This window comes from Lepisma saccharinum, chromosome 26 (genome assembly GCF_977018435.1).
Source record: "Lepisma saccharinum chromosome 26, izLepSacc3.1, whole genome shotgun sequence".
Taxonomy (NCBI): Eukaryota; Metazoa; Arthropoda; class Insecta; order Zygentoma; family Lepismatidae; genus Lepisma; species Lepisma saccharinum.
Genome location: NC_139254.1, coordinates 15,807,560 through 16,051,352, shown reverse-complemented (window position 1 = coordinate 16,051,352; position 243,793 = coordinate 15,807,560). Strand labels below are relative to the sequence as shown.

Sequence of the window (243,793 nt, the reverse complement as noted above, 5' to 3'; positions counted from 1 at the left end):
ATCTGCATTAATGAATGGTAAGTATATATTTCTCATGAGACCTAACGTTGAAATGTTTTTTTTCTAAATTCACAATAAATATTTTGATTGAACTCAGAATGTGACGAAGCTGAATATGAAAATGAACTCAAAATTGGTTATAATTACTTAAATTCAATTAAACGTATCACAAAAGAAGATATTTTATCACCTTTACGAGAATAGCATCTACTTTTTTCATTCTTTCCTAACTATATATTCACTCTACATAGTTTCTTCCTTTACAACTCGGAAGTTAGTACTGATGTTTTTCCTCTCAACTATATCTTGCAGTTGTCTGGCTTGCCAAATGCAGCAATTATTTTACTAAGCAGGGTATAAAAATAAACTTTGACATCTGTTAATCCATCAACAAACTATAATATACTTTATTCACATAACTATCATACATTTTCACAAATATTAAGCTAACATATACAATACTTTTGATACACTTTTCTTGTAGAAAGAAAATACTGGAATGTAACAACTTTGAGTATTCTTCAGAAGCAAAGCTTCTTGATAATGAGATTTCGATAGTAATAATGTTACAGAACAAACACCATTTCTTAGCTCACATGACACAAAAATGATGCACCACCCAACACCCTACATCTAAAGAGTTTTTCTACATAATAAACTGGGGTAAACCTGTAAGAAACTTGCAATCGAAAATATATATAAAAAAAGATGTGATACAGAAGCACTGTCCGTTATAATTTAACTCATTTTCAGACCACATTACCTTTGAGTATTAAATTTGTAATGAAAAAAATAGTTAAGTACTTCCAGAGGTACAAATCATAAAAATGAAATCTGTTTTGACCCACAAACAAATAGCACTGAATATGAACATTTCAATCATAATATGGAGAAGATAACGAAAGTGAGATTCTATTTACATTAAATTACTGTCACTCATATTTACAAAACTTTCTTGAAAACAATTCTTAAGTTTTTTTTCTTATGTTGTTCGGGATACTGAAGAATGTTTATTTACACATTCGAAACATTCATGATGCACGATTGCTACAGTTCCTGCCATTGATATCTTTGATAGAAAGAACACATTTAATTCTACATTACATACTTGTGGAAAGACGATTATTCACATAAAATTGATGCGCCGAGAAAAGTAATGTGAATACATACAAACATGCAGCTATCCAACAGTTGTAGGCATTCTGAAAAGGAAATGAAAAATAAGTTACAAAAACATCAAGGGTGACATATATTCTTTCTGAATGTTACTGGCGGTGATTCTTTATTATTAGAACACATTCTTAACATTTAGGGGACAAACAGGATATAAATGCATACATATCCATTAAATTAGGCACACACAGGAGATGTACGACGTAGATTTTCGGTGAAAAATGCAGGAATGACCAGGACTCGAACCCGGGTCTCTGGCAATCCGTGCCATTGCTCTACCACTGAGCTACCGAGATGGCCTGGCATCGCCTGCTTTGCTGGCACTTACATATATATCTCCCAGCAACATGTAGCAGCAATTAATGCACCACTTTTATCAAAATTGAGGAACAGGCATTACAAATCCTCCAAGAGTGATCTTTTGTCATGATTCCTCCAAAATTTGTCCATCCAGTGTCCCTAGGACCAACCCTAGAAGCAAAATTCCAGAAGCAGTAAATTGTTGCCCTTTATGTGTCGGAATGCCAAGTAAAGTGTAAAATATTTATTAGATTCCTAGCAAAAAAGGGTACGGAAATTTTTCACTGGATACGTCTTCATAACAGTGCAAGATACAGAAAAACTAAGAATATTTTTTGTCCAGTTTTCAATTATGAACAAAAAATGTATCTATGAAAAGTTGTCTAAAAACAATTTTAAAGGAGTTATGATCGATTTCTTTTGTTAGTGGGTGAAGCGATGGCCATCTTGAATGTATGACATCAAAGAACCATATGCTACAATTGCAAGCATTGATTGATTTTTGTTATTTAGCGTTGTTTTTCTGCCGATTTTGGCTAATCATGACTATGAGAATGAGTGATGATATGATGAAGCAGCGGCGGCTCAAGGGGTAGAGCTGCCGTGCCATGGCACTACCCTCAGAAGAAATTCTTACGTCGCCAAGTAAAGACAAATGAATACATTGATAGTTTACAGACAAGGAGATTCGAATCTTGCAATCGGTCAAGCTGACGTGACGATCGCCCCAACCTCCTCACTGCATCGCCAGCTGTTTCGTTCGTACCCTCGCGAGGCAACAATCCGTGCCGCAGAAGAGCTGGCCTAATCGTGGACCTAACCAAGTTGACACACGTGCAGAGGGTTGAAGAAGTCTCAGCGAGGAACATTTCCACCATGAGCCGAGAACAAAGTGGCAGGGAGCGGGGTTAGCCCATAAGAAACCGTGCCAGTCTTAGCCTGGCCTGGCGAGGGAACTTTCGCAGTGTTGACATGACCACAGTTGCCACCTTCAGAAAAAAGTCGCTAAATACGACTGGTTTGTAAGACCCGTTGGGGAAGTAATTTCTGCCTACTTTTGGAGAAACGAACCTAATATTTTTCCAAAGTTAAATGAACATTTTTGATAATAGATAGATGCACCAAGAGCACCATCCAGACTTTTTAAAAAATATCCTATGATGATGCGAGTTTCCTTCGGCATTTCGACAATTTCTTTTCATAACAAAGATATTTTCGACATCCAGTTCGAATACGTGTGCATGGGGGAGGAGAAGGTGATAGGATTTGTTTTTCCTTTCCTCTTGTAATTGTTATATTTTTAGGGAAGTTTCTTGTAGTGTATAAAGATAGGTTAGTGAGTGAAGATGAATAGGATTAGTACGTTATTACTTAAACACATGTTGTTTTCCACGTTACCAAACGAGGACAAACATCTTGGCTAGTGGCGCAACCTCAAGGAGGGGGCGGGGGGGGGCATTGCGGAGTTTTTTTTTTCTATTTACTTGATCACGTTGGCACTACCCATCATAGCTGCCGCCCGCCGCCACTGTGATGAAGGATAATACGTCACAAAGACCACCCACGCCCAGGCTGCGAATCAAACCTGGAATCCCTGACATTGAAGTAACTTCCACACTATACGGTTTTAGAAGCAATATCAGACAGGGCTACGCAGAGCGTGTCAGTTGTGACCAGCCAATGGTAGGAGTGCAATGTCGCACAGTTAGGAAACTGCGATGGGCAAGTTAAATGCAGTGTTCTGTATTTTTCTTGCGTGCAAGAAGTTTTCATAAAACTCGTCACTTTAAGGTTCATCATAAGAAGGGCAAAGTATACCTTGAACCTGACTGCCCAAGTCCCATAAATTTCAGTCACCTACAGCCGAGTTATCGTTTCTTGAAGAAACAACATTGGGAGTAGAAATATTCACTATATATATTGGACACAACTAATTCATTGTCTTTCCCTTCCGCTAGCAGTTAGTTTGGCAACAGCACAATAGCACTGGCTGAGCTCATGTTCCATCTAAAAGCGTACATCGTATAGCTTTTTGGTTTTCGTTCACTGAGACTGAATGTACAGTTTAAAATGGTTTAAAATCCAACCTGGGACTCCTTGATTACTAGACAATAGCATCACTATGAAATCAGATTGGATTGAGTTGATGTTTTAAGTCCACTTTGTGCACAGTAATGCTAATCAGGACTGGACATACAGTTTAAAGTGTACTATGTGGCTCCACTAGGTATCGAACCCAGGATCCCTTGATTACAAGGCGACGACGCTACCACTGCGCCATCTGGGAGGCCTTACTATGCAATCGGAGAAGACCATTAATGACAATTGGTGATTGATGTATTTTGTTCTGCTGTGCAAATGGGAATCAAACCTGGGACCCTGTGATTACAAGGCAACAGTGTCACTATGCCATCGAAGAGACCCATTAACGATAACTTGCAATTGTTGTATTTTCTATATAAAATGAATATGAATCCTCAAGTGTCCAGCTCTTAATGCAAGAAATCTGGCTCTGTGACCAACTTTTTACCTGCCACCAAAGTTCCCAGATTTAAATCCTGGCCAGAGCATGCATGTTCCTTGTTTGATAGATTGATTTGGTTTATTTTACTTCGCTTTTCTGCCACTTTTGGCTAATTACTAGGGACATTGAATTCACGAGATGCGCGAAATTTGGAAAAAATATGCAATTTTGAACATTCTGCACGTAACTATACCCCCAATGATGAAATATGCATGAGTTTTATTTGCAAAGTAATGCGAAATGTGTGCTTTTCCACGAAATGAACGCTTTTTTGCGAAATAACCGTGAAATATCATCAAAATAAGTAGAAAACAATCAAAAACCGGCAATAGAGGTTGTGCGCGCAAACTGTCGATTTGTAACTAAACGTTTGCCTAAAGTTTCCTACCACTTGCAGCTGAAGAACGTTTTCATCTTCGATCACATCAGGAAGACGCTGCAAATTGGGATTTCCCATGCACATAATCTCAGTTCGAAAACTTCGCTCCCTGTCAAGCTACATTCCTTTCTTCCACCGAATGTCTACTCAACTTCCAGTTTCATTGAATTTGCTACCTGTAGCAGCGATAAGATTAGTCTGTTCCCCCATGTCAAGGGAAACAATGGTGTCATTTGTGTTCAGTCATGAATGAATTTTGTTTATCATCATGTGATTTTCAACATGTGTTTGTGTATGTGTAGTAGTGATTATTTTATTTGTTGGACAGCAAGGATATCCTTTAAATACATACAATGAATAAATCACTTGAGATATGCAATTTAGAAATGAAGTGATTTTGTGTTGATGTTTTCTTTTTGGTCGGACAGTTAAGTACTTGTGTATAACTAACTAACTAACTAACTCTCTAGCCTTCTTAAACCCGAAGGTTCATGGCTGCAGCAACACAGGCTTCCATCTTTCCCTATCTTGAGCAAGATCTATATACTCTTTTCCATCCCTACCGATTTCCCTTAAGTCCATCTCAACATTGTCCCTCCATCTTCGTCTTGGCCTTCCTACAGGTCTCTTACCATCAGGTTTCCCAACAAGAATCCTGTGAACTCCTCTTTCCTCTCCCATTCGTGCCACATGGCCTGCCCACCTAAGTCTTCTTGATTTAATTATTCTAATAATATCTGGACATGAATACAAATTATGTAGTTCTAAATTATGTAACCTTCTCCACTCACCTGTCTCCTCATCCCTTTTAGGTCCAAAGATTTTTCTAAGGATCTTATTTTCAAATACTCTCAATTTATGTTCCTCTTTCAATGTAAGGGACCAAGTTTCACATCCATATAATACTACAGGCAAAATTACTGTTTTGTATATTTTAACTTTTAGTTTCTTAGATATTAAACGAGAAGACAAAAGTTTATGAAGAGAGAAGTAACATGCATTTCCTGAATTAAGCCTACTTTTTATTTCCTCTTTAATATAATTTTCATTTGTTAATATTACTCCTAAGTATTTGAATTTGGAAACTGGTTCAAACGAGTTGTTATCAATAATTAGATTTTGATTATTACCTAACACTTGGTTTCGGCCTGTAAGCATATATTTAGTTTTCTCTTTGTTAACTTCCAAACCTATCTCTTTAGCAGTTTTGAAAAATATTTTAGCATTATTCTTAATTGTATTCACATCATCCCCCAGTAAGTCTACATCATCTGCATATGCTAACAACTGAGTCACACCATTTAATTTTAGTCCTTCTTTAGTTTCTTTTACCTTCCTAACAGCATATTCTAAGGCAAAATTAAAGAGCAATGGAGATCATGCATCTCCTTGTTTTAACCCATCATGAATTGTAAATTTGTCAGACATATTAATACCCACACGAATTTTACTTTCTGTTTCACTTGTGCATATTTTTATCATAGTAACAAGCTTCTTAGGTATTCCAAACTCTACTAATATATTATATAATTTATCTCTTTTGACCGAATCATATGCTTTTTTGAAATCAATGAATAGCTGATGGACATTTTGATTATATTCCCACTTTTTTTCAAGTGTCTGTCTGATGTGAAAAATTTGATCTGTAGTTGATCTGTTACGTTTAAATCCACATTGATAATCACCTATAATTTCATTAGCATATGGGGTTAGTCTTGTTAAAAGAATGTTAGATAATATTTTATATGTTGTTGAGAGTAGAGAAATTCCACGGTAATTATTGCAGTTGATTCTATCACCTTTTTTAAACACAGGAACAATTATGGATTCTTTCCACTGTTGAGGGATTTCTTCTTTATTCCATATTAAACAAATTAATTTATGAATTTGACATATTAACGAATTTCCACCATATTTAATTAACTCAGCTGGTATTAAATCAATGCCAGGTGCTTTGTTATTCTTTAGCCTTTTAATAGCATCCTTAACTTCAGTCAAGTTAGGTTCTGGAACTAAAGGTTCTGCTGTGTGTACTTCATTTACTTCTGATTTATCTCCTACATGGACATTTAAAAGGTCATTAAAGTAGTTCTTCCATCTATTTAGAATATCCCTTGGGTCAGCTAGAAAATCACAGTCTTTATCTTTTATCAAGTTTACTTTAGGTTGCCACCCCTTTCTAAACTCATTTACACCTTTATATAAATCTCTGATATTTTTATTTTTGCTGTTTGTTTCAATTTCGTTAATTTTGGTTTTCAAGTAATCTCTTTTTTTACTTCTAAACGTGCGGTTTACTTCTCGCTTTATTCTATTATAATTGTTTAGATTTGTATCATCAGAGTTATTTAACCACCTAAGTCTAGCCTGATATCTTATTTCTATTAGATTATGACATTCATTATCAAACCATGGCTTACTTTTTCTTGGTTTATGGTATCCTATACTTTCTTTAGCTGCTGATTCTATTGCATTACGTATGTGCTCCCAATTCTTATTTACATCTGTTTCATTTATATTTTCATCATCATTTAAATCCTGCAAAATATCAAATCTATTTGACAGTTTAATTTGGTAATCTTTCTTAATTCTTTCATCAGTAAACTTTCCTGTATCAAATTTTAGAACTTTTAGATTTTGTTGCTTATGATTTATCACTGAGAGTCTTTCTCTTAATTTAGCAATTACTAAATAATGGTCACTTGCACAGTCAGCACCTCTATGTGTACGAACGTCAATTATACTAGTATGCCTTCTCTTATCAATGAGAATATGATCTATCTGATTATGAGTTTTACCATCTGGAGAAGACCAGGTATATTTATGGATATCTTTATGTTTAAAAGTGGTACTTTTCACAATTAGATTCTTTGAGGTTGCAAAAGTAATCAACCTTATACCATTATCATTACTTAATTCATGAAGACTTTCTTTACCAATCGTGGGTTTAAATGTCAATTCTTTGCCAATCTGTGCATTACAGTCACCTAACAGAATTTTCATATCATACTGAGAAAATTTATCAAAGACCTGTTCTAACTCTGTATAAAAATAATCTTTAGTATTATCATCTTTATCTTCCGTTGGTGCATGTATGTTTATTAAAATAATTTTACACCACCTACCCTGGAAAACTGCATATGATATCCTATCATTAATAAATTCTACTGTTTTAAGAGCCGAGATAATTCTATTATTTATAAAAAAGGCTGTTCCAAAATTATGATTTTCAGTACCACCATAGAAAAAAGTATAATTTTTAGTTTTACAATTCCCTTCTCCTGGCCACCTAACTTCCTGGACAGCTACTACATCTAATTTATACTTAACTATCTCATTAACTGTACACTGAAATGCCCCAGGCCGGTAAAGGCTCAGAACATTCCAGGTGCCTAATTTAATATCCTTGTTCCTAATGTAGATCTTATCCTTAGTCCAGGGACCTCCCAAAGTAGTCCCCACCCGGAGATCCGAACGGGGGACTATTTTACCTCCGGAATATTTTACCTTGGGAACATCCATGGCCTTATATTGCTGATTCTTGACATGGCTTTTTACAGTGCAGAGTTGTCAGCTCTACGCCTAACCCCCAATATGAATGGAGGAACTACTACACAAGACAAACACAAACACATTAGACAGCACAATTACTACACAAGACAAACACAAACACATTAGACAGCACAACTACTACACAAGACACACACAAACACATCACAACTATTCAGTCATTGTGTATACTTGGAATTGGGAATTGGAATCCAAACAAAAATGCAAAATACACATCAATGAAGAAACAAAAATGTTCTGATTCACCGATTTACTTGGAGTAATTTTTTTTCAGAAGCTGGTTTTAAAATAAAGAAATGAGTGGCTTTTTCAGAGCAAGTGAATTTGCAGATATGTAGGGATGGAACAATTATTAGGTGACTGTGGCAAATTCATTGCAATTTTTTAAAAAAAAAAAAAAAAAAAAGTTCACATTCAGAGATAAATGCATCTTGCATGCTTTAATAAGCATGAACTTAAACTGGAAGAGCAAGGTTGCGACTGTTGTGGTACAATTGCAAGCTCATTAATTAATAATACATCATATTTTTATGAGATGCTTTATGGCTTAATTACCACACAATAAACAGAAAAAGAATAATCAACTTTCTAGATTTTCATGGTTTTTGTAATCAACAAGAAAAAATTTCCTGTTCTGGCACCTACGAACAAAAATACAAGCTTGATATCGTACCCAAGTCTCCGTGTGGCAGTCAGACTCCCTACCGACTGGAAAACGGCGGCTCTGAATAGTATATGTGAATTATTTGTGTGTCTATTGAAGTATTCGGAATAGGTTTCTAGGTTGCTGGTCTTGCTGATGCTACGGTACTCGACAAGGTGGACTATATAGAAACGAACTCCAGGTAACACAAGACATCAAAAAACTTACTTGCAAATCCATGAAGTATGAATTGTGTGTAAGTACTTGTGTATGTGTATAGTATATAAAAATGAAGTAGTTTATCAATTTATAGCTCTTTTGTATGTTGTTTCCTCTCATAATGAAGAAGTGTGTGCCATTTTATTTCATCGCTGGTATATACCGCTGATCTAACATTTTATTTACCGCTCTCCTCAGTTTTTATTTACCATAAATTTGTCTCCCTACTACTTACAAAGCTTAGGATGAGTGATGATATGATGGAATTGATAAAGGAACATTCACAAAGAACATCTATGCCAGGATGGGATTCAAACTCTGTTAACCACTCTGCCACAGAGGCCACCCAAGTGTTCTCTGCGAGTGTCAATTCATCAATTTCACCTATCATCAATACTCATTTTCAAAATTAGCCAAAAGTGGCAGAAAAACGATGTTAAATAACAAAAATACAATTCAATGCAGAAAGGAGCACACCATATTTGTACTTAAAAATATATTTAAAACAAATAGTCCATACCGTTTGATAACTTTTATCAGCAGCCAAATAAAAATCTTTTACTGATGGATATGATGGCTCCAAAGGTAAATCCTCTGCCAATGCTACAGCTCTAACATAATAAAATATTCCCATAAGAACCTGGAAAGACAAAAGATAAAGTTAGAACTATCAAGACATAGCTATACAGTAGGCAGTAATATAAAACAAGTATATACAAAAATTCAAATATAATTCCACATTTGCACAGAGAAATTTCAAAGTGCAAAAGACGTTTATCTTACTTTGATACTATTTGGTTCATAAATATCAACCCTATAAAGTTTTTAAGGTATGACTTAAGATGGCCTCTCCGAGTTTCTTCATATTTGACATACTTACTAATTGAGGCCTGCTAATGACGAATCTAAAGTTAAAAATTTGTCGGAAACGTCTAGAAATTGCAAAATAATTGCGAACCATTGACGCTAGCCCCAAAATTCTAATGCATTATTTTTATGCTTTCAAAAATATACAATTCAAGATGTCATAAATAAAGCCCAAGTTCCACTTTTTAACTTTGAAACTAATCATTGTACACCTGCATTTTAAACATGCCAAGTTTTACTTTCAAACCAATTAAAGTGAATACAAGAAATATATAAAATATGTTATTTCACACCAATTTATTCCAAAAATAAAAACAAGAGCATATAAGTATTACTTGCTTAAAATTCATAGTTTTCAGTTATGTACAATTTAAGAACTTTGGTAATTTTCTCTTTACATCCCCAAAAGTTTTATTCGTCATGGACATGCCATTATACAGAATATCCCATTTTCACAAATTGTGTCCAGTGTTCAAAATTAGCAGTCAGAAGTTGCAAGTTTCAACTGCAATTTTTAACTTGGTGCTTAGTAGCTAAACAATTCTGATCCTTGTAAGCATTATGGAAAGTCTCCCAAGTTGTTATGTATATATTTAATTCAAGAACATGGACTCTTTGATACAGGATAATTGCATTTACATATTTTTAGTCACTTAATTTTGTTAATCATAAGGGTAAGTGAATAGGTGATGAAATTAACGAAACAACCATCACAAAAAAGGCTTTAGCCCGGTCTTGTTCACAAAACCTCTAGGTTCTCAGCAGAAATCAATTTATGTTGTCTTCATTGCCAAACACTAAAATGTGGCAAATCAATGTGTTTTTTTGAGTTATTGATTGAGTTAGTGTTTTTAAGTCCACTTTATACACAGTAAGGCTAATTTGGACTGGACCTACAGTTTAAAGTGGGATCCGAACAACTATGTGCCTCCACCAGGTATCAAACCCGGGACCCCTTGATTACAAGGTGACGACGCTACCACTGCACCATCGGGAAGGCGACTCAACATGTTTTTGAAGGGTTATGCTGACCTAACTTTACAAGAAACATTTAAACGTAAAAATAAAATATTTTAAATAAATTCAGGTCATTAATTTTATTCCCTGTTGTGTTGTCCTAATAAGCACATGTTCCCTCTTTACACTAGCTTTGGCATTTATTTTTTAAAATTATGTACTGTACTACATTTTGTTTATTTTACTTCACTTTTCTGTACATTTAGGCTAATTGTGAAGATAAGGATGAGCGATGATATGAAATTTAATGAAGGGACACTCACAAAGAATTGAGTAAACTGCAGGCCCGTAGCCAGAATTTTATTTCGGGGCAGGGGGGGCTCATATCTTATCAGCATGGGTGTCGCAGAAATATTAGCCATTGATAGACCTTGATTAGTAGAAACATTAATAATTACTACCATGGTTATAGTTGTTATTTTACAATTATAAGTTATTAAAAATACACCAATTTTAATCAAAATGTATTATTACATAAATAAAGAGACTTTTGCTTCTTGATCCATCGTGTGAGCGAATATCAAACACAAGTGTTGTCCATTTTCTTACATTTTGTACAGTTAGTGTACTGAAATTCATAGTTATTGTGTTTTGTTATTAACTTTTACACATTCCATTCAAAAAGAAGCTTTTAAAGCTAGGGGTTAATTTTACTCATAAAGTTTATGTTGTGTGACCTCTCACAAAGAAAACTATAAGTTTTGGAATCTGTGAATCCATTTATTCTTTGGATTAAATGGTAGAAAATAAAAATACTATAACCTGGTTCCTCTGTTATACACTAAACTTTTTTCGATCTAATGCAGTTTTTACTTTAGTTGCTACTTTATTTCTGTTATTAACAATAACAAAGTTCTGCCTATTTAAAACTTGAACGATTTCAATATCCAGGGGGTATCCTTTTTCAGTATGTTACAGCTTATAGAACATGTTCAATTCTGCTAAGGAAGTAAAATTAATTACCGCTATGCACTATTTAAATTAGAAAATTGTATGATTTCAGTGGGGGCTTTGGCCCCGTTAGCCCCCTCCCCCTGGCTACATGCCTACCAAGCTGATATTTGAACCCAGATCCCGACTAATGGAATGACTCTGATTTCATATTGTAAAAAAAATAAAAATGACTTTAAATTTGAAATGCAACCAGGACGTTTGGTGCTAACATGTTATTAGTCTTTGGTATGACTGAAGATGACCGGACCCCTATCCGATTTTCTTCATATTTGGCATACTTACTAATTGAGGCCTGCTAATGACGAATCTGAAGTTAAAATTTGTCGGAAACGTCTAGAAATTTTAAAATAATTGCGAACCATTGACGGTAACCCCACAAACCATTGACGTGTGGTTAGGTTAGGCAAACATAGTTTCCATTCCGAAAACTAACGCCTTATTTTAGCTTATTTTGCAATTTCTAGAAGTTTCCAACAACTTGTAACTTCAGATTTGTGATTAGGAGGCCTCATTTAGTGAGTATACCAAATATGAAGAAAATTGGAGAGGGGTTTGGTTGGTCATCTTCAGTCGTTCCTTAGTCTTTATTTTCACTCACGTAGCATTGTGTATTCAGAGATGTATAGATAAAGGCCCAAATTCAAATTGCTTCATTCTGAACTAATCATGGTACACAAGCATTTCTCACATTCTCTTATTTCAATTTATGACTGTCAGAGGCTTAGTGATTACTTATGATGTGTTGTCTGGAAAATGATTTTGAGTTTATTGTTTTTAAGTCCACTTTATGCACAATTGGCTAATTGGGACAGGACCTACAGTTTAAAGTGTGATCCGAACCACCGTGCAATGAATTTTTTCCCTCCTGTATACTCTTGTGTGTATATGTCCATTCATTTACTGTCATCTTGGATATAGACTGCTACCGTGTCACGTGACATGAGATGTGAAGCAGGTATTAAGTTCTTAAATGTTCTCGCTGTTACCTTAGATAGGTCAGGTTTAGGGCTTTTAGCATTAAAATAATGCCTCTAAATGCTCCAGTATTATCTGGTCTCAAGCATGAAACATCTTTTGAGCCCAGTGTTAAAATCTGATGGCACTCCATGTCTGAGCCAGGTGTAAACTGGAGGGGTACCCCTGAATCTCTGTACTCCTCGAGAAAGTAAAATATTTTGCATGGTTCATGAAGATTATGTTTTTTACGCATGTTTTCAGTTGTTATTAGCTAACAGAGATGTGTTATTGTGAAATAAAGTACATCTGTACGTATGAAACAGAGATAATGCAACTTCCTTCTGTTTTCCATGGTAAGAACCTGATTATTATTTAAGAATGGAAGAATATGATTGGATCTTTTTGATTGAAAAATGTATCTGAAGCAGTGGGTTAACGACCCAAACTGGATGTTCACGTAATGATACTTTTCAAATCATAATATCTAAAGTAAATAATGTTTACTGAAGCTTTAAACTGTGCCAATTAGTATCTGCAAGCTTCCACAATTGTTTCCAGTAATCTAAAACACTACCTAATACTCCTATAAAACTTAAGAAAAGAGAGAATCATTGAACATTTGGACCTGGCACCTAGATGAGATATACAGTGTATGTATGTGGTCTGTGCCTCTTGGCTAATTTGCGAAGATGGGGGTGAGTGATGAAATTGATGAATGGACATTCACAAACAACCAAGCCCGAGCGGGATTTGAACCTGGGACCCTTGGCATCTCAGCGCGATGTGCTAACAACTCGGCTTTAACTTCTATATGATGGATGATTTGAGTTTGGAAATGAGCGTTGATTAATTTTCGAGGTTCATAGAATTTGATTGAATTGGTTTCGAGGAGCAGTAATTGTGGTCAGATTTTGTACCATCTCTTAGAAAATGTTCTAATTTTGCTAGCTTTTCGGTCTATGTGATGATTCACGTTTGATTATTTCTGGCTTTCGTTGTTTCACGTGCGCTCACATTCGATGAAATAGCAGATGTTGGCTATAGTCCCATACATACGCTACATTTAAAACCAAATATTTTTTCAATCAATGACTTGTATGGAATACCTGAAACACATTATTTCGGTAACAGTTTCATGCATCGGAGACACATTTCTTCAATTTTACACAAGAAACTACTTACGGAAATGAGTTTCTCCAAGGTTTAGAACCTTCGTTGATATATATTCTTCCTAAAACTTCATCGTACAGTGCAGCAGAACAATAAATAATCACTTTTCATGCAATAATATTGCGCATTTTGTGAAAATCGACAACATCATGCAGTTGTTTCCAAGATGTACCTGCAGATGGCTCTAGCGTCGAAGTCACGCGATCTCGCTAGTGGAATCAGGGTTTCCAAACGTGCGATTTTTTTCGAGAAGTGCGCAGTTTTTTTTCCGAGAAAGGAAAATGGTTTTTGGATGAATTTAGGGCTGAAATGAGTGCTAATGGAACCTAACCTAACCTAACAGGCCTAACCTAACCTCGTGTGAATGGTTCGTGGGTTTTTTCGAGAAACGTGCATATTTTTATTTTTTTTCGAGAAACGTGCATTTTTTTCCCTAGAAACGTGCGCTTTTTATCGAGAAAATGGCATGTCATGGATGTGACTTTAGGTTATATCGGGCGTAGAAGATCCCTTGGAGTATTGTATAAGGAATTCAACAAACTAAATCCCAAGGCGAGGAAAAATTTCCTGGAGGAGAAAATCGAGAAAAACCGATGTTGTCCGGATATACGTGATTGAACGTACTGAGGACATTTTTCGATGATGAAGCACATATTTAGGGATGAAATGAGTGCTAATGGAACCTAACCTAACCTCGTAGGCATACCTCGTTCCCGTGAATGGTTTCGTGACTTGAAAGTATAATTTTAAAAAACCAATAATTCGTGGAACATAGGAATTTTCATGCACAATAGAGTTGGAAACACTGATATTCGAAAACAAAAGAAGCGTTATTATTCGCAAAGCAAGCGATATCGCACCGTGAGGTGCTTTCCGTAGCATTCAGGAAAATGGCTTATTTTAGCAGAAAATGTGTTTGTTTTCGTGCAAAAAGCATAATGGCACCTTCGACTATGTTCCGCAAGATATAATTGGTAAGTACTAACCACGAGAAACACAAAATATCCGAATTAAATGTGTCTCCGATCTATGAAACTGTTAATAATTATTTCTTCAACAGGAAGATCGATAGTAATTACGGTATGTGGCATCTTGGTATTTTCACTGTGTGCCAGGTTTCAGAGTTACACAATCTTTTGGTGAATTTATTGTTTTACAAGGCCAGGTATGAAAAACATATGCAAGAACCGGAACTAAATACAGAATGGGTTAGGTAGCAACTTAAATGGTATAACCAGAAAAACTTTACAGTTTATCCACAAGACTTTCTTAGCATATACATTTCAGTGCAAGAAATCATCTTAAGAGTGTAAAATAGAGATAACTATACAGAAACGTTTTGAAAATAGTAGTATATTTAAATAGAACAGATCACACTGTGATAAGTGTAAACATTTTCCTTACCAGTTGCACAATTCCCCATACGCTTACGATCAATCCACAAAGGGACAACTTAGGACCACAAATTTTCATGTTTATATTGTTAAAAAAATCACAAGAGGAACGATATCCAAATTTTTCGTCAACTTTCAGCATCTACCCTGTGCCTACTCCATTCTATCATATGATCTGAAGATAGATAGTCTCCAACCCACAAGACTTGAAAGGAACACCCATTGTTAATTAAGAGAAGAAAAAGGCATTTAAAATATGTTTTCAGGAACATATTAATTTTTCTGAACACGATGAAAATATTATCAATAATAAGTTAATTAGTTATCTACGCATGATTCATATGCAAAATTTATTGGGTTTGTGACTAACAACATGGTTGACAGGTTAGGTAGGTGTACTTGGAATTTTGGTATTTATTGTATTTAATTTCTTATGTTAAGTGCAATTATTTCAGCTTACAAGTATTACATTATACCTTTAAAATTAAGTGTAAAGTGTGACAAATATTTCACACGCTTGCAACCATTTCTACAGTTTTTGCGTTTGAGACAAGAACTTCATAGGACACTTGATATGCGTGACAGAAAACAATATTTGGATTTGCTGGCACACACTTGCGAAATAAATCGGAATGATATTAGCAATACTTTCCATTAGCACAGGTGTGGTGCTGATTTGTAGTACAGCTAATGGTTGTCGTTGATGACATTCAAATAATGAATTATAAAGAACGTTGACAGCTTAATATGCCGAATCAATCAGTCGCGAAGGTAAATGACCGTTTACCTTAGACACCTACCAACATTATTTTACGTAAGAAATATTAGAAATTTCAAGTATGTGAATTTTGTAAATTAATATATGCACAAAGAAGTAAAAAAATAAAGTTAGTAGTTGAGCTTTTCAAGGACAGACCTACTTCCATGCGGACCGGTATGACGATCATTTACAGTACGAGGATTATGAATCAGTCCTGTGCTGAAATCATTTATTATTTATAGATTTAGCGCAGAATGGAATTAAGTACAAATAGTTTTCGAGACAAACGTACTTCTACAGGGCGTCTGCCACAAAAGAAACATGACACTTCGTAACTTATTAAAAGTTTAGGGCATGACATAAGATGACCGGACCCCTCTCCGATTTTCTTCATATTTGACATACTTACTAATTGAGACCAGCTAATGACGAATCCGACGTTAAAATTTGTCGGAAACGTCTAGAAATTGCAAAATAATTGTGAACCATTGTTGCTAGCCCCACGAACCATTAATGTGTGGTTAGGTTAGTTTCGGTTAGGTTAGGCAAACATAGTTAAAATTTGGTGTCGTGGTAGTATCAGGACCTAGAAATTGCAAAATAATTGCGAACCATTGATGATAGCCCCACGAACCATTAACGTGTGTTTAGGTTAGGCAAACATAGTTAAAATTTGGTGTCATGGTAGTATCAGAAATATATATATATTTGGTTGTGAAGCAAAAAAAAAAAAAAAAAAAAAATTGCGAAAATCGACAGTTTCCATTCCGAAAACTAACTCCTTATTTTCGCTTATTTTGCAATTTCTAGATGTTTCCCACTTATTCCATAACGGATAGCCCCAAAAACCATTCACGGATAGCACCACGAAAGATTACAATTTTCTTCGTAAAACAACGTGAAAAAAAAAGAAAAAAAAATAGATCTGATGAACTTTGTTCACGGGCATTTCTTGGGTTCCGAAGGTTGAAACACTGCATAACAATTGAAAATCGATAAAAGACAAGCTCAACTCGTCATTATGAAGGAAGGTGTACGCGCCATATTGTGTGTGAGGCAAGCAGAAAGGCTAGGAGAAAGAAGTACTGGTAATGTGAAAAATTGCTCTTACTTTCATCAAAACAACGTCAATACACCTTCAGGAATGTTCCGCGAAGCAGATACGTAAGTACGAACGTCAAAAATTTGACAAAAGACAAGCACTACGTGCGATTATGTAGGAAGGTGTACTCGCCATATTGTGTCTCAGGCAAGCGAAAAGGCCTACCAAAAAGACGTACAGGTAATGTGAAAAATTGCAATTAATTTCATCAAAACAATGTTGATACACCTTCAGGAATGTTCCACGAAGCAGATACGTAAGTACGAATGTCAAAAATTGATGAAACGAAAAAATTAGACGTGTCCGAAGGATAGTAAATTTTTACCGAGAGAGTCAAAAAGTGCAGTGAAATAGACAGGTCTAATGTATCATTTATGGGATCGAATTTACAATACTGGAAGGATCCAATTGCTTTCAAATTTGGCATACTAACTAATTGTGGCAGTTAAAATTTGGGGGTCACGTCTAGAAATTGCAAAATAAGCCGAAATAAGTGGGTCCGTGAACAGAATAAACACCATTGATTTATGAAGAAAACAACTATTTTTTGGGAGCGAATGTAGAATATAGAGAATGTCTCTCTAATTTCATTAATATTTGGTATACAAACTAAATTTGCCCTTGTAATCACGAAGCTGATGTAAGTTGATTTTTTTTTTTAAAAAAAAGAAAAGCTTTTTCGCGTTGTTTTACGAACAAAATTTTAACTATGCTTGCCTAACCTAACTGAACCTAACCTAACCTTGCCAGAAATGGTTCGTGGGGCTATCCATGAATGTTTTGTGGGGCTACCTGTGCATAGTTCGTTGGGCTACCCATGAATTTTTACATGCATCCCCGGCATTTTAACAACAGATTCGTGATTAGAAGGTTTAGTTAGTATACCAAATATTAACGTAATTAGAGACATTCTCTATATTCTTCATTCATACCATTTTTTTTGCAATGATTAGCATTTAAAAACTATGTTCATGATGACCCTGAATTTTAACTATGCTTGCCTAACCTAACCTAACCTTCCGTGAATGGTTCGCGGGCGAAACATTTTTTCCTTTTTTACGAGATGCCATTTTCTCACATGTAAATCCACGGGTATCACTTATTGCTCAACACTTGAGCAACCTTCGCATCAAAATCGCATGTCACTTGTTCATATCATCAAAGATGGTTACTATGTTAGTATATGGACAATCAGAGCGGTGATTTCTGCTCGTTATTTTGCAATTTGTAGACATGACCGACAAATTTTAACTGCAGATTCGTGATTACGAGGCCTAAATTAGTAAGTATGCCGAATTTGAAAGCAAACAGAGATACTTCCGGTATTGTAAATTTATACCCATTTGTGTCGTGAAGAGACATAACATGCATGCACTTTTATCTCCAAAAGTGGGCGGGCTTTTTAGATAATGGTTTTCCGCTGCATAATGTGACAGGTGCATACAGCCTTCAGTGCTAACTCTCCCATTATTTTGAATCAATTTATGACTATCTTAACATACAATATCAATAAACAGTCTGGAATAAAAACAATGGTAACGGTTCCGATTGTTTTATGATTTCTCCTAGCACAAATACTAATTATCGTAGAATTTTGGAAATAATTGTCACATGAAATTTGAACCTTCCTTAAAGTAATGAGCACTGTCTGGACTCGAAAAAAGTTATTTATGTTGAATAAACAACTTTAAAATTACCTTACCCACTTCTCATGGACAAGATATTCTCCGTCGAAAAGCGACAGCTAATATTGTAGAAGCATGGGAATGAATGTAGAAGTAAATAGGAACCTTAGTAGAATGCATTTAGGGACTTTATATTAATGCTAAGGGAACCAAACCTAACCTGCCTAACCTAACCACGAAAGCATATATTGAACAAAACCTTAAGTAATCGTTAAAACTCCGCAATGTGTGTTAACAGGCTTAAATCGAACTCGAACCATGCAAAAATTCGTAGCATAATGAAATCACAATAAAACAAAAGGAACTTGGGTCAAAACGATTAACCATACCTAATCACAATTTGAATCACAGAAATAAATATTTTATTTTAGGAGAGAGATCAAAATTAACTTTGTATCACATCACTAGGGTCCAGATTTTGATGTAATTGCCAGGGCTCGAAAAATCCCAGTTGCCAGGTTGCCATGGCGACCAAAAATTTCAGCCTGGCGACCCTGATCTTTTGCTGTAATATTGCCATTTTTTTAAGTTTGCACGTACGAAATTTTGAAGATTCCAAGTTCAAATTGCAATACAGTGAAAGTTAGCAAATTTTTTTTTTTATCAACGTTGCAAACATTTCATAGAATCACTAACTATTTCTTACTCTTTGTCCCTGAACCCCCCCCCCCCACCCCATTTCCAGCTTTCTCACATGATTTAGCGATGTTTTGAGGACGGTGATGCTCAAGTTCTTATAGTATGCGCAATTGCCAGTAGGTGGTTCCCTGGCGCCTGATTTACAGAGGGAGTGCCTAGCTCTGAAGAAGGATTTTTCGAGCGCTGGTAATTGAAATTTTTTTCTTTTGTATGTACCCAAGCAAAAATGAGAGACTTGAGTCAGTTATGGTGTTAGGAATGATGTACATGAATTTGTTACATACCGTGCGTTCATTTCGATCTGCAGCCGAGAGATCGGGAGAAGCGTGGCGGGCGGCGCTGACGGAGATGCCGACATTTGCGGCCTGTAATGCCCGCTTATTTTTATAGACATATGCAGACATTTATATAAATATTGCAAAACGATCACTAACCTGTGTTATAACACGCAAACATTCTTCTGTCATTCATCCAAGTTCTGCTCTTATATACACAAAAGAATACGCTTTAGAAACGATGTTAAGAGCCACAGATAATAAAACATTTTAATCATAGTTTTGACCAGTAACGTTTTGTGCCGATGGGGATCGTTTGGAGGTTTTGAATGTGCAACACTGTATCAAGATTACGCTGTAGAAGAAACCGTTAAAAGTCAATAATGTTCGTGAGCTTCCTTGCAATCCGAAATCTCCGAGCTCGAGTTTTTTGTTCCTTCGCGACTAGATGAAGACAGAGTTGTAAATATAGTGGCGAGCAATGTAAACCAAGAGCGTGTTAATTTCATACTGTGCGCAAGAGTGTTATTCTTGGTTACTTGCAGTTACTTGTTTGTGTTATTTATTGTAGTGTGTATGTGTGACGTGTCAGTGAGACGATTGGAATGCCAGCCGCAAGATTCACGTTAGAACAAAGATTTTTTTATGTATGACACGTACCTACGTGAAAACAAACTCGTGTCGAGAAGTGTGTAGGTAATTTGTACAGAAATTGCCATGCGTTTCAACTCCACACAGAGATACGGTTAGACATCTTGTCCTTAAATTACGAGAAACTGTATCGTTAAATTTTAAAACACCTAAGCAAAAACGACGGGTTCTAACCGAAGCAAAACTCGATAATATTGGTGCAGCGTTAGAACGTTCTCCAAACAAACCTCTACGCCGTGTTTCACAAGAGGTGGGCATGTCAAAATCATCGGCACATTCAGCCACTAAGCTACTAAAATTAAAACCATACTCTTATAACACAGGTTAGTGCTCGTTTTGCAATATTTATATAAATGTCTGCATATGTCCATAAAAATAAGCGTGCATTTCAGGCCGCAAATGTCGGCATCTCCGTCAGTGCCGCCCGCCACGCTTCTCCCGATCTCTCGGCTACAGATCGAAATGGACGCACGGTATTATACTATTTATTTATTTAAATTTTCAGAAACAATACTGAAAGACCATTTTATACTGAAACTGTAATTGGTATTAGAGTACATAATTTACAGAAAATGCAATATTTGCTTCATCTCTCTTGTTTCATTGAGCAAAAATTCAGAATATGATTTCTCTAAAAATTTGATAATTTTTAACTGATTGTGCAAGGTCCATCACGATACTTTCACCATGAAAATCATGCAGGAAAAATCAAAATGCCACATTAGAGTGCTGCAATGAGCGTTTTTCACTTGAGCGAAAAACAACCGAACGAGCGAAATACATTCGAACTCTCTAATCCTATTAGTGTATTTCCGTAATTTGTCTATTGTACTGGGTCCTCAAATATGGATCGTGAAGTAAAATACGAAGTGAAATTAAAAAGTAAGGGAACATAGCCATCATCTCCATGTTAAAATGCAGTTTTGTGTATCTTATCGAGATACGTGAAAATTAAATAGATGATTATGGGCTGAAACTACCAAGGGTGACATTTTATGTTTCTACGATTATTGTCACATTGAAATGATGTTCGATTGAATGTTATAACTGCATTTTATTATTTTGCAGAACAATATTGTCCTTTTTGGTGAGTGAACAATGATGTACATGTACTTGTTGCACTGTGATATGATATTTGTAATTGCTTATGCAAGTCTGTCAGCATGTTTATCCATTTTACGTTTCGGTCTGTAGATATTGCATTCTTTCATATGTGCTGTATTTGAGTCTTACATAATAATATATGGAATTATTATTTAGAAATTAATTGCATAGAGTGGTTTCCTTCCATGTATGGGTTTTAGGTTGACAGTGCTGCTTATTACTCTCTGAAATAAGAGACGTTGCCAATCATTCCACTATGAGTGTGGTACGTTCGGGCATATCATGCTCGAGCGTGGGAGATTTTGACGAGCGAAAGTGGTCCGATGCAGTACTCTACTCCACGTGGACTTTGTTCTTCACTATTATCATATTTCTCTGATAATCCCTGCTGACTATTGGAATAGTGACTGCAGGCTAGCTGTTGAGGTCGCAGCCCGCACAGAAAGTCTGAGAAATCCATTTGAACGTAAAAATAATAGCACATGAAAGGAGGACACAATTGAAGAATTTGAAAAATATAAGTACATATCTTTATTCACATATGTATTTGTTCACGTATTTGTGTGATTTAATCTACATATTTTTCATGATTTGCGAACCAATCCGAGCGAAGTGTCTCAGAAATTTTGCTTTCAGTAGATCATCGGGTTGTGTCCGGGAAATTATTTAACATTGTGTTGTATCCGTATGGTTGTTTTTCTTCATTCTTGTTGTTTATGCTTACTTCTTTCATGTAAGGGAGGCAGTATGATGATTACAAGAAACTGACTACATGATTTTTTTGGATGTGTTGTCTTATTTGCAAATAGTAGAACTTCGGGTTGCGTAGCTTTTTTCTTTTACCCAACGCACACAAACTGAACACTCAGCAGTGGTCTCATATATCTGTGCATCGTGAAAAAATACAAAAAGACAAAGAACTGTTTATCAACAAAATGCTAGATGTTTATGGAAAGGATATAAGCCAGGTGAATCCAGTTTCTATTTAAATAGTGGAGTCAAGTCTGAACGTAGCCCCAACGTCAAAGTACTCTCAATTCAATTCAAATTTTTGTACAAGAGCAGGTAAAATATAAGTTCCTGGAAAGATATGAAATCTTAATCTGCCCCCCCCCCCCCCAAGAAAAATCCTGCTGGCGCCCTTACATGAATGTTTGAGGTTTTGTATACTTTCAACATTGTGGCCCTATATTTCATTCTGCACCCCCCCGGCACCCCTAGATGATAAATCCTAGCGCTTCCACTGCGTGAAACATTACATCATAATAATAAACATATACCATTATATTTTTCTGTTGATAGCCGGATTTTAAAATATCTAGCGATATTGTAGAGTCGGCCATATATTAGAATGTATTGAATAGTTTTTCATGTTGTTACCAGTTGAGCCTTCAGTACCGGTTTGATCTCGGGACAACACCTCTCACTCATTATGTTGTCATTTTTAACATTCTTATTTACCTATTGTACATTGCGAAACATTCTTTAAGGTGGGATTTTGCTTTTCACACGAAAATAACTTCATTTTTTGACGTTAACAGTAATTATTGTTCTTCCTTTTTTCGCTTCCGTAACACACAATATGGCGGGCACAGCTTGAGTAGCGTTCTGGACTGCAGTGTTTCCAACCTTTTTAACTGAAAAAGCCCCACAAAACATTCACGCATAGCCCCAAAAACCATTCACGTATAGCCCCAAAAACCATTCACGGTAAGGTTAGGTTAGGTAAACATAATTATAAAAAAAGGGTTTGTAGTAGAATTAAACATAAAAAAATCACTGCGTGGTTGGAAACACTGACAGGGTTTTACGTCAAATCCGGTTCACGTAGAGGAAGCAAATAGAAGCAACGGCAATTGTGCGTTGATATATTTCTCTTCAAAAATACATGAATTCACGGTGGAATAGATTCAATGATGAATGAAAATACCTCAACGAACTTTGAAAATGTTACAGAAACTCATTTCCGTAAGTAGTTTCTTCTGTAAAATTGAAGAAATCCGTTGTCCCGAGATCAGACAGTTACCAAGCCTTCTTGAGGAAGGTCACACTTGCGCAAGAATTAATCTCTTTTAACCCATCCAATTAATAAATTAAATTATCATTTTCCAAAATGTGTAGCTTTATCTTAGTTGTATTCATGGCTTTCGTAGACCATATGTGAAAAAGAAAGGTAAATATACCATGGTAGCTTCTACTAACATAGAATGAGTATTTGCAAATTTCAATAATCAAGTTTTCTCCTTGATTTTTTACCGAAGTACAAGTATTGGTAAAAAAAAAAATTACCCTTAACAAAATTTTGTATTTGTTCCCTTTAAACTTGTGTTAGAACAATCAATATTTCACAACAAGAGTCAGTTTATTTTTAGTAGTGAACTCTGTCGTTTGTTCTTATGCTCTTTGCAGTAACGTGGTGGTCAGTGAGCCAACTTTTGCGAAGTTCACATCAAACGGACATTAAAAATGGAGAGACAGATGCATCAATCATATGGCGCAGGACTTAGACATGAAGTTATTTTGTGTGCTGAGGAATTTGGAACCTGTGAATCGATCATTGCAAGAGACTCAGGAAACAAAATTAGTAAAATTTTGTATTGAAAAAATCAATCCCGTATATTCTTTATTCTGTTCTAAGAGTTCATTATTCTTATGGTCGACAATCTGTTAGTCCATTCTTGCTTCCACTTCTGGATGATCTGGTAGTTAATTCTGCAATGGTAGGGGCATACCTTCAAATTACTTTGCAAACCCTCTCTTCTTGGCCTTAATTGCACCAGCATATGGCGGCTCTGTGTTTGATTATTTTGTCCTCATAATTATGAGTAATGTTTATCGAAATGCACCTGTCATTTTAATGCTGGACTTCATTTATGATGATGTTTTTGTGTTACATACATTGTACAATGTGTTCGTTTTGGCTCTGAGCCGAGATAGCACGTGAACAACTTTGAATAACTCTTATAAGGCAGGTTAGTGCTCGTTATGCAATATAAATGTAGTTGTCTACATGCTTAAGATATGTGTGTAAATAAGTGAGACGTCACGGGACAAAAATGCTGGCATCTGAGCCATATCTCAGCCCAGAGAGGTAGTCTGCTGAGATTGGTCCGTCGAAAGAAATAGTCGTGTTGCATATTATGAATATGTATGGGTTTATAAGCGACATAGAGAGTCTGAATGCAAACAACTTTATTTATTACAGACTCAGATTTTGAAGTTATGTAATCCATGTCATTGTTGCATTTGTCGTAATTTGACACCTAGATATTTAGCTTCCTTTACTCTTCTAAAATTTTTCTCTGAGTTTTATCTGTGGGTGTTTATTAGCATTCAGCTTACCCTGTAGGATTATAAAGTGGGTCTCCTGGGTGGCAATCATCAATTTCGCTGTATCACACAAGTCCTCGAAAGAGTTTATCGCAATGCTGGACTTCCTTTCCAACTCTGTTCTTGAATTACCTTATATTACATTACTATTATTACGTCATCTGCAGAGTCTGTGCTTTTGATCCCAAAATATTTCCTCATTTTTCTAGATATGGTTCCAAGTAGAGTAGCATTGGACCGACCACTTTCACTCGCTCAAACTCGATCGAATCTCCCATGCTAGATCGATCGCTCGAATATATAGAACATCAAATATCATTTCAGTGTGACAATAATCCTACAAATATACGTATATGTAAAATTCGTGCTGGTAGTTTCAGCCCATAATCATCTATTCATTTTCATATATTGCTCTGTATTGGTAATATAGGCTAAATTACATTTTTACATGGAGATGATGAGTATGTTCACTTTAGTTTGAATTTCACTTCATGAAGTATATTTGAAGTCCCACTACCACAGACAAATTACGGTTGTACGTGCACTACTGGGCCTCGAGCATATACCGATAGTTTGAATGTTCGAGCATTATTTGCTCGAACGAAGAAACAGTATATTCTGTAAGCCATCTAGCATCATCCATGCGAACTATTAGACGATCGAGCAAAAGAACCTCGATACAGCACTCTAGTTCCAAGTTTAGATTCCACAATTCTGGAGCTAGAACATCCTTGTGTTGTTGATTTTGAGACCGTGAATTTAGGAGATCTGATATGCTTTTCTGTCGGTGCAATAGCTTCCATAATTCTCTTGAGGGTTCCTGGGCAATCCTCATCTCTTTAAGGTCCTGAAAAGACTCGGCTTGGTTGGTACAGGTAGATGTCAGTTCCAAGCCTCACAACGCCGTCAACGTCTCTACCATCTGTGAGGGCCTCTTTTTTTCAGTTGGAAGAGGGACGCAAAGCCATTTGTACCTTACAGCCTTGCGCCGGAGAACCAACTGCAATCTACTTGATATATTGTTTGCTAATACACTCAATATAAATGCCGATTGCATCTGTGTATGACAAGATCTTGCTTTCATGTCCACAGCGATCTCTTATAATACACCATTCTTCCATTTGAGTCTGCAATACTGACATGGTTAAATCTAAGGTAATAAAAATTACACAAATCACTTGAAATACCTATCACTCAACCTAACCTACAAACTTAAGGAATTACTTTGCAGACCCAAAAGGAAAACCGTTAGTGATCTTACATTACAACCTACTATTTGCGTACCTACACACACACACACACACACACACTGGCTATCAAGACTTACTTCATTACGTAGCTACATTTTCCTGAAGTAACATGGAAGATCTCAGGGATTACTGTTATTACTGTAATTGTACCGTGGTAAGCTGGCCAAGTTCACCCCAGCATAACAACAGTGGATGCTGAGCCAGAGTAGAACCTTCCCGACCCAGCAATATTCCAGAGCTGACGAACTCGTACTAGCTCGGAAAACCTCATGTACTATCACACCGTAGTATAGGGCCACCAACGCATAGGCAGGCCCGTTGTCCTAGGTGGAACTTCCACGAGGTCTCCTACCAAACGGTAGGGAAAAACTTTATCGGGAGAGGTCCTACAGTTTTACTTGCCATCCAAATAACAGGAATCCATGAGACATAGGGTGGAAACGTAACATCTGAAGAGCTTTTAATTTTTTAAAATACAAAGAAAACTGCCTTGGTCAGCAGCTATAGTGTGTTTAATATGGAAACAAGGCATAATCGTGTTACAGCAAGAATCCAAGTTACTTCAGGAACATCCTGTGTGTTATATTTTGTTAGCACAAAATATAACACACAGGATATAACTAATATATAAAATAGCAGATAAAGAGAATAACTATCATTCATTCTGCAATCTAATCTGTGAAGCTGTATACAGCAGCGGTGATGGGACTCTTGAGTTGACTAGGTGCCATCTAACTGAAATCTGATTGGCAGGCTTTTGCACGCTAAGACCTGTTGGCCACAGGGTTTATCTATTTTATAGATAAACACCTTTGAACATATATACCATTAATGAGTGTTCTGGGTTCGAATGATGGCCTGGGAATAGGTGTTCTTTGTGGCTGTCCCATCATCTTAATCTTCGCAAGTAGCCAAAAGTGGCAGAAAACAGAGTAAAGTAAGCCAATTAATGTAGTATTAATAACATAAACATGCCGGTTTGGTGACCGAGTGTGTTAAGTGGCCTTCAATCGTGTCACCGGGTTCGAATCTCGATCTGGGAATGGGTGTCCTTGTAAGTGTTGATTCTTTAATTTAATCACATCATCACTCATCTGCATCGTCACTACTAACCAGGAATTACAGAAAAGCGACTGAAAAATAATAAAATTCAAAAACTTACGTACTATCCTCCTGCAACTACCAGCATATCCCCACTTTCGAATAGAAATCTGGTATGAAGAACTTTTACCTTAAGTAAAAGTGCGATAGAATTCTTACGCATGTTGGGTTGTCAGTTTTTGGATGTAGTTTCATAGCAACGTTATTGAGCTTCAACAATGAATAATAAGTGCTGCATGTTAAAAACATTGTTGTGTGTTAGATCACGTTCACTTACAAAATAATCTAGAATGTAAAAGAACTTTCGAACATAAAGAAAGTAAATATTGAAACTGAACGTGAGGTTAGTAAATCTCTGGACTTAAAATAATTTTACTTTTTTTAATATAGCCATTTTGAACTCATTGCACATTACCTGTATCAGTTCATTTTGAATTTCAGAACGTGGATAATTATTGTGAATCAAATTTTATTGTATAAGTCTGAATGTTCTTAATTCTGTAATTTTCTGTTGTTTCTGCGTGTATAGAGTTTCTCGATGTTCTCAAGCTGCTAAGTTATGAGAAGTCAAATATGGGGTTTATGCTTATTAAGCTTTGTAAGAGAACGTTTAATTGTTGTTGTTTGGCTTCCTGAATATTCTAAAATCAGATGGCTACCACCCGGTTTATTTAAAATACTAAATAGTTGACGTATTCAATCAAAGTGTAATGTTTCACTAGAATTTATAACTGGTTAAAAACGTAATGTAGTTGTATCGGCCACAAAAATTAGCCTTTTCCATCTATTTTTCTGACTTCTATTTGTTACATGTAAAAAATAATAATAATAATAAGCCCATGGGGCGTGAGGCCCCATCGCTCACCCTTTGCTACTCCTCTGTTGTTATCATAATTCCTTCCATTTTCATGGTAAACTGAAGGTCAGATATGAGATGTAAAAATAATAAACAAAGAGAGAGAAACCCATTCTCTGCAATGGTTTCAGCTCCGATTCCCTTGTAACGCATCTTGTAGACTCGTTCTGATCCAAATTTGAACTGTAGGTCCAGTTCCGATTAGCCTATCATGAGCATAAAGTGGAGCTTCACAACAGCATACAACAATAACAATACAAGGAATAACACCAATTTGAAAAAAAATACGGAAAAATCAAGGTCCCTACCAATTAGCCATAATTAAAACAAGAATAATAAACTGTGGCGTCCCTACCAACTGCCGGTCTCACTCCCACCTACTGAGTTTGCAGTTTGAATTCAAATCATGGGGAAATTGTCAATTTCTTGGAAGATAATATTGGTACTTAACACAATCCATACCTGGATCTGTACAAGTTTATAATATCCATGTGCGAAAACATGGATTTAGTTTATAATTGTCAGGGAAAAATATGAAATTTGTCCTTGAAAACCTGGAGAAGTCAGGGAATTTCATTTCTGCTTATCTGTAGCCACCCTGAATAAACAACATAATCTTTATGAATCGTGGGAAATGTTTAATTTTCTCAAGGAGGTACAGAGGGTCAAGGGTACTCAAGATAGCAATAAAGTGAGAGAGATCTGAAAGTACGAGGGCTACTATTTATATTTTGAGCCTTGGCAACACTGATTGAAGTTAGACGCGATTTGACGTTTGCAGGAATCGTCTGGCATTATTGACCATAACGTACTTCAAATGTTTTGTCAATAGCTTGATTTGTGTTGTTTATGTTGCCTTGGAGATTGCGCGACAACAATAAAATGGAATTAACTCGTGAACATTTTCGTGCGATGATTTTTTACGATTTTCGACGTGGATTATCAAGACAAGAGTGCATCGATCAACTTACTTCCACATTTGGCGATGAAGCCCCATCCATTGCCACTGTGAAACGCTGGTATAACGAATTTAATCGTGGCCGCCATTCGCTCACCGACTAGATTCGCGAAGGTCGTCCAAAACAGTTGTTGTTCAAGAAAACATTGATGCTGTGCAAAACCTAATACTGCAAGATCGTCATGTGACATACTGTGAGATTGAGGCAACCATAGGCATTAGTTCCACCAGCATATATAAAATATTACATGATCATTTAGCTGTGAGAAAGGTATGTTCTCGTTGGATCCCACACAATTTGACAAAAACTGAAAAAGATGCTCGCGTCAATTGGTGCAAACAAATGCTCAATAAATACAATCGTGGTGCTTCAAAAGACGTATATAAGATTGTAACAGGTGACGAATCATGGATATATGCATATGAGCCGGAACGTAAACAGCAGTCGACTGTATGGGTGTTTCAAGATGAACCCAAACCAACAAATGTTGTTCGCGCTCGAAGCACATCAAAACAAATGGTCGCCTGTTTTTTCGGGAAAACTGGTCATGTGGCAACTGTGCGTTTAGAGGAACGTAGAACGGTCAACTCTGAATGGTACACAACAATTTGTTTGCCAGAGGTCTTCGGTCAAATACGGAAAACAAACAAACGCCGTCGGATCATTGTTCATGAAGACAATGCCAGCTGTCACACATCTCGTCTAACAACCGACTTTATGAACAGTCAAAAAATCGAATTGATGGGTCATCCGCCGTACAGTCCTGATTTGGCACCCAATGACTTCTTCTTGTTCCCGAAAGTCAAGAATAAATTGCGTGGACAACGATTTTCGTTGGCGGAAGATGCCGTTGATGCGTTCAAAAACCATATTATGGAGGTGTCTCAAGAAGATTGGAAAAACTGCTTTGACAAATGGTTCGAACGAATGCAAAAGTGTATTGACCATAAAGGAGAATACTTCGAAAAACAATAAAGCAGTTTTCAATGCCAAATTCCTGTTTTTTCATTGTTAGGCTCAAAATATAGTGACCCTCGTATAAGGAAATGTAGCTTACAACTCATAATTCTTAGGTTATTTCCCTGCAGAACCCTACCACATGCATTGAGTAGATAATACCTTTTTTTACACAGGCATAGGCATAACTTGGGACCGAACTTTGAGGGGACAGAATGAAACTAGGGCCTCCCCAATGCCGCAGTGGTTGCGTTATCGCCTTGTAATCAAGGGGTCCCGGGTTCGATACCTGGTGGAGGCACATGGCATAGTGGTTTGGATTCCACTTTAAACTGTAGGTCCAGTCCCGATTAGCCTTACCGTGCATAAAGTGGACTTAAAACACCAAATCAATCAGTATCAAACTAGGCCTAATTTTGAGGGAGCAGAATTAAACTGGGCATAATCTTGGGGGGGCGGGGGTCAGAATTAAAGTGGGCTTAATTTTGTGGGGTCAGAATTTAAGTGGGCCTAATTTTGAGGGGGGGCAGAATCAAACCTGGGGCTTAACTTTGGGGGAAGAGACTCGAAAAGTTTTCCATCCCATAAAAACAGCTTCCAGTATTATTTGCTAAATAACTGTGATGTTTGCGAAAGTACAAATATTTCTATTTATTACTTTGCTCCCCAGGTACCCTAACTTGTAAATTTTAATAAACCCGAAAAAAATGTGGGTGTGGGGGAAGTGCCCCCCCCCTGCCCCACCAAGGTTCGCCTATGCACAGAGGGAACGCCCATTAACTATTGTGAATAGTATCTGGTAAAATTTGGTGTAGTAATTCATTTTAATATTCATTTTAAATAAATCAACACATGATTAACTGCCACTATGCATGAAAGAAATAGGGAAGTAATACTTCCTGATAGAGTTTCCTCCTCTTGACATCACTACTTCCTGTAGTGGATGTCACTGCCTTCAAGACTAATTCAGGGGAATGTATGAGGAAGTAAAATACCCATTGTGAATCAGTTTCCTCCACAAGTCTTTAAAATAGGAGAGATAAGTTACCTCATACTTAGTCAAGAGGAAGATCGAAATGCCAGACGTAAAGACTTTAGGTAAGCAGAAAACTGCAAGAATGCATTTTTTAAAGTTTCATATCCTTTGGTATTCTGTTTTGCTGTGTGTGAGAGATAGTACATATTCTTCAGACTTCTCACAAGTGCTTTAGGCTCCTCACTGAGAGTATTGCCACCTTGTAATGAAGAGGTCAGGGTTGAGGAACGTTGCACAGTGGTTTGAGTAGCAGTTTAAGCTGTACGTGTAATTCATCCATAAATTTCCACCACTGACAGTTCCCTTGGACTGGGGTGTAACGGGTCACCTTCCACATAGTACACCCAATTGTCACCCTCACTTCCACGTAGTACACCCTGGGCTATTTTTTGCAGATGAACGAGGCTTTGGCGACTGGCGCTATGGCCAATATAATTCTGTGTGTTGTCCTTATGTGTGCAGAGTGCCTCTTAACAGCCTCGGCTTTTAACTGGTCAGAATATTTTAATATTTTAGTTATGGCACAACATTACTTACGTTACTTTAGTTCTAGAAAGGGGCTGGACCCCATATAAAGTGACGGGTGCAAAATAGCCTAAGTGGTAATGCACCCAAAATTTTAAATTCAAATTCAAAGTTCCCTTGGACTGGCCTCCATTCATTACTAACTGCAGTATTTTAATACTTACTGGAAATTATATATTGCCATCAATTTTTGCATTTATTTGGAAAAATATCCTTTCAGGACATGACTTTTCATTCACTTTTTCCTTCACAGAAACCAAGATATCTATGAGCAATTGTACATAGTTTCTTTGTCTTAGGGGTGATGTACCAGATAAAGGCCTTCTTCTGGTGTCTCAGTTACACAAACACCTCTAAAGAGATTCAAAACACACCTAGGAAAAAAATGGTTTTAATGGGTGACCCTTTATGAAAACACCCAAATGTCAACTACACTTTCACGTACTACATCCTGGACTGCATTTTGGCAACTGGACTCGCGGCCAGCATAATCCTCTGTGTGGTCTGTGCTGTCCCTTTGTGTTTGTGATTGCCCTTCATCAATTTCATCCTCATCTTCGCGATTAGCCAAAAATGGCAGAAAACAAATTAAAATGAAATCAATGAATAATATCTAGGAAAGGAAAGAAACAAAATAATAGTATGAGGCTATGAGTAACGTTTGAAAACTGGATATTGAACAGTAAGAGAAATGTTACATGAAGCAAACTGTTTGTAGGAAACAGGAAAGATGCAGTGAACACCAACTGCAGGCAGTGTAGAGTTAGATGTAACAACCTACGTATGCTTGCATGCTAGGCAGGTGAAATGCTGCGAGCCAAACGGAATCATCTGAGTGTGAGACATCAAAAGAGGCGAATGAGAAAGCCTTCAATGAACCTGCAACACACTGGTGAAGTAGTTTGAGGTTCCTTTTTAAGAATATCAATTTTGATGTGAACAGTCTGAATGACCCCCAGGCAGCTTAAGTTGTGCTGTAGAAGACATTTTATGCCCATTTCCTTCATCTAGAGTTTTTCCAGTAACAGGGTGGCGACAGACCTGGAAAACCTGGAAAACCGGGAAAAGTCAGGGAATTTGAGGTGTCAAAAAAAGTCAGGGAAATGTCAGGGAATTTAGTCTTCATTGACTTCGAACATTCTTTTGACGAAAATTGTTATAACTCGGGCTCTATGGGAGCAATCTACTTCGGATATTTTTTGTTTTGCAGCTAAAACATCAACGCATGCAACCGTGTACAATTTAGAACACCGGACCGAGGAAGGGGCTTGGGGGGGGGCACGTCCCCCGAATTTCAATGGAAAAAACATAAAAATCTGGAGTTTGCCCCCTCTTCTCCCGCTATTTTGGGGAGAAGGCGCGAACTTTAGTATTCTTTTCAAAGAATGGACATTTCTCAAGAGAATGAAACCTCTTTCATGTTCTTGGGTGCCATACAAGTTGAATAATAAGCCAAAATGTGAAACTGTTTTTTTACGAAAAATAGGTAATTTGCATTTTTGGAGGAGAATTTTTATAACTCGGGCACTATGGGAGCAATCTACTTCGGATAAGTTTTGTTTTGCAGCTAAAACATCAGAGCATGCAACCATGTACAATTCAGAACGCCGGACTGAGGAAGGGGCGCTTGGGGGCACGACCCTCGAATTTCAATGAAAAAAAAAAACATAAGAATTTGGAGTTTGCCCCCTCTTCTCCCGCTATTTTGGGGAGAAGGCGCGAACTTTAGTATTCTTTTCAAAGAATGGATATTTCTCAAGAGAATGAAAATGTTTCATGTTCTTGGGTGCCATACAAGTTGAATAATAAGTCAAAATGTGATTTTCTTTAATTTTTTTTTTACGAAAAATAGGTAATTTGCATTTTTGGAGGAGAATTGTTATAACTCGGGCACTATGGGAGAAATCTACTTCGGATAAGTTTTGGTTTGAAGCTAAAACATCAGAGCATGCAACCTTGCACAATTTAGAACGCCGAACCGAGGAAGGGGGGTTTGGGGGCACGACCCCCGAATTTCAATGAAAAAAAAACATAAAAATCTGGAGTTACCTCCTCTTCTCCCGCTATTTTGGGGAGAATGGCAAACCTTAGTATTCTCTTCAAATAATGGACGTTTCCAAAGAGATTGAAACGTGTTTCATGTTCCTGGGTGCCATACAAGTTGAATAATGAGCCAAAATGTGAAACTCTGTTCGGAAATGTGGCATGGATATGTTGCGGAGAGGGAAGAGGTTGGTCATCAATATGAATTTAAAAGGCTTGGTCCAGACCTGTGTCAGAATTTCCACCCAAACATAGGAGTATGATGGTCCAAAAAGCACATTCATTTTGTAATCAGCACCATGATACCATATAGTATCATCGGGCGAGTACGACCTTTATCATCGGAGGAGTAAAGGTTAAGCCTCTAAATATTACAAGGAAAATGCATTGAATTATCATTTTTTTCTTGTCCGTATGGTAGTAGTAAGGGGACTTGTCAACAGATGGAGGGGATGGGAGTGGGTGGCGCCGTCCGATAGTTGTCGGACGTTGTTGTAAGGCATTTTGTTGGGCAAACTGAAGGAACATGGAAACAAATATATTCCATTGATACATACAATTTTTGTCGAATATCGCCACCCGACAGAGTATCTCACTACAACATGCGACAGAAATTGCATGGACTGCAACATCCAACTAGAATCACATGCATAAACAAGAAGAGCTTTACACTGCAAATATGCTGCTGGAATTTTATTACTCTTCTGGCTCACTTCACCTTATTTAATGTAGCAGTGCTTACGAAGGTTTTCTTTCATCATCGTAACAATTATACTGGTTTCGCACAAGTTAACATACGTTTACAATGACATTGGAATATTCTTAGATATCAAGAAGAATCCACCCAAACGGGATATATATTGAATACTATCACGAAAAAGTGAAACATCAATCTGCATTGGTGAACGTTATAAAAATTTGGCAAGTGCATGCTCCCAACCTCAAATTTACTGCAACACTAGTATTGCAATGAAATTAACGCCACTCTCTGTTCTGTCTGTTTAAACTCGTGAGAGATGGTCTTTAATCTCTCACTGAGTGAAGTTAATGTCCAATATTATGAAATAAAATACTAATAATAAATTCGTAAATATTTTAATATCATATTTACTCGAATCATTCAATCACTTTCTTCAAGAATTGACTTTTCTCTGCCAGCCCTGCTAAATTTTCACTTTCCATCTACTGATTTATACGAGGGGTGGCCAGAAAGTAATTTCCATAGATATCAAGAAGAATCCACCCAAACGGGATATATATTGAATACTATCACGAAAAAGTGAAACATCAATCTGCATTGGTGAACGTTATAAAAATTTGGCAAGTGCATGCTCCCAACCTCAAATTTACTGCAACACTAGTATTGCAATGAAATTAACGCCACTCTCTGTTCTGTCTGTTTAAATTCGTGAGAGATGGTCTTTAATCTCTCACTGAGTGAAGTTAATGTCCAATATTATGAAATAAAATACTAATAATAAATACGTAAATATTTTAATATCATATTTACTCGAATCATTCAATCACTTTCTTCAAGAATTGACTTTTCTCTGCCAGCCCTGCTAAATTTTCACTTTCCATCTACTGATTTGTACGAGGGGTGGCCAGAAAGTAATTTCCAATTAGTAGGTGCATTGATTTTTCGCAAATGCCAAAACCGTGAAAAATGGTAATTGCTGCGAAGTTATGTTTAGGAATGTGCAGTGATGTCTGGACACATTTTTCGCCGGTTCAAAATATCGAAATAATGCGAATTTGGCATAAAATGCGAATTGTTGGCATTTTTAGCAATTTTTTTTAAAAAATAAATGTCCTAATACAACGAAAAATTCCATGAAATCCAACATTCTTGTCTTTTCTAGGCCATGTTTGTGTACATAGAACATGCAAGTTTTCCAACATTTTACTTGAGAGTAAACTATAGAGTTATACGTACATGAAATAATTCCGACAGCCACATTAAATCATTTATTTCCCACGATTTTTTCAACTTTTATCAAAACCATTTGCATCACAGAGCAAAGTGGCAGGGTTCTAACAGGAGATCGAGTGCTTATCTACCGTCACACGGGAGCCACATCTTCGTATTTGTCGCACGAGATATGTTTTGAATTACCAAGCTAAGTGCGTACTATTGGCATTTGTCGAGCGACTAATAATGGAGCTCAGTCGTTAGGGCATCTGACTACTATGTGAGAGACCCGGGGTCTATCCCCTGCGGGGGAGAACCAGGTTGTTTTCCACCTATTCAAACTGCTCCGGCACCCACCCAGCATCATATGAAGCTGGTACCTTGAGGAAATTTTGAGGGATAAAAGTAGCCAGGAGTGTGGTGCTGATCACATCACCCACACCTTCAGCCGTGATCAAGAAAGTGTGGGGCCCTAACTCCACACCCCTGTACACCTTCATGGCAAAGTGCAGGGGAGCATTTCACTTTTACTTCCTCAAAAATCTGTTCCAACATATCAAACTGTCACGAAAATACGTAGACCATGTGACCTACAATTTAAAAGCACAATGAAGTATTTAAAAGCACAATGAATTATTAAGTTTTAGTATATTTGGCAGAAAAATGTTCTAAAACAAAAACGCGAATTTTGGAAATCGTAACGCTAGCAAGTCAAAAAAAGATAATGCCAATTTTTGGTGCCATAATATATCAGTATCTGTCACGTGAGATTGATTGATTTTAATTTTTTGGGTGCGTCGCCACTTATGGTCATTATGCACCCTTCAGTATATATCTAAAATCCTTACCTTAAAATTAAAAAAGGGGTATGGAAAATAACTTTCCCAAAATAACTTTCAAGATATCAAACTCTCACGAAGAGGCGTAAGCCATGTGACTTACAATTTGAAACAGTAGTTTAAAAACACCATGAAGGTATAATTTCAGATATTTGCCAGAAAATGCGCTAAAATGAAAATGTGAATTTTGGGGAAAATAACACAGTATAGTAAAAAATAACAAAATACACCAATTTGAAAAAAAAATAACAAAATATCAAGGTCCCTACCGATTAGGCATAAATAAAACAAGAATATCAGTTGTAATTTATTGGATTAGTAACAGTGAGTCCTAACCTAATTTTCGGCATAATCACCACCGTTGTTCTGGCATTTGTCGTAGCATGACACTAAATTTTGTATGCCCATGTTATATGTGTCTGACAGCAAAGACTGGAACTATCTCTACCGCAGTGTAGCTGTCATATCCTTGCCCTTCCAGAAACCTCTTCAGTTAAACAAAGAGATGAAAGTCGGTACATTCAAGGCCAGGGCTGTACAGGGAGTGGTCCAAGATCTCTCACCTGAAGTGATGCAAAGGGCCCATGTGTACTCAGCTGTATGGGGTTGTGCACATTCGATTGGCCTTTCGTGAATTGTCTGCACCATCGTCTGACCATACTATCACTCACGACGTCCGGTCTGCACAACTCACAGGATTGCTGGTGGCTCTGTGCCAAATTCTGAGCATGCAATGTAGGCTACATCGCAGTCAGTTGGAGACTTTATGAGAGCTGCAATCTTTAACCTAGAACTGTCCTAAACCGGCTGCATTTGCAACTGTACCAGATTATAGCTACATGCTACTTCTTCCTGCCTGTATGTGTGTGTCGCTGTCCGACCACTAGTGATGCGTATAGGCACCATTGGAGCTTTTTTCAGGATGCCCCTCGTATATGAACTTTCTGAAGCTTTTATTATTAGTGTTCCTGTTTTAATGCGTGGTTAACTAAATCAGGTACCTATACAATGCAATTCTATAAATTCCTTGCGTTAGATTTCTAATACTTATATACCCTTTTCGTCAGCATTAATGGTATAACTGCATGTTGTCAGTTTCACAGTACTTCACTTGGATATACTGTACTAAAGCAGAAATCCCATCGATAATGTAAGGAAATATGAGACTTTATTTTGTTCGATTCAATTGTTTCACTTATATGCAAGAGTTAAGTTGTTTGCTTTACAGAGAAGAGAGAAGTAGCTTTATGCATTGAAAAATGAGTCTGCACTCATGGTTCTTGCAAGCAGAGGGTTCCAAACCTCAGTGGAAATATCAACATATAATCCCGAGAATGTATAAGGAGACTGATAAATTACAAATTGTATTTCTTAATCAATCACTCTTCACTCTTATCTCATTTAGTCGTAACTTTAAAAATAATCAAGTATTTTATTTTAAACTTACTGCGTATGACAAATCTCCGTAATCCTTCCTTAGCTTGTGAATTGCAATAATTTTCCAAATTCACTATTTGCAGTTTGAATCCAAATCATAGAGAATAGAGAAATAAAGTCAATTTCATAGAAGATAATATTGGTACTTAACAAAACCATACGTGGATCTGTATGAGTTTATTATTTCCATTTTCAAAAACATCGATTTAGTTTAGTTTGTAATTGTCAGGGAAAAATGTAAATTTTGTCCTGGAAAACCTGGAAAAGTCAGGGAATTTCATTTCTGCTTGTTTGTAGCCACCCTGAGTAAGCAGTCAGTGTGTGTATTTATAATACAGGGTTCGCACTGCTCTGGAAGTCTCACGCAATTTTGAAAGACAAAAAAACAACCTGAAAGAGTCGATGAAAATGAAATATTTTTGAACTTGTTCAGGATTTGGAAGTGAAGATAAATTCCTCTTTTTCCTCCCCCTTGAATCATCTTGATGGCAGATGTTCAAATTAAAAATGATTTTATGATTTATTTTTCAACCATGTTAAATAAACTTCATTTCCTTGATTAGCAAGTTCAGTTCAACACCTAAAACTAAGTTGCGTCGTTGCCTTGCCCGGTCTCGATAAACGGTGGATGCACATAGTGGTTCGGATTCCAGATTAGCCTGACTGTGCATAAAGTGACTTAAAACACTAAATCAACCAACCAACCTAAAACTAAGTTATTAACATGTTAACGCATACAGCACAGAATGGGCTGGAAATTTTTATTATAATTTCCTGAAATGCTAGGAAGAGCAAGGAATTTAATTCGGTAAAATTATTGGGGACCTTGCTCTATCAGATCAATTGTAAATGTCGCCTTTATGCTCAAAAGAACCTAATCAGCACTGGATCTACAGTTTAAAGTGGGATCTGAATCACTGTGCAATGTGCCTTCTCTAAATATTGAACCAGGAACCCCTTGATTTCAAGGCAACAGCATTATCACTATGTTGCTGATGAGGCCCAAACGTTATGAACATTTACATTATGTTTTTGGTAAACTTTTTTAACCTCTTAAGTGTGGAATTTGTTGAACAAGTCGCTGCTATAAAATATAGGTTTTTTTCGTCAAATTCAGGTGAACAACATTTATTGAAATAATTCACCAATATTTGCATGCCTTTTTCTTTTATAAAGTTTTTATCTATACAAAGGCTTTCATATTTGATGACAAATCTAAATAATACAATGATACAAAAATACAAATACAATAATACCAACATGGGCCTCTCCGATGGCGCAATGGTATCGTCTTCGCTTCGTAATCAAGGGGTTTGCTACCTGGTGGAGGCACATAGTGGTTCGGATCCTACTTTAAAACGGATCCCACTTTAAAACTGTAGGCCCAGTCTCGATTAACCTTACTGTGCATAAAGTGGACTTAAAAGACCAAATCAATCAATAATACCAACATACAGTAATATACAACATGTTGACATATATACGCCCTCCGCATTGTGCTGCTGTAGTGCGGAAGGCATATATATAAATGCTTTATGTTTGTTTCAACTATATTCGATTTACTGTGGCGTATATAGTCACACAGACGTTTGTTGAGATAGTTCTAGCTGCAGTAGGAAAAAAATAGTAGCAAGAGAGGAAAAAGATGAAGAAGAAGGGAAAAATTAGTTCATCTTCTTCTTTTTTGTCTTTTTTTCTCTTTCACCAAACGTCTGTGTGACTATATACGCCACAGTAAATTGAATATAGTTGAAACAAACATAAAGTGTATATATACCCCTTCCATGCTACAGCAGCACAATGCGGAGGGCGTATATATATGCCATCCACATTTAAGGGGTTAAGTTCACACTGGCACTATAAAAATTTTAATGTGTTTTAAAAATATTGTGTCCATATTGGTGGATTTTAACAATCACTTTTTTCTCTCTCTCTTTCCAGTCAACAGTGAGGCCAATGCCCGTCGCATTGCAATGGTGGAGAGCTGCTTCGGCAGCTCTGGTCAGGTATGCGTGAGTCTCTTTTTATTTTTTTATAGTTGTTAGTAACGGTTTCTTCTAGTATCCAGATTAACTAGCTATTCATCATCCAAGTTATTCAGATTGGATAATGTGTTGAAGTGCACCATGGATTTTTCTTTAATAACGTATTTCTTCGAATGTAAAGTTTTTGGGGGTTTTGGATGTTGAAAATGTAGATGCTCCTTGGATTTGATTGCATCTTGAATTCAAATATGTATGTATGAGGGGCATGTAAAAAAAGGGCTGATTGGTTATTACAGAGGATAAAATCTAACTAACTAACTAACTCTCTCTCTAGCCTTCTTAAACCCGAACGTTCATGGCTGCAACAATAAAGAATAAAGTCAAGCGAGAAAATTTTTATTTTGATGCTATACAAGTGCATACCCTGGCTATTTTTCTACATAGTCACCATGATGCTCCAAGCATTTTTGGTATCATAGAACAAGTTTACATAGACACTCTGCGTAGGAATCTGCTGCCTGGGATCTCAACCAGTCGAGAACTGATGTCTTGAGAACTTCACTACCATCGAAACGTTGCGAAACAAGCCACTTTTTGAGTTGAAGGAACATAAAGTAATCACTTGGGGCAAGATCGGTACTGTATGGTGGATGATTAAAATGTTCCCATCGGAATTTTTGAATTGTTGCAACCGTACGGTCAGCTGTGTGTGGGCAGGTGTTGTCTTGAATAAGCAGAATTCCAGACCATGACATTCCTTTTCGCCGGTTTTGGATGACACGTCACAGATTAGACAGTGTTTGGCAATACACATTTGCTGTGATGGTTCGTCCCGGTTCCAGGAATTCCATGAGGATTACACCTTTTTGGTCCCAAAACGCGGTTGCCATGATTTTGCGATGTGATAGTGTTTGCTTGAATTTCTTCTGGTTTGGTGAACCGGAGTAACACCATTGCATGGATTGCTGCTTCGACTCACCAGTGACGTACAATATCCAGGTTTCGTCTCCAGCCACTATGTGAGGAAACAAGTAATCCCCATCCTTCTCCCAGCAGGCCAAAAAATCACTTGCTGATTTCATTCTTTCATCTTTGTGAGTGTTTGTCAACATTTTTGGCACCCACTTCGCACAGAGTTAGCGATAACCCAGATTGTCCATTATAATTCGGTGCAATATTTATCAGACACTTCCTCCGCTACGCTCCGCTTGTCATCATGAACATTTGAATGTCCTTCTTGTAAAGCACAGCATCATTGTCTTACCTTTCCTTCACTCATTACTGTTGGTTCGTAAATGACACATAATTCCCGATGAATGTCAGCTTCACTCAGTCCTTTTGTGTTGAGAAATCTAATCACCAACTTCACATCATATTTGGCGGGATTTTCTATTACAGCAGCCATTTCAACTTCCTGCTACTCACATGTATGCACTTCCTGCTACTCACATGTATGCACTTCCACACTGAGAAATTTACCTCTGTTGCAGGCACAGAATACTAAAGCATGCTTCCGTGCATGCACAGCTTAGTCAGTGTTGCCAGTTCCAAGTAAAAAAATGATCTGCTTTTTTACATGGACCTCGTATAAATATTACCACAGCATTAGTGTAATATAGCATTAGTATAATATAGATCAATTGGGTTTTCCTTGATGTTTTATCAAATTACCAGTATTGATAAAAGTCAATAACCCATGTTGAACACAAGGTTGGAGATCATCTGAGCAGTTACAAGGTGACATGTGGTCAGCACGACAAACCCTCGTTATTGTTCCATCACAACAGACTCACATTTAGCAAATTCTAAGACTCAGAATGCTTTGTGTTTGTCAGTACATGCCGTGTTTGTGTTAACTGCGTTATACTGCCACCTAGGGGCTAAATCTACAATTACATGATGGGCCTATTGCGATTCCAACTTGGAGAGATTCTTTATGTGCTGATATACACATAGTTATGATATGTTACAGTTCTTGTGCTATAAACATTGAAAATCTTGCAGGGAATTATGAATCACCCTGTATATGTTGAATTAATGTATTAAACCAAACTCAGAACTTCCTTCCTCCATTCATGTTTCCTGAAGTTTGACTTTTTTTTCCTGTAGCCTTTGGCAGTACCAGGAAGGGTCCTAGTGGGTGAAGGAGTTCTCACAAAAATGTGCCGAAAGAAGCCAAAAGCTCGTCAGTTTTTCCTCTTCAATGATATCCTTGTGTATGGCAACATTGTTATTAATAAAAAGAAGGTATGTTTTATGCTGTTTACTATTTTAGTCAACTGTACTTAAGGTGTCAAATGCAAACTCTTTGCTATGATGGTAAAAATATTTTGTATAGAGTATTTGAATATATAACTAGTTTCAACCTGTCATAACATATACATTGGATAAAAATAATTTTGTGATTGACTTTCTGGACATTCTTGAAATATATTACTTGTATTCAGTTTTATTATTACATTTTACTGCATATTGTGGTTATTTATTCATTGATTGTGTTCACGTTGTTTATTTATTTTATTTTTTGCATATTTTTCAGTACAATAAACAACATATTATACCATTAGAAGAAGTGAAGCTTGAATCATTGGAAGATGATAACCGTAAGTGTTGCTGATATATATTTATACATGAGATGGTCTTTTTAATTATTTTCTTGGTAGTTTACGTGTATTACAAGCATAAGAAAACAGTTTTTCGTTGCGACGTGTCAGGAGAAAACACGCTTCCTTCATCAGACATTTATTTTTATCTTGACTAAAGATACAGTTATAACAATGGTTAGCAGTTTTTTAAAGAAAAAGAATCCGTTATATAATGGATGTTGTCAATGTTACATTGTTGTAATATAGCAACCTATCTGTGAAAAGAACCAGTCTGTTTTATTTTTATTTCAGATAAAAGAAAAATTGATCACATTATTTTTTTATTTAAAATTATGAATCCCAAATATCATCAGGTAATTCAAGGTCATCATTGTTTTCACAAAGTTTCTTGGATGTTTTCTGTTACATTAAATTTTAAAGATGGTGGCTTACTCCATTTATGAAAAAGAAAACTCCATACTGCATCTATGTTAACATTTTCATTATTTAATTTATTCCAGTGTTCTTCTGCAATGAACGAAGCTTCCCAGACATTCAACTCTATGTTTCCTGTCAATCTCTTTAAAACCCTTCTCTTTGTAACTTTGTCTCCTTGTTATCAAGGGATCCCAGATTCGAAACCTGGTGGTTTTGGCGCACTTGTGATCCCATTTTAAATTACAGACCAGTTACAATCAACCTTTTTGTGCGTAAAATTGGTTTTAAAAGCACACTCAATATTATATCCAAGGTTGATCCACCTCACGTTGAATATTTTTAGAGCTTTTGTGTGTATGATTATTTAGAAAGAAAAAAAATTGTAGAAATTTGATGCAACTATATTTTCATGTGCTTCTAATATCACCACCTCCTTGCTCACATTATAACGAGAATGCATGAAGTGAGTTAATGCATTTTAAGGTGGATGTATAGCTGGCTCTAATTATTTTTAATACCAGTTGTAGGACAATCAATGTCCTTGAAAACTTTTATTCTTTTACGTACCAGAGGCTCGGGTGTCTGGTCCTGAAGCCAGGATAATGTGTTGTGTCGGCTGCATATGTTTTTCATTGTCCCTTCTCTATTGTAGCGATTAGCCAAAGGTTACAGATATACCATGTAAAAGAACTTAATTCAATCAATGTTTTACTTTTTCTTGTCTGTTTTGGGAAGATGATCATGTCCAAAGTGCTCTGATTTCATAACAGAAAATTCATTGAAATTCACTTTCTACACACAGTGGAACCTTGATTTATGGTTTTTACGGGACCGAGCTGGGTGGGGAAAATATAGGAAGGAAAATGTTATTACATTTTGTTGTGTTGGATCATCATAATTGAATGTATAATACGGAAAAATATGTAATCCAGGAATATGAAATTAGGGTTCCACTGTGTAATAATTCTGTGTAACACTTGTGGAAAAAATTGGTTTATTTGCATATAGAGTTTGGTGGCTCTTGCACAGGGGTATCATTACCTTTACCTTCATCCATTTCATATAATCGTCACTGGTCCTCATTGTTGCAATTAGCCAGAAGTGTTAGATAAGTGATGCTAATAACAGAATGCAATATGTGACCAACTTTTACCATAGTTTTCATTATTTATTTCAGGTTGGCTCAGTATATATCACTTGTATTTATGATTAAATTATTTTGTTGTTAGTGCAGACTAATGAGGCTCTGGCATCTGGTCTCACAGCCAGTATAACCTTTATGTTGTGTTGTCCCTATACGTTTGTGATTGCCCCTTCATTATCTCATTCAATCATCAGTCATCCTCATATTCACAGTTAGCCAAAAGTAGCAGAAAAGCAAAGTAAATTAATCATAACCAATCAATCAATTTGTCAATCAATTTTGTTGTTAGTAGTTTGATTTAAAATTGAATGTACAGTAAAACTTCTCAATAATGGACAGGCCTGGGGAAAAATAAATGTCCGCTATTCAGAAAAAAGTGTAGGATGTTGCACAATAGGATAAGCATATTACAGTACGTACTCTACGAACATAATGTTTTTTTTCCTACATTCAAGGAACAAAATACTGTACTACATACGGTGAATTTAAATTTACTAAAGTATCCCTACATACATTACAAATTTCTCGAACACTAAGTTTCTCGAACACTAAGTTTCTCGAACACTAAGTTTCTCTTTTTCATAGACATTGATGACTTCAAATTTTCCCTTTAAAGGCAGTCGTTTGAATTTCTGCGACATCATAGCAGAACTGACACACACTCACAAGATAACCACAAAGAATAATGTCTACTGTTGGCACTTTTAAAAAGAAATGCGTTCAGTGTAACATGAAACTGCATGCTATTTCGAAATATTGGCCATTGTTGTGTCGAATTCCAGGAATTGCAACCGTTTTCTTTCAGGCTGTCCATTATTAAGAAGTTTTATTTGCAGTGGGGAGGTAGTTTTCAGTGTCCGCATCCGTTATTGAGAAGTAATTTTGCCATTAAACCCCATGTATTTCTACCGGGAAATTTAAAAATATCCATAATTTAGAAGTGTGCGCTATTCATAGGTGTCCGTTAGGAGAAGTTTTACTGTAGGTGTGTGTTGTAAAATTAGAGTGCCAATGAGCTATCAAAATCAATAGGCAAATATTTTTTTTTTTTTTTTGCTGCAAAAGTTACGTGGATGTGGATGATACTTTTTTGATACTAATATAATGCATTGCTTTTGATTGTTCACTTTAGAATACCGGAATGGTTGGCTAATATGTACTGCATCGAAGTCCTTTGCTGTGTATGCCGCAACCTCTACAGAGAAGCAGGAGTGGATGGCACATATAAGCAAATGTATTGAAGACCTTCTCAGGAAAAGTAAGTACAAAAACAAGAGCAAGAGGTTTTATTTTTTTATATAGTTTTAGAATGACATGGCCCAGGTTGTGTGATCTAAGATCGAAATTTTTCCAGCCTTGTCCCTGTAGAAATCAGCTCTGGGGCTCACCCAGCCTCAAATGAATGGGTACCTGGGCAGTAAAGATAGCTAGAGTGGGGTGCTGGTCACATCACCTCCAAAATGGCCAAAATCGAGAATGTGTGGACCCTACCCTCACATCCCCTAATGTGTGTTCATGAAACCTTCCCTTATGACATGATAAAACAGTGTATGTAAGGGAAGTTTATAATACTGTATCTTGCAATTGTGTACAAAACATATATTTATATTTACAGGGGGGGCCTCCCCGATGCCGCAGTGGTAGCGTCACCACCTTGTAATCAAGGGGTCCCAGGTTTGTTACCCGGTGGAGGCACATAGTGGTTCGGATCCCACTTAAGCTGTAGGTCCAGTCCCAATTATACCGTGTTTGTTACAACCTGTCCCGGTTCCCGCGCTAGCTGATGGCTGGCTTTTCTCGGTGCTGGAGAAAGTCGAAGCCAGGCAGCCAATTAAAATACACAATGTGGCAACAGCGTCTACGTAAGCGCCTCTCTTCTGGCTTCCATTTGCTCCTCGCTGTCCACAGATGATTTTTTCCTCGTTTCTCATTGGCACCGAAACTGTCGAGTGCTCCCTAGCGCGGGAAACGGGACAGGTTCTAACAAACGCGGTATAACTGTGCACAAAGTGGACTTCAAACACCAAATCAATCAATAAACACATCTGTTTTTTATGTAGAAATTTCAACAAAAATATACAGGCCCACCTCGGAATCGAATGTAGACCTTCCACTGGCAGATGGCTGGATCACTATGACCCTTGCACACATCTTGTTACATACATTAATTAAGAATTTGAAGGAGCCATTCAATTTTCATATAGAGCATTTGCAATTTTACATTTGATTGGTAGAATATCAGTTATCGAAGTTGAAAATTTTATGTCAATGTTGGCAAAACTTTCATGCCAGTTCATGTATAAATTTCATCATATTAAAGAAATACCAATGAAACTAATGTCTTAAAAATAAATCTACTTTTGCATCCTGTATATTTGAGTTCCAAGTCTTACAAAAGTTGTCTTTTGAATTCTGGCCCTCAACCTTTAGTTTTGCATTTGCTCTGAACATAATTGAATTTTCAATTGTTCCAGGTGGAAAGAAGGCCGTAGAAGTTCATGCTGCTGTCTGGGTGCCAGATTCAGAGGCTGCTGTCTGTATGCACTGCAAGAAAACTCAGTTCACTGTGCTTAATAGAAGGGTAAGAGCTCATTCTCCCCTCCGTTTTCTGCTACCTTCATTATTTGTAAATAGTAAATGGCGTATATCAACACACACACACACCTTTAAAAAGGATCTGAATTTTCAAACTGATCTAGGTGCTTCATCGGGAGTGGGGAAGGAACATGCATTAAGCCAACCTCTGGGGCAACCTTCTTCGCCATCAGAAACAACCTCTGATGGAATAAGGCATTTTTGTTTTCATCTTGAATAAAAATTTCACTTTGTAAATTAAATCAGTTTCAGAGCTACATATAAACATAATTTTGTTGACAAATTACACTCATCAGCAATGTATAGCATTGACTGTAATTGCAAGAAATCATATATAGTTCATCTGCCTTAGTCATGACTACCAACGTAAGTGCACAATTGCTGACTGGACAAGTCAAGTAACAAAATAGGGGTGGAACGTATAAGGAAAGCAGTTTCTGTTATAATTGTGTGCTGCTGAAACAACATACAGAAAAACCTTGTTAATCCGGACTTGGGGGGGGGGGATAAGTTTACCAGTTTAACGAAAGTCCGGATTAACTGAAATAACCTAAAAGAACAGAGAAAGTACATTGAAACTCTGTTGTAGCAACAAAACACGTTCATTATGGTGTATTTAAAGGGCATAGGCCTAAATACACTATACAGTACAGTACAAAGTCTGGGGGAAGCAGAAATTTCATCAGTGGTTGACTGCGTTTTCTTTTGGAATTCTCCTGTTGACTTCTAGTTACATTTAAAAACCTTGCAATCTGCTTTTTTTTCTTCTTTTTTTTCTTTTTGCCTGTCCGGATAAAGCAAAGTCCGGCTTATCGGGGTTCGGATTAATGAGGTTTTACTGTACTAATGTTGCTGGCGGAATACATTAAAAGTTGTAAAATCCATCACAAAATGCAGAGTGAGTGGTGATAAAGAAAACCACCAAATACATAGCGTTGAAATATTGATATGAAATGTACAGTGTTGTTTTGTCCATGTTTTCGCTATCATGTGTAAATTCCTCCTTTCGAGATAGTCTCATCTGTAGCCGAACTGTATTGTTATATCTGTTACCATTGTTCATTATTAGTTTTCTCAAAAATTTTGTATTGGTCCTTTCCTACAGTTCAATTATGCTCTTATTATCTTGTATTTCTATGATTTTTTGAAGTATTTAAATTAGGGATGGGCCGATATGAAATTTTGGCCGATACCGATAAAGTACTGATATAAAATTTACCAACACCGATAACCGATATTCTACGATCTGATATAAAATTAGAAATGGTCCATGAAGAACCAGGAAGGTTCATTGACCTCCTTAATAAATGTGTGTTTCAAGGTGACTGCAGTAGGGCATGGAGATTATCCATAAAAATTACAACAAAATGGCAGAATTTTGCACTAAATTATCAGATATTTATCCCTATATCGGATCAGTAGTTTTACCGATATGCCTATATTGGCCAATACAGATAGAGTACCGATTAATTGGTCCCAACCCTAATTTAAATAATATGCAATATTGTATCATAATAGTAGATGTGTGATTATATTTTTTATCTTTCTTTTCAGCATCACTGTCGTAAGTGTGGTGCTGTAGTGTGCGGCCCGTGTTCCAACAAGAGGTATCTGCTCCCTTCTCAGTCGTCCAAACCTTTACGAGTGTGCCTTACATGTTACGATAAGTTGTCCCGAGCTAAAGCCCAGCAGAATAACATTGGGAGTCCAACTGAGAATAATGCATTGAATGCAGGTAAATTGCCAGCTACTACTCACTAAATCTTTGGAGCGGTATCACATAAGTGCTTCAATTGAAAGTTCTAAAGTTAACGAGCCTCCTCGATGGCATAGTGGGAAAGCTCGATACCCAGTGGAGGCACATTGTGCAGCAGTTCGGATTCTGCTTTAACCTTAAGCGTCCGACTGGTTGAAATTTCGACTGCCACATGTATATCCGTTGAGGACTGACAGTCGATATTTCAAGCAGCAGCAATTGATGCGATATTTCTTGAAAACTACTCATCCTATTTCAGTTCTGTCTTTTTTGATCTTTAGTATACTTACGAAGGCATGACATACTCGGATTACTCGACAAGCAAGAATGAGTAAAAAACAACATTTCAAGCAATGTCCGACAATTAAGGATTCAGGGGATACACGGGAGCAAGGACCCAATTGTCGAAATTTGCCCCACTCACGTGTTAGCACACTGCATCATTTGAGGCCTCCCTGATGGCATAGTGGTAACGTCATCGCTTTGTAATCAAGGAGTCCCAGTTTCGATACCTGGTGGAGGCACATTGCACAGTGGTTTGGATCCCACTTTAAACTGCAGGTCCAGTCCTGATTAGCCTATCTGTGCACAAAGTGGACTTAAAACATCAATTCAATGGCAGCATTTGACGTGCCCTTACTTGAAAACTGTACAAAAGCTTTTTGTTTTCCTTATGTTACTATGGGATAAATTTAAAATAAGAGGCTGAAACTTCTCAAACACTGCATATTTTTGAAAAATTTAAATTGTAAATGTAAGAATGAGTAAAAAGGGACATTTTAAGGAACATCCGACAAGTAACGGTACAGGGGGAAAGTGGGGGCAAAGGACCAAAGTTAGAAATTTTCCGTAATTACACAAAATTTCCAAACCCCATCATTTCTGTTTTTTTCCCATGGCATGTGCATTACATATCCTCATAGAGTGGTATTTTGTCATGCTTCTCCCCAAATTTGATCCATTTACTGTCCATAGGGCAGCTGCTAGAAGGAATCAAAATTCAGGGCACTGTCCCAAACGTGGCAACACTGCTTTATATAATGTTATTTTTTACTCAGGAAGTGTCAATTTGATTTCAACAAAACTTTGCACGATTGTAGGAATGTACCACTGCTACATACTACATTTTTTTTTTCATTCACTTCAGTCTATTGAGGTGGCACAATTTTTTTTTAAAAAAAAATTCAACTTTGTTGTTTGTTCTTGTTCCTTTAACACTAATTTTTGGGAAACACAAGGTATAAATTTTATCTCTGCTAAAAGCCCTGCTAATTTCATCTGTCTACGACAAATAGTTCCCAATGATTTTTATGTTCTTTGTGTCAAGTTTGAAAAAAGCCCAAGCTTGAAAAGGTGCAGGCTTCCTTCAAAAGACAGGTGCGAGAGAGGTCCGGCATCATAACGGTTAAACTGTAGTTCCAGTCCGGATTAGCCTATGTGCGCATAGTGGACCTAAAACAAAACAAACAAAGTTAGCTAGTGCATGTAGATTACATGAAACAGTTAACAATAGAATTAATTAGAAACATTCTTTACAGATAAAGAGCGAAGTGGGTCAGCTGATTCATCCGGAGAAGAAGATTCAGATGATGATGACGAAGCAAATAGGTCGCAACAAGATACAACTCATGATGAGGTAAACACTTTCTTGCTAGTTAGTTCCAGAGTGATTTCTGATATTCTTTTATTTATCAATCAGTGTTCAAAATTTAGTGGTTACAAGTTGTCTGCTATAAGCATTACGGAAAATTTGCATGTCATCTTGAATCTTGTAAATGCAGGAGCACAGACTAATTCATATTTTCAGATTATAGTAAAATGAATAATTAGGCCAATCAGTTTTGTGCTTTGGCAGCTTCATCGTGACTGTAAATGGTTGTTCACTTTAATAGCTTCTGACATAGGACTGAGACACATACTGTTTGAAACATTGCTAATGCTATTATTCTTTCCGATTCCCACTGATTCTGATGCTTGAACATTGCAACAGTTATTAGTTATGTTCAAAATATTTATAAATATTAATATATATGAGGGAAGGGACAGATTAATCAGTACTCTATCGGTAATGCCCAATATAGGCATATTGGTGTATCTGTTTATCGGTAAAATTACCGATCTGATATACCGTATTTACTCATGTATAATGTGCACTTTTTTCCAAAATATTTGCCCCCAAATAGTGTGGTGTGTATTATGCACGGAATAATTTTTTAATGCTTACGGAACCCTGTCATGTTATGTATCGTTGTAAAGCTTGAATTCTGCAGTTTATGAATATGGCAATAGTATTCCATTCAAAATGGTGACACTTATTTGCAATGCGGTTGAAATAAGCTCATTACAAAATGAAGGAACGTTATGATTTTTATGGTACTTTGTGTGAAGAAAAAGATAAAAAAAAAAGAAAATAATAAAAATGTATCACTGGCCAAATAATATGACACATATGAAGTGTGTAAATGCCTTACTGGAGGAACTCTTGTGCTGCTAGTTTGAGGGTCCTGAATGTGCCTCCTATAAATGTTTCGTTAGTCATACAAAAGTATATACTTTGAAGTTTTTCTAGAAAAAGTAAAGAGGAAATGAGCAAAACCAATTATAAAAGTTTAAAGGCCATGTGCCACAATTTTTCACTTTGTAATGTAATGTTCTCCTCTTGGTCCACATAGTAACAGGTGGCTCATTGAATTGGAAGGATGTCATTCACTGTTGATCGGGATAGCAACAGCTTTACGACCTACAACTAACAAATCCATTTCTTGAACCTGGTTTGTTCTGTGCATTATATACGAGATATAATTGTTTGTCACTTTTCCCTATCAAAAACCAGGGTGTGCATTATACACGCGTAAATACGGTATCTATAAAAATCTTATAATTTAGTGCTAAATTCTGTCATTTTGTTATAATTTTTATGGATAAACTCTGTGCCCTACTTTCTAAAAAAAAAAAATGTCTAAATATGCAATTTCTTTTGCACTGCAGTCACTTTGAAAAAAACATTTATTAAGGAGGTCAATGAACCATTCAGGTTCTTCAAGGACCATTTGGAATGTTATATCGGATTAGTATCAGTAAATTTTATATCGGTATCAACCAAAATTTCATATCTGCTCATCCTTAACCACATCTATTATATAATGGTCAGCCACTGGGAGTGCTTTCAGACTCGCCACCAAAGTTTCTGGATTTGAATCCGAGCATGAGTGTATCATCACTCATTATTATGATTAGCCAAAAGTAGCAAAAAGTAAAGTAAAAAAAAGTAAAGTGCTCCCCTGTGCATAGCACCACACCATGAAGGCGTATAGGGGTGTGGGGGTAACGCCGCACACTTTCTTGATCCGGTCGTGAGTGAGGGTGATGTGATCAGCATCACGCCCCTGACTGCCTTTACCCCCAAGGGTTTCCCCCAGGTACCCATGTTATTTGACGCTGGGTGGCCACCGGGGCCGCTTCCAACGGTAGAAAAGTTCCCAGATTTGAACCGGCCGGGGATTGAACCTATAGCATGGTAGTCAGACGCGTTACCGACTGAGCCACCGTGGCCACTAAAAGTAGCAAGAAGGGGGATGCTAAATATCAAAAATAAAAATACAAAACTGCGTGACTTCACAGAAAGATGTTGATGGAATCCAGGAAGGGTCTTCTCAAAACCCATGCAAATCAACCAGACCAACTTCTATGCCTTAACACACTTTCAGCCACCTTAGTGAACGAGTGTGTGCACTGGTCAAGTTTCAGCCCTTCAGTATACCTTCATAGACATCGTCTAATCATCATTCATCCTAATCATAGCATTAGCCAAAAGTGACAGAAAAACGTCAAATAAGAAAAAGTGATTTATCCTTTCACGTTCTGTGGGTAGTTTTATTTTATTATTTCTTACTTGAAAACAGTAGTTTCAAATCATATTGTGTAAGATTATAAATATTATCGGAATTCATACCAATTCTGATTCTGGTACAGATTCTAACGATACCCAAACGGAATATTAAAACAGCCACAAAATCCTCTTTTGCCACGCAATTTGACTGTGGATAATGATAGTTTTGAGATTATTTGTGGATAGCTATCCATCCTTGGACTCCTGTTTTTACAAGTAATTTTCGATTTGTAATGTTTAATTCAATCTGCTAATACTAACTTCATAATGAGCATAAAAAGGCACAGGAATTATTCTATTCAAATAGAGTCAAACATATGTTGGCATTTCAGTGTATACATTGAGTATGTTAAAACATGATTGTTTACTCAAATTATTTCGTATTACACAATTATTTTTTTTTATGTAACAGCAGCTCAATCATTGGAACATTGAAGAGAAATTACCAGACTGGAGTTCAATGAGGGCAACTATAATTTAGTAGGCCTTATTTTATTGGTTTATGATTTGGTTTTATCCACATATCTGTGAAATTAGATAAGTTTTGTGTGTCGTGTTTTGCCTGACACTGTGCTAAAATTTGCATTGAGCTAAAGAAAGCATGGTGTGATAGGCTTGTTGTTCTAAATTCGATTGTAGAAGTATGTACGCACCAAGAATTCAGACTGTATGTGCATATAATTGTTAAAAATAAATAAATTGTACTCACCCTAAGGCATGATCAAACAGTACATTAGACGTATGCAAATATTAGGCTCGTCTGAAATTGATGCAAAAGTCTCTATTCACACCTGGGTCTCCCCGATGGCATAGTAGGGTCCCCGCTTTGAACCCCCAGTGGAGGCACACTGGTTTGGTTTCAATTTTAAACTGTAGGTCCAGTCCTGATTAACTAACCTATCTGAGCTTACTACAAACTCCATTCCTGGTCCCTTCCCTCCATCCACATTTTATATGAGGTCTCGGCAAGATTAAATTGTTATTCTCATAATTTTATAACTTGCGTAAGTTGACGTAGAGTGCTATAATATTCAAATGTTGAATTTATTGTATTTTCAGATATTAGTTTGGCTTTATTTTTTAGTTACGAGAGTCATCCAGAAGAAATGGAACATTTTGGTGTAAAACACACAGAACAAATTATCTGTGCAAAAAATGTGTTACAGAAACTACATACCGTACTCTGCTTTTCCATGTATTTGCCATTCAAGCAGTTATCATAGCGTGATACCAGTTTGTTGATAAAATCATTGCATTCGATTGCAACCAGCGTTTTTGAGTTCATCAGCTGTGGCAAAGTGCTTTGAAGAAAGAAAGTCTTACAATTTCGGGAACAAGTGGTAATCACTGGGTGCCAAATCAGAGCTGCATGGCCCGACCCTGTGGCCGAGCGGTTAGCACATCGCGCTGCAACGCCAAGGGTCCCGGGTTCGAATCCCGGTCGGGCTTGGTTGTTTGTGAATGTCCATTCATCAATTTCATCCTTTCATCACTCATCCTCATCTTCGCAAATTAGCCAAGAGGCACAAAACGCGAAGTAAAATAAACTAAATCAATCAATCAATCAGAGCTGCATGGCAGATGGTTTAGTCGCACATGTTCAGGGCTCACAGCTCGGTACCGTACACATACAAGCACACGTGTGCACCATCTTGCTGCTTGCCTCAAACTGAGGGGTTGTAGCTAGAGTGTGCTGTGAGCTACACTCGAATGTTCCTTTTTTCCGGCATGTATGGCGAATATGTGGAAAAGTAGACTGAAGATGTAAAGTTTCTGTACCATAAATTTTGTGCACACACCAAAACGTTCCTTTTTCTCTGGATGACCCTTGTATTAACACAATGTATTTGTCCATGCTGTAAAGGCTTTCAGACCGAAGTGACAAGCAACACATGACAAGCGATGCATATTAGAAACGAACCTTGAAAAATAAATGCAACCTTTCATATTGAAGTGACATGACAAGCTGCATGTGCTGCTTGTCGTTTGCATGTCATTCGGACTGGGCCATTTTCTCAATAGCATGCATTGTGTTACTTTGGTCTGTTGGTTGTGTGCGCACAGTGAATGCTTTTTAACAGACTGAAAGTGCCCGTGCTGACTGGTGCATGTTGCTTGTCACTTTGGTTTGAAAGCGGCCTTAAATATTACAAACATTTGAGCATCTATAATTGTGTAATATGCATGGGTTTTTATTGTTAGCATGGTTAGACCCACATTTTTTACTGTTAACAACAGCGAACTTTATAGTAAGAAAAGTACGAGGACTGGGGCATAAGTCATGACAAATATATTTTTTTCAAAGTTAAATGGCGCTACCACAATATTATGGTCTGTGCCAGAGAACATGGCACCTGTAGTATGTGATCACATCACTAGATGGCAGTGTGATGAATGGTTAACGTACAGAGGACAGTGGTAATTCATTGTTAAGTCAACCACCGCCGCATGGCGTGAACAGCATGTGTATCAAAATGTCAGTTTTCAGAGAAGATACGCCAGAGAATGCCACAGGGAGCTGGTGGAAACTATTCGGAATAGTGTACGACTGTAGTATTTTGTTCTTATAAATCTTGTATGCTTTCTGATTGTAAACATGTGGCACAATGCTATTTTAAGAATGTTTTGCTCGCTTCTCTAACCTACACCTGGTACACATGATCTGCATTGTTCATACATTCCACAGTACCAGATACTGCTCCCTTTCATTTCTATATTTCTGATTTTCATGCCAGTCCTGCATTCTCATGAAAGAAAAGGGAAAAAAAAGTGCCTTGACTTGTGCCCCAACCCTCGCATTTTGAAGTGATAAAACTCATAATTACCATTTTTCAGGCCAAATTCTATGGAACTGGTACCGGAGATAAGTAACTGAAGAGTGAATGGACGAACGAACTCTTCAGATCTTAAATAAGGCAGCAATAGAAACTGAATTGACCTTCTTCAAATGGTTGCAGACCGGATCTCCCAAGTGCAAGGAACTGATTGTTGTCTGGTGGAGAATTGTGTCGATTTGTATAAGCATATAAAAAAAATATATGTATATGTGTGTATGTGTGAGTGGATGTGCTCAATTCAGATTCTCGCGAAGGAAATAGGATTACCCACCAATCCATGTCTAACGTATTGTGTAACATGAGAACTGTACTTTGGGGATGTTTTCTCTTCTCTTCAATTAATAACCTGTGTGTGAACAAAAAAAAAGCAGTCATCTCAATCTGCAACCTTTTTTTTTTTGTTGTTAACTTGTTAACTAAATCATTAACTTAAGGCTCATTTCAATAGCGAAAGCAACTCTCCTGAATCTCTCTCTACACATATCTTGTTGGACTGATAAAGATGTATATACTGCAAAAAAAGTTTTATATCTATATATAGGCTACATGGAAGGGTTTGTGGTTACCAATCATTGTTATTTACAAATATTATATGTTTTACTTATGTGATAAAACTGTAGAAAAGGAGAGTACTTTGAAAAATCCGACCGCATCGAAGGAAGTCTTATCACTATAGCTTTCACATGAAGCAAAATAGCAAGATGTTGCAAAATTAACATTAATGTTAATGTCCTATGTTGTATGTAGTTAATATGAGTCCTCCATACCTTTCACATTATGTAATCTTGCAAACTGTGGAACTGAATTTGTCTTCCTGATTACACATGGAACATTTTTCTATTTTGTGATAAGTTGTAATAAACATTATGTATGGAGGAAACTGGGAAAGTGTTGCTATCGTGCTGGTGACTAAGATGCACAGTTGTCTGTCCGGATACCATAATTTACACATGCTTTACCTGTGGGTATTGTGCCTTCCATAGATATAGTGTCATATCATGTGAAACTATTGGATAAAGAAATAACGTGATGTACATCTTGTTTTCTTCATGTACATAGACTGTTAGCCATATATACATTTTCCTCTGCTCGAAATATTGTGAAACTATGAGTGTACTTACACTCCAAACTAAGCAATAAATCATATTAAAATTCAGTTTTAAAAACTTCAATTCCTTATCCTATTGAAGAACAGTACTGTGTTTGATGTAACACAGCTACTGTGTAGAAGTGGAAGGTGATTGGTTCAGGTCAGTTTTTTTTTAGTTTGAGCAGTAAATTTTGACCTAAAAATAATGTTCACTCTTAAAATGAAAGCTTGGTTTTTTCATAAATTACAACAGAGTAGTTGAATAGTTAGACAAAACCCATTGTTTGGTGTTCTAAACTACTGAAGTAAAGGGGGGAAAAAGAAAGTAATTGCTAATGTAGTTGTCTTCAAGGTTTTTCTGTGTAAGCCATTCACCTCCTTTCAGAGTTGCCCTTGCACAGTATCTGAACATACAGTTGTGTTCCATGCACATCAGATAATATTTTTTTATATATTGTGATTAAAACCTGATTAAAGCAATTATAGTGGACATCGTTATATAGTGGAGATCGCTTCCTAGTTGTCGGTGCTAATATGGCAGTAGCTACATTCTGTCAACACACCAACTTTCATGTTCCCCGTAAAATGATTACCTTTCCACGTTTCAAAATCGTGAGTGCTGTCTAAAGTAAATACTTTGATACTTGCGTTTGCATGTTCGAATCCAAAGTAATACGATTTTTTTCCCAGCAAATGACTGAAATCATTAATAACGGTTCTTGCAATGTGATAAAGAATAAAAATGGAGAATTTAGCTTAAACCAACTTATAAATGATCATACCCTGATGTGAAGCGTGAGATGCACGATCGGAAAGCTTGAATGTTGCATTGAAAACTGCAGAGAACAATGACTGACTTATGAACAGTGAAAAGTTTTTCTATGCTTCAATGGGCTTTTAGTTATTACTATAAATAAACAAGGGAGAAGAACACAGGTTGGTTTGATGAACTAAATTGTATACTAAAAGTTTTAAAGAAACAAAACACGTTCACGATATAAAATATGGCATTCAAATTCAGGCACATTCCACCAACTGAAAGAGTATTTTGAAAATTAATAATATTTGGATAACCGGCAAATCCAAACTTAACGTTGAGCCCGTAAAGCACTTGATAATTACAGAAATATAATTTTACTTAATTTTGTCTTGATTGTGGAAATAATGTGTTGCAACGAGCAATAGTATGTTTTAAGAGTGTGTTTAGAATATCTTGTGTACTGCATGAGAATACTGAAGTCATTTTTAGTTTCCTAATCATATAAAAATTATTCATTGTAATCTTTAAATAGGAAAGCCTTTGTTTCTTTGCAGATAGAAATTCAATTGCAAAACAATTTACCAAATTAACAAATATTTACATTACATATTTGTGGTATGTGCTCGTATGCTTTATACAGGATGAGGAAGGAAGGAGATATAAAAGGTAGAAAATTAGTTCTTAGGTAGCCTGTCCTGCTTTTGTCAGAAAACCTGATCAGCATACTGAACCAAGCCATCACATCAGATACGACTTCAATAATAAGATCCATTTCTATGGCCAAATAACTCCAAAAAAGGTAATAAAATTGTCAGTGTGAGTAGACGGAGAAATAATTGCCTCCTATCTTACATTATACGCTGTATGCCTAGTGTGGTTTGCCTGTCCCTAAAGAGTAAGCTGGAGACAAACCTCTGTAGATTGTAATTTTTTGTTCCAGCTTACAAATCACACGAAATACCTTCGCTCACTTCAGTGTGCTGCACAAGGTCATGTTCGACTTATAAGCAGATACCCCGTGACTCCACGGCCAGCCATCAGCAACGCAGAGAACCTTCTGTAACTTTGTGAGGTTCCTTCGCATCCCTGATAAAGCGCATGCTCCGTGTATTGTGGCACGTTTTGCATAACTGGATAACTAGCAGTGAGTTTGTACTCTGGATATTTTTTGAACTCTGAGAAAAGTAAGGATGTGCAGAGAAAACATTTTTTTTCTTTCGATTGTGTGCTCAAATGTTGCAGGTGAGACACAACAATTACATTAGTGAGTCACTCGCGAGAAATAAACACTTCAATGTTTAGAAACTTAGCAAGCGTTACTCACGAGACAAATATATTGTCAGACTGTCAGAAGGCCCGGTGGTGTGGTGGTAGTGTGTTAGTTTAACACGTGTAAGGTACTGGGTTCGATTCAAGTTTGATTGCCTCCAATTTTTTGTTGAATTTTGAATTGAATTTTGTTTTCCAAACTTTTACGATAATTACTTGTGAATAGAATTATATTCATTCCTGGATCATTTTCTCGAAAGAAATGTATACTTTTCGCCAGGCATAACATTTTTTGAATAATACACGTGGACAATTTAATATGTAAATGTTAGTTAACCACTTTTCTCATCATTTAACAATCTTAAAAAAAATAATTTTCATAAATAAAATTGAAAACTGTAAAATAGTGATTTCCACCCAAAAATAAAGTAAAAATATATTTCACCTTTATTATTATTATTAAATAAAATGCAAAAATTTGTTCGAGGTATTTTTAAAGAAATTGGGCAGTAGAACGGGAATCGAACCCAAAACCTTCGGGACGTGAAACTTATTCGCTACCATGGGCCACCTGACCACTTAAAAGTCATACAATAGCTTCGCCTCATCAAGGCACTTGGAAAGCATCGAAACCTTCAAATGCCTTTCCTCGCATTGTTTCTTCTTTTAAGTCCACTTTATGCACAGTAAGAGAGCTTATACTGGACTGAACCTACAGTTTAAAGTGGGATCCCAACCCCTTGTGTCTAAACCGGGCATCAAAGGTTTCCTCGGAAATTGATGGCTAACGTGCAATATTATCAATACTAGTTTCGGGCATGGATGTTTGTGTTTGTCCGAATGAGAAGAAAGAGAACAGAGAAAATTGACATGTGAGACAACTGAGAAAAATGTGAAAAATTGGAGATACTGACGAGTATGTGTATTCCTTTAATTTAATAATAAAAAAAAACTACAGGGTACCCTACCACTATACAAAGTTCCGTTTCAAACCGTAGCCTCTCCTTCTTAGATGAAATCAACAGATATTCGCAGTATGTGACTTGTGTGCCTTTTCGTGAAAAACTTAGATATTTTAGTTTAGTTTACAATTTTAGTTCATCATTAGTTCTTCTCTCTTGTTTATTTATATTAATAACTAAATTCCTATTATAGTATGAAAATACATTTCACTCTTCATAAGTTGTGCATTGTAAACTGTTCATAAATAATGCATTGTTCTCTGCAGTTTTCAATGCAACATTCATGCTTTCTGATTGTGCTTCTTACGCTTCACATTAGGATATACTGTAATCATTTATAAGTTGGTTTAAGCAAAATTCTCCATTCTTAGTCTTTCAATATATGATATCAATATCACATTGCAAAAACCGTTATTAATGGTTTCAATGTCATTTGCTGTTTTATAAATAAGGTTGGATGAAATTAGACAAAAAATAAAGTTACAATAACCGACACTCCAAACGAGACAACAAGAAACGTTTTTGCAAGTACTCTACTAAAACAAAAGTTTATTTTCAGATTGCTAATTCCAGAGGTATAACATGCTTAGCCAGGTGTGTCTTACATTTTCTGTACTTTTGTTAATTGAGTAGTTTTGGTCTTTCCCTAGGTTAATCATGGGAATAGTGAGGAATGTTTTTTAGACAAAGATGATAAATAGACATGCAGGAATAATCATCCTCGCAAAAAATCCAGAACCCAAGCCTGGAACCTTCGATGCAAGGTGTGTTTCTTGTTCTAACTATATCTGTGTGTTTTCGTTAGTCATATGTTATTCCGTGAGTAGATACGAAGAAAGTAAATAAATAAGACAAGTGGGTGGAAGGGACTGGAGAATCGTAGCTACGGAACCACTGAGAAGATATCCTTCGCCAAGATAGAGAATCTCTCTATCCCTTGAGATAGAAAACCCATTAGAAGAATGAAAGGACAGATTAAAATATTAAATTTGATGTGTATCCTTTCATCAAAATGCCTAGAAAACAATATAATATACTTATTTTTTTTTGCCCTTGGTGGGGATCGAACCCAGGCCTCGCTGATGAAAGCTCTGCACGCTAACCAACACACTATCAATAACACTACCTTTTCTTTTTTCCCAGTCAGTCTGTTTCCTTTCTCAGCACCTGAAAAAGCAAATGCATCATAATTTCTGATAGTTTCATTGTCTATTAATAGAAACCACGTATGTCAAAAAATGACTCATTCTTTCTGTGAAATATCCCATGTTTTGCACATCATGCTTCTCTGTTTACTGTTATTTGGACATAGAGTTGGAAGTTAAAACTTAGCTTTGTGTGTGTGTTTTCACGTGCATGTGTGTGCCAAGAGTGGTGTGAATGTTGTTCTAGGTATTATTTTTGTTCAAAGAATTAATACGAGGGTTGGAACTTAAATAGTGGCAACTATTTATTCACAACCGATACACAAGAGTTACATGTTTGTACCTGTTACTGTCCTTCAAAGTAGTCACCAGCGTTGTGTAGAACCCGTTGCCAGCGATGTGGAAGGCATAGTATACCATTAGCAGAGCCTGTTCTGTTGATGGTGCGAATGGAGCGGTCTACTGCCTGTTGAATCTCTGGAACAGTTCTGAAGCGAATGCCACGAAGTGGTTCGGAATCTTCGGAATCAAATCAAAGTCACAAGGACTTAAGTCCGGGGAGTATGGTGGATGGTACAGTACTTCCCAGTCCCATCGACCGAACAGAGCAGCCACAGCTTGCGCTGTATGCACCCGTGCATTGTTGTGCAAAATGATGGGGGGGGGGGGGGGGGTTGCGCAGAAAGTGTCGCCGCTTCTTTCGCAAAGCTGGTCGCAGTTGATGCTCCAAATTTGAACAGTAATACTGGGCATTTACAGTCTGCCGTGGAGGAACGTAATGCGTTAGGATAACATCATCACAGTCGTACAAGAGAATCACCATAACTTTCACCGCACTGGGGCTCTGACGCACTTTCGACTTTCGCGGTGACCCATAATGACGCCATTTGTTGGATTGGCGTTTCAGTGTTGGCTCGTAAGATCTGGCCCATGTCTCATCCAGTGTTACGATATGGCATAAGAAAGCCTCACCTTCGCGCTCATAGTGCTCCAAGTGCATCTGAGCAGCGTCGTAACGCATCCATTTCTGAATTTCCGTCAACTCATGCAGAACCCATCGTGATGCAATTTTGCGCATGCCCAGGCGTTCTTTCAGGATGCGAAGCACAGTCGTATGCACTAATCCGGTTTCGTGGGCGAGCTCACGAATCGTCATGCTTCGATCACTGTCCACTAACGCGGCAACAGCTTGCACTTCTTCTTCAGAGACGCTAGGACGACCTGCCCGGTGCATGTCTGCCACAGTTTGCCGACCTTCGTTGAAGGCTTTTACCCACCGTGCCACTGTTCTGTACGGCAATGCCGATTCCCCGCACGCCTCTTGAAGCCCTTGATGACACTGTCGTGCTGTACGACCTCTGGCACATTCAATCTTGATCCAACTCGGTTGTTCCTGTTTGGAAAACATAGTGACCTTCACGTTAGACCGCTCGCTCAAAAGTGACTGTGTTTTCCTTGCTTGTGCGCCTGCCTGTGACGTGGGACGGGCGAGTCCATTTGCTCGGAAGTAAGGTAGGTATGTCAACAACGTGTGCTATCAGCGCCACTACTACATTCCATTGCATAGTGTCTCCACAGCAGTGTTGCCACTATTTAAGTTCCAACCCTTGTATAATTGTAAAATATGGAATTTACTGTAATGCAAGGAGTGAAAATATAAACCCAGTCTGTCAGGTTCGTTCCCAAACAACATTATATAATGGAACGTAACGTGGATAGAGTATTATTCCATGTTGAGAACACGAGACATTACGATCGACAATCTTCATCTCGTATTTCTCTTTGGCATCACTACTCAATTTACAGAGATGTATACCCGTGACTGGTATACAAGCCACAGAATTGCAATGTTGGTTGGGTTGTCTACTCGCAAGGTGCTTGGTGGTCAGACATAGATGGCTTGCTTCAGTGCTTCTTCAATATGGTCGTTACAACCCAGAAGTGTCCATGACTGTACCAGACAATATTGATACATCAGTATCAGCCCACCCCTAGTCATTTCATAAAATATTTGTTATTCAGTAAAAAGGTGTATCATGAATAGCTATGGGATGTTAAATGGCTAGAGGCACATATTTTTGGTAAATAAAAAAGCAAAATTTCGGTATAAAAACTGAGTCAATTTCGGGTTCAAAAGCGATAAATAAAATAAAATATCGGTGTTATAGCGGTGAAAAATTGGATCAAAAGTGGTATATAAAAATACATTTTGGTTTTAAAATTGTGAATATAATCCTAAATTTGATTTAAAAACTACACATATTCCACAGAATTAACATTTCACTTCTAATAGCCCATTTATGTAGTTATCCGAGTATTAAGTTTATTTCTGTGTAAAGGAGTCAATTTTTGTTTCTCCAATATTAACAGCAGAATTAATCAATTTCCCGGGAATTGCATAACTCTCAGGATAATTCAGACCTCGGAAGGTGCCGCGTCGGTGCATAAACCCTAAATTTCGTGTTTAAGAGTTAATTTCGCTTTTTGCAGTTCATTTCGCATTATTTCGTGACAAAACATGGTCACAAAATGCATCTCACACCTTTCAAAAACATGAAAAATTAACACTAGAATGTGTTTTTTCAAATTTCGTTTTTTCGTCAAAAACTAAATATGCATGCCCCTATAAATGGCATAAAAATGAATTTGCAGCAGTTTCACTTGTAAAATGCTAATTTATCCATAAGACTGTTTATTAAACTGGTGGGGGGTATTTTAATTGGTTTGCCAGTAATTTTTAAATTTTGACTTTTCTAAAACTGCTGCCTCCTCGATGGCATAGTGGCAGTGTCGTCGCCTAGTGATCAAGGGGTCCCGGGATCGATACCCAGTGGACGTGCATTGCACAGTGGTTTGGATCCTATTTTAAGCTCTAAGTCCAGTCCCGATTAGCCTATCTGCGCATAAAGTGGACTTATAACAATAATTTAAAAATTCTACATCTGTGTAATCATGCCAAATGTGATATTTTAAGTTGTTTTTTTAACCTTTGTCATGCTGATCAGTGCAAAATTGAGGTTTCTTGCAACATAGTCCTTTTATAAACCTATTAATTTTGAAAGTTTCCTGCACAGATTGTAATTAAGGTTGGGCTGAAATGTGAAATAAGTTGCTTGTTCAAGGAACATGTGAGTGAACAGGCAGAAACTATTACAGCCCCTGGCCAAATTATTAGACGCACCTCCAAATTTGATGCAAAATTTTAAGGATGTTGTTATCTCGTCTAATTTTTTTGTTATTCTCTATTTCTTTTATTTATATTTTATTACATGAAATATTACATTGATTACATGTGAACCTTAACAAAAAACAATTACTTGATATATTAAGTTACAAATATAATTTCTTACTATGTTTCTTGAATATTAGCTATATAATATGTACATATGACTGGAAGTCAATTTCAATATTTGGTTGAGCCGCCTTTGGTCTTTATCAGTGCTTGGATTCGTCTTGGCATGCTATCAATGCATGCTTGTACTGTCTCTTTCATATGAGGATGGTGATTCCACACTTGAATTATTTTTTCAATTAGGCCAATTCTCGTTGTAATTGTTTGCTTTGCCACTTCTTTTTTCACTAGGTTCCAAACATTTTCAATTGGGTTCATATCTGGAGAGTTTCCAGGGCAAGAGAGGGACATTTTCACTCTGTAGAAACTGTTTTATTGATTTTACGTATGGCATGAGGCTCCATCCTGCATGAATACGAACGGTTCTCCATTTGGGAACCATTCTCTTACTTGAGGTAGCAACTTTCTTCTAAGCACTTCCCTATACTGTTCTTGCCTCATTGTTCCTTGAACCAAATACAGACGTCCTGTACCTTTGCCACTAATGACTGACCAAATCATAACTTTTATCGGATGTTTGACAGTCTGCACAACACAATCAGGATTGTATTTTTCACCTGGACTGAGTCTTCTCACAAACTGAGATTTATTCCCCAAGATTTGAAACATGCACTCGTCACTAAAGCAAACAGATCTCCAAAAGTTCAAATCTTTTTCTTTGTGAGCTTTTGCCCAACGAAAACGTTTACAAATCATAGCAGGGGTTAATTTTGGCTTCTTAGCAGGTCTGAGTGCCTTCAGGTTCATATCAGAGAGCCTACGCCTTACTGTTCTTTCAGATGCACGAACACCACTCATTTCAAGTTTACCTTTAAGTTCCTTTGTACTCGCAAATCTATTCATCAGGCAAATGTTCTTCAAACAGCGTAAGGATCATTGAGAAAAAAATTGTTTTACGTCCACATCTATTCTTCTTTTGTGGCTCACACTGTCCACCATATTCAATTTTCTTCTCTATTCGCCTCACTGCTGCTTCAGACACATCAGATCGTCGAGAAATCTCACGATCAGAGAACATTTTTGTCTTTATTAGTGTTTAAATTTCAGTCATCTTTCTCGGTGTCAAGTCACTTTTTTTACCCATGACTCCTTAATGTTAATAATTAAATTAAAAAATATACCGACAGTGTACAAAAACAATATCACTGCAAAATTTAGCACAAATACGATTCACTATTCGCAAGACGTCCTCCTCTCAACTCAGCTTGAATTGAACTGCAGCATGTTCGTTCAACAACAAAGACGTTTGGTTTTGGCGGTATTGTTTGTAACAATAGCACCACCTCTTTTCATATTGTTCGTTACAATAATCAAAGTTCAGCCACAAAGAACCCTATTGCAACATTTTAAATGTGAAAAGTAAGCGAACTGTTAAAATTGTCCACTGTGTTGAATTACATTACTACGTATTTTATTACTATTACAATTATTGTTATCAATGTTGTGCAAGAAAGTGCATTTGTACGTATTACTCACATTTACCAGGGTTCAAATAACGTACAGGAATTTTTTTTGATAACTAATGGTGATTTTTGTATAATTTTCCCCTTCAAAACTATTATTTTCAAAAAAAATTGTGGTGGGTCTAATAATATGGCCAGGGGCTGTATATCTCATTATCTCATCATCATTCATCCTCATATTTGCAATTAGACAAAATGGCGGAAATGCAAAGTAAAAGAAACGAATCAATCAAGCACAAGGTGTGAGACTGTTTCTTGTTTCAAACTTTGTTCTTTCATTTTGAACCATGTTTGTAACATTCCATTTTAATAACTTTTAAAATTCTATCTGTTGTAAAAGTTTCAAGGATAAGACTCCCGCTTGTGTCATGGATTTTTTAAAAATGCCACAGCAGGGTGCAGAAAAAAGTGTGTTTTGTCGTACTTGTACACATAATATGCAACTGTTATTCTTTGTAGCTAATCAGAATGAATTCAACTGTTACTATCAACATATTTTATTACATAAAAATGCATAACAATACATAGGAATACTACAATTTTTTTTTCAAAACTTCATCACATAGTTCTTAGTTGGTGCTGGTTTGATGCATGCTATTTTCTTCTCCCTGTGGTCTCCAAGGAACAAAGTTTCTTTGGCTCTGTACCGCAGCAACAACTTCAGGAGTTTCTGGTGCTGGACAGCTGAGAGTGGAATCTCCAGCTTCAAAGATGACTGAAGAATGGCTGAGCAACCCTTTAAATTTCCTAGGCTATCTGTAATACATTTTCAAAATAAATTGTATTAGTTACGTGAAATTTAGAAATTTCGTATTTCCACGTTGCACAAGTTAATAGTCAAATCCTATTAATTTCGAAGATCCTCTTGTCTTCATTCACTAAGGGTATGGCATCTGGAGTGGATGCCGCACCTTTAGTGAATGAAGACAGAGGATCTTCGAAATGAATAGGATTTGACTATTAAATTGTGCAACGCGGAAATACGAAATTTCTAAATTTCACGTAAGTAATTTTAAACCACGTTTACCGCATCCATCATGAAGAAATTGTATTATGTTTATGATAACGGAGGTGTGGCTCCTTTTCAACAAATTTGCATCAACTGTTTATGAGTATAGTTCAAGTTTTAAGAGGAGGACTTTTTTCCACCCCTTTAATGCCCAGGTGGACCTTTGGCTGATGCTAGGCCAGCTGTTCTTGAATTTTCTTCTCTTTTTTGTAAACCCACTACAGTAAAACTCCTCAATAACGGATAGGCCTGGGGAAAAAATAAATGTCCGTTATTAAGAAAAAAGTGTAGGATGTCGCACAATAGGATAAGCATATTACAGTACGTACTTTACGAACATAATGTTGGTGACTTCAACTTTATCCTTTAAAGCCAGTCATTTGCGTTTCTGCGACATCGTAGCAGAAGTGACACACACTTCTCAAGATAATCACAAAGAATACTGTCTATTGTCTGCACTTTTAAAAAGAAATACGTTCGGTGTAACATGAAACAATGCATGCTAGTTCACAATACTGACCATTGTTGTGTCGAATTCCAGGAATTGCGACCCGTTTTCTTTCAGGCTGTTTATTATTAAGAATGTTATTGAGAAGTAATATTGCCATTAAACCCCATGTATTTCTGCTGGGGAATTTAAAAATGTCCATAATTTAGGTTTCCGTTAGGAGAAGTTTTACTGGATACTAATAGAAAAATCTAAAAAATTACATGTGCTTAGATTTCCTTGTACAGCATTTACATGAAATCTTCGTGTGGTTTGCTTTCGCTGTTGTCTAGATATTGTTAATAGTTCAATAGACTTGTGTATGCCATAAAACTATTGGTAATATCTAGACAACAGCAAAGCACAAAGATTTCACGTAAATACTCTTAAGAAATTTTAAGCATATGTAATTTTTCATATTTTGTAATATCATGGCGGTTTTCAATAGGAAATTCAAAAATTGAAAACAGATGCCCCGGCATTGGCCAAAGGTCTAGAATAATCCCGGAAAGACTTCATTTCTTGTAACGAAGTTCTGAACTTCATTTCTATTTATTAAAAAAAGCAAGTAAGCTTAAAATAAATACAGTGCAGCTCTGATTTTATGTTCTCATTTTACATTTTCCCCCATTGTAATTCAATCTTCATGGTCCCAACGTAGCAAAATGTTATAAAATTTTTCTTGATTTTACATTCTCCTGCAGTTTAAATTTTTTCAGCTTGGTCCCCTGAAAAACATAAAATTGAGGTTCACTGTACAGCCTTGCAAGACAAATTGTCACTTACGGATTAAAATCCTACACAGAATTGCACAGAACCAGTTATGCAAAACAATAAATAAAGATCTGTTATTTAGCCTATTTTATGTGATTTTTCTACTTTTTGGGTCAATCGTGATGAGAATAGGATGATGAACTAATTTAACTTTAGCATACAATAGTCTCTCACACCTGTAAGCCTTTTCAGGCATGAACTTTTCACATGTGTTGTGATGTAGAAGTAAATCATAGCAGGAGAACTATTTGTCATTTGGAGGTGTTTTGTTTCTTTTTTTATGAATGACAGGCCTCTCATGGAAAGGTAAATGAAAATGGTATTTTTAGGGAGGGGTGGGGAATATATCTTCCAGATTCTGCAACCCTTACTAGTTGTAAATTTTTGACCCCTTTTTTTGGGGGAGGGGATACTGCACACACATAATCTATATATGTAACATAAATGCTTGAAAATTAATTACTGGAAGATTTTTGAATACCGTATTGGATGGCTGGTGATAGTGAGGATCAACTAGAAACTGGAAGAATTTGAGGATAAATGCTTCTTGTGAAGTCACTTTTGAATTTAAAATAATCAAATCTGTTTTCCAGTGTATACAATAACTATTGTTTGTTTGATAGAATTTATTTGAACAGTGCATTGTAGAAGATGTTATGGCCCAAATTCACATTGTTTAATACTGATGAATCATGCTACACAGGCATTTTTGTACATGGTTCTATTTCTATTTTTTTCTGTTATTATACTTCAGAGACTTAGTGATTACTTGCTGCATCTTGTTTGGAGAACAAATTTTCCCTTCCATATGCTCCTATAGGATTCTTTGTGAGCAGCCATTCATTTACTATTATCTTGCACATGGACTGCTGCTGCCACCTACTTCACTTGTGAGATGAGGCTATTATGTTGCTAAATGCTTTAGTTGTTGTTAGACAATGCTGGTCAAGTATAGGGCTATTAGCATTAAAAAAAATTCCCTAGATGCTTCCAATATCTAATCGCGTAAGATCTGGTCTCAAGCATGAAACCCCCTTCGAGCCTTGCATAAATATGTGCTAAAAATCCCTGTCTGAGAGAACAGAAAACCAGGAATATCAGCTCACTGCAAATCGTGGAAGCTCACGTAAGCTACTTTCAAATCATAATTTCTCCAGTAAATAATACTTAGTGAAGCTCTTAGCTGTGCTAATTAGTTTCTCCGAGCTTGGAACTTAGCTAAAAAAACTTGCAAAAATATCATTAAACATTCGGAACTGTTACCAAACTTACTGAAATGGCATCTGGGTAATATTGGTAGAATTCAAAACTGTATCGGCGCCTACTGGAAATATTACGCAGACCAAGAGGCACAAGATAAACATATTTTAAAGTAAACATAAATATACTCACATTGATAGTCAAACAGGCCTCTCAGAGCTTCTCCATATTTTGCCCTCATGTCACAAAATAGAAGAATTTCCAACAACCTATACACCGTCTCGGTATCACCTTCACTCAAAGCATTTATCCAAATCTCAGGAACTTTGTGGTTGATGTGATGCTTTAGGTCTTTAGTATTCTCCAATAACTCCTTAGCTAAAACGTGGTCTGCATGCCACTCACTCGTGAAACAGCATTTCCACAGGTGAGCTAGGCACTCATAGTCACCGAAGGAACTAACAAAATACTGACAGAATCTTGTTAACTGAACCAAGTTTGCTTCGCTATGGGCACTCACGACATCAACAATCAAGAACTTAACAATTAACTTTACTCGTTTTCTCAATAATACGTTCTGTTCGTAGACATTTTTAAATAACACCAGCGCCTCTTCGATCTTTCCAGATTTCCAGTAAGCTTCCGCCAAAGAGTGCTTGAATCCAGCTTGAATTTGAAATTCTCTCTTGTGAAACTTGCTGCACACTTGCTGCACAAGCTCAACTCCATCTTTCATGCCCGAAGCTGCAAATATGCTTGCAAGGTCCTGCAGTAAGTGTTTCGGAGGGCACAGGTTTTTATCTAAGCACTCCCGCAACATTAACACCACATCTTTACATCTACCTGCCTTAGCCGCATCAAGCAAGAACATTTCCAGCGATCCTTCATCGAGGTTTAAATTTAGTTCATTATTCCCTGTTGCAACTTGGCCAAATATGCGTTTCTTCTCTTCTTGCAGTATATTATCATTTACTAATCTCCTCTTGCAAGTTTTCAGTTTCCATTTATTTGCCTTGCTTTTCACAAGTTGGGATATAAAACTGTCCATAACATCCATACCAGACACTGTAGTTGAACATCTCAGACTAAATAAGGCACCATGCTTTTTAAAAGTATGACCTAATGTGAAATTAACAATTAATACTGCACATCTTGGACTCCATAATTCATTCATATCGCACAGCATTCAGTTGATCAGCAGGAACATTATCACCCTCAAGCAATTGAATACCCTACAAGGAAAAAGAAGAAAATAATAATAACCTTGCTGTTAAAATTTTGAATCAAAAATGCGAAACATACATCGATTGATTCATGCACCAACTATCATTCATGTGTAGATGCAAATGTGGTTTGTCATTTTCTCAGTAAAGGAGTAGAAACATCTGAAGGACCTGTGAGTAGTTCATGTAAGATTACAGTAACTGCAATGAAAATACAAACTGGTACCTCATGGAGATGCTATATGTCCAAGTAATGAGTGGTTTTGTGTGATATTATTTCAATGTTCAGGATATATTTGGTTATTTCACACATTCTATTCTGTAAACTGAAAATATTTTCTTACCTAACCCACTTGACTATAATTACAATAAGTCACGAAGGTCAGGTTAAATGCTCCTAGCATATCATTTCATATAGGTCATAGATGTGTGAAAAGTGTGACCCTGTTGTGGGGAAAAATGCGAGTACAATGTGCATGTACTGATGAATTGCAGCATGATTATGATTGCTGTAAGAGTACAAGAAGGAGCCTGGTGTATGTTTGAGTATAAGGCCGTGTCCAAAAGGTGCAAGATCATACTTGAATCGAGCATCATCATAGTATGATCTTGCAGTGCGGTCTTGAAGTCGTGGAGTGGAAGTGAAAGTCTTTCGAATTTCACTTTGACAGCAGTGCCAAATACGATCAGTAGATAAAACTGAGGACACGTTGTTTTCCCAGCATTTTAAACACTTGTTTTTGACCATAGAAATCACATAGAATTTTCAAATGTTCTTACACATAAATTTTCCACACATTAGAAGAACTTTAACCAACAACTTCTGCCCCATAATGTATATTCAACCTATGTTGCTGGCTTTCTACCTCCATGATTTTAAACAAATGAACGAGTGTGGAAATCACGTGACCTAGTCAGCAATGATCTGTGATGCGAGCTGTGCACTTGGTACTTCTGTACTTGGCACTTTCGAACTGTACTAAATTAAACGCAACGAAAACTGATCAGTCACCCTTGCCTCCTCTACACCCCTGGCCCTCCAGGGTTGCCACACTTCTTCTAAGTTGCTCGGTCGACACTTCGGGCTCTGTACGTTTGTGGCCGATTGCATCTTCGATGGTGTATTGTGTACGGATTATTTGATTTTGTATTCATTATGAATGACATTGAGGAGCAGCCTCCTACGTGCGGTACAATAGCAGGTGAAAGTGATGGTACTGTACGTACCTGGCGAACGGACATTTGAAAACAAAGTAAGGTAATCATTTGAAACGTTTACAACTTTTTCAGAAATATTGCACATAATGAAGAAGCCAAGAAAAAAATCAACTTTGCAAAAGTACAAAAACTGACGGCGGAAGCTTGTGGCAGTTTCTGAAAAGTCTGTAGAACGTATCAGTAGTACTTTAACTTCGGCTGAGGCTCGAGGTGTGAACGTTGTCTTAGAGTCACCAACAAAGAATTACAAACGGGAATGCAAAAGCACTGAAATGGACGATTTTAACATTTGCTTTGATGCAGTAGCGGTGGTCTCTACAAAGATCAGTGGCTGCTGTCTCTCTTTCGCCTGCATTGTTGATAAGAATTGTTTCCCCTTTGTTTATTCAGTCGGCCCATTTGTTGCTTTCAGTTTACATTTTATAACCAATTTCTTGAAGTGTAAACGTAATATAGGATGCCATTGGCATTCCTTGAACAAGCCTAGTTCGTTCCAAATTACAAAACATGTGTTTGTTGGCTATTTTAAAATTCTTGTAAGTGCCCATTCATCAATGTTATCCAATCCTTCATCCTCATTGTCGCGATTGGTCGAAGATGACAGAAAATCGGTGTTAAATTACAGAAATACACAAAAATTAAGCAAATTGCTATGATAGAATTCACTTTCCATGGCATATTTTTATGGAAACCTTCTAAACGTTGATTGGTGTTAACATCCATACATGTTTGTTTCATGTTGTCTTTATTTTCAACATCGCAACCCCTTAATTTGATTCCGCATTCTCCCAGCACCCCTAGATGATTAATCCTGATACCGCCACTGTTATAGAGAGAGATAGTGATGATTCTTACTGTGGACGAAGTACAAATATGTGGACTTGCGGGAAATATTTTGTTCCCTCAGTAAGCAAATGTAGCTGGGCACACGTCACAGGCAGAAGGCAAGTTAGCCAGCGACGATATTTTACATTACATAACCCAAAAATTTTTGCGAATTTTTGAACATTTTACTTTTTTACTTCACATGTTTATACATTTTGTGTATGAAATATATACTGTATGCATCTATGAACCTTAAGAATGCGTCTCTATTTTTTCCAACCCTCTTGTGTCACTGCTTCCATTAATTTTTAAGTTTGAAGTAAAAAATAATTTCCTTGTGAATTTCACGGAAACCTTTTTCTATTTTTTTCTAAATGGCCAAGAAAGTATTTCAGTGTAAAAAATACCTCAAAATGTTCTTTACGTTAAGAAGTATTTTCTAACTTTTGGTAAATGTTTACTATCCTTCGGACACCTATAACTTCTAGGTTTCGTCAATTTTTGACATTTGTACTTACCTATCTGCTTCGCGGATCATTTTTTAACAAGTATTCATGTTTTTCTGATCAATTTTTTTTTTAAAAAAAAAGTGTTTTTATAACTGAAGATCGTACGTTTCCGCAAATGGTTTGTGGGGTATGTGTCAATGGTTTGTGGGGCTATGCGAGAATGGTGTGTGGGGCTATGCATATTTTTTTCGAAACCAATTTTTAACTATTGTAACCTATTGTGACCCTACCTAACCTAACCTTACTGGAAATGGTTCGTGGGGCTATGCGTCAATGGTTGAATTTCCGCTATAAAACATTCCCACATCACACAAAACACCTTCCAGATGTTAGACAATTACTACGGTAAGTAGTTTCTTCTGTAGAAATGAAGAAATCTGTCCGAAGGATAGTAAACTAGTACCTAACTTTTTTTTTCGGAATTATTATTGAAAGTTGAAATTGTTGGTTATTGGCAACACTGTACGTGGATGGCATGACCTTGATTGGACAGTTTTCGTGGCGTTTACTCTTAAGTGATGTCACATCAGTCAAGACCACACTTCAAGTCTGTACTTTGTACCTTTTGGACAGAGCCTAAGCCAGGGATTCTCAAACTTTATCCTACAAGTCAGGGGTTCCCAAACTTTATCCTACAAGTCAGCAGTTCCCAAACTTTATCCTACAAGTCAGCAGTTTTCAAACTTTATCCTATAAGTCACCAGTTCTCAAACTTTACAACCAGTGGAGCCTTTTTCACCCAAAGGCGAGGCCGCGGAGCACCAACATTTTCCTATGCAAGTCAGAGTAAGATTGTACACTCAGTCACTAGCCCTCCAACAGCAGGTTGCGTAAGTGTGTATTTGATTGTTTGGTTTTCAACTGACATATGTGTTCATTGATCCTTCAGTGTGAACTTCCCCTACTACCTTTAACTGGTACAATAAAAGATAATTCATGCAAGGGAATGCTATTCAAAATCAAAACCTACCAAGTTCACAATAATTACTCTAATAGGTATATAATATAAACAGTTATCTGATACAAGTTGCTATAGTGATAGAAAACTGTACAGGAAAGTACGTCCCTATTCCATATGATCCAACCTACATGCTTTGAACTTCTTAAAAACAGTTTTTTTTAAAAAAATCTGAAATATTATTTATAATAGAGATAATTATTATTCAATTATTACAGTTTTTATTAACTTGACATGCATTTACTTTATTGCGTTCAAATATATTAACTTCGGTCAATTTCTCATAATAATAGTAGGAAATATATTTGGTGCGGTCAATAAAGAACTGGATTAATGCCGTGAAAAAGTGAAATAAAGTGTCATGTCTTCTGTCCTCCCCTACCTGTACATGGCTGCCTTCTTTCGCAAAAAGTTATAACTTAAACTAACATAACCTGGTTTGGTTTGTGTAGAAAATGAGAGTGATGAAACTTGCGGGATATGTAGGCCAGGCTGGGGTACTCCACATGCCTGCGAGACGAGTTCCAGACCACGTTGCTAGGTGGCAGCACTGGCAGGGAAGGGAGGTTGTGTATGTGCAATGTGCCTCTAAGGCGCCAGTCAGTCATTCAGTGGGGTAGTCATGGTGTTCACAGTGTCAGGTGCCACAAAGGAGGCTCAATGATCCGTGATACAGTTTTTGATGGCAGAGGGCAACACACCAGGGAACATTTAGGGCACCCACTATGTGCCGCTTCACACACTGTTGTGTGTCCTCCTCGAAATCAACCCGCCAACTCATACACTTGTGTTCGGGACATGCACTCACCACCATACACAGCAGTCATATTCACCTCACCGAATGACTGACCGGCACCTTGGAGGCACATTGCACATACACAACCCCCCCCCCCATCCCTGCCAGTGCTGCCACCTAGCAACATGGTCTTGAACTCGTCTCACAGACATGTGGCGTACCCCACCCTAGTCTACATATCCTGTAAGTTTCATCGCTCTGTCACTTTATTTCACTTTTTCACGGCATTAATCCGGATATTTATTGACCGTACCAAATACATCACTATTCAGAATATGTATGACCATATTCACTAATTTTTCATAAATTCCTGATAAAGAATAGAAACAGGTGACCTCTAATTAGGAGAGTGGTAAGAAGAGGGGAGAGACAGATCAATATTTCTTACATACCCAATAGGCATAATTCTTGTAAATAGTTTATAAGATAAAACAGAGATGGCAGCACCAGGCATGCAAGATAAAAAATTGCAGTGATGTGCATGAAGGACAATGTAAATAAGTGACATAGTGAATTAGAAAGGTGAAAATTAATAGAATACGGTGTAAGATGATAAAGAAAAGACATAAAAATAATAAATTAATAAAAATGCTTGTCAAATAAGATTAATACTGATATGTAAATAATTAAGAAATTTAAAGAAGTGAAAGTACCAATACAAATTTGTGACTACCTGTCTACCTGGAAACATATTCTTAATCTGTTAGCTTGGTTTACGTTTTGATTACACCAGTGGCAGCACATTCCAGTCACGAACCACAGCACCTTTGGTTGCGCGTCACAGCCGCTGCACCGACTTGGCTGCACATTTCAGTCATTTGTCACCATGTCTACACTCTGTCGCATTTATCAGTGGTGATGCCCCAAGGGAGGATTGATTGACTGAATTGTTGTTATAAGTCAACTTTATGCACAGAAAGGCTAATTGAGACTAGACCTACAGTTTAAAGTGGGATCCGAACCATTGTGACATGTGCCTCCACCGGGTATCGAACCCGGGACCCCTTCATTACAAGGCGACAATGCTACCACTGTGCCATCGGGAGCGCCCCCAAAAAGGGAGGAGATTAGGCTAATGCCCAAATGGAAAAGAGCAGGAAAAAGGAATTCCTCAATCGATGAAGAGCTGAACTCGGCAGCGAAGACATTACTCCTCCAACTTGAAATCGTAACCCTCTATGACTTGGTGTTAGTGAGGAAAAAGTGTGGTGTTACAAACATACGAGAATCGAACTTGGTGAAAAGGAAAACACGCATATGAAGGTGCAAGAACGAGTGGAATAAGCGACGCACGATCTGGAGATCACGTAGGGAAGGAATTCCATACCCAAATCCCCAAACAGAAGGAAGTCCATACCCAAATCCCAAAACAGAAGTAAGTCCAGAAAATCCCCAAACAGAAGTAAGTCCAGAAGGAAGCATAGAAAAGAAGTCAAGACAAAAGAAGACTATACATCGTTGAAGAAGGAAATGAAATTAATAATATGGAAGAATAGAAATACATACAGCTACATACGTATGTGAAAGCTTATCAAGGAAAATCCAATGAAAGAATAAGAACTTGTAAAATAAGAAAAATAATTGTGTAAATAACCAAATTAGTGCGTTCTAAATGATATCACATTACTGTACAAAGAAAGATACAATATAATTGATTAACCTTTTGAGTCCCAAGGCCATTTTCACAAGTAAGCTTCACGGTCCCGAGCCGATTTTGAGCAAAATGCAGAGTTTCAATTATATGAGGTAGATCGGAGACTAATTGCCCTAGAGAGATGAGTGATATACCGTTGTATGCGGAATGAACCAGAGATTCAGACTATATGCAATTTATGCAAATTCGGCATCTATATGGAGGGGGAAAGGGGGGAAATCCCCTGAAAACTTTTTTTAAAAAATGGGGTGCGCCCCCCCCTTGCTGCCCCCCCCCCGAAAAAAAGGATATGAAAAGTTCAAAATGCACATAGAAATTATCGCTGGCATGTAAGAAACAGAAAAATATTTGCATCATTGTCGTATGATCAATGTAACTTGAGTTGTACCCCCAAAAGGAATGGTGGGCACGCCACTGATTCAAGCTTCAAAATGCAGCGGTACCTTGAAATGACTATAGCTCAGAAACTAAATGCCCTAGACATATGAACGATATACCGTTGTACACAGAATGAATCACAGACTCAGACAATATATAATTTATGCACATTCGGCATGCATATGGAGGGGGAAAGGGGAAATCCCCTCAAAAATACTTTTCTTAAAAAAAATGGTGTTTCCCCCCCACCCCGAAAAAAATGTCAAAATGCAAAATTTATGCAAATTTGGCGTATATATGGAGGGGGAAGGGAGAAAACCCCGAAAAATTATTTTAAAAAATTGTTGAAATGTTTGAAATTTATCTTTTCCCTTTAAAAGAGACGCAAAAGAGAAGTCCCTTTTCCCGCCTTTTCACCTCCATTTTCATGAAGAAAAAAAAAAGGTGCAAGAAACATCTCTTTTAAATACATGTGTTAGGAACAATATAAAAAAAAATCAAAATTCTAGCCAAAAATAGAAAAGTTATAACGTAAAAACTACAACCTTGACACAGCGTCTCGATCGAGACGCTTGGGACCATGAGGCTTACTTTTAGGTATCTTGATCGAGATGCTTGGGATCCGAAATGTTAATGGTCTCTATTGGTAGGCTTACTGTCTGGTTTCATTTCTAACAAGAACCCTACCCTGAAGATATCTTAGCCGTGGTACAAAGATTTGCACCCTAGGGAGGTAGCATTATTAAGTAGCGCTCACAATGTGGAGCCTTACATGAATAGACATTCCATATTTTTGGTTTCAAAGTGTCATATTTGCGTATTTAAATGTGTGTTGCGTGCATTTGTTTGTATCTATATGCCACGTACAAAATGTTCATATTTCTTCCAATCATTTTATGTCTTATTCTAGGAAAAACATGTAGGCTATTGTATGAAAGGTCCCTTAGATTGAATCTCTCATATAATTAGTGATGAAGGTTTTTGTTTGAAAATACTGGTGTAAAAATACATGAATTCACATTTGGATCTATAAGTACTCTAAATCAAGTGCTACAGAAATGATAATTTGGAACAAAATCTAAGGTGTGTTGTGATAATTCTATTTGTAAATTAAGAAAATACTGAAGTAGGACATCCAAAATTGCCTTCTCCAAAATGAAAAAAGACTGAACTTTGATGTTGAAAATTGCCCCAAAAGTAGAGAACAATCAAATCACTGATGAAACATGGCAAAAACAAAGGATTCAAACGCTGAGCACTGATTGATCTCATAAATGAATAATTTGTTCAGTTTTATGTATTTGACGAAAATTTGTCCAATGGTGAACTACTAGAACTCCATGGTGCAAGACCCCTATTTGAGCCTGGTTTGGTAACAGTTTGATATAGGCAAAACACATTTCACTCGTCCATTTCGTCTTTTTTACATTCGTGCTTACCTATGCATTGTGAAACATTATTTAAGTTGGATTTTGCTTTTTTCACTGAAATAATTCACATTACGAGTATTTATTGTTCGTTGCTCTTTCGCTTCCATTACACACAATATGGCAGGCAAATCTTGACTAGCGTTGTCTATCATCTGTGGGTATGTAGTGTTTCAAACCATCTTAACCGAAATATTCCTACTTTTGTGTTACAGATTTTGTATTTTTTTTCCAGGTTCCAAAACTCCACGAACCATGCACGGATAACCCCCCCCCCCCCCCCGAACCATGCATGCATAGCCCCACGAACCATGCAAGGATAGTCCCACAAACCATTCATAAATAGCACAACGGACCATTCACGGCAAGGTTAGGTTAGGTTCAGTTAGGTTATGCAAACAGTTAAAATTGTCATGTTCTGGGAAAACAATAGCATCGTTGGAAACACTGACTGGGGGTTAAGTCATTGAACGCACAGAACATTTGGTTCACGTAGTCGAAGGTAATGGACGCAAGAGCTTTTGTGCATTGCAGAGACATTAGTGTCGAAAAATACATGTTTTACCGGCTGAATAAATTGAACAAGGGGAGAAAACACTTCCACGACCTATCAAAAGTCTACAGAAACTCAGTTCCGTAAGTACTTTCTCCTGTAAAATTGAAGAAGTGTGTTTTGCCTATATCAAACTGTTGCCAAAAATGCTAAAACTAATTGCTAAAAATCTCTAAACCTGGCCCTCCTAACCTAACCACATGTGCATTGGTAACGGCTAGAGTTTAGTTTACGTCCTTCTTGCCCATTTACAAAACCGTGCTAGCAGACAGCCGGCATCCATAGGGTAAGTAAGTTTTTCTTTTTACACTTTCTGTCACTAATCATTCACGGGAACGAGGTATGCCTATGAGGTTAGGTTAGGTTCCATTAGCATTCATTTCACCCCTAAATATGTGCTTCATCATCGAAAAATGTCCTCCGTACGTTCAATCACGCATATCCGGACAACATAGGTTTTTCTCGATTTTCTCCTCCAGGAAATTTTTCCTCGCCTTGGGATTTACTTTGTTGAATTCCTGGTAATGGTACTACTTTACTATACCGGAGACACCTATCAATGATTTATTTTGCAATTTTTTACATTGCTAATGTACTATTCTGCATTGCGGAACATTTATTTAGGTGAAATAATGAATTTCTAACAAAAATAATGTCTATTTCTTACATTAACGAGTACTTACTGTTGTTCCTTATTTCCCACAAACCATCCACGGGTAGCCACAAAAACCATTGACATTAGCCCAAAAATTCCCGATAGCTCCACGAACCATCACGGGGACGAGGTATGCCTACTAGGTTAGGTTAGGTTCCATTAGCACTCCTTTCGTTCAATTTAGCATATACGGACAATACGAGAACGAATTGTGCTCTCGTGCAGAAAGAAAATGGCGGCAGCAGCAATAGCAAGTCGGAAATAGATTTTCGAAGAAAACCACATGCATTCACATTAAAATGGATCAAAACTACATTCCTGAACATCAACAACGCTACAGAAAATGATTTGCGTAAATACTTTCTCCTGTAAATTTGAAGAAATCCGTCTCCGGTATAGTAAAGTGTTACCGAATTCCTTATAAAGTAACCTTTCCAACGATATATAACACGTATTCCTTAGGAAAAGGACGTAAACTAGACTCTTACCTTGGTAACACTTCGTTATATCGGATTATGTGGGTATGCAGTGTTTCAACCTTTTCCACCGAAAAATACCTACTATCGTGTTCGTCACCGGTGGAAATTATCCATTATACACAGGTAGCTGAAGGATAGCCCCACGAACCATTGACGGATAGCTCCACGAACCATTATGCACGGTATCTGACGGATAGCCCCACGAACCATTTTCATAAGGTTAGGTTAGGTTTGGTTGGGTTAGGCAAGCATAAAAAAAAGGGAGTTTGAGACACTGACAGTGGGTTACGTCATCGAACGTGCGGAAAGCATGGCAATTGTGCGTCGGTGGGATATTTCTCTTGAAAAATATATGATTTGCAGGTGAAATAGATTCCACGATGAAAGAAAATACCTCCACGAACGTTGGAAAGCTTGGAGAAACTAATTTCGGCAAGTAGTTTCTTCTGTAAACATGAAGAAATGTGTCTCCGATATAACGAACTGCTACCTGTGCATTATTACACTTAAGCAGAATTGTATGTTTAGAAATTATTTGTAGCCCAAAAAAAAAAAAAAAAAACTACTACGTTCAGGCAGAGATTGGAACCAGGGACCTTTGGCATCTTATCGCGACAAATACTCCGTCACGAGGTTGGTTCTGTACCCATGAGTAATTCAAAGTGCGTATGTTTGTTAGGTCTGTGCATGTCACGTTTTTCAAATTACCTGCATCAAAATATTCCGTTGGACAGCAGCATTTCTTCTAGCTGAGAAGGCTTCTTCTTCTTCTTCTTTTGTCCCTGTCAGCATTATCTTGTCGACTTTGGACATCGTTATTGTTTTTTTTTTATTTCTTTTAATGTTTTCTTCTAAAGTTGGCAGTTAGTCTCACAAATTAATCGGAATCACAAATATATAACAATTATTATAAATAATTCACTTTTTTTGTCCATTTTGCTGTTTCTTAAAAATCACTTTATATTTCAAGTCTACATTTTCGAGAATATGCATACAGCATCCATATTAATGAAGGGGATAAATCTGTTAAAATGGATGATAGTGATATTGGAAATGGAATTTTTAAACGTTGAAAACCTTTGTAGAGTATGATTTGTTGATCTGAATAGATTGGACATTCTAGAATTAAATGTTGAGCATCAGGATTATTATTGCCACATTTACAATTTTCTTGAGTTTTAATTTTTATTTTTGCTAAATGTGCTGGTGTACGTACGTGTCCTGTTCTTAATCTATTAATAAAAACTATGACTTGCCGTGGGAGTGTGTATGAATTGAACCAAGGGACTTTAGATTTAAATTCTGCAATCCATCTATATGTGTTGCCCACAAACTTAAATTGATCTTTGCACCATTCATTCCATTGTTCCATAAGTTTGATTTTTACTCGTGGTAATAAATCAGTATACATTAACCTATTGAAACTTATGAGTTGTAAATCTCTGGCCTGTTTAGCGTATATGTCCACTCTATCATTTCCTACATTAGTATCATGTGGAAGGCAGTGACATCAAGATGTTTAAACAAAAGACAGTTAAAAAAAATTTGCGTTTGTGTTTATTTATTTATTTTCTATTATTATTATAATGGGCATGTACAGTTTAAATAAGTTTGTATTGATAAATTTCGATAATAGGTACATGGTAGTATGTAATATACATTACACTATTGATTTTTTTTAAGAAAAATTGAATTCATAGATGTGGAAGCAGCGCTTACAGATTTTGTATTGTTTCATGGCGATCTCTGTTTTACAAATAGTCCCTCACCACTCCTAGAGCAACAAAACAATATATAATAATTTACTTGGATATATATTCATGGTCTATGGTTTGACTTTGATTAGGTTAGTGTTATAGGCCAGTTTTCTCACAAGTCACACAAATATATATATTATAAGAACGGATTTTTTTGTTCTCTCTCACACCACTGGACAATTAAGAAAGCCCGTGGCGGAACAAAACAAATTCGTCTTCTTCGACTTCAGTAGGGTAAGGAATTTCTGGTAATTTACTGTTTTGTGAATCCATAAAAATGACCTAATGAGACAGAATTTCTGATTTTGCTGTACAAAATCTCCAGGCTTTGTTTAATGGCAAGCCTTTGTGTGACGTCCTTCGAAAATAGTCGTACTGATAACTTTAAAAAATGCAGACAAAAAAAAGAACTATCCAAACCATGCATAAAAATTACTTCTAATGGCACATATACACGTAATTCATGTAAATTTGATCAAATTGCTTGAAATAAACCAAACGTTTTTGTTGAATTTCCATTTGAAAATAATTAGTCTTAAGGAGTCTTTCTAGGTCAGACGTCCGAATGGTTAGTGAATGTATGGTATGAATTAGTGCAAGTTTTTTTTTTTATTTCTTAGGGCAACGGAATTATTGGAAACTATGCAAAAGACGCCGAGACTAAAAAGGGAACTAGAAATGATGGTGAATAGTCCTCCTCCGGGAATTTCTTGTTTCCCACGAGAAGATTCTGTTGATATTTTGGATGCAAGTAGGTGACATTACAAATTTTTCGTAGGCTATTACATTTTTATGACTTTTGTAAAAAAAAAAAAAAAAAAATGGGGCATGAGTTTACAATACCGGACCACTCTCCAATTTCTATAAAATTTCGCCTACTTACTAATTTCGGTGTCCTGATGACGTAACTGTAGTTCATATTTGGCGGTCGCTTGTTAAAATTGTACATTTACGTCTAGAAATTGTAAAATAACCTTGCGATTTACCACGCTGATTGTCCCTACACAGCAATTCGGAACCATCTTTCTTTCGCAATTCGTTAATGGTCTTCCCTTATGCACAATAATCTTGCTGACGTAAGATGAGGAATGCCTACGAGGTTAGGTTAGGCCTGTTAGGTTAGGTTCCATTAGCATAAATACAAAGAAAAATTAATATTTTAGCTACGAGAACTATACCTTGTCTTGCCTGTTGATTTCTTCATGTTGGGAAAATGGCATCTTCTGTGGAGCTATTGTTCTCATGGTAGGGTTACGTTACGTTAAGAAAACATAGTTTATTTCGTTTTTTTCTCGATTTCCATACTTGACCGCCAATTATTACATGCATATTCGTGTTTAGGAGTTCACAATTAGTGAGTAGGCGACATTTCATAGAAATTGGAGAGTGGTCCGGTATTGTAAACTCGTTCCCGTTATATGCATAGCGGAACATTTTTCAACTTGGGATTATGTTTTTTTCACTGATAGAAGTGTAATTTTTCACATTACAATTTTCATCTGAAGATACTTTTTTTTACTGGTGCTCAGTTAGCATTGAATTATTGAATTTTTACCAGAATTTGTGAAATATAACACTTATTGTAATGTAGAATTAAAATATTTCTTCATAATATGAACATTTTCCTGCTTCTCAAAAGAATGTTTCTATGTAGAAAAGTAGGTTATGTAAGTCTTTCATTCCTGTGGAAACAAGATACTACATGTATTGAAATGCACTTTATTTTTCAGAAATTATTGGAACAGAAGGAAGCCCTTATGAATCTGGTGTGTTCGAGCTAGAAATTAATATTCCAGACAGGTTAGATAGTTCAATTGTTTATTTTAATGTATATTTATCATTTGACATCTTACGACTGTATGATTCAGTTTGGCCTTATGTTATTTGAGATACCAACATGCCTGTGCTCATTGTAGTGTTTCTCTTCATGGTCAAGAGGTCACATATTTGATACCAAATGGAGGCACATAATGGTTTGGATTCCACCTTAAACTGGAGGTCCGGTCCTGATTAGCCTATCTGTGCAAAATGTGGACTTTTCTTTCCGAACCAAATTAATCTTATGAATTCCTACATCCTAAGGAATGGTATTTCACATTTGAACTACTAAGCAATGAGAAATATTAATATCTTGCACCAGGATATCTAGGATGATCAGTGATCTATGAATTTCAACTTGAATTCTGAATGCGTAACCTTTGAGAAAGGACAGCAATATAAAAAAAAAATAGTGATATGAATGTTCAGAGCAGGAACACTCTTGCCTCTTAATTTGGCAACTGCAGTGCAGTACCATGCAATGGAATTTCCCACAGTCACTGATGTTTCCAAGAAAGACCTCTCGTGCTTCACTCCAAAACAATAAGCCCTTTACTTCAGTAGTCGATGAACTGTCTTTGGTTTTACAACTATTTCTATTAACCCTTCCGAGGCGGAGCCTCCAGATGACAAGATGCTCTGGAAGAAAGAAAGGGATTAGAGCTTTGTTTGTCCTGTGTTTTCCACTTAGCAACAGGCGGGGAAGTGGGAGGGGGGGAGCCTTTGTGTATAGCGTTATTCGAGAGTGCTTTTTGCGGCATCTGTGCTGCACAGGTGGCTACGGTCTTTGGGGGAGGAGAGAGGCGTGGGTGAAATGTAATACACACTTGCAGGCAAGGAGTTTGGCTGCACAAATCATTCTCTTATCATGCTATGAACGTGAGTGCTTTTGAAACCTTGTCGTGAGAAGAAAGAGTTTTTTGTGATGGCATGTCTTCGGCCAGGAGAAATTCGTGACTTGTTGGAGAAGGGGTTTGACACGGGGGATGAAACAGAAGTTGAAGATATACAGGTTGGTTCAGAAGATGATATACAGGGTGTGCCAGAAGATGATCGAGATGAACCAGAAGAGGAAGGGGGAAGATGAAGAAGAATTAGAGGAGAATGAAGATAATGGTGATGCGAGTGCGCTGTAGTGGGAAGAAGTGAAGAGGGGGGATAGATATTGGGGGGGGGGGGGGGGGGGCAAATGTTCTTCCTTTCTCTGGACAGCCAGGTGTAAGAGTTCGTGCCCTTGCGAACAGTCATACTCCTTTTCAAGCTTTCAGTTCAGATCGATGGGCAAATTTCTGACGGAAACATTCTCGTTGACCTTGGGTTTTCTTCTCTTTTTTTTTTAAATACTATTTGTATTATAGTTTTGATACTGCGTATTCTCCATTACATAACTTGGGGCAATCAGCGACTAGTGGTGGTTTGCCCAGATCGATGAGTGCTACCGGATAGGAGCTATCCAAACTTACCAGGTGTATAAGCTTAAATCTGCTGTTTTGTAGTCAGAAAAACACATGGTTTGTTCATAGAAAGCAACAAGAAATTTATTCAAAGTACTTGCCCTCGCGAGCTACACATTTTGCCCACCTCTCGGGCAATTTGTGGATACCACGCCAAAAACAGTCCTCCTCTTTCGAGGCAAACCACTCATCAAGCCATGTTCGGACGTCTGCATACGAATCGAAGTGCTGCTCAGTGAGGGCGTGGCCCATCGACGAAAACAGATGGTAGTCGGAAGGGGCCAGGTCTGGTGAATAGGCGGGATGGGGTAGCACCTCCCAGTTGCGTGTCCCCAAACAGTTTTGGACCAGTCTTGACGTGTGCGATGGGGCGTTGTCGTGGAGGAAAATCAGCTTTTCATGTCTTTGTTGATAATCCGGCCTTTTGTCACACAGAGCAAGGTGCAATTTGATCAGTTGTTGGTGGTAGCTGTGGGCAGTGACAGTTTCACCAGGTTACAACAGCTCAAAGTAGACGATACCCTGTTGATCCCACCAAACACACAGCATCGTCTTCCAGCCGAAGCAATTTGGTCTCGAGGAAGATGTTGATGGTTGGCCGGTATCAACCCACGATTTCTTGCGTTTAGGATTCTCGAAATATATCCACTTTTCATCGCCAGTCACAATCCGATGCAGGAAAGACTTTCTTTTTTGTCTGGCAAGCAAGATTTCGCATGTGTTTTGGCGTCTCTCCAGCTGCCGATCGGTCAATTCATGCGGCACCCATTTTTCGATCTTTTGAACCTTTCCCATGGCACGTAGATGCATGGAAATAGCTGCTTGGGTAACACCCAATTGCTCGGCAAGCATCTTTTGCGTTTGGGTATCGTCCTCGTCCAAAAGAGCCTGCAATTGATTGTCCTCAACCTTCCTGGGCCGATTTTCACGCTTCTTGTCGCTCAGGTCAAAATTGCCGTCTTTGAACCGACGAAACCAATCGCTGCACGTTGTTTCCGATACAGCACTGTCACCGTAGGCCTCCACAAGCATTCGATGCGATTCGGCAGCCGATTTCTTCAAATGGAAGCAGAAAAGCAGAGCTTCCCGCATATGCTCTTTTTCTGGCACAAAACTAGACATGCTTACCACAGGAACACTGTCTGTTGTTGTCTGCACGTGCTGACGATGTGCACTGATTCGTGTTGACAGATGTCCAACTCATACAAACACCAGGTATGGTGTGCCCATGGTAGCTTCATACGCTCACTAACGCCATCTATGAGCAAACAGCAGATTTAAGCTTATACACCTGGTAATAAAAAAAAATCCTCTTGCTTCCAAAAATGGGTACACATCGACATGCTTACCTTACCGAACGAAAACCTTGGAAATTCTGAATAAATAAAATGAGCCCCGTCCTTGGGGAATTTCCATGCATGACTAATATTTCGTTATCCACCTCGAAAGGGTTAATATTAGTTGGCTGATTTTTTCAGTCAAGTAATGTTCATTAGTTGGTTGGTGTTTTCTTTCATGGTTTTAATAATTGAGTGACCAACTAATATTAGCTGAATAATGCCCATTACTAATATAGGGGAATCTGGAGGCAGCGCCTCTCATTTTCTTTGTCACCCATTTTTTGGAGGTGATGTAATCAGCATCATGCTCCGACTGCCTCCCCCCCTTCCCCAGGTACCCATTTATTTGAGGTGGATGAATCTCAGATTTGCTTTATGCAGTAACAAGGCTTGGAAATTCACAGGAATGGAATCTGGGTCTGCTGAATGACAGTCAAGACACCCTACTGACTAGGCCACCATGCTTCCATTTATCCTAATGCCATGGCATGGCACTGAGCTGTACTCTTACTTTGATTCAAAATTTATTGAAAAGAGATCAATCTACTTGGAACCATGCATTATATCTCTTATTGCACTTTACGGTGATAACTTTAAGCTATGTTAAGTTACATCCTTTCAAACATTAATTTATATTCTTATTTCTCTTGTAGTCTACAGTTTTTCGTTGTGAAGTTTCAGGAGAAAACACACTCCCTTCATCAGACATTTATTTTTAGTTTGATTAAAGATACAGTTATAACAAGTGCTCGAATTTCAAGAAAATGTGATCAAAATTATCTAAAATAATAATAAAACAGACTGCTTATTTCACAGTTAAGTTGCTATATTCCAACAATGTAACATTGACAACATCCATTGTATAATTGATTCTTTTTTGTTGAAAATTTTTAACCATTGTTGTAACTGTATCTTTAATCAAACTAAAAATAAATGTCTGATGCAGGGAGCATGTGTTTTCCTGAAACATCACAACGAAAAACTGTTTTTATGCTTGTAATAACTGTAGACTACAAGAGAAATAATTCTACATACAAGGAAAAAATATATTCTTCAGTCCATTATACTCAAGCCACCGTACATTCCAAATAGGTATGCCATAATTCAAACATTTGTGCCTGCGCCTGTAAAATTGCCATACAAATCTGAATTTCTGTTTACAGGTATCCATTCGAACCACCCAGGTTGAGATTTGTAACTCCAGTCTACCACCCAAATGTAGATGGGGCTGGACGTATATGTCTTGACCTACTTCGTGTACCACCTGCTGGTTCTTGGCGACCAACCATAAATATCTCTGGAATACTCACGGCAATACAACTGCTTATGACTCAACCTAACCCAGATGATCCTCTGATGGCTGAGATCGTAAGTTAATTGAGTATTATATTAATTGACAGCAACACTTATAAAAAAGTAAATCACTGGCTTAGCTACCTGCCTGTGCTAACAAGACAGCAAAATGACAGAGTAATTTTAGTGTTTACAATAACTTTTCAATACTTTCACACTGCAACAGGTGCTTTTTTTTTTACTCTGAAATGTGGAGCAAAGGCAATCCTGCAGAGATGTTGAGAGCAGTAATTGTGCACAAATTAAGTTGCAGAAGTTGTCATGCTTTGTAAATTTTGGCTGCATGAAATACATTTTTGGCTTTAAAAAATGTTATATACAGGGTGTCATTTTAATAGTGCCCACGGACCACAGATTCGTATAGAGGACACAAAACAAACAACTTTTCTCCGTACCATTTATCTCGTTGGTGTGTCGATTTGAAGCTACATAAGTTCAAAAAAGACCGGTTTGCCACCTGAATGCTGGCAGCCACACACATCATTTGATTGTATTTGTGATGTCATATCCTGTCGTGAAGCGTTCCAGATTTGCCAGGAACACACACATATTCTGTGAAAAATGGCATAGCTACAATCAGCTACATTATGTACCTTAAAACAAAACGAGAAAACATGTTCTGTAACCTAACAGGTAGTAAACAAACGATACGAAGAAAATAGAATTCAAATAGAAGTGGTCATATGGAATTTTGTCTCAGCTTGCATGTCAAATATTTGCAAATCTACAGTAGTTACCAAGTTGGCATCTACAATTTAGTCTATCCACTTCGTCCTGATACTAGTTGTCTATGACACTGATCAGATGACAAAATAGAAATGAAAGAACTCAAAATTCGAAGGTAAGCAACACATAATATAATGTATTCAGGGCATTATGAGGCAACTGCCAAAAATGGTTAAAAATACAGGGATATTAGTAGTAGTAAAACAAGCTATCCGAGGACTGTGTTTATCTACGCACCAGATACACATGTAATAGTTTGCAACTGTGAAAAAGGCAGTATATTCGCTACTGATTCATCATTAATTTGTTACTGTGGTTGTACGTGTTTTAGCCGTAATGTAACAATGTGAACCTCGGATACTTCTGTTATCAGCACAAAATTACCTGAAGGCATCTGGACACAAACCTGTAGATATCAACCTTGCAACGAAATTTGCAAATATTTGACATATAGCTGGGTGTAAACAGCTACATGTAAGCTGCAAGTCCAATAAAATTTATTGTTGTTGATATTTGATGTAGACTGTGACAAAATCCGATAGTGACACTTCATTTTGAATACGTTTTTTACCATTTCTCATGTCGTTGGTTCACTTCCCCTTCCCCTGAGATGACTGCTGATCTTCTGGCTGGTAGGCTATGATGTTCAGTCTACTGGACACATTTCTCGCTTCGTTTTACAGCTAATAATGTGGCTGGTATTTTGTAATTGTTCACAAAATTTGTGTGTTCCTTGCAACCTTGCCGTGCGCTGTTTCGCCACAGGAAATGACGTCACTGATACAATCAAAGGTTGTGTGTGGTTGCCAGCATCTTGGCGGCAAAATGGTCTTTTTTGAACGCCTGTGGCTTAAACGATCCACCAATGAGAAAAATATTACTGAGAAAAGTTGTTTGTTTTAATGTCCTCTATACGTTTCCATGGTCCGTGAGTGCCATTAAAATGACACCCTGTATATACATACAGAACTGGAAATATTAAAGCAAACTAACCAACCTAATTACTCATAACATTTTGGTAGTGAAGTTGTATTTTCAAAAAAAATCACATGAAATGTGATCAAAAAGAGAGAAAAAATTAAAGAGAAGCTCAGATTTTTACTGAATATACCCACACCACCGGCATGACGACTCCCGAATCCTACCATATTTGGCTTGAACTTAGAGAGTCAGGGAAAGGCAGTCAGTCAGTCGAGGAAAGGTGCTTGCTCTCGGATTGATGTTAAAAATCAGTGCAGTTACCTGCGTAGTTGGGTTCTTTTGCATTATTTTTGGCTACCACGCGGAACGATGATCCAGTTAATTTCCTCATCTCATGCCAGTGGGTGATGGTATATACAGGGTGTCCCAAAATAATGTATACACCCTACAACAGGAATTTCAAAATCAAATGTCCGTTGCATTTTGAAGAACTGGAATTGGAAAATCCATGCTCTCAGTGCAGATAATCCGGAGTGGAGAGTGGGATTTTGTGAGTGGGATTTTGTGAGTGGTACTTGGCAAAATGTGCCGAACAGATGCATTGTACAAAGGGGTAAAAAGGAATACCCTGCATGTTCACCAGACTTCATACCACTAGACTTTTTGTACGGGAATACATAAAAAGATAAAGTTTACAGTACACAATCTGCAAGAGTCAATGAATTTAAGGCTGCCATTGAACCAGAATGCACACAAATATGGATTGAAATTATGATTTTTGGTGTTAAATTCCATTGCTTTCCTTTACAGCAGTGCTTGGACCAGTGGGTCATCAATGTGAAAACAAGCATTGGCAAAAAATTATTTATGTCTGTATTTATAAACAAAAGAGGTTTAACGTAAATTTATAAGTACCTGAATCTAGAATAATAATTGCAGTTGTACAGTAAACAATCACTATACAACGTGTGTGGTAGGCAAGTCCCGGTTCAGTAAATAGCTATGTATAAGCAAAAAATGGTGGTTTCGAATCAATTAATTGTTACCAGGCATGGATGTTCGTTAATTACAATAAAAACCTGAAAATAAACACAACACCTGACATGTGTACAAGATCAAAATATGGGGAGGTTGTGTTATGTGTAAGGTCCAGAGGTCGGCCAAGGGATAGGAACTATTACATTTCTTATTCCTTGGTCTTCACAGCCAGTTAAGTAATTATTATTATTAGAGTTCACAAGTGAAATCAGGACACATGAAATGGTGAAAGAACATATTTAATGGATCACTACATACTTACAGCACCTCACCTTCTATCACAAACACCCATAACTAAAACAGAACACTAGCGCAGTGTGCCGGTTTACCCAGTCAACACCAGGTTGAAACACTAGAGGATCGTGGGCCGTGCTGCACACGAAGTACTAGTTCATATCTAGTGTTAGTATCCTCTTTACCGCCGGACCCTGTGGCTGAGTGGTTAGCACATCGTGCTGCGACACCAAGGGTCCCGGGTTCGAATCCCATTCAGGCTTGGTTGTTTGTGAATTACCATTCATCAATTTCATCACCCATCCCCAGCTTCGCAAATTAGTCAAGAGGCACAAAACGTGAAGTAAAATAAATAAATCAATCAATCAATCGTCTTTACAGATGCATTTTTCTCACTGAGTACACAAAGCGAATTGTGAAGCACAAAACTTGGGCAAGTTAGGAGAAGTCTTTTCCCCTCCGATAGTTAAGAATGCTGAGACTAGAGTGTTGTGTTGAAGTGTCTTGTAGGTCCAAGCGTCTTTTCTTCCGAGCTTTCTCAATCTTCCGGCAGTAGGGAGAAAATGTCCTCCCTTCCTATTGGTCAGTGCACTTTAGTTTCACTCACACATGCCTTCACGTTTACACAGGGGAGGGATGGAGCGTTGCACAAAAAGAAAAGAAACCTTTGTTCATGTGGGTGACTCGTAGAGTGAAAAGTTACTGATTCGAGTTAATTTAAGCTGCTCATAACTTGGGTGCGAGCACTCCACTTTTGACAACTTGTTATGTTTATGCTTTTCCTGCCTGTCTTAACTTCACTGGTGCAAAGATATATTCTCGAACAAGGTTGGAGTTCAACATCCCACACTTTTTAGTACTGTCACTAAGCTGTCAATGAGGGAGACTGGGAGACTGGATAGCAGGAAGTTACGACATCGATACGTGGTGATATGCCGGTCTGTTTATGCCAGAACAGTTGGTTCCCATGACTGGAAAAGAGGGAGTCATTGTCTTTACCCGTGAACGCTGAGAGCGAGCAATGTTTCCCACTGAAGTTATCGGGGTATTTAAAATGTAAAGCCCCGGAACGTATTAATCATGGCACATTTCTGGTGGCCATCTGCCTTTTCCAATTTCAACCAAATGCAGCTAATGAGTTTTATGGTGACGGGCCCAAATGGATATTGGAGGGAGATTGGAGTTTATTGCGGGATCGCACTGGCTCCTTTATCTTGACTTAGTTTTGTTGATTAGGCTCTCCCTTGGATCCGTGAGAAAGAATACCGGGCCATCAGAGACGGCTGTGTCACTTTTCAGAGAGACAAAAAGAATCTCGTGGAAGTTTGAAGAAAGACCGAAATGGTAATCTGTTCATCTGGTAATTGGTACATCGGTCATATATTCTCTGTTAAATTTTGAAAATGAACTGTATCTTAATAAGCACTGTCTTTATAATCATTTAAAGTATGTGTACATTTTATTGGGACACCCTGTACAATGTGAACTGTATTTAATTGTGCATATGATCATCCACAGTGCACAATTTATGACTGATGCTAAATGTTTGGCAGATGGAAACACTAATTCCTATCTAGGCAACAGTCAACACCAATAGGTAGTCAGTGTGAAACATGTGTATGGAATATGGGACTGAACAATAGTTCTTCAGCGTAGTAAATGTCCATAAAGCAGGGCGAGCAACTTGAGGCTTGACTGGACCTTTGGCCAACGGCAGGGCAGCGGTTTTCGAATGTTCCTCTCCTTTTGAAAATTCGCTATGATATTCCAAAATCTGTAATATTACATATGCTTAGAATTCCTTGTAAAGCATTCACTTGAACATTCGTGTAGTTTTTTTATGTAAATTGTAGTTATCTTAACTAGACGTATAATGAATATGTGTGTTCTCTATATCATCTTTTTACCTGTTCCATTTATAATAATATTACTTATTACCTATTATTATAATTGACCACATTTTATTATTAGGAATATTAATCTTATATACCTATTAATCTATAATTATATAATAGAGCAACACAGTTAAAATAGATCTACTAGCCTTAGTGTTACCTAGAAGAAAATTGAAAAGGAACAATTTTGTACAGAAGATATTGTATTTTCAATTGGATAGTGAGTACGTTTTGAATGCTATATCTTACAAAAATCCTAAGTGGAATGCGAGGAATATCCCAATTCTAGCATTTTACAAGAAGGCCAGAGGTTCAATAACTGAACTTGTGGATCTCCTGTTTTGACATAGTGATGTACTTGGTTGACATTCTATGCTCATCACTTTAATAACTACTGTATTTACTCATGTATAATGTGCACTTTTTTCCAAAATTTTTGCTCCCAAAAACTGTATTTTGTATTATGCAAAGAATTATCTGGACAGCCAACATGAAGCTGTACAGGGTCTTTCCATGATTTTGTGACACTTGCTTCAATTTTACATGTTTATGGAATCACAGTGTTCCATTCAAGATAGCGACATTAATGTGCAATGTGGTTGAAATAAGCTCATCACAAAATGAAGGAACGTTCTGATTTTTATGCTACTTTGGATGAAAGAAAAGATAAGGAAAAATAGAATAACAATTAAAATGTATTACTGGCCAAATAGCCTTAAGAGTGGCCTGGAGGTTGGCATGAAAGTAGTTTCCTGGCCCGATGCGATACAGAGACACCTAGCGACATATCAGAGGACTAGGAAGAGAACCTTCCTCCCTTCACCACCCCCTCCCCTCCGCGTGACTCCCGCAGTGAGGTTTCCAAGAAAAGGACACCCACCTGTTTCTTCTCATTCTGGTTTCGGAGGCTAAAATTTCTCCACTGGCAAAGCAATTCGCATTTCACTGCTTGCTGGCTGACTCTTGCATGGAACGAGAAGAGTGGCAGGCTCCCGAGACAGAACCTTCATCGCTGAAGTTTTGATTGAATAAATTTGGTTGATTACAGTGGCTACTATAATTATGTTGAATTTTCTTGTTGAGGTTAGAATTATCAATTGAGAGTAAAGAAGGAAAGAAGGAGGTAGAGAATATCAGTTGAAAGAAAGTATTTTTTTTAAGGGGGTGTTCTATTATACAAAATCGATATATAATAATAATGATAATAATAAGGCAAGAATTAGTAACAATTAAAGGAGAAAGACGGACAAAACAATGTAACAAAATGTACAGTAGTAACAAAGATGTCAGGAAACAATAGTATAATATTGAACATACACTTTGATGAAGTAGTTTTCTTTGTTATGATCTGAATTAAGTCCCTTTGCACAGTTCTCATCGTTGGAGTTCACAGCAGCTTTAATTGGCCAAGATTGATTGATTTTGTTTATTTTACTTCGCCTTTCTGCCACTCTTGGCTAATGATGATATGATGTAATCGATGAAGAGACGCTCACGAAGGACACGTATGTCGAGACAGGATTCGAACCCGTTACCACTGGCGTCGTAGCGAAATGAGATAAATACTCCGCCACGGGGCCGGCTAATCGGCCAAGGGTGGCGACAAACTCTCAGTGGTGATGGGAATCCCCTGTGGAAACATATGACCAGTTCCTGCATCACATTAGTTGCTTTCTCCTATTGTGATTTTTCCCAATGTTAATTGATTGCTTCCCAAGTGAAATTTCAGTCCAACTAATTATTGTATGATCTTCAAGGTCAGCACTATACGTGTTATGAAGAATTCGAAGTAATAATTTGTCAAGTTAGAAAGTCAGCAAAAATTATGTTTTTAAATTTTACATTAATTGAAGATTTGCAAAGAAACCGTAAACCTATTTGTTGGTTGATTGATTTAGTGTTTTAAGTCCACTTTATGCACAGTAAGACTAAACGGGACTGGACCTACAGTTTAAAGTTGAATCCGAACCACTATGTACCTCCACCGGGTATCGAACCTTGAACCCCTTGATTACAAGGCGACGACGCTACCACTGTGCCATCGGGGAGGCCAGCGTAAACCTTTTCGTAATCGTTCCACTCCAAAAACAGATGTTTCTGTAAGAGCCACATCATGTTTGTTTGGAAGTAGTGATGTTCTATGAGAGAGAGAGAGAGAGAGAGAGAGAGAGAGAGAGAGAGAGAGAGAGAGAGAGAGAGATTGAGAGAGAGAGAGAGAGAGAGAGAGAGAGAGACACACCCCCCCCTGTTTTCCCACCCTCCATTAAGAGGAAGCTGGACTTTTCACGCCAAAGCGAGGAAGTTTTAAAAGTGCTCTGATTGGACTGAGATTTTTACACGTAATAGAGCTACTCCCGAGGATAGCGGGAATCTGGGTGTGGCTGCTATACACTCCATGGAAGTTGGGATATTGACAAAGAATGGGCGGACAAGCACAGCACCCCCAAGAGAGGAAGGTGCAAACTTAAGAGTATTGCGAGGAATCGTTATTCATTTGTTATTTCTTAGGTCACACACTGCGTTGACGAAACGTTATGTAAGAGGAAGCCACAAGCACCAAACCCCGAAGCGAGGAACCAACTAAACACAATAGTGTTCGTAAAACGTGAATAGAGAGGAACTACATGATGATTGGCGGTTGATTCGAAGCGCGTGCTGGTGTTTGACGGTCATTACTCGGCCCCCATTGGCTGCGCCAGCTGTCAGTAATCTGCCGTCGATCACGCCGCAACCCAAGCACTGCCCTCCATACCAAATCATATGGGAATAAATGTTGCAACAATGTGCGAGAGCGTCTCCGCGCCAAAAGGGGTGGAACAAGCTGGTTTCGGATGGCTTAGTAACGGTGCAAGCGGTACGACAGGCGAGGAACGTACGGTGGCCATTTTACATCTCGCGCAATTAGTCGACGTAAGGGGAAAGGAAATAAATGCAGGCCCGTAGCTAGAGGGGGCAGGGGGGCAACTGCTCCCCCTGCGAAATGTACAGAACACATTCCTACCTGGTATTCTCACTAATCTTTACAATTATATCCTGTATTACTCTAGAAACATAACAAAGACACTTATTGATTTTGTGATTTAATGAGGTGTGTGGGAAATAAATGGAAATAAATGGGGAGTTGTATCTTAGGGAGATAGACTAAATTGTGGTAGAATGAAAAATTACTTTTATAAAAAGAATATATTTGAATTTTCATCACATGGACTTGTTACTTGTTTGGGTTAGTTCTTAACACCGCTTTATGCACAGAAAGGCTAATCGGGACTGGACCTACAGTTTAAAGTGGAAATCGAACCACCTTGCAATGTGCATCTACCACCACCATTGCATGGCATCAGATACTATTATTTCGATGGATATTGTGATGCGTTGGAGGCTGATCGCTGTTAGTATTGTCAGTTGGGATGTCTAGATAAAACTGTTTCAAAATATATCTTAATTCTGGCCATTTAAGCCATGGTTGAATTTTCTTCACCTCCATTGGAACACCGTTAAGTCATGTTGATATTTACTTATATTGATTTATTTAACATAAAATATGTGTACCGTCACGTTGACCTAGAAGATGATCAGATGAGAGAATGAATGAAAAGTATATATGAAATACAGGGTGTTTCACTCGGTCTCGGCCAAGAAGAATCCTGATTTCGGACAGAAACCTAATTTCGAATTTCTCTTTTTCTGCATAACCACTAACCATTTGTAAGCTGCCACTTAGAGCGATTTGATTCAAGATAGTTTGTGAATCCGAACCTGTGCATGTGAGCAATATTTTCAAGGGTTCGAGACAGTATCGCCCTGTGTCTGGGTATTACACAAACTCTTGTCGAACGATGGAGAGGTGGTCTCGACACATTGATTGATTGATTTGCTTCATTTTACTTCGTTTTTTGTGCCACTTTTGGCTCATTTGAGAAGATAGGGATGAGTGATGATATGATGAAATTAATAAAAGTAAAACATTCTCCTAAAGCCGACGCCACCAAAATAATCCAGTCAAGGTCACACCATCTACCTACAGTTTTTTAATAAGCAACAATTTCAACTGAAAGATTTATACGCGATCAAATAGAACGTAAATTATAGCTGTTGTCTACTCTTACGGCGGACGATCTATATGCTGGCAAGAAAGGTGGGAAGCGAGGAAAATTCAGCAGACCAACCCGGCCACAGCGTATGCGCCTAGACTTACGACGTCGCGGGAGGAGGTGCTTCACGCACCTCATATTCACGCACCTCATACTACAGCAGCTTAACACAAGGCTGCTGCGCAGTGTTGCCAACAACTTGAACGTAAAGTCGCTAAAAGTCCTTAGAAAATCCGCTAGAAAGTCGCTAAATAAAATGTAAATGCTCTAGAAAAAGTCGCTAAATCAAATGTACTTTTAAAAAATAGCAAAAAAGTGAAAAAATCGAGTACTTGCCTATAAAAGCAACATTTCCTCGTTACATTCCTCTTCCTCTGAACACTGCACTTCACACTGATTACCGATGTCAGATACTAAATCAGCGAGAAAATGCATTGCAAGAACGTTGTTTATTATTTCTGTGCACTTGGTTTTATGCAGACGAATGCTGGTTTTATGCAGACGAATGCATGCTGCACTGCAGCTGTCACCAAAGCTTTTCATACATAATTCGGACAAGTGATTCACGGTTAGCAAAGAACAGTGTTCGGCAACGAATAAAGCTAAACCAGCTTCAGCACTAGAACTATTTAAATGTTCCGGTTTGAACTGTTTTTCTGCTGTTTTGCAGAACAGAAGTAACCAGATCTGACTTTATGTTTCTGTGTTTCCGAAAGTTTTTTTTTCAGATCAGTAGCTTTGGCATACAGATAGTTCTACTTTGCAGTACTTACTGTACGCTTTCGCCGTGTCACTATCGACAGGGGCCAACCATTTGTAGAGTTTTCCCCACTCTTTCCAGCAATGTTGCTTGTATTGCGGTTTTCCCATACTGGACACTACCCTGTCCTGGTCTGCGCACAAATCCACACACAAACTTTATAATTTACACTAGCACTTCCTTTGTCACCACACACTACACAAAAAACTCCAATCTGAACCCACCCACGACGCGACCGCGAAGTCAAACGTTCTGTTTTATAATAACTGAGCCGCAACGGAGCCAGGAGGAGTATCGGATAACAATGAGCTGTGAGCAGTGATGTTTACAAACATCACAAACCTTACTGGAAAAGGGGATACGCTTTGCGTCGGTTTCTGTTTGCGCATCAGAAGCGAATTGCGAGGGTGTTTACTTATTTAATAACTATGAAACGGTATTTAGACGTATACCCCAAGTCCTGAACGTAGCAGCAGTTCGGCATCTTTGACATAACCCCAGAGGAAGCTGACCGGAACCGTATCTGGTTTCGAGCCACCACCTGTTTTTCGGCAAAGCGCTGTTGTCACTTTTACCTGCAGAGTTTAGACATCCATTCATTCACTGTGACGTTTTACTCCCAAGGTCTTCATATTGCATAGAAAAATAGCAAAACACAATAACACAACCTAACAAAGATAGAGAACCGCAACCTCGTGTTCAAAAATCTCTATGAAACTGAATTAGCAACATCTCATTTAGTCCACGTGGACTTGATGAGAGCTGTCATTTCTTGGACGAACGCTATTGGTGGGAAAGGTTTCAGGGGAGGATTTACTGGACTCCACGTGGACCTGATATATGGTTGTAAGGGGGAAAACTGATCTTTCGGAACTTTCTTTGAAGTAAAGTGAGGTTTCTTTGGGGACCAGCACTATACCTAAGCATATATTTTGCGAATTCTCCAGATTAGTTGCTACAGAGCACACGAAGTAGCCAGAAAAGTCGCTCGTCACTTTTTCACGTCTTTTGTCGCCAACTAGCATTACAAATCCGCCAGGTTTAGCGACTTCTCGCTAGAGTTAACAACACTGCTGCTGCGTTTCTTATCGCGCTGGGTTGGTCGCTTCCCCGATCCCCACTTCTCTTGGCAGAATGTAGAGCGCCCGCCGTAACATTAGACAAGAACTATAACTTGCATTCTAATTGATCACCTATACACTTTCATTGACAAAAGTTTGTAATAAAATATTCAAATTAATTTTGAAAACAAATAGGCTACAACGTTATTAGCGTAAGATGTCAGCTATATTTTATGGTTCATTTGAACGAATTTTGCTGCGCATTGATCTTGCACGCTCGCTACTTGTGGCTTTTGCCAGGCTTCATTTACTTACTGCGGATGCAAATATTTCCCGTAATTCTACAAAACATTATATTCGTCTCTTCCACAGTAAGAATCAACACACTCACTCTCTCTCTATCTCTGTAACAACGGCGGCAGACGATTAGTCATCTAGGAGTGCGGAAGGGGTACGGAATGAAATGTATGGAGTACGATGTTAAAAATATAGAATGCATGAAACCTTTAGCCACTACATCAAATACTAATCAACTTTTAGTATGTTTCTATGAAAATATGTCAATGAAAGTGAAGACTTCTGTAGGAACTAACTTAATTTTTGTATATATGTGTTATTTAGCATCGCTTTTCTGCCACTTTAGACCAAACAGGAAGATGAGGATGAATGATGATTAGATGACATTGATGAAGGGGAACTCAAAGCCGGGGCTCTAACCATTAAACTTCAGTGACAATATCAAAAGTCCACCACTTATTGGACTGTGCCATCGAGGAGGCACTTAATTTTTGCAAGTTTTTTTTTGCTTTTTACCACAGCCAAAAACCACATGCTATGAAATTCGAAACGAACAAAGCTTGTTCAAGGCTGGCTGGCCATGGTATACTATATTGTGTACAACGCTATAAGTTACAATCATAAAGAACTAAGTGTTGTTTTTATCAACAATACTCAAAAAAGAAAATATACTCACACTAAGCTACAGGTAATTATCGAAAGCGACAAAAAAAGAAGAAACAATTCTTAACAACAATGCTGACGGAAAAGATACAGCAGCCGCTGATCTTTGTAGAGACCGCATTGAAGCAAATGTAGCTTTCTAAATTTTTCGTTGTCTGCAAGATCCTTGAAAATCTTATTAACCTTTGCATTGATTATTTTATTTTGCTTCCTAGTGTCCTTTCGGGACGCTTCACTTCCACCGGCTAATGTTCCACACGTAAGATGCTGCTCCTCAATCCTCAATACTCAGTGGCGACGACTGGGTTCCAAAACCAGGGGGCAAGATACCAAAACTGGGGGGGGGGGGGGGCAAAAACAGTATATTTCCCTTTGTAAATAAGATTTAGCATAGTGTGAGGGCAAGATTGCAAGAAGTGAGGGGGCAACTGCCCCCCCTCGCCCCCTCCTAATCGCAGCTACTGTACTAATACTAAATAGATAACCAAATAGCGCTTTCACAAAACAACATCGAAAACGAAACCAACCGCAAACGTACGGTCACGGACACTTGTAGGTTGTAATGATTTATTTGAAAGTCAATGGTATTGTTATAATCCAGAAGTGTCCCTGACTGTACAAGGTGCAAAGTGTCAACTGAGCAGCTTAGAACAAGCGAGGCAACCCTAGAGGGCCAGGGGGGTGGAGGAGGCAAGGGGAAACTCCGAAAGCGAGGGTCCTTCACTAGACTATAATTGGCGTCAGCTTTAGTAAAGTGTAATATCACTCATTTAGAATTCATGAATACCTAAAAAATTAGTTGTTCAAACAATGATGAAGTAACTCTCTTTGTAAACAAGAATTACAGGCTGTATTATCGATGTATATAAATGCCTGAATTATTGACAATTCCTTTATATTTTGCATGAAAAGTGTTCACAATTTAGATTCCCTGCTGTCAAAAACTCTTCGCCACAAAAAGGTAAAAAAGGTAAAGTGCTCCCCTGTGCTTAGCACCACGCCATGAAGGCGTATAGGGGGTGTGGGGGTAACGCCCCACACTTTCTTGATCCGGTCGTGAGTGGGGGTGATGTGATCAGCATTACGCCCCTGACCGCCTTTAATCCCCAGGGTTTCCCCCAGGTTCCCATGTTATTCGACGCTGGGTGGGCGCCGGGGCCGCTTCCATCGTTAGAAAAGTTCCCGGATTTGAACCGGCCAGGGATCGAACCCGGGACCTTTAGCATGGTTGTCAGACGCGTTACCGACTGAGCCACCGCGCCACAAATAGGCACAACAAAAATGTTAATTAAATGAATGTCACTGTTTTAATGCGACGTAATACCCAGAAAAGAATATTCCCTCTTGTTTCTCTACACCTGATTTTTATTTCACTAGCGTAATTGCTGCATATATCAGAGAAGTAGCCTCTTGATTTTTTTTCCAGAATAATACACGAGCTTAATACATCCCGTGGCGTAACAATTCTGCACATGGTCTACAAAGATGTCAACGGAAAGTTTAAAGCTTGATGAAAACCTTTTATAGGAGTGTCTTCCCGACATCTGCGACATCAAAGCGTCAAAAATGATAAATAGAAAAAAAAAATCGACTTTGGTAGTTTTTGTTCCTTTTGTGCGGTCCTGGAAGACAATATGTGTAGTCATAGTTAAAGCCCGCTTATTTCTCTTTCGGTGGAGCCCTATTTCAAAGCCGCAGGTTTAGCTGCTTGCACATAACGTCCATTCCAGTGATAACTTGCACTTCTCCAGCATTCAGCATCCCAAGTTGACCACCGCCTGGAATTTCAGGATGGGCTTCAGGACTGTTGATATGTTGTTTTGACATCAAATAGAACAGATGTATAAATTTTCAGATTCACACAATTTTTGCAAGATTGAAACCTAAATTGACGGTCTAAAATGGAAAGTTAGTCTCCTTGGATGCCCCAGTCGTTACAAAGCTATCAAGGAGCACTTATTGGCGCGAAAGAAGAATCCCTTTAATTTTATTTTTTATTTTGTGCGAGACATGAGAGTGTATACGTAGTTGTGTTTGTCCCATTGTACACTCGTAAATGCATTCTCATCGTCACCCCAAGAGATAAAAAACAACGAAAATAACTGAAGAAAAAGAGAGTGAGTGTCGAGAAGTTTCGACCTTTACAATCGTTGAGGACACGGTGCAACCTAAAAAGATCAATATTGTTAATTGTGTACATTACCTTGTTTTTGCTGATCGCTGATTAAATTGTTTTTTACATACTTGTAAAATATTCATTGCATATTGAAAACACTTGTTATGTAAAAATAAAACCAATCGAACGCAGGCTTAGGGTTGTCCGACCTGTGATGGCATGCTGTAACTGCTGTTGGCGTAAGTGAAGAGATTCCTTCCTAGAGTTTTCTCACTAGCCACTGGACTAACTGTGATCCTATATATTTTATACCCTTAGTCCCTTACCGTTGGAAAGAAGTATGCACACAAAATTACAAAGCAATTCGAACTTTCAGGATTCGTGATTTTGTTCCCTTCGCTCTTGTGTCAGGATTAGTGGCGATACAATTAAATTGATGAAGGGACACTCCTCACACACCCATGACGAGGCCGCGGGATTCGAACGCCGAGACCCATGGCGACGTAGCGTGCTGTGCTAACCATCATCCGCCGCGAAGGCCAGCCTTTCAGGATACGTCCATTACAGTGTGGCGAGGGGGTTGAAACTTTCACGTTTAAAGGTAGGTTCCTGTCGCCAGGAAAGAGATGAGCATTTAAGAAATGTTTTCTTTCACCCATCCTACTCGTATATATCATTGTTGCAGTTTAGTGTTGCTATGCGAAGGCAAACTTCCCTCAGGGCAGAAGAATTCAGACAAGATTTTAGGTGAAAAGGGGGCGGCGCCAGGGGTGCGCGAGTGAGTGCTTGCGCACCCCTTAATTTTCTTCCGCACCCCCTTCAGCACACCCTACGTTCAACTGATAACACTAACATTAATATGTAATATTATGTCATGTCATATAGAGCGCCGAATGATAGGTTATTATTGTATGCAACAGGCAAGCACTGAAAGAGGTACCAATACTTTTCTGTACTTGCGGCAGAATTTGTAAAGATCAGCGGTCGTTTTTCTTCTTTCGTCAGCATTGTTGTTATCAATTTTTTCTTCTTTTGTTTCTTAAGTGGTCTGTTAGTGGTTTTTGATAATTGCCTATAGCTTAATGTGAGTTATGTTTTTTTCTTTTTTGCATTGTTCATAAACTGTTTGTTTTCCGCCTACTTGTTCTTCCTTCCACTGGAGCAAAAAATTCAGGTGCTTTTAAAATATCACCTCACCAGGTCGTGCTCTGGAAATTATTTAATGCGAGTTGTAACATGAAGGGTAGTTTTCTTCTTAATACGTTCTATGTATTTGTTCCACGAAAAATGTCCAGTAAACGTACCATTTCAAGCTTTTTCAAAGACTGTTAGGAAGAGGCCCAATGTTCACGAAGAAATTTTACCGTTCGTTGTTGGGGATAGTGCGGCAGAAGGGATTTTAAAGATGACACAGTTCCTGTGCCCTTCGCGTTTTGTCTTGTGGCAGACGGTGCCTTGATTGGTTACATTGAGAAGGTTCAAAAATTGTCTTTTTAAGGGCAGGATGGATTTATTTTGTATTTCACTACTTTGTTCAACGTGTATCTGAATGTTTACACTGCATGGTATGACCACTTTCTTGGAGTAGAAGACTTAATACATATCATCATGGACGTCCAGGGGGAGGGCACAGGGTGGGGGGTAGCATCCCTGGAAAATGAATGTCAGTCTTAAGTTATATACTTCACACATATATTTTAATTTCACTCAGTAATTTATGTTAATCAGTAGCGGCGATTAGGGATGCAGTTGCCCTCCGCTTTTTGCTATTTTTGCCCCTGAACTGTGCTAAACCTTTATCTACCAAGGGAAAGTAAACTGTCCTTATCCCTCCCCTCCCCTCCACACTATTGGCACCGGGCTCCCTCAGTTTTGACAGGTTGCATGCGTGTTTCATGTTTTCCTTATTTTCAGAATCGCACCCCCTAACTTTATTTCTGCAACCCTTCAGCAACCCTAGATGAATCATTCTGGCGCCGCCGTTGGTGAAAAGGGATCGAAACTGCAGAGATATTTGAAGATACAGTCGTTGCATATTAAAATCAAGCTGAATGGAGGCATGAATTATCAGTTTTTCATAATTACATATTTCAAAGTTCTTACTTGGGAAAACCGTATTTTCTTCATAAAGTTTTGTGATGGTGTTTTAGTTTTTCCTTGGATAAATGGAAATTTTTCATAATGCAAAGGGAAATTATACTTTCCACTTTTTCAAACATTTGTTTGTTTTCTAAGTAACAATTTACGGAGTTCCGTGATTAATAATGTAATGAAATCCGATTGCTCGTGTTCCCATCATCGCGGTTATCAGCTTAAAATGAGTTTGAGTTTTTGTTTTCAGTCCACTTTATGCACAGAAATTCTAATCAGGTCTAGGCTTACAGTTTAAAGTGGTATCCGAAACAGCATGTATCGAACTCAGAACCTCCTGATTACAAGGTGACGACGTTACCACTGCGCCATCGGGGAGAGGTCTTGGCTTAAAATTCGAAAGATTCCTTGGTAAAGGAAACATTCTCTCTTTCAATTTTTCATGTCCATGCCTATGTGCGCAATTTAAATGCAAGTACAGAGAAGTTCCCAATGTTTCCTTTTATCTCTCCAAGCTACTCGTGAAGAAAAATATAAAAACCATTAACGAAAATAGTCATTTACAATTTTGAGAACGCCTTTACATGACTAATTGCATGATATGCTTACAAAATTTCAAGGTTGTATAAATCAGTTTGATTTATTTAAATTGTGTGATTGACAAAAATCAGTTTCATGTCAGTTTTAAAATAAAAGAAATATACAATAATGCACATAAGTAATTTGTGGATATCAGAATCACTTTTAGTGAAAATACATTAATTTCTTAATTTCAATAGTTTTTACTTAAAGTGGGCTTAAAATCACACTTAAACAAAGAAACAATTTCCAGGAAAAATTAAGTGGACAAATTATATGTACTCGTACTCGTAAGAGTTATGAATGCAGCACTAGCCCCCCCCCCCCCGCCTTCCCAACAGATACATAAAATCAGCTTAAATGTGAACTCCTTGGCGTCGCAAGGTGTTTTTTCGTGAAACGTCCTCTCCCTAATTAATTAACTGCCATATTAATGCTAAACTTCGTCACACCTTTTGCACTACTCAAATACTCTGGGTTTTGAGATATTGCATGAAATAGAAAGACGCAAACATTTGTGTAACTAGATTTCTCGGAGACATTAGCTGCCACACAACAATCGTAACATAACCCCCCACCTATACTGTTATTGAAGAGTTTGGCTGGTTGTTTCCATCGCGGCTTCTCACCTTTGATCAAAGCCTTGCCGCCTGAAAGTCCCCCTCCCTTGTTTTATCTGATCAAGCTACAGCCAGGGCATTTGAAGCAGTGTTTGTTTTTCGTTACGTGTACTTCGTCTGTGGGCTGCATAGGAGTGCACAGACACTCCGATTAAGGGGGAGGGGGGCAAAAGCCTTGATGAAAATCCAGTCGGGGAAATTAAAACCTCATTCTATATCAAGGGCCCATAACCAGGTTTTTTTAGGGCTGGGGGAGATCCTAAAATGTGGAACAAAGAGAAGGGCCGAAAATGCAGTTGGATTAGTTGAGTTGGATTATTTTACGTCACTTTTCTGCCACTTTTGGCTAATCATGTAATCGTGACGATGCGGATGATTGATGATATGATGAAATTGATGAAAAACACTTATAAAGAACACTCATGTCCAGACCGGGATTCGAACCTGGCGTCAGAGAGTGATACGCTAGCCACTCTGCCACGGTGGTAGGCGAAAAGCTGTTGGAGTATTAGATGTGACCAGCAATGCTATGGTGGTATTGCAAGGAGATATATAATTGTAGAGTTGCAATTATGATCCAAAGTAACGGGAAAAAATTAAGTCATCTCCCAACCTGACAATAAACAGCACAGTCGCTCACATTCAAAGTCTGTCACACAGCGTACAACTGAGTGATTATTTTTGCACTCAGTTCTCAGAAGTATTCTTATAGTACGTTCCTCCGCAAACTATGTTTTCAATTTTCCATTAATTTTCTTACATCAGCACCATTGAACAACCATGATAATTCTAGGTTTTGATAATAATATATTTATAAATTTAATTATGCGCATTAGCAATGATTCTTCAATGCCCTTATAATAATTAACAAAAATCAGTGTGTCTGAATGAAATTATGTGTGAAATACATATAATTTAAGGTGGACAATCGTTTTACAGTGGGGCGTTGGCCTGCCTTGCTCCTCTTTCCGGACGTCAATGGTGCCGGTGATCGGATGCCAAAACTTGGGGGTGCAAGGAAAGTTTACTTTCTCTTAGTAGACAAGGCTTAGCTCCAAGAGGCAATGTTCCGGGTGCAAAAAGTAGAGGGGCAACTGCCCCCTTGTCCACTAATCGTTGCCACTGATCTGCAGAATTTTAGAAAAAATAATGTACATGTCGCATTTGACGTAGTATCAGAATCATTCAACCACCTAAGTATGAAGGAGTGCTAAAAACAAGAAATTTTCCGGAATGTTAATGACAATAAATTTGTTAGAGGATAAAGTGGGAAAGTCCAATTACATAGTAAATAACGTAATTGCTTGGAACTCTCCTTGACATGAAGATATTTCATTTTTCTTTAGTAGTATAATATTGTCGATAAGATTCCTCTACACTAAATTTCTAATCGGCAGTATTAAGGGACAACTGCCCCCCCCCCCTTTGCCCACTCCTATAGTGGGCTGTATTCTTGAGATTTGTTTTACAAATTTATACCACACATAACTAGGGCCCGGGACTTTATTGTTATATGTTATAACATATTTTTTATTTGGCATCGAATGGAATACTCATCTACGCTTATCTGATGAAAATCAGCCGAAATAGACAAACTTGACAAGGCATATTTTAACATATTTTACCAATTTCGCGTCTTTACAACGTATTTCTTCAATTTTCTCATAAGAAGACATATTTCTGTATAATTTCGTAATTGTCTTGCACATAATCGGTTATTTTATAATTTATTCTTCGTACCTTTAACACAACGGATAGTTTATATTATCGATGAAAGTATAATAAAATTAAGGACAAAGAAATTAAAAGAAGATGCGGTTTTTTCTTTCCAACTAATACAGAACAATAATACCCCCACCCCGATTTTTTTTATCCTGCGGCAGTTGATAGCCGTGCGAACATTATTGAGGAAAGAATGTACTCTGTCATTGTTGTGCATGCACAAGACTCACAGTAAACAAGTGTCAATTGTTCTCGTTTGTTTACCTTTTTCTCGCTTCTCACAACAATCAGTCAAAAGCAAAAATAGCATTCTGTACATTACAGCCCCTTCTCTATCGGCAATCGAGTACAGGAATTTCAAGATATTTTTCGTTGGAGCCAGTGTGTATACCAGTGTCCTGCGTTGATATCGACACTTGGGGTAGCAATCAGTGGCGTGCCCAGAGAGGTTGTTGTGGGTGATAATTAAAGCCCGGATTTTTATGTAATATCAACCCCTAAAATATGTACATAAATATATAATAAAAATGTCTGAAATATGTAAAAAATATGTAAATTCATAATGAAATATGTACTATAAATATTTATTCCAAACGTTACTTCCTATTTTTGTTACATTTTTTCCTCACAAAGGGATATGTTTATTTCAAAAAGACTTACAAAAATTGAAGTTACAATATTACAATGCTTACATTAAGTATTTTTTATGTTCTTATAGAGCAAAAAAATCATAGAAATCCGGGCTTTAGTCATAATCCCCCTCCCCCCTTTAGGGTCCAGTATTCCTAAAACTAGAACGTCAAAGAAAAGAAAGGATTGCAAAATGAGGAAGGACTACTGAAAGGAAGCGCGTGTTAATCCCACCCACTTTCGAAAATCCACAACATGTTGATTTGACTATTAAGCCAGAGATCCCGGGTTCGAACCCTTACTTTGCCATGGGTGTTATTTGTGTTTGTTCCATCATCAATTTTATCGTACCATCTTGACGATTAGCCAAAAGTGTAGGAAAAGCGAAGTAAAACAAACCAAATTAAACAATCAATCAATGATTTGATTTATGCTACTTAGCGTGGCTGTCACATTTGGTTAATCGCGAAGATGGTACAATACAATTAATGAAGAGACAAACACAAAAAACACACATGCCGATGTAGGGGTTCGAACCCGCCACTCCTGGTGTCATAGCGTGCAGTGATAAGCACTCCCCCGCGGTTGGTTGATTTGGTGTTTAAGTCCACTTTATGTACATAAAAGCTAATCGGGACTGGACCCACAGTTTAAAGTGGGATCCGAACCACTATGTTCCTCCACCTGGTACCGATCCGGGGCACTTGCACTCCTCCACGGAGGTCCGCCGACAACAAGGATGAGTGGAAAGCTCTAACTATTCGGATACTTGGGTATCGGTAAAGCAAACTGTATATTTACTCAGTGGTACGTAAATTTCAATTGGATTTTTGAAACACCGTATTTGTATATGATTAACGTTTTTCCAAAGAAAATTGCATTGTTTGATTTCCCTAAGGATCACTGAAGGATCCGGGCTCGAGCCCTGGCCTGTGCATGAGTGTTCCTTTGTAACCACTTCTCATCCGTTTAATTTAATCAACATTCATCGTCATGGCAGAAGTTATGCAAAGTGATGGAAAACCAACGCTAAAGAAAGGAAAAGAAAATACAAATAATTTCCTCCCAGTGCATCTGCAGGGCACTGTGAAATCAGGAGTCCAGAGTTCTCTGTTTATGATTGTCCCTCGTGCAATCACTTCCATAAGCTCGTTAGCTACTTATCGCCATTAAATCTATACAGCTAGAAAAAATGATGGAAGGTGGCAAAAATTAAATATATTAGAGGGGATGAACAGTTAACAAAACATACTTTTTTGTAGTTTCTTCAAAAATATTCATTTGTCTTTTTTAGTTCTGGGATACATTTTTCATTCCAAATTATTTCAGTATTCACTGCAGAGTACAACATCTACGAACAAGAATGCGCGCTCGTCACGGGTTCGAATCCCGGCCTGAATTGTTCTTTGTGAGGTCCCTTCATCAATTTCATTATATCATCACTCATCCTCATTTTCGCGATAACGAAATGTGGCAGAAAGGTGAAGTAAAATAAACCAAACCAACAACAACAATTAGAACGCAAGTTTACTTGCCCAAATTAATACATTCGTATTTATGATTGTTTAGCTTACCCATTTTTTATTGTAGGCCAAATTATTTGTATATTTAAATAAAACTCTACTAAAACGAGAGCGAGAGAGAGCGTGAGCAAATATTTGTTATTTAATCATTCTATATTCCATATTTGAAAAAAAGAAAAGAAACCATAACACTTTTGTCTTCACGTAATACAAGTACGTTCCCATTCATATACAAATAAAACTACGTACATCCCATATTATACATAATACTAATACATATTGAACAACGTTTAAAAGGTTGTGTAAATACAGAGAACATAAGTACTGCAGAAAATTTTCCCCTGAGTTCTTTAGAGGATTTACAAAGGAATCGAAGGGAAACCAATCCCCTATCTGTCCTATAGGAGATAGACTAGAGGACCTGAAACCACGGACTTTCAACCATTGGAGAGGGCGGCGAGGGGGCAAGGGAGGTACAGGCAGAAATCTTGTCTTTCCCTTCGGCCGGTTGTCTATACCTGGATCTGGTAAGGCGGAAGAAGAGCCAGCTAGGGTATCCAGCCTTGCCAGCTGATCACAACGAGGGACTAGAAGCGCGTGTAAAGAAGTGTTGCATATGAACTGAGGCTTCAAGATAATAAATATTGTGATTTGAAAATAATTAGAGACGTGAGATTGATTGATCTATCTCTGCTAGACTAGCTACACCTCAGTGCACGTCACTGGTGTATACTCTGTCCTTGCTTAGAATAATTGTAGTAATCCTCACGATATTTCCTATATTTTCCCACCACATTCTTCGGTTAAAGGAGTTCTGTCTTTATTTAATACCCCACCTTAATCCATCTTCTCCGAATAATGAGAAATTTAAAAGTACTGTTGTGCATATATTTAGTTTTACAGGGAATATTTCTGCATTTTCTAACATTTTACATTTTTTATGACATAATTACATACATATTTTACAGTATTATAGGACGTAAAGTCCTGGACCCTACACATAACACATGCCCTAAGCTCTTGTTCTCCCTTATTTGAATAATGACGATATGACCATGAGCAGTGTTAATAATATAGAACACTGACAAGTATCAAATTGAAAATCTAATAGATTATTATGAGCAGTAATTAAGTTGTGAGAATTCTTTAAGGGTATGCTGTAATTATGAAAATCTTTGTTTTGTTAAATGCTGGGACTTTATTTCTAAAATATAATATCAATACGAGACAAATTGCTGAGTGGTCTTGAGCTCCACAGTTGGCGCCACTGAGGTAAATCGTACCTGGGCAATTCCGTTGAAGATTTTTCTCCTATTTGATGTTCTTACGTACGAGCAACACTCCAGTACAAAACAAATTTTCGTACATGTACGTTCAAAGGAAATAAAATCAGCTACTCAAAATTCATGGTAATGTAGTAAAAAGTCCTGGAAATATAGAAACTTTTTTTTTCATCTATCCTTTCATATCATATTTATCGAGAAGTTACCTCAAAGACACTGGGGTCACCTATCCAGAGGTAGCTTCTCTCACAGACCCCTTACAAAAGCACTGAACGGATCAATGCTCTTCTTCTTTTCATTTTCATATTATTTCCTAATTCCATCTACAAGAAAGAATGCTTTTAATCTTCTAGTGTCATTAGTGTGCCAGAGCAGGTGTTGGTTGGGCCATCCATACCTCTCATCCCTTTGCCACAGCATTCCTTTAAAATGAAGGCATCAGCCTCCCTTATGAAAATCCTTGACATACCACTGTATGGGGTACAGAAAAAGTTTGACAAGCAAACCAATGAATTGCTTTAAAGAAAATGCAAGGGGGGTGGGGGTCGAGATACATGTACATTTGATTCCAAAGTGAAGTTATTTATATTCAGACAGAAACACGTATATTGCTGGGTGGTTTATGCTTGATTGTTGTAATTTGTATTCTTCCGAGTTGCTGTTTTCCCTTTTTTAGCTTAATAGCGATGATTGGATGGAATTTATGATGAGGCATGCCACCAGAAGCGGTAAATCTACTATTGGAAAGGTTGACGTATCTTCATAAAAATAAATTCACAGTACCATTTATACACGATTTGTATGTTATGAAACGAGTGAATTATGGACAAATAATGAATGCTTATTTAAATCATAGCTTAATCTTATGTACTCGAGGTGGACCAATCGTGAGGCTGTTACGCTGCCACGCGGGGCACACGGATTTGATTTCCAAGTTGGGCGATCTCCAAGTCAATGTTTGTGTCCGTGCACAAATGGGTTATTCGAGACGGGGTTACAGTTTAAAGTGCTATCCCAACCACTGTGTGCCTCTATGGAGAATCGAGACGTATTTGTTCTGCTTGCAATTTTTAACCTGGCAGGACGCACGCTGTGTAATTTTAATTGTTTTAAAGCTTGTACTTAGTAATACCTTTATTGATTAATTTAATTTTATTAATTTTGAACATTTGAATGAAATCACACAATTGATAAAAACGAGAAAGAAATAACATGTTGAAACACCAAACTGAAACGTGTGAGCATGCGTTGGGTTAAATTTATCCAGGTAGTTTCTAAGATCCTGCTAACTAACGAAGTAACTCAATGGGCCATATTATCGGTTACGTCGCTGGCAGACTGCTGCATTTGGAACGCTTTTTCTCCTTATGCTATACCATTCGAGCTAGATCGCAAGGCAGGGTCGGCTTTAGGGCGGTGCAAACGGTGCCACCGCACCGAGGAGGTATAGCTGTGATGGCGCGTCAGTTAAGATTAATTTGAATGTTGTGTTGCCTCTGCACTAAAACCATCCTTTCTGATATATTTCGCGATATGACGGAATACTTCCTAATTTCGCATGTCATATTTGTAGGAGACAGAGACAGACGCAAGGGGCTGATGGTATTGCAGCATCCCTAAATCCATGAACAAGAAAATAAAAATGTGGGAAATGTTTGAGAGATCATACGTATTTTTTTTGCTCACTACACTCGCAATACAAATGTTTCCAGAAGGATCATACCAAGTTTATACTTAGGCCTATTACTTTGAAAATATTGGTGCATTATCAAACTAATGTTGTTTTTGGTTTGCAAATAAACATATTTGCCAAAAGAAAAAATCGTGCTCGCACTCTAAAACATTTTAGGCATCATCAAATGTTTCTGCCTGGGGTCTCGGGTTTGATACGCGGTGGAGGCATAAAATGGCTTGAATCCCACTTCAAGCTGTAGGTCCAGTCCCGATTAGCCATACTGGTATAAAGTGGACTTAAAACACCAACTCAATAAATCAATCAAATGTTTCTTCTCTTAAAACTAATTCCGACAGAACTGGAAGATTTTTCTTCCTAAAATTGATGTGTGGCGCCGAATTCTTTTCTGATCGGGGCCCAGGAGTGCTCACAAGGGAGATTCATGGCGTTCCTGAGTCATGGGGATATTTAGGGGGACAAGATTCTATAGTTTAGCTACCAATTATACATATCTTCACACAAAAATGTGGTGATAGTTTCGTTTGATTCACTTGTTATTGATTTTTAGTTATGGTTGTTATTATGTACAGTTTTTCTACCTACCTGTGGGTGATCACGCGATGGGATAGAAATGAAACACCCCCTCTTATGCCTTTAGAATCGGTTTGGAAGGGTGGGGGAAATGCTGTTCTCATTAATACAAGGTTAGTGAAGCAAACAAACTAACAATGGCAGTGAGACTCAGCAGTTTTGTACGTTTTATGTTAGCAAACATGAAAGTGAGCCGTGCCTTTTCTTTCTTGTGTCTTTTAATTTCAACTGGATCCTGATATCCGGTTCTGATTTTCGGTTCCGGATACCCGATTTTTATTTTCATACCAGATCCGAATCAACAGTTCTAAATTCAGATGTAGATAATTATGCATCTCCCATTTTTTGTTGTATTTTCTTTATACTACTTACGATACTCGTACGTTATGCTTCTAAATTGAGCATAGAAATGAGAGAAGAGAAAAGAGAGTTGTCATGGTTTTCTCTTTCGTCCTATTGTTCGCAAAGTTAGCATATAATTACCGGGAAAAGCAACTTTAGAAGTAAATAATAAACCTGTTACATTTACGTACCTAAAAAGTAACAGAGTTGCAGTTATTCCCTTTGGAAGGTAACTTCGTTACAGTTAGGTACTCGATGAATGTAAGTATTAGTTGCAAACGGCGGCATTAGAAGTAACGAATTACTTTGAAGCACTGACCCATCTCCACTATTTACTTACGTACATAGTCTAATCTTCACCTTCCCGTTGCAAATTTCAAACACTTCTGCCTTATAGTGTAAACTAACTAACTAACTCTCTAGCCTTCTTAAACCCGAAGGTTCATGGCTGCAGCAACACAGGCCTTCCATCTGTCCTCATCTTGAGAAAGATCTATATACTCTTTTCCATCCCTGCCGATTTCCTTTAGGTCTATCTCAACGTTCTCCCTCCATCTTCGTCTTGGCCTTCCTACAGGTCTCTTACCATCAGGTTTCCCAACAAGAATCCAATAAACTCCTCTTTCCTCTCTTATAGTGTAAAAAATATAATAAAATTAAAGTTAAATTGTAAGCAAGAAATGCCATCTATCCCCACGTGAAATCACACATTCCAGTTTGGTACCTTTCGTGAGGTTACTTTTTAAAAATTGTAAATAAGCGAACATTACACAAGAATGAACCCACCACGACAACTAGAGCCCCCCCAATCTTATGACCCTTTGCCTCACAGAGGGTGGTATTGATTATTTTGGGCATCACTCCTCGAGCAATATGGTTTACCATTGGATCTGATCCCAACAGATACATGATGCTACCATTGACGGGAGTTGAAAAACAAAATGGTTATGCAGTTAAACCTGAGTTATATGTATGTCAAGGTGAAGAGAAAATAATACGTATAACCATAGGCGCCGACTCCATAGGGCTTGTGTGGGGGGGGGGCTTTAAGCCCCCCAATATTAACTATGTAGGGCAGAGCCCCCAAATAATTTTGCTTAAGAGGATCTAATGTATTATTTTGCTTCTCTTGTAAAGTTTACTCTGAATTGTGCCACATGAACTTAACTTTAAATAAACATTTAAAATTTTCTAGACCATCAACTTTGGGGGGGCTGAGACCGCTAAACCATCAACTCTGGGGAGGCTATGACCAGAGACAATCTGAGTATTGTTAAAATCTTTACTAAAAAGAGTTTCAAAAGACGATGTGCATGAACTAGGGTAGTGGATGGGACGTTCGGGCTACAAATGGCTCGCACATGACATTCAGAACGAGATCATTGATATATTAGGGAGATCTGTTTTGCGCTCCGTGGTAGCAGATATTAAAAGTCGGGAATATTTTGCTATTATGGTTGACGAAACTTGTGACATGTCCATCCGTGGTATATTAATATTCTGCAAAAAATTGATATTTTTGAGGAATTCATGGGCTTTTATTAGGGGTGTGCGGGACGGGATCGGGACGGGAAAAATTTTCTATTTCCCGACTAGGTCGGGAAATTTTCGGGACAGGAAATGTTCGAAATTTCCGGAAGCTCTGAAAATCTCGAATTCTACACGTCCTTTTCACTTTAAGTGATTTGTGGATTAAATACTAACAATTTACGATAAGTTCCAGAAATTGACAATGCAGAAAACGTCGAGAAATAACGACATTTTAAAATGAGCATTCGGTATTTCCCGACTGCTCGGGATCGGGACGAGAATTTTTTTCCCCGATCCCGGTCCCGACTTTTCAGAATCCCGCACACCCCTAGCTTTTACGAGATTCCGAACGCTGAGGCCAAAACTTAAAAAAGGGAGAAAGTGAGTCATTCATTAATTTTTTTCAGTGATCAGAGCCCCTGCGTATAACTGAGAATTACATTCAAATCAGATTTACATAACACGCCATTATTAAAATAAGTGCATATATTTTGAGTTACAACATACAGTATAATACAGGTCATTTCTGTCATAAAGTGCTAAATTAACGAATTTAAAAGTTAACAGTTTGATTCTTAAGTACATTACATTTGCCACTTTAATAGTTTTATGTCGATTAGCGTCCACTTCCCGTATACAACTTACTTTCTGGTCAAGCATGTAACTTTTCCTCTCTCATGAATTTAATCATATCATCATTCATATTCATTGTTGCAATTAGCCAAAAGTGACAATAAGACGGTGTTAAATAACAAAAATCAAATAAAATCAAAAGGAAAATAGATTAAAGAGAATTATGTAATATTTCAGGAAACATATAAGCAGCATGACTTTTTCTTTGCCAAAGAGGGGGGCGGGGTGTACTGGACCCTGTGCTCTTTTAGTTATAACTACAACCTTCCCCCCGTACGCATTCAAGGATGTCCTGATTTTCTGTTCAGAAAACCTGGTCAACCTAGTGTACGTACAAAATAAAATTGGTATCTTGTTCTGAACAACTGTGTCAAATCTCCTCTGATTTCATGCCGCGTGCCGCCTCTGTTTGTTGTCTTCTCTGTGACACCGCCGCGCCGCACTCCCCTTTCTCGCAATTCCAGACCGACCGCCGCCATATCCACCTATCCTGTTACGTATTTGTGTTTTTGTGTGACATTGTTGTAGCTTGGTTACGTACAAATCAACTGTATTTTATGTTATAGGTATAACACAGAATTACCTATAAATGCATTACGTACAAGTAAAGGTTAATTAACACGTTTTAACATTATATTTTCCCGAGACCTACAGTAATTGACGTATAAAACCGAATTACGCAGAACTGAGTTACGTATGAAGGAATGTGGATCGTGACGATACGTTCAGATTGGGTTCGATTGTTGGGCAGAGTAAAACACCCAAACAAACAGGCTGATGTAGAATAGGATATCATATTGTATCAACTTGATAATTAATAGTTAATTCAAATCACCAAATTTCGTACTTGTAACTAATAGTTTCGAAAATATCGCAACACCAAATATACCATGTGATATCGGTTTGGTGTTTGATTTCTTTTTTACTTAAACCTATCCAATCATTAATTTTACCTTTACACCAAGCACCATTAAAGTGTTTATCGAACCTATTGGTAAACAGCTAATAAACACAAGAAACCAACCAACACAATAAACAGCGTCTAAAATAGAGGAGTAGCATAACCAAAATCTCTCTCTTTTCTGTCCGGTTTAATTGATTGATTTGGTGTTTTAAGTCCACTTTATGCACAGTAAGGCTAATCGAGACTGAACCTACAGTTTAAAGTGGGATCCGAACCACTGTGTGCCTTCACCGGGTATCGAACCCGGAACCCCTTGATTACAAGGTGACGACGTTTCTGTCCGGTTTAAGTACTAGGGTATAATAATCGGAGGTTGAAATATTCAGCTAATGAAGATTTTTCTTCTAATCTGGTAATTCGCTTTCTACTTTTCTAGTGATTAACATTTTATGTTGCAGTTGCAGGTGCATAAAAATACATGTTTGGTTGAAAATATATTTTAACGCCAAAAAGAAAACTTGTGAACTATCGGTCATTCTTAACGCGTCCTCAGGGTCTCCCCGATGGTGCATTGGTAGCGTCGTCGCCTTGTAATCAAGGGGTTCGGGGTTCGATACCCGGTGGAGGCACATAGTGGTTCGGATTCCACTTTAAACTGTAGGTCCAGTCCCGATTAGCCTTACTGTGCATAAAGTGGACTTAAAACACCAAATCAACCAACCAACGATTTGTGAAAGCTTTGATGAATTTACTTACTTTTATAGCTCGTAATGCAAGATAGTACAGTTATTCAAAATTTTCTTGTGAAGTAATACATTTCAAGCCCGATGAGACGCGGCAAGAAATTTAATAAAATTCCAGATTGTTTCTTGCAGACAACAGGAGCCTACTAGGCGTATGTCCACAATTTAGATGCGAAGAAAATCGTAAACATCAAGAAGTTTTAACTTGCATTTTGCTATTTATGGTCAAAATTATATGTATACTGGTTAATTGCGGCGATGAGGATGAACTATTAAATATGTGATAAAAGAAACACAATCTAAAGGCAGCCACACCCTGACCAAGATGAATATCATGACTCATTGAATTTGCTGTCAGAATTAGTAGGTCACTCCACTAGACACTAAATAACAAAAGGGGAAGTGAGTTACATTTTCCTTCAAAATTCTATTACTTTAAACAAGAAGAGTAAAGTTATATACACCTGTTTCTTCAATCTATTAATATTTCCAATATCAATTTTCAGAATTTTATGGAGTTGATTGTATCAATATATATTTCAATGCATAATAATTAGGATTATTAAAGTATAATGAAAGCGTTCGTTATAATTGAATCGAATTGTTGTTTTAAGTCGACTTTATGCACAGAAAGACTAATCGGGACTGGAACTACATTTTAAAGTGGAATCCGAACAACTATGTGTTTCCACAGAGTATCGAACCCTGGACCAGCGATTACAAGGTGACCACGCTGCCACTGCACCATCAGGGAGGCCCACACAGACCTATTATAAGTCTTGAAGTAAAAATCATATGTTGCAACAAAAGGAAAGAAGTTAATGACGAACTATGCATGCAAAAACAATAGTAATTTCTCATACGCACATTCTTCGTTTGGCAACTTCACTCATTGCAATACCATTTCTTCCCTCTAATCTCTTCAACGCTGTCACTTACATTGTACTTAATTCCTAGCCATACAAGCGATTACAGGATTATTGTGTTTCTGCACAGCAACAACAAGAGATGAGGGCCTTGGGGAATACTGCATACACTCAAAATGCCAAAACATAGATATCAACTGAGCAGATGGTCCCACGAATCACAACTGTTGCCACTTTCAGGTGAATGTGGAGGAGGGGATATAAATTATATACGTATACATACGTATATAAACACAACTGTTTATTATTATTATTATTATTATTTTATTTATTTGCTTACTTAAACGTCCTCGTTGTCTCCAACGGAGAGAAAACCACAATCGTAAATCTTGGTGCGTTGCCAGAATTAATTATATACAGAGCATTCCCTTATATTCGCTACGAGACTCGGCGGCAAGCGGCCCGGTAGCAGCGCTTGTCTTTCCCTGTGAACGGGGTCCGCGACAGTCGCTTGAGTCGGCTATTAAAATTATAGTTTTCATATTGTGTACTAACCTTGACTACAGAAGGTGTTGAAAATGATGTCCCTCTGCTACAACACATTCCTGGCATCTCCGAAAGAAATTGGCATTTACACGTGCAAGTTCGTTTACTACTGTAATTCTCCCGATTTCTCGTACAATACTCTCTTTTAACTCACGGATGGTGTGCGGATTGTCTTTGTATACTTTATTTTTCAGATTTCCCAATTTTTCTTTCCACTTTTATTCAGAACTGACCCTGTTACTCTAAACTTTTTTACGAGGTTTAATATAGTGGTCCTATGTGGAAGGGGAACACCAGGAAATTTCGTTGCAAAACGTCGTCGCACTTCTCCACAATTCCTCTTTCCGAAGTAACACTCGACAACGTAAATTCTTTGTTGCAATGTAAATTTTGTTGTGCCATATTAAGCCACAATCTTCAACACACGGACACGACACAACACAACTTCCGAGGGAAGATTATACTGGCGTCAGCAACGTCAACAGAAAGGGAAGGAGAGCGAAGGCAGGGAGAGCGAAAAAAACAGACAGTAGCGTGCGACTGTCGCAGACCCGTTCACTGGGAAAGACAAGCGCTGACGCCGGGCCGCTTGCCGCCGAGTCTCGTAGCGAATGTCGGGGAATGAATGCTCTGTAGAAGTGCTGAGATGGTGTGGAATGAAATTAAGGGGCGCGGTGTTGAAAATAAAGAAAACACGAAACATGCATGAATGTTTTAGCCACTAATTGAAATTCCAATAATATGCCAATGAAAGTGGATAAAACTAGCGAAAGGTGTCCCGGGTTCGATACCCGATGGAGGCACACAGTGGTTTGGATCCTACTTTAAACTATAGGTCCAGACTTACTGTGCATAAAGCGGACTTTAAAACTCCAACTGCTTCACTCTTGCTCGGTTTTAGTACAAGACATGTTTAGAAATTTGATTGATTGAGTTGGTGTTTAAGTACACTTTGTGCACAGGAAGGCTAATCGTGACTGGACCTACAGTTTAAAGTGCGATACGAAACACTATATGGCTCCACCGGGAATCGAACCCGGAACCCCTTGATTACAAGGCGACGATGCTACCACTGCGCCACCGGAGAGGCCAAAAATTTGAAAAGAACAGCTTGTTGAAGGGAGGCCAATGACACATGAAAAATTGGAAGATTTTTTCCAAGGAAAGGCAAGCAAGGTATTTTCCCACAGGATGGGAGGGAATATGTTTCAGAAAATTGATGACACATTTGACTTTTAAGCCCATAAAAAAATTGAAAATTAAGAATTATATTTACAACCTTTCTACCTGCATATTTAAATTTGATCACGATCGGACGATTTTTTAAAATTTATTGATTTCTTGTTTGGAAAAAGCAAAAAAACGGTAGTTTTTTTATTCTCAAGAATCGAAAATAATTGGTTACTATAGCTTAACACAGAATTGAAACAGTCAAATTTTGATGTAACTCGTTTTTATTTAGGTCTACTGATTAATTTTTAATTGGAGTCCAAAACTCGAGTATACATAGCTTTTGATCCGATAGTAGGCAGACAACAAAAACGGTGTATCAACAATGCAAAGGATAACACAAAGCACCTGACACTGAGCTATAGGCATTTATCGACAAACACAGACTACTTGAAACATAAGAAGAAACAATTCTTAACAACAATGCTGACGAAAGAAAGACAGTGGCGGCTTGCCTTTATAAACTGCCGACAGTACAGGAAAGAAATCGGGGATCAGTGTTTGCCTGATGTAAACAATAACAGCGGTCTCACTTTAGAACGTAACATTCGGCGCTGAATATGACATGAGACAGCATGGCACTCGAAGAGTTGTTGTTGTTGAGTTGGTGTTTTAAGTCCACTTTATGCACAGTAACGCTAATCGGGACTGGACCTACAGTTTAAAGTGGGATCCGAAGCACTATGTGCCTCCACCGGGTATGGCACTCTATAAGAGTTGGTGTTATTGGTTGAAAAATAGGTGAGGAAGAAAATTAAAGGGTGCGCAAACACTTCTTCGCACCTACCCCTTGGCACTGACAAAGAAAGGGTAGTTCAGAATTGCCAAGCGTCTGGTCTGAACGTCTGACCACTCTCCCCCCAGTTAAACAGGACAGGGAGGGGGGAGGCGGCGGCGTTTTCCTTTGGTTCGTTTTTTTTCAAGGGTAGCAAAATACTCATTGCAGTTCATTCCATCAATACTTGCGTCAGTAACATCTCTACAAGCAAAGGACAATTTGATCAAATCTCATACTCTATTAATTAAAGTAGTTAATATTATTATTAATAATATTAATATACATATTCAAACTTGGAAGCAAAAACGTAATTTCAATCAAGTTCAACGTAAGATTCTTTTTAAGTACACTTAGAAAGGGTAATCGGGATTGAACCTAGAGTTTAAAGTGGGATCGGAACCACAAAGTGGCTCAACCGGGTAACGAAGTCTGGACCTCTTGATTACACTACGTCCTGGAGAGAGAGATTCTAAAATGGCAAACTTAGGTTTCTCAATGGGTTAACACTTGTATTGTAACTGTGAATAGTACAGAGTATACAGAATATGAGAATCGCCTTGTAAACTGGCGATATGCAGTGGAGGTGCACTATACACTGGTTCGAATATTATATTATATATATATTATATATTACATCTTATATATTATATGAATAACTTACTTTCTGTCCTCCAAAATCTGGGGGAGAGGTTAGTTCAGTGTAATACGACGCCAGGGTTTCCGGGTTTGATTCCCAGCCTGGGCATGAGTGTCCCTTCCTAAATTTCTTCTAATCACCACACATCCGCACCGTCGCGGTTAAATAAAATGGCAGAAAAGCGCCTCCTAATAAAATTATTGAACACTGTGAAAAAGTAATTCGCGGACTGTAATTTCTTTCTTAAAATGTGTCAGCCATAATTCTGTTTAATTACGTTGCTTTTATGAATAATTTTAAAAAATATATTTTTTAAAAATTTATAAAGTGCTTATTTTTATTACAAAGCGAAATGAAATAGAATGTTTATGGATGAATGAGGAAATAATCTGATTCCAATATTTCAACTGATTTCACAGTCGAATAATCATTACTGACTGAGGGAGCGTAGGGTGGCAGTTGTCCCTCACTTTTAGCCACTTTTGCTCCGCCACTATGCTAAAGCTTATCTATAAAGGAAAAGTAAAGTTCCTTTGCCCAATCCAGTTTTGGAACCCAATCGCCGCCACTGTCGACAGCACGCCTTGCAACACACACCACCATCCTGAGCCCAAAGGAAATTTCCCTTCCTGGCCACCTTTAGTTGTCTTTGTTAGGCTGTGAAGTGGAAATGGAGACTTGGTACTCCTTGCCGCAGGCCTGTCTCTCATCCCTCCCTCATGTATATGCCAGTGGGCGATGCACTGACCATACGTAGGGGACGATTCGTTGCTGCCACTCGAGAAGAGGGAAAACATGTGCCATATACTAAGTTAAATACAATTGAGTCGCCGTAGTTTTCTGGTTTTCGATATCATAGTCTGCTCCAATTGTTCTCACGGTGCCACTGGCGTAAGCAGGATTTTTGTTCTGGAGGGGCTGAAATTATAAAGGTGTATAGTATATAGCTTTGTTCTAGAATTGTGGGATACCGAATAAAATATATAGGCTATCGTACATTTTCAACTTTTCACTATTAAAACTGTACTCGAAGACAGAAATGGTTATCGGGTGTCATTTTAACTTTAAGGGAGGTTTGCGTTTACATCTTTCCTTTCTGTGAGTTCTTACAAATTTTCATTTAAAATTTGGATTTTCTTAAAATTTCTGGAGGGTAGTAGCCCCATCAGCGCCCCCTGCGTACGCCAGTGCAAGGTGCTATGCCCCACAGGAAATCGAAACCTTTATTGCTCGCACAAAGTCATGCGTGTCGTGTCGTTTCAGTTTGAAATCCCCATGTAACGTGCTTCTTGAAAACAAAAATTTTGAACTGAAGCGACACAAGCTGCATTTGTAGCTTGGACTGGACTATGTTCTCAATACGGTGCATCGTGTCACCTGTTTCTGTTGTTCCCGCATACGCAATGAATCTTTTGCATTAGATTGAAGGGTCTCGTGTCGCTTGTCGCCTGGGTGTGAAATCACCATGTCGCTCGGGCCGTGCATCAAATTGACTTGGTCTGTTCACTTGTGCGCGGTGTATGTGTTGCTTTAGTGAGCTTTTGCATGTCGCTCGAACTGGGCTCTTCTCTCATTGAGAGATTTCACATTGAAGAGACACGTGGTGCTTGAGAATCTCACCAGTCGAACTCAGTCTTCTGGGGCTACCGCTAAGGTGTGAAACGTTGATATTGATTGACTAGTTCCGAAGCGACATGTGTTGTGTGTCGCTTTGGTCTGAAAGCTGCTTGGCATCTTCGTGTTGCTTGTCGCCTGTAACTTTCAGACCGAAAGGTCAAGCAACACGTGGATTTCACTCCAAACTGCAAGTGCAAATGACATATGTCGATTGGAAACGCGTCAATCCGCAGCAACGTTTCATAACGTAGCGGCAGGCATAATAGGGCTCAGAAACTTGCGTTGGATTGGTGAAATCCTCAAACAACACCTGTCGCCTGTAGTGTTGCCCACGAGACGAGACTTTGGCCTGTCTCGTCTCGTTGAAGTCTCGTGGAAATGCTGTCTCGTCTCGAAAATATTCGTTTGTCTCGGGACACATGATCAATCTCGTCTCGTCTCGAATTTTTAAAAGCCTGTCCCGTCTCGTCCCGTCGGCAACACTAGTCGCCTGTAAGTTCGGTGTGAATTCTACCTTACTTTAGAGACATGTATTACGAAAAATATTGAAATGTTAGTGAAGAACCTATACTTATTAATGTTTAACTACGTATTTTGCCATTTTTGAACATATGCATCTGCATTCTAGTAACGAAAGAAACATTTTAAGGGTGGAAGGTATTTCGGGAAGGAGATTGAAGTCGTACTCTTAAATACGCCACTGTCACCACAGAGAAGGAGATGCAAATTTTTAACGAGTGGAGTAGACGGAGAAAACGAATAGTTAGACCACAATTAAGAACGTAAATATGTATGTTGTTTTTGTACTATACTGTCCTGTATCTGGCTTTTGTGCTTTAGTTAGATTAAGCGCAATCATTTCCAGTATTCTAGCATAGGAACTCTGGTTGAATATTTTGTTAATTAATACAAGAAGAAATCCTACTAGTTTGCTTTCTTGATGAGGAAATACACAAGAATTTCCTACAATATTCTTTGCTCGCTCACACGCGCCCTCCGGCAGATTGCTACAATTCTTCGTTGATATATATCTTTTCCGAGAAATACGAGACATAATTGCCCAAGCTCAAACCGATATATTAAATACGGCTACTATCACACAACGAACCCTCTCAGAACGCAATCGTGAAGCGCCGTTAATATTTCTCATGTAGACAATGATGTAGCAACGCTGCATTCTCCAGCGTTGCAACTTATGCAGCACTGCGAACAATGCAACGTTCAGAGCCGTCAGTGAAAAATGCTGAGTCATGTAAGTTGAGGGGGAGATCCGACAACGCTGTTCTCTGCAACCGCAGGCCCCACCCCCTACGATCTTCCTCGCTCCGCCTTGACGTCACCGCTGATGTAGTTCCGCAATTTTTCACACACTGCAGATGTCTCTGGCGTCGCACAAACGACACACACGTTGTGTGTAGGTGATAAGCACAGAGCCCCGTTGAGAGGAACCGATAAACACCTGATACACACGTACAGGCACAATGCCCCGAAAAGAGGAACCAGAAAAATGCACTGTTTTGTAGCATAACTCCGAGTACAATTGTCGGACATTGTTCTATCTTTTATCAAAATATAGATCTTGGTCCCCTTCGTCGATTAATTCCACGACATTAAATTTTCCTTTGCCGGTTCGGCCATAATATTAAATAATGTGCTTTCTCGTTCCGAGGAACCACCAAAATTACCTCGCAATGAAAAAGTCCCTCTTAATGCTGGTAATTTTTCTGATCTTGTTCCTCCTAATGACGGGTATACCAACGCACGCACGCACGCACGCATGCGCGCGCGCGCACACACACACACACACACACACACACACACACACACACACACACACACACACACACACACACACACACACACACACACACACACACACAGAGAGAGAGAGAGAGAGATATATATATATATACATACATACATACATACATACATACATACATACATATCCTCAACAGGTTCTATAGACCAGGAATAATGGAATGTATACCTGTGTAGGGAAAATTGGTCAATGTGTTGAAGTTTGGATGAGTCTGGTCTTGTATCACGAGAAAAGAGAAAACGGGATAACTATAGATATATAGATAATTTCAAGCATGAAGTGTTAAGTGGGGCCAAGGCGGGCCGCATTAACGTATGCTGGGGCCTACATGCGGCCCGCGAGTTTGGCTGCCCGAAATATCAGGAAAAAAGTTGTTACGCTTCATCCACGAGACTCAAACCTGCGCGCGTCCCGTAGCTGGAGTCCCAGGTACCAAACTCGGGACCTTTTGACATTATGAGGTTCATCTTTACCATTACGCTATAGGGGAGGCAAAATATATCCGAAACTAAGAAGACATTTTGAATGGACATGTAGAATGTAGGAGGCAGGGTTCGCGCTGAAGAGGAAGAAGACAGGGAATTCTCCCTCCCCTTTCCTAACCTGTACATCTCTAATGTAATTCTCAACCAAGCCAAGAATCTTGTCCTTCTACATTTTATGTCGCTTTTGTTATTGTTAATGAAGAATTCAAATTAATAATTTCTTTAAATCTCAAGTTAGCAAGTCAGCCAAAATTATGTTTTTATACTAAATTTTACATTAATTGAAGATTTGCAAAGAAACAGTAGACCTTTTCATGATCTTTCCACTCCAAAAACAAATATTTTGTAAGAGTCACATCAAGTTTATGATTGGAAGTAGTGAAGTTCTAGGAACCACACACACACACACACACACACATATATGTAAGCAACAACAATAGTAGGTTATTGTAATTTGGAGAGGATGTGATTTGTGAGCGGAACAAGCATGGGAATTTAACGAAGTTCCTTTGCGAATCATCAATTGTGTGTGTGTGTGTGTGTACACGTATTTCCTATCTGCACAAAGTACTACATGTGAGGTAAAACTATCGAAATGTAAAAAGAAGAAGCGCTACCACCCTCCCCGCCTTTTCTACATTTTATTCAAATCGAACACGAGGCACGTATCTAGATATATATTTCGGAGGGACGTCCTAACGTAATGTCTCAAAATAATAATATTAATAATGTTAAATTAAAATAAGTATAATTATATTAAATTAATTAATATATTTTTATTACATGAATAGGTAAGAAGGCGGTATAACAACAGTGCAGTATAACATCACGTATTCATTATCTAGCTTACGTGTAGTTAAGGTCGGCAAAATTTGTAAAAAATAGAAACTGCCCTGGCAAGGAAATTAATGTCAAATAGATAAAGAATATAATATTTATTGAGTATGAAAAAATGATGTTAGATCCAGTTGACGAAGGTAATATTTTGTTTGCATATTATTATAAGTAGTAATAATTCTTGCATAAATCTTCTTTGGTACTGTCATTCAAAATCGTATTGCTTTCCAATATTCTTGCGGAAATAAACAATTTGCGATTAAACAACAACCTTATTTTCATTACTTAATTGAAGTTATTTTATAATCTCATTATTTTCATTATTTAATTTTTGTACTTGGTAAGTCTTTCGAGGGGAGGTTGGGACACCTGGACCCCCTAAATACGTCCTTCGTGGTAGGGGTCGAGATAAAGTTACTGTGTCACTGGTTGCAATTCACGGTAAATATGCTCTGCTTCTCTACACTCAAACATATACAAACTCATGGCCTTCCTGCTTTCTTGGTTTCTTGCCTGGGAAAGAGGCAATGAATCAAGCTGTGACAGCTAAGGGACCTTTGCCGACGAGGGGACGGAACCCAGCTGTGCAGAGAATTCAAACACCCGCGCGAACTAGCCCTCCCTGTCGACCCTGGGGCAATTTTTGAACAGAGACATCTAGTGGCCAAGTGGCGAACTATGATGAATGAAATTCGGCTGAAGCGGCCGTATCTTTCGCCGTCGATAATACATGACATTTTTAAACAATCATTTTGGGCTGTGTAAGTGACTTTTGAAAGAAAAGCCCTCCCTAGCTTAGTCATAAAAGGATTGAGCATTACGTTAGTATGCATCATAATGACCATTTTCGTTGGTGCTACCCACAAATCCTATAACCATTATGTGCTTAATTACGTATTTCCTTATGGGAAATTGAAAAAAAATAATGGAATTTGTGCACATTTAACGAACTGAAATTGCATAAATGTGTCATGTACTCAAATTTTCATAAACTAAGTTCACATCCACTGCGTGTTTTCCGGCAAATTTTTGTCCTAAAACGTTATATTCAACAAAATGCAAAAAAGCCCATGTTAAATTTAAGCGCTTTCCACGGCGACCTTCGCCAAACTCCACCTCCCTCTTAATGGAAGCTGTCCAATTATAACTCCATTATACGTTACGTTAGTTTATGTTTTATAATAAAATAAATTACTGCCTTGGTCAGCATATTTAGTTATTCTTAATGGAAGAAATCTTGTGCTGCTAACTGCTAGTTTGAGGGTCCTGATTGTGCCTCTTATAAATGTTATGTCGTCAGTATCGATATCAGCTCAGCCCTACATATTTTGAATACTGAGTGATGGTAAATTATCTGTGTAGTTTTAATTGAGAAGATTTTATGTAGAAATATGTAGAATCTAGAGATTGGAAACATGGATAGAAATGTTCTTAAACATTCTCTTTTGTTCTTTCAGGCTGATGAATTTAAATTTAACAGACCAGAATTTAACAGGAAAGCAAAGGAATGGACTAAAAAATATGCTGTGCAGCATTTAGACACATGTGTAAGTGAGGTAACATTATTAAACGCATTGTAAACATTGAGATAATATTATATTACAGATATTGTCAAAACAAAGGGAATTTCAGGGCCTCCCCGATGGCACAGTGGTAGCGTCATTGCCTTGTAATGAAGGAGTCTCAGGCTCTATACTTGGTGGAGGCACATAGTGGTTCGGGTCCCTCTTTAAACTGTAAGTCCAGTCCCGATTAGCCTTACTGTGCATAAAGTGAAAATACCAACTCAACTCAGAGAATTTCTTACAAACAAAATTATCGTGAGGTTTTTTTATCCTTCAATGTAACTACACATTTGCAACATTTCAAGATGCAATTTCAAAATTAGTATGTCATTTCCACAAGTATTTTATGTGTTAATTTGGAACCATGTGTTACTTATTTAACTTAAACATACATGGTTGCTATGCATCTGGAAAACAGGGAAATGTTAGGGAATTTGGCTTGTCAGGGAACTTTGCAGATTGTTTGGAATTTACGTGCATTTTGGAGTCTGCAAGAGAAAAAGTTGCAAAATGAACAAGCAGTTCACTTCCACTTCTGGATTCGGTTCTTGTGATTCCACTCCCAAAAAAAGATTCAGTTTGGAAACTTCTTTCTTTCGTTCTTATGATTCTCAGTCTTGTGCAAAATTATGGTTCCTTCGAATTTCTTTAATAAATTTTCTCTTTTATGATACTACACGTAGATATTAGAAAGACTATTAAAGTAAAACTTGCAGTCCAGATACGTGATTGATAACTAAAGTACATTGACAACATGATCATGATTATCGGAAAGGTTGGTGAAGATGAGGTTATCGTCTATTATTTTATAGATTTTAGTCTTGTTGGCATTTCCTATAGAATTCCTATATGCAACAAAAATTTCTCCAGATGCTATGTACTTACAAATGTAAGGAAAAAAGCAGCATTTTCTACGACACTATAAATCCGCCATTAAATGAAAATTGTGTATGGTTTATGAAACTTTTTCTGTTGTTTTTATATTGTGGAGATCTGTTAATGGTGAAATAATGTACCTCTACTACCTTAGCCTGAAGGCTAGATGCACGTGATTGTAGCACCCAATACATTTGATGCCGATTGTAATTTTACATTTTACTCTTCGAATTTTCACATGTTCTTGTGTGTGTAGAATGAAATTTGCTAAACAAAGTTGTGAAAGTAAAGATTCCTAATAAATAACTGACTGCATATTTAATTGAATAGCACAAGGTCCAAAAGCAAAAATCATGATGATAAACATACTGGGAAAATTTCATTTTTGGACTGGAAAACCTGGAAATGTCAGGGAATTCGTAAAATCGTAGCAACTCTGATATACTTAATTTACTGTAAATTATTTTACTAGGGGGAGCAAGAGCAATTTACTTTTCTTTGGTACATAAGGTATAGCATAGAACGGGCACAAAGTGGCAAAAAGTGGGGGGCAACTGCCCCCCCCCCTCAATCGCCGCCACTAACCCTTAGTATGAAACAGGTGGTGTGCAAGTAAATTAGTAAGTGTTCCATTTCTTCCGATATTTCAAGTAAACACATTGGTCAAGTGCATGGGTGCCCATAGGAGTTTTCGGGGGGGGGGGGGGGGGGCTCTTCATATCTCCAAACATTCAAGTGATATTGCCCATACTATGCACGTGCATGGGACACTTGCCATCGAGCATGGGATTAACATATATCCTGTGTTTACATTTCCTTTCGTATGAGCTTCACACCATCAGTACATGTAAATTTTATTTCCTTTCTTTTCTTATCTTAAAACCTAATAATCACCATTAAATGATTACGAGGGTAAGGTACTTTCACCAAATTATATCTACAAAATCCTTATGGGAAAGGGGATATTTACACAAATATATTGAAGGGTGCAAAATGACCTTAAGTGCCGATGCACCCAATCATTTTAATTAATTCATTCATTCCTTATATACAACATTATTCTATAACTTATTTATTTAGAGTGATTAAAATCATAGAATCCACCCTGCTGCTTAGAGTATCAGAAATTTAAAGACAGCCATATGATAATGGTAAAAAACATGCTATGAGTAGTTCAACTAGTCTAAGCACACCCCTTCTTGTTTGAGACTTTTACTTTTTCCCTGCTACATGTCGGTGACGTTCTGACTTCAGAGGATGATCAGATGACTTTCCAAGGGATAAGCAACCCACTTCCGGAGGCTAAAATTTCAGTTTACTTAAGGCCACGAGGAACAGTTCAGTGTCCAGCTAGACACGAGGTTCTGGAAAGACCTCAAACTGCCCCAGACCCATTGACTTTACCTGCTGCAAGCTGGGGAGAGAGAGGTCTGTGCACTAGATGGTTGTAGGAGGGGGAGACTTAATATTACGGTTATGGGAGTATTAATTGTTCTCTTGGAAATATCAAACTTCTGATGGCATAGAAAAACACACAAAAGGAATGAGGATAGGTTGAAGATTTTGTTTGTGGTGGGAAAAACTGAAACTTTCATTAGATTAGCCATAACTTGAAGCTGCTTCTCCATTAAGAATACATCGTATTCTTTAAATACTTATTCATCACATTTTTAAGAAATTGAAACTCTCTTGTAAAATGTTTTTTTTTTTTTTTTTTTTTGCAGTAGCATTGCCCATTCTGATGATATTGAAATAAATGCACACACCTATTGCCTTAAAGCAATAGCATTTTCAGATATACTTTCATCTTATTTATTTCTTTTCAGAAATCCAATGCACAAAGAGAAAGTAAATCTGAACAAAGCAAGAGAAAGTCAAATGAAGATTCCGGCAACTATGAAGATCCAACAATAGAATCTAAACGTTGGAGAAATGGAACATAAACGCATGCTTCTGAGCATGTATAATGGTCACATGTAACATAATGTTTTAAAGGGTGTGGATGTAATAATTACACATTCCTTCACATTTGTATATAATGTTGTATTTGAATACTTGAAGTTGTGGTATTTGAATACCCGCATTGTAATAAAATACTATTGATACATCATCTTTCATTGTCAACACATTCTTCCATGTGTGTCTGCCAAAATGAGCAGGAACCCTGATAGTAGAGGCATGCATATTTAGTTTTTGACAAACATGAAATAACATGCTGTAATGTCATTTTTCAGGTTTCTGAAATGTGTGAGGTGCGTTTTCCTTCCATGTTTTGTCTCAAAATGATGCGAAATGAGTTGCAAAATCCAAAATAAACTCTTAAACACCCAATTTAGAGTTTATTTACTGATGCAACACTTTCTAAACTTTAAATTATCCTGAGAGTTATGAAAATCATGGGAAACGAAATATTTGAGAAGTAAAAATGAACTTCTTTACACAGGAGAAAACTTAATATTCTTATAACTACATAAATGCACTAATAGAAGAGAAGTGGTTATTATGTGTAATAAGAGTAATTTTAAATCAAATATAGGGCTATATTCACCATTTTAACACTGAAATGACATTTTAAATACTGCTTTTGATCCCAAAATGTGCCCACTTTTTATACCAATACAGTAAAACCTCGTTCATCCGGACTCCGAAAAGCCAAACTTTGCTTAATCTGGACAGGCAAAAGGAAACAAAAAGCAGAATGCAAGGTTTTAAATGTGGCTAGAAGTCAACAAGAGAACTTCCCAAAGAAAAGGCAGTCAACCACTGATGAAATTCTGTTTCCCACAGACTTTGTACTGTACTGTAACAGTTGGGCTGAAAAGTTCGTAGGCTAACATAGTAAAAAATATTTTTTTGACAAAAATCGATTTTATTATTCAATATAGTTGCCTTTGAGGGCGATACAACGATTATAGCGGTCATACAATTTTTCGATGCCATTTTTATAGTACGATTTCTCTTTAGCCTCAAAATAGGCCTCAGTTTCGGCGATTACCTCTTCATCAGTGCTAAATTTCTTTCCAGCGAGCATTCTTTTAAGGTCTGCAAACAGGAAAAATTCACTGGGGGCCAGATCTGGAGAATATGGTGGATATGGAAGAAATTCATAGTCTAATTCATATAATTTTGCCATCGTTTTCATTGATTTGTGACACTGTGCATTGTCTTGATGAAACAGCACTTTTTTCTTCTTCAAATGGGGCCGTTTTTTCGTGATTTCATCCTTTAAACGCTCCAACAACGCTATGTAATAATCTCAGCTATCTCGATCAACTTCACTTTACGATCATTTAAAATTATTTTGTGGACTTTTTTGATGTTTTCGTCGGTAACAGCCTCTTTGGGGCGTCCACTGCGTGCATCGTCTTCGATGCTCATTTCGCCTCGTTTAAATTTAGCAAACCACTTCTCAACGGTTGATTTTCCTGGTGCAGAGTTCGAATAATGTTTATGAAGCCAAACCTTGGCTTCAACAGTATTTTTTTTCGCCAAAAAGCAATGCTTTATTAACACACAAAATTCTTTTTTATCCATTTTTTCACAATAACAAAAGCTGCTTCACTCACAATGCTATATCTCACGAACTAATTATCCGGCAGCTGTGAAATTTATACACGTATCTTTTGAAGGTTAGTACTAAGTAAAAATCACATGGATTTAATTCTAGTAACGCCATCTATGAGTCAGCCTACAAACTTTTCAGCCCAACTGTTATAGTGTATTTAGGCCTATGCCCTTTAAATACACCATAAGAAATGTGTTTTGTTGTTATAAATGGAGTTTTAATGCATTTTCTACTGTTCTTTTAGGTTATTTCAGTTCATCCGGACTTTCGTTAAACCGGTCAACTTATCCCCCATTAGTCTGGATTAACAAGGTTTTACTGTATCTTGATCTTCCATTCACCAGAAATATGTGGCTCTACTGATAGGACCTATCTTTTCTTTAGAAAATATAAAGAGGTGGTGAGGGGATTACATTTATAATTCACATCGAATAATTTTCTCTCTTTTTTTAAGCATAGCTGAATCATAAATGAGGATGTATGGTACTAGGATACCCAACTCTCCGATATTTCTCTGGAACTCCCTTATTAGAGGAGTTCTTCCCGCATTCTTCTTCCGTTCCGTTCTGCATTCTTCCCGCTCCTGTATTGACATTATATTTCTCCCGTATATTTCATTAACAATCAAGACTGCAAATTTTAAATTCATTCCAATACAATGCAAGTTTGGCGAGACACACACAACTTCAAGTTAACTATAAGATCTCCCACATTTAGCCTTCGATGGGTAAAAGTGATGTCATATCTTCCAGTATTTGATTGATGCTTGGTTCTGCGGCATCAGTGGATAAATACATATAGGTTAGGACTAAGCAATACACAAATTTGTTGTATTATGACGTATACTATAGAAAATGTAAATACATTCTTCTTTGATTACGATTTTGCAGAAATGACACTGTGCTGCTAAAAATGCAAAAAAATTGTCTCAACTAAATATCCTGTAAATTCAAAGCCAAAAGTTGGAAATCTCACTTAAATTCATGGTTGAAAGTTGGTACCCACTCACTCCACTGGTTGTAGTTTCAATTACCTGCTGTGGCAAAAACTTTACTTATGTCTTAATTGTTTCTATTTGACATTAACAATGAGAGGTCACAGGATAAAATGTCTATTTCAACAAGAAAAGATTGTTAGGATCATCTTATAAATGTGAAATAATTAGAATTGGCATTTTTAGTTGTCTAAATGCATGTAAAATTGAAAACCCTAGGATGAAGATTATCCCTTGCTGAAATTAAAGTTTTCCCCAACTGTGAAAAAATTTACATTAAATATGGCATGTCTTAGCCATACTTGATTTTTTTAATTACTATTGACAATGTCGGACAATATTTTCAGCAGCTAAAAGAAATCACCTCTCTTTCCCCACCCTCGATCTTTCTTATTCCCACATGCATATGCACCCTCTCATACATCCACAAAAAAAATGTTATTTTTGTCCATTCTCACAAAAATTCAAGAGAAAGCAAGAATAAAAGTGTCTATCCACCATCAAGATAATGCACAATTCTTCATGGATTGGGTCTCCCATTATTTATTCTCTCTTCATCACATATTCAATAAAAAAATTAGAAAAACAAACTATACATTCATTGCCAATGGGAAATCATCAAATCATTATTATAACTTTTTTAACAGAATCGAATAGGAGTGTGCAGGATCCCGAAAAGTCTGGACCGGGATCGGGGAAAAAAAATAATTCCCACCCCGATCCCAACTTTGGGAAATAACTTCCAGACTTTTTGGAATCCCGAGCAGTTGGGAAATACCGAATGGTCATTTTAAAAAGTCGTTAATTCTAGACGTTTTTTGCATTGTAATTTTCTGGAACTTTTCGGAAATCTTTAGTTTTTATTCTAGAAATGCCAAGACAATCATGTAAAGTGAAAATGATGGGTAGAATTTGAGATTTCCAGAGCTTCGGGAAATGTCGAACATTTCCAATCCCGAAAATTTCCTGACTTTGTTGGGAAATTGCAAAATTTTTCCATCCCGAATGTCTGGATTTATAAAATTTCCAGTCCTGATCCAAAAATTCTGTCCTGCACACCCCTAGAATTTAACATACATTTCTCTTCATAGAGTATTTTGTAATGTGCAATATGAAACTTTAATTTAAACATACAATTGCTTACTATTGTCTTGCACCGGGGCAGTGCAGTTTAAGCCGTCATGCTTTGGACTCCAGCCACATGATGCATGCAGGTTTGAGTCTCCTGCGAGAAAGCATAACTTTTCTCCTGAGATTTCTGCCTGTGTATGGGACCATTGGCCACCCACCATCGTGAGGAAATTTGAGAGCTATGAATGAGTAGTGTAACCTGTCCTGGAAACCTCTAACGACTGGGAGTTCATCGTGCTAACCACATGTCACCCTGTAACTGGTTGGGGATCTTCCACCTTGGCAGGTGGGAGCGAGGGCATCAGTCGGAAGGTAGACCCTGGCCCTTATGGGCTGTTTCACCATGGTTTCTTATTTTATATTTTTAATTGCTTACTATTATTCTATTGCATTTCACACGTACATATTGTGCACTTGGCAACCCTGAAGGTATGCCTACCTCTATATATGCAACGCACCAATGTCTTGTGTAACTTGGGTTTGCCTAGTATAAAATAGAGAAACTATTGGCGAACACTGTACATATTGTATAAGAAGGAACATATGGAAATATTAAGGCAATGAAACCTAACCTATTAAAATGTAGAAATAATACCACCATTATCATGCAACAGTGTATATCTTGCCATGAGCACCAAACCTGACCTGCCTAACCTATTCACATGAGCATGTAGGAAGGTGAACAAAAACCCCACATATATACATAAAAATGGAGCGAATTTACAATACTGGACCCCTCCCTGATTTTTGTAATATTTCGCATACTCACTAATTGAGGCCTCCTAATCACGAAATTTGAAGTTAAAATTTGGGGGTCACGTGTAGAACTTACAAAATAAGCGAAATTGAGTGGTCCGCGATCGGAACAGAAACCCTGGATTTCACCACAAAACAATGGTTATTACAATATTTTAAGTTTTAGAACGAAATTTATATATTCCTGATATACCTACAACCCAAAATTTTAACTATGCTTCCCTAACCTAACCTTACCGTGAATGGTTTGTGGGGCTACCCATGCATGGTTCTACGACCCCAAATTTTAACTATGTGTTCCTAACCTAACATAACCTTACCGAGAATGGTTCATGGGGTTATCCGTCAATAGTTTGTGGGCCACTTGCGATCACGGACCGATAACAAATATTACTTTCGTAGCACTGTAACGGCAAAATTTCCTGACTCAATTTAGCTTATTTTGCAATTTCTACATGTGACATCCAAATTTTAACTTCAAATTCGTAATTAGGAGGCCACAATTAGTGAGTATGAGAAATATTACAAAAATCAGGGAGGTGTCTGGTATTGTAAATTCTTACCATAAAAACTTACATGCTTACTTATAGACCTGCATAAAATTATATTCATTCTTAGTGTATTGCAATGATGAAATTAAAATTACACAAATAGGAAATTGGGCCCATCAAGGTTTGTTTTAAATCCTGACTTAGGTAAGCTTGGCTTTCCACTGTAATTACTTCATACTGCATGCACATACAAATTCTTCATGTTAAAAGAATTCTTCAGAAATCAGCAATTTACCATCACCGTCACTTTCACAACCTACTTTTCACAAAAAATTCCAAGCAGATAAATATTTCGACATCTTTAAAGTGCACAAACTGGCTGTTGACCCACCATATTCCTTCGAGAATTACGGTGACGTTAAATTTACGTATATGGTGGTTCTGATTTTTACCATACAAATTTCCCTTTCTACAAGGGGGGAAAACTCCCAACATATGGCCTGTGTAAGTAAAAACATGCTCTCTCGAAGTACTTTTACCGCTTTCTATTAGTTGAAGCTAGTTGTATGCATACTCAAATAGCAAAATATCACACCATCAAACTTCTAACCGAACAAAAACACCAAAAATTGCTATCAGCACCAAACCTAACAATGTACAGGGTTGTCCGAAAGTCTCATCACCCCCTTACTGAAAAGTAATAAGAACAATAGAGGAACAATATAATAGAGGGGCTGATTGTAAGCGTATGGGCACATGATCATGTACATTCTGGCAAGAGGATGTGCGACATGACTTCACTGCAATATTTGGCAGACTAGCCCCTCCGAAAGTGAATATACTCAAACCAGTATATGTGTTTGATATTATTATATTGTTCCTCTATTGTTCTTATTACTTTTCGGTATGGGGTGACATGACTTTCGGACCACCCTGTATAATTACAAATACCAATAAATCTAACACTCCTAACGATAATTTCACTTGTGATTTGGTTTCATAAGTTTCCAGCCTTCGTGTTTCATTTACTTTGTAATATATTTATGAAACTGTAGGCAATGTCCCATCCACTGCTGTTGTGGAAATGCAGTTTTGGGTGCTATATTCATTTGTGCGAAGCCTCTGGGCTGTTCTGCTTCATGATAAGGTACTTTACTTCATAATATCACATTTCCGCAAGCTAAAAACAACTGAAAACGTTCATAAACAACATAATCTTCATGAACAATGGAAAATATTTCACTCTCTCGAGGGTGTACAGTGTGTCAAGGGTACCTACACAAATAGTTCCTCTGAACATTCATATACAACATGATCTTCATAAACCATGCAAAATATTTCACCTTGAGGGAATACTGAGGGTCAGGGGTATCTGCACAAATAGTACCTCTGAACATCAAACTTATTTCCCTCATCATTTTCAGTATTCCAAGTAATCCTCTTGTACAACTCGCAATAATGATTATACAATCATAACCATGACCAAATTGAGCACTCCATGTTTAGACATTGTGGCAGCACAGTGGTTCGGATCCCACTTTGAGCTCTGGGCCCTAATTAACCCAAGCGTAAAATGAACTGAAAGCAAATTTTGATTAAGAATTGAAATAAAACTGTATTTTTTAATTTAAATTGTATTGACAACTATCTACAGAAGAACATTTATAAATGAGTGACTACAATCTATTTAACATTCCACATCTCCAAAGATGTTTTTTAAAATTTAATTCTGTTTGCAGCAAGTGTTCTACATAGATTTTTAAGTTTATTGTTTTACTATACATAGCTATTACTCGTCCTCAGACATCTTCCAATCTCTTGGGCGTTCCTTCGTTAAGCTATGATTAGACATGGCAACACGGAACGATCTTGTTTTTTTATCAGGGACTTGAGGGAAAAACACCCACCCATCTTCAATTGAATTCTTCTTTAGAACGCCGGCGATACTGAAAACAGCAGCTGCCAAGAATCCAGTGCCGATACTTCTTCTCCAAGCTCCAACTACGGAAGCCGCAGCGCATGCACCAACAACATAATTCCAGTGATCATCTTTGCGACGAATGTTTGTAGATAGACACGTAGCTGCAGTAAATGATGCTGCCATTGCCGTGAATGGTAAAGTTACATAGGCACAACGAGCAGCTGTTTCAAAGTAACCTTTAGGATGGGACATCAGGACTACATCGACAACAGATGCACCCAATCCAAAAAGGGTTGCCTGTTTCATTGTGTAGAACATCTTCGGAAAACAATCCTGTCCTTCTGGAGTATCATAATACTTATACCCCATGGTTGGATTCCTTGTAGTACTTGACAGCTACTTTAAAACATGTAGAGGGTAGAGGCAAGAACTAGCACTCACTACTAGCAATCCTTCTGCTACTTAGGTTGAGAAAAAACGGGGATAATGGTCATTCAAAATTAATTCTTTTCTTTCGACGTAGTGATAATGATAGTGTTTCAGCCTGCATCCGTGGCAGAGAACCGCACCGCACATGCTGCTACAGCCCGAGCAGTAGGGAAATAAAGACCGAATGGTCATTTTAAAAAGTTGTTAATTCTCGACGTTTTCTGCATTGCAAGTGTCTGGAACTTATCGGAAATTGTTTGTTTTTATTACAGAAATGCAAAAACAATCACTTAAGTTGAAAATGACGTGTAGAATTCTAGATTTTCAGAGCTTCGGGAAATTTCGGGATTAAAAAAAAAATTCGCGTCCCGATCCCGTCCAGACCAAACAAAGTTCTGTCCCGCACACCCCTAGTGTTTGGTTGCCCCTTCATCAATTTCAGTGTATTATTTATCATCCTCATCTTCGCAATTAGCCAGATGTGGCAGAAAAGCGAAGTAAAATCACAGTAGAATATGGTAAAATCACTTAAACAAGTCCTGACATCTCGGATGGAGGCCCCGGATGGACGGGGCACGGTTGCCTATCCCTATGTTGTATAAAAAGTAAGGTCTGTTTTGATAACAGTAAGAAAAGTTGTAGAAGAAGGATATTTTCAGGAGTGTTTTTGTTGGGCGTACTTTCCGTTTCAAGCGAATTAGTGTTGATATTTTCTACTGCTTGCTGTCTGAGGAGTCTTTTATCACAGCATTGTTATCTATAGGATGGGATGTTTGTATTCCAAATCAAGAATACTGTCACGTGAGCAATCTAGGAAGTCCCAGGATCTGAAATTCAAGGAATATTCATGGTATGAATAGTAAAATGTTAAGGAAAGTTTTTACGGCATAGCCGTGCAAGTGAGTGTTTACTTGTCAGCTGCATTGAAAAAATTCCTGACCAATATGTGGGTGTGTAAGACAACATCCACATAGGCTTGTTCTCTTAATTAAGTGTGTGCATCGTTTAGTAGTGTTGTGGAGGCAGTCCTTTAATTTATTCCGTCCACGGGTGAATGCTCGGAGACGGGGTTAGGTTTCGATCCGTTGCGTCTTTGGTGCCGTGATCGAGTACATTAAATTTGACACATCTAAACCTCCAATCTCAATTTCTTTCCGATGTTCGTATATATGTTTTCTCTTCTTCTAGCATATTGCCAAAAGTGTGGTATTTTTATGCAGATATGAACATTGTATATAAATAATCCTTTCTACATTAGGACAGGGCCATTGTTGAAATTTAGTTCAGGGTGGAATGTTGGTTTAGTTCATGGACGTCCACAGGATTTTTCCAAGAAAGGGACAAGCAAAGTATTTTTTCAAGAGGTTTAGCAAACTAGGTATATTTCGCCCATAGTGTGTTACATTTTCAGAAAGTACTCCTTCAATTTGAGGTTGTCATGTTTCTGCAATGCCTTATAATAATTAACATAATTTACTGTAATGAAATTAAATTGGGAACAGTTTCAGGTAAAAATTTACTATCCTTCGGACACCTCTAATTTTTTTGTTTCGTCAATTTTTGACATTGGTACTTATGTATCTGCTTCGCGGAACATTCCTGAAGGTGTATCAACGTTGTTTTGATGAAAGTAAGAGCAAGTTTTTACATTACCAGTACGTCTTTCTGGTAGGCCTTTTCGCTTGCCTGAGACACAATATGGCGAGTAAACCTTCCTACATAATCGCGCGTCGTGCTTGTCTTTTGTCAAATTTTTGACATTCGTACTTACGTATCTCCTTCGCGGAACATTCCTGAAGGTGTATTGACGTTGTTTTGATGAAAGTAAGAGCAATTTTTCACATTACCAGTACTTCTTTCTCCTAGCCTTTCCGCTTGCCTCACACACAATATGGCATGTACACCTTCCTACATAATGACTCGTCGGGCTTGTCTTTCCTCGATTTTCAATTGTTATGCGGTGCTTCAACCTTCGGAACCCAGGAAATGCCCGAACTGAACTAACCTAACCACGTACCAATAGTTTGTGGGCCTAGCGACAAACCATATTTCTAACTCTCGTTGCAAATGCAGACAGTTCGAAACACTGGATACCCAATGAACATGAACAAAACACAATCACGACGAGTGATGCATGAAGAAGAAGAAGACGACGTGTGATGGTGTACGCGCCAAACGCTATTCTCCGTCGGAGAATTAATTTTCAACGAACAACATGAATTTCAGCTATGAAACATTCCCACATCACACAAAACACCTTCCCGATGTTCGACAATGCTACAGGAACTTATTACAGTAAGTAGTTTCTTCTGTAAAAATAAATAAATGTGTCCGAAGGATAGTAAACTAGTACCGTATCGTACCGGAAATTCATTATTTTTGTTGAAAATTAATTCTCAGATGCACAATAGCCTTTGACGCGTACACCTCCGTAGATTATCGCGTGTTGTTCTTGTGTTTTGTTGATTGCAGGGTTTCCAACCACACCATTGTTTTCCCAAAATATGACGTGTCCTGGATGCATGGTGAAATTCATACCGGGTGTGGAAGATCCACTGGATTTTGTAATTGGGTACTTGAAAAATGGGTAGCCCTACAAACCATTGACGAATAGCCCCAAAAACGATTCACGCATAGCCCCACGAACCATTTCTGGCAAGGTTAGGTTAGGCAAGCATAGTTAAAATTTTGTTTGTAAAATAATGCGAAGAAGCTTAAGAAATTTTCACTTGAGTATTTTTTGGGTTAAGAAGGTTGGAAACACTGCATCGACCTGTGAACGGGTATGCGCCATACTGTTTCTTACGGAAATGAAACAATGCAAGTAAAGAAGTACTCATAATGTGAAAAATTGACAATACTTTCATCAAAAAAACGTGAATGCACCTTCAAGAATGTTCCGCGAAGCAGATAGGTAAGTACGAATGTTAAAAGTGACGAAATGAAGAAGTTACATGTGTTTATGGAATAGTAAATTGTTACCACAAACATAACGTAACAACAATAACTTTCCAAACTAGTACCTTTCTATACAAACACTACAAAAGCAATGCATAACACACAATCCCACAGATAGATATGACTTAATAAATAGTACTGCCAAAAAACACTCATTACTCCACGATAACACATCTATGAGCTAAGAACAACAGAACTCGTTCGTATGGAATAATCTTCATAAATCACACAGAAATGATCACCTTCTTGTGGGGGTTAAGGGTACCCAAATCACATGGTGCTAAATCTGGAGAATATGGAGGCTACGGCAGGAGTTCCTGTTCTGTGGATGCCAGGAAAGACTGGGTAATGTTTGGCTTGTGGGCCAGTTCAGTGTGCTGCAGTTGCGTTCCTCGGTTTTTGATATGCTCTTGAATGGCATCTAGGACATAGAGGTAGGCGGTACTCAGTATACACTTGCCAGTGACAGTTGCACCCTCTTCAAGTACTACTGGCTTTAAGATGCCATGTTGGCAGAAGAAAATTGCACCAACGACTTGACTTTCCTCAAATTCAGTCACACACTGCTTGCTTGGTTTTTTTTGTTTCAGATCATAGTAATACACACAGGTTTCATCACCAGCAGTAATATTCCCCACCATTGAAGAATGTCTACTGACAAATGTTTTCAACATTTTCTAGCAAAACTGCACATTTGCTGTCAAGTGCTTAACCCTGAGTTGTTGCTACACCCATTTATGCCAAACCGTCATGTGAGATTTGAAGTATTGAGACATTGGCATCCCTACATGCATCTCTAACTCCCAAGCTCTCAGACGGCAGTCTTCATCCACAAGTTTCACCAGAGCCACATGCAGATATCTGTTTTTTTTTTGTTTTTTTTGGATGCCCTTCACATGGATCATCATCAAAGGTCTTACCCATATCGGAAGTGGGCAAATCACTCTTCTATCAGATACCATTCTGGCATCGTTTCTCAACTTATGGGGTGCTGGGTCCCAAGACAGCATTTTTTGGGTCGTGAAGCCGGGCTTGAAAATGTCTTAAAAACATACATACATAGTGTACATATTTACTATTCTAGAATGAAGTATGTGTAATTTGTTTAAGCAAGCGTCAAAGAGGGCTTCTTAAAGTACTCAGTGTTGGCAACAATATGATTATAAACTAGGTGACACCCATACAAGGAATTCTGCTGGCGCCGATTCTTATGGGTCCCATGAAATGTAATATCCTTGAAGGTGGGTCCTGGACTGAAAAAGGTTGAGAACCACTGCATAATGGGTAGGGTGAACATACATCCCATTTTGACCGGGACAGTCCCATTTTAGAGGCATGTCCCGATCGTCCCGTCCATATATTTAAAAAGCCACTATTTGTCCTGTTTTATAAAAGTCTAGGAGTTATCGTGAAAACCAAGTCTAAATTTGAGAGACATTTCATCCTAAAAAATAATGTTATGTGTGTGTTCCGTTATTTGTAGATCAGTGAATAACCATGCAATTATTTACGGAATTTGCAACAAGAATTTAAATATCCTGCATCTTGACCAAACTCAAAAGAAAAATCTAGAGTTAACTTGGCAGGGGCAAGAGCAGGCACTTGCCCCCCTCCCTCCAATTTTCAGTTTTATTAACATTTACAAGGTAGGAGACCTAAGGAGCAAAGTAATAAAGAATAACATTTGTGACTTCGCAAACGTCACAGTTATTTAGAAAATAATCCTGGACGCTATTTTTATGAGATGGAAAACTTTTCAAGTCTCTTCCCCTAAAAGTTAAGCCCCAAGTCTGATTCTACCCCCTCAAAATTAGACCTCAAGTCCAATTTTTGCCCCTCAAAACTAGGCCCCCCGTTAATCCCATGCGGTACTACTTTACTATACTGGAGACACCTATCAATGATTTATTTCGCAATTTTTTACATTGCTAACGTGCTATTCTGCATTGCGGAACATTTCTTTAGGTGAAATAATGAATTTCTAATGAAAATAATGTCTATTTCTTACATTAAAGAGTACTTACTGTTGTTCCTTATTTCCCACAAACCATCCACGAGTAGCCCCACGAACCATCACGGGGACGAGGTATGCCTACTAGGTTAGGTTAGGCCTGTTAGGTTAGGTTCCATTAGCACTCCTTTCGTTCAATTTAGCATATACGGACAATACAAGAGCGTATTGTGCTCTCGTGCGGAAAGCAAATGGCGGCAGCAGCAATAGTGCGTCGGAAATAGATTTTCGTAGAAAACCACATGCATTTGCATTAAAATGGATCAAAACTACATTCCCGAACATCAACAACTCTACAGAAAATGATTTGCGTAAGTACTTTCTCCTGTAAATTTGAAGAAATCCGTCTCTGGCATTACTCAACTTCATCACAAAGGTTGATCAGAAAGGATATGAAATGCTTTCTTAGTCATACTGAGATTATAATAATTAATACCCTTTGACAATGGGAGATCATTTTTCATTTATTGTTTATGATGTATCATTAGGCTATGAGATAAATCTTTTAATAAATAATAACAATAATTTTATGCTTCTTCAGGAAGAGTAAACTGATCTTGGGATGCCCCATTTTTGGGTCAAAATATTATGGGTACTCTAATTATGGGATGAATCTGCCAAGTAAACATTTTGTGTTGTTATTGTTTTCTTAACCTTGTTGATAAAAGAAGTGAAGTCTTCTAGTTGAATGTAGTTGTGTGAAGCCATTCTGATGTGTTGTTAAGTGATACTTAAAAAGTTATTTTTCCAATCTTTTGAAAGTGATTTTTATTTAATTACTATCGGGTGTTCCATTTACAATGCAACCCGAAGTTTGGGATAGTACAACTTTTGAACACGTATAATCCTTATACCAAATTGAAGCCTTGTTCATGCATATATTTTTTAAACCGGAGAACAATGACTGGATTTCATTAGTGTCCATGCAGTGTTGCCAGATGTAACAGGAAGTGTAAACGAATTTTTTTACAAATCATGAAAAATGGCATATAACACACATGTACGAACATGTCGTTCGTAATTTTCAGTTTGGTTAGGTGGATTAGCTCGGCATCTATGGCAGTGAAAAAAGAAATGTTCATTTCTACCGATAGCCAATCGGATGATGCGAATTTAAGGGGGAACTAGGAAAATCGTTGTTTTTAGAAATTAAGACTGTGCATTGGCAACACTGCTTGTGTTTCAGTGCCACAAAAGGTGTGTTTCGAAACTGTATACATCATGCAATTACTGAAAACAATAAAAAAGAAACTTGGAAATTTTCATGAAAATAGTGTTACTTACGTGCACCTGGCAACCATGTGATGCATGAGGAATTTAGTTTGATACCCGGTGGAGCCACTACTGGTTCGGATTCCACTTTAAACTGTAGGTCCAGTCCCAATTAGCCTTACTGTGCATAAAGTGGACTAAAAATACCAAATCAATCAAGCATCAGGAATTTATCACAATGAGCTATTCTCATTAACATTAACAGCAATTACATATTCCTATGAAGAAACAAACTTACCGCATGGTTGCCAGGTGCATGTAACACTATTTTCATGAATATTTCCAATTTTCTTTTTTATTGTTTTCAGTAATTGCATGATGTATACAGTTTCGAAACATGCATTTTGTGGCACTGCAACACAAGCAGTGTTGCCAATGCACAGTCTTAATTTCTAAAAACAACGATTTTCCTAGTTCCCCCTTAAATTCGCCTCATCCGATTGACTATTGGTAGAAATAAACATTTCTTTTTTCACTGCCATAGATGCCGAGCTAATCCATCTAACCAAATTGAAAATTACCAACGGCATGTTCGTACATGTGTGTTATATGCCATTTTTCATGATTTGCAAAAAATTCATTTGCACTTCCTGTTACATCTGGCAACACTCCGTGGACACTAATGAAAACCAATCATTGTTTCCTGGTTTAAAAATATATGCATGGACAAGGCTTCAATTTGGTATGAGGATTATATGTGTACCACTTCCGGTTCAAAAGTTGTATTATCCCCTACAACGGGTTGCATTGTAAATGGAACACCTGATAGGATGTGTTGCTGTGCTAAGTATTCTCCATGAACTGAATCTTCTGTTCAGTCAAAATAATATGTCAAAAAAGGGTAGACAAAACTAAATATCATTCAGTCACCAGCCCCTTTTTCCTAGGAGCCAGCTTTTTTTTTTTTTTTTTAAAAAAAAAGGCTTAAGAAAACCATGAAACCAACTAAGATAATGCTACACATTTCGAAACGTGACCTTAAAACATTTAATTTATTAAGGAATACAAGATTGGATTAAAAATTATGAATTCTTGCTCCAGAGTGGCCTTCGTAAAGATGGAACAACCGGTAATAGCATAAATAACTGTGCAATACTCTACCTGGTCATCCCTGGTTTTAAAATTTGGCTAGTAAGGATGCAAACATTTGTAATGGCATGTTCATTATTCAGATTTAATGATGCAGAAAACATGAAAACATGTACTGTACTCATTATAAAAAAAAAAAAATGGAAATTTCATTAGCTGTATTTAATTATTAAAAAATTAAGGGTAATGGTTCCGATTGTTTTATAATTTTTTTCAAATTCTCCTAGCAGGGAGACTAATTATTGAAGAATTTTGACAATCATTGTCACACAAAACTTGAACCTTCCTTAAAGTAATGAGCACTGTTTGGATTCGAAAAAAAGAATATTTATGTTGAAAAAATAAACTTAAAAATTACCTTACACAAGCATGTGTGCTTCCCATGGACAAGGTATTCTCTGTTGATAAGTGACAGTATCGTAGACTAGTATGAATGAATGTAGAAGTTAATGGGAACCTTAGTAGAAAGCATTTAGGGACTTTATTTTAATGCTGAGAGAACCAAACCTGACCTGCCTAACCTAACCACGAAAGCATATTTTGAACAAAATCATAAGTAATCGCTAAAACTTGGCAATACAGAGTTCGTTCTGAAAGTATCCAAACTGTCCGCAGTGCGGTGCAAGAATCGGTCGACGGTTAGGGTAAGCTGCGCCAGGTGGCAGTGGGGACCTTAACCTTCAAAACAAGGCCTCGCTCGGTTGCCTGCAGTGGTTGAGGTGCAATCACTCGTGTTGTGTACACGGAAAAAAACGTCGCGTCAAGAATTTGCAGTTGGTGGATTTGGAGAAAAATGGAGCGCACTTTGGAACAGCGCTACGCTGTGAAATTTTGTATTAAATTGAAAAAAAACTTTACGGAGACTTTTAACCATGCTACAGGAGGCTTACGCCCCCGAAAGCAAGAGACAAAGTTCAGCATGGCACACCCCTGCGTCCCCTCGTCAAAAGAAGGCCTGGGTGTCAAAATGAAAGGTGAAAACAATGCTCCTTGTCTTTTTCGACGCGAAAGGGGTCGTGCACAAAGAGTTTGTACTTGCTGGGACCACTGTGAATGCAGCTTACTACAAAACAGTGCTTCAGCGTCTCCGACAGAGGGTCCAGCACGTCCGGTCTGACATCGCCGACAGGTGGCTACTTCACCACGACAATGCGCCGGCTCACACAACGCTGTTTGTAGGTGAGTTTTTGGCCAACGTACGCGCGGCAACGCTGCCTCATCCCCCTTACAGCCCGGACTTGGCACTGGCCGACTTATTTTTGTTTCCCAAGGTCAAAAGGGTGCTCAAGGGGAATGGTTTTGCGTCAATTGAAGAGGTTCAAGCTGCCATGACCGCAGCATTAAAGAGGGTGTCAGTCAAGGACTTCCAGGACTGCTGTGAACAGTGGAAAAGTCGCTATACTCGCTGTATTGAGGCTGAAGGTGTCTACATTGAAGAATATTGACAGCAGTTGTAATTGTCATCAATAAATTGTTTGCAAATAAATATGTTTGGATACTTTCAGAACGGATCCTGTATGTGTTAACAGACATAAATCGAAATTAAACCATATAAAAATTGCATTTGTAGCATGATGAGATCGCAATAAAACAAAAGGAACTTGAGCCAAATTAAGAACTGGATTTGAAAATTCAGGCGCCATGTGAACGAGGCACTCTGTATTTGTCTACCCTTGATGTCAAATATTGTACGTTAAGAATACGTGCTACTGAGATGCATATTGTTCACATGTTTTGTTTTGTTGTTTAAATTAGTTCAGCGACACCAAGTTGACTTAAATGAGACTTACATGTCGCACATTCCTCTTTTTAACTTACAAAAATAATGACACCATGATTATGCATTATGTTGCAGGGACAAAAAGCAAAAACTGAACCCAAAGGATTACACGATAGAAAATGTGGATGGAGGAGAAGCTGGGAGGGTACCAGGCACTGTGGATGGCCAACAATTCATCATCCAAAACTGCAAAGATGCTGCTATATTTGTACTTGATCATATTAACACAATTACCATCGATGATTGTAACAACTGTAGAATTGTCTTGGGAGCCGTTAAAGGAAGGTGTGTACTTCAGTAAATTTGCTAATTAAGAAACTTTAAGCATTGTGTTAAATTTCACAAGAGGTCATTGTAAAGTTCTGTATTGTGTTTGAACTTTAGTTACTAGTATTGTGAAAAGAATTTGACACTTCAAGAAATTTCACTTTTCTAAAGGGAGCCTTGAACCACTTTACCCCCTCGAGAATTACATCATTTTTTTTTTAATCGACAGATTACAATGTTTTGTGTAATATAAATTTGGTTCCAGTGTGCGGAAAATACAAATAACGGAGATACTTGATCCCAAAGTATGGCCCGCGTAATTAAAAACCTTCCATCAATGAGTAGTTTTGCAGCTTTTTTTACTTTATTATTTTAGTAAAAATAGTTTGTATGCACACTAAAATACAGATGAACGTAAAACATTTGGTTAATACAAATGTTGTGATGGTATGAATATGTAATATATATGAGAAAATGCTTGAAATTATGGAAACTATATGTGAAGGTAACTAACATTTGTAAAAATGTGTGCTAAAATGTAATATGTAAATATATGGTAGAAAGGACAATTTTCATGAAGATAATAGAAAATAACATCAATTGTAACATTATTGATTCATTTACTATATTTTACTTTGCTTTTCTGCCATTTTTGGTTTATTGCGAAGATGAGGATGAGTGATAAAAGTTATGAAGGGACACAAAGACCATCCATGGCCAGGGTGGGATTCGAACCTGGGACCTCTGGCATCATAGCTTGATGTGCTAGCCACTTCATCATGGAAGTCGGCTTATTGTAGCATTACAAACATATAAATCCGTTCCCTGCTTATTCATATTTTGTTCTATTTTTCAGTGTTTACCTTCGGAACTGCAATGACTGTGTGCTCTTAGTGTCTTGTGGCCAGTTTCGAACGAGGGACTGCAGGAAAGTAGATACTTTTCTATGCTGTGCGACTCAGCCGATAATTGAATCATCCGCAGCAATGCGTTTTGGTTGCTACCAGCTGTTTTATCCAGAGTTGGAGGGTAAGTGTTTGTAAATTATAGGGATGGGACTGATTAATCGGTACTCTATCCGTATTGGCCGATATAGGCATATCGGTGTATCGGTAAAATTACCGATTATTTTACCGATCAGATATATCTATAAATATCTCATAAGTTAGTGCAAAATTCTGTTATTTTGTTATATTTTTTTTTTGGATAATTTCCATACCCTAATTTTTAAAGAGTAAATGTTCATGTATGCAGCTTCTTTTGCACTGCATTCACCTTGAAACAAACATTTATTTAGGAGGTAAATGAACCATTCAGGAGTATTTGGACTTTTATTTTGGATCGGCGGAATATCGGTTATAAGTAGGGAATGGATTTTTAGGTGCTAAAAAAGAAGGATTTAGGACTTTATAAACTTTAGGTGCTTATAATAAATTAATAGGCATAATTTTTAATTAATAATAATTTTATTAAATAACTGGTTTTAGATGCAATTTGTGTACAAAAGTTAATATTTTTAGTGCAATGAATACTATTATTTGAAATATTCATTCAATTTGTCCAATGTAAAAATATTAGCATATTTGGAAGCACTGCACCAGAATATGCTTTTCAATGCTTGGTTCTACCCGAGGCATAGTGGTAACGTCGTTGACTTGTAATGAAGAGGTCGTAGGTTTGATATCCGTTGGAGCCACATAGTGGTTCGGGTCCCACTTTAAACTGTAGGCCCAGTCCCGATTAGTCCATCTGTGCTCAATGTGTGCTCAAAAACTCAACCTCAAAACTCAAATCGCAGGCAGGTTTGTAGTTCTTGATGAACAGCCTCTATACTAGGGCAGCTGTAGTTTTGCGGAAAGAGCCAATTCCATATTCTTGATATCTTCCCATGCTCTTACACTGTTGAAGGCCGGGAATATTGCCGGCCCTGTTTTAACAACTGAATGATTTTGTAGCTAGGATTATGTTTGGTTTGCTACACCTATGGTCAGGGCTCGAAAAATCCTGGTTGCCAGGTCGCCATGGCGACTAAGAATTTCAGCCTGGCGACTGTGATCTTATGCTGTAATATGTACGAAATTTTGATGATTCTAAGTTTAAATTGCAGTACAGTGTAAGTTAGCAAATGTTTTTTTTTTTTTTTTTAAATCAACGTTGTGAACATTCCAGAGAGTCAGTAATATCTTACTCTTTATCCCCCAACGCCCCATTTCCTGTTTTCTCAAATCATTTAGCGATGTTTTGAATACCGTGATGATCAGCTTCTTATACAGTGTGATTCAAAAGTTGCACAACCCAAACTTTGAAAATGTATATCATGAAAACCGTAAGAGATATTTACACCAGGTTTTCTGCATTATAAAGTCTCATCCATTGAGATATTTTTCAATGCTTAAAATTATCAGTTTTCTCCATACAGAAAATGTAGATAAATTAATAACTGGCCGAAGGCAGCGTTAAAATTTTTCCAGAAATGCACTTTTGAATGAGAAAAGTATGTAAGAAATTATCGAAGGGTCATAATTAGATGTCTGATGACTGATGCCATGTCAATCTGTCATTTGCGACGAATATAGGTCATGTGCAACATTTGATGGATTTTTTATTGGCGATTTTATGGGTTGAGTGAAAAAGTGCCATTTTTGTTACATATATGGCAATGCTAGCGGTTCGAAATATTGTCAACAGATGCACGCCACATGTGCCTAAGTATTGGCTATACATTTACGTGAAAAATCATAAAATAATCCTTGTCTGCCTCTGGTTACACTGAATTCTCTTCGATCACTTTCGACGCTACTATGCCCGTTGTTTTACTCTTAATTGATTCAGCATGGCGTATTCTTTGGAGCAGCGCGTGTGCATTACTGATTAGTATTTTACTACTAATTCTTACACTCGTGTGCAAGAGGTTTTCCAAGAAAAATCCCCTGCTTGTGCAGTACCTCACAAAGCAACTGTTTTACGACTAGTCAAACACCAACAAATGATCCCACAAATTTGTTAAGAGTTGGTATTATTATTATTGAAGAATAGGCACACACAGGAGATGTACTACTTAGAAATTTTCAGCGAAAATGCAGGCTTGACCAGGACTTGAACCTGGGTCTCTGGCATACCGTACGATTTCTCTAACCACTTAGCTACTGAGCTGGCCTGGCCTCGTCTGATTTCTCGCTGTCGCTGTTTTACCTGTGTGGAATCTTCTCTGGCAGTGCTACCGCAACGGGATCTGCATTTTTCGCTGAAAATTTCTACGTAGTACATTTCCTGTGTGTGCCTGATCTTCAATAATTAACATCTCTATGCTGGGAGGAACCAGGCAATGTCAAAGTCTACTGTATTTCAAAGGCAACAGATCCCGTTGCTGTAGCACTGGCAGAGAAGATTCCACGCAGGTAAAACAGCGACAGCGATAAATCAGGCGAGGCCAGGCTGGCTCAGTAGCTCAGTGGTTAGAGCAATGGCACGGTATAGCAGAGACCCGTGTTCGAGTTCTGGTGGAACTTGCATTTTTCGCTGAAAATTTCTACGTTGGTATATATTGTTGAAAATCAATTCAGATGTTTTCAGCAAATTTACAATATTTTTTAAAATAATGTAATTGCTTTTATTTGGATACATTCTAACCCAGTGATAGCGTACATGATTAGTTTAGTGCAGAAAACCTGGTGTAAATGCCTCTTACGGTTTTCATGATATACATTTTCAAAGTATGGGTTGTGCGACTTTTGAAACACTCTGTAGTATGCACAATTGCTAGTAGGTAGTTTCCTGGTGCCTGATTTTCCGAGCTGGCGCCTAGGTTTGAAGAAAATTTTTCGAGCACTGCCTATGGTCACTTTAATTGCCTGGGAAGTTTAGAAACTGAGAACACCTCATCCAGTCAGTTCGCTCCACATTTTTCCAATTTCGTGATGTGGGCTGGAAGATGGCGGAAATTTGCACATTCGTTGACACCCTTGCTGTTGCATTGCTATTGCCATTCGGATTAGTTCAAGGTCTCAAAGTTCAAGGGTCTCAAACCTTTCTGGTGCAAAATAAGGGTTGTTCTTAAGGAAAGTTATTTTTGAAGTTAAGTGAATTGTTAAAAAGGCGTTTTTCTAGTCAAAATAGGACTTTCAGGCATTTATAGGATTTTATAGTTCAGTTAGGCACTTATAGGTCCCATAGAATTTCAGTAGAGGGGTGCTTCGTACATGAAACGCAAAGATCTCTGAATAGCATACATGTAGGACGTGGCAGAAAAATAGGCATGGACCTAGAAATCTGTTCCCTAGTTATAAGTATCAGCCAAAATTTCATGCTTGTCCATCCCTAATAAATTATAATCTGCCGGGTATTTTCCACACAAGCTCTCTGATAACCGATACCAATATATCGGCCAAAGCTCGAATTGGAAATTACTAGCTTGGTTGAGTTTTGGGATTTTTTAAGGGAAGCTTTCATGGATTAACAAGGAGACAGTGCACTGGGTGCAAATTATCCTAGCTGAAGTTGCTTTATGATTTTTTTTCCCCCTAGCTTCTGTGGCAGCTGCCAGGCCTTTTGTTTTTCGATATTTGAACTGTGAATATTTTTATAATTGAAAATAAATTACTCTGTTCCCTAGGGCGTTGCCAATGTTTCTGAATTACTTTTGTTCATAAAATCATAAAGGTAATGTACATTGGAGGCAAAATTCACATGGTGGACCTACCAACCCCCCACCCCACCCCTTGGCCTCTGACATGACACTTGTGCCTGTAACATTGTACAATTGGTTAATTTTTTTAATATAGCTGCACATGTGTATAGAAAGAAGCATTGATGCAACATTAATATTGTTTTTTATATGATTTAGTGCATGATAAAATTTGTGCGTGGTACTCATGTGATAATTTTTTCTTATTTTTTATTAATGATGATAAATTTTGTTATTATAAAATGCAAAGGAAGCAGTGATTCAAAAACAAAATAATTTCTTTAATTTTGGTGATAAAAATGCATGTGTGTCTGAGGCCCCTGCACCCTTCCAAGGTAAAGTTCCTTGTGTGGCATTGGTAAACTAGGGTTAACTTTGGGGATAGCATCTCCCTGAACCCCCCACTTCGAGCACTGGTAACAACGGCTCAAATTAATTCCCCAATATCGACTAATATTTTTTCAGATTCTGTGTGGCTTGCAGTGTATGCATAGTTTTCTTTAATTTTGTACCAGTATTGATTAAATGATTTCTATTTAAATAGGTACAGTGGAACCTCGATTTTTTGTTTTTCAGAGGACCAAGCTGAAAAAACTTCAAATGCATGAAAATGTAAAATCGTGGAAAACTATAACTTTTTGCTATGTTGAGACCATCAAGGTTGAATCTATAATTCAGGAAAACGTAAAATCCAGGAATGTAAATTCGGGGTTTCACTGTATTTGCTTGTGTCACATGTAATTCTGTTATTTTAATTTAAACATATGGCAATTGTAAAGTAATGATGTGGTGTCGTTTCTTTATAAATAAAATGAGCCACATGAAATGCATGAGAAAGCACCACAATACTATTTTTTTCCCACATTACAGTCCAGTTTCATCGTGCATCTTTGAGTGTGTTCAACAACAATTGGAGCAATATCCATGATTTCACCCCTCTGGAAGGGGAGAGCAATTGGTCATTGTTCCCTGAATCTGTTAAGGTGGAGGATTATATGTTTCTACCATCTTCTCAAGAGTTATCAAGGTGAGTGCGTACCTCGTTCATCCATTTAACTAAGGTTGATCTATGGCAAATATGGCACTGAAGAACAGTTACTGAAAATTAACTGCAGAAAAAATGTTGTTTTTCGTTTAAGGGCAGGAGGAACAGTTTGTGTCTAGTCAGACATGAGGACACTATACTGCTCCTCCCCCCGACCCGTTCCTGTGGTGAGCTGGGGAAAGAGATGTCTGTGTGCTGGATGGTCGTAGGAAGAGGAGAAAATTTAGTATTAGAATATCAAAGTTTGCATAGTACAGAAAAACACACGATCAGAGAGATGGCAGGTTAAAGATTTGATTGGCTGGCGGAAAAGTTGCAACTTCCATTTGATTAGCCGTAACTTGAATATGTTGCATTTTTTTCTCCTTAAGGAATACATGGGATTCTGAAAATTCTTATTCTTCATATTTTTCAACCATTGTATGTAGCTTTACTCAACTTTAAAAAAACACTTCCACTTGCAACATGGGTAGAAATTCATACTATCTTGTTCACAATTTTTTTGTGCCCATTTCGACAGTATTGAAATAAATGTCACTCTTTGCCTCGAGTCAACTTTACGCTCTGGGAGGTTAATCGGGAATAGACCTACAGTTTAAAATGCGATGAGAACTGCTGCACATGTTAATACAGTAGGCTGTTAATTTTTGGTGTCCTTAAGTGTAGGACCAGGCCATGTCTTGGGCATTATGCATGTGTCAGACTTGCTTTTGTAGTTTTTAAACCATTCCTATATCTTGACATGCTTAACTCTTGGATGCAGGTGAATGATCCAGTATACCGGGTGTACAAAAAAGAATGTCCTAGTTTTGAACCTCTGTTATGTCATACATATTTGGCATACAACAATAATATATATGTATATATATATATATATATATATTAAACGAAAGAGTAGCACTCAGTTTTATTGGTTCACAAATGTTCAATATGTGACAATTTTGTGACCCAGCACACATCCAAACGATAAGACAGCTCTTCCCACACTCTAACAAGCATGTCTGTAGTGATTGAGGTTACAGCTGTTCGTATTCATTTCAAATTGCTTATACCAATGTCTTATGTTCTTCGCAAGTGGAGCTTCAACATGGAACTTTGCACAGAAAGCACGCTGCACAGATATCACTGATTCACATTTCGCAAAGTTCAGAACACACAAGGACTTCTGCTCGGAGCTCGCCATCTCGCCTATTCTATTCCTTTGCTACGCCAGTTCCACCAACCTGGAAAACAGAACTAATGAACAACAAAATTTCAAACATTCAAGTCATGAATGAACACTGTTCACGTATTCTACAAGAATTTATAACAATTTAAAACTAGGACATTCTTTTTTGTACACACAGTATTTCTACCCCGGTGGTAGAACACTTGAGCGTGTGTCTTATTTGTAACTTAGTTTACGTTGCTTCCCTACCGCTTGTGGCTAATTGCAATGGTAAGGTTGAATGACTATTAGATTAAATTGCGGAAGGGATATGAATAGAAGATCAAGATTTTGGTACACAAACTGGGCATATTTTGGGATCAAAAGCAGTATATAAAGTAGCATTTTGGTGTTAAAATGGTGAATTGACACACAAATTTGATTTCAAAACTATACTTATTGCACAAAATTAACATTTTACTTGTAGTAGTACATTATGTAGTTGTCACAGTATTAAGTTTATTCCTGTGTAAAGAAGTCCATTTTTGCTTCTCGAATATTTACAGCAGAATTAATCAATTTTCCATGATTTACATAACTCTCAGGATAATTCAGGCCTTGGAAAGTGTCGCATCTGTAAATAAACTCTAAATTTCATGTTGAATAGTTTATTTTGCATTTTGCAGATCATTTCATATCATTTTGTGACATTTTGTAGCAAAATGCACCTCACACCTTTCAAAAACATGGAAAATTAAATTACAATGTGTTATTTTACATTATTTATTTTCGGCAAAGATGAAATATGCATGTCCCTAGCAATTGCCCGTGTGTACACACTAGAATTAAAACCTGGAAACTTCCGTATCGAGATTGAAAATTGAGTATGTAATGTGTTTGGCCACTGAGCCGAACTGCACCGTTATCGTACATTGTGTTGCGGTATCTGAAAGCATCTTTGTCACATAAATCTTTACTTGTAGGATAAACATATCGTTTCTGCCAGAGAAGAGCATAGTGCCGTACACGTGGGGACCTCATAAGGCAGCGCATGGTGATTCTTGCCTTATCGTCTTCTTCTCCGATGGTCAGCAGGTGGAGAGAGCTAGGTCGTTTATTCAGAGCATGTCAGCAGAAAATGTAAGTATCTCTTATCTATTAGAAGAGTTTAGAAAAGAACATTGAAATCAATGTAGCATACACCTTTGCATAGTTTAACACTAGAACGGCGAAGGATTTGATACCCCCTAGAACAACGGAAAGGGGTCATTTTGACCGCTTGTAAGAAATGCATTTAAAAATTCTAGTTAAATTGAACATATTTTTAATTTATATTATTTTCTGTGCTTCATGTATTATAATCAAAGTGTTTAGGTGGTTTGTGATACATTTTGATTACAAATAATAATCGACAACTGAACACTCCAGAATACGCAACATTTCACCTTGAGAAACTACTACAGGGTGGCTCAATAAGTCACTTAACACCCCCAGTACAATGCCACTGCAGCATGGGACGTGAAAATGGTGATGACCAATCGTTATCAGGCCAAGGGGGAACCACATTGACGTCACCCGCATGGTCGGCAGCCATCTTGATGTCCGCCATCTTGAATTCAACTTCAGAAATTTAAATGGGAAGGGGGTCATGCGACATATCAAAATAGGCTAGAATTTCACCAGGAAAACAACTGTGACATTTGTTTTCACCTAACTTTAAATTTAAGGGCGATTTCCGCATGGGAGAGTGACACGTCCTTTCCTTTTTGCTTAAATGTTTATTGTTCAAATAATCGTTAGTATGTGATTATGTGGTATTTATTGTTAGACCAATCACTGAAAATGTCCGGATATTGACTTACCAGTATGTACATATCTTGTAGTATTGGTTGGCATGGGAATTACGATTGTGTTTTGTGTTTACATAAAAGTTTAAAAGAGTGATGATGTGAATTGATCGTGTCAAGAGTAGCATATTTCCTTTTTCACTGATCTGAACGAAAATGCCACTAACACGTGAGGAACGGATTGCCATCATATTGATGTCAGGGGAGAGAAGTACGCGTGACATTGCCGCAGACTTCAATAACCGCAATCCTGCAAGACAACCGGTGTCACATGTGGCCGTCAGCCAGTTGCTGGCAAAGTTCCAAGATACTGGATCTGTGGATGACAAGCCGCGACATGGACGTCCGAAAACAGCCACGGATGAGGGTACTGCTGTAGCGGTGTTGGCATCATTTGCAAAGTCCCCAACCCGTAGCACACGGAGACTGGCACTGGAAAGCGGTGTCAGCAGGGGTTCAATTCAAAGGATTGTACGTGACCACCACTGGCATCAGTATAAGATACAGCTGCAGCAGCACCTTAGTGAGGACGATCCAGACAGGCGTTTGCAGTTTTGTGAGTGGGCTATAGCACAACTGCAACGTGACCCTGCCGTCGGTAGCAAGATTCTGTTCAGTGATGAGGCTAATTTTTATGTGTCGGGAGAGGTGAATAAGCAAAATCTGCGGTACTGGTCACCCGAAAATCCACATTGGACAGATCCCAGCAAGGTGACGGGAGGCGGGAAGCTAATGGTGTGGTGTGGTACTTGGGGTTCCCGACTTGTTGGTCCATTTTTCATTGAGGGCACCGTAAATGCAGAGGGCAACTTGCTTCTGCTATGGGAACAGATCTTATCATCCTTACTGTCCGAGGATGGGAGCTATTCTAAATGGTTCCAGCAAGATGGTGCTCCACTGCACCATGGGATGATAGTCCGTCAGTACCTGGATCAACAATTCCCTCACCACTGGATTGGTCGCCGAGGGACTGAAATGGCCTGCACGCTCACCTGACCTGACACCATTGGACTTTTACCTCTGGGGACACCTGAAAGCCATGGTGTATGCTACGAAAATCAGGGATCTGGCCCACTTGCGCACATGCATTGTGGATGCCTGTACTGCAATAACTCATGAGGTTCTTCAGAATGTGGTAAGGTCATGGGAGAGATGATTATACGTGTGTGTTGCGCAAGAGGGACGTCATATTGAGCATGTGTTATAACTTTGTGGTATTGTTAACTCTGCAACAATTAAAGTTAGGTGAAAACAAATGTCACAGTTGTTTTCGTGGTGAAATTCTAGCCTATTTTGATATGTCGCACGACCCCCTTCCCATTTAAATTTCTGAAGTTGAATTCAAGATGGCGGCCATCAAGATGGCTCCCGACCATGCGGGTGACGTCAATGTGGTTCCCCCTTGGCCTGATAACGATTGGTCATCGCCATTTTCACGTCCCATGCCGCAGTGGCATTGTACTGGGGGTGTTAAGTGACTTATCGAGCCATAACTTTGTGGTATTGTTAACTCTGCAACAATTAAAGTTAGGTGAAAACAAATGTCACAGTTGTTTTCCTGGTGAAATTCTAGCCCATTTTGATATGTCGCACGACCCCCTTCCCATTTAAATTTCTGAAGTTGAATTCAAGATGGCGGGCATCAAAATGGCTGCCGACCATGCGGGTGACGTCAATGTGGTTCCCCCTTGGCCTGATAACGATTGGTCATCACCATTTTCACGTCCCATGCCGCAGTGGCATTGTACTGGGGGTGTTAAGTGACTTATTAAGCCACCCTGTACTTGATGTGACATGTTCGGAGACGTCCTTCCCAGTCCAAGAACACTACCTACATGGGAACATGCTAAAGACAGGATGATCCTTCCTGCTGTTCTAGGGGTATAACATGAAATTTCACACCAATAAATTATATTTTGTAGATTTCAATATACCATCTTAAAAAGGAGAAAGAATTATGAAAAGTCACAAAATTTCGAGGAAAGAATAAGAAAAACAGGATAGTTATTAAAGAAACGGTTCATGTCGTTATGTGGTAGGGGCCTGTGCTCAATTTCTGCTTCTTTTTTCAGTTAAAGGCTTATCTCCATATTGTGTGATGGTCAGAAATGGCCCCACATACTGATTTGCCCATATAAAAATCAATCAATCAATTAATTATTACGATATTTTTATGAATAGCTTGTAATTTGTTCGTGTTTTCATGACTTCATAAGTCATAACTATTGTATTTTTCTGTCAAAACTGTATATACATTGATTTAACATCGATATTGTTTTGGTATCTGTTAAAATTTCATACCATTTCAAGGTGATGCATTGCTATTCCAGCAGTGTGGTGTTAGACATTATTTGACTATTCTTATTTTTAATTGTTGAAATGATCGTTTCAGCCCCAGTGCTTGTTGTTGCAAAGCAAGGAAGTTAAAATGTTGGCAAGTGATGCCCAACGTGTCTTCAATACAAGTTCCTACGCCAGTGTTGTGGAAAGGGGATGCGTAATTGGCTTACAATACAATGGACCAAGCGGCATATCTGCCTGCCAGAAGGTAAGAAATTAGCAATTTCCTTTGACCAAGAAAAAAAAACACAAATATTCTCTTCATTTGCTCTGTCACAATACCAAGAAAATTACCTACTTCAACATCTTTTTGAAAATCCCAATGAAAGGATTGTATTGTTGTTTAATTTGCTGTTGTTCCCTTGAACTCATTTCCCTCGTAAATTTGTAACACTGACATTTCTCTTGGACTTAGATTTAAATATCCTGCTAGTCACTAGCTACTTTCTACAGTGGAAGTTGTAACAATATGTATATATGTTGATATACATTTTATACAAAAGGCATGTGCGACTTGACTCACGTTGTTACAATGCAATATAAGTACTTAAAACGTCTCGAAACGTGTTTTCTATAAAACGTATACTCACGAACCGTAAGTAATCATTTTTATAGTATTTTTTTTAAGTACTTATATTGTATTTGATATACAGGGTAATTCAAAATGAATGCGACTGCTGTAATGAATGCAATTCACAATTATCGACATAACATGAAAGTTAAACTCATCAAGTTACTTGGTACACAAACTATGGGTGGGCAATAAGTCAGTTGTCACTAGCAATCGTTAGACTTTGTTTTGCCTAGCATAGTGGAAGTCAGTTGTGAACTTGACTAGTGCATATTACCCAGCATTCTTATATTGGGTAATATGCACTAGTCAAGTTCACAACTGACTTCCACTATGCTAGGCAAAACAAAATCTAACAATTGCTAGTGACAATTGACTTATGGCTCACCCGGTACATGCTCTTTGCTCGGACGATACGTTGACTTGGTGGGGCTTCATAGGTAAGTCACACGAATGTTTTCAACCACTTCATTCTTGACAGATGACTGTCCTATGCTTGTTCCCTTCCATAAGCATCTCGTTCTCTCAAACTGTTCCACCCACCTTGAGATGCTGTGACGTAAAGCTGCTTCTTTGGCAAATTTTGTCTGGAAATGTCACTGAACAATGGTTATCGATGAAGTTTCTGTGTATTCTAGCACCCAATCAGCCTTTTCTTTCGCTGATGCTACCATTTTAGATGACGAGCTTGTTTTGTTTCAGTGTTGCCAGATGAAACCTGGAAAGGTAAACTGTCATGTTATATCGATAATTGTGAATTAAATCCATTGTAGCATTCACAGGTATGGTTTCTTTTTGTACCATTCATTTTGAGTTACTCTGTATAGCAGGGATGGGCCAATAGCGATAATGTACCATTATAATTTTTTTTTTTTAAAGACAACATGGCGGATAGTACTGGGAGCGTGTTTCTTCGCTCTGCAAATTGTGGTTTTATTTTCTTGGTGTTGTGCTGCATTTGTGTTTTTCAATACCATGTACGTGTGAGTCAGAACTCTGAAGTAACTATGGTGAATAGTGGCTCATTATTGGAGACGTGGAAAATAGGAAATAGGAATTTTCTTTTTCCGGCCGCTGGAACTTCTTCTGGCCTGACCGCAGCCATGATGGGACTACGGACGTCCGAGGACCAACGACCGCGAGGTAAGCGATCCACTCTCTGTTACTTTCACCTCTTGTGCCTCGTGCTCTTGTGCGGTGACATCCATGTCAACCCGGGACCCTCCCAAGGAAATGATGCTGTTTTTTTCGTATATTACCAGAACGTGCAAAGTATTAAAAACATACTTTCTGACTGTGACATTCACTTAAGCGAGCTACTGCAATATGACTGCTTACTTTTCACCGAAACGTGGCTAAACGACACGGTGTTGGATAGTGAATTTCCATTTTTAAAGCATTTCAATGTATTTAGAAATGACCGTGCAAGTCGTCGTGGTGGAGGAGTGATGATCTGCGTTAATGTTAAATGGAATTGTAAAATACGAAGAGACCTAATCAAGGACTGTGAAATTATTTGGATAGAACTCAATTTTCAAAAAAACAAAAAAACTGCTAATTGGATCGTATTACCGCTCACATAAGAACTCTCCCATTTCCATCCTCGAAGCCTGCAGGGATTCGGTATTAGCAGCAATGACAAGTGGTGATATTATGCTATTTGGTGATTTCAACCTATCCATCAATTGGGAAAGCCCAAATCCGGGAACTATAAACTGTCAAAATGATAAGTGGTTTATTGATATGTTCATTCACGGAATAGGGTTAAACCAGTTCAACTTGCATAAAACACATGGTGACAGCAACCTTGACTATGTACTGGCAACCCTGCCTAATATGCAGGTAACTGCAGGAAAAAATCTTCTAACCTCGGACCATGACTCACTCGATGTCACAATGCACCTGCCTACCATGAAGAAAGACAAGGAATCCGTCAAGCAGAACCAACCCCCCCACCACCTATGGCGAAAAGCTCCATGGAATGTCATCCAGCATGCGCTCAACGCCTACCCTTGGTTTTTGTTGATGGAAGAGGAAGTAAATGAAGCCGTTGAGAACTTTGTTGAAATTCTGCATGCCACGATTAAAGACTTCGTGCCCACTGCGAGACCTAAATCTACGAAATACGCCGTCTGGTTCGACAGAGAAGTTCTCTTTGTGTTAAAAAATAAAAAACAGGCTTGGTATCTATGGAAGCAGCACCCTAATATTCACACTCACGGTACCTATTGTGACATCAGACGTCATTCAAAATATCTACTCAGAAAAAAATATAGTGAACACATAAATAACATAACAACCGAATGTACTACAAACCCTAAGAGATTCTTCACATTACTAAATTCAAGAAAACAAAGCCCACGTATACCTAAACAAATTGTTCATAATACTGATATTGCTAGTGGAGAAGAAAGAGCCGAACTTTTCAATGTTTTTTTTCCATCAGAACTTCTCACCTCCCTCAGTTTCTGACCCTCTCCCCCACTTAAATGCTGTCTGTCCTCACACACTATCTTCAATCAAAACATCCCCCGAGGAAGTAAAATACCTTCTCGCTTCATTGCCCCTCCACCGGTCCCTAGGTCCGGATGAAATTCCCACAATATTCCTACGTAAAACTGCCGACTCCTTGGCTCTTCCTCTGTCTGCCTTACTCAACAAATGTTTCTCTAAGGGTGTGTTTCCAAAAAACTTCAAACGGGCCAACATTGTGCCCATTCACAAAACTGGAGATAAAAAATGTGTAAAATCCTATAGACCAATCTCACTTCTATCGCCACTATCAATTATTTGTGAAAAAATCATCAAAAACAGGTTACTTCAGTTTACGTCACCATATACCAACACAGCACAACATGGTTTTCTTCCAGGCAGCTCTTGCCTAACAAATCTTTCCTTCTTACTTTCACATGCTGCCAGAGCTATTGATAATAACTCCCAACTTGACACTATATATTTGGACATTTCGAAAGCCTTAGACAAAATTAATCATAAATTTCTTCTTCATAAATTATCATCCAGATTTAACATCCATGGCAAATTTCTCTCTTTACTCCAGGACTACCTCCATGAGCATGAACAACGTGTTGTTCTTTCAGGTACCTCATCTAGCTTTCGTCCCGTTTTGTCTGGAGTTCCCCAGGGCCGCTCCTATTCCTTCTGTACATGGATGACCTCCCTGAAAAACTGTCCTCCCTCCCTATCAATATACTTTTGTTTGCGGATGAATGTAAACTCTTTAAGGAGATCTCATCGCATCATGACATGATGATTCTTCAAAATGCTCTCACAGAACTTGTTAAGTTGTGTTGTCAGTGGAATTTAGAACTAAACCCTCAGAAATGCTCTTTCCTTACTTATTCCCTAAAAAAGAACAAAGTGCTGTCTACTTATTCTATTCAAAATAATCCAATCCAAAACGTTTCCACCCAAAAGGACCTAGGTATTATCATGGATGAAAAACTCACTTTTAATAATCATATTATAGCTACCACTAAAAAAGCCATGCGCCTTCTCGGTCTTCTATACAGATTTAGCGAAATTCAAAACCCATCATCTCTTGCTTTATTCTTTAAATCTTTCATCTCGCCCATCCTTGAATACTGTTCCCCAATTTGGGCAATGGCCTCAAAAACCAATCTCACCAGAATGGATTCAGTTCTCAGTTTCTTTCTTGCAATTGTTCGCCATAGAATACCTTCCTTTCGACATGTATCCAAATCAGACACCATGGCTGCTCTGAATATTCACTCTCCATCCTTTCGTCGTGATCTAGCTGACATGAAATTTTTATACAAAATAATAAATGGCAAAATCAGACCAGATCTCCTAATCAGTGAATTCTCACTTAGGGTACCCCAAAAGCAAACGCGCAACCTGCAACTCTTCCACAACCCAACCACTAGGCTACCCCTTCTACAACGCTCCTTGTTTTACAGGCTCCCAGAAATCTACAACAAACTTCCCCTCAATGTAGATATTTTCCTTCCAGAACGTAATTTCTGTATATTAGTGACCAACACCATCTTGTTATTGTTTTTATCTTTTGTTATTTTTTGTTACTACTTTATGTTGTTTCAGTGTAAAATGGCCAAATAGACTGTATCTGAAACTTTGAGTAAATAAATAAATAAAAAATAAATAGATACTGATATTCTATCAATCCGATATGAAATTCCAAATGGTCTGTGAAGAACCTTAATGATTGGCTCATTGACCTCCTTAGTAAACGTGCTGCCAGATGACTACAATGCAAAAGAAATTGCATATTTTGGCATCTACTTTTTAAAAATGTAGAGCATGGAGATTATGTAGCTTTATTCTTAAATATTATAACAAAATGGCAGAATATTGCACTAAATTATGAGGTACTTATAGATATATCGGATCTGTGAAATTGTACATATTTTTACCGATACACCGATATGCCTATATCGGCCAATACCGATAGAGTATTGATTAAGCTGTCCCATCCCTAATACCGTATTTACGCGTGTATAATGCGCACCCTGGTTTTTGATAGGGAAAAGTGACAAACAATTATATCTCGTTCATAATGCACAGTACAAACCAGGTTCAAGAAATGGCTTTTTTAGTTGTAGGTCGTAAAGCTGTTGCTATGCCGATCAACTGAATGACATCCTTCCAATTCAATGAGCCACCTGTTGCTATGTGGACCAAGAGGAGAACATTACATTACAAAGTGAAAAATTGTGGCACATGGCCTGTAAACTTTTATAAGTGATTTTGCTCATTATTTCTTTACTTTTTCTAAAAACCTTCAAAATATATACTTTTTTTATGACTAACGAAACATTTATAGGAGGCATCTAGCACTTAGCAGCACAAGTTTTCTTCCATGAAGGCATTTACACACTCCATATATGTCACATAATTTGGCCAGTAATAAATTTTAATTATTATTTTCTTTTTCCTTATCTTTTCTTTCATACAAAGTACTATAAAAATCAGAACGTTCCTTCATTTTGTGATGAGCTTATTTCAATCGCATTGCACATTAGTGTCGCCATCTTCAATGGAATACTGTTGCCATATTCAGGAACTGCAGAATTCAAGCTTTACAACAATATATAAGGGTTCCGTAAACATCAAAGAATTATTCCATGCATAATACGCACCACACTTTAGGGGTAAACATTTTGGAAAAAAGTGCCCATTATACATAAGTAAATACGGTATATAGTATTAATTTAATACATTTTAACATGTACAAGAACATGTTGATTGGTCCGCTTGCAATCTCCAGGTTCAAGCCCCAACCTGAACATGGATGTTCGTTTCTGGGTGCTCCTCATGTCATCGTGATTCATCTGATTTGCGAAATTGTGGCATGACTGGTGGTTTGTTTGGTAGCTGAGTGTGTCTTTCCACTATGCCAATATTTAGCCTGATCAGAAATGAATAAGGGGAAAAGTGACTGTGGTTCATGTAACAAGTGACCTTTGCCTGTGGAAGTGCAGAGTTTTTCTGCAAGTTGACTACACGGGGCGGCTGTATTTCTCAGCAGTGTTGGGTGTAACATCGACAAGTGAGGTGCTCTTGTGCTGTTATATCATCATGGAACATGACTATCATGAACAATGGTAGGCAACAAACAAATGTTCTCGGGTTACCAGCCAGGTTAAATTGGAGTTGGTTTCCAACGTTTCGAGGGCATACATTGCTCTCATCTTCAGGGAATGGAGAAATGAAATGGAGACTAGTGTAGGTTAATATACATGACTATAATGTGGCGGAGTTTGGATTCTGTCTTCCTATTGGCTCTCTCTGGATCTTGGTGTTCTCATTGGCTGGTGTCTTGTCTTTAAGGAGGAGTGGGTTCGAGGCGTGACTGAGCTGGAGTCCCACGTTCCTGTTGAGATTGGTGCTTTCCCGTGATACGGCTATGGCTTCCTTGACCCGTCGGTCCCAGTAACCGGTACATTTGGCTATTATTTTGGTGTCGGCAAATAAAATTCTGTGTCCCTCCGTGATGCTGTGTTCTGCAAGTCCTGACGACTTTTCCGGTTGTAATAATCGGATATTACGTTGATGTTCATTCCGCCGCTGCTCAATGGTGCATCCCGTTTAGCCTATGTATGGTGTCCCACACTGTCCCATGACCTGGAACTCTGTATTCCAGGAGTATACCAATAATTCTTGAAGCTTGCCTGGTGGCGAATGATGGAGATTTTCTCGGGATATCAACCAAGTGATTCTGGATAGGCTTCAGGGATTGAAGACGAGAGTGACGTTAGTTCTCGAAAGCTCAAAAGGCTATCCGGAAATCACCTGGTCGATATCCTGAGAAAACCTCTTCATCGAACTTTACATGTTGTCCTTATGCTATAGATAGAGGCATGCATATTTCGTTTTTGATGAAAACAAGAAATATTAAATAAAATGTTCTAATGTTAATTTTTCATGTTTCTGAAAGGTGTGGGGTGCATTTTCCCACCCAGTTTTGTCACGAAATAATGCGAAATGAACTGCAAAATGCGAAATAGACTCTTAAACACAAAATTTACAGTTTATTTGCCGACGCGACACTTTCTGAAGTCAGAATTATCTTGAGTTTTCATGGAAAATTGATTAATTCTGCTGAAAATATTTGAGAAGCAAGAATGGACCCCTTTATACAGGAGTAAACTTAATATTCTGATAACGACATAAATTAGATTGCTATTAGAAGGAATATGTATATTTTGTGTAGTAAGTGCAGTTTTTAAATCTAATTTGGGATTATATTCACATTTTTAAAACCAAAATATCATTTTATATACTGCTTTTTCACCACTATAACAGCGAAATTTTATTTTATTTACTGCTTTTGAACCCGATATTGAGTCACTTTTTGTACAGAAATTTTTCTTTTTTATTTACCAAAAATATGTGCCCCTATTACTTACGTGAAATTTAGAACATTTCGAAGATCCACTGTCTTCATTCACAAAAGGGTACGGCGAAATCTTCTAAATTTCACGTAAGTAATTTTAAACCGCGTTTACCGCAACCATCATGAATATGTGCCTCTAACTATAGATACAGTGTATATTTTCTTCTGGATTCCTGCAGGTAGCAGTGAGTATTGCAACATCTACAGGGTCAACAGGACTAGTGTACGTCAGTTCCAGCGCAAAAGCAGCAGGCCAACAGATAGAGAACTTTTTCAACTACGCAGATATGCAAATGGCAGGTTAACATTGTTGACGAGATTTGTGCAATGAAAAAAGTGCCATTGCTCTGTTCATTGCAATATCCAAGAGACTGGAACAAAGCCTCGGCTCAATTTACAAGGAGGTACGTGATCGTTGAAGTTGGCTTCTTAACATTTAGAATCAAAGGTAAATGATCTTCACTAAATCAGTCTAGAAACTGAGGAAAATAATTTTGCTCATAACCGCATAAAGGTGCTTTGCAGTTGTTGTATTGCTATTTTTAACTTGTGTTTAGAATGTACATGTGTCGCGGAACGTGAAGACGTTCCTGGCGACATATAATTAAGAGGTCGTCGTGAGGTTATCAGCTAGATGATTTCTGGAAATATTTCCCAAACTGGCCCATGTTAACGCACTCCGAGCTACTGTGCATGTGTTCTCATTGGTTGTCGACTAGTTGCAGAATCATCTCATGCATTGTAACTTACGATTGAAAGTTATTTTTCTTTTTAAATGCCACACTGCTTATCTTATTTAATTTTAGTTATGGTTATTAGATATTCAGCATCTATTTCTTGATTTAACAACATTCACAAGAACACTGTTTCCTGTAGCAAACATGAAAGTGAGCCGTGCTTTTTTCTTTTTTAGTCTTTTAATTTCAACTTCAGTGAAAGGTTTCCAATGTCATGCGCCTTTCAATTGTTGGCATCTCGGCCAATGATATTTTCGAGTCAGCTCAGAACTTCCAACATGCAGACTTCAGTTTTAGTGTTGGATGATTTCAGGCACAATTTGTTTCTTGTATGTGTTCCTGTGCTACGACTGACTTGATAATTGTAAAATACTGCCAGTTTTAGTTGTGTAAAGCATAGGCACCGACTTCACTGAGAGAGAGAGATATTATGTATATTTACATACATAAAATATTGTTCATGCCAACCTTGCCCCCAAAAATCATTTCAAGTTGCCGCCTGTAGTGTAAAGCTTACGAATTTCGAAAATTTAAATCAAGAAAAATCAAATTATTGACATTCAAACAAGAATTAATTACTGTGTTTTTATCCAAACTAGATTTGCGCGTGTGTGGAGGGGGATTGTTTTGATGAACACATCATGAGCTATTGTAGGTTTAAAAAAAATTGAAATATTTTCAGAAATCTCCTAACTAATTACCCACTGAAAACCTCTTTGCATTAAGTAGTATTGTCTGTGTGTTTCTTGCGTTAGACAAACTTACCACCTTACTAAAAGTACTGCAAACAACCAGTGTAAGAAGAATACAACAGAACAACAAGATTAATTTATATAACCCACTGTTAGTGAGAGAGATCCAGTTGTTGCTTAGAAACAAAAACAGCAGGAACATCTGAAAACAATGCATTGCCGAGTGTATAATTTACAATCTAGTTGGTGTTCATATGTTGTTTTCATGAACTGTTGTATTATGTTAGCACCTGAAATATGACAACTGTATTACACTATGTCAGCCCATGTAGATATTTGTGTTCAAAATGTTGGAAAAGAGTAGTTACCAAAACTAGTATTGTCATCCTGCTCTTTTTTGGAAGTAGATGTTTTACCGAAGTATAGTGAATATGTTGTACAGTAAATTTTGCATTTTCCCCCCTGGTGTTTTGCATCACGATGCGGGTATTTTTGACGTGAAATAATAAATACACCAGAGATGCCAATGTACGACAGACTGAAAGCTGTTCCGTCATAATGTTTTGGCAACATTGAAGTCTGTCATGAGATGTTGATAAACTTAAATGGAATAGTAATTTTTCTGCGGAAAGTTACGTAATGAACATATAAAAAGGTAAATGTACTCTTGTGCATGTACACACATGCCATGATGGGTGATGTTATTGTAGAGCTCCACATTTTCTTTTGGGGTGATGTGATCAGCATCACACCCAGCTGCCTTTACCCCCCAGGGTTGTCCCCATTGATATGAGTCTGGCTTGTCCTCAGAGCCACGCAGAAACAGGGAAATGACGAAAAATTCCTGGTCCAGACAACCTGCCCTGGGATTTGAATCCGGAACTTCTGCGTGGTAGCCAGATTCTGTACCAACTGAGCTACCACAGCCCCCATAGTTAACATATACAGTCACTAAATTTGTAATAGTCTTTTGCGTCGTGTTGTACAGAACTGCTGACACAATTTTGAATTTATATGTCTGAAAAGAAGAGCTCCCACATAGCTGAATGGTTGATACTCTTGTCTTTGGTGCAAACAGTCCCAGGATCGATCTCCTGTAGGAGTTTCACAATGTCTGTGTTGACGAAGTATCTGGAAGAGAATTGCAAAGCTACGTGAAAAGCAGGCTCTGGGCTAGAAAGCCTGTGATGGGACTCAATGTGCTGACTGTGCATCACCCAGTGCTCCTTGTCTAGCCTTGGTCCACAAAAAGTTTTGCTCCGTGGAAAGGTGTCAAAAAAGAAAGAAAAGAAACATACACTTGGACAACTTTCTAGGTTTCGAAAATGACCTTATCAATGTTGGAATCCTTGGTTTCAATTAAAACTGAATGTGTAGCGACAGCTCTTCAAGGTCCATGACCTGCCAAGTCACTTTTTGTAGGGCGACATGTGATCAGTGCATCAAGTCCCATCACCACCTATTTTCTGGCTTTAATGATTGGGGTCCACTAATATTGCTTCAAATTGTTGTCTAATTGTTCTCATTACACTGGGTCAGCACCGAAATATTTGGAACACCAACCGAGGATCAACCACAGGACCAAGTTCACCAAATGCAACATTGCCAAACATTTGGCTAAGTGGAGCGCTCGTGGTTTATGGCCCTCTAAATTTGAACCAAGACCTTTACTTATAATCAGAACTGTATTTGAGAACCTGCTTTACAAATGACTAGTCCACTAAACTGGTATTTTTTCTTTCGGTAGAAGTAAATTTAAATTCATAGTGCACACACAATTGAGTTCACTTGTTACACAGATTTCATTTGCCTTTTGTGGAAAATTGTTATTCACCTAGTAGCGATTTTCATGACTCGCTGTCTACAGCATACTTAGAATGGTGACAGTGAGTCACTGAAATGGATAGGCGAAGAAAGTAATTTTTCATGAAAGATGCATGAAATAATTATAGTACGAGGGGCATGTAAAAAAAAAAAGGACAGATTGGTTGTTACAGAGAATAAAATCAAGCAAGAAAATTTTTATTTTGATGCTATACAAGTGCATACCCTGGCTATTTTTCTATATAGTCACCATGATGCTCCAAGCATTTTTGGTACTGTGGAACAAGTTTACATAGACCCTCTGCATAGAAATCTGCTGCCTGGCATCTCAGCCAGTCGAGAACTGATGTCTTGAGAACTTCACTATCATCGAAACGTTGCGAAGCAAGCCACTTTTTGAGGTGAAGGAACAGAAAGTAATCACTTGGGGCAAGATCGGTAGTGTATGGTGGGTGATTAAAACGTTCCCATCGGAATTTTTGAATTGTCGCAACAGTATGGTCAGCTGTGTGTGTGTGTGTCACGTCATGAATAAGCAGAATTCCAGACCGTAACATTCCTCTTTGCTGTAATGGTTCGTCCCGGTTCCAGGAATTCCACGAGGATTACACCTTTTTGGTCCCAAAACACAATTGCCATGATTTTGCGATGTGATGGTGTTTGCTTGAATTTCTTCGGTTTCGGTGAACCGGAGTGACACCACTGCATGGATTGCTGCTTCGACTCACCAGTGACGTACGATATCCAGATTTCGTCTCCAGTCACTATGTGAGGAAACAAGTCATCCCCATCCTTCTCCCAGCAGGCCAAAAAATCACTTGCTGATTTCATTCTTTCATCTTTTTGATAGTTTGTCAACATTTTTGGCACCCACCTCGCACAGAGTTTGCGATAACCCAGATTGTCTGTTACAATTCGGTGCAATGTTTTATCAGACACTTCAGGAAACTCCTTGCCTAGATCAGTAATGGTGAAACTGCGATTGGATCGCACTTTCTCACTTTCTCATTAACATGTTGCACAAGGTCGTCCGTCTGAACACTAGGCCTGCCGCTCTGCACTCATCATGAACATTTGAACGTCCTTCCCGAAAAGCACGGCATTATTGTCTTACCTTTCCTTCACTTATTACTGTTGGTCCGTAAATGGCACACAATTCCAGATGTATGTCAGCTGCAGTGAGTCCTTTGCATTGAGAAATCTTAATCACCGACCTCACCTCGCATTTGGCGGGATTTTCTATTACAGCAGCCATTTCAACTTCGTGCTACTCGCACGTACGCACGTCCACACTGAGAAATATACCTCTGTTGCAGGCACAGAATACTAAAGCATGCTTCCGTGCACGTGCAGCTTCATCAGTGTTGCCAGTCCCAAGTAAAAAATTATCGGTCCTTTTTTTTTTGACGTGCCTCGTATATATTTGGATAAGAAGTAAAAAGGTAAAGTTGTCCTTGTACACTGCACCATGAAGGCAAATAGGCAGTGTGGCGGTACATATGGCTTCACACATTGTTGGTGTCTGCCATAGTGCAGGTGGTGTGGTTATTATGCTTCAGCTACTTTTACCCCCCTCCCCCTTAAAATCCCCCTCAAGTGCCCACAATTGATAAGTTGGGTGAGCCTAGGAACTGCTACTGCAACAGTGTTCAAACTCTATGGTCCTAAGTCACAAAATCTATGTATAATTTTAACTTTCATGCTTGTCATAACTTTTGCCAACTAAATTATTCTTACACTTATGGAAATTATGTTTTTGATGCAGTATTTGATGTTTTCAGATAACTGAACAGTTGTAAATTTTGTTCACACTTCCTTGACTGAACAATTTATTTTTATTTTTAACTACAAAACTGTATTTTATTTTGGTTAATTTTTTTGTTGCTTTTATATCTCTTGTGTTGGTTGCAATGTTTCTTGTTTACCTTAAACTGAAAACTCAAGGAAGAGAGTCTTATTTTGATTTTAAACACTCATTTTAAGACACTTTGAGACATGAAATTGTTTGAATATTTTAAAATAAAGTACATCAGACTGCATTGTTTAATCAGCTCGTACAGTACACACGTAAAGTTCTTTTATTATTATTTTTTTCTGCATACACTGGATTTTGACCTCCAATCAAATTTTAGCAACTACATTTTTACACATTTGTTACCTAAATGTTCTACATTGTCAAATGTAAATGACAAGTTTCGAACACTGTTACCCAGGGAGATGATGTAAGAAAGTACTCCCTGGGATCAGTGAATGTGAGTCTAGGCGGTGACTGTCAGATATTCTGCAGACTTCTTCATAATGGCTCCCCTCCATGAAAATAATAGTAAATATTAATAGTAGAATAAGGGTAACTTCTAAGAAGTATGCCTTTACATGTTTGAAATGACCTAGCATAAGAACATTTTTACGTAAGCATATGAACATGTTTCAGGTTCATACTTGATGGAAAGGCAAAGTGTGAACTTGTTCAGAGTTATTTCTAAGCTCCGAGTGAAACGTCATTTTTTTTATGTCTGTGAAATTTCAGTCAGATCATTTTGCATTAAAGGAATTTAATATAAAAAAATCAATTTTACTCCATGTAATTTGGCATCTCTGGATTAACAAACGAACCGTTAGTTCTTTTGCATGTGTAAGTGTGATGTGTTGCCTGCCAAAAACCGAAAAAATCTGAGACGTGCGATTGCCGCCAACTGTTTTTTCGTTGCACACTGTTGACCAGTTACAAAGACTACTAATTACAACTTTTTGATTATTGTTTTTATATAATACATTTCACATAACATTTGCAAAATATACTATTTATTATATATATACATATATTTTGTACAGAATTTTTAAGAAACAGCTTTGTGACAAAATAAAAAGTATTTAGAAGCACAATTGGTGTGTGTTAAACAAATGTTTGTACAATGACGACAAACTGTTTAGGGTTTAGAATACACATGTTTATTGTATATTAAAAACCCTTGTATGTTTCAATTATACTAGCAGTTATTTATGTTGTTTATCGTATTGACCAGTCCTCTCTCATGGATGGTTAGATATTTATAGTGAAGGGTTTATGCAATCAATGTGTTTGTGACATCTTAAATTGCACTGGAAGTATAAATGCTGTTGTTCGTTAGAATCAAAAGCTGAAGACAATTGAAGTAGTGTTGAACTTGTTGTGTATGTTATATAAATAGAAATTCCTCACCTCACCATTTTTTCACATAGAATAGGCTTATATCAACACGGGATTTACACACAGGACACGGTGTTTTAAAGTGTGTGACACATTCGTGAAAATTTTATTTTTGTGTAGAACGAGAAATATTTACATGCTGTTTCATTGATGCTATTGTACCGGCAATTTTGCTGGCGGGGAAAAGTATATTATAGATGGACAATCGACCTGAATGTTGAATGGCAATTTGTTAATAACAAAAAGAAATCATGGTGCCTTTGGATGTAAAATTTGTCGTTACAAAAGAGAATGTCATTTAGTTTCCACTTGTTTGATTTTCGAAAAGATATTGATTTTGGTATGGCATTCTCTTTTATTTCGTTTGCGGTATTCTGTTATGATACAAGATTAAAAGTTTCAAGTAATATCATATTGAACGAGCTTGGAAGTAAAAATGTTGAGTCACAAATATGTTACTTGTGAAATTCAACGAACATCGAAATAGTTACTGGTAAGACACAATATTTTCCTTGTACCTGTGTTTTAAAGGCTGAAAAAAAGAACAAAAATATTATAATGTATGTTACAGTGTACATTGTAGTTGTGACCTTTTAACTGAAACATATATTTCTGCGGGAAACAAATATTCTGCTTAGTTGGTAAACATGCGCACATGGATATGTTTGTGCAGTGTGATATTTGTGTCCTATATTTTTTGTTCAAACTCGTATATAAAAATATGTAAAACACATGAAGAATTCAACATGATATGTAAAGATAAATTGATCCATAATTCACTTGTGTATAAATATAAAAATTATGAAAAAAACATTAATGTTTTGTCATACATTCATAAATAATGCTTCAGTGTTTTACATCCCATGGCAGTTCAACACTCAGCAAAACTGAGAACATGTGAAATATCCATTTGATATAATAAATATCGTTGTTTCTTTTTTGTACACCACGTTTACTTAATTACATTTTAGCATGTTTTACAGTAATCTATTTCACTTCATAGTTTGTGTATAAGCTGATGAGTACAGAAAATTTAGTAACATTTGTTCAAGAAGGTTCAACCAGTACTGAGTAAGTTTTTAAAGTGATTTTTCATTAATTTTGAGTACACTAAATAATAATCATGATTGGTGCACTTTCAAGACATGCTGTGTATTGTTTTATTTGAAATTACTAATAATAGGGTATCTAGTAATATATTTAAAAAAATTAATATATGTCTTGTTACTGAATCACTCATAGTTTTGCAGTGTTAGTGAAGAAAGATGTTCTATTAATGTGTTCTTTTTTTATGGCTGTGCTATTTAAGTTGCTTTATTTGTGTGTGTTTTTGAAGAATCTAGTCATTTTCGTACAAGCTATGACAAGACTAATAGCGTACTAATTTATTTGTGATCTCACTTTTCTGGTGCAGTGCTTGTTGTATTTGTTGTCTGTGTAAATCTGCAGTATAGGTCTGGATGTACAGTACAAAGTATTATTATGCCTGGGAAGAAAATTATGATTGCATACTTCACATGTACCAGTATTCATTACAATGTTGATACTAAATGTGTACCTCGTCATTTTTAATGACTAATTCTTTTCATTAAGCTTTCAATGTTTTATCATAGTCATCCTCAGAAAACTGGTTGGAAATTGGAGATGAAGCAGCTGTAGACCTAAGCAAGAGCCGAGAGCTTGTTTTACTTCTGTTTGATTCCTCACCATGGCCGTTTGTTCTAAGGTGCCAGGCTTTGGGCTTGGGCTATAGGTAGGGAGACACATTTATGGTAAATAAAAACTGAGGAGAGCAGTAAATAAAATGTTAGTTCAGCGGTATATACCAGTGGTGGAAAAAAAAAATTGGCACACACTTTTTCATTATGAGATGAAACAACATACAAAAGAGCTATAAATTGATAAACTACTTCATTTTTATATACTGTGCACATACACAAGTACTTAGCTGTCCAACCAAAAAGAAAACATCAACACAAAATCACTTCATTTCTAAATTCCATATCTCAAGTGATTTATTCATTGTATGTATTTAAAGGATATTCTTGCTGTCCAACAAATAAAATAATCACTACTGCACATACACAAACACATGTTGAAAATCACATGATGATAAACAAAATTCATTCATGACTGAACACAAATGACACCATTGTTTCCCTTGATGTGCTGGAACAAACTAATCTTATCGCTGCTACAGCTAGCAAGTTCAATGAAACTGGAAGTTGGGTAGACATTCGGGGGAAGAAAGGAATGCAGCTTGACATGGAGCGAAGTTTTCAAACTGAGATTATGTGTGTGGGAAATCCCAATTTGCAGCGTCTTCCTGATGTGATCGAAGATAAAACGTTCTTCAGCTGCAAGTGGTAGGCAAACGTATCATTACAAATCGACAGTTTGTGCGCACAACCTTGATTGCCAGTTTTTGCATGTTTTCTACTTAATTTGATGATATGATGTTATTTCGCGAAAAAGCGTTCATTTCATGCAAAAGCACACGTTTCGCATTACTTCGCGAATAAAACTCATGCATATTTCATCATTGGGGGTGTAGTTACGTGCAGAATGTTCAAAATTGCATCTTTTTTTCGCGAAATTTCAATGTCCCTAGCTATAGGACTCATGCTGGTTCAAGTCTCCTGGGTGAAAGCAGTCAGGAGTCTTCTGAGCTTTCTGCAGTGAATGGGACCGTTGGCCACCCACCATTGTGAGGAAATTAGGAAGCTATGAATAAGTAGCATCATGGAAACTCACAACAATGGCTGGGGGTTCATCGTGCTGACCACACGTCACCCCTTAACTGTTTGGATGATCTCCCACCTCTGCTGAGGCATGTGGGAGTGATGCCGGCAGTTGGTAGGCTGTTGCGCCATGGGTTATTACATATTATTATTATTATTCATACGATCTATTACATGCAAAATTAATCTCAAAAGTATTTTGTGAAAAAGAAAAAAACAGCTTGAAGTTTGTGTCTTATAATGCAGATTTACATATAATCCCTGGTGTTTACATAGATGAATGTACCTTCAGTGATTATAAAATATTTGGATGCCACGGTTGTTGAGGATAACAATAACCGCATATGCAGTATTCACTATATTGTTTGTAATGATGCAATGAAAGTACTTTCGGCAGCATGCCAGAAAAATACAGGAGATGTGTTGTCTTGGAGTGATGTAAGTTATCATCATGTGATGGTAATGTTGCATTTATTTTTCCCTTTACAATTTTGTGTACACACCATTGTTGCGTCTGTGGATAGAAGTTGTAGCTCCTTCAAGGCAATAATTAGGTTTCAGAGTTATCAAAAATACATATTTTAATTTTTGTTGTTACATAGAGAAGTTTTGTATGCTAGTGTTGCAAAAGAAGAAAGAAAAAGTTCACGTTCTTCATTGTATATTGTTATATGTTTTGTTTTTAACAATTTGCAGTTACATTTTCATAGAGAACAGAGGGAATGTATTACTTGTCACCAAATGTGAGAAATTTACCTTGTAACTAGTCATTTAACGTATAAATATACATTACAGTACTGTGATTCACATGGATCTGATGTTTGTAATTATTGCTTGCATGTTAACTTGATTGTATTTTTACACTTTTAAGTTTTTCAATAAAGAATGTTTACACAAAAGGAGTACTTGTTATGTTGCATGCCTAACGACATCCTGAGCACTAATTCTTTTTATGCATGAATTCCTGAGGGAGCATAGATAGTTTAAAGTCTTAACATTTCCAGAGTATGATTCATGAAGCTTTCCTGGCAGGTTCCTGAAGAGGTTTTCTCGGGCAATCAGCCAGGTGTTATCGGGATTCATCATAAATCATCAAATTACTGGGACCATCTCATCAAAGGAGCAATAGCCATACACTGGGAAAAGTAAAACCTTAACAGGAACACGGGACTCAAACTGGAACCAGCCTGGTTAGCGATAGTCGACTGGGAACGTGCATGTCGGAGAAATGCCATCTACACTGGACCCCTCCCACACAAAATACATATAACGTCACCCTGGCTTATCTCTGCACTTCAATCCCTGAAGATGAGAGTGACGTTAGCTCTCGAAAGCTCGGAAGCCCATCCAGAAATGACCTGGCAATTGCCCGAGAAAACCTCTTCAATTTACAGAGTAGCTTGTAATGTTTTCATGAAAACACTGTCACTTGTGTTCTTGATAATCGTATTACCGCAAGGAGAAAATAATTGATCACAGCTGAAAGGTAAAGAAGAAATAGAGAAAATTGTTGAAAATGCCAGAAATTATTATAATTTTCTGCAGTTGACAACCCTGTCAAGGGTTCCCACTGACCTTGAAAAGTCTGGAGAATCAACTTAGGAGTGAAGAGGTCATGGAAAAGTCGAAGGAATTTTGTGGAAATATTCAGAACTGGAAAAATCAGTTTTCTTTCCCAAGATTCGAAACTGAAAACACATTACGTGTTTTCCCCCAATCAGTTTATTTTTCAAAGAATATTCTGTACAAAATGTTCTTTAATTTTAATTTTAATTATTTATTTTCAACAGTATTGTGTAAATTGATTGATTGATTGATTTGGGGTTTTAAGTCCACTTTATGCACAGTAAGGCTAATCGGGACTGGACCTACAGTTTAAAGTGGGATCCGAACCACTATGTGCCTCCACCAGGTATCGAACCTGGGACCCCTTGATTACAAGGTGATGACACTACCACTGCGCCATCAGAGAGGCCCAGTATATTGTAAACTTGAATCATTTGAAGACATAACCTTTATTTATTACCATGTTAAACTATTAAATAGTGATGGTGTGGAAAGGTATTTTAAAGCACATGCAAAAGTCAGGTAATTTGATTTTGTAAGACAAGTGGGAACTGTGGATGTCTAACCAACCATATGAGAGTTTGATATCTGGTGGAGGGACAATGCACAATGGTGTGGATTCTACTGTAAACTGTAGGTCCAGTCCCAACTGCACTATCTTAGTATAAGTGGGCTTCAACAAACTTTGACTTTTCTTAGCAATAGAGGTACTCAAATCACACGTTTAAGGTCAGGCTGGATCTTTGGTTCACGGCAGTGTAGCGGTTTTCCAATTTTACTCTCATTTTGAGAAACTAATGATATTCTAAAATCTGAAAAAAAAGATATGCTTGGAATTTCTTCTAGAGCATTCATGTGGTTTGTTGTCTATGTTGCCTACATATTCTCAATAGTGACTACGTAAGTCTATTAAACTATTAATAATATGAAGGTTATTTTTAAAGTAAGGTCTGTTTTGCAATAAAAACGAAGTAAGTAAATGTTTTTTTTAAAAAAACATTTATTTTCTGAATTTACATACACTTCTCTATTTGCTACATAATTTCCTTGCTGGTTTAAACATTTATCGTAATGCACTACGAGTTTTTGGATACCCTCCTCATAGAACTCTGCTGCCTATGAGATAGCCAGTTTCTCATGGTCGTTTTAACTTCTTCATCAGTGTCTAAACACTTGCCACCCAGGAAGGTCTTCAGATGGCGGAAGAGGTGGTAGTTGCTAGGTGCAAGGTCTGGACTGTATGTGGATGATCGAATACCTTCCAGCCAAAAGATTCGATGAGATCATCATGGTGAAAACGACCGTGACTAACTGGCTATCTCACAGGCAGCAGAGTTCTATGAGGAGGGTATCCAAAAACTCGTAGTGCGTTACGGTAAATGTTTAAACCGGCAAGGAAATTATGTAGCAAATAGAGAAGTGTATGTAAATTCAGAAAATAAATGTTTTTTGAAAAACATTTACATACTTCGTTTTTATTGCAAAACGGACCTTAGTTAAAAAATAACCTTCGTACAGACAACAACAAATGAAAATCACATGAAGATTCACATGTAGGTTCTAGAAGGAATTCTAAGGATGTGTAATTTTTCAGATTTTGGAATATCATAGCTTTTTTCTTGAAAGGATAGGAAAATTCAAAAACAGCTGCTCTGGTCCAGCCAGCTGAGCCTAAATTTGGCATATTTTATCCAGATCTACATTGCCATGGATATGGGCAAAACACAGATTCTCTCAAAGGAGGAAACAGACCTATCGCAACCCAGCTTGCAATGTGCAGCACATGGTAGACAAGGAAGACGGACATCATATGTGCATAGTTCTTTGCTGAACTGGTCCTATGTGTTTCCAATGGCTGTCGGGACCAACGAGTCATGCAGGAGCAGGTATTCATGGTTCATCTGAATTTTGAGTGCAGACTAACGCGGACAGGCAATACATACAGCACTATGGGGATCATTTGGAAATATAAGTAGGCAGTTCAAAGTTCTCAGTCAATTCAGTACAGTTGGATTCAAGTCCCCTTCCAGTGTACAGTGGGATCCATGAGTATTACCATGTAAATTGTCCATCACCATGTTCGTGCACTTTATTTGACCCAATAAGAGTGTCAAGAATTAAAAGAAAACTCAAAACAAGCTGTTGACAACTTCTGCACCAGCATACATAAAAATACATTGCTTAAAAAAACATAGGATGTAAGAGAAAAATCAATGAAAATAGTCTTGAACAATTTGCATGGTAATACTCATGGATCCCACTGTACAAGTAATTGTAAGTGTAAAGGCATTAAGAATTTTTCTACTGATGGTAATCCTTGGACAAGATTTTGCCTCTTATGTTAGTTTGCCTGGACCCTTGTGGCTGAGCCAATACACTCCTGGTAGAATGAAATGCATAAAACATTCCAGGCAAATAGCCCATCGCCATATCCATTCATTAAGTTTTATGCAATGCAATTTTCAACAATTAATGCAAAACCCCAAGGAAGCATTTGGCAATCTCTAAGAGTACAATTCCATTTGTTAAAACCATATAATATGCAAGAAAAAATATATAATACAAGGGTCGTTCAAGGTTGACCGGGATTTTCGTACGTAAAAAATCGATGAATATCCGGATCATTATGAAACGTGCGGGTGACGTAATGTATTCCTTCGCGAATAACTAGCGCCCGGCATGACGTATTTCGCGCATGCGCAGCAGTTGCAGCGAACATGGCGGCAAGCAGTGTGTCTGTGGCTGTGGAGCAGCGGTGTGTAATCAAATTTCTCGTGAAGGAGAAAGTGAAACCAGCTGAGATTTTCAGACGATTGCAAGCACAGTATGGTGAACAAACGATGTCGCAGACAAGAGTACGAATGGTGTGAGCAGTTTCGCGAAGGACGGGAGCTGGTGACAAATGAAGCGCATGGACACATTCGCCCGACTGCAGTCACACCAGTGAATATCGCACGTGTTGAGCAAATGATTCTTGAGAACCGGCGAGTAACAGTGCGGGATATTGCTGCCGAGGTGAATATCAGTGTCGGGAGTGTTGAGACAATCATTCACGACCACTTACGCTTCCGCAAAATCTGTGCAAGGGGTGTTCCCCGCCAGCTGACATTCGATCAGAAGTGGACACGCAGGACGGTCTGTGAACAGCTTCTGAATCGGTTTCGAGCAGAAGGTGATGAATTGTTGCAATCCATCATCACGTGTGATGAAACATGGTTGCACAATTCAACCCCAGAGATCAAAAGAAGCAGCATGGAGTGGCGGCATAAAGGTTCCCCGCCCCCCAAGAAAAGCAAAACGCAGCCGTCCGTTGGAAAGATCATGGCAAGTGTCTTCTGGGACATGAAGGGCGTTATCCATGTGGATTTTCTGGACAAAGGGAGCAAGATTAATGACCAGTATTACTTCACATTGTTGAGTGGTGCTGTACGAAAGTCCATTCGCAAGAAAAGACCTGGGATGTTGTCTGGAAATGTCATTCTTCTCCATGACAATACCCGCCCTCACACGGCCAATGTGACAACAAGAACTCTGGCCGACATGCGCTGGGAAGTTCTGCCCCATCCCCCCTACAGTTCGGATTTATCCCCCAGTGATTATCATTTGTTTGCACCCCTTAAAGACCATCTGGGAGGGAAGAAATTCACGACAGACGAAGCAGTCTGGAGCGATGTCCTCCAGTGGCTACGACAACAACCAAGTTCTTTCTACGCCAAAGGAATTCGGGAGCTGCCAGAACGATGACAACGGTGCCTCGGCGTGCACGGAGAATACTTTGAAAAACTGACATAGTTTGGTGTTTCTTCTGCTACCTATTTCCTCTGAGGAAATAAAAGTCCCGGTCAACCTTGAACGACCCTTGTATTTTCCTGGTAATGTTTATGCATTCCACTGTATGGTTTGTGGCGAACATAATAGCCAAATTGTCCATTGCCATTTTTATTATATCATTTTACACCCTCTGTGTAATAATAATGAACTATGAAGAACAATTTGCCACAATCAGTGTTTGAAGGGAAGAAGAAAATTTCCAGTTAAGAAATTTTCTTAAATCATCCCACCAGTTGAGCATTTTGAATCATGCAATCAATCTACAAACTTGACCAAGGAGGGGCGTAACTTTTTTGGGGGGGCATAATCGAACTTGGGAGTTAACTTTGAAGGCATCAGACTTAACTTTGAGGGGGTACAATCAAACTTGGGACTTAACTTTGAGAGGGTACAATCAAACTTGGGACTTAACTTCGTGGGCACAATCGGCAAGTTTTCCATCCCTTTAAAATAACATCCAGGACTATTTTGGTAAATAACTTACTTTTGTGCATTCATAAAAAATGCTCTTCAATACTTTACTCCTCGTGTCCCAAGAGTTTAACAAAATTTTCTTTCACTTTTAAAATTAGAAACCTGAAAAGTTTGGAGAAACCAAGTGCCCACCCTTGCCCCCACCGAGTTACGCCTATGTGACCCAGCTAGGAATTTCCACTTCGAACACTGCATGCAATATTTATGTATTCCACTGTACATCATGAAAAAAATCAGCACACAAAGGTATCCTATGGAGCCACTTTTACCCAGTGGCGTACGCAGGATTTCATCAAGGGGTGGATTATTTCTAAAGCTATCTCCAAATTCACATTACCATTGTTTTATTATACTTTAATTAAATAATAATAATAATCATAATTAATTAATAATACTTAATATTTATTAATTAGTTGAATTACTACTAATAATACTAATACCACTACTACTATTAAGAAGTAGAGATCTACATAAATATAGTACAGTATGCGCCAAAATATACAGTACTGAAATTAAAAGACGAACATTACATTGTTGTCATCTGTGAGTTTATTTATCCTGAAAGAAACACTACATACACACTATTTTCGAGTTATAACTTCCTTTTCACTACGGAGAACACGAGCGGCTGGAGCTATGCCCCATCGACAAACGCACATGCGCGTTCGAGTTGCGCGAGTATCAGTACTGTATATTTTGGCGCATACCGTATTTATGAAAGCAATAGAACGAAATTTATTTCTAGTAATTCGATTTTGACAAATTCTAGGAGCATTTTTGTTTCTTTGTTACGAAATAATTGTCTACTCAATGAGGTGAGACATTTTAAGTGTGAAGAAAATCCATAAAAACATGAAAATATATTAAAATACATTAATACATTGAAATAATCAAAGTATGGAACTCATCCAAGGAGCTGCGGTGGTCTTGTCGGTAGGGTGTCTGACAACCACGTGAGAGCTCAGGGTTCGATTCCCGGAATTGGTTGGAATTTTTCAGCTCTTGTCCCCGCATAAAGTGCCGGTGTAAACAATGGGAAGGCGGACTGGTGGCTGTGTATTCTTGTCCGCCTAGCTTTTGTCTATAGGGGCTATCCACCGGAAGGAAGTGTCTTCGCGCAGACGCCATACTTGTAGCACAACAACTTCCGGTTCGTAGGCTCATAACATGCTGCTAAAGGGAGCTGAGATTGTGTCATGTATGAAAGGAACGAATGGGTGTGTACAAGGAGGATGTAAACTACGATCAGGGCTAAATAATCTTTCACGGATCTTTCTCATCAATTTCCTCGAGATCTAGGCGCCAAAATTATTGCATTCAAGCTGTCAGGCGTGAAAATTGGAAGTCCATTAGCAAGGAGTAGACTCCCCAGTAATAACAACGGATGTGCACGAAACAAAAAAGTCGGAACCTGAAAAAAAAATCCCGGTCAGATCAAGATTTCGAAAAAAATGATAAGAGTTTAAAAGTAGTTTATTCCCTACATATTGTTTTTTGTACTAAATGTCCGAAATTTATTGAAATTAGCAGTTTTTTATTCCAGAAATGCAAAATAAATCATCACCCGAGAGTGAAATTGTGTGTATAATTAATATTTTTTTAGTATCGGGTAATGTTGAATATTTTCCGCTCCTATTATCTCCCAATTTAGTCGGGAAATAACAATATTTTTCCAGTTTTGAACGTTAGGACTTTAAAAATACCCCGTCCTGTTCCCTTCCCAACCAAAAATTTTGCGTCCCGCACCCCCTTGCACTTCAATAAAGGTAGAAGAGAAATCATTAAAATCTCGATTTTCTCTCTAGTGATATGAGCAAAAATATTACCTTTCCTTTCAAAAAATGCTCGCTCATGGTCAGCTAGGTTACACGTTACGTTCTTGAAGTACACACCAATTGTACTAAATTTTTGTGTAACCAGATTTTTTTTGTGTGTGTAACCAGAGGAAATATATTTTTTTGTAACCAGAAAATTAAGTGCGGGTACTATTATTAATTTTCGTCTTTTGCAATGGAAATATTTTCAACATTGATAGAGAAGAGGTCCTAGGTTTGAACACCATGGTCAGGCAATGGTGTGTCATTGTGTTTGTCCCATCAGTAATTTTTCCAGTTTATTATTCACCTTCATCATGTTTAACACAAATAGCAGAAAATTGATTTAAAATAACAATGAGCGTTTTGTATTTCTGCGTTCAAACGGGAACGAAACCGCATCCCTCTGACTCGCCCTGACTGAAGAAAGAAGAAGAAAAAGCTCCTTTTCCTGTTTTTTATATGCCCGTACATCTCGCACTTTTTCACTTAAAACATAAATGTATGCATCCAAAGATTTACATGCTTTAAGCGCTCTCGCTCTGTAGGAAAAGTTATTTTCTATTAAATATGTAGGCTACAAATATCGCCAATGCAACGACGATTAGCAAATGGATCTCATCCTGGAATAATGTCGTATTACTTCCTATATGCTCATCCAATTGATATGCAAAGGCCTCTACTTTGCCCTGATATCTCTTATTCTCCTCGTCGTCAAGTGCTTTTATATGATCCATTTCATCCGGTATACAAAACAAGAAGAAAGGCCACAAGTACGCGCTTGAATTACCCGGCCGCCGTGAACCGGAAGTTGTTGTGCTACAGTTCCACAATCGATTGTGCCGTTCGATATGTTTTTGTTTACTCGTGGATAGCCCCTATACATTACCCGCTTACAACGAAATACATGTTCATTGAACATTGATACAGCTGAGATACATAACAACTTTCTTTCTCTTTTAAATCATAGGTGCCCTCATATTTTATTTTCAAGAATTCGTGTTTATTTTCAAGGCATTCACCCTGCAAGACGTGTGTGTTTGGAATGCTCTGCTTTTTCTCCATGTTGCATGGGAATATTATTATTATTATTATTATTATTATTATTATTAGTAGTATTGTCGCAGATCTTTGACTGTGATAAATTGGCCATTTTTAATTTTCTCCACAGCATTTTTCATAATATTTCAAAAGCTCAAGGGGGGGGGTTAAACCCGTAACCCTCCCTTGCGTACGCCACTGCTTTTACCCATTATATTTTGGACATTGTCCAAAACAAAGCAAATCAACTTGATAACGGACAATTTACCTACTCTTAAAAAGCTATCGCACCCTCAAATGCGCATTTGTGCAGTAATATTAATGCAGGTGCGTTCCAGCAATCTTTTCTACGAAGGAAGTAGTGTAAAATTTAATGTTTTGAATACAAAATCTCTAATATTCGTCATTAGTGTAACCGGTGTAACTGACCTCATCACACAGTGTACTCTGGGAAGAATTGAAGGGTGTTAAAGAAAGCCGTAGCCAACGAAAAATATATTTTTCGTTCGCTAGGATGAAAGCAGTGATGTGCGTCTACGCGTAAACAACGTAAGTCTACATTCTACACGTAGACTATTTTATACACGTAGATTACGTAATCTATGTAAACAACATGGCGAAAGGTGATAACTTAGCAAATGGCGTCGTGAAATTAAAATAAAATTATACTGAGATCAGTTGCTGATGTGTGAGGAGAACTTTTCATACTCTTTCTTCCAAATTCGAACAATTTCTCACCAAGGAAGAAACCTATTATAGTAAATATGCTAGTGTTTTATGGGAAAAAGAACACTCTTGCCTCACGACTGCCATCTGTTGTTTTTTGCATACTATTTATCTTCTTCCATAGTTGATAATAGAAGAGAAGAGAAATTTTGTTGTAAATAGGATTCTTTTCATTTTGCTAGGTACCAATATAGTTGAAAATGTCACTTTCCTTTCATGAAACCCTTGAAAATTAATTTTAATGCACTTTAGATTGTCTACGTAGTACAACCCAATGTAATCTACGCGTAGATTACGTGTAGACAACGCATGTAGACGTAAACTTTTAGTCTATGGCACATCACTGGATGAAAGCCACTGAAAGCGTAGGAGAAGCTTTCTTACAGCTTGAAAATTTACATTTAACCATCTTACACACTTTTCACGGTTTCTATTGGTCTTCGGAAAAGTACACATTCCTCAATGATTAGTTAATCATACCTTGAATCACTTCGACAAAGACCATACCCACAATGCTTATCTGGCAGTAGCGTAACTAACGCGATCTGAGCCCCCCCCCCCCCGCAACTATAAGTTGTGCGCTCCTACTTGTTTCTTTTTCTATATATATAAATAAGCTTTCCTTTCCAAAATATTAATTCACACCTACATTAGACATATACAAATATGAAAATACATATGTACATGCAATTTGAATTAATGTAAAAACTGGTACAGTCAACGGCAAATATAAAGGTAGGCAAATTGTCCACCGCTATTTTAATTATTTTTTAATTCTACATTCTGCGTTGTTTTAAGGAATGAAACTATGTTGGTCCAAAGCAGGCATTGTTCTCTGCTTATTGACGTCATTATTTCAACTCATTGTCATCACATTGTGCAATACAGCCGGACCCTGTGGCCGAGTGGTTAGCACATCGCGCTGCGACGCCAAAGGTCGTGGGTTCGAATCCCGCTCGGGCTTGGTTGTTTGTGAATGTCCATTTATCAATTTCATAATTTCGTCACTCATCCCCATCGTCGCAAATTAGCCAAGAGGCACAAAACGCGAAGTAAAATAAACTAAATCAATCAATCAATCGCTCATTGTGTAATACAGACCGAATGAAAATGGTGGTGGACAATTCGCCTACTGTTTCTTTTGCCGTTGGGTGTACGAAAGGTTAACACAACAGACAAAGTGTAGAAAAGTATACATTATCATTACATATGAAAATTTACTGTCTCTACAAAAAATACGATATTGTTAATTGCCAATTACCAGTCCTCTGCGTTTTTTTTTATGGAAGCAAATTGTTTTTCTAGTTTCGTCAAGTCTAGTTTTCGAGCCCGATCGCTTTTGATACTAAACAACGCCAGTTCATTCAATTTCACTCTTGTCATTGTGTTCGAGTAAATTTTGATCAATTGTAGCTTCGAAAACGAACTCTCAGTTAATGAAGACGTCACAGGTATCGTCAAATACAGCATATATATATAAGCAGTGCATACGTCAGGAATGCTACTAGCCAGAATTTTGTTTCCTATCAACAGGAATTCTGAAACTTCGCTGATGTTCGACATGTTTTTTTATTTTTATTATTATTTCACTTTTGACACTACATTCCGAAAACAAACAATGTCTGTAGCTACATTTTCTTCACATTTCTCCAAGAAAATAGCAGATTCTACTAACTGTGTGTCTGTGTGTTCGGTTAGGGTGGTGGGGCTTAAAAAGATGAAGCTTTTTTTGATTTGTTATTTACGCCACTGTTACCCGGCATGCTTTCAACGCATGATCTGATCCCGGAAATAAAGCTCAATAAATTGTGGGGAAGTTGTTCGCTGAAAATGTGGATAACGTGCCTGAGTAAAAATCCTTTTGTTGTACTGTGTGTTGTGTTGCTGAAATTTTTCCAGCTTTTGTCACAGATTCTCTTTGCAAAGAATATACATTTTTCACAAGTTTGACCTCTAGGCTTATTACAATTGCACGTTATATAATAATTTGGGATTGATTTCTTATCAGTGACAGAACATGTTTGTTCAGTTTCCACTGTTCCTTCTTCACACGACACGTAAAAACTAGAAAGGAAGTGCAATGAAATCACCAAGGCCAGTTCTTTATGCAAACATTCTATCCAGTAATAAAGCATTTCCTACTTCGTAACCTGACTGTCAACTGACATATTTTTTTCGTCTGACATATATTTACAAACTTACTCATAGAAGGAAGGCATGAAAATTCACTTCAGGATGAATCTTCTACTTGTTTTGTACAGTCTCTTTGTGCCGTACATCTTTGATGCTGTAGATGTAAGTATTTCCCCGTCTTTTGCTCCTTATTTTATCATTTATGTGTCATTCAAGCCGGAAAGTTTTGGCGATATTGATGCTCCTGCTGTGCCTTTCTATAATTGATTCCGACCTCAAATCTTTCCTTGTTCTAATTTCTTATAAATCTCCCCCCCCCCTTTCAACAGGTTATTTTTCTCAAAATCTCATATATTTCAACACAAGATTCACCAATCTGTGTCGCTTGTTGAAATGAATTATTTACATAAAATTTATTTGATTTTGTAATTTAGCGTGACTTTTCTGTCATTTTTGGCTAATCGCTATGGTGAGTGATGGATGATATGATGAAATTGACGAAGAAACACTCGCAAAGAATAAGTATTCCCAAGCTGGTATTCGAACCCTGGCGTCTTAGCGCGTTGTGTAACCACTCCGCTACAGAGGTCGGCATTTGTATAAAATTGTCATTTTCTACCCAATATAATCAGTTCAGTTGGTTTTGATTCCAAATGAATGCAGCAAACTATCAAAACACCGAAGTCTTTACACGCAATTAGAAATGACGAATCACAATAAAGTTTGCGTTAATGAAAATCCTTTCATCTTAGCATCCAGGGAAGACACATAGTTGAAAACAGAGTTACCAAATTTATCTATTTCCCCCTGTTACAAATTTTCAATTGAATAATTTAAGTATCGTAAAGTAACTGTTGATAACGTTACTTCTATTGAAAGAAAGTAACTCTGTTATAGTTACTTTTATAAGTAACTACAGCGCAGAAGGAATAACTTGGCAGTGACGTCATCTCCCACCTTCACCTCTCCTTCCAGAAGCGAAGGCTCATTCGCTAGAGCGGACGACAAGGTGACGTGCAAACCAATCGAAATCATTCCGAGAGGGGTGATTCAGGCGTGCAAACCCCCACACTACTAATTAGTCTAACAAACCGCAGCTACGAGCGAGGGATTGCAGGCTATTTTGTTTCTTTGTTAGGAAAGTTTTTTTTGCTGGTTTTGTCATTGTTGTACAATGAGCAGTGGCGTAAAGAAAGGTAAGCCCTTGCGATGGAAGAAAAATAGTTTTCAATGTGTATAAATACTTTGATTGCGATGAAAACAAAACCACAGCTGTTCACAGAACGTCTGTTGCGACAGGTGTCAGTGAAAGGTCTGTGTGGAGAATTTTGAAGGAGAAAGACAAAAGTGTTGCGAGTGCGAGCGGGAAACCTTTTTCAACGGAGGGCAAAAACCGACCGAACTCCCAGCAACGTGCCACAAATATGGATTCTTTTGATGAAGCAGTGTTGCGCCGAACAATCCATGATTTATACACGAAACGCATTGTTGTCACCGTACATAAACTGATGAAGGAACTGCAAGGGCGTTGGTCGTTGCGTATGATCATAAGAAAATTAGGATTCAGATTTAAAAAGCATAGCGTAAGCAGCAGGAAGCTACTCCTTGAACGAAACAGCATCGTTGCGTTGCGGGTGGCAATAATTTTTTCGTGAAGTTAAAGAACTGCGTAGAGAGCAAACTGCTGGTCTTTCATTTACATGGATGAAAGTTTCGTCAACACACACCACACTATCCCGAAAGTTTGGCTGGATTCCAAAGATTCGGTGAGGGGGGGGGGGGGGGGTTAAAAGTGCCAACAGGAAAGGGTCCCAGGTTTATTATTGTGCATGCCGGTGGTGAAAGTGGATTTGTGGAGGGGCGAAGTTAGTGTTCCTTTCAAAAACAACTTCTGGGGACTGTCATGGGGAGATGAACACTAACAATTTTGTTGTGGTTCGAAGAACAGCTTCTTCCCAATCTGCCACCAAACTCTGTTATTGTGTGTCACAATGATCCGTACCACAAGAAGTTAGTGGAAAAAAATCCCAACATCCATAGGCAGGAAGGATGAAATGAAGTCGTGGCTGTCATCTCACAATATTCCGCATGCAGAAGGTTTGCTGAAAGTCGAATTATATGAAATAATTAAAATAAACAAACCTAAAATAAACATCTAGTAGTACTAACATTAAATTAAAAATTGGTAGTTTGCACCGCGATCTTTACTGCTCGTACTCTTACTCGTGCCATGATTCCTTTCATTGTAGTTGGCAACGCTGACTTAGCAGGGAGTGACGTCACTGCGAAGTTATTCCTTCCCGGCTGTAGTTACAGCTAGAATTTCTAAGGAAAAGTAATTGTTACTTCCAAACCCCCCCCCCAATACACACACTACGACACATAAAGTATATGTTCATCGAAATTTAGCCTTTCCCAAACACAGACTCACTAAGTCCCGGAAGTTTCTTCTTATTTTTTACTTCGTGTTGTTTTCCTATTACTTTTTGACTGATGATTTCAGTGCAAAATAGCTAATATCCTGCGTCAGACTATTTTTAATAAATAAATATTCTCAGATACAAAGATTAAGACGGACGAAAGGAGACGTTCAAAACTTACACTTACCTTTCCTTGATGTCTAAAATTAAGCGATCACCCGCTAAAAATATCTAGAACCAAGAATGAACCTTCAATGCACCTAATAAAATAGGTCATCCACTCTGAGGCACTCTGAGACAGTTAATCCAATACTCAACATATTTTTCTTTTTACAGGGGGAGAGAATGTTTCGGCATGTTGAGAGAGCAGGTACGAAACAATGTTTTATATTATTATTAAAATTGATTAACATAATCATTGGTGTCTGGGCCGGACCCTGTAGCCGAGTGGTTAGCATATCGCGCTGCGATGCCAAGGGTCCCGGGTTCGAATCCCGCTCGGGCTTGGTTGTTTGTGAATGTCCATTCATCATTTCATCACTCATCCTCATCTTCGCAAATTAGTCAAGAGGCTCAAGACGCGAAGTAAAATAAACTAAATCAATCATTGGTGTCTGGAGGGGATCAAGGGGACGTGCCCTCATGTAAAGTTAGACTAAAATTATGTTTCACCAGGTGTCCTATATTTCATAATTAAAAATCCGGGACGCCGCTGACCGGACGTCCGTGCGGGAGAAGTGCAAGGGGATGGACTCGATGAAGTACTATATTGTATATATACACCATATATACACTATATTCACACCATAATTATTATGAACGGCCTCATATTATTTACACTTCTTAATAAACAAAAATTCACTTTGATGTCTATCATTAAACGTACATTTCCTGGTGCCATAATGAACTAAGGTGCTATCTCACACAATGTCGAAACTTTATTTGTTGTTGACTGAACCGATAGGCACCTGAGCACTGACTGTTTACTACAAATGGAAGATAATCTTAACTTAAATGCAGCACTGCAAACAGAAGGAAATAAAAGTAGCTTTATTATTAATTGTTGTCGGGACGTGTATTGAACGGCGTCATCGTGAAGTCAAAATTCTTCAGCACATTGTTCTAAGCTTATAACTCTTGTATTATATTGAGAGGGAGCGGCTCAATGTTCAGTTAGATTATTTTGCAAAAATGAGCATTTTTAAATTGCGTCCACGCATTTTAATAGAAATAATGTTCATGAAAGTAGTCTTCATCATTTATATTTTTCACCCGATTCCGAGACATTGGTGTGTCCAGAAAAAGACAAATGATATTGTTCCTGAACGTATAGAAACCTTATACAGTACACATATAATTTAATTTCAGCCACAACAATTTGCTTTAATTATCTGATAATTACAAGCAATACAGGAATACTGGAATTTCAAACTGAAGCAGCGTTTTAGGGCGAAAATGTCTTATTGCTCCCCCCTGAAAGAATTCCTTGCTTCCCTCTTAGAAGGAATCCTGCGGACGCCCACGAACATAATTAGTAAAATATATTAAGTTTGTTTGAAAAATTATGCTAATTTGACCAACAATGTTTCTTCGCTTTGGAGAGTGCTTTCATAAAATAGCTGAGTGGCAGAATGGCCGTAGGCAGAAAAAACATCGGGGGGGGGGGGTTCATAATTGTTCCCATGTGCGTCGCAAGAAATTTGAATAATAGAAATAATAACAATAATAATTATTAAATAATAATAATAATTAAAATTTCATAATTATAAACGAATTCATTGCAAATGTATTATTATTATTATTATTATTATTATTATTATTGCTGTCCTTGAGGAGACTATTATACTCTGTCCATCACAAGTGTGAATATGCAGCACAACTGTTTTTATTGTTATTTTTTGTACGTTTCATGCAGTGTGTACTGAAATGCATAGTTATTATATTTTGTTATTAAATTTTAGATACCTTCAGGAAAAAGTTTCAAAAGTAAGATACATTTTGGACAAAGTTTATGTTGTTTGACCATTTACAAAACTTAATTTTTGGAATCTTGAAAACTGTGGAACCAGTTATTCTTTGGATTAAATGGTAAAGCGTAACCTGTTGCCTGTATTATAATCTCAATTTTTCGATCTAACGCTGTTTTTCTTTGGTTATTCTGTTCGAATACTAACTAACTGGACTTTTATTTCGTTATTAACAATAAAACTAACAAACGTTCTGCTATTTAGTAACTTGCAATAAACGATATCAATTCGGGGGGAGCGGGGGGAGGGGTTCTATGGACCAGTTCGATCCCACTTTCCGACATTCATATTGTTCCTATGCTTACCAAACAGCATTATATAAAACCACTATGCACTATACAAGTATGTGTTTTATAGGACCGCATATAGGTTAGCGGGAGAAAACAGCGGATTAAGACAGGGGAGCTATCTTCTCCACTTCACGTACGAGCTGGGGTGCCTCAGGGCTCGATCCTTGGTCCGCTGCTATTCACGCTCTCGGCCGCCGATTTAGTCAAGTCTGTGAAAATATGCAACGTTCACTGTTATGCTGACGACACTCAATTGTATATATCCACACGCATATCAAAATTGCAGGACGCGGTCGCACTTTTAAACCAAGATTTGAAGAACATAAGCGATTGGTGCGCTTCAAATGGGTTAGTAATAAATTCAAACAAATCAATATTTACAATTATCGGAACAGGCAGTCTCTTGAAACATATTGACATCAATGAATGCGAAATAATTCTTCACACACAGCGTATTAAATTTTCTGAAACAGTAAAAAACTTAGGACTGATCATGAACCAGCGGCTCGATTGGTCTGAGCAGGTGATACAACAATGTGGCAAGGCGTATTCGATATTAAAAAGCCTCTATCTTCTGGTAGACTTCCTCTCTCCTAAGATAAAATTAAACCTAGTGCAGTCTCTTATCTTCCCCCTGTTTGACTATTGTGACGTCGTTTACGGGCTAAGAATAACAAAAAAGCTTGCAATAAAAATACAGAAAGTTCAAAACGCATGCATTAGATGTGTATATAGAACAAAAAAGTGTGAACATATTCTCCCTGTGCTTAATGAGCACGGAATCCTTTCCATGACACGACGGAGAAAACTGCACTTGTTTTGTACACTGCACAACATAATTAATAGCAAGAGCCCAAACTACCTCTTTTCGAAATTAAACTTCAGAAGCAAAATTCATACGCATTCAACCAGATACGCTGCCAGTTTCAGCTTACCTCGTTGCAGAACTTCAGCTTATCAGGCCTCTTTCAGCTACGTAGCACCCAAAGCCTGGAGTGCACTACCAAATCTAACCAAAAATCAAAACTTCAGACGTTTTCGCGATATGCTCCGTGAATCACTGATCAACGATCAGAAGCAGGGTAAATCAACTTATGAATAATGATAAATACTGTGAGTTGCCAGAATTTATTTTTTTCTTACTATCAACTTTCTCGACTTCAGTTACTTTATTGTCTAATTCACTGCCAATATTGTTCCAATGTATATGATTTTATTCCTATTGTATTTTATTGTACTTTCTTGATCAATTTCTTTGTAATCTGAATTTCATTTTAATTTTTATTTTTTATCTGTTCTATTGTATGAGATTTTATTCCATTTGTATTTTATTGTACTTTCTTGTTCATTTTCTTTGTAATCTTGAATTTTATTTTATTTTAATTTTAATCTGTACTTTTTGGGGTTAGGTGGTAGACCAGCAACAGCTGAACCTCGCCCAGAAATAAAGTCAATTCAATTCAATTCAAAATGTATGTACTATATCGACCGCTGGGTGAAGGATATTAAACGTAACGCGCTACGAAGCTGGATATCCTAGGTTTGAACTCTTATCAAGGGGGGATTAAAACGTAACGTTTCCACCCTCTAATAGGGTGTTCTTCAGCCAAAGATTCACAATAAATTGAAAGAGATATTTGTTTAGTTTATATTTTTTTCTACAATAAATATGCCTTGGTCAGCATTTGAATGTTTTATTAACATGGAAACAAGTCTTACCAGTGTTATCATTGGGAATTTTGGGACAATCACAAGGGAATTTTCAGTCTGATCCAGGAACAGCACTGGCCCGACCCTGTGGCCGAGTGGTTAGTACATCGCGCTGCGACGCCAAGGGTCCCGGGTTCGAATCCCGGTCGGGCTTGGTTGTTTGTGAATGTCCATTCATCAATTTCATCATTTCATTACTCATCCCCATCTTCGCAAATTAGCCAAGAGGCACAAAACGCGAAGTAAAATAAACTAAATCAATCAATCAAGGAACAGAACTGGAAAGAGGACAGCAGAAGTTAAAATGAAGTTCCAGGTGAGCTGCAAGAATTAAACCCATTTCCCTCTAATTTCAGAATTCAAAATGTTTGAAAATTCTAGCTCGATCATTTCATCATTGTCTCCTTGTTGTATTTTTGTGAAACTGCGAATAAATTTTTGAAAATGTGTTACAAATTTTTGTTTCTGAACTTCCATTAGTCCAACATGTCAGAAGTTTCGGGGGGGGGGGGTTGTATCTTAAAAAAAAGTTACATTGAGAAACTACATATAATATCTAATCCAAGAACCTCCCCGATGGCGCAGTGGTAGCGTCGTCGCCTTGTAATCTAGGAGTCGCGAGTTCGAACTTTAGGATCACTTTCATGTTTGTTTACATAAAATGTACAAAACTTCTCAGGCTCACTGCCAGTGTTAGTGTACTCAACCTTATTCTTAACAGTTTGTCTGTTTGACTAACCTTGTATTAATGCGAGCAGCACGCCCCCTTCCTTTCCAAACCGATTCTAAGGAAAGCAGAAGAGGTGGTGTTTAATTTCAATCCCATCGCCGCGATCACCCATAGGTAGGTAGAAAAACTGTACATTATAACCAAAACTAAAAATCAATAACAAGTCAATCAAACGAAACGACCCCCCCATTTTTGTGTGAAGATATATAGAATTGATATAAAATTTCCCCCCCCCACCAAAAAATTCCCATGACGCCCCTGTGGGCACCCCTGGGTCCAGTCAAAAAACTATAGCTATTTTTTATACTGGGTGTCCATACAAAAGTAACCCTGCTGAAAGACATTTGTCTATGAGGCAAATAACGGCTATATCGCACCAGTAAAATGGAATAGTCCATTGTAACGTGAACCGTGGTAGCTACTCAAGGTCATCTGTACACACACTTTATTTCTTTTCATGATCCTTGGCATGTAACTGTTGATGGAAGCCGGGCTACTTTTAACTGGGACACCCTGTATTACAGCTGTAGGCTAATATACACTCACCGGCAATAAAAAGTGAGCACCTATATCCTGGAATACTCCCTTCGCTGCAAGGCGTAATGTGTGTTGCCTAACTCTACAGTGGTGGTAGAAACTGCCATCGAAAGTTTGCTATTAAAATACACATATCAGGGACTAGGTGTTCCATTTTTATTGCCGTTGAGTGTACACAATCTAATAGATTGGATGCCATGGTGTCGGCACTCCTTGAGTGATGGACTCATGATTTCAATTTCAACTAAATTAATCATCGTTCATCTTTATCTCCACGATTGGCCTAAAGAGAAATGCGACGTAAAATAATTTGCATGTTTTTCTTATTTAGGGTAGTTTTTCTGCTACTTCTCGCAAAAATAAGAAAATCACAATATCAATTATCATTTGTACCACATGTTATCTAATAAAGTGTAACCTTAATAACTCAAACTTGAGGGTAAAAAAAAAAAATCGAGGTATTAAGGATTGACTGATTTGGTGTTTTAAGCCCACTTTATGCACAGTAAGGCTAATCGGGCGTGGACCTACAGTTTAAAGTGGGATCAGAACCACTATGGGCCTCCACCTGGTATCGAACCCGGGATCCCCTTGATTGCAAGTCGACGAAGCTACCACTGCGCCATCGGGGAGGTCTGTATCAAGGATTTCGACTCACCAAGGTTCGAGTTATAGAGGGCCAAAATCGCCGACTTCGAGTTATAGAGGTATAAAGATAACTGACCCTTCTGAACGTCGCACCTTACACTTCGACTTATTGAGGTCCGTGCGACTTCGAGTTATAGAGGTGATTAGAATTTAACTTCGACTCATAGAGGTTTTTCATACTTTACCTTCGAGTTATTGAGCTCGAACGACACCCCATAAACTGTACAAAAATTCGTTTTTATTCAAGTTGTTGAGGTAAAATTAGTATTGAGTGTTATGGACAATTTAAGGGGATTACAAAAAAATCGACTTATCAAGGAATTCGAGATGTTGAGGTTCGAATTATCAAGGTTACACTGTAGTACGAACACATCCCAATATTTATTATGACCTTACAAATAGAAGTATCACATAGTATTTACGCTTTGCAGTGACAGAGAGTAGAAGGAAGTTTCCTTTCATGGGTAATGTGTGGCAACTCTTTGGCGGGTACTGGAGGCATTGTGGAGCGACCCTATTAAACGAAGAATGGGCCTTGACTGCTGCTCATTGCGTCAACGGGTAAGGGAGACAAGTCATTTGTTTGTTTGTTAATTTAGTTGAAGGTTCATATATATATATATACAGTGATGGACAAAAGTAATCATACAGTGGAACTGAAAGGAAGAAAGGACGAATTGCAGCAGCTAGGAAAACAATAAGGAAGTCAAAACTGTTAATGCTTGACCATGTATGCACCAAGCGATATATTGACAACAACAATAAATATCAGATGCTGCTTGTAGAAAAATAAAATACAATACATTCTCAATACCCGCTTCTTTGGCTGGACAAAAGTATTCATACACCAACATAAAAGTTCACTTTGAAGACAAAAAAGGAACAAATACCATGTCGTCAGAATGTAGTATGCATTCCTCTGTTATGGAGAACAGCTGTCATCTTTTGCATAGAATGAACAAGAGGCGTGGTTATTTCAGATGTAATATTGTGCCACTCATGCAAAATGACCTCTTTCAGTCTATTCTTGCTTGTTATGTCATGTTTTCGGAGTCTGGTTTCCAAATGGCTCCAAAGATGTTCAATGGGGTTAAGGTCTGGGGACTCAGGTGGAGTTTTGAGTGTGTGGGGAGTATTATATAACAACCAAAGGCGGACAATTTCAGCTGTATGTTTATGGTCGTTGTCCTGATTGAAGTAAAAATCATTCCCAAGACCCAAATGATCGATACTCTGCTGCAAATTATTCTTCAGAATATCCAAATAGACAAATCTATCCATAGTTCCCTCAATAAAGACGAGTTCTCCGACACCTGAGGCTGACATACAGCCCCAGACCATAACGCCACCACCTCCATGTTTAACTGTAGCCAAGAGATTTCGAGGCTCAAGCTCAGTATTGGGCTTTCTCCACACCAAAATTCTACCATCACTATGGATAATATTAAATTTACTCTCGTTCGTAAACAACACTTTATCTCAGAAGTCCAAACTTTTACTCACATACTCCTTTTCAAATGTTAATCTGGCCTTCTTGTTCTTCTTACTGATGTATGGCTCCCTTCTAGGTACCCTAGCTCTGTACCCTGCTCGGTTGAAAAGCCTTCTAATACTTCTTGAGGACACTTGTTTTCCCAAGTGTTCGTGAACATGTGGCGACACTGCTGACGATGTTAATTTTGGGTTTTTCTTGATCATTCTCAACAGTCCTTGTTTCTCTCTCGAAGTAAGTTTCTGAGGACACCCAACCCTTTCCCTATTTATCAGCACTTTTGTGTCATTATACCGTTTGATGACACTTTGCACAGTCACACGACTTCTCCCAACTATGTCTGCGATTTCATAATATGATTTCTTTATTGTGGTATAATGATATCATAATTCTCCTCTCTTCGGTCGTGGTTTCCTTCCCTTTGCGGCCCATTTGACTTCCTGCAGCACGCCAACACCAAACCAACCACTTCCTTACACAGATGCAAGTGCAGTAAACAAATATCTGGCACTCAATAATGGCAACGGTTGTTTCACGAACTTTTGGGGGGGTTTATAACCTGGCGTATGAATACTTATGACCATCCAGAAAGCAGTTTCTCTAAGGATTACCCACATTTCTCATGACAATTTCAATTGTATGCACACAATTGCTTTGCGTTTCTATTCTTGCCATTCCAATGGAGCATATGTGCTATAGACTTGACTTGCTTTTACGGCCTTCTTTGTATAATAACATGTTTCATTCAGACAATGCCTTTGTATGAATACTTATGTCCATGACTGTATATATATATATACACACACACACACACACACACACACACACACACACACACACACACACACACACACACACAGTTGAGACTGCGGGGTGTAAGGGGGTGACCTTCCACTTAGTACACCCAAATGTCAACCTCACTTCCACGTTAGTACACCCTGGACTGAAGACTAACGAGGCTCTGGCGACTGGCCGCATGGCCAGTATAATTTTGTTTGTATTGTCTTATTGTCCTTATGTGTGCTGAGTGCTCGTTTACAGCCTCAGCTTTTAACAAGTCAGAACATTTTAAGATTTTAAATTATGCAACGTTAGAGTTGTTCTTTGTAATGATAAGGGGCTGGCCCCCGTATAATGTGACGGGAGCAAAATAGCCTAAGTGCTGACGCTTCCACAATTTTAAAATCAAATTCAAATTCAAACAGTTGAGACTGCTTTATACATAACTCAGTTCTGCGTAATTCTATTTTATACGTAAATTACTATAGGCAGGGACTGCGAACCGAATTTGAACTCGAACTGAAACATGCTCCAGTTCGACTTATAGTTCGCACCCGAACCTGAACTGAAATGTTTCCCTACATTCTGGTGCACCATAACCCTCCGTGTACTTTCAGTTTCAGTTCAGTTCCGGAATGAAACCCAGGCCCGTAGCCAGGAATTATTAGTAGGGGGGGCAAAGTCAATTCTTGGGGGGGGGCAAATTTTTAATATATTATTTCGCATTGGCAGATATAGTGGGGTACATAGGAGGACGCGTTGCCCCCCCCCCCCACACACACAAAGCAATTACTAACCGGAAAGGGATGATATTGTGAAACTCCAACGAACAAAAGAAAATAAATCTAACATCAAATATGAATAAAATTTAAGATAAATAGGCTAATCCGGACTGTATCTACTTGAAATTTAAATGTGCTGCCACCGAAAATCGAATCTGAGGGTCTCTTAGGACTACCACGGATCCTATTTGCTTCAAAGGGGAGACTCTTACATCACTACAGAAAATGTTGGCTTACTGGTTACGTTAACCAATTTGCAAAATATTGTGGGAATTGTATTATCTTATTGTTGAAAACACATTTCTTTGACACCCGACAAACAAATGGGAACCCCTTGATTGATCAATGACTTCTTGGATTACGATGTCATTTCATACTAAGGAATTTTGTATCCTCTTTACATTATGAAAAATATGTTCCTCAATGACTATAATATGAAATCAACTATACAATGTATAAGGGGCCTCCTTCACCTTACTCCATCCTTGCTGCGTGAGGTCTCATGGATGCCTGTCACCACCAAAGCGTACAAAACCCAAATATCAGTTTTTTTAAAAAATACTGATACTGCTTTCTGTGAAAAATAGAATGGCTTAAGATGAGTAAAATTAGGAAAATCCACTCCACAGCTGAAGAGTTGACAGAATGTTTTGGCAAAAAATTAGGTTATAAAAAAGGCAAAGTTTCCTGTATATAGCACCGTGCCATGAAGACACATTTAGGGGATGTGGGGATAGATCCACACACATTCTCGACCTCGGCCAAATTGAAGGTGATGTGATCAGCACCATGCTCCGGCAGCCTTTACTCCCCAGGTACCCATTGATTTGAGGCTGGATGAGCCCCAGAGCTGTTTTATGCGGGACAAGACAGGAAAAATTCCGATCTTAGATCACCCACCCCAGGAATTGAACCCCGGTCTCCCACGTGGCATACAAACGCCGTACCGACTTTTTTTATTTTTTAAAGGAATACCCCTAAGCGGTAGTATGCCCTGTTATTCACTTTTTCTCAGGTTGTCATTTTTCACATTTTTGAACAAACACAAACATCCATGTCCAAACCGGGATTCGAATCCAGGACCTCTGGCAACGCAGCGTCATTTTCTTGAACCTATATACGCAGGGCAATTTTCACAGTGTGTAGAGGACATCAAGGCGAACAACTTTTCTTATATTTGCTCGTCCAGTTCTTGTTTCGATGCTGCAATACAAGCCATCGAAAAATGGCATCATCTGCCATCCTTAATGTATGCAATCCCAATTAGCTTCACGGTTGCAAATGGCATTTATTTTTACTGCCGCTAAATATTCTAAAAGCAATAGAATACCATGGAAATGATAGCATGCCAACAGGAAGTCAACACTTACCCTTTCCTTTATAAAATACATTTATCATATCACACACCCATGTTGCATATCATATTTGCCCCCCAAAAAACACCATTTGCATTTGAAATCATCGCATTAATGTAAATTACTATGAAAAATCAAATTACACGTGTTAAATATATTATTTTAGGTTGACATTCATTTTTCTAAGGGGAGGGGTGGCTTTGCACCCCCCCCTTCCATGTTCCTACATTATTATACTTTCACCTAGAAATTTAGTGTACAGGAATCTTATCACCCATATTAGACAACATTAGACTCTTAAAGAAAATCAAGTATTTTCAAGCGATTAAAGTTCAAAGCACTACGGGGGAAGAGAGTGCAGTGGCGCAACCACAGGGGACAACGGGCATTGCCCCTCCCCAACCTTGAACAGAAATCAATTCTAGGGGGACAAACATTGAGGTTAAAGAAAGCAAGACTAGGAGAATCTAAGAGTAACAGGACAAAATGATACTCAAGATACTCTTTCTTGCATTATTTCTTCCAGGCGGCAAAGACCACCTGCAGGGGGACACAAAGGAGCAATTGCCCCCTCGATATCAAATTTTATAGAGATAAAAATACAATTCGTAAAATTTTCTTGATCGCTTCGCTCGCAATGTCTGCTTTTATTGCAGTTTTGTTAAGTTCAGAGCCGTAGCTATTGGGCGGCGGGAGTTGGCCTTGGGTGCCGAACGATCTAAATGAAAAAAAAAAAAAGGTAAAAGAGAATGCCATGGCGCCCCATGGAATTTTTAGTGCCATATTAAATCAATATTGTTTTCAATTTGCAAAAATTTGGATGTAAAAGATTTCTTGCTCGCTTCGCTCGCAATTTTATTATTTTCTCTAATGCATTGTAAATTACCAGAGAAAGAAGTTATAACTAAGTACTTCACACTCTTACTGCCAAACCATTTTGTCTTAAATGTATGAACACAATTATTTGAAGGAAAAGGAGGGCAGCATATTTCACAGATAATTTATTTATTCGTTATGATTCCTCTATGTTACTGCATTCTATATACCCACCAATGCAATGAAACTAAACAGAGAATAAAATGAGGATTTTCTTTCCCGACTGAACTTTCATCAAGGCTTTTGCCCCCCTAATCAGAAGGTCTGCTCACGCCAATGCCAGTGTCTGTGCAAGAATCTCGATCAGTAAAGAAGAGGATGATGTTCGCCTATACTGTAAGAGGAGTTGTGGAGCACGTGGTGCTATTAACACAGAAGACCGTCACCGCGAAGTGGTACACCGAGGAGGGCTGCCCAAGTAGTTCAAGCTCTCAAAAATACTCGTCCACGTTCGAAGGCAGACGCTTAGTTGGTATCGAGTATTTTGCACCTACGGGACTGAAAGTGCTGGAGCATCCTCCCTACGGTGCAGACCTCGCCATGTGACTCTGCACTGTTTCCTCACGTCAATAACAGGCTAAAAGGAATAGGTTTTCATATTAAGAGAACCTTCTAAGGGCGTGGGATGACGAGTGTACCCACTTCCCTCAGGAAATATGGAAGAGTTGGTTCGACGAATGGTTTTGAAGGTTGAAGAAGTGGTGGAAAGTATTTTCAATGATTTTGAAAATGAGAGGTGTATTGAAAAACTTTTGTAGAACCTTTTCTTTTACACTCCAAAAGATACCTGGTGTAACCGACATCACACCACAATTTTTATTGCTTTCTAACAGAAATAATAAATGTGAAACACTATCACATTTTCGTCATGTTTGATAACTGACCCAGTAATCTGTCCTACATCTTTCACTAGCCGACTTTCGGGCCTCCCCCATGGCGCAGTGGTAGCGTCATTGCCTTGTAATCGAGGGGTCCCGGGTTCGATACCCGGTGGAGGCACAAGTGGTTCGGATCCCACTTTAAACTGTAGGTCCAGTCCCGATTAGCCTTACTGTGCATAAAGTGGACTTAAAACATCAACTCAAACCAAACCAAACTAGCCGACTTTCATGGTGGGGTGGTTATACAACGCACTGCGACATCAGGGGTCGGTCGCTTTGAAAACCTCAGCCTGGGCATAGATGTTGTTTATGAGTGCCCCTAAATCAATTTCATATCATCACTCGTTCTCATCGTCACGATTAACTAGAAGTGGCAGAAAAGAGACGTTAAGTAAATAAAATAAAATATCCACTCTCTCTCTCTCTCTCCCTATCTCTACCACATGTATCAGTATTAGCAAAAGGTAGATGTGGGAAACAAAAAATTGAGCAGTTCAAACTCCATAAAAATACATTCAAGAAAATATATCCAAACACATTACGCATCTTTAATAATATAAGGTCACTCAGAATGTCTAGATAGTGAAAATAGTGAAATCATTTTCCAAAATCTGAATATGGAAAGATTTTTTTTCCCAATTCTGGTAGGACATTATGGAATCCAACACACGTTCCTTAATAAATCACCAAATGCATAAGTGCCTTTGTTAAGTTCCTAGAGCAATATAGGATATAATTGTAAAGAACAGTCAGAATTCCAGATAGTAATGTATTCTATATTTTTCACAGGGGGGGCAAGGCATGGTCTCAGGGGGGGCAGTTGCCCCCTTGCCCCCCCTCTAGCTACGGGCCTGATGAAACCTCATTGTGAACACTTTTGGTTCGCACCCGAACCTGAACTGAAATGTTTCGCTACATTCTGGTGCACCATAACCCTCCGTGTACTTTCAGTTTAAGTTTTGTTTCGAAATAAAACTTCGTAGTGAACAATTTGGTATTTTGGGGGCTGCCAGATCCGAATATTTGGAAATAGATAAGATCCGAAATGCCATTAAGGCAGTGTTTCTCCATTTTTTTTGCCTGAGAGTCCCCCTTGACATAATTGAATATTTCTGTGTACCCCCTGAATTCTCAATATTTTATATACCTAAAAATTGTATGAAATAAGTTTGAAAAATGACACCAAACACAAACTCATTGCTTCCAATACGCTCATAATAATATGGATACGTAGTTATTACTTCTGAGTGGCAATATGTTTGTAATTCGTATATCTTGGTCGTGTTTGGTGTCATTTTTCATATTTTATAGCCCAGATTTCAATTATAACAAAATAAATGTAATATTGTTACAACATAAAAAAATAATATTGTTGATTCAAATAGTCAGTAGGTGACTCACTAGTCACTACGTCCGTCCGGTCCAGTTTCTATTGCGTCACCACCTGTAGGAAGAGAACAGGAAGTATGTATTTCCCAACAGTGCCTTACATCGCATTGCATTCCCGTTACCAACCAATCACCTGGCCTCCTACCCGACTGCCATGCCATCAAACTGTTTAAATCCAGGTACTATAAATAACCCTGTTCATGCAAGATATTAATCAAATCCACATTGGAATCGTGTTTTTCACCACAGCTGCAGCGCAATTCAAGAAACAATTCTCATATCGGCATTGTCCAAGAGTGGTGGTCATTGGTTCTGCGGTCACGAAAGAAGTTTGATCGACACACTGTCGGCTTAAACCACAATACATTTTCTTTCAATGGGTAACTGGGGAAGGCAAGTGCAAGGCGCATTTTCCCCACTTTTCATTGTGGTTACTCTTGGGAGGGCGCATTTTTCCCACTTTTATTGCGACAGCGCACTTTTCCCGACACCGGTGGTTTTGGCTGCACCAGCCACCCAGGTAAGCGTGGAGCGGTTGTTCTCAAGTGTGAAGTTTGTAATGTCAGATTTGAGGTACAACCTTTCCTCTCCAACACTTGATGATCGCATGATCTTGCGGACGAATGTTTTATTCCAAAAGCGTTCTGATCAGCACTTGCCACCCTTAAACCAAGATGAAAATTCTTTCAGTTCCTCTATTAGCTCCAATAGTGTTTACGAGTTCGTCGAGGAGGAAGGTGAATAGTCGTTGTCTTTCATGCTCACATGTTTGCTGTCGTTTTTCATAATTCTCGTTTGGAAAGACATTTAAAAGATTAACATTGTAATATTTATGTATGACCTAATTTCCTTTTTTATTCAAAATTTAAATAATAGCTGTTAAAGTGCAAATGTTACATACGAGGAGGAGAAACTCGTACTACAAAATTATGACATGTATCATTTACAATCAACCAAAGTTCGTGAAGCATATTTTTAAGTGCTTTTTCTTTAATACATGGTTATTTGTAGGTGTGAAAATATCCATCGAGGATAGATGCTTATTGCATTTTTCATAAATTAACAGTTCATACACTATTTTATTTTAATTTTCTATTTTCAGGAATTCAGAAAACCAAACAAAATTATGTAATTACATGCAAAAGAGTAAATGCCATTTTTCATGAATTGGAAAATTTGCTGCCATAGGAAAATCTAATGTGTATTAATCTTATTGATGTAGTTTTGCGCGAAAATGGACACACTTATGAAGCTAGCCACAGCTCACATAGAATTGTATCTGTTTTATTAACTACAATTTGGTTGCTGTACTGTGATGACATACGCTACTTTCATAAATGTATTTGTTTAACTACAATTTGGTTACTGTACTGTGATGTCATACGCTACTTTCAGAAATGTATGTTTGATTAACTACAATTTGGTTACTGTAATGAAGATACGTAACTTTTTTCACAGTTAATTTTCATCCCATTGTTTGATGCCATTTTGAACTGAATCAACTGCGGTAAAAGTGACGCGGCGGATTCATATAAACTTTTCATTTTCATTTCACAGATAATTACAAAAAAGTACAATTGTTAGTACAATGTGAGATACAGTTCTTAAATGAAAATAATGTATAAAATTCCTCAGTATTTTTCTCGATCTCAAACATAGCAAAACGCGCCCAGATCCTTAACATTTGGGTCTGGAAACGGTTTAAGTTCGACAACTGAAACTGAACTGAAAACTTTCATTCCGGGCCAAACTGGAAGTGAAAGTTCAGACCATCCAATTACAGTTCGGGTAGATATACTCCGGTCTCCTTCCAATTTTAGTTCGAGAACTAAAAACGAACAGAAGGGTTTCATTCCGGGCCGAACTAGACGTACAACCTCAGATCATTCTAGTTACGGTTCGGATAGATATATTCTGGTTTCATTCCAGTTTCAGTTCGAGAACTGAAAGTGAACCGAAAGGTTTCATTCTGGGCCGAACTGAAACTAAAACCCCAGATCATTTCAGTTACGGTTCGGATAGATATGCTCCGGTTTCATTCCAGTTTCAGTTCGAGAACTGAAAGTGAACCGAAAGGTTTTATTCTGGGCCGAACTGAAACTAAAACCCCAGATCATTTCAGTTACGGTTCGGATAGATATGCTCCGGTTTCATTCCAGTTTCAGTTCGAGAACTGAAAGTGAACCGTAATGTTTCATTCCGAACCGAACTGAAACTGAAACTGAAAGTAGGTTTCAACTGCAGTCCCTGACTATAGGTTCCGGCAAAATATGATTTAAAAACGTGTTAATTAAACCTTATTTGTACGTAATACATTTTTACGTAATTCGGTGTTATACGTACTAATTTTCATAAAATACAGTTGATTAACCAAGCTACAACAATGTCACAGAAGTCACATTTGCTACTGGTCGGGTAAGGATAACAGAAAGAGGAAAAGTTGCATACTTGACCAGAAAGTAAAATTTATACGGGAAGTGGACGCTAATCCACAAAAAAACTAAAACTGAAATACTCTATGTGATCAAAAATATCCGGACATTAGGCAAAATGTGTGTTGCGCATAGTAGGCCATTCTGTGGTGCCATCTACAGCGAGGTGAGGCAAGCAAGGGACCATTACAGGCAACATAGTGCACGAGACAGCAGAATGGGTCGGTCGAAGGAACTTACAGACTTCGAACGTGGTGAAGTGATTGGGTGCCACAGGAGTAACAAGTCAGTGCGCGAGATATCCACCCTCCTAAACATTTCGAAGTCCACTGTCGCCGATGTGAAAGTAAAGTGGAAATGAAATGGGACGTGTACAACCGCAAAACGTTCTGGCCGAGCGCCCATGTTGACAGACAGAGACCGCCGAGTGTTGAATAGGGTAGTACGAGAGAACCGGCAATCAGCGATCGCCACCATCACACAGGAATTCCAAACCAGGGCAGGATGTAATCCTAGCAGCATGACTGTGCGACGTGAGGTACGACGACTCGGTTACCATGGACGAGCGGCTGCCCATAAGCCCCACATCACCCAACAAAATGCGAAGCGCCGCTTCGCATGGTGTAAGGAGAGGCGCAACTGGTCATTATAACAGTGGAAATCCGTGATGTGGAGTGACGAATCGCCTTATACCGATGGTCGTGTGTGGGTGTGGCGAATGCCTCATGAACGACATTTACCATCCTGTGTTGTGCCGACAGGAAATTCGGTGGAGGTGGGGTGACAGTGTGGGCATGCTTTTCCTGGAAGGGGCTTGGTCTCCTCGTTGCTTTGCACGGTACTGTCACGGCACATCATTACGTTGACATTTTACAAACGTTCATGCTGCCTACCCTCGAAGAACAGTTCGCGGATGATGATTGCGTGTTTCAACACGACAATGCGCCCGTCCACACTGCGGGCCGTGTGGGACAGTGGTTTCAAGAGAACAACGTCCCACTTATGGCCTGGCCTGCGCCAAAGCCACGATTTGAATTCCATTGAACATCTCTGGGATGCTTTGGAACGCCGACTTCGTGCCAGACCATGCCGACCAACATCCACTGCTCTTCTCATCTCGGCACTCCGCGAAGAATGGGCCTCCATTCCCCAAGATACCTTTCGCCACCTGATTGCCAGTATGCCTGTGAGAGTGGTGGCTGTCATCAAGGTCAAGGATGGCCCCACATGGTATTGATTGCCAGTGCATCCGATGGAGGATGCTTCGAACTTCACGCCCTAATCCCAGTGAGTGTCCGGATATTTTTGATCACATAGAGTAGCTGCAGATTTAGACATTGTTTATTTCACACTTTGCACAGTCATTAGTACAAGAAATGCTTTAGACGATTTTTTTAAAAAATTGGGTAGTAAAACTGTAATGTCTACTGTAGTATTTCAGTATCAAAGTGTTCACTAATAAAGTGGGCTAATGTAATGTATTTAAGAATCAAACATTTAGTTTCGTTTAACACTTTATGACACAAATAATCTGTATTATGTACATCTTGTAATGTAACGCTATGGGGGCAACTAGCGCTACTTCGTGTTATAACCTTATTTGATGGTGGACATATAAACGCACTCGCTTGATATACAGTATAACATATATTTATTGGTCTAACTGTCTAACAAGTATAATGCTTATAACCTAACCTTAACTATCTGGCCATTATGTGACTTGATCTTATCCTATAATAGAAAGAATTCCCAAGTGCCACCACTTAGGAAATTGAGGCTTAAGCCCCTATCACACGAAACTGGATTTCTAGTAGGAACGCTCTAGTTGACGCTGGACTGGCTACCCATTTGCTAGTTTTCGCCTCACACGATACTTGTTACACCGTACTTGTCGATAGTCTTTCGTTCCCATAATGGCGGCCGCGCGAGATGTAAACAACGTATCACTTCATACTTTTAAAATACGGTAACTATTCAACCGAGAGAATATCGCTTCGTATTAAATGGTTTTAGGTAGAGAAGAATGGCGCTGATAAAATACATACTTTACAACGTTTACTATACACGTATGGAAGAATATTTTAGCTTTTTCAATTGTAAACATGCCTTTCGTGCTGTATGCACTCGGAAACCACAGACAAAAAAGGCTGCTTTGCAAACTCACAGATTATCTTCACATGGCCAAACTTTGCTCTGATTGGCTGTTCCACAGAATCTAGTCGAAGAAATTAGTAGCAATTAGAACATGTCCTATTCCTCAAAACCAGTCAAGCAGTCAGCCAGGCGGCCATAATTTCTACCTAGAAAGTCAGTTCATCTCCAACTAGAAATCCAGTTCCGTGTGATAGGGGCTTAACCCTCTAAGATAGGAGCAGAACTGCCTCTCGGAGTCTCTCGATGTGCCAGAACTCAAACACTCTCGAGACTTTTTCAGGAGTATTAATTGAAGTTACGACCTCGTCTCTATCCTCAACCCAGCTGAGGAAGCTCACAACCTTGTGGCTATTTTCGCTCACTGTCCATTCTGAGGGAGAGGAAAGTCCTTGCTGGCCATGACGTAGGCTTGTGGTCAGTGGACCTCTAAGCTTATCGCCAGGGTTTTCCCCAGAATATTCACGGCCAAGGTTCTGGCCGTGTTGACGCTAAGCCACCCAACTTCCTGTAGGTTACCTTGTCGGAAACTTTGCCCTTGATAGTATAGGGGGGAGAGAAGGGTCTTGGCTCAATCACACGTGTTGAGGATGAGACACGTGTGTGACGCATGTCCTTACTTGCTAGTCTGCTTTCTTATTTCCTTGCAGAGGCAACGCCCTATTGGTATCGGAAAGTATCGGTTGGAATTGGTGTACCGATACCAGCCGATACTTTTCCGGCATATTGGTCTTTCACGGACTCCACAAAAATGCCTCTTGACACTTTCGCGGACTCTAATTATCCTGGAAATTATATGCAAAGTTCTAAATTTATTTTTATTTTGTACCCGTTTTGTGTGAAGAAACTTAAATTTGTGATAACATAACATGTAGTTTAACATTCTGATGTAATTTTTGTATATTTTAAAACAAAAATCTTGGTACATTGATACGGTAATCAATATATTGAACATCTTTTAAATTATTACAAATTTCTAGCATAGAATAGGTGAGAGTATGAGAGTAGGATTACCAGACGTCCGGTTTTTCCCGGACATGTCCTACATTTTAGCCTTATGTCCGGCGTCTGGGAGGAATTTGAAAAATATTATAAATGTCCTGCATTTTGAGCGTCACATAATATTAATTAGGAAAGTAGGTAATAGAAAAAATCATGCAAGTTACCAGTCTATGGACTGCGCTTCCAAACTCAAAAGTGAAATTTATTTTGATTCAGTCATTGCCCACAAAGAAAAAGTTTTGGGACCACTTTCTGAAAACGTCACTAATTTCCAAATTTACCTAAGTAGGGTCGAATAAATAAACGTTAAGAATGACAGAAAAGAGGTCTAGAAAAGTCCAGAAAAAGTCTGGATGTGTTATTCTGGTAGACAGCCTGTTATTGAACCAAAGACTACCAATATGAAATTTCTCGAACCCTTTTAAATTACGGTAATTGCTGAATATTTGTTTGCCATCACAGGTCATAATTCAAATGTTCAGCGAGTACTTTTATTACCATCAGTACAGCAGACTCACGACAGAAATTATTTTTTTATAAAATCTGTAAAATGTTTGTTTGGTACTGGTCCCTATAATTTCAAAGAGTTTGACTGCCCACTCTAACATAAATATAGTTTGACTAAATCTGAAATTTTGATAAAAATTGTCTCCTCTGAGAAGTACCACTTAAATCATGTAGTAAGAGGTGCATTGATTAGTATGATTGCAAGTTTTGAAATTTTGCATTTAAACGTTCATTAACTTTAATTTTTTAAAAACTGAAAAGTGTCATTTTTCAACTACTTTGAGAATGTTTTGTGTCCTACATTTTGACTTAATGTCCTACATTTTGGGACAGCATGTCCTACATTTCCCTTACAGGGATCTGGTAACCCTATATGAGGGTAGGTTGATAAGTTCTCAGCCTACCTAGGTTCGAACGCAGCAATATATAAATGTTAGCTACCCTCGTGAAGCTTAGGATGTGTGAACCTACTATGCAAATTTCTGTTCGAAGGAACTAATTTAAACTTTGTTATTTTCGGGTCCAAAGTGAGGATGCAGCTAACATTCCAGAAATTAGCAAATTTGAGCAGCACGCTTTCATCAAATATACCTCTTCCTGAAGGGGCCGAACTAGATCCACAACGAGCTTGTCATGACACTGGGGGACACGGCACCGTCGTATGCTACTGTGAAGAAGTGGGCAGCGATTTTCAAACGTGGGCAGTTTTGGTTGATTGACACCATTCACCGGATAATCCTCGACAATCGCCGAATCCCGCTCAGACGGATAGAAGAGGAACTGTGCATCAGTCATGAACGGTCGGTGAAGGTTATTCATGAAGACTTGGGAATGAGGAAGGTCGCGGCAAAATGGATTCCGAAACTTTTGAATGCCGATCAGATGCGTGAACGGGTGGAGACAAGTAAGGCAGTTTTGGCCCAATTTCAAGAGGACAGTGCTACTTTTGGGCAACGCTGGTAACTTTGGATGAAACCTGGTTGTACTTCTACGATCCCATGACAAAACAGCAATCGGCGGAATGGCGAAACAGCGGTTCTCCAAGACCAAAGAAGGCCAGAGCACAGCGATCCTCTGCAAAGGTCCTAGCTACGGTCTTCTGGTATTGTGATGGAATCCTAGTGGCCGATTACCTGAAATATGGCGAAACCAGCAATGCAGCATATTATACATCCCTGCTGGACAAACGGACTGCGGCATTGAAGGAAAAGCGAAGTAGAGAGCTTACAAGGGGTAATATTTCTCCAAGACAATGCGCCCGCACACAATACACGTCAGACAATGGCAAAACTAGAGGACCTACGGTTCCAGACACAGGAGCACCCACCTTATTCTCCGGATCTAGCACAGCCGGATTATCATTTGTTCCCCAGATTGAAAATGGTCCTAAAGGGAATGCATTTCGATGGTGCAGATGAAGTCATTTTTCACACAGAGGCCTTGTTAGCAGAGCAATCGTCTGACTTCTATTTGTCTGGTCTGCAGGCTTCGCAGCAGCGATGTGAAAAATATGTTACGCTAAAGGGGGATTATATTGAATAAAACCACCATGCATAGCTTGATATCTACCTGTTTTCTTGGTGAGGCTGAGAACTTATCAACCTACCCTTGTATTGGAATCGGTCCAAAATGGTATTGGATCAGCCCTAACATATACATATATACACTTAATTAAAAATGTTCTTTGGTACTTTAGTATTATACGGACTACCTCGTTTGTCTACGTTAAATTATATTCCCCTCGCAAACACGATTTTGTTGATCCTGAAACTGGGGCTAATACCCCTAACCTAACCTAACATAACCAACCAGGTAGTCCGTATAATACTAAAGTACCTGTTCTTTTTTGATCATAGGCTAAAGTGTGTTAAGATATCAACAGTGACCAGTGTTTTCAAATGTGCAATGTAATTTTCAGTATTTCTATTCTTTTTCTATTATTTTCAGAGACGGAGATGATATTTTGATTTACTTGGGATCGGAGTATCTTTACAACAAGACAGACCCTGATCAAATTGAACTTTATGTTTCCAAAGTTCACATCCACCCCAGCTATTCACATGGTTATTATATGGCTCACGACATTGCTCTGCTCAGGATTAAGCAACCAGTTCAATTATCAAGTGAGTATGTCTCATGAAAGTAAACAATAGAGCTCGAATTTGTATGTAATTACTAGACCTTGGATTTCTAGGTTCTAAAAACAGTGCTTTTAGGTTCCTAAAATAGGCTCTAAAAATCCTAAAATAGGTTCTAAAAAATCTTATGTTAGGTTCAAAAAGCCTGAAGTACGTATGTAAAATGGTTCAAAATTTATGAGAAATACTTATTAGGTACAACCAGTTTAAAATAAAATTTCAATTTTTGGATACATTGGAATCGCACAGACCCTTTATATTGTTAATATTTGTGTGTGTATGTGGGGGGAGGGGGTGAGAGGCAGTAATACGTAAGGTTGAAATTCAATACCATTGAATGTTTGAAAATTTCGCCTTGAAAACCAGGTATTGTAGTTGAATTTTATCATGGTCCTAGAATGACCACCCTGAATACATAACATTTTTTTCATGTTATCCACAGTCAAACTTCGCTTTTATTTCTGTGAGGATCATCTTTCGTATTTAACATGATCTTTCAACAAAAACAATCAGTGGTGCAAATTTGAATGTTGAAACGTTACTTTGCAAGACATGAATGCCATAAAGCACAGAACGATCGTGCAGGTAACAGTGACGCCAGACATTTTCCTTTGTTTAGACAGCTTTGAAGAACATCATGAACTTGGAGGAAGAGAAATCGACAGAAAGTTTGTTTCAAAGACGTTAATCATTGACTTTTTTTCGGTACCAATGCAAGAAAATACCTCTGATACAACACAAAAATTCTTAAAAACCTTAATAAATACATAAAAATCTAAAAAAAAGGCTTGATTTAGGCGCATAAACCTAAAATAGGTTCTAACAAGTAAAATAGGTTATTTTAGGCACCCTAAAACTTCGTCAGTTGTTGCATTTTTTATTGAAACGCTGACATAACTTATTTCTTATTTGGTGTCGTGTCGTTTGCGCCGAGGCTTCTTATCGGTTCATTTCCGCCGTGACGTATGTCAAGACCTTCCTCGGCTGGTTTTCTCACAATCCAGAGTGTCATCACCGCCGCGCGCACGTGTGTTTATGGGCACATGGTAAAAAGGGCATAAATTGGACTTAAAACATAAAATCAAACGCGTGTTTATGACGATGCACAGCTGTGTTCACACTGAAATGTTAAACCTATCCAGAGAGTCAAATATGACTTTTCTTTACTGATTTCAAAAGACGTTACACAGGATTACTTGTATCAATTTTATTCCACAACAGAAAATACATAAATCAGTATCAGCCTATTAATATTTAATCATTTATCGTTAATCGTCAAAAAACATTGTAAATACAGTATTGTTAAAATATTGAAAGCATTCTACAAGTACTACGTAAATGTACACTTTGGCAGCAACATAAATGTGCCAGTCTATTACACTTAATTATTATACACTACACAAAATCGTCAAAAACATTATAAATACTAGTGTAATTTTTTGCAAACATTATACACGTAATAGCTACGTATATATGAACACAATATTTCGATACACTTGCACAACAACAATACAAACGTTATTTGAATTCTTGTAGGCATGCAAATGCTCGAAGGCATTCCACGCGTTGTTTCTATCATTTCCATATTCTCAGCCATCTTGTCGTCTCTATCAAGTCTCAGTTTTACATAAATACTAATTTCCCAATGTATATCCCTCATATATACTTTCATCTTACATTCATTTACCAATCACCTTCCTTTTCAATCGAAGATAAACACAGCTGGAGCTGGGCAATGTCATAAACACACATGCGCGCGGCGGTAATGACACTCCGGATTGTGGGAAAACCCACCAAGGAAGGTCTTGACATATGTCGCAGCGGAAATGAACCGATAAGAAGCCTTGGCGCAAATGACTCGGCGCAAGCGACACGGACTCTCTTATTTACCTGCAAAGGAAAAAAAAATGTTGAAAACCTAGAATCCAAGGTCTATTAATTACATATTCTATTCCTTCTAGATACATACCTTGAACAGGAAAATGTTAATTATATAACTGTCATGATTTTTCATAAGTTTTATGTTACATATTTTTACATATTTGCCAGGATATTACATATTTTACATATTTGCTAATTACTTTACATAAAACAATATATTTCTGTAATTTCTTCCTATCTTGATCCTTTTTCCTATATTCTCGACCTCTAAAACATGATGTAGAAAATTTATAGCTCATGTGATGTCATATTTTCTAATCAATGAGTGCTTAGAGCTTACGGTCACCTAAAATTGACTGCCAAGTCGATAGACAGGCTGATTTTGTTTGGGCCTCAGTGAAAAAAAGGAACTGTTATTTATCTCCTCCCCTCCCCCCTTCTCTTTACATATTTTCGTCTCGCTTTTAGCTTCAGGCAAAACACCTAGAAACTCTGTATCGGTGGACAAGAAAGCTACTTTCCTGTACGTAGCGAGTTACACAATGTTCCCTTTTACAAAAAGTACAAAATTTATAGCTATGTAGATGCTTTTTTAAAAAATTGTTTCGAAAGTTACTAAGATCTCTCTTACATATTTACATATTATACAATAATTTGCGATGTGAAAAGTAGTTAACAAAAATTGGTTTGTTAAATATGTTCAGTTGCTGTGCTTTCTTGAATTTATAAATTTGATACAAATTTTAATTTGAACAACTTCTGTCCTTATAGTTATGTTGAATATGTTCAAATAAAATAGATATCTAGCAGAATTCTTGAAATTGCTTGGATACGCAAATATCATTATTAATATTACATACTCCTTGATACTACATATTTAGCTACATATCCATTTGATAATACATATTTTGTTACATATTTATGTACATATTTTGTACTTTGATATTACATAAAAATTCGGGGTGTAGTAATTTAAGTAAGTAATAACCTTTATAAATGTATTGTTGCGTGACGAGGTGTTAGAAAGGTACGAGGAACAACACTCGGGATGCACCAATGAAAGGTTCGGTCAACTGAGTTTTTGAGGTCGTGGATAGCCCTCTTTAGCTCGGTGGAGAGAGAAGGCAGGCGAACGAGCAGAAGCACACTCGCCCAATCACACACAAGTAGCGATTCACCTTTGTCCACATAGTACACCCAATTGTCAAACTTACTTCCGTGTAGTCCACCCTTGGCTGCATTTTGCAGACTAACGACACTCTGGCGACTGGACCTATGGCCAGTATAATCCTCCGTAGAACTGGGTGTGTGTTGTCCTGTGTTTTGTTCTTAAGTGTGCTGACTGCCCCTTTGCAGCCTCACCTTTTAACCCAAGCAATAATATTTTACTCCCTCGACATTAGGTTATATTAGTTATTGTTATGGTAAGATGCTGAACCCTGTATAATAAAAAACTCAATATGCTGACCAAGGCAGAAATGTATTTTATTATAAAACATAAACTAAACGTAACGTTTCAACCTTCTAGCAAGGTCTTCTTCAGACTCTGCACCAAGTACAAATGTAACAAGGTACAAAAACAGGACGATATACGAGGTGTGGCTAGAAAGAAACCGGACTGTTGCTATAAAATATTTTATTGGTTATATTGTACAATACGAACATTATCCTCTTCAAAGTACTCACCTGAACTATCGATACACCGCTCCATACGAATCTTCCACTGCTGGAAGCAGTGCTGGAAATCATTTTCTGAAACCATGTTCATGACCTCCGTCGTTTTTGTTTTCACAGCTTCTACGGTCGTAAATCTGGTTCCTTTCAGTGCTGATGACATAAGAAGACGACGACCTGATTTGTGGAAAAGCAAGTAATGGATTTTTCATCAGGACAATGCTCCTGTCCACACGAAATTGTCAGTCAAGGCTTTTTTGGCCAAGCATGGGATCCCAGTATTAGAACATCCGCCCTATTCGCCGGATATCACTCCGTGCTACTTTTTTTATTCACAAAAGTCATATCAGCACTGAAAGGAACCAGATTTACGACAGTAGAATCTGTGAAAACAAAACGACGGGGGTCATGAACGTGGTTTCAGAAAATGATTTCCAGCACTGCTTCCTGCAATGGGAGATTCGTATGGAGCGGTGTATCGATAGTGCAGGGGAGTACTTTGAAGAGGATAATGTTCGTATTGTACAAAATAACCAATAAAATATTTTATAGCAACAGTCCGGTTTATTTCTAGCCACACCTCGTATATCATCCTGTTTTTGTACCTTGTTACATTTGTACTTGGTGCAGAGTCTGAAGAAGACCTTGCTAGAAGGTTGAAACGTTACTTTAGTTTATGTTTTATAATAAAATAAATTTCTGCCTTGGTCAGCATATTGAGTTTTTCATATCATGGAACAAGGCTTAATGGTGTTATAACCCTGTATAATGTGACGGGGCAAATAACTTAAGTGCTGACGCACAAATAAATTCAAGTTCAATCAATCATTCATAAACACCTTTGGTTGCACGAATAACATCGAGACCGTCGAGGGTCTAATCATGACTTATGACGTCATCATCTGTACGCCGTGGTCTGCGTAAGTGAAATGCAGATGTAACTCGCTGATTAAGTTTCAATGTTTAGGTAATATTATCCGCATGCAAGGATCTTGTTATTAAGCTATACATATTTTTCTCTCTAGGATTAATTCAGCCGATTGATCTGCCATCTATTGAGCAAGACGAAGAATCATACGCTGGAACAAGTGCGACGTATCTAGGATGGGGATTGCACGATGAGGGTAAGTGTTATTAAGCGAAGCAATACATTATTTATGTTGACAAAATTGTTGGTGAATGATACCTAGCAATTTTATCACATATAGTTGTGTGCATTAATTTATATGGAGGCACATACTGGTACACTTTATACTGTAGGTCCAGTCTCAATGAACCTATCAATGAAGACGGCAGATATTGTGCAAACAGTACATTTCATGTAATAATATATACTCTAGACAAAAAATATGGGCCATGAAATTCGTGTATCATTTCTAAGAGTGCAATTCGCCGACGTTTGTCATTGAAAGCGATAAACAGTGCTGAAAATAGTATGCAAGCTTCCCGCGCACCCTTTTTATGAATGATAAACTGTATTCAAAGGACGATCAGAGTACAGTATATACATTTCAGCAATTTTATTATCATAGAACAAAGAAGAATGGCGAGGAACTGAACAGACGTTGGTTAGTGTATTTAGCCTCCAGCAATTACATTTATTGTTTTCCATGTAAATTAGTCTCTGTAACACAGCCCTCTATATTGCTAGGCGGGTGTTGTGACCGGAAACACATGATTATTACGTTACAGGAACATGAAAACCGTGTAAGTTAGTCTTGAATTAGAACAGCGTTTGTTCGACCATGCGACACAGTTACGTGTTCAGGAAGCTAAAAAGACACTGGCGCCATCTCTTGGAAAGGTTGAGAAGCGTAACACAATTTTTTGTTTCTCTTAACTTCAAGTTTCAAGGACAAACTTATCCATACGAAGAACAACAGGAAATTTTATAGATTTGGTGAAATTGCTTTTGAAATATGACAAAGTACCACGGGAACATTTCAGACATATAAAAATAAAACGAGATTCTCAATTATTTTCTAAGTCTTGAAGTTCAAATATCCTGGCCTTTCTTCATTGATGTGTTCACTCCTCTTCTTGCAGCTTCATCAGATGTAGAGAAACACATCAAAGGGATGCAAGTGACTGTGATGTCGAACGAGGAGTGCCAGGACACAGCTTATGACGTCTCTTCTACTGAGATGTGTGCGACTGGTAGTGGGAAAACATGTGACGTAAGTATATATTAATTAGGTGGCGTCTCAAGCAAGTTTCGTAAGGGGTGGGGCGTGACTTCTGATTTCAGTAGTTATTGCTGTAATTCATCAACGATTGCACTAAAACTGACACCACCTACTTAAAAAAAAAATCTATACAAGAACGAGACAAGACCATTTGAGACTTGTCGAGACGGGACCAAAGATGCAACTTGGAATATGACGTTATGTATAAAAAATTCTTGATTGACTGATTGATTGACTGACTGATTGACATTGATTTGCTTTATTGTACTTCGCTTTTTGTGCCACTTTTGGCTAATTCGCAAAGATGTGGATGAGTGATGATATGATGAAATTGATGAATGGACACTCACAAACATCCATGCCCAGCCCAGGGTTCGAACCCGGGACCACTGGCGTCGTAGCGCGATGCACTCTTTTTTATTTTTTTTAAAAGGAATATCCCTATTCGGCAGTATCCCCCGTCATTCAAATATTTTTCACAATCTTTCACACATGTCAAGTTTCACTGTATTCACATTGGTTCTCATTATTCGGACAAACACAAACATTCAAGTCCGAGCGGGATTCGAACCCGGAACCCCTAGCATTGCAGCGCAATGAGCTAACCACTCGGCCACAGGGTCAGGCAAATTCTTCATTGAAATCTCTCCAAGTTGCAATTTATCTAGACCTGTTTAATTAATGAAAGGTTTCAGGCATGTAGAGGCCTTCGTCTAAACCATACTACCGTAAAGTAAGGTATTTGTATTTTTCTTATTTAGCGTCGCTTTTCTGTCTGTCACCTTTGGCTAATCGCGACGATGAGGTGATTAGATGAAATTAGTGAAGGCACATTGCAAAGGCCATGTTCACACTTGGCCACCGAACTGGCTTCCGTAATGCTAAGGAAAACAAAGGAAAATGCGGAAATACGTTTAGGAAAGTCAAGGAGATAAGATTTTGCGTGTTTTTGAAAGTAAGCGAATTTGTTCTTTTTGCCAGAATAACCATCTTTTTTACATACAGTATAAAGGCGAAAATGTAGTGAAAAGGAGAAATTTAAACTGGAAACTTTTGTTCTGTTACAAAGGGAGTTTTTTTCAGACTGCAATAATGTAGCTTCAATGAGAAGTTAAAACACTTCTGACGAAAATGTGTTGACAATCAATATTATCATCCAAGTTATTGGATAATGATAATTGGAAATTTGAAATCAGGAATTGTGAGAAGAATTCTTGCTAAATGCTATAGTAAAATCAGAAGGTTTTCTGTCCACTGATTCCATAGAAAATCATGAACAAGGAAGTGTCTTCTTGAATGCTAAACTTGAATTCAATCAGCAGACGTCACTTCCGCCAAGCTTGCCATTCAACGTGTCGTTCGAGGTTCATTGGATCGTGTACACAAACGAAGTAGCGCAGAGATATCAACTTGAACGTGAATTGTTTCAATTTATTCTTGCCTTCTTTACAATTGAGTAGCATGTGTAAGCTCTCTTTGGGAGATTTCACACCGAAGGTACAAGCGACACGTGTCGCTTCAGAATTTCGAACGTAGACTTGTGCGGCCTGTCATATCGCTACGGCGTGAAACCTTGTTGCTGATAGGCTAGTTCTCAAGCGAGGTGAGTCGTGTGACGCCTTAGTCTGAAATCTTCCTTAGCAAGCTTTTATACCGAAGCGAGAAGCAGGGAGCGACAGTGACAAGTGAAACGCGACAGGCGACACGACAAAACGGCCCAGTCAGAGCGACACGCAAGCGACATGTGCAGCTTGTCGTGTCTCTTCAGTTCGGAAGGTTGCATTGATTACTGAGGGTTCGCTTCGAAAAGACACTTACCGCTTGTCGCTCTGGTCTTAAATCTCCTTTACGTTAACCGCATATTATCAGAACGAAGTGCACATTTGTAAGCTTATGTGTTCATTACTACTTGCATTTAATTAGGTCCATCCTTTGATATATTCTTAGCGAACAAGAGGAGGTCCGCTGGTTGTCCAAGACAAAGGAAGATCGGTGCTAATAGGAGTCTTCTCCTGGAGTGACGGAAAATGTCCCTTGGAGCAGCCACGTGTCTTCACTAGAATCACCTCTTATTTGGATTGGATATCTCAAAAGATTGGAAAAGGAATTGAGCGTGGTTCCGACAAGAGCATCGACACAAACACTATAGAGGGAGTGTCTGATGATATGTTAAATCATGAATAATAATATTTTTTATTTTTGTTGCACACTGTAAGAGTTGTATAATTATTCCTACAGGTAGCAGGTATTGGATAATAATGGGTAAGAATTTTGTAACTTTACAGTTTTGTATTTTGCACTGTTACTGTTAAACTAAACACGCAATATAAAAAGCTGTTACATAGTGTGATTGTTGAAATTCAATCTTTACCGACCACATAAAGATTCATAAGCAATGAATTTGAAGGGAGAAGGTAGTGACGTGCAAAGTAAGGGTGGGGATTATAGCTCCTTAACTTTTCTAAAACAAACCAAAAAAAAGTTATATAGAGACAGTGTAGATTCTGTATCAGCAGAGCCGACTACGAAGGTCACCGCATGGACAAAAGAGATGATTTTGCAAAATACTATTCTATCATTCCCTCCCCGTGAAAGCACTGCCGTCCTATTAAATTAATATTGTAGGCTTGTAGAAAAATCAACTTATGATTTATCCTCGCTTTGCTCGCAATTCAAGAATTTCTATAACAGTCACATCGAGTGTGTACTTATATCTTGAAGGTTTTGTTAATGATATTGTGACAAGACAACATTCACTTCATTTCTGGGGCTCCAAAACCAAATACTCGTTTAAGTAATATGAAAACAATATCCCAAAGTCAGCTGCGTGCCCACAATTTTCAAAAGGGAAGGTTTACGTGTACCTTTTCTTGGTAGACAGTCCTCATCTTGTCATATTTTCCTACCTTTTACGTTTTTCTTATGAATACTTAGCCAAATTGGGGGTTAAAACCTCCACCAACAACCCCTTGGGCACGCCACAGCCCAAAGTACAACCTAGGTGGTTGTTTTTGTTGTTACTATTATAATTAATTCTGCCGTTATTATTTGAGTTTATCATTATTGCATCTTGTATTTTTAAATTTGATTATTTGCAAATAAAATATACTTTTTATGCTAATAGCCAGGGTGAGATTTAAGTGTTGGCATCCCTAATTTAGTGTAAAAATGTTGCTACTTGCCCCCTGGGCTATTTGCTGTGAAAGTATTGCAGATGTGTTATGTACGTACAATTACCACCATGCATGAAAATGAAAATCGCATTCTTTTGAAAATAATTTGCACTTATGTACAGGGTCAACGAAGTATGTAATAAATTGTGTTTTCCCAGCTGCAAATTTTTCCAATTGGTTCCGATAGCCAATATGAGTTTTTAGACACTCTATCGGAACCGATTGGTCTATCGGAACCAATTGGTCAATCGGAACCGATTGGTCAATTGTAATGAATTGGTTTGTATTGGAAAGTATTTTATTGTTTTCAATATATTGCTTGATTTTTTTTATCTATACAACTGTAAATGAATGGAGAAATCAGATAAGATAAATCTCTGGTAAAGCATGTGGAATTTGTAACTTCGAAAACTATCACATACAATTTTTTTCAAATTTATGAACACGTTTTTAACTCTGTAGCTTTATTGTGTTTAATACACTTATAGAAAATCGAGGAACATGGTGTTTCAGTCATAAATTGACATTTTGTTCTTCCTTTATACATGCAAAAACAGCCAAAAATTAGTTTAAACAAAGTATCTGACCCACAACACTTGCAAAAGTGATAAACAAACAAAACACTGTCGAGATCGACTTAGTTGATCAAAAGATTGCTCATGTTTCCAATTGCATTACATACCCATAAGAATAACCATGGAAACTCCATATTGCAAGAAACAAGAACTAATGTGAACATTTATTCAAACTACTAGTTGCCTTAAAGTTGAGTTGGTTCTTAAGAAAGAGTTTTTCTTAGGTATTTATTAAGATAAATCTGACTTCAGTAGTATGCATTAGAATTCAGAAGAAATTCAGTTCAAGTGTGCTGTTTTTCCAATGAACGTCTAAATGACAAGAAATGTTGTGTCAAAAATTAAACTACCTATGCTTTGAGTTAATAAATGAGTTTATAACATATTGATTGTACAATATACACAAACTTACAATTGGATACAATTGAAGACTAAAATTGGTAAACGCTGTAAGTGCCACAATAATTCAACCACCGTTTTTCACGTTAGACTGTGAAATGTGCCATGCTTTATAATGTGGTATACGTGAAATGTGGCTGGTAGCTCTCTAAGTAGTTCAAAGGGCGTGTAGAGAGGTCACTAGTGTGCACGTTCTTACGGGCTGATGTGCGGAACGATGCGATTTCCCAACAATTTTGCTTCTGGCACTTACGACGTTTACCACTTTTAGTTCTCAATTCACCAATTGGAAATTGTCTTGATTTTGCAATTGGTTTCAGTTGAGATTCCGATTGAAACCAATACATTCCGATACCTATATTAGGCATCCGATAGAATCCGATTCACTCCAATTGAAACCAATTCAATCCAATTGAAATTTCAATTGAAACCAATTGAAAATTTCAGCTGGGTTATATATACAGCGTATATTGATACACTTGTAGATTGAATTGTATCTTCTGCAAATATGCTGTATAAAGGAACAAAATGCCCGAGTACTAATTGAAGCGAGCGTACAATTACAAGATACTTAGTTATAATTTTCATTTTGCTATGCTCCCTTTTTGTTTGCCGCATCGTAATTCATCTTTCAAATAGTTTAGACAAGTTCTGTGAAATATCGCTAAACAAGCGCCATCTGAAATATGCTTTGGTCTTGCTTATTCCCGATGCAGAAAAGAGGCAGTACAATTTTCTACGTAGAACCAGGCTCCATTCATGTGGAACAGGGTAAACTTCATCTAATGCGCCACTAGTCGGCGCCACCATCGGTGCTGAAGTCCTAAATTTCTCATTAAATATGTAGTTTACGTCTCTATTAAGTAATGACGTGGTTTGGTATTTTTCCCCACGCTTTTTCCCCCTCTTAAATGTATGTAAGAAAATCTTATTTTAGAGTCGCTGTTTATTTTTACGTAACATCTGTTAATCCTTGGTAGAACAGTAGCAGTGCAATTTCAGCAGCACGCACCTGCTTCGTACGAATTTTCAACATCACGTGATGACTGTACCTGTCAATCATGGGTATGAATCATCGCACGTAAGTCAAACACCTTCTCCGTCAAGCGCTGCATTTCATCTTTTGACGCACGTGCGGAATGCTTTCGAGGTTAGGTTAGGCTTAAATCTCTTAGCATAAATACACTACGTTTAGCCCAACAACGAAATCATTTAACCTGATCGCAGTGACGTGCACTGAGGAGTAGCTAGTCTAGCAGAGATAGATCAATCAATCTCAAATCACAATATTTATTGTTTTCTTGAAGCCACAGTTCATATGCAACACTTTTTTCACGCGCTTCTCGTCCCTCGGTGCGTTCAGCGGCCTAGCTCGCTCTTTCTCCGCCTCACAGTTCCAGGTAGAAACGGGTTTTCGAAGGGAAAGGGAAGATTTCTGCCTCTACCTCCCTTGCCCCCTCGCCCCCGCTCCAATGGTTGAAAGCCCGTGCTTTCAGGTCCCTCAGTCTATCTCCTATATGACAGATAGGGGATTGGTTTCCATTCGATTCCTTTGTAAATCCTCTAAGAACTCAAGGGAAATTTTTCTGTAGTACTTCTGTCCTCTGTATTTACACTACTTTTTACACGTCGTACAATATGTATGTATAATATGGGATGTACTTTTATCATTTATGCAATTGGAACGTCTTATGTGCAGACAAAAATGTATGCTCTTTTTTAAAAATATGGAATATATAATGATTAAATAACAAATATTTGCTCACGCTCTCTCTTGCTCTCGTTTTAGTAGTGTTTTATTTAAATATACTAATCTCTTGGCCTCCAATAAAAAAATGGATAAGCTAAACAATCATAAATACGGATGTACTTATTTGGGCAAGAGAACGCGCGTTCTAATTCTTGTTGTTGGTTTGGTTTATTTTACTTCGCTTTTCTGCCACATTTGGTTATGGCGAAAATGAGGATGAGTGATGATATGATGAAACTGATGAAGGGACCTCACAATGAACAATTCAGGCCGGGATTCATGACGAGCATGCATTCTTGTTCTTATGTGTTGTACTCTGCCTGCAGTGAATAATGAGAAAATTAGAAATGAAAAATGTATCCCAGAACTCAAAAAGCCAAATGAATATCATTGAAGAAAGTAGAAAAATGGTTTGTTTAAAGTTGTGTTTTGTTACCCATCGCTTTTTCTAGCTGTATAGATTTAATCGGAATAAGTAGCTAAGAGCTTGGAAAGTCGTGAGGGACAATCATAAACAGAGAATTCTAGGCTCCTGATTTCACAGTGCCCTGCAGATGCACTGGGAGGAAATTATTTGTATTTTCTTCTCTCTTCCATCGCTTTACCTAATTTCTGCCATGACGATGAACGTTGATTAGATTAAACGGGTGAAGAGTGGTTGCAAATAAACACTCATTCAAAGGCCAGGGCTCGAGCCCGGATTCTTCAGTAACGAGATCGTGAGATGGGGAAATTATGGAAATCAAGCAATGCAAATTTTTTGAAAAAACGTTAATCATATAAAAAGATGGTATTTCAAAAATTCAATTGAAAATTACAACTCAGGAGAAATGCAGTTTGCTTTACTGATACCCACGTATCCAAATGGTTAGGACCTTCCTCACATGTTTGTTGTCAGCCGACCTACGTGTGGGGAGTGGAAGTGGTCCCGGATCTGTACCCGATGGAGGCATATAGTGGTTCGGATTCCACATTGAACTATAGGTCTAGTCCCGATTAGACTTTCTGTGTATAAAGTGGACTTAAAACGTCAAATCAACCATCAAATCAACCAACCGTAGAGAGTGGTTACCACAACGCGCTACAACACCAGGAGTTCGTGGTTCGAACCCCTACCTGGACATGGGTGTTCTTTGTGTTTGTCCCTTCATTAATTTTGTCGTATCATCTTCGCGATTAACCAAATGTATAAAAAAGCGAATCAAATAAAATCATTCATTGATTGATTGTTTGATTTGGTTTATTTGACTTCGCTTTCCGCCATATTTGAATAATCGCGAAGACGATATGATAAAATTGATGAAGGGCAAGGGACACACAAAGATCACCCATTGTCAAGCCGAGATTCAAACCCGGCATCTCTGGCTCAGTAGTCAAATCAAATCGTTTTTGATTTTCGAAAATGGGTGGAAGTTATGTGTACAATTTTTTTGTAGTCATTCCTAACTTTGCAATTTTTCCTGTATTTGACGTTCTTCTTTTAGGAATACTGGGCCCTAAAAAGGGGGGGGATTATGACCCGTTGGGCACGCCACTCATTGCTACACCAAGTGTCGGCGTCACCGCACGTCACTGCCTGATCGTCAGAAGACCAAATACGGCGCTTGAACGAGAATGTATTTGTCTTACGTGCGATAAGTGAGATCCGTCAATCGTCGCACCTATATTGAACTTCCTACTCCAAGTTGTGGCTGTCGGCCTTGGCTGACTACCACTGCTTACTCGCATCGTTATTTTGTTCTACTACTAATGCAGGGAGCATAGATGAGATGTGTGGGACTATCGGATTAAATTGATATTAGGTATGCGCTGTAACGATTCTTTTATGAACCCCGTGATAAAGATTGGAGTTGAACACAGAACGTTTTGTGCTGTCATCAACGTTTATCAACTTTCGTTCTTTATTTAAAGACCAAATCGACTCTGCTTTCTGCGCAGCAAGACATTTACTCGGATAGACATCCCGACCTTAAAAAATTACGATCCATTGCTTTAACTGCCTAGGTAATGAAATAAATGATTTAGACTCAGTGCAGAATTCAATGAAATAAAACAAATTGTAAGACGCTAAAAAATGCATATGTTTACGTTCGGTTACCTTCTTGTGAGTAGTTAAATAATTCCTTTCTAATTACGAAGACATGGCTGAAACAGATTCGGTGTTTGAAATTCATGAACTTTGCGAACTGCAGCCTTTAGGAACTACCGTATGTTACGAATGCATTCTGATTTTACAGGCCCGAGATACAGGTTACCTTGCGATACAGTTAGAATGAGCTTGAACTATGGGATGATACAGGGGCGTGCCGTGACCTTCCGTCATAGGCAAGCGATGGGTTAATTTTTCGTTTCGGTTAATTATAACAATTTCAAATACAATATAGGCTTACACACACCCCCATTTACAATAATGTGCATAATGGTGACGTATCGGGCTTGAGTGTGTGAAGTGCATATATACCGTAAAATAAAATCTTCACCGCACGGTTTTTAAAAAGGAAAAATAGCCTCTCGATATAAACTCGATGTAAATTCCAACCATGAAGAAAATAACGATTTACCTGATATTTGAGGGCAACTGTAAATTAAATTACGTTCTTTTTTAACCCTGAAAATAATAAACGTCCTATTAGCTAAAGTTTCGATTTTAAATAAACGGACGGGTTTCGGTTTCTGACTTAGCTAGAATTATGAATCATGACTAACAGGACGAAAGAGTGTTTATGTAATTATCATTCGCTCAATCGAATCGTAGAATTTAAATGAAAAGTACAGAAAAAATATTAAACAATCAAATTATAAATTGAAAAAATATTACCTCACGTAAGTTGGAATTCCTGCCGTCTGTTCTTCTTGGTGAATTCATCTATCACGTCTCCATAAAAATCTTCGCCCCTATTGCACAGCTCGCTTAATAACGTGCTTTCGATTGAAAGCAGTGCCAAATTTGATAAACGCTCTTGCCTTTGATTACTGCGACAGTAAGTTTTGATTCTCTTCAAGGCAGAAAATGACCTTTCCACAGATGCTGTTGTCACAGGAATAGTCATAACCAGCAAACACAGTTTACGTAGTTCAGCCATACAATCATTGAGTTGCATGTGGTGCAGGTACTTATACAAATCACAAACATTTTTACCACGGAAATCTTCAGATTTATACATTACAGTTAGTTCACTTTTCAGGCGGAGGCAATCAAAATGACGCCCATATGTAGCCTGCAAAGATTGTAAGGTGCCGTCAGGAAAATGTTGAGAATTATGTGGGAATTTACTACTATCTAGCAATTCGAGAAATGAAAGTTTGTCAAGGTTTGCATATCTTGTCCTTATTTGCATAGTGATTGTATCGAGAATTTCAACGAATACTCGTCTGTAGTACCGAACGGCATCCTCATCGGATGTAACACCTCTTTGACGAAATTTTGACAGATTCTTATGAATTTCCATTCGCTTCCAGAACGCGTTGAAACTGTTCCTCTTGTCTTCCATTACCCTCAAACACTCCATTACTTTTTTCTGGCAGTATGATATGTTATTACATTTTGCTTGGAGAATATCGAACAGAACATCAATGTATTGGAATATTTCATCAAATAACTGCAAGCAAAAGACAAATGGAAAGCTACCTAGTCTTCCACAAAACCCACTAGCTTCGTTGTAAGTGTTGGTGTCCCAGTCAGCGGGGTTGTCTGTAATTTCTTCGAACAACTCAATTAAAGATTCCCTGTAATTATTAACAGTTTGGACAAGTCTAGAATTGAAGTTCCACCTTGTGGTTGCAACACGTGGCAACCTTTTCTGAACTATTCGGTCTAGTAGCTCGGTGCGTTTGGTAGAAACAGAGAAAAAGGCAGCTAACCCAGAGAGCGTTTTGGAAAAAAATACTACTTTCTTTAACGCTGTTTGCAGATTGCACCAGCACTAAATTTAAGACATGTGCGTAGCAGTGAACAAACATAGCTTCTGGATACTTTTCACGTACTTTTGATTGTAAACCATTCAGTTCACTTGCCATTACTGCTGCACCATCATAAGCCTGCGAAACGATCTTGTTGTCCAAATTAAATTCTTCAATTACTTTGAAAACGTGTTGGCTTAATGCTGTTGCTGTTCTGTCTTTACTGACGTCATCAAAGCAAATAAATCTCTCGCAAACCAAACTATCTGATCTTACGTATCGTAAAACTGTTGAAAGTTGTGACTTATTACTGACATCTGACGCTTCATCAAGCAGTATGGAAACAAATGTGCTTGCTGAGATTTCTGTTTTAATTTCTTTCATTAGTGAAGAACTGATGCTTTCAATAAGATCGTTTTGAATTCTGTTTGAGAGCCCAGTAAACACTGTTGCAGTTTCCAAATGATTGCAAAGAACAGGATCATATTTACTTATTAATTTGCTTAATTCTACGTAATTTCCTCTATTGGTTGAACCTTGTGTTTCGTCATGACCTCTAAATGCAAGTTCCTGTTTACCAAGGAAACATGTTACGTCTATAAATCTTTTCAAAATTTCTCTGTTTTTCTTCACAGTTTCATTGTGTTTTAAAACTGCAGCTTTCTTTTTGCAGATCTAATTGTATATCAATTCTGGACTTTCCGAATGTCTTCAGTTGGATGCAAGCGCAGATGTGATTTTGGGAACGTTCATGTCTTTGCACTGCATTATAAAAATTGCTCAAGTCACTGTAGCCTGCATAGTTCCATGGTCCTAAATTTGTATTGAACAAAACACATGGCGAACAAAATAATTTATTAAGATCATTGCTGCCACATAACCACATAATATTGTTGTACTGAGATGTTTTAACTGCCTAATGAAAACTTTTCCATCTTTCTTAGTTGGTTTGGTTATGCACAGTTCAGGACACGGTCGCTCATGGTTCACAAGCTCCAACTTTTCACCATATGTTCTCGAACTGAATGGTTTTGAAAGAAGGTCCCTAATCAAGTCCTTACCTGAACCACTGCAAATCGATGGCTCGTCTGGTATGTCACCCATGGCGGAAATTTTCAACGTAGAACCATACTTTTACACCAGGTAAAAAAACACGACACAAAAACAGAAAAACACAGCACAGTATCACAGTAAAAAACAACAAGCATTCGCAGCGCCCACGCTTCTAAATTAACCTTCCTTTTCGCAGTGTTACATACCCTCCATATTTCCGAGTAACTGACCACACGACGAATATGTTCAAGTACCGGCTGTGATTTCACTTCTTATAAAATCATATACGACTGGTGATCACTGGCTAACTTAATAATGTAATTTGTTGATTACTATACAGCTTCAAACATGAAAATGGTACCGCATTAAGTGGTGCTACAGATGCACAGAAAATTCTGGAATTTAACAACACTTGTGGACGAATTCTTTCCAACACCCTTGCCAAAGACAGATGCGGTCTTGGTGTTGCTTGCCCTCGCCTTTTTTCTTCGTGGACGGGAACGGACAGTGACCATGCAAGAACTGCATAAGTCACTCGAAAAGCGGGGAGAAAGGCGAGCAGCCCTCTTCTTCTAACGCGGTCAATCGTGCCGCATCGCCCAGCGTCGTCAAGGGTGTAGCTGGTTTATGTTTCAAGCCAGAAGAACAGGACATAGGGGAAATGAAAATTCTGAAATGTAAATATCTTATAGTAAATACATGTAAATTCCATTCTAATGTGTATAAAGGCATTGAAAAACACGAACTTAAGATATCAAAAGTGTTTTAAAAAACAACGCAAGCGGCGCTTGCCCCGCCTCTCTTTACCGCACGCTTCTGGGATGATATTCACCAAACAACTTCCCCCACAAGTTATTGCGCGCAAGCACACCTGCAGACGTTCGTATTTCCGTAAAACAGATGCGTTTAAAACATGCCTGGTCTTCGCTGAAATGATTCAAGGAATGATATCGTGTTTCCGAAGCTCTACAGCAACCTTGAAAAGTGTGTAAAGTGGTTAAATATGTGTGGAAGGAAAGATTTACGTATAGACAGAAATTGTGAATTTTCGTGAAATTGTTGAGTCAGAAGTTACTTGATCCTGGAAATGATAAGTCCAACCCCCATAATGCACAAATAACTTTCGAAATTTTTCCATGCGAACTTGGAAGTTGCGAATGTGCCATCACACTTGGCGATATGAGAAGAACTAAGGAAAAATATGCTTTGTAAGCATGTTGTGACACCTATATTTTAAAATCTACATTATATTACAGCAAAGTAAATACCACACGGGTGATATATATAGAATGTAGATAAATCAGGAGCCATCTTCCGCATTTTAACAGGCACAGAACCACTGGCGTACATTGGAGGGAGCTGATGGGGCTGCAGTTCCCTTCGGAATTTTGAGATAATCAAAATGTCAAATGAGAGCAGTAAATTGGTAAATACAGTCTTAAAATGACACCCGATTACCATTTGATTCTCTACGCACGATGAATCCATTCCTGAAGTATTGCCCCGTATTTTCGTGAAACTCTGTATATATCGAAGCTGAATTTTGAACAAATCCAAATTAATAATATTCCTGCGCCAATATTACAGTGGAAGTTCAGTTCATCCAGAGAGTGGATCTTTTTTTTTATCCGATGTAGGTGGACCTACCGTCGACCTACCAAGTAAACTTTTGGCCTTTCCGTAATTTCCACTACTTGCATGGGCGCTCGCAAGTGGGGGGAGAGGAGGTACTTGCCCCCTCCCCCGATATATCTAGGAAACGTTAATGTACGTAATACGACTGGAGATATTCTAGCGACATTACTATACAAGTAATATTGTTTTCTGTGATTTACAGGTTGTAAGTTACAGAACTTAGCTACAATGTTCAACAAAATAACAAAAAGATCGTTTTCACCACAGACATTAGAATCATCTTGACTGCTTAACTAGCGCTGGGCGGGACAGAATATTTTGTTTTGTCGGGACTGGATTGGAAAGAGACTGAAAAAAATCGCCATTCCCGGATGGAAAAAAAATTCAGTCAGGAATTTCTCATTCTGAAAGTGTTCAATATCTGTGCTTTGTGAAAAGGTACAAAATGACAAAAACCATTCATCAGCAAACAATTATACGAGGGTGATTCAAATGACATGGGCAGAATACACAAGCCACCTTTGATCGATCAACACGAATATTAAATTGACAGAACTCACTCTAAATTTTAGAATCACTTAAAACTACAATAATACGCCAATACTTGAGCTACACACTTGATAGACCCTTCACCGGTAAACATAGAATTTTAAAATCACATCTACAATGTCAACATAGAACAGAAATTTTGAATTCCAAAAATTAATTGTAAAGGCGTCTGCTAAAGCCTAATCACCTAGGCTCTCATTACCGGCAAGGTTTACGTGTGCAGACTACCTCAAAGCCGAACCTCTCCGTTGTGGGAGTTTAGAACGATAAGGGCAGAATACACAAGCCACTTTTGATCGATCAACACGAATACTAAAATGACAGAACTCACTCTAAATTTTGGAATCACTTAAAACTAGTATAATACACCAACTACTTGAGCTACACACTTGATAGACCCTTCACCGGTAAACATAGAATTTTAAAATCACATCTACAATGTCAACACAGAACAGAAATTTTGAATTCCAAAAATTAATTGTAAAGGCGACTGTTCCAACCGTCTCTCTTAACCTCTTTTTATCGGTAAGGATAGCCTTTTAAATCCCCCCCCAAACCTATGACTCACTCCCCTTCCCCCAACGTAGAACATTCCCCTTACCACCCCCACTTTATGTATATCGAATTATTTATTCCAGACATATTGGTCATACAAAATTTGCTGAACAATATAATACAGACCTATTTAAGAAATATATATATTTACTTCAGGTTCTTTTCACATTCATGTTTGCTTACATAAGACATACAAAACTGCTCAGGATCACTGCCATTTTTAATGTACTGAACCTAATTCTTAACAGTTTGTCTACTTGACTAACCTCGTATTAATGCGAACAGCTCGTCCCACTTTTTTAAACCGATTCTAAAGGCATAAGAGGTGTTGTTTCATTTCAACACCATCGCCGCGATCACCCGCAGGCAGGTAGAAATCTGTATTACTTGTTATTACAAGTCAATCAAGGAAATGATTCGCCCCATTTTTGTGGGAAAAATCTTGTCCTCCCAAAAAAGATTTCCACGACGCAAGCGCGTCACGAATCCCACTGTTGGCAACCTTCGAATTTCCAAAACTCACGTGCGAAAATGGCTATTGCTTCCAACTCTTATTCTTTTTTTCGGTAAGGAAATCCTGTATGTACTATCACTAGCCGATGGGTATATAGTGAAAAAGGCAGAAAAGCTAACCATATTTACGCACAGTAACAAAAATATTGCAAGGGTTCAAGCACTAAACCAGAATAATTCTGCAATACCCTATAGTTGAAGCCACTCCAGGAGATGGACTTTTAATATTTCTGTTACTGTTGAATATTTGTCTTTCAATATTAAAACTATGCAATGACATTATAAATCAGTAAATTTTGACCTCAAGAATCTACTTTCAAAAGCGACTCTATTCAGTTTTCTTTACCGGTGAAAACCCTGTGCAGACTAACGCAATTCGATCCGCGGCCTTTACCTTTTATGTCGATTTTGGTAGAAAGTAAATGTTACAATTCCTTCGGATCAACCCTCAGAGATACAATGGCAAGTAACACGGCAAATTTTGGATCAGTGAAGGAATATATTTTTCAATGCACTAAATTAGGGATTTTAAAACAATAAGGCCACAAAACACTAGGCGCTACAATGACCATAACGCAAATTTTGTATAACTCAACTAAAGAAGAAATTCTGTACTGAACCACATGTCAAAGCTACTATTCCGGATGAATTTTTGATACGTTAAATTCGTCTTTCAAAATAATAGCTATAATGGCAACAGAAAACAGTAAATTTTAAATTCACAAAACTACTTAAAAAACAACTAATCCAGCTGGCTCTATTAATATCTCCTTACATGTAGGCCTAATGCTATTCTGCACACAGTTCCACAAACCGGTTCCCGCCGTTGGAGGTTCAGACATTTAATGGTAATAATCACAAGCTACAATGGATTCGAATCAATCCGTGTGTAGTGGCAAGAGACAACGGGAAAGTTTAATATCATTTTTCCAATAGAATATTAGTTCATTGACAAACTACATACAAGAACTAATTCTGCGGAAGTTGTTTATGATCAACTTCACAGAATACAACTTACTTAATCGCCACTTACCAATCTTTTTGTCCAGTATGCTCTTTCCAACTCATAATGTTTAGACTCCCGTGTTTCACTCAACGAGCCTCTATTCATAGATCCTTTTTATGTAAACGTAATTGGATATAATGTGTACCGCGAACCAAACTGTGTATATCGGAGAGTGCAGTCAACCCCAGCCACTCACGATCAAGTCTTGTCCTGAACTTTCATTCTTTCTTTCTTGGTCTAGGTATATGAGAATGTTTTGTTGATGTATTTATTTTCAAATGTCATTGAAAACCATGGTTTCTTTGTTTGTGTTAAGTAACAGTTGCTGCAATGAAAACTCAGAAATATAAATACAGTAATTCGAACAATATGATGAAATAATTTCAACAAAAGAAAGCATTTGAAAATGTAATGATATCCATAGTAAATGAAGAAAGAAGCAATTTGGAACACATAACATTAGCTCTGTTGCTAACAAACATTTGCTCTCTAGTGTTGCCCACGAGACTGACCACCTGTACCTGACGGGACGAGACGGCTCCTGGAAAGTCTCGTCTCGTCTCGAAAGTCTCGAAAAATATAAACAAAATAACTAATCAATTACAAATATTTATTTATTCGGAATAAAGCATTTTCTTTGGAAACCCAAAACAGCTTCTATTACATGAATAGAGATCTGTAAGATTCCCCCTCGAAAAATCCTAATTTGTCACAAGTTGTCCTTAACGAATTTGCCCAGACTTTAGCCTCGTGTCTCTGTATCTTCCTACTGAAATTTCCTCAGAATACCTTAAATCTGGCAACTATCTGCTATCCCAAGAGCAGGCGCGTCGCCTGATAATGTTTGCATGAGCACGTGAATACTCATGCATATGTTTTAAATTACGTACATATTAAATGCACATACACATACGTATATTTATTCGAAAGAATACTATGTTTGATGTACGAGTATATACACACGATTTACTCTGACACGACTTCTTTCACGTCTGATAACATCTCTAGATAGTTGGTAACACTGACTCCAACGGTGTTCCACGGAGGTCGTTGAACACAATTGCTGAGGGTGTTGCATAGAGCTGACAGCTATGGGGCTGTTGGCCACTATACCCCGAAGATGTTCACTTCGCTGTGCGAACACTGATGCAAGCGGCAATATTTTTTATATTCGGCACCAGAGTGCAGCATGTACAAGGCATGTGTAGGGGGGACTCGAAAATGTCTGTGCTACATAGTTGCAAACTTTAGCGAGATTTCGCTAAACCTGGCGGATTTTAAGGGGGAGAGGGACAATTTCCCCTAGGTCCTTCTTGTATTACTCCATATATAGAGCGATTTTGGGAGGGAAATTGTTGAAAATAAATTGAACTGTTATTCTCACTTTTTCAATTGAAGATGAAGTTACAAGGAAGAGGAGTAAATATGCATTCAGTACAAGAACATTATTGTGAACACTCGTATGCGAACCGCACGCGACGCCACTATCTAGACGTACAATAGATGATCAAATCAGTAGCGAAGTGTAAAATGATAACGTCCTTTCTCCATGCTTCTAGGCTAGTTGACCTCAGTCATAGTGACTACTCTCCTTCTGTACTCTCCAAAGTCCTCTTCCCTGTTTCCAATCAATTCGAAAAGTGAGTCCATTCCCAGCCTGTCTGCTCCTCTAAAACCCCTGTCAATCAATACTTCCTCCACGCTGATTCGTGAGTTTTAACCTTCCTATACTTGTAAACAGATTGCTACCTGTTTACCTGATGAAACTCTGTAACCACAATACATCAGGAAGTCTGCACACACTTGACTATGCATAATTAAAATGCCTCAGAAGAGTAGACAGCTGATGTACACAAGTGAACGACCCTTGGTGAATTGAAGCTTCTAGAGAAAGTTTAAATAAAATAAAGAATAATCCTATGGATTGATACGGTATAACTTACCCATCCACGCAGCTAGCTAGCGTAAGAACCCACTCTTAAGGCTCGGATGGACCTTTGGCATGCAAATGGGCGAATTTTTTCAAATTTTCCTTTCCATTCAAAAAACTTCTTGGATATTTCAAAATATGAAACATTACATCAGCTTAGAATTCCTTCTAGAGCATTGACGTGAATTTGTGTGTAATTTTCTTTCACTGTTACATAAGTCTATTAAACTATTGATAATATCTAGACAACAATGAAAGAAAACTACCTGAAAATTCACGTCAATGCTCTAGAAGGAATTCTAAGCTGATGTAATGTTTCATATTTTGAAATATCCAAGAAGTTTTTCGAATGGAAAGGAAATTTGAAAAAATTCGCCCATTTGCATGCCAAATGTCCAGCCGAGCCTTAACTCAAAAGGGTTCCTCCACATGTAGGCTCTCTCGAAGGCACGACCGACACCATGAATGGAAACTGCCCACGGGTGGCCAGTGTGCCCCCGACTATCTTTTCATTCTCATGTCGTCTTGACTGATAGTCTGCAGAAGTATTGTTGGTGCATTGGAATTCATTTTGCTTGGGTTGATCGAGACGAAATGGGTGACAGAAGAAATTACTACAACTCCAATCACAGCAACCTTACCCGTATCGTGTGAAGTCGAGTTACCTGATGGTGATTGGCCGACATCCATTGGTGAGTGTTTAGAACAGCATGCTACGACGACACGGGTTCCGTGTTCGAATCACTACCTAGGCATGGGTCTGCTTTGTGAATGTCCCTTCATTAATTTTATATCATCCTCATCTTCGCGATTAGTCAAAAGTGACAGAAAAGCGAAGTAAAATAATGCAACAAGAAAGAGGAAAAGCACGTAGGCAAAGGAAGGGGAGGGGAGAAAGGGAAAATGGAGAAAAGACAACAAGAAAAAGAAAAACACGAAGAGAGTAAGAAAGGATGGAAATGGAGAAAATACAACAAGAAAGCACGAAGAAGATGAGAGAATAAGAAATGATGGTGGAGAAAGATGAGAAAAAAGTAAATACGAAAGAATAGAAACAAAGGAAGGAAAGAATGTAGAAAATACAAGAAAAAATGAAAGAGGGTGAGTTAAGGTGGACAAAAATGAAATGTACGATCGTACGAAAGGAGGAATATGGGATAGATGATAATAAACGAAACAAAGTTATATTGTGTATAAGGTCCCAAAATAGTGTTTATACTCTTTGAATGTTAATAACAGAAATACTATTAAAGATAACTTGACTGGACTTTCTGCATTTGAAGCTGCAATATGTACATTGAGTGTGTGTTAGAGTGTGTAGGCATTCTGTTGTTTTTAGTTCCATCACAGCCCACCAGGCGCTGGGTATTTATATACTCAAAGTGGTAGGAAACTGAAGGACGATGTGTACCCACAAAGCCACGTCACTGGATGACAAGAAACATGCGATTGGCAGTACCTGTGCTTCCCTTCCTGTGGAGAGCATATCTGCTGTTTGTTCTAGAGCATGGCAGACAAAGTAATGGTTCCAATGAATATCTATAACTTTAAGCTATGTTCATATTTGCTGTTATTAGCGTTCCTATTATTAACGTTCAAAGAGAACGCGTCTGACTACCATGCTAAAGGTCCCGGGCTCGATCCCCGACCGGTTCAAATCCGGGAACTTTTCTAACGTTGGAAGCGGCCCTGGCGCCCACCCAGCGTCGAATAACATAGGTACCTGGGGGAAACCCTGGGGGGTAAAGGCGGTCTGAGGCGTGATGCTGATCACATCACCCCCACTCACGACCGGATCAAGAAAGTGTGGAGCTTTACCCCCACACTTCCTATACGCCTTCATGGCGTGGTGCTAAGCACAGGGGAACACTTTACTTCTTTTAGTGTAAACACTATTTTGGGACACTTTGTGTGTGTGTGTGTGTGTGTGTGTGTGTGTGTAAATTTGTGTGTGTGTGTATGTACATACGTATACATAGCCGTCAATGATATACGAGTATTAACCAGTATTTCCAGTACTCTGTACCCAAGGAATTTAAATTTAACATATTTTCAATACAACATTGGAATTTGCATAAATTTTATTCCAATATTTAGGTTTAATAGTTTCCAATCAATAAATCATTGTTTGATCACGTAATAACAGCATGATGATCAAAGTTTAATTTTCTTCTTTGAATACATGACGCACCCAAATCTTTGATAGTGTGTAGTGGCCTTCCACATCAGCCACTGAACTACAGCCGGAAAACATAATACAGCGTGTCCATAAATATACTGTCATACTTTAAAATGGTATTACTTCGCTTTGGACAATCGTATTTAAATGAAATTTGTGACATTTGAAAGAAAAACTCAAATATTTTATTTTACAACTCATAGACATTGAATGTGGCCCCCACGAGTGGCCCTGCAGACATCAAGGTGATATTCCCATTCATGCCGCACACGCTCCAACATATCCACAGGGATGGACTGGATTGCAGTTCTTGCAGGTTTTGAGGCAATGGGGCAACATAGACACAATCTTTTATGTAACCCCATAAAAAAAGTCACAGACCGTTAAGTCAGGTGACCTCGGCGGCCAACTCTGCGTGGAATGATAAAACACAACGCGTTCACCAAACTCTGCGTGGAATGATATTCTAAAACACACCAACTACGTTCTTAAATCTTCTGTAGTATTTTAAAGGAAAACATTCACATGTAACCTGCCTGCCTGCTAAATATCCAACAATGAACCCGCATCGTCCATTGTTGTCAGGAGTGAATTTATTTCAGTTTCTATGTTTGATCTCGTTCATTGTTGTCCATTGCTGATATTGGTGTCCATTGTTGACATGCACAAAAATATTTGAGTTTTTCTTTCAAATGTCACCAATTTCATTTAAATACGATTATCCAAAGCGACGTAATACCACTTTAAAGTATGACAGTATATTTATTGACACGGTGTATAATGTACATTTCCTAGCCCCCCTCGCCCCCGCCCCACAAAGTAGAAAATTTAATTCACTCACTGAATCATTACTTCACAAGGCTTAATACAGTTTAAAAATAATGTCCATAAAATGGTTACCTGAACAAAGGCAAAGTATGCCAGAAGAAAAACGATGAACGACTTCATTGCAGACAAGTAGTTGTAAACTAATATCTCAAATAGTTCTTTAAAATCAATACAAACGTTTGGTGAAGATATGCAAGGAATAAAAGTTATGTAAGAGCAAGGAACAACAGAAAATAAGTTTATGCCGCGGTGGGATATATGCAATTCCTTGTATCAGCTGAAAATTCGTTTTTTTTTCTAAAAAGATCGAGTGCTCTTTATGTAAATGTCAAAATGACTAACTAATTCTCTAGCCTTCATAAACCCGAAGGTTCATGGCTGCAGCAACCCAGGCCTTCCATCTGTCCCTATCCTGAGCAAGATCTATATACTCTTTTCCATCCCTACCGATTTCTTTTAGGTCCATCAACACGTTATCACTCCATCTTCGTCTTGGCCTTCCTACAGGTCTCTTACCATCAAGTTTCCAAACAAGAATCCTGTAAACCAGGAGTTTCCAAACTTTTTCGTTTCACGGCGCCCTTAGTGTTTCAAGACATTTCCGCGGCACCCAAGTCAGAATGTAGGCCTTTCTAACACTTGCAACGCTCAGTTAGTGTGTTTAGGTTGCTTGCCTTAAGTTAAAAAATAAATACATATTTCAAATTCAGAAACATTTTGAGTGTAGAAAGTACTAAATAAGCACGTATTTGAAACAATCATATCATTTCACTGAAAATATTGGAACATTTCGCGGTGCACATTTTGCGATTCACTGCTGTAAACTCTTCTTTCCTCTCACATTCGTGCCCACCTAAGTCTTCTCGATTTAATTATCCTAATAATATCTGGACATGAATACAAATTATTCAGTTCTAAATTATGTAACCTATTCCACTCACCTGTCTCCTCAACTCTTTTAGGTCTAATTAATTCTCTAAGGATTTAAGTACTCTTAATTTATGTCCTCTTTTAAATGTTAAAATAACAGCATAAAATTGTTAAAATCATAAAATTATTATTACTATCCATTAAATCAGGAGCCACCAAATGGCGACAGGCAGTACCCTGCCACTTTTGTCTTCACGCTATGCTAAACCTTATCTATCAAGGGAAAGTAAGCTGTCCTTGCCTCCCCAGTTTTGGAACCCAATCGCCGACACAGGCGCCATGTGATCTGGTTTGGTTTAATAAGCCGGACTACCACCTGTACGTGCCGTGAATGCATATGGGGAACGTGGAGGTTGTGACTCCCACATTCACATCTTGTCCACTTGTGGAGTTGATGTGGTCACAACTAGGGTGACCAGATATTTGTTGACCAAAAAGAGTATAGTCTATAGGTTGAAGGTGCGCATGCATTTTGCTCTCTCACGGGGTCCGCAAAAATCCCGCGCGACTTCTTGACAGTCTAATTATCCTGGAAATTATGCAAAATTAAAACTTCCTTTTTATTTCACACTAATTGTGCACAAAAAACTATATTTTGTGACTACATAACATCTATTTTAATATTCTGATGCAATTATTGAATATTCTAAAGCAAATTTCTTGGTATGTTGATGCATATAATTGGAGGAGAATATTTATATACCAATATTGATCAATATTTTGAACAAATTTTAATTATTGCAATTTTCAAGTATCTGTATCGGTATCGGTGGGAATCGGTAAGAGTAACGGCATCGGTATAGGTATCGGTATCGGTTCTGGTTCAAAGTGGTATCGGCTCAGCCCTAATCATTATCATTAAATTCCAATGAATTTGAAATATGTTTTGCTTGTTGATGGAATATGAAAATGACTCTTGAAATTGTTCATAGGAAATTCTTGAGTCAAGGAGTAAATACTTCAGTTTGTTGACATCTTGATGTTTTCCGTTCTGTGGATTTTAAGGCATTTTTACGCGTACAATAATGAATGAAATTAAATAGCAAGGTGCTACGCCCTTGGGGTACGTACTTAAAAATGTTATTTACCACGGCTACAGAATATCTTAATCTCAGGGAATAGGTTCTTTGTTTGAGAAATCCAAATAAGAAAGCGTTTTATAGCCAAGAGGATATAGTTAAATGCGGATCTATATTCTGAGAACTATACAAAATACAGAGAATATATATATATATATATATATATATATATATGTATATAATCGAAAAGGCTTCCTCTCCTTTGGATATCAAAAGGCTTCTTCTTTTAAAAGGCTTCTTCTTCTTTTAATGTGGAAAAGGCTTCTTCTTCTTCTTTGATATGGAAAAGGCTTCCTCTTCTTTTAATGTGGAAAAGGCTTCTTCTTTTTGATATGGAAAGGCTTCTTCTTCTTTTATTATTTCTTCTATATACAAGAAGTCCAATTGCATCGTCTAGCTTCTTCTTCTTTCTTCAACTTCCACTTCTTTTCTTTGGTAAAAGTATAATCATCTTTTTCTTTCTTCTACCCTTTATGCAATCTCTTTCTTCTATTCACAATAAATAGTCATCCCCTTTTATTCATCGTTGTCCTTATTTCCTCTATTCATATCAATTCTTATTTCTTCTTTCAGCAGCAATTTTTATTATCTTCTATATTCCGCCGAGATATTCTTATATTCTCGATAAATTCTTCTATTTATTCTTTCCACAGTAAATTCTTATTTCTTTCTATTCTTCTTTGCCGCTGGAAAAAGTCTTATTCCTCTCATTTATCGCAAATATTTCTCTTTACCATATCTCTTCTCAATAATATAGACAAATCATTATGCTGCATTCCTTGTAGAGAATTGGACCAAAGCTATAGAGGATTTTTAGGAGCGTCTAATCTGACAATAGCGCCTCCTCCTAAGACGACAACCAAAGGGGAATAACCAGGATCGATAATAACAAGCGCTGCCAATGGCCCAGTGCGACTAAAAAGAAGCGCAACCGTAAAGTGCTTCGGGGCGTCTAATTTGACACAGCGCCACCGGGGACAAGCAACCAAAACATGGCGACGTTCTCCTCGCCATAGGATCAAAAAGAGATCGAGAGATGCATTTCTGAATTTCATTTACTCACTTAATAACTTTCCTAAACGTTCCATATGCGGCCATATTCTTAATTCTTTTAATTTACTATACACATCATTCTATTTACTTCTTTTATAGTATTTGAACTCTTCTTTTATATATTTCTCAATTTACTATAATATATATAATCCCTCTTCTCCGCTCTAAGTTTTTATAATTTCCTTTGCTCCTCTTTATATAGCGTGCTGCCATCTCTTGTCGATTCCGAGAAACCATTTCTCCTTGCAACATTCATTGTGTCGTCGAAACTGGCACGTGACAAAGGAAAAGAGTATATTTGGGGATTTTTGCAAATTGAAAAGAGTATAGAATATATGAACTTGTAAAAGAGTATAATACTCTTAAAAATAGTATGTCTGGTCACCCTAGTCACAACCATACTTACTCCGGCCGCCTTTCCCCTCTCTCGGTCTATCTAAAGTTAATTTTTATTGAGGCTGATTGAACTACAGACCCCCTTCACATTCAAACACACGCATATACACGTGTGTGTTTTGGAATGGTAGGACGTCCACGATAAAATTGTAAGGTCGTCGTCTTGTAATCAAGAGGCCCTCGGGCTCAATACAGGTGGAGGCACATAGTGGTTAGAATCCCACCGTAAACTGTAGGTCCAGTCCTGTATGTGCATAAAGTGGACTTTAAAGCGCTAATCCATGTATATATGAGGCTCACCAAGAGTCTTATTAGTGGGTACCTACAGGTTAACCGGAAAGGAGCTAAAGGTGACCGAAGCGTGGTGCTGATCACATCATCATTTTTTTAAATTTATTGTTAAAGGGATGACCTAGACATTACAATATAAATTAAGCTGATTGGTCGGTGAGATTAAGAAGTGTGTAACTAATTAAATATCGATTTGGCCATGGGCAGGCACGCAGCCAGGGGAGGGGTCGGGGAGCTGAAGCCCCCTCCGAAATTATACAAATATCAAATTTAAATAGTGTATAGTGGTAATTAATTTTACTTCATTAGCAGGATTGAACTTCTTGTATAAGTTGTAATATACTGAGAAATTGATCTTTAGGGCTTCTTCCCCCTTCCATTTTCTCTTGAGCGCCCTCAGAGCCTGTGCATGGGGCACATTGAGATTTCAGCCAACGAAGCTGCACGTAGTTTTTAAATGCAATTTTTCGTCTTATATAGGTTCTTTCATTAAGAGTGATACTTTTTAAAATTGTAGTTTCCAGTTTCTAATATATTTTTTTGTGTGCTTCCAGGTGTGAAAATATCCAGCACGATTTGCAGTTTCATCATGCAGCGACATCATGCTTCCTGAACGTTTAGAAATCATTAAATTTTTTTTACCAAAGTGGCAACTCTGTTGTCAGCTCAGTTCAGTGGAAAAATCATCTTCTCAGACGAGGCGCATTTTTGTCTTAGTGGCTTCGTCAATACGCAAAATTATCGTTATTGGAGCGAGAAGAACCCACAAGTGGTCCATGAGGTGCCATTGCATTCAGAAAAACTCACTGTGTGGTGTGGTTTATGGCTTGGCGCCGTCATTGGACCTTATTTCTTTCGAGATGATGAGAGAAGAACCTTTACCGTCAATGGCAACCGCTACAGATTCATGTTACTCGAATTTCTGTGGCCAGAACTTGAGACCATAGATATTGAAAACATGTGGTTCCAGCAGGATGGCGCTACGTGCCACACAGCTGATGCTACGCTCGATTTGCTGAGGGAGAAGTTTGACGGCCGGATCATCGCAAGACGTGGATGTGTGAATTGGCCGCCACGGTCGTGTGATTTAACATCCATGGATTCTTTTCTTTGGGGCTACATGAAAGCCCAGGTCTATACTGACAAGCCACGAACTTTGGAACATTTGGAGGCGAACATTCGTCAGGCTATCGCAGACATAACGCCACTAATGTTGTACAGTGTGATTAAGAATTGGAGCCACCGTGTGCATCAATGTGTTCAAAGCCGTGGTGGACATTTGAACGCTATTTTGTTCAGAACATAACTGCAATGTCTAAGCTTTAAAATAAAGCACAATTTACTTTGATACGTTGAGTGGTTTATTTCTTTTTTTCAAATTTTAAAAAGTATCACTCTTAATGAAAGACCCTTTATTAGTGAACCTTTGTTCACGTGTCTTCTTGATATCTTGGGCAGAATTTGATAACAGCTTTGGACTTTGTTTTATTTGTTTGAATTATTATTTTCGTTGATTGTAAGTACTCTAAATCTCACAACAATCAGCGTTAATTGATTGTTCATCCTTATAACAAAGACTAGTTACTCATTGTCTGTCTCGTGCACTCAGAGTTGAGTTGTTTTAAAGCTGATATCACTAAAATCACGGTGATGAATCTACTTGTAGATTATAATCTTTTTCTTCCTCAATCAAATCAACTGATAATTATGATAAGATAAAATTGGAAAGTCTTTATGCCTCTTAGATTTTACCCCAGACTCTTAACATCCTACATAAACAAAGTTTAAAGTTTGACTCTTCCATGACGATTAAGAAAAAAAAAAAGAAAAAATTGATAGACTTCATCGAAGTTAATATTTTCTCTTATATCATGGCTCACTGGGTGATTTATCCACACATACTCAACACATCATTTTTTTTTCACAAGAGCCCATTTTATGGTTATTTTGCAACCCCCAAGCAGGATCGTGATTTGTCCCATCCCCGCCAAGCGCACCATTAAATGTGTGTCCTTCGATATATTATTATTCTGCCATGGTTTGTGATATTTACATCCTACAAATTTTGTAGTGAGAAAACCAAGAAAAACTCATTACAAAATAATATGTCATAATTCTTGTGCGTCCACTAATCCACCTGTGTGCACTCCTGCCCCTAAATACTTTCTTTTCTTCATCTAATGGATTAAATATGGTGCATTAAAGGTGTATTTTTTACATATATTTTATAAAAGTATATATAAATGTTGAATTTTATATTATTTCATGGGGAAAAAATCTCCCCCAAAAATCTCGATGGTACAGCCTGGGTCATAATCCCCCTGTTGGCACTCCTGGTCTCTTGAAAAAAAAAGAGAGAGAAAGAGAGAATGCAACACACAGAGACAAGACATTATCTTTCGTTCATTAGCATATCTTTGTTCTTGTAACAAAAACTCCCCCAGGAAATTTTTGGTGGATAATTTTTTAGAACAAGATTTTGTTGTGTCACAAAATTTCGCACCCTGGGCAGGAAACTACTCAATTTATGTGATCAATCATGCATATGTAAGTATTGTAGACGTTAAGGCAAAAGTCACGTAGGCAAGACCCTTGCTCAGCGCAATATACTTGAGCTCCAACTTGGCAGGAGTATTGCGTCAACTCGGGGGTCATGCAACGTGTCAGTCCTCTCTTTGTCATAACATCTGTAGGTAAGACTGCTGTGAATATGACAGTTAATAAGGATTGCACCTTTGTAGACGAGTCCAGATGAGTCCGTATCCCAGATGGCCCACTGTCCAATTACATTTCAATAGGGTTTCCCAAAAGTCCTTTCCACATTTAAATTCACGGTAACTTTGTAACGAACAGAGATATTACAGTAAAATAAAGTTTGCACTTCACAGCAGTCCTTAAAGTGTTATCTGGCAACACTGCATGTCCGTCATCCTCATCTCCACACCTCGAACTGGGCACCATTCACATTGATGGAATTCTGCAATCTCGTCCTGAATCCAAAATGCCCGCCATAACTGCAGATATCTTTGCTTTGAGGTCATCTAGAACTCTTGGCTTTTCTGCGTACACTTCCGTCTTGACATATCCCCACAGCCAAAAGTCACACGGAGCTAGGTCTGGCGACCTTGTGGGCCATGATGTTGGTCCTCCGCGGCCAATCCACCAACTGCCTCCTGCCCTGAATTGACCCCATCTTGGAATTACCTGATCACTCGCATTCACGCAATCCTCTCAATCCGCAGCGTTGCCAGGTAGAAATTTAAAGACTGCTGAGCAGTGCAAAATTTATTTCACTGAAATATCTCTGTTCATTGCAAAGTTATAGTGAATCTAAATGTGGGAAGAACTGTATATTCTGCATCGAATGTTATCAGTGAACATTCAATCGAAAATCTCATTAATTGAAGTAATGTATTCTTTCAGTTTAGGGTCACACTCTCACAGACTACAACTGATGAATTCACAACTTCGATGGCAAACTGCCCCATTCACGGCTGAGGTAAGTACCATATATTTTCATTGCATATTTCTATAATTTTTGCACTCTGAATTTTTTGTGTTCTTACAGCTACCATGTCAACGTCACTCTTAATGTTCATAGTCCGAAAACCGTAATTTGTCCAGGAAGGACCGATGTAGCAAGTGAGTACAGCCGGGGGTGTCTGGTTTCGGATCTGCTCTGCTTCACCTAGCACCACATAGCCAGCAGCACGTCTCTTGGTGAGGACGATCTCACAACATTTGACACCTTTCCACCAATGGGTAAAGAGAGGAGCAGCAAAGGATTGATTCCACGTGAAGGATGACCAGAGCCATAGATGGCGTAAGGTAGGTGCTGAACGTTTCCATGCGAGAACACAGATCAATGTACAGTATCACTTTCAACAAAAAAGTGCGTTTTATTCGAAGCGACTAGGGCGACACCATGTCTATGTACAGTTGGACCTGAGGTCCACGTAGTGAAGATAAAATAATACATATAACTAAGAATTACTTACAATTCAGATTTAGATACATGTCATATCGTTATTAAAAAATTTAATTGTATCTATTTTGAGTAACAAGATGTACGTAGGTTATTTCTGTCGTAAAGTGGTAAATTAACGAATCTAAAAGTTTGATTCTTAAATACATTACATTTGCCACTTTATTAGTGAACATCTTGATACTGAAATACTACTACAGTCAATTTAAAAAAATTGTCTAAAATAGCATATCTGTTACTAATGACTGTGCAAAGTGTGGGATAAGCGATGCCTAAATCTGCAGCTATTTCAGTTTGTTTTATGTGGATTAGCGTCTACTTCCGGTATAAATTTTACTTTCTGGTCAAGTGTAACTTTCCCTCTTGCTGTTCTCCATGCCCGACCAGTAGCAAATGTCACCTAACGTCATTTCTGTAACAGTGTTGTAGATTGGTTACATGCAACTGTATTTCATGAAAATTAGTACGTAGGGTATAACACCGAATTACATATAAATGCATTGCGTACAAACAACGTTTAATTAGCACGTTTTTAAATTATATTTACCGGGACTTCCAGTAATTTACGTATGGAACAGAATTACGTATAAATCGGTCTTAACCTTTCAGAAGACTGAAAACTGGGAATTCTTGTTTGTTTGTGCGGTGTGTTGCTTCGTGTGGGCAAGCAGCCGGAAAATGGACGGATCATCATCAGTACTTCAGGGTGAATGGATGAGAGGTGAGTTCACAGCATACATATGGTAGCCTAATTTGTAAAGTTTTTTAGTGCTCATTTTTGTTTACGTTGCACTTGAACTATCCTGCTTGAAGTGCATTATTTATTTTGCAAGATTTCTTTTTCCTTGCTTCGTTAGAGATTTAAACGCACAAAATAAAAATTATAAATTTAACTATCTACAACCATCGTATTGAACAATCCTTTTCACATTCTATAGAATTGCTACTTTAGTTATATTAATTATCTGTGTGTATTGTACCTAATTTGCAATATTATTGAATCCGTAGAAAGTATAAGATATGTCTAGAGGGGAAAACATCGGATTGACCCAATGATAAGGAATCATATTATACCAAGTTCACGATGAGATTGTATTCAGAGGACTTTTAGGAGAGTTCTACAATGCTGGCATAATTTTCGTAAAGAAACATCAAGGATTACTCCAGTAAGTACTCTAGAAACTATATTACTTTAGTTTTTCTTCTTCTTTTATATGCCCCTCTCAACAATATCCTGTTGACTCTGGTCAGGGTTTCTGTTATTGTTTATCTTCTGAAGTTGGTAGATTGTCACTCAAGTTCACCAGTACAGTGGGATCCATGAATATTACCGTTCAAATTGTCCAACACCATGTTCGTGCGACCCAATAAGAGCTTCATGAATTAAAATAAAACTCAAAACAAGCTGTTGACAACTTCTGCTTCAGCATACATAAAAATCCATCTCTTAAAATCACATAGAGTGTAAGAGAAAA

The 243,793-nt window shown here is 38.0% G+C and overlaps 8 protein-coding genes across 12 annotated transcripts; 4 read left to right on the top strand and 4 right to left on the bottom strand.

Moving 5' to 3' along the window:
* Nucleotides 1-375: 375 nt before the first annotated feature.
* On the bottom strand, nucleotides 376-15,344 carry LOC145979842 (ribonuclease kappa-like). The gene is made up of 3 exons (XM_083112873.1): nucleotides 15,178-15,344; nucleotides 9,329-9,448; nucleotides 376-1,202 (listed from the first exon to the last, which is right to left on the bottom strand). The coding sequence occupies exons 1-3, from the start codon at nucleotides 15,307-15,309 to the stop codon at nucleotides 1,101-1,103; spliced, it is 354 nt and encodes a 117-aa protein (XP_082968999.1). The 5' UTR covers nucleotides 15,310-15,344; the 3' UTR covers nucleotides 376-1,100.
* A 100-nt stretch (nucleotides 15,345-15,444) lies between these two features.
* Nucleotides 15,445-56,013, top strand: rush (pleckstrin homology and FYVE domain containing family member rush hour). Of its 3 annotated transcripts, none has more exons than XM_083112870.1 (10): nucleotides 15,445-15,556; nucleotides 39,570-39,640; nucleotides 41,723-41,860; nucleotides 42,153-42,216; nucleotides 44,913-45,038; nucleotides 46,255-46,361; nucleotides 47,930-48,110; nucleotides 49,670-49,767; nucleotides 52,433-52,500; nucleotides 54,856-56,013. In XM_083112870.1, coding segments are annotated over exons 1-10 (870 nt in total). In that variant the 5' UTR covers nucleotides 15,445-15,540; the 3' UTR covers nucleotides 54,857-56,013. The 3 variants fall into 3 exon arrangements, with proteins under 3 accessions (XP_082968996.1, XP_082968997.1, XP_082968998.1); XM_083112871.1 differs by having other exon boundaries at nucleotides 15,448-15,556; nucleotides 39,570-39,634; XM_083112872.1 differs by lacking the exon at nucleotides 52,433-52,500 and having other exon boundaries at nucleotides 15,516-15,556.
* A 4,068-nt stretch (nucleotides 56,014-60,081) lies between these two features.
* LOC145979393 (histone-lysine N-methyltransferase SETMAR-like) lies at nucleotides 60,082-61,491 on the bottom strand. Its single transcript, XM_083112261.1, has 2 exons — nucleotides 60,841-61,491; nucleotides 60,082-60,105 (listed from the first exon to the last, which is right to left on the bottom strand). Exons 1-2 carry the CDS (start codon nucleotides 61,489-61,491, stop codon nucleotides 60,082-60,084), a joined length of 675 nt encoding a protein of 224 aa, XP_082968387.1.
* A 3,911-nt stretch (nucleotides 61,492-65,402) lies between these two features.
* On the bottom strand, nucleotides 65,403-79,802 carry LOC145979537 (uncharacterized). The gene is made up of 3 exons (XM_083112501.1): nucleotides 79,752-79,802; nucleotides 68,561-69,600; nucleotides 65,403-65,654 (listed from the first exon to the last, which is right to left on the bottom strand). Exons 2-3 carry the CDS (start codon nucleotides 69,552-69,554, stop codon nucleotides 65,446-65,448), a joined length of 1,203 nt encoding a protein of 400 aa, XP_082968627.1. The 5' UTR covers nucleotides 69,555-69,600; nucleotides 79,752-79,802; the 3' UTR covers nucleotides 65,403-65,445.
* Nucleotides 79,803-80,614: 812 nt separating this feature from the next.
* LOC145979538 (ubiquitin-conjugating enzyme E2 T-like) lies at nucleotides 80,615-128,803 on the top strand. Of its 3 annotated transcripts, none has more exons than XM_083112502.1 (6): nucleotides 80,615-80,679; nucleotides 81,421-81,551; nucleotides 82,531-82,600; nucleotides 86,576-86,780; nucleotides 125,709-125,798; nucleotides 128,519-128,803. In XM_083112502.1, exons 1-6 carry the CDS (start codon nucleotides 80,630-80,632, stop codon nucleotides 128,633-128,635), a joined length of 663 nt encoding a protein of 220 aa, XP_082968628.1. In that variant the 5' UTR covers nucleotides 80,615-80,629; the 3' UTR covers nucleotides 128,636-128,803. The 3 variants fall into 3 exon arrangements, with proteins under 3 accessions (XP_082968628.1, XP_082968629.1, XP_082968630.1); XM_083112503.1 differs by lacking the exon at nucleotides 80,615-80,679 and adding an exon at nucleotides 80,884-81,034; XM_083112504.1 differs by lacking the exon at nucleotides 80,615-80,679 and adding an exon at nucleotides 81,013-81,048.
* A 6,615-nt stretch (nucleotides 128,804-135,418) lies between these two features.
* On the bottom strand, nucleotides 135,419-135,919 carry ND-B14.7 (NADH dehydrogenase (ubiquinone) B14.7 subunit). Its single transcript, XM_083112260.1, has one exon. It carries the CDS (start codon nucleotides 135,917-135,919, stop codon nucleotides 135,419-135,421), a length of 501 nt encoding a protein of 166 aa, XP_082968386.1.
* Nucleotides 135,920-136,559: 640 nt separating this feature from the next.
* Nucleotides 136,560-165,253, top strand: LOC145979769 (protein XRP2-like). Its single transcript, XM_083112753.1, has 7 exons — nucleotides 136,560-136,829; nucleotides 145,165-145,374; nucleotides 146,213-146,385; nucleotides 150,911-151,067; nucleotides 153,216-153,372; nucleotides 156,472-156,627; nucleotides 164,065-165,253. Exons 1-7 carry the CDS (start codon nucleotides 136,744-136,746, stop codon nucleotides 164,188-164,190), a joined length of 1,065 nt encoding a protein of 354 aa, XP_082968879.1. The 5' UTR covers nucleotides 136,560-136,743; the 3' UTR covers nucleotides 164,191-165,253.
* Nucleotides 165,254-184,696: 19,443 nt separating this feature from the next.
* On the top strand, nucleotides 184,697-217,662 carry LOC145979419 (brachyurin-like). The gene is made up of 7 exons (XM_083112303.1): nucleotides 184,697-184,813; nucleotides 187,408-187,441; nucleotides 193,445-193,574; nucleotides 208,608-208,783; nucleotides 213,379-213,477; nucleotides 214,400-214,530; nucleotides 216,487-217,662. The coding sequence occupies exons 1-7, from the start codon at nucleotides 184,736-184,738 to the stop codon at nucleotides 216,721-216,723; spliced, it is 885 nt and encodes a 294-aa protein (XP_082968429.1). The 5' UTR covers nucleotides 184,697-184,735; the 3' UTR covers nucleotides 216,724-217,662.
* Nucleotides 217,663-243,793: the final 26,131 nt, after the last annotated feature.

Excerpts from the sequence above, each read along its gene's own strand:
- LOC145979842 (XM_083112873.1), bottom strand. The coding sequence starts at position 15,309 with ATGCTGAAAGTTGACGAAAAATTTGGATATCGTTCCTCTTGTGATTTT. Across the intron at positions 9,449-15,177 it reads TATGGGGAATTGTGCAACTG|GTTCTTATGGGAATATTTTA; the intron begins GTAAGGAAAATG and ends TTGTCTTTCCAG. Across the intron at positions 1,203-9,328 it reads CTGATAAAAGTTATCAAACG|AATGCCTACAACTGTTGGAT; the intron begins GTATGGACTATT and ends TTTCCTTTTCAG.
- rush (XM_083112870.1), top strand. Across the intron at positions 41,861-42,152 it reads TTGTTATTAATAAAAAGAAG|TACAATAAACAACATATTAT; the intron begins GTATGTTTTATG and ends CATATTTTTCAG. Across the intron at positions 46,362-47,929 it reads TCACTGTGCTTAATAGAAGG|CATCACTGTCGTAAGTGTGG; the intron begins GTAAGAGCTCAT and ends CTTTCTTTTCAG.
- LOC145979393 (XM_083112261.1), bottom strand. The coding sequence starts at position 61,491 with ATGTTTTCCAAACAGGAACAACCGAGTTGGATCAAGATTGAATGTGCC. Across the intron at positions 60,106-60,840 it reads ACGTTCCTCCACGGCAGACT|GTGCTGAGAAAGGAAACAGA; the intron begins GTAAATGCCCAG and ends TTGCTTTTTCAG.
- LOC145979537 (XM_083112501.1), bottom strand. The coding sequence starts at position 69,554 with ATGCTGTGCGATATGAATGAATTATGGAGTCCAAGATGTGCAGTATTA. Across the intron at positions 65,655-68,560 it reads AGGCCTGTTTGACTATCAAT|ATAGCCTAGGAAATTTAAAG; the intron begins GTGAGTATATTT and ends AATGTATTACAG.
- LOC145979538 (XM_083112502.1), top strand. The coding sequence starts at position 80,630 with ATGGGCATGTACAGTTTAAATAAGTTTGTATTGATAAATTTCGATAAT. Across the intron at positions 82,601-86,575 it reads GAAATTAATATTCCAGACAG|GTATCCATTCGAACCACCCA; the intron begins GTTAGATAGTTC and ends TTCTGTTTACAG. Across the intron at positions 125,799-128,518 it reads TGCAGCATTTAGACACATGT|AAATCCAATGCACAAAGAGA; the intron begins GTAAGTGAGGTA and ends ATTTCTTTTCAG.
- ND-B14.7 (XM_083112260.1), bottom strand. The coding sequence starts at position 135,919 with ATGGGGTATAAGTATTATGATACTCCAGAAGGACAGGATTGTTTTCCG.
- LOC145979769 (XM_083112753.1), top strand. The coding sequence starts at position 136,744 with ATGGGATGTTTGTATTCCAAATCAAGAATACTGTCACGTGAGCAATCT. Across the intron at positions 145,375-146,212 it reads TTGGGAGCCGTTAAAGGAAG|TGTTTACCTTCGGAACTGCA; the intron begins GTGTGTACTTCA and ends TCTATTTTTCAG. Across the intron at positions 146,386-150,910 it reads GTTTTATCCAGAGTTGGAGG|TCCAGTTTCATCGTGCATCT; the intron begins GTAAGTGTTTGT and ends CCCACATTACAG.
- LOC145979419 (XM_083112303.1), top strand. The coding sequence starts at position 184,736 with ATGAAAATTCACTTCAGGATGAATCTTCTACTTGTTTTGTACAGTCTC. Across the intron at positions 187,442-193,444 it reads TCGGCATGTTGAGAGAGCAG|TGACAGAGAGTAGAAGGAAG; the intron begins GTACGAAACAAT and ends TACGCTTTGCAG. Across the intron at positions 213,478-214,399 it reads ATGGGGATTGCACGATGAGG|CTTCATCAGATGTAGAGAAA; the intron begins GTAAGTGTTATT and ends CTCTTCTTGCAG.